The sequence below is a fragment of the Rhinatrema bivittatum genome, chromosome 1, assembly GCF_901001135.1.
Source record: "Rhinatrema bivittatum chromosome 1, aRhiBiv1.1, whole genome shotgun sequence".
Classification (NCBI taxonomy): domain Eukaryota; kingdom Metazoa; phylum Chordata; class Amphibia; order Gymnophiona; family Rhinatrematidae; genus Rhinatrema; species Rhinatrema bivittatum.
Window position 1 is genome coordinate 126,058,985 of NC_042615.1, and position 288,358 is coordinate 126,347,342.

At 44.7% G+C, this 288,358-nt stretch overlaps 2 protein-coding genes across 2 annotated transcripts in view; one reads left to right on the top strand and one right to left on the bottom strand.

Annotated features, from left to right (window-relative positions):
* Positions 1-32,176, bottom strand: part of PCM1 (pericentriolar material 1) — a 1,078,029-nt gene extending 1,045,853 nt beyond the window's left edge. The window contains 1 exon segment of the mRNA XM_029604912.1: positions 31,989-32,176. The gene's annotated coding sequence lies outside the window, so the exon portion shown is untranslated.
* An 82,625-nt stretch (positions 32,177-114,801) lies between these two features.
* Positions 114,802-235,647, top strand: FGL1 (fibrinogen like 1). Its single transcript, XM_029587035.1, has 8 exons — positions 114,802-114,929; positions 132,794-132,869; positions 150,595-150,775; positions 182,496-182,655; positions 216,676-216,773; positions 224,592-224,680; positions 227,524-227,711; positions 235,103-235,647. The coding sequence occupies exons 2-8, from the start codon at positions 132,804-132,806 to the stop codon at positions 235,260-235,262; spliced, it is 942 nt and encodes a 313-aa protein (XP_029442895.1). The 5' UTR covers positions 114,802-114,929; positions 132,794-132,803; the 3' UTR covers positions 235,263-235,647.
* The last annotated feature ends 52,711 nt before the right edge of the window (positions 235,648-288,358 follow it).

Consider the following 288,358-nt stretch of genomic DNA (forward strand, 5'->3'; position numbering starts at 1 on the left):
TAACTTGATAAACCTCAGTGTAGGTAATTTCCCTATTTAGTACTTCTCAGATCTCAGCTGAGAGAGAGGGCAACTATTCTCTGCAAATATTCATCAATACCACGCTCAGCCACAGAGGCATCTGCAGAGTGAAGCTCCTCATAAAAACAGAGATATCAAGTGCATATATCCACTGACTCATAAAAACATGCCCAAGTTATTATTTTTTTTTTTTATTCACTATTTATTTATTTTTCATAAAGTATACATAAATCATACTTTTCAGGTAAATAATACAGAAAAGCATAAAAAGAAAATAAAGATTAAACACTACATCTTGAATAAATTTCATCTGAAACACAAATATGCCCTTCGAGGAAACAAAAGGATTTTGAGTGGGGCCTTAATCCAAGGGGAGTAATTACAAAAACTTACAAAGTAAAACTGGCTTAACATTATAGGTGGTGTATACTTTATTGATTACCTCAGTTACTTGTTATGTAACTATGGTCACAGTTCTAGCATTTAAGAAAGACTTAAGTTGTTCTACAGCAGTAAATGCAAAATTTTCTCCTTTTCCTTTAATAAGACATCTACATGGATATCTTAATAAGAATGTGTAGCCTAAAGCTACCACCTGGGGTCTTAATTTGATAAATTCCTGTCTTCATAATTGGGTGGGTCTAGCAAAGTCGGGGAAAATCTTAACCAATTGACCATAGAAATTTTCAGACGAATTTTGAAAGTACGCCTTCATCACATTGCAATATCTTTTTCCATAACAAAGGATACTAACAAAGTACCCCTACCCAATATCTCAATCGCAGAACTTTCTATAAACTGAGTAAGATTCTCTAACATTCCCAGTTGATTTCCTACGATTCTCCTATCCATCTTTGTCAGGAAATAAGCTTTAGTCACAATTGGCAATTTTGATTCTTCAAACTTTAAATTCTCTAAGAAGAACTTTTTTAATGTGCTTTGGGCATCTTCTCCTAAAGCATGTGGAAAGTTCAGGAATCTCAAGTTCAAATGTCTGTTGTAATTTTCCAATGACTCCAGTCTTTTGGACTGGGATCCCAAATCTTTAATCATTTTAACATTCACTATTTGAGCTTGTATAGTTGTTTTCTCGACTTCTTTCAGCCTGTTTCCAAGATCTTTAAAATGACCCTCCGCCTTAAGATTTAAGACTTGCATTTCTGCTTCCACTTTTATATCTATCATCTGCTTCCTTAACAAACTGACTAATATTGGCCATCAAGTCCCACAACAAGTCCAGCGTCACCGTGGCCAGTTTAGGGGGGATAAAAAAAAAAAAAAAAAAAAAACTCACCCCTTCCCTGTTCCATCGACAACGCTGAGATTCTCACCTAAGAAACCTCCAGCAGTCTCTTCTCCTCTTCACTCGGGTGAACTGGAGACATTAATGGCTCCGGATCTTCCAGACCCGGCATAGCTGCTGCTCCCAGCAGACTAGTAAAGAGTCTCGAGGGTAGCACCATTCCACCATCTCGGCATCCCCCCTCCGGCGAGTGGATGATGTCAGAGGGCACTAGCTGCTGGGGGTCCGCCCGCTGCACAGGCGCCGGTGGAGGTCGGTAATCCGGGGGACTGAGGCTGACCTCCCCAGGCGGCGCTGGAGTTCCCTCTCCTAATGCCGCAGCGGGGACTTCGTCTCCCGTTTTCACCACCAGAGCAGACGCATATTCAGTAATCCGCTTCTGTATTTCGGGCAAAGGAGGGTCAGCGGGGAATACCCTAACCTTGCCTTTCCTTTTAGCCGGCATCTTCAGTCAAGGTAAGAACAGTTCAAGAGCGTCTTTCTGTGCGACTGCTCACGCCGCCCCCAAGTTATTCTTAATCTTAGTATTAAGGGACTAAGCTGCTCTCTCCTTCAGCCTCCTAAGCAGTATACCGGCCTTATTATTAAGCTCAAATTGCCTTTGTTTTAGATCTAGCTGAAACATGAACCAGGCAAAATCCAGCACTTGCAACTTCCTCCTTGCTAACTCAAATTCCGCTAGTGTACAGGGGTCTGGGGTTTATGGCTTAAAGCCAAATTTGGCTATGAGTTGCATAATACATAATCTTTTGGCATTTCTATCTTTCTTGAGATGCGTGGAACTCAAGATCAGTTTACCCTGCACTACCACCTTCAAGTAATCCCAGATCGTGCCAGGAGAAACCTCTTCAGCCCTATTAAAATCTAAATACTTCCTTATGTCATTCATAACTGAGTCTGTGAAGGATTTACCATCATCAAGCAAACTATTGTTTAACAGCCAATAATTTCAACCAGGACCCTGAATATTCAGCCTCAGCACTTGCCATACTGCTGCGTGATCAGACCAGGTGATGGTAACCAATTTAGCCTCAGCAATCATATCAACCAGGGATTTGTCAATTAAGAAAAAATCTAAATGAGAATAGGACTGGTGAGAATGAGAAAAATGTGCAATTGCGCTGAATTGGATTCTATAACCACCATGTGTCTGTGACACTTAGAACCCACAGAGCCAGAACCTATGTTATCAAAATATGGGTACCTTGTAAGATTATAGAGCAGCCGAATTGCCAAAAGTACCTATCGAACATCTTGGTCACAGACGCTTAACTGTGTTAAAGACAGTCATACTAGGCTTCATCGAACAGTGATAACTTTGTATCTCAGCCTTATTTTTAATCATATGTCTGATAGTTATCTATTTTTCAATATATGCTGTGCAAAAGTTCAACTTAGCTTTAGTGTAAAACGCTGTCTTTTTTTCAAGATCTATGAAGCCTTGCTTCCTCAACATGCCCGACATGAGTCCATGTCTCAAACAGCCAGTTCTTTATCAAGGGCTCAATAACAGCGTTGTAGGTGAATTCAGTGATCGTATAACATGGAAAAGAAACGCAGGAATGCCATTTGTGGGGCTGCAAAAGCAGCAAGGCAAGGCTTCTGACCAAAGAGGTAAATGAAGTGAAAATACGAGAAGAGAAAAATTAAGTCAATGCTTTAACTGACAAAAAAAAAACAAAAACAAAAAAAAAACTGAGAAGGCTCATGATGCAACTCACACATGCTCAGTACAGCTCAAAGTATACAGCTTGGAAAGACAAGTCCATTTGGTGCCACCGGATGACGTCACCCACATATTGTCTAATTCAGCCTGCTTATCAATAGAAAAAAAAGAACTGAATAAGACTAAGAGTACATGTATAATACAAATGCTACAATAAAAAATAATTGCAAAAACAAAGTGGCTGAAAAATTACTGAACAGATTGGTAATTTTTTAACTAAATCCTTAATTGTGATTATAATTAACTCATTCCCATCCTGCAGGTTATCAAGGGATTCAATGTTCTTTATTTCATGAAACCATTAATTTCATTCTACAAATCAAATGGTCAATGCATGGAAAAAAAAAAAAATCTCCAAACTTGTTTCGACTCAGTAAACCGGTCTGCATCAGGGGATTACTTAATTTTCTTTGCTGTTTTACATGCATGAAGACTAAAAAGCTTTATCATCAGATAAGCTTCTTTAAATCCATATTCTAATAAATGATAGAAAATGGCAACATAGATGTGCATGAATTCCACCATCGATGCATACGTTACCCTTTCTAAAACGTATCCATATGGTTTTGGAAATGCATTTTCCCCACTCGTCCGTGGCAAGAATATTTTCTTGGCCGGAGGGGTACAAGAGCAGGTGGAAGGGACACCTTCAGCCCTAATCAGAACCCTGGGAAGAAAGAGAAAAAAAAAAGGGGGGGAGGCAGGGAAGGTTTGCAGAAAGGATGCTCCTGGGTCAGGTGTGGAGAGGGGGGGCCAAGGAGAAGACTACAGTGGAAGTTGAGGAAGAGTACTCAAAATTGTGTGTGATAAATTCTGGAGAAATTTCCTAACTCTAATAAACTCTATGTTCAAAAGTTATAGCAAAATGTTGCTTACCTGTAACAGGTGTTCACAGGTCAGCAGGATGTTAGTCCTCACATATGGGTGACATCACAGAATGGAGCCCAATCACGGAACACTTTTGTCAAAAGTTTCTAAAACTGACTGGCACCTACTGGGCATGCCCAGGATGGCACTAACCCTGCAACCAGCAGGGGTCCCCCTTCAGTCTTGTTTGAAAGCTAAAGTGCCAAAAAATAAAAATAAGAAAACGTAACGAACCCAACACTGCGGGATGGTGGGCGGGTTTCGTGAGGTCTAACATCCTGCTGACCTGTGAGAACACCTGTTACAGGTAAGCAATATTTTGCTCTCTCACAGGTCCTCAGCAGGACCGAGCTGAGGATGTCCTAATATGCACCAAATGTACCCAAAGACGTGCAACAGGCACAACAACTGGGGTGGAATTTGGTAGAGGGCATCCTGAACCCTAACGGGCAGGCAGAAGGGTGTTGATACATCAAGTTGCAAAAAGGTTGCACAAGACAGATTGGCCAAAGATGGAATCTTGTCTTCCAGCCTTGTCTAGACAATAATGGGCTGTAAAGGTATGGAGAGAACTCCAGGTAGCAGCCCTACAAATATCAGGAAGCGGCACCGAGCGAAGGTGCCATGGCCCTGACCTGCTTTAACACAGTCCTGAAGTGGAATGCCTGCTTGTTGATAGCAAAAAGAAATGCAGTCCCCTATCCAGGAGGAGAGAGTCTGCTTGCCCACAGGTTGACCCAATCTGATGGAAGCAAAGGAATCAAACAATTGAGTACTTTGACTGTGGGCAGCTGTATGGTCTAGGTAGAATGCTAAAGCCCGTTTGCAGTCGAGGGTATGCAGAGCCTGCTCTCCAGGATTGGAATGGGGCCTGGGAAAGAAGGTGGGTAGTATGATGGATTGATTAAGGTGAAACTCCGATACTACCCTAGGCAAGAACTTAGGGTGAGTGTGGAGTACTGCCCGGTCCTGCAGAAGTTTAGTGTAAGGCGGATAGGTAACTAGGGCCTGTAACTCACTAACTCCGCAAGCAGATGTTATTGCCAAAAGGAATAACACTTTCCATGTGAGAAAGCGAAGATGACAGGATTGGAGATGCTCGAAAGGTGGTTTCATGAGCCGACCCAAAACCAGATTGAGGTCCAAGAAGGGGCCGGAGGATGCAGTGGAGGCTTAAGGTGAAGCAAGCCTTTCAGAAAACGTGTTACGAGGGGTTGTACTGAAATAGGAACGTCTCCGACACCTTTATGGAAGGCAGCCACCGCACTGACATGCATTCTGATGGAGGAAGTTTTTAGACCTGATTCTAACAAGTGCCAGAGATAGTTTAGAAACATCGTGGTGGAACAGGTAAAGGGATCAAGGGACTGAGAAGAACACCATGACTTAAACCTGTTCCATTTGTAAAGATAAGATTTTCTCGTAGAAGGTCTCCGTGAAGCAATCAGGACACGGGAAACTGGCTCCGAAAGGTTGAGAGGCTGCAGGATTAACCTCTCAACATCCAGGCCGCCAGGGATAACGCCTGAAGATTGGGGTGACGTAGGCACCAGTTGTTCTGCGTGATCAGAAGCGGATCCTTCCCCAGGGGAATATGTCTGCGAATGGAGAGGTCCTGAAGAATCTGAAACCACACTTGACGTGGCCAGTGAGGTGTGATCAGGATCATGCTTCCCCTGCTCTGACTGCATGTGCCGTTACTCGCCCTTGGAGTGGAAGGCCTGCTTGTTTATAACAAAACTGTATGCAATCTGCTAGCCAGTTTGATAAAGTCTGTTTACCCACAGCTTTACCTGGTTTGTTTGGATCATAAGATACAAAGAGTTGTTTAGATTTCCTATAGACTGCTGTGCGGTTTATATATAGAAAGACAATGCACGCTTGCAGTCTAAGGTATGTAAAGCTCTTTCGCCTTGATGAGAATGAGGCCTTGGAAAGAATGTGGGTAAAATTATGGATTGATTCAAGTGGAATTCCGTCACTACCTTGGGAAGGAATTTTGGATGCGTGCGGAGAACCACTCTGTCATGTAGAAATCTAGTGTAAGGTTCATATGTGACTAGTGCCTGTAATTCACTTACTCTTCTAGCTGATGTAATGGCTATGAGGAAGATAGTTTTCCATGTGAGAAATTTCAGATCACAAGAATCTATGGGTTCAAAAGGAGAACGCATGAGTCTTGTTAAAACCAAGTTTAGGTCCCATGTCGTGACTGGAGGCCGAATTGGTGGTTTAAGTTGAGTTAAACCTCTCATGAACCTTGTGATAAGAGGTTGTGCAGAGATTGGTGCATCTCCTGTTCTGTTATGATAAGCAGAGATTGCACTTAGGTGAACTCTTACAGATGAAGTCTGGAGACCAGATTCTGAAAGATGGTACAAATAATCTAGAAGAGAAGTAGTGGGGCAGGTGAAAGGATCAATACTCTTTTGCCTACACCACAGGGTGAATCTTTTCCACTTGGAAGCATAATTCTTTTTTGTGGAAGGTTTACGTGAAGCTATAAGCACTTGAGAGATATTGGATGAAAGATTGAGTGGTTGTAAGATCAAGCTTTCAACATCCAGGCTGTCAGTGATAGGGATTGGAGGTTGGGATGATGCAACCGACCCTGATCCTGAGTTATGAGATTGGGAGCTACTCGTAGACGAATGGGATCCCTGACTGAGAGGTCTAGCAGTGTGGGAAACCAGACTTGTCGAGGCCAATACGGGGCTATGAGTATCATGGACCCCTTGTCCTGTTGTAGCTTCACTAGAGTTTTGGTTATGAGTGGTATCGGAGGATACGCGTATAACAGGCCTGAATTCCAAGGGCGAGCAAAGGCGTCCTTGGCAGGTTGGTTCTTCTGTTGGTGTATGAAGCAGAAGTTTTGTACTTTGTGATTCAGATGCATTGCAAAGAGGTCTACCATTGGTTGACCCCAGCGTTGGAAAATGCTGGATGCTATTGCAGGATTTAGTGACCACTCGTGTGGTTGGAATTGACGACTGAGCCTGTCCGCTACTACGTTGTGAATGCCTGCTAGATATGTGGCCTTGAGAAACATTGAGTGGTTCAAGGCCCAGCCCCAAATCTGTGCAGCTTCTTGACAAAGGAGATACGAGCCTGAACCTCCCTGTTTGTTGATGTACCACATGGCTACTGTGTTGTCCGTTTGGATTAGAACAGTCTTGTGTGAAAGGCAGTCCTTGAACGCATAGCGCGCATATCATATAGCTCGAACTTCCAAGAAATTGATTTGAAATGTTGCTTCGAGTTTTGTCCAAGTGCCTTGGGTTTGGAGGTTGTCTATGTGAGCTCCCCATCCCAAGGTGGATGCATCTGTAGTTAAAGTTATTTGTGGGACTGGTTGTTGGAAGGGTAGCCCCTTGCACAAATTGTCCATGTTCTCCCACCATAGTAGAGAGGAATGAAGCTGGAGGGTGACTTGAATTGGATAATGTAATGGTTGTATGGCTTGGATCCATTGAGATCGTAGAGTCCATTGGGATATTCTCATGGCAAGCCTTGCCATAGGCGTGACATGTACTGTGGAGGCCATGTGGCCTAGTAAGGTCAGAAATTGTAGTGCTGTTGCTTGTTTTTTGACCTGTATGGAAGTTGCCAGAAGGGAAAGTCTGTGCTCGATCCTTGGGGAGAAAAGCCCTTGAGAGTGTGGTGTTTAACTCTGCTCCTATGAATTGAAGTAGTTGAGATGGAGTGAGATGGGATTTTTGATAATTGATTAGAAATCCCATGGAGTGAAGCAGAGCGATTGTCAGGTTGAGAGAATTTAGAACTCCTTGCTGAGATTGGCTTCTTATGAGCCAATAGTCTAGATATGGAAAAACATGAACATGTTGTTTGTGCAAAGTGTGCAGCTACAACTGCTAGGCATTTTGTGAACACTCTTGGAGCAGAAGTTAGTCCAAAAGGTAGAACCTTGTATTGGTAATGTTGATGGCCTACTATGGAAGCGCAGGTATTTGCGGTGAGGTGGAAAGATTGGAATGTGAGCATAAGCATCTTGAAGGTCCAGAGAACAAAGCCAGTCTCCTCTTTGAAGGAATAGAAGTATGGTTCCTAGAGAAATCATTCTGAACTTTTCTTTTCTTAGAAATTTGTTGAGATTTCTGAGGTCTAGAATTGGACGAAGGCCACCGGTTTTCTTTGGAATGAGGAAATATCGGGAATAGAATCCTTTGCCCCTCTGAGAGCGAGGTATAAGTTGTATAGCCCTTGCTTTCAGAAGGGTGGATAATTCTATTTGTAGAGTGAGAAGTTGAGATTCTGTTTGATTGAAGAATCTTGGAGGATTTTGAGGAGGAAGTGATAGGAAGTTCAGTTTGTACCCTCGAGATATTACAGAGAGTACCCACTGATCTGATGTTATTGTTTGCCAATTTTCCTGAAAATATTTTCCTCTTCCTCCTACTGGGAGTTCTGGTTGAGGATTTGGTGACTTGGTTTGTTCTCTGGATTGAGTTTCAAAAACCTGTAGCCGGTCCTGTTTGAGGAGGCGGCTGTGGCCTGGTTGTTCTAGGCTGTCTGGCCTGTGACCGTGGTTGAGGCCTTGTGGATCTTCCCCTAGAAGACTGGGGGTAATATCTTCTTGGTCTGTAATATGGACGCCTAGTATCTCTACAAAGGAATCGTCGAGGAGGTTGAGATACAGGGTCCTATGATGTTTGAGACAACTGTTTAAGAGTTTCAGAGTGGTCCTTTAGCTGCTGGACTGCTTCCTGGACTTTGTCTCCAAACAAATTGTCCCCTTGGCATGGTAAATCTACTAGTTTATCTTGTACCTCAGACCTGAGGTCTGAGGCTTTTAGCCATGCCCATCTTCTTGCAGTGATTGCAGTAGCTGCTGCCCTAGAAGATGTCTCAAAACTGTCATACACTGCCCTCACCTCATGTTTTCCAGCCTCCAATCCTTTAGAGATAATGGATTGTGCTTGCTCTTGTAATTGGGAAGGGAAAGAGGTAATAAGCTCTTCCATTTGCTTCCACATATTTCTTTGATGCTGTGTAATATATAATTGATAGGCAGAAATTCTGGAATTGAGCATTGCACTCTGATACATTTTTCGGCCTAAGGCATCTAGAAAACGATGATCTTTGCCTGAAGGATTAGATGAGTGTGGACGGATTCTCTTGGATTTTTTGTGGGCAGATTCTACCACAACAGACTGATGTGGTAGTTGCTGTTTTTGGTAACCTGGAACTGGTTGTACCAAATAGGTAGAATCTATTCTTTTGTTGACTGCAGACACTGAAGATGGATGTTCCCATATCCTATTTTGAACTTCAAGAAGGACTTTGTGTATTGGAACAGCTAAGACCTGCTTAGGTGGGTCCACGAACTGTAATACCTCTAGTGTCTGTTGTCTTGTGTCTTGTTCTGTAGAAAGCTTAAATGGAATGGAATCTGCCATGTCCTGAATGAAAGATGAAAAAGAAAGATCTTCAGGAGGAGATGGATCTGAGAGAAAAGATTCTGAGGACTCAGAGTCCCATGAATCATCTGGATCCTGTGTGTAGGGGGATCTTGGGTGAGGATGATGAAGGCCTGAAGGGCCTGGCTGAGAGTCATCGATGGTAAAAACTTCTTGAGGTGTTTTTTGTGGAATCTTTCTAAAAGTTGTCGATACATTTCAATATTTTCTTTCCCTTGATCAGAAGGCCTCGATGTCATCGAGGGTTCAGTCGTCGGCATCGAGGGAATCGATGGACGCGGTGTCGAGCACGTCGACGGCCCAGTCATCGAGATCGGCATTGATGAAATAGGTGGTAGTTGGGCGTAGATCGACGTCGATGTTGTCATGATTCTCGGTCCTCGAGAAGTCGTCGATTCCAGTGATGGAATCGGCATCGGTGATCCCACCGGCATTGGTATGTTTACCAGCATCAATGCTGGTCGCATCGGCGGTATCGCCGGAATATTCTGTTCCTTCAGCGCCTGAAGTACCGCTTGTCTGATTAATTCAGATAGCTCTGGCTGTACAGCTGCCGGTGGTAAGGCAGGTGTAAGCGGTGGTGGTGGCTGCGGTAGTATTTCCTGAGAAGGAACGAGCGGCATCGATGGAGTGGGCCCAGGCGGTGATGCTGCCGGGGTATCCTGTATACGTGGCCACTTTGGTCTCGATTCCTCTGGGGATGTCGAGGTCGATGGTTCCGGGTGTCGATGTCGACGCCTGTGCTTTTTGGAATGATCTGCTGATTTTGTCGACGCCACCGACGACGGCGGGGACGGTTGATCACCGGAGCCTTGCGGTCGAGATTTTTTAACTAGAAGGCGTTTAGTCGTTCCGGCCGGAGACGACTTCGAGGATTTTGACGGTGAAGGGATCAATTGTAAATGGAATAGGTGTTCCATTTTTTCTTTTCGAGTTCTTCGAGTTTTGGCAGTCATTTCTGCACATTTATCACAGGCAGTAATGTCATGGTTTTTACCCAGACAAAGTACACACTCTAGGTGTGGATCGGTAATCGACATGGTTTTACTACAGACGGTACATTTTTTGAAACCGGTCGCCATTTTTAGCTGACAGCCGAACTATGTGGGAAATCGTGAGAGAAAAAAAGTTTTCAAAACTTCTCAAAGTACTCACCAGCCAGTGGAACAAATCTCAGAGAGAGAGAATATCACCTGAAGTAATATATCTTTATATAGCTGACTATATAGTCACTTGAAAAACTGAAGGCTCCTGTCCCGCAATGCTAATGGCAGCGCGGAAAAAAGAAGACTGAAGAGAGACACCTGTGGCAGAGAATATCATAGCATGCTGAGCATGCTCAGTGGCCTCTCGAGGAGAGTCAAAAGTTCTAGAAACTTTGACAGAAAGTTTTTCCCGCACTAAGGCTCCGTTCATGACGTCACCCATATGCGAGGACTAGCATCATGCTTGTCCTGGGATAATTCTTGATGCTACTTCTCGATTCAAAGTCAATTCGTGTGGATGTAAAATTCTACTGAGGCGATCCGCCGTGACGTTGTCTAAACCTGGGAGGTAAGTGGCTTGCATTGAAACTTTGCTATTGCCCACGTCAGTATTCGAAGTGTTTCCCGACAAAGGATCCATGAACCTGACCCTCCTTCCTTGTTTATGTAGAACAGGGTGACTTGGTTCTCTGTGTATACCATGAGATGCTTGCCCAGAACTTGAGGGGAGAAGGTTTGAAGCGCTTTCCAAATGGCTCGAAGTTCCAGGAGGCTGATCTGTTGTGAGTGCTCCTGAGGAGACCAGAGACCTTGAGTCTTTAGGTTGCTCAGATGGCCTCCCGAGCCCCTCCTGGATGCATCTGTTGTGAGCTTAAGTTGATGGGGAGGTAACCGGAAAGGTGCTCCCGAGGTCAGGTGTTGGTGTTTTTCCACCATCGAATGTCGATGCGCATTTGAGTTGTAATTTGTATCCTGGTTGAGAGGGGTTGAGAGTATTGAGACCATTGATTCTTTAGTCCCCATTGTAGGCGGTGCAAGTGTAGTCTCGTGTAGGGAACTACATGGATAGCTGCCGCCATATGACCCAGTAGCTGGAGGACTTGACGTGCGGAAGTATATGATCGGTTGCATAGACGTCGAGCTAGTGAGGATAGCATTTGAATCCTGAGCTGCGGAAGGGTACGCTCTCTGTTGTGTTGTATCGATGAGTGCTCCAATGAACTATAGTGTTTGGGTCGGTTGCAGGTTGGACTTCTCGTAATTTATTATGAAGCCTAATGTCTGAAGGCACTTGATTGTTTGGAACGTGTGATTCCGTAGAGTAGACTGATCCGAGGCTACTAAAAGCCAGTCCAGATAGGGAAAGATCTGGATCGACAGTTGTCTGAGGTGAGCCACCACCACAGCTAAATATTTTGTTAACACTCTTGGGGCTGAAGATAGACCCAAGGGTAGAACTTTGTATTGATAGTGGCTGTTCTGAGCTTGAAAGCAAAGGTATTGCCAAGAAGAAGGGTGCATGGGTACAGGGCCACCATCAGGGCAGTATTCTTGGGCCTGCAGTATGGGGCCCCAGGATCTACTGCCACATATGGGGGCCCGCCGCAGCCGCCAGGCGGCAGGTGCGCTTGGGGGATGTATTAGTTCATGGCAAAGAGGCCCACTGAGGCTCTCTCCGACAGTCTGTCACCCAGGGGCCTACTGAAACCTGGAGCCGGCCCTGGGTGCGGGCCCCAGAGAAGGGAGAGAATCAATGCTATGCGTGTCTTTTAGACACGCATAGCATTGATTTACAGAGCACCGCAGACAGAGACTTGTCCGCGCGCTCTGTCCTGCCAGCGTTCACTGTCTGACGCGGCTGTGACGTCACCGCCGCGTCAGACAGTATGCGCCGGCAAAGCGCGCGGGCCGTCGCTGTCTGCTTGCTGTATGGGGCCTCAAAATTCCTGATGGCGGCCCTGCATGGGTATATGGGAGTACGCATCCTTCAAGTCTATGGAACATAGCCAGTCGTTGGGCTGTAGGAGGGAAAGAATAGTCTTGAGAGACGTCATCTTGAATTTTTCTTTTTGAATGTGTTTGTTGAGATTCCGTAGATGGGTCGAAGACCTCCAGACGTTTTTGGAATGAGAAAATAATGGGAGTAGAATCCCTGATTTTCCTGTGACATTGGAATTCTTTGAATGGATTTTTGGCTTTGTAGATTTTGTAACTGTTCTTGAAGGTACAGTGAGTGGGTTGATGTATTCCAGGGGGAGGGAATATGAGGGAGGCATGGGAGTATTACAAAGTTTATCTGATAGCCTTCCCTTATGATGTTTAGCACCCAACAATCTGAGGTAATTGGTAGTGGAGGTGGCTTGGGATAACTCAAAAAGATGAAGTCTGTTTTTGAGGGGGTGCTGGCTTTTGTGGTCGTTGTTGGCGAGGTCGTCCACGGGATTGATGAGTCTGAGATTGGTATCTCTGGTGGGGATAATTCTGCGTTTGACAGATATTGTATGGTTTAAAGGGTGCCCTTGAGTAAGATTTCTTCCTGAATGAAGGGTAAAATTAGAGATGTGAGTGACAGTACCGCGGTACTCTGTTCTTTAAGAAGAGTAACTCCCCAAACTTCTCACCAAAAAGATTGTCTCCTAGACATGGTATGTCCGCTAACTTATCGTGGACGTCCTCTCTAATAGTGCTCGCTCTCAACCATGCCATTCATCTTGCTGCTATAGCTGTAGCCGAAGACCTTGCGGAAGACTCAAAACGACTCATATACAAACCGAAGTAGATGGCGAAGCCCTTCCTCCATATCTGTAAATGGTTGTGGAAGGGTGTTATCAGAGGCTAAACATATGGGACGTAATCTGAAGACATTCAAATAAATACTGGATTATGTAAAACTAATGGTGTTGAATTTTTGTTGCTAGCATGGATGAATGGTATATTTTACAGCCGAAGTCATCCATGGACTTATAGTCCTTCCCTGGCGGTGAATTGGCATGAAGTTTTGACCTTTTTGCTTTTGATAGCGCAGATTCCACTACTATTGAATTGTGTGGCAATTGTGTGGAATCGTAAATTGTTGAATTACGCATATGGTACTTTAAGTCCATTTTCCTCGATGTAGCTGTGGTGGTAAAAAGTTTCTCCCACATTTTACAATGGACTATCCAGCACTGTATGTGGTGGTAGAGCTGTTGGCTCTGGAGGCATTTCGAATATTTTCAGTATTCCAAGCACCTCAGACCTAGGATCAGGGATCTTTCCCGTCTCGATATTTAAAAAGAGAGCCTACTTTCTCGATGAACTTGGCTTAGGACAAGTCTTTGGGAGGACAAGTCCCGGGAGACCTTCTGGAGGGTCAGATGGGAATCCTGTAGATTAAACAGGGGACGATGTCCATGGCGAGTCCGGTCGAACAGCAATTGGACATGGTGCTGACAGCTGAGACGGAAGGAGAAGAGTTGGCGATGCAGACGGCGAAGGCTGAGAATGTATCGTGTTTAGATCTTGGAAAAAGGTATTTAATGCCTGCGAAATTTGTAACATCGCTTTAGATGCGAGAGGTTGTGCAGGCCCTGGAAATGGACCTGGTCCTGGAGGCATTGCTGCTATGAGAGAGTCTTGAGGAGGCAAGCCTGACTTATGGAGAAGACGAGGGGATTGTGGTCTACTAACCGAAGACCCATCAGAATCAGAACCCTCGCTATAGGTGTCGGAGTCATGGACAGAGACTGGTTCCAGATGCTGGTCAGAATCTGTCTCACTAGGTTTTGAAGATGTTAGATGCTTAGTTTTTTGTGACTTTAAGACATTCCTGATTTAGCAGTGTAGGCTGCGTCAAGACTGGTGACATGTGTGTCGGAATTAGAGGTTGAATCGATAGCTTTGCACGTTTTGAGTCATGATGCTTCACTGTGTTTTTAATTGTCTGCTTGACCTTTGGTTATTTACAAGAACTACTCAGAAAACTAATTTACTCTACTACTCTTTATTGGTTATCATTCACAATATTATTTTATATCATTCTATTATATCATTCTCAGCATACACAACATATGAACAAAATGAAACTGGATATATAGTGCAGTAGCAAAAAGTAATATATATATACTTACATAATGGTTATAGCTAGCAAGGTTCTCGCGCAGGAACAAGAAAAAAAAATGTCTCTCTAACTCACTTCATTTCTGTTCTGCCTTATATAGGTTAAAAGGCAAATTCAGCATACCAGCTGGTTTTCTGCTCGCATGTTTTCATAACATAAATCTTTATTGCCTTCTCTTGCTTAGTCTCTTCCCTTATCTCTCCCTGGCATTCCTTAGTACAGATTGCCTTAATGCGTACCCACCACAAGTCTCTTCCATCCTGTGTCTCACTAGTCCTTCTGTTATCTCTTTGTTTATGACTCTTCCTGCAGAGCTTGGCATTCAAGGTTTTCTGGTATTTCAGCAGAAATAACATCAGTATATTCATCAGTATATTCATCAACGGTAGACAAACCGGGAATTGAACCCGGGGCATAATCATCAACTGCTTCGTGTGGTATAGACGCTGTACGCTTAGATGCGCCTTTGTGCGCGTCGCTGTGCACCCGATGTGTCGTTCACTTGTGCGCCGGGCTATGCATCGAAGCACCATGCGCACATCCCAGCGCAGATGCGCCGTCCTGCTTCAGCCGATTTGATCTTTTATGATCAGACTTCTTCGGCATCAGTGAGCGGGATCGAGTGGCTTCAGTGAACTGAAAACCATGCAGCTCATGAGGGGATTTCTGTGAAAGAGGAGTTGCGGCCTCAACTCCCTTCGCTGGCCCTGGTGGATTGACGGACCTGGCCGAGGCACCCTCTAGCGACGCAGACCTTTTACACAGAGTCTTCTTTGGTCTCTTCGACTGTCCCGGCGAAGACTGTGTAGACGATACCTTTAGACGTGCGATTTTTTTCTGCACGCTTTCTTTAGGCCCTGGGGGACATACAACCACAGTCCCGGCATGAGACTTGGTCGGGTTCCGGTCCCAGGTCAATATAGCAGTAATTATGCCATCTGTAACGGACATAATTTTATCACATTTGCAGTACTTAAATCCAGATGGCTTAGGAGCCATCACTGCCCAGAAGAATTGAAGAAAAACGCAAAATTTGAGAAAATCTCTCTTCAGAGACGAGGAGGAGAAAAACCCTGCATGCAAACTGCTCGCAGAAAAAAAAAAGAGACTGAGGTAACAAGGCAATCGCATGGGAAGCTCACCGCGCAGCCGTACAGAGTTCAAAACTCTATACTAACTGGGATCCAAGATGGCCACGGATAAATGAACGGCTGAAGCCGAGATCCGGAGCAAAATTTCTATTTTTTGCTTTATTTCCTGAAAATACCCTATTTTACCTCAGAGGTTTGGCTGTAAGATGCCTCACACAAGTGAAAAGCAAAAATAAGAGAAAATAGAGAGTGTGGCAGCCAACTATTGAAGCTCCCACTCAGCTTTTTCCCCGAACAACAGTTTTGTCTCGAAAATTTACAAAAACCTGAATTCGGCCACAGCACAAGATTGGGCAAGCATTATGGACAAAATCAGGGGGGAAGGAGCGCTGATCGCCGCAGAACGGGAGAGCAGTCAGCGTTTGAAGTCCTCACTCTTCTTCTCCCTGATCGCCATTTTCACTGCGGGGATCAGAAAATATATAAACTCAAATAAGAATACAGCTGCAGCTGTTCGCCGTTCATGAAGACGGCTGCTCGAGTCTGAGGCTCTGATCTAATCTCAGCGGGAGCATTCAATCCCACCCGAAAATACTCTTTAAACGTGGCGATTAAGGATAGCAGTGGACAAAGCACACGAGGCGGAACACCTACATCTCAAAAAGAAGCTGGTTCGAGGCGAAACTAAAGCGCAGCGAGGCAGAGAAGTTATACATTCCTTCTAAAAGTTCTTCCGGGGGGGGGGGGGGGGGGGCGCTGTTTGCCACGAGGAGAAATGGCTGCTTATGCCTGAGGCTTCGGTCCTGGCTCTCTCCTGAACCTCTCTTTTCCCCGAAGACTAACTTTAAATTGTGCAACAGGCGGCAGAAAAGGTTTGGACAGGCATTGCTGCATATAAAAATATAAGGAAAAGGGAAGCGGAGCCCTTCGGGTGAGAAAAAGATAGATCCAAACCACCCGAGCAGGCCATGAATGACGAGGGAACTGTTCTGGATGTATCCCCGCCTCTAGCGCTAGAGGAAATACGCACTGCGGTTCGTGAGGCCCTCGGTCCTGAACTTTCCGCGATATCCACTAAATTGACAGAATTAACAATCTCTATTACTGGCTTCGAAACCCGTGTGACAGCGGTGGAACAGAGAGTTTCGGATATTCAGGATGACCAGTATGGTATGTGGAAGGAGCTAGACGAAGTTAAGGCCAGGTTAAACCAGCAGACAGAATGTTTAGAGGACCTTGAGAACCGGTCCAGGAAATCAAACTTACGTTTTGTGGGACTTCCAGAAACAATTGCTGACAAGGATCTGGCTCCCTTCTTGGAGGATTGGCTGCCGCGTGTGCTTGACCTCCCTTCGTTGCATGGCCCACTGAGGGTAGAGAGGGCCCACCGTTTAGGCCCCAAAAAGGATGCCGCGGCGAAACAGAGGGTCACGATCGCAAAAAAACATAAGTCCCAAATTCTCCGGGCTACCCGCACTGGGAAGGGCCTGGCATACGAAAACCAACAAGTGCTCGTGTTTCAAGATTTTTCAGCGGGCCTCAGCCAGCAGAGGAGGGCGCTGACGCCATTTTGTAGCCGCCTCTACGCCCTGAACCAACGAGCGGTGCTGGTGTATCCAGCGCGCCTGCGAATGTCCACCCCGAACGGCGGCCGATGGCTGAACTCGCCGGCGGAGGCTCAGGAATATCTTGCGACGCTGGACAAGTTGGCGCCGGGAGATGTCGGAGCATCGGGTCGGTGAAAACATGACGACTGTATACTTCTTGCCAGGGTGGTTTGCTGGCTGAATGGAGTTCTAGCGTGGCAGACTGGAGGTGCTGATGTTTTACGTCGGGGGAGCCTGGACTAACTAAGGTCTTCTTTTGAGTTCGGATGGCTTGAGAATATGATGTGCCTACAGCCTGTCCCTCGGAGGGAGCTCCGCAGGCTGTTACAGGCGGGTCTCCACGCGGGGGGGGGGGGGGGGGGGGGGTCGGAGGGGAGCTGACTCTCATGTGGAGGCCTGAACAGCAGTCAAGGCGTGGACTTTGCTTTAAATTTTTTAATTTTTTTTCATGCTGCGCCCATCTGATTAGTCTTCCCGCCGTGAAACAGCTTAGGTTCCTTTGTTAAATGTACGTTGGACAATGTTTGCTCATTTGGGGAGCTAACGAGGTCTTCTTCTTTGTCAGCATTGTTGCTATAAGACCTGATTACATTCACTTGAGATTGTTTATACTCTAGTTGTTCTTTGATGTGGAGGTATTTGGGGGGGGGGGGGGGGGGGGGGGGGGGGGGGGAGGGCAATTTGTATCGTAGTGGTCTCCCTAAGCCATACGGCTGAGTTTCTAGATGTTCTGGGGAGCTGGGAGGGGAAGGGGGGTTGTTTTTTCTAGTTCAGCGTGTCGTAATGTGGATAGGGGAGTGTATTGTTTGTTGTACGAGGGGTCCTGGGCCAAAGATCTACACAGAGCGGGGATCTCAGCTGGGAGGATCCTTGCTTTCTCATTCCATTTTTTTTTTCTCTTTCAGTAATAATCACATGAAAGCATCATCTGGCTAGTCAGCGCATGCGTGTACTATCCTGGAATATTTGCGGTATAAATTCACCCATTAAAAGAACCAAAATGCTCTCCCTTCTCAAATGGAAATCAGCTGATGTGGTTTACTTACAGGAAACGCATCTTACGGATGCGGAACATCAAAAGCTCTTTCGTGAGTGGGTGGGCCAGGTACATTATGCCTCTGCGACCAGTAAAACAGCTGGAGTCGCTATTTTAATTCATAAGCGCTTGCCTATGCTTATTAAACAAGAAATTAAAGACCCCAAGAGTAGATACCTCTTATTGATAGTGGAGCTTTTTCATAATACCATAGTCTTGTGCAACCTTTATGCCCCCAACAACCCCAATATAGCTTTTTTTCAAACTATTCATGACTTGCTGGTCCCTTACCAGAATCATCCTATTGTCGTAGGGGGTGATTTCAACACTATTAAAGACCCCCAGTTAGATCGGAGTGGAGCAATGGGTCCAGCCAGGAGTCATTGGAGTAAACCCTTTTCCATGCTAGAACAGGAACTGGATCTGGTTAATGCGTGGCGGGTATTGAATCCTACAGCCCGGGATTTTACTCATCTTTCCCGGGCCCATGCCACACATTCTCGGTTAGATTATATCTTGTTAAATTCCAGTTTGTTTTCCAAGCTTACTGAAGCAGGTATTGAAGATATTGTGCTCTCAGATCATGCCCCTGTCAGTACCTCTTCTGTTAGTCTAGGTATTACAATTAATTCCAACCTTTCAATGGCTAATCACATTTCTAACATTACAAAAAAATCATTCTATAAATTGCATTTATTGAAAAGAATTCAACCTCTTCTTTTTTTCAATGATTACCGTACAGTTTTACAGTCCCTAATTTTTTCGGGTATGGATTATTGTAATGCCTTATTCTTAGGATTATCTGACTCTGCTTTATACCCTTTACAATTGATTCAGAATTCTGCCGCTCGATTGCTTGTAGGTACCTCACGTAGAACTCATATTACACCAGTCTTACTTTCTCTTCATTGGTTACCGATTAAGTATCAAATTCAATTCAAAGTATTATCAATCATTCACTCTCTTATCTATAACATCTCTTCTACTTGGCTATGCACAAATCTCCGTATATATAAACCCTCCAGACATCTTAGATCTTTTTCAAAAAATTTATTAGATATTCCCACCGTCAAATTGGCAAAATTTGAATTAACCAGAAAAAGAGCATTTTCAGTAGCAGGTCCTGTTTTATGGAATTCACTCCCAGACCATCTTCGTCTTACTTCTTCTATTCAACAGTTCAAAAAATCACTTAAAACTTATCTATTTCAGAAAGCATACTCTTTATCTCCTAATTCATAACATCAACATTCATCCATCTATTACAACAGCAGTATCTCCTTCAATTCATACAACACCCATAAGAATTTTTTTTTTTCATTCACTCCGTTTGTAATTTTATTGTTTAAAAGCCACAGGTCTTGAATGTTTATTGTGTCATTATTTTAATTGCTAGTTTTAATTTGTTTTTATTTGTTAAGTTTACTTATTATGTATGTTTGGCTGTGAACCGTTTTGATTAATTATTCCAAATTGTAAAAGCGGTATATAAACATTTTTAAATAAATAAATAAATGCCCCAATTTGGGTGGAATTAACGTGCACGGGTGGTCCACCCCGGATGATGAGATGGAGATTTCCCTATTATCTGGCTGGGGATGCGGGATTTAAAGCCCACCTTTTGGCCAAATGGAAGGATTATGTTTCTCATAATGCATCACATGAAAGTGACCCAGTACTTTTTTGGTATGCCTCTAAGGCGGTCTTGAGAGGAGAAATCATTTCATATGTGGCACATAGAAAGAAAATGTTGGACAAGCGTATTCTCACTTTGAATTCTCATCTTCAAAGTGCTAAGCAGAAACTCCTTCGATAACTCCCCATCAAATATGGCAGTTTATATCTCAGCGCAACATGCGCTTAATTCTTTACTACATCAAAGAGCCAAGAAAAGTGTGTTATATTATAAGTACAAGTTATTTCAAATGGGGAATAAATCGGGTAAACTAATGACTAACTTTATTCGAGCACGCCGTCAGTCTCATTTTGTGGCGGCATTCAAGTCTCCCTCGGGCTGCCTAGTCACTGATACACCCCAGATATTGCAGGTTCTCCAGGATTACTATGCTCAGCTTTATACTGCTACAGCCCCAAATTTGGATGGCTGTTCCTCCTTCTGTAATAGGATTAAGATGCCCCAAATCACTGCTGAACAACAGGCCCAGCTTAACTTGCCGATTTCGGAGGCGGAGACTCGGCGAGTTATCTGGCAGGCGAAATCCTATAAAGCACCGGGTCCTGATGGTTTTACAGCAGAGTATTATAAAGCCCTGACTGATGAGTTGGCAGGCCCACTTACCAACACCTTTAATGCCCTGATTGACAAAGGTAGTTACCCGGGACAAAGCAATGAAGCCAACATAACACTGATCCCGAAACCAGGGAAAGACCCTCAGTCCCCGGTAGCCTATCGACCCATATCTTTGTTACATGTGGACCAGAAGTTTCTGGCAAAAATCCTAGCAGATAGATTGGCTCGGGTTTTGCCATCCTTAATTAGAACTGACCAAGTGGGGTTTGTACAAAAACGATATGCATCTACAAACATCCGGCGGGTTCAGGTGGCCATGGCGTTGTGCCAGCAAGTTAAAGAGCCTTATTTAGCCATCAGTTTTGACGCTGAAAAGGCCTTCGACATGGTGGACTGGGGTTATATGTTTCATGTATTAGAAGTGATTAATTTCACTGGGCGGTTTCGGGAAGCCATACATCTACTATACCAGAGCCCTCAGGCGCGAATAACGGTCAACCAGTCCAAATCTGAAAGTTTCCCCATTCACCGAAGCACCCGGCAAGGTTGCCCTTTATCTCCCCTGCTCTTTTTGTTACAGTTGGAGCCCCTTTTGTTGGCCATTCAGGAGAACCGGAAGGTAAAAGGGGTTCGTTTTCATACACAAACGTTCAAATACGCGGCCTTTGCCGATGATGTCTTGGTTTTCTTAACCAATCCTAAGTCCTCATTGCAGACCTTGTTATCTCTTTTTAGTGAGTTTGGTTTATTTGCGGGCTTTCGCCTGAATCACGATAAGTCCGAGGCGCTAGCATACCCTGATTCATTGCGTGACAGATGGGAGGGAACCTTTCCTTTGCTCTGGGCTCCTGGTCGCCTGCGTTACTTGGGGGTATACTTGACTAACGAGCTTTCCCAGCTATATGACTCAAATATCCCTCCTCTGGTGGACTCCTCTTTAGACAGAATGCGCAGGTGGCAATCCCTCCCATTATCTCTAGGGGGTCGCATCCAATTGTTTAAGATGGTTATTTTGCCTCAATGGCTGTATGTTTTTCAGAATTTAACTCTTCGCCTTAAGGCAACCGATCACAGACAGCTAGAGGGATGAGTTTGGTTTTCTGGAGGGGGAAGAAATCCAGGATCGCACTTTCCCGGCTGCAGAGTAAATGGGGAAGGGGGGGTCTGAATGTTCCTGATTTGCGTCAATATAACTTAGCTAGTAATCTCCGAATGGTGCGTGAATGATTACTGGGGGAAGGTTTTTACTTTAATTTGGAGGCTGAACGAACAATTTTTGGATCCAGTGACCAGCGCTTTGTCCTACAGGCATCGTGGGCGAAACTACAGCTCCCTGACCTTTTAGCAGGCTTGGTGTCCCCGGTGCACTATGCCTGGTCCCAGTTCCTGAAGGTGGTGGAGTTACCTCAAGGTTGTGCTTACCTCTTACCATTGCAAGGTAACTTAGATTTTTCCCCGGGTTCTTCTTCTGCGGTGTTTAGGGAGTGGGCGAAAAAGGGAGTTATCCAGGTGGGTCACGTTTTTGATGCAGCGGGACATCTTAGGACTCCTGAGCGGATGTCCCAACTATATGGCCTGCGCAATCTTTCTATATTTGCATATATCCCATTATGTGAAGTCCTTGCCAAAAGATAGTCTATTACCTAGGGGACTCCAGGTGGTTGCTGATTTTTTTCGGTTGGAGCAACCAAAAGTACCGTCACTCTCGCATTATTATCAAAACCTGCGAGTAGCGACGTACCAAAATCCCTGTGCGGTATTAGCTGAACGTTGGAATGCAGAAGGTATATTCCGAGTCACAGATGTTCAACTTCAGGCCAGCTTCCAGCGTATAGCCCAGGTTTCCTCGAACTCCTATTATAAAGAAATGCAATATAAATTTCTTTGGAGGGTGTATATCTCTCCCCTGGTGGCATTTCAATCCACCTTGATACCGAAGGCGGCATGTGAGAAGTGCAATCAGGTAGTCTGAACCGTTTCTCATATGTTTTGGGGCTGTTCGGTCATACAGAAATTTTGGAGGCGGGTGGTATCCTACCTAGCCAATATATTGGGGATTTCTTTGTCTGTTTCCCCCCTCTTGATCCTATTTGACTGTAACCCTATGTTACGTATCTGGGAAGTGGGGCATCGTCGCCTGTTTGTGAAAGCTTGTTATATAGGCAAAAAACTGATCCTGCTGCAGTGGAAGGAACCGACGGGCCCCTCCTTTTGGGCATGGAGAAATCATTTTCACCGCTTGATGCAGATGGAACAGTTGTCTGCCCGGACCTCACCAAAGGCACGGTGGGCTTTTCTTCAAGTTTGGGACCCTTATTTACAGACTTTACCGCAAAGAGTGCGTAGTTGGATTATAAATGACTAGCCTCCTTCGTTTTAGTTGAGCCTAGGACCTTTTACTGCGGTGGCCTGGCACTAGCCCTAAAGTGTAAGCTATAGGACACGCTGTTGGGGGGGGGGAGCGTGGTTGGGTATGGTTGTATTAACTTTGTTACTTAGTATTGCTTGGTGCGGTTGACTGCTTAAGGAACAAGGTATTCAACTTGCTGGTTTGTATTTTGATGTTATATTTGGAAAAGCAATAAAAATTGTTATACATAATAAGAGAAAATAGACTCCGATTTCGATTACAAGGCAGCCCCGGATCGAGGAGGTCTTCGCCGGACTGGTGCAAGCACAGCCTGAGGGAGGGGCCGCTGGCGGTTTCGGCGGAGAGCAGACACCGAGCCCCCTGGCCAATCAGACATCGTTGAGCCCAGGCGCGCCTTCTACACCGGATCCCCTGCTCAGGAAGATGATTTCTGAGCAGATTACATCTGCTCTGCTGCAGGAAAGTACTGCTAGGGAGGACGACACCCAGAGAAGGAGGGACGGAGGTCTATCTCCTTCGGAGAGCCCGAAGACAGCAGGCTCCAGGGGCCGACCAGACCTAGCACAGCATCGAGCCGAGGAGAGAGAGGTGAGCCCTTGGAAAAGAGAGGGTGATGAGGGAATCCGTGTTGTATGTGGAGCTCCTGAATTTAATCCAAATAATGTAACATTAGCAGAAATTATGAAAGCTTTAACATCCATGGAGAAATCGATTACCTCTAACTTCAATGGTGAAAGAAAGTATTGAGAAACATCAAATTATAGAAAACAGAGTTGGAAATTTGGAAACTTCAGTTAAGGGAACTGAACAAAGGTAATAGAATTAGAAAAAATTCAAGGGAACTTGATTAAATCTGAAAACATACAGATGGCAAAAATGGAAATTCTTGAAAATTACCTAAGAAGAAACATAAGAATATTGAATTTTCCTAAGCTCAGGTTGTTATCCCACTGAGAACTTTTTAAGAGCTATTTACAGAATCTCCTTAAAATACCTGAGCAAGCAATTCCAACGATTGTCAGAATATATTACTTGCCTCAGATTGATAAAGGGAAAAATTCAGAACAAGACCAAAAGGAAAATCTTTCGTTTGATCTAATATCCATATTAGAAAAATCACATGAGTTAATTGTGGAAGAAAGAGCTACTCTTTTTATTCAATTTGCAACTTCATCTGATAGAGACTTAATTTTGAGAACTTTTTTTCGCAATCAGAATTTAAAATTTTATGGATATCCATTAAAGATATTTCCGGATATAACTAAAAACACCCAGGAGAAAAGGAAAAAAGTTTATTGCCATGAGGGAAGAAGTCCTTGCAAGAGGAGCTAAGTATATGCTTAGATACCCATGTTATTGTTTGATCACCTATCAGAATTCACGATATATATTCAGAGAACCAGAACAACTGCGAGCATACCTTGTCTCCCGCTCTGAATAATTTCCAAGGGCTAGGAAGTCTAATGTAAAGGCGCCGGTTAATCTTGAAACATTACATAAATTACAATTGTTTGTATTTCCTTGTATTACTGCTTGATTTACATCTTGGATCTCCCAATTTCCTATAAATATGACATTTGGGGAAATTGTTTTGTTTGTTATCAATTTTCACTATATAGTACATATTCTGAAACCTGTTGTCTAAATCTTGAACGTTGTGTTCTGAATATTTTTGAAAAACTCAATAAATAAATAATTAAAAAAAAAACAAAACACTCTATACTAACTGAGAAAACTCCGCCTACTGACCTCCCAGACAGCATGGCTAATTCAGCCCTATCGACGAGAAAATAAGTGTATATTGCCTTGATTAAAAAAGAATTATGGTCACACAATTTAGACACCCAGAGCAAGGGGCACTTAACTATCAGTCTTCAGCAACCTCAGCAAAACACAAAAATTGGCCTGAAGAAGCAGGATAAAAACCAGAGGCTCATATTTATGCAGATCCAATAAATGAGCATGGAAAATGGGCACTCAGTGATGAATGCCCTCTTTCCTAACATGTGCCCACAAATATTTAAATGAGTCGCCGCACTAAAACGGAGGTACTAGGGACAAATGTGCATTCCTAGCACATCGGAGGTGTCGTGTTCACAGGAGAGGTGGCTGTCAAAGTCATAAGGTACAATAGTGGGATTCAAACCCTGGCACCCTGGTTCATAGCCCACTGCTCTTACCACTAGGTTACACCTCTAGGCCAAATTTAATAAGGTGTTTACAGCAAAGTGCACTATTTTACCTGCAATTGTGTACACACTTTTTACATGCAAATTGCACTCCTGAAGCAGGAAGGCTATTACCCCTCAATAAAGAGAGGTGTGCTGAGTTAACTCATGTTTTCTTAGGACTGGAAATTTTATTCCCAGAGTAAAGTTTTCAACGCTTATGTTAGTCTTTGGACAGAAGTAGGAGTTCTGGTGCCAAGACCTTTACTCAGGATTTATGCACAGAAAAAAAAAAAAAAAACCAAAACACAGACATGCTTTGCACACACAGAGCATGTTTTCTGCACATAAATATGCTTTACGGGCACAATTTGTCACCTAAAGCATGTTCAAGAGATTCCTTCTCACTCCTCAAATTATATGTTCAGCCTGTACCAAGTGCATATCAAATATGCACATATTTTAAAATCCTGATGCATTAGCACAGGGTTGCACAGAGGGGAGGGGGGGCCATGAGCGAGCATTCAGGGGACCGCAAATGTTGTACAGCTGTGGAAGGTGCATGCAGCTGCCGGTGGACCCAGTCCCACTAGAGGCCAAAAAACAGAGAGAAAGGCAGTGCATCCACTAGTGGATCTCATCCCACCAGCGGCTCAGTAGAGAAGAACACCCTGTCTGTGTAGGCCCAAAGTATTAGAACTCGCAAGAGTAGCACTTTCTCTATGCTCAACACATGATGCACAAGAGCATGGAGAAAATGCTAGCCCTGCCAATTTTTTTTATATCACAGAGCCTGCACAGAGGAGGTGGCAGCAGAACAGGCTTGATGAGCGGTCAGCTACTCCCCAACAGCCACATGGCAGCAGCAGGAATGAGAGGCTGCCAGCCTTCCATGTTTGTGAGTGAGGGAGAGAGGGACACACCCACACACACACTACTCCTGGGGGAATTCTCTGCTACTGCGGAATGCAGAATTCCTCCCTCACCTTGCAGATTTCTTCCCTTGCCACAGTTCCCACAGATTTTAGCGCCACCACGCATATCCTCTCTCGCTGCCCTCGCCAGAAATGGATAAAAAAAGAACCGGAAGCATGCTGCGCACGGACAGCGGCCAATCCGGGACAGCGACGTCAGGTGGCGCATCGCATTGCAGCACAGCACTGGCGGCTCGAGAAGCAAGCAGCAAGGAGAAGAGGTAGAGAGAAAGAAGGAGAGAGAGAAGGGAGGGGAAGTCAGGTGGCGCACAGAGAGTGGGGGCAACACAGCACAGCACCAGCAGCTCGAGGTAAGCAAGCAAGGAGGAGAAGAGGGAGGGAGAAGAGGGAGGGGGAAGAGGGAGAGAGAGAAAGGAGGGGAAGTCAGGTGGTGCACAGAGAGTGGGGGCATTGCATCGCAGCATGGCAGCTCGAGGTAAGCAAGCAAGGAGAAGAGGAAGAGAGAGAAGGGAAGGGGGGACAGAGAAAGAGATAAGGGGAAAGAAAGAGAAAGAAGGGGCTAAAGAAGAGACCCAGGCCCTGGCCCTGTGAGTGTACGTTTGAGCCCTTGTGTTTGTTTTGAGTCAGTGGGTAGGTGTCTACATGTGCGGGGGGGGGGGGGGGGGGGGGGGGGGAGTGTGTATGTGTGAGAGAGAGTTATAGGTGGGGAGACAGAACATGTGTGACAGATGGCATGTGAGAGAAAGCATATGTCTAATAACATGTAAGAGAGACAGTGAGCATGGATACTCAGGTGGAGAGGTTAGCAACAACTGCAGCGGTCCCTGCCAGCTTGGCTCATCTGCCAGCAGCAGCAATTGGCTCTTCTGCCAGTAGTATCAAGTTGCCAGGGACTGGATTGCACTGAAATGCAAAAGAATTTGCAAAAAAATAGTGTTATTTTGAAAAATATACATGCAGAATTTTGCAAAATTCAGAAAATGTGCGCGCAGAATCCCCCCCCCCAGGAGTAGAGAATGAGTGGCGTGTGTGCGTGCGAGAGAGAGAGAGAGAGAACGAGTGTGTGCCTGCCTGAGGGTCTGTCTGCGTGTGTGAGAGGGAGTCATTGCCTGGGGTTCTGTGTGAGCATGGATGCCTGTCTGGGGTGGGTCTGATTGCATACACGTGTGAGAATGAATGGGTGCCTGCCTGGAGGTCTGTATAGGTGAGGGCCTGTGTGTGTATGAGAGAATCTGGGGGAATAAAATCTTTTATGTATATGGAGGAGGAGAGGGACTTAGAGCCTGTCTATGAGTGTTTGGGTATGTATGAGATCATATATATGTGTGTGTGAGAGAATGAACATGCAAGTGTGTGTGTGAGCGAGCATAAAGTTTGGGTGTCCCCTAGTCCTCTACAATCTCAAGGTGACTGGAATTAAGATTCCCAGGTATGGACAGCAGGGGCAATTTTACCCTCAATTTTAATTATTGGGTGTTACTTTGATATGTGTGGTCTTTTGAAACATTTTATTGGTGCTTGGGAAATTTAAAAAAAAATGTATATGACTTTAATAGATATTCTACTTGTCAGTAGTTCTGAAATATTTATTAGTATGATTCTACTATTATAAATTGAGGATTTATATTCCTTGATTTTATTGTTTTATGAGCAATGGTGGCTTTGTCAATGTTACACTGTAGACAAAGTCTGGTTTCTTGGAGTTTCCATTTCAGTTTTTGTCTGCATATTGCTGGTTCTAATTTGTGATCCTTTATTCTGTATTGATGAGGATCTGTCTCTGCTCTGTGTGCATGACCAAGGAGAGAGATTTTGCTAGCAGTATAGTATGTGTAGAGATCTATAGCAATCAGGTTTGTTTCATTTCCCCAGTAGAAGCTGTATTGGTATTCTAGGACTCAATGTAATATTTACTGTGCTGCCTTCACAGTGTTTGAGTTCTTGGTGTTACTGTTATGTTATGATAAGTTTGCAGTTTAGATTTTAAGTGTCTTTTTTACAATATGTCTGGCAGTGGAAGGAGTTTGTGATGCTGTTACTGTGAGGTGCCTGTCTGGATGTGGTGTATATGCCTCTTTGTGTCTGTGTGTATCGATTGTTAATATCAGCAATCTGAAGAGAATCAAAACTGGAATTTTGAGCTTCTGCCTGGCAACATGACTGCCTATTTGGCAAATGGTTCATCAGCTAATTGGTTGGAGAGAAACTGACACACACACACACACACAGACAAATTAATATAACCCAACTTAGGGAGGGAGGGCCCGGCCCGCCCCCCAACAAGTTGCATGGATGCTCCCCCCAGGATCAAAAAGTTTGCTCACCCCTGCATTAGTATACTATTTGCTTATCACATCAGGAGCTAAATTGTTTTTAGTGCCTGCGTTAAACTATGCATCAAAATTTCAATACATTCATAACAGAGCTTATGTCAGCCCCCATGTTTACAGTCTCTATAGTTACAGTTACTTAGTGACCTACTAATAGCCAAAGCCTACCTGAAAATACTCTACAAAGTGCATGATTGAGAATTTAGAACCCCTAATACAAATAAAGTATTCCCAAGAGATTGAGAAAGAAACTGAACTAATACACAGTATTTATGCTTCCCAACTCAATAAGTAATGAACATACGTGTTCATTCCATCCAAGTACAGTATAGATACAATGACTTCCAACAATAAACTAACTTGTGTGCATACTATTTCGAATACTTGTGAATTTAGTGTTAAGTCTTTTCCCAGGGAAAATTGCAATAATATAAAAATACAAATAGAGAGGCATTTTTCAAATGGATCCTCTATAGAACAACTATTTAGCTGCAGAGAAGGTCCATTTGAAAAATTGCAATCAACCCTCTGTGGGTAAAAGTATGTACCTTCTGACAGTACACCTACTTCTTCTCATGGGAATAAACAGCTGTGCTGGTAGTAGGCTGGAGAAAGTAAGCATCGGATTTCATTTTAAAACCCCAATGCGAGCTATTCACCCACTTAACCTGTATACTTTGTATTTGCACTTGCAAAGTACGCAGGATACTCACTCACTGCATTCTGCAGCACCAACCATTGTCTATTTTCAAAAGAGAAATTAAGGAGGAAAGGGGTGGAAGAGGGGAGAAGTATCCCTTCGAAAATCGACTTGTACTGTGGGGAAGCTAAAAATTGGCCTTCAGATATAAGACCTTCAAGTAAACTAAACTTTAAAAATCATCAAAATGCAGCAAAGAGAAAGAAAACACCAACTCACTTACAGGTCGATACAGTTATGCCGCGTTTGAAAGAGTGCGGCATTGCCAGGCGCACCCTCATTCCCAGCACGCACAGTTCTCTTCACCTAGCGCTCGATACTCTCTTCTAATTGCATGCAAATGCATGCCGTGTCTGTGAAGCGTTAGGCGAAGGGTTAGGCCCGCGCAACCCATTTTACTGTATAGGCGCTTAATACAGCGCCTATACAGTAACCTGGGTGCGCTGGTACCTGTCAATTGAAATGACAGGCACCAGGAAGTGTAAAAAACCAAAAATATGTATAAATACCTGTCACTTTCCGAATCCCCCAGGCGTGCGGTGATCCAGGCGGCGGCGGGAGCCGGCGGGCGGGTGGGCACACGTTCGATCAAGGCGGTGGTGGGAGCCAGCGGGCGGGTGGGCACCCGTTCATCCGGGTGGCGGCGGCGGCGGCGGGAGCCGGCGTGCGGGCGGGCGCGCGTTCGAACAAGGCGGCGGTGTGGGCCGTCGGGTGTGCATTCATCCAGGCGGAGGAGCCGGCGGCGAAAGCAGCCTCCGGCAGCCCCCGCCGGCAGTGAATGAATGCGCGCCTGTGCGACTTCGGCGCTCAAGGCGTGACGTCACGACACCTGACGTCACGGCATGTGACTGCCTTGAGCGCCGAAATCGCACGGGTCGCCCAGGCGCGCATTCATTCACTGCCAGCGGGGGCTGCCGGAGACCGCTTTCGCCGCCGGCTCCCTCCGCCTGGATGAATGCACGCCCACCCGCCCGCCAGCCCACACCGCCGCCTTGTTCGAACGCGCGCCCGCCCGCCAGCTCCCGCCGCCGCCGCCGCCCGGATGAACGGGCGCCCACCCGCCTGCCTGAAACCAACGTGCGCCCACCCGCCCCCCAGCGCCGCCTGGATGAACGGGCGCCCACCCGCCTGCGGCCTGGATCCAACACCCGCCCGCCGACCCACACCGCCGCCTTGTTCGAACGCGCACCCACCCGCCCGCCGGCTCCCACCGCCGCCTTGATCGAACGCGCGCCCACCCGCCCCCTGCCGCCGCCTGGATGACCGCACACCTGGGGGATTCGGAAAGTGACAGGAAAGTGACAGGTATTTATACATATTTTTGTTTTTTTTTACACTTTACGCTGCAAATATACATATATATAGATAGGTCATCCACGGTACATTCCGCTATGTAGCTGTTCGAACACCACACTAACACCTAGTAGAGGGTAGGCGGTAAACTAACATGTTAAGGCCGCGGCAAAATAGCGGGTTACTAAGGAAATAATCTGAGCGCGCGTCACAGTATCGGAGGGGAATAGCTAATTCCTTCATTAAACAGCTAATTTGTTCATTTACATATCATATACATGCTGGATGCGGAAAGGGTTATGTGTCTGTTTTAAGAAGCACTAAGGACGCGAGAAACTGGAAACTGTATCGCAGGATCGCCTTACGCGTCCGAATTGTGCGCCCACAGCGTGTTACAGACGGGAAATCTTCAACCGCACGTTACAGTATCGATCTGTCAGTAAAGGCATGTTATAAAACAATGTAGTTAAAATAGTTTTAGTCAATTATGCAACTGAAAGATAAGCTAAAAATCAAGTGTGAGCAAATCATACTGTAACTGGTAAAGTATTGTAGGCTTTTGGAGAAAAACGATAAATTACTAGCAGTTCGAAAAGCATGCCTAAAGACAGCCTGGTGAGGATATAGCTGAGAAACCTAATTGAAAGAAAAACGAAGCAGAAAACTGAAATGCATGATAAAAACACACACACAAAAAAAACCCTAAAGTAAAACAAAAGGAAAGCTAATGAAGATTCAGACAGCAATAAAAAGTATATTAAAAAACAAGGCAATTGGATGTTTTGTTTTTTTAATAAAAAGAGAAAAAGGAAGACTACAACTATGAGGAAAAATGAAAAAGGGCATTACTGAAATCCAATGCAGAAATAAAAGTACGACTCGCCAAACTTTGACGGATCATGTTGTCTTAGCAATAATAAACATTCAAGTAAAATGAAAAAAAAATGCATAAGCAGTAAGACATGGGTCTACCTTTAAAAAATCTAATTCAGAAGTCAACAATGGAGTCCCGCACAGTTTGTGCGCCTTTCGATTTTAGGACAGCAGTTCCCCGCCAATAGAATAAAGGGAAAACCAGAGAAGAGTTCGGAAGCTGCAGCTCTCATTCCGTGTCAGCGGCAAGGACTAGCAGAGAAGTAGGAAGGAGACAGCAGCAAATATCCCGCGCTCAAAGCCCGCTCCTGCCCGGCGGCAAAAAGGCCCCTTCAACCGCCAAAAACTGGAAGCAACACACGAGCTAGATGCTCCCTACTGCCTAGAAACACAACAAACCCTCCCTCTCTATCGCACAGGACGCTTTCAACAGGGCATCACCCTCACCTAATTACTATACCAACAAGAGCGGAATCAAGGGAGAAGACAGTTGCGCTCTTCCCAACGCAGCAGCTCCAATAACCGTTGCATCCAATGCGGAACCTGCAAAAAGGAAAAACCGCTGCTCACCCGGCCTGATCCGGTGCAACACGCAGCGGAACCAGCGAAAGAGATACAAAGAGCGCGAGGCGCCGGAAAACTTTACACGGCCAGCAAAGGAGTGGGTAGACAACAGAAAAAGAGAGGAAAGGGATAAACCAGCGCTGACCTATAGAAAAAGTTAAAAGGGAAAAAACAAAAAATATAATATTGGGTTATAAGAAAAGCCGAGGTATCCCCAGCCCCACAGTCCAGGCTTGGGCCTCAAACCCCATGGAGAAAGCAACGATCAGGCCCCATAGGACTAAAAAAGACAGCAACTCTCTCCCCAGCTAAGGTATTCCCGTTCTTACCTTCTATACACGTCGGCCAGAATATGAAGTTAAGCTTCGGAACGGTCACAGTTTATACCTATGCAGCTCCAACCGCCTCCCCAACCGCCATATTTGTTCTGTTACTGAACTGAAGAGGTCGACGGCAGCGCGCGCAGGGGGACAGTGTTACCATGGCAACCATCAGCGGCCCGGAGCCTTTCGGCAGTGAGGTAGATCGCGTGAAAACCACGTGACTTTTGGTCTGGTACGGCTATGTTTGACCTCTCGTAATAATTCGCGATAGAAGCGCCCTCGATCCCGGCTTTTAACAAATAATTCTGCTGCCAGCTGACTTCTAGGTGTCCACCTTATTTAATAAGGATTTTTTTTACCCAAAAACGAAGTCTATTCCATGTTACTGTAACCGTCTCTTTTTAGTCAGTAAGGAGGCCCAGACAACTGATCCGTAAAGATAGACTTTTATTGCCAGCAAGATGCAGCTAAGACAAAGGCTCAGTACAACTGCATGCCCCTCCCCTCCAGGAGCAGACTCTTATGCACTTTACAGTTCTTATCTTTTACACATGCGTTCTAAGCATTGCTGAGCAAGCATATTCCGGCTGAAGGGGCTACTGACCCCCTCCCTAGACACCCTGGAACTTTCGTGAAACTTCTCCCATGTTCTGCAGGAGAGGCTGCTGGGACTTGCAGTTCTGGAAAGGAATTCGCGAGTCTGCAGTAATACAGCCCATCACATAATACATCCATTGTTCTAATCTAGGTTACAGCAGTGAAAGCTTATCAGAGAATAAGAACAGCGAAGCCAAAAAAATGAAAATGTGCAATGTGCTGACAGAGAGTTTCTCAATGTCCTAATTACAGCTGTATTGCAGACTGTAAGTAAACCCGTCATGAAGCAGGGAATTCTGGTACATGAAGTCCTTTGTCAGGTTGAAGCGTTCAGACTCCTTCATTCCCCCCTTTGATACTTATCATTCTTTATGAAAAGTATCACACCATCACAATGCAACTGTGGAGCTGAAAGAAACAGAAACAAGAAAAATTAGCAATTTGAGTTCTCAGGGGGCCCTAATTTCCCAAACAGTCCGATGGTTTCTTCACGGGTTTGAGACGGATGGGCCCTATTGGCTCCACCCCCCTTTGTAGCCCGAACTTGTCATGTATGGGAAGATGGCCCAGGATAAAACATGAGGATGGTTAAACAGGTTCTATAGGCTCAGAGGAATACATGTACAGTGACAGAAGCTGCGTGGCTGTTTTGCGTTCAGCAATGTCCTTCAGTCACCTGACGAAGGCGGTTTGAGCAAGAAAGGAATAATTCAGGGTCCTAAAAGACAAAACAGAATTAAACTGGCTGGGATAACAAACAAGCTCTTAAATCCATCGATCATGGAAAACCAACCACGGAATCCATTGGTCCAGTCCCATGCACTATTCCACTGCTGGACAGGGACGTGTGCCATCTTGACCATGCGATCAGTGATGTCTTGGATAACCTTGTTTTGGTCATCTACCTGTAAACAACAATTGGAGAGGTTAAATGTTCCACAAACCCTCCTTCCTGGGCCAGAGGGTAATCTAAAACCAATCTATTCTGGTACACTGCAGTCATAATTTTGGTATTTTCTTTTGCCCAGAGTTTAAGAGCGAGAGCAGTCGTTGGTGATGAGCTCCAGGACTGCCTGAAGCTTGATTGTTCAGTTGTTTTCCCTCTATAATGCTCCATGCACTTGAATTGTAAGGAAGGCATATTTAGAGTCTGTATAGATATTTACAGTTTTCCTTCTGCCAACTGCAGAGCTCGAGTAAGAGCAATTAGTTAAGCTTTTTGTGCAGACGTTCCTGGGGGAAAAGGTTGAGCCTCAATGATTTCATCTTCGGATACAACAGCATATCCAGCAGAACGTATCTCATGAATGATTTGGCTGTTCCCATCAGTGAATAAAGTCCAAGCTCCCTGCCAGGGTTGATCCCTCAGGTCTGGTCTACTGGAATGTATTGTAGTCATGACTTCTTCACAATCATGGGCAACTGGTTCAGGTGCCGGCATAAGAGTGGCCGGGTTCAAGTTTTTGCTGTCCTGTATTTGAAGGTCAGGTGTTTCACACAGTAAGGCTTAATACTTGACGAGACGTGAATTAGTCATCCATTTTGGTCCATGGGTCTCTGGTAGTCCTTGAATAGTAAGAGGAGTTGTTACTTGTAAAGTCTGTCCAAATGTTAGCTTAACAGCTTCGGGTATCAGTAAGCATGCAGCAGCAATGCTTTGAAGGCAACCAGGCCATCCTTTTGCAACATTGTCCATTCCTTTTGACAGATATGCAACAGGTCGTTCCTATGATTCAAAAGTTTGAGTCAATACCCCAATGGCCATTCCTTTCTTTTCATCGACGTATAGATGAAATGGTTTCATTACATCTGGCAATCCCTAGAGCAGGGGGTGAGATCAAGGCTTCTTTCAGTTGATGCAGATTTGCTAGTTCATGTCCTTCCCACTGGAAGGGATGAGATTCTGATTCTTTTCCTCGTAACTTGTCGTACAGGGGTTGGGCAATAACTGCATAGTTAGCAATCCACAGTCTACAATATCCAGCAGCTCCAAGGAACGCTCGGAGCTCTTTCTTGCAAGTGGGTACAGGTTGACCTCGTATTGAACTGGTACGGGATATTCCAAGACAGCGGGTACCTTCCCGGATCTGGAATCCCAGGTATTCTACTTCCAATTCACAAATTTGCGCCTTCTTTTTACTTGCACGGTATCCTTTTGAGTACAACGTCTTTAGCAGGTGAAGAGTGGCTACTTCACATTCGTGATACGTTTCACGAAACAACAGAAGATCATCAACATACTGTATGACTGGCCCATACATGACTTGGTACATCTTCAAGTCTTTTGCCAGTTGCTCCCCGAACATCATGGGTGAGTGCTTAAATCCTTGCGGTAAGCGAGTCCATGTGTACTGCTGCTTGATTCCAGTTTGTGCACTTTCCCATGTGAAGGCAAAGATCTTCTGGCATTCTTCTGCTACTGGAACGGAGAAGAAAGCATCTTTGAGGTCAATGACACTGTACCACTTGGATGTAGGGGAAACTTGAGCCAAGATTGAGTATGGATTGGGTACGAGGGCTACTAGATCTGCTACTTGATTGTTCACTTTCCGTAAATCTTGTACAGGTCGGTAGTCAGAAGAACCGGGTTTCTTTACGGGCAGCAGAGGGGTGTTCCAAGCAGATCGGATTCGCCTGAGAATACCCAAATCATACAGTCTTTGCAGATGTATCTGGATTCCTTGCCTGGCCATATATGGAATGGGGTATTGAGGTTGATTAATCACCTATGCATTCTGTTTCATCTCTATCCATATGAGGGTAGCGTCGATAGCTATTCCTCCCGGGTTCTGTTCGAACCATACTTGGGGTACACTATCCATCAGTTGTCTTCGTTTTTCGTTGAGGGGGGTGTTGTTTTCATATCGATGTTTGATGGTTCGTTCGACTATGGGAAGATGTAGTCTCCATTCTTCTTGGAGGGGATAGATGAGTATCACTGGATGGTCCCCGAAGGAGGCTTTAACTTCCCCTGTTGGTTGAAATCTCAATGTGGTCTGTAGCTTACACAGCAGGTCTCATACGATAAGGGATACCATGGTCCCGCCTACTTGTATAGTTCATTCTTTCTGCAGAGGGGCAGTGAGTACCTGACCTGAGGCACCCACTATAGAAACAGTCTCTTTCGTCGGGGGGGCCGATTGGTGCAGTCATGACAGATCGTTGGCCTCTGAGTCCAACAGGCCCCTGATTTTTGTTGTGTTACCTCGTGGATCTCCACCAGAGGGTCAGTGGGGATTCTTCCCTCCCGGTCTCTTCAGGCTGTATGCTCCTTGTCGCCTCCCCCGCCATCTGCCAGTGGGGGTTGTCCAATCTCCTTCCTCCTCGGCCCCTTTGTGTCGGTGCAGGTCCATTTTTGTCGTTAGTATTCACTGCAGGGCTCCCGTATTTCTTTTGCCATTCTTCACAATCTCTCTTCCAATGGCCTTCATTTTTGCAGTACGCACACTGATTCTTTCCAAAGGGGGGGTCTTGTTCCCCCTCCTCTTCGCGGTCTGCCATTGTCTTGGCTCCTTCCCGTCCCGAGTGTCCTCGAGAGCGGCGGCTAACAGTCACTTTCTCCTTCATATGTCTACTTGCTTCTCTCTTTTCTCTTCCACTTCTCTATTTCCACATACCTGGTCTGCTATAGCTTTTAACTGGCTGAGGCTCATGCCCTCAAAGCCCTCGGCCTTCTGCAGGTTCTTTCGGATGTCAGGTCTATTATTAAGTTCCTGGTTGCAGGGACGGGCCCCTTTTCTTCTCTTCCTGATCCCTGTTCCCATACATCTCAAAATACGATGAAAAGATCACAGTCCATCTGGAAATTGAATAGGTGACCTGCGCCTGGAGGCAAATCAATTCTGACGAGGCTGAGAAGCTGCAAAACATTGCTTCCTTCATACTTGTAAGTTTGGCATTGGGTTAATTCAATAAAGTCAACCTGGATCTGCAGGCAAGGATCCAGGGGGGCGCTTTAGGTGTGCAGGAGTGATGATCAAACCCTTGGAAGCCTTGTACCAATTACATTGCAAACACTAAGAACATATGGTAATAGCCAGAGCCCAGCCCCCACCAGTGGTAAAAGAACATAATTGCAATATATATATATATATATATATGTGTGTGTGTGTGTGCTACTACTTTATCATTTGGGCCGACTCATATTTGCTCTTGTTCCTAATCTTGCATAGTGGCCCCTTCTCTTGCCCACAACTTCCAATAATCCTTATCTTGCGCCTGCCACTGAATCAAAATTTGTAATATTAAGTCTTTGTTTTCTCTGTGTTTTTTTTGTTTGTTTTTTTTGTTGTTTTTTTTTTTTTTACAAACGGCATCCTGTAATTCCCACAGTCAGAACTGCAGCTGTCTTATCTTGCTGCTTGCTATGCTCTGCATATTTAACAAAGCTTTAACAAAGGTCCCATTCTTAATCATTTCTCCTCTAATTTTCCCAGAGACAGCTTCAAAATAAACTGCGTCAGCAAAAGAGAGTTCATACTTTATCATGCGTTCCAATGTAACTTTTAAATAACAGATAATATATAGGAGACAAGTAAGAACAATAATTAACATGGTATTAGAGAATAGAAAGATAAGCATAGGGAGGACACTGGGATAGAAGATATGAGAAAACTAAAAACTTCTGATTAGCAACGCCAGCATTGAAACGCACAGCCATATTGAATGCCTACGCACTACGTACTGACACGCAGTGGGACGCACCACCATTCCACTTTGTACTGTAACAATTAATTTGCTGCTATAAAATGTCTTAAAAATAGCCCGCATCATAAGGCACTAAATGATTTGTAAGGGACCCTTGGTTCTGGTATTTCTTTGCAAGTAGCAATCCTTTGTCAGATTACAGACAGTTTTAGCAAGGACTTTGGAGAATAAATTTAATCAGCAGAAACTCGGAGCTACAATCTTCCTTTCTTTTAATTAACATACCACAATTCTATCTTTATTCACATACGCACACCATGAACTAACTTTCAATAATGTTCTGTTAAAACAAACGAAACAATTTTCATTCACCCAGGCTAGCCCAATGTTTTTTTTCCTTTCTCTTCTCTCTCTGGCTCGATCCCCTCCTCTCTCCTGTAATTATCTCTGTCGTTAACCCTTAACTGCCATCAAGTTCTAAACTTCAACACCAGTAAATGCATTCTCCAGCAATCAAATCAGTATTTTAACTTAACACTGTAAATTAATTTGTTGTATAGTAGTCTTGTGCAGCATCTGTAAACCAAAATCTCTTCTTATTAGGGTTTAAAACAATTAAAAATCCCTGGTACATGTGCTTGCAATTCACAGATAGCAGTTACATACATTACAATCCTTAATTAATAATTTGAAAACCCAAACGTACCAGAGAAATGTTATAGGGGTTAAACTGTCCCGCTGAGAAGCAGTCTCTGCCCAGCCAAATTAATTAACTCTCAAGCTCCCAGCAGCAGCTAACTGCCGCTGTTCAGCACACATATACAGATAAATAATTCACAATCACTTTTAATAAGTTTTCCTTAAGTAAAAATAGTCTGCATCACCAGAGTAGATCAAAAGAAATAATGCATTTGATCACAAAAAGAAATTTGTCTAACCGATCTACCACAGTAGAATTTTTTTTTTTTTTACAGGTACCTTACAGACAGACAGACACTGGGGACTTCCGGTTCCCCATTTTGCGTACTTGAGTTACCATTACGAGGGCGGCTCCCTCTACTAGCTTCTTTGCCCACGACAGAGGATTTTCAATAACTGCAATCCAAGCGGTTATGTACGGTATATCCTCAGGGCAACCCGGATTCCCTTCTTGTATAACTATATTCTGGACCCTTGTGGCCGTTTGGAAATTGAAAGTTCCTGCCGGAGGCCAATTTACACACAAACTGGGCCACCTATGGGTACATTGTTGAATCATTCCGGGTTTAGTACATTTATGTCTATCGAACACTTCGCTATAGTGCTCCGTCATGATTTTTAATGGAGTAGAACCGCCCCCTCCCATTAGGATAGAATCACAGACAAAGGAGGGAAGGGAAGATGGATAGGTAAGGGGTCCGTATCCGTCAGACACAAAGGGTCACAATCGCCCCGACTAGGACGCGGTCAGCCCGGCCTAGAACTGCGAGGCCATTCACTCTCTTTCACACAACAAGAAACCTATTCCCACTAGCATATGCTTTACTTATTACTTGTACATGCGCGTGGTCTTCGGAACGTAATTCCTACTAGCACACTGCGTGGGGTGTGATCAAGGCCCCCTCGGTCCGCCGATGATGGACCGGTTATTTCCTTATCTATTCTTTACTTATTTCCATGTTCCCATAATACTCGCCTGCAGGGTTCTTCCGATCGTCATGAAAGCCTTCTTCCCGGATCACCAGCCCAAAGGTCTCAGAGGATATCCGTGGAATGACCCCCTCAGATACCTGATCACTGAACTCAGCGGTGGCCACTCACCAGGCAAGTCTGGGGGATCACTCCGCCACAAAATCCCCTGGACCAACTGGGGGGCTAAAATAGCGTCCCCGGTACCTCCTGGCTGGCTCGCCAAATGTAACCGTCTCTTTTTAGTCAGTAAGGAGGCCCAGACAACTGATCCGTAAAGATAGACTTTTATTGCCAGCAAGATGCAGCTAAGACAAAGGCTCAGTACAACTGCATGCCCCTCCCCTCCAGGAGCAGACTCTTATGCACTTTACAGTTCTTATCTTTTACACATGCGTTCTAAGCATTGCTGAGCAAGCATATTCCGGCTGAAGGGGCTACTGACCCCCTCCCTAGACACCCTGGAACTTTCGTGAAACTTCTCCCATGTTCTGCAGGAGAGGCTGCTGGGACTTGCAGTTCTGGAAAGGAATTCGCGAGTCTGCAGTAATACAGCCCATCACATAATACATCCATTGTTCTAATCTAGGTTACAGCAGTGAAAGCTTATCAGAGAATAAGAACAGCGAAGCCAAAAAAATGAAAATGTGCAATGTGCTGACAGAGAGTTTCTCAATGTCCTAATTACAGCTGTATTGCAGACTGTAAGTAAACCCGTCATGAAGCAGGGAATTCTGGTACATGAAGTCCTTTGTCAGGTTGAAGCGTTCAGACTCCTTCATTACTGTTGCTAGTAATAGCAGTGGCTGGCTAATCCTCATAGGGGAATCGTTCCATCCCCTTTATCATTTTGGTCGCCCTTCACTGTATTTTCTCCAGTGCAACTATATCTTTTTTGAGATGCAGCGACCAGAACTGCACACTGTATTCAAAGTGCGGTCTCACGATGAAGCGATACAATGGCAGTATGACTTCCACCATTTTATTCGCTATTCCCTTCCTAATAATTCCTAACATTCTGTTGGCTTTTTTGACTGCCACAGAACAATTAACTGACGTTCAATGTATTATCCACTATGATGTCTAGACCTATTTCCTGGGTTGTAACTCCTAATCTGGAATTTAACATCGTGTAATGGCAGCAACGGTTATTTTTCCCTATATGCATCACCTTGCCCTTGTCCACATTAAATTTCATCTGTCATTTGGACGCCCAATCTTCCAGTCTCACAAGGTCCTCCTGCAATTTGTCACTCTGCTCTTCAGCCGCCGCAAGTCTGGCCTCAGACAGCAACACACAGTGTCTCTTTGCTCTTTAGCCGCCAGTGACGGCATGCAGCATCACTCTGCTACCAATTGCATCGGCCCACCGGGGATGATCGATCCCATGACAGGCCGATCTGCCCCTGGGGAGAAGGGACGTGCAACTGGGGCAGAAGGAGACACACAGGTTGAGAATTGCTGGGTTAGTCTATAAAGTTAGACGTGAAGTTAGGGGTGGGTGGGAGTTGGAGTGGCAGGAGAGGGGGCTCTTTCCTTCTATTCTTCCTTTCTAAAACTAAGTAGAAAAAATGCCTAAGAAACAAAAAAAGCAATGCAAAAAATCCCTTTTTCAAAAATTAAAAGAACAAAACGTTATTAATAAAAATTATCCCCCTTCAAAAGTAAGATTTCCACAATTTAATTCAGCCAGAAAAAATTACCTGTTGTAGTTTAGCTCCTCCAATAAAGGCAGATTATTTCTTAGCTGTGGTGATCTATATGCAGAGCTCAGATCTTGATCCAATTAACACAGGCAATAAGCTCCTTTCAATTCCCAGCTTTGAACTACTAAATCCAAAGACACTCTAGAGCAAGGCAACCCCTTCCCCTCTATTCTTTCTTTCTAAAACTAAATGTTATGCTCACGGAGGAGAATCTGGACCCCTTGCCTGAGGTGGCACTACCTGTGGGATAAACCCCCACAGGTCCCTACTGTCGAGAGGCGAGGCTGAACTGATGCAGGGGCCGGCTGGAGCTTCACCAATACCAACCCCATACCCCGCAGGTTGAGCCCTTGGGTGCGTGGGGCCGGCTGCTCTTAGGTGAAGACAGTGAACCACAGCTGGAGGAAGTGATGATAGTCAGCCCAAGGTCAGATGCCAGAGAGTCGCCAATAGCCAGTCTGTGGTCAAAAGCCAGAAGAGTCACCAAAGCGAGTCCGAGGTCAGAAGTCAGAAGAGTCACCGAAGCCAGTCCAAGGTCAGAAGCCAGAAGATCCGTCCGAAGTAACTAGAGCGGGGACAGAACTCGGGAGGCAGGAACAGGAACCACGGTACCACAGAAGATCTCTCCGAAGCGAAGAAGACTCGTTGCCAAGTCGAGGAACCGGAAGAGGAGGCCCCTTGAAATAGCCCCAAGGCTCCAGAAATCATCCGTGGGCTGGACTGTGATTATTTATTTATTTAATTTAATTTAATTTATTTATTTGCAGTTTTTATATACCAACATTTGTTTAGTAACCTCACATCGGTTCACAATTAACAGAAACATTGCAACTGTGCTAAATAAAACGAACATTTGCAACAGTGCTTTCCAATTAACTTAACTTATTAACCGGGGGGAGGGGGGGAGGAGAGGGAACAATGGAAGGGGGTGGGGGGAGAGGGAACAATGGAAGGGCGGATAAAATAGTGGTACATTGTTGTATTGCTGAACGTATAAGACTATAAATAAATGGGATGCATTTTTAATACAAAGTTAGGAAAAAGAAAAATAAGGGAGAAAGGATTGGGGTAGTGGATTAGTGAGGATTGGATTAGTGAGGCTGGCCCTTTAAAAATCCGAAGGAGACGTAGCCGCGCATCTAGGGAGGGCCTGGCCCAGAGAGAGCTGCTGGAGGCATCGATCTGCAGCCCTGTGCCGCGAAAAAGAGGTCGGCGTTCGTCTCCCCCGCTGCAGGAGGTGGTGCAGGTCGGGCGGGGGAAGCCGCGCAAGCAGCTGGGTCCTGGCGCGCTTGACAGGGATGTCTTCCCGCGGCTGCGCAGGTCATGGCAGAGTTCCTGGCGTCAGCGAAGGAGGTGAGGGGGACTGGCCGCCGGTAGCTGCGGCTGGCAAGCGTAACAGTACCCCCCTTCTTAGGGCGCCTCCCTAGGGGTTTCGGTTTGGAAGGATGGGCCTTGTGGAACTGAGTGGGAAGGTTTTTGTCCAAAATATTGGTGCTAGGCTCCCAACTATTTTCCTCAGGGCCAAAACCCTCCCACGCTAGCAGATACTCCCATCTCTTTCCCTGTCTCCTGACATCCAGCACCTCCTGAACCTGATATGTGACATCTGCTTCAGAAGACGGATAGAACCAGAGGTTTCAGGAGCGATATGTGAAAGGCATTGTGGATTTGGAGGGATGCAGGCAAGCGAAGGCTGTATGTGACTGGGCCCAGTTGGTGAAGAACTGAAAAGGGTCCAATGTATCTGGGTGCGAAATGGACCGATGGTAGCTTGAGTCGTATGAAGTGGGTGCTTAACTAGACCATGTCCCCTGGTTTGAAGCGCAGCGCTTCCCAGTGATGGGCATCATAAAACCTTTTGGAGGTTTGAGCGGCCTTTCGAAGCAGTTGTTTGGTGTGGTTCCATAACTGGGGTAACTCCTGAGCAGTCCCCTGAGCTGCGGGTGACAGAACCGCTAATGGGAGCGGTAGAGGAGGCAGTGGTTGGCTTCCATAGACCACCTGAATGGGCGAGGATCCTGTAAAGGCGGATAGGTGCGAATTCAACGCAAACTCTGCCCAAGGGAGAAGATCAGCCCAGTCGTCCTGCTGCAAGTTCACATAAGATCGAAGGAACTGCTTAAGCATCCTATTGGTTCTTTCCTTCTATTAGCCTGGAGAAGGTACGCGAAAGTCAGGTCTAAGGAAATGTCGAATTTCCAGCAGAGGTATTTCCAAAAACGAGCTATGAATAGGACTCCGTGGTCACACAATATGTGTTTCGGTAGTCCGAGAAGCCTGAAGATATCCCGGATGAACAAGTTGGCCAACTCGGGAGCAGATGGCAGACCCGGAAGTGCCACAAAGTGTGCCATCTTTGAGAAGCAGTCTACCATGACCCAAATTGGTTGTTGCCACCCAAGAGAGGGAGGTCCACAATGAAGTCCGTGGCTATGGGGGTCCACGTTCATGCGGTACAGGAAGTGGCTGCAAAAGACCCCAAAGATGATCTACGGGGGCTTGTGCTGGGCACACGTAGGGCAAGCTTCCACTTATGCCCATGTATCCTTTTTGATTGTGGACCACCAATAGTACCTCAGCAGGGTAGAAAGCATTTGGGTTTGACCAGGATGTCCTGCCTTCAATGATTCATGCGCCCATCGGAGAAGTTTTCGCTGGAGCTGTCGGGGAACAACAGTTTTCCCTGAAGGTACGGGCACAGTGGTGGAGAGCAGTACTCTAGCCAGGTCGATGACATGCGGAGGAGTCTCTGGAACGTCCTCCGGGACGAAAGAGCGGGAGAGGGCATCTCTTGAATATTCTTGTCACCCGGGCAGTATTGCAACACAAAGTTAAATCGCGTAAAAAAACAGCAACCAGCGGGCCTGACGGTGGTTCAGCCATTGGACGTGATGGAGATATTCTAAGTTCCTATGATCGGTATACACTATTATTTGATGCTGGGCCCCTTCCAGCCAGGGGTGCCATTCTTCAAAAGCTAGTTTTATAGCCAGCAGTTCCTTGTCTCCAATTGCGTAGTTGCACTCAGCCAGAGTAAAGCGCCAAGAAAAGAAGGAGCGGGGGTGTAATGTGTGATTGGTCGAGTACTGACTAAGTACAGCCCCAACTCCGACATCAGAGGCGTCCACCTCGACGATGAAGGAATACCGTGGGTCTGGGTGGCGAAGGCATGGTTCTTGAAGAAAGGCCTTTTTGAGGTCCTGAAAGGCGGTCATAGCTTCTGGAGACCATTGAGAAGGATTGGCCCCTTTGCGTGACATAGCAGTAAGTGGGGCCGTCAAGGTTGAGTAATGTGGAATAAATGACCTATAGTAGTTCGTGAAGCCGAGGAACCTCCGCAAGGCCTTGAGACCAATAGGTTGGGGCCAGTTTTGGATGCTCATAGTCTTCTGGGGGTCCATTTGAAAGCCTTGACTGGAGACTATATATCCGAGGAACGGAACAGTCCATTTTTCAAAACAGCATTTCTCCAATTTGGAGATTTTCCCGCAGCCGTTGAAGAACTTGGTTGACATCTTGGCCATGGGTTTGAAGATCGTGAGAAAACACCAAGATGTCGTCTAAGTAGATTACAACACATTGGTACAGCATATCCCTAAAGACCTCATTCATCATGTTTTGAAACACTGCTGGGGCATTACAGAGGCCAAATGGCATGACTAAGTACTCAAAGTGTCCATCGCGTGTGTTAAATGCTGTTTCCACTCATCACCTTGACAAATGCGAACTAAGTTGTAAGCTCCTCTGAGGTCCAACTTAGTAAATATCCTTTCCCCTTAGAGTCTATCAAAAAGTTCAGAAATCAGAGGCAGCGGGTAGCGATCTTTGATGGTGATGTCATTTAGACCACGATAGTGTTGTGATCCTGCCCGCGAGGAGCGTGGGCAGGCTCTTACCTTCTCGCAGCCAGTCGGGCTGCTGACACTGCTGCTTCTTTCTCCCTGAATCAGCTGGGGCCATCCCCACAGCTGTTGCCATGCGGCCGGCTCCTCTGCTCCTGTTTCTGCCTTCCCCCGACTTGCTGCTGCGATCTCGGGACCTTCTGCCAGCAGGGAGGCTGTCCCTCCCAGTGCCTGCTTCAGCCCGGGTCCTCACCCGGCAGGGAACCGTCCCTGCCGGTGCCTGCAGCCTCTCCAGCTCCCTGCAGCTAGCACTTCTCTCTTCAGCCTTGCAGCGTGGAGCAGTGCCTGCAGCCTGCTAGAGCCCCCTGCTTCCCCTGCAGCCAGTCTTACCTTTCTCTGCTTCTTCCTGCTTCAGTCCTTGCGGCTGGGAGCTGCTCCAGCGACCTGCCTTCACCCAGCTCCAGCCCAGGGCTGCTCCACGGCTTCCTTGGGCCCTCCACGTGGCTGAGGACGCCACCAGCTTCCAGCTCTTCTCTCCAGCTCCCTAGGGCGCGGGCGCGCGCCTCTCTGCTCCTCTTCAAGGGCCAGCCAGGTGTGGCCCCTTGCTGACCCCTCCCTGGGCATTGTCCACCTCAGCTCTACTAAAGGGCTCAGCGTTCAGTCTGTCTTTGCCTTCGCAAGGAGTTGGTCACTCCTGAGATCCTTCGCTCCAGGAAGTCGTCCGTGTTCCAGCACTTCTGCAAGGTCCTGTGTTTCTTGTTATCTGTTGGAGCTCCTAGTCCAGTCCTGATGTCTGCCTGCCGTTCCAGTCCCAAGGTCTGTCTCTTGATCCAGTACCTGTGTTCCAGTCCTGATGTTACCTACTGTTCCAGTTCCATGTTGCAGCCCTGAGGTGTGACTCCTGTTCCAGTATCCGTGTTCCAGTCCTGATGTTACCTACTGTTCCAGTTCCATGTTGCAGCCCTGAAGTGTGACTCCTGTTCCAGTATCCGTGTTCCAGTCCTGATGTTACCTACTGTTCCAGATGTCCTTGTTCCAGCCCTGAGGTCTGTCTTAATCCTTGTTCCTTACCCTGATGCTTTAACCTGCCTTGAGCTGCCGAGTGCAGCGTATCTGCCTTGAGCTGCCAGGAGTGCAGCAAATCTTGCCTTGAGCTGCCAGGAGTGCAGCAACCTGCTTCTTCCCTGTGCTCTCCCGCTCTCAGCGTGGTCCGCGACCAGCCTTCCAGGGCTGTGTAGGGCGCGCATGGGACAGGGTGGTCCGCGACTCAGTCCCGCGGGTGGTCTGAGTAGGGCGCCCTGAGGGACAGTGCCCATGTCTTTCTTCAGCCCTCGTTCCTGAGTCCACCTCTGTGCATGCAGTACCTCGTCCTGAGTCCACGTCTGTGCCTGTCCACGTCTATGCATCCTGCACCTCGTTCCTGAGTCCACGTCTTTGCCTGAGTCCATGTCTATGCATCCTGCACCTTGTTCCTGTAGTCCACGTCTATGCATCCTGCACCTCGTTCCTGAGTCCACGTCTATGCCTGAGTCTACGTCGATCCTGAGTCTCGTCTGAATCCATGTTCCAGTCTTCGCTGCCCTGGCCTCCATCTGGCCTGCCGCTTCGTGCCGTACCCTGCGGCAGGTCCGAAAGGGCTGGGAACGGTCGGAGGACTGTTCACAAGACCAACATTGCGTTGTTGGGTCTTCCGAAGCGTGCAGGTCCGGAGGAGGGCCTGTCAGCCAGTCTTCACTCCAGCTTGCTTCCGTCCAGTCCATGCTCGGGCATGCCACGCCTCCCGCGGCACCTCTTCAGATATCTCTGGCGTCTAGCCGCGGCCCAAGGGCCGCGGCTAGACGCCAGAGATCCAGCGCTCCACAACAGATAGTTGTGGAGCGCCAGAGATCCAGCGCTCCACAACAGATAGTTGATACATGGTCGAAGGGATCCGTCTTTCTTGCCTACAAAAAAAAAACCCGCACCGACTGGTGATTTAGAGGGCAGGATGAAGCCTTTTGCCAGGTTCTCATGAATATATTCAGACATGGCAAGGGTTTCTGAGACAGACAACGGATAAACCCAGCCTCGGGGAAGTTCCGAATTAGGTAACAAATTGATCGTGCGATCGTAGGAAGATGAGGAGGTAGAACATCCGCAGCCCTTTTTGAGAAGACGTCCGTGAATAAGGAGTATTGCGGAGGAAGGTCCAGCAGGGATACCATAGTGGAGAGACACTGTACGGGCGTGACGGAATCCAGGCACTTGTGATGGAAGAAAGGGCCCCAGCGAGAGAGTTGTAGACTGGCCCAATCAAATTGTGGGGAGTGCTGCTGAAGCCATGGCAGACCAACGACCACTGGGTGTATGGCTTTATCTAGAATAAAAAAAGGTAGGGTTTCAACATGGAGTGACCCAGTGCGGAATTGAATAGGAGTCGTGGAAAACGTGATTCTCCCAGGCAGAGGTTCTCCTTGTATGGAGGAGAGGGAATGGAGAGTGGACAGTGGGTATTCGCAGGTGTTCAACCAGTTGCTTCAGGATAAAGTTGACCCTGGCCCCGGAGTCCACAAAGGCCAGAGTATGAAATTCCTGGTTGCTTACCTTGATGGCGATGGGCAGAGTCACTGGAGGAGCAGGCGAGGTCAGACCTAAGAGAAGTCCTCTTGCAGGACCTTGGCCTGGAAGTTTCCTGGACTGGCAGGACACATTGGCATAGCATGGGATGTGGTCCAGTTTAGGAGAAGATGTGCGGTGGATCCAAATTGGGCCAGGCATGATTCTTCGGGCAGTTTCAACTTCTGCAGAGCATTCTCGCAGACAACGGTCAATACGACCCGTGAGATCAATTAAAGAGTCCAGAGACTCGGGTGATTCCCGAGCGGCGAGTTCATCCTTGATTCGTGGGCTAAGACCCTCCATGAAGAGGCCCGAAGGCACTTAAAGTCCCATTGGAGCTCAGAGGCGAGGGTCCTGAACTCCACAACATAGTCAAACAAGGTTCTTGAACCTTGCTGGCGGCGTAACAGAGAAGATCCGGATATGGCCCTTTGACCAGGATCGTCGAAGACTGACCGGAACAGGTTTAAGAATCCAGGCAGGTCATGTAGAATGGGATCGGCCCTTTCCCATAGGGGCAACGCCCAAGTCAAGGCTTTCTCATCCAACAAAGAGAGAATATGTCCACCAGGCGTCGCGCGACAAAGGGGCTTTCCCCTTTGTGCTTCCCTTCGTGCTAACCTTTGTGCTCCTTTTAAAATAACTGTATGTATGTTTTCGTTAATAATTTAACGTTTAGTAATGTTGTTTAGCTTCTTGCTTTATTTACAATTATTTTGTTACAGATGTTTCATTGTATTAGACTAAGGAATTTTATTTCCTGCTTATACTGTTTCATTGTAAACCGGTTTGATATGCATTTGATGCATGAAAATCGGTATATAAAAATTTAAAATAAATAAATAAATAAATATAAGTGGTCTTGGAAATCACGTCAGGAAAGAAAACAGGTTGAAGGAAAAAATGCATATTGCACAAATTCAAAAAACCCCTGCACATACGAGAATCTCCAGAAAACCGAAGAGGTGCGGGCAGTGGCACTGTAGGGCGGTGCTTGACTGTAAAGGTGGCAGGGTTTAACTTGGCAGATGACGAGACAGCATCCAAGCGATTGGTCAGGTGATCAAGGGCTGCTGACAGGGTCTCCAAGAATTTCTGCTGTTCCAGGATGTGATGTGCCAGGCCAAGAGGAGCCTGAAGGACCGACAGCTCTGCCAGGTCCATGGACTTGGCAAACTGTTATGCTCACGGAAGAGAATGTGGACCCCTTGCCCGAGGTGGAGTTGGCACTACCTGTGGGGGGGGGTCCCTACCGTCGGGAGGCGAGGCTGAACTGATGCAGGGGCCAGCTGGAGCTTCACCAATACCAACCCTGTTCCCCGCGGGTTGAGCCCTTGGGTGCATAGGGCTGGCTGGTCTTATGTGGACCCCAGTGAAGAAGGTGGAACTGCAGCTGGAGGAAGTGATGATAGTCAACCCAAGGTCGGATGCCAGAGTCGCCAATATCCAGTCCAGAGTCCGAAGCCCGAGAGTCACCGATAGCCAGTCCGAGGTCAGAAGCCAGAAGAGTCACCGAAGCCAGTCCAAGGTCAGAAGCCAGAAGATCCGTCCGAAGGAAATGGAGCGGGGACAGGACTCGGGAGGAAGGAACAGGAATCGGAAGGCAAGAACAGGAATCGGAAGGCAAGAACAGGAACCACACTGAGAGGAGAGGATCACCTTGCTGGTGGCTGAAAGGAATCAGTAAGTTTTTACTTGGGACATTGTCTTTTTTAAAAGTATTGGGGCAAAGTTAACTATTTGGGAATATTATTTAGTGTGTTTGTGTGTTTGTGCCTTTAATAGTCAGAAAGGCTGTGAATAAACAAGTTAGACTGTTTGTATTTTTAGTCAGTCAATAAGGTAGCAGTAGGTAGTGTGTTTATTTTTAAAAGTCTGCAGAACTGAGTGTTCTCCAGACTTTTAAAGAACTGAGTGTTTGTGTTTAATACTAAATGAGTGCTTGTATTGAAAAAAAAAAAACCAACCCAAAAAGAAGCCAGAAGCTAGAAATAAGCTAGGAGCAGTGTTTACCTAAGTAAAAAAGTTGAATAGTTCAGCTCAGTTACTCACCTTGGAAAGGTGTTGAGGTAGTGTGATTAGGTTTGAATAGGGACCAACATTTGTTAATCAAGGGAGCAGTGAGTCACTCAGGCTGACTAACTGAAGTTAGACTGTTTGTATTTCCCAACCCTCGCCTACCCACCCCTAGCTCATCCCTTAATTTATAGGCAGGTGCCACTTTCACAAAAAAAAAAAAAAAATCAACAAAAACTTTATTGAGAATTCAATCAGACCCCGGTAGGCCACTACCAGACACATAGTGAATTCACTAATACATTTAAAGGACGTTAGACACATTCCTAAAACTTAACTAGGAACTGATCAAAATTGAGATGAAGGCAGCAGTCCAGCAGCAAGAGGGGGGCTTCCCAGTCTTTTGCATCGAGTGTCACATGTATGATTTTTTACCCACCGGTGAGAAGTTGTACATGTGCATGCGATGCAAAGAGCTCCTGGCTCTCAGAGAACGAGTCCGATCTCTGGAGGCAAGAGTGGCAGACCTAGAGGAGCTGAGGCAGACAGAGAGGTATAAAGATGAGACCTTCAGGGACATAGTAGTCAAGTCCCAACTTCAGACTGGCAGCCCTGGTGCTGCCTTGGAGGAAGAAGGTCTCATGATGGGAGAGCACCAACCAGGTGCAGCAGGAAAGGATCCTGTAGCAAGGACCTGCTCTCCAGGTGATGCATTGTCCTTTCACACTGAGGATATCTCCCCAAGGCCTACTGCCCAGGAGGGAAGGGTTAGGTCGGCCGTCATAGTTGGTGATTCGATTATTAGGAATGTAGATAGCTGGGTGGCTGGTGGGCGTGAGGATCGCCTGGTAACATGCCTACCTGGTGCGAAGGTGGCGGACCTCACGCGTCACCTAGATAGGATTTTAGACAGTGCTGGGGAGGAGCCGGCTGTCATGGTACACGTGGGCACCAACGACATAGGAAAATGTGGGAAGGAGGTTCTGGAAGCCAAATTTAGGCTCTTAGGTAGAAAGCTTAAATCCAGAACCTCCAGGGTAACATTCTCTGAAATGCTCCCTGTTCCACGCGCAGGTCACCAGAGGCAGGCAGAGCTCCGGAGTCTCAATATGTGGATGAGACGATGGTGCAAGGAAGAGGGATTCAGTTTTGTTAGGAACTGGGGAACCTTTTGGGGAAGGGGAAGTCTCTTCCGAAGGGATGGGCTCCACCTTAACCAGGGTGGAACCAGACTGCTGGCGCTAACCTTTAAAAAGGAGATAGAGCAGCTTTTAAACTAGAACAAAGGGGAAAGCCGACAGTCGCTCAGCAGTGCATGGTTCGGAGAGAGGTATCTTTAAAGGATACTAATGATGCATTAGAATTAGGGCATCCCGACAGTGAGGTTCCAATAATTAGAAAAGCAGTCCAAGTGCCTGTAACTAAAAACTCACCTGAGCTAAAAAATTCAAACTTATCCCTATCAATTAAAAAAAGAATGAAAATACAAACAAAAAACAAACTTTGAAATGTTTGTATGCTAATGCCAGAAGTCTAAGAAGTAAGATGGGAGAATTAGAATGTATAGCAGTGAATGATGACATAGACTTAATTGGCATCTCAGAGACATGGTGGAAAGAGGATAACCAATGGGACAGTGCTATACTGGGGTACAAATTATATCGCAATGACAGAGAGGAGCACTCGGGAGGAGGTGTGGCGCTTTATGTGTAGAAATCCCTTGTGTGTCGGGGAAGACTATAGTGATAGGGGTATACTACCGTCCACCTGGTCAAGATGGTGAGACGGACAGTGAAATGCTAAGAGAAATTAGGGAAGCTAACCAAATTGGTAGTGCAGTAATAATGGGAGACTTCAATTACCCCAATATTGACTGGGTAAATGTATCATCGGGTCACGCTAGAGAGATAACATTCCTGGATGGAATAAATGAGCAATTTATGGAGCAATTGGTTCAGGAACCGACGAGAGAGGGAGCAATTTTAGATCTAATTCTCAGTGGAGCACAGGACTTGGTGAGAGAGGTAACGGTGGTGGGGCCGCTTGGCAATAGTGATCATAATATGATCAAATTTGATTTAATGACTGGAAGAGGAACAGTGTGCAAATCCATAGCTCTCGTGCTAAACTTTCAAAAGGGAAACTTTGATAAAATGAGAAAAATTGTTAGAAAAAAACTGAAAGGAGCAGCTACAAAAGTAAAAAGTATCCAAGAGGCGTGGTCATTGTTAAAAAATACCATTCTAGAAGCACAGTCCAGATGTATTCCATACATTAAGAAAGGTGGAAAGAAGGCAAAACGATTACCGGCATGGTTAAAAGGGGAGGTGAAAGAAGCTATTTTAGCCAAAAGATCTTCATTCAAAAATTGGAAGAAGGATCCAACAGAAGAAAATAGGATAAAGCATAAACATTGGCAAGTTAAATGTAAAACATTGATAAGACAGGCCAAGAGAAAATTTGAAAAGAAGTTGGCTGAAGAGGCAAAAACTCACAGTAAAAACTTTTAAAAATATATCCGAAGCAGAAAGCCTGTGAGGGAGTCAGTTGGACCGTTAGATGATCGAGGGGTTAAAGGGGCACTTAGAGAAGATAAGGCCATCGTGGAAAGATTAAATGATTTCTTGGCTTCGGTGTTTACTGAAGAGGATGTTGGGGAGGTACCCGTAATGGAGAAGGTTTTCATGGGTAATGATTCAGATGGACTGAATCAAATCACGGTGAACCCTAGAAGATGTGGTAGGCCTGATTGACAAACTGAAGAGTAGTAAATCACCCGGACCGGATGGTATACACCCCAGAGTTCTGAAGGAACTAAAAAATGAAATTTCAGACCTATTAGTAAAAATTTGTAACTTATCATTAAAATCATCCATTGTACCTGAAGACTGGAGGATAGCAAATGTAACCCCAATATTTAAAAAGGGCTCCAGGGGCGATCCGGGAAACTACAGACCGGTTAGCCTGACTTCAGTGCCAGGAAAAATAGTGGAAAGTGTTCTAAACATCAAAATCACAGAACATATAGAAAGACATGGTTTAATGGAACAAAGTCAGCATGGCTTTACCCAGGGCAAGTCTTGCCTCACAAATCTGCTTCACTTTTTTGAAGGAGTTAATAAACATGTGGATAAAGGTGAACCGGTAGATATAGTATACTTGGATTTTCAGAAGGCGTTTGACAAAGTTCCTCATGAGAGGCTTCTAGGAAATGTAAAAAGTCATGGGATAGGTGGCGAAGTCCTTTCGTGGATTGCAAACTGGCTAAAAGACAGGAAACAGAGAGTAGGATTAAATGGACAATTTTCTCAGTGGAAGGGAGTGGACAGTGGAGTGCCTCAGGGATCTATATTGGGACCCTTACTTTTCAATATATTTATAAATGATCTGGAAAAAATACGACGAGTGAGATAATCAAATTTGCAGATGACACAAAATTGTTCAGAGTAGTTAAATCACAAGCAGATTGTGATAAATTGCAGGAAGACCTTGTGAGACTGGAAAATTGGGCATCCAAATAGCAGATGAAATTTAATGTGGATAAGTGCAAGGTGATGCATATAGGGAAAAATAACCCATGCTATAATTACACAATGTTGGGTTCCATATTAGGTGCTACAACCCAAGAAAGAGATCTAGGTGTCATAGTGGATAACACATTGAAATCGTCAGTTCAGTGTGCTGCGGCAGTCAAAAAAGCAAACAGAATGTTGGGAATTATTAGAAAGGGAATGGTGAATAAAACGGAAAATGTCATAATGCCTCTGTATCGCTCCATGGTGAGACCGCACCTTGAATACTGTGTACAATTCTGGTCGCCGCATCTCAAAAAAGATATAATTGCGATGGAGAAGGTACAGAGAAGGGCTACCAAAATGATAAGGGGAATGGAACAACTTCCCTACGAGGAAAGACTAAAGAGGTTAGGACTTTTCAGCTTGGAGAAGAGACGACTGAGGGGGGATATGATAGAGGTGTTTAAAATCATGAGAGGTCTAGAACGGGTAGATGTGAATCGGTTATTTACTCTTTCGGATAGTAGAAAGACTAGGGGGCACTCCATGAAGTTAGCATGGGGCACATTTAAAACTAATCGGAGAAAGTTCTTTTTTACTCAACGCACAATTAAACTCTGGAATTTGTTACCAGAGGATGTGGTCAGTGCAGTTAGTATAGCTGTGTTTAAAAAAGGATTGGATAAGTTCTTGGAGGAGAAGTCCATTACCTGCTATTAAGTTCACTTAGAGAATAGCCACTGACATTAGCAATGGTAACATGGAATAGACTTAGTTTTTGGGTACTTGCCAGGTTCTTATAGCCTGGATTGGCCACTGTTGGAAACAGGATGCTGGGCTTGATGGACCCTTGGTCTGACCCAGTATGGCATTTTCTTATGTTTTTCTTATGTTTTCTTACTCATTCACTCCCAATGCAAAAAGAGAAATGTGCATCTCGGCCTCGGTTTTCATTACTGGCAGACGGCAGATGGCAGACCAGCAGATGGCCGGTTATGGTTTTCATTACTGGCAGACAGGTTATGAAAACCAAGGCTGAGTTTACCGGCATTGGTTTTCATAACCGGCCGTCTGCCAGTAATGAAAATGGCCACCGATAAACCTGGGGGCCGTTTTCATTACTGGCAGACAGGCAGCCGCGGCGGGTTACGCTAGGAAGGAGGTGCTAAGGTCACGCAAGCGACCCTAGCGCCTCCCCTAATTTAAATATTGCATGGCGCCCCCCCTTTGGGGCACCATGCGGCATGCGCGCGTTAAGAGAGCGGGCGCTGACTGTTCATCGCCCGCTTTCTACGCACCCTTATTACATTGGCCCCAAAGGCAGAAACAAAAAGTCACTAAAGCAAGGCAACCCCTTCCCCTTTACTCTTCCTTTCTAAAACTAAGTAGAAAAAATGCCTAAGAAACAAAAAAAGCAATGCAAAAAAATCCCTTTTTCAAAAATTAAAGAAGAAAAGTTTTTTTTTTAAATTTATTCTTTATTATTTTTCATTAATTACATCATGAAAAACACATTTACCAATATGTACTCCAAATATTTAAAGCAATAAAGCAATAACATAAAAATTACATTTTCAACCAAATTTACTAAATTGGTGTACATAAAACATAATTGGGGGGAAACCTCAACATTAATTTAGGAAAAAGAAACATCTATAGGTCCCTTCTAGATCACTAGGGACCGTAACTAGATTTACTTAAACTAAATATAAGGAGGAAGGAAGCTTCAATTCTCTTAAGGACCCTTTACCAACAATATATTTCAAACTTCTGATACCGATTTATCTAATAAAAATGTCTCTAGATGCACCGGATCCGAAAAACCAAATTTTTTCCCTTTATAATTAATATAACATATGCACGGAAATTTAAGAAAGAAAGTTGCCCCCAGAGCCACCACTCGGTTTTTTAAAGCAAGGAAGGTTTTCCTCCTTGCTTGGGTGGCTCTAGCAACATCTGGGAAAATTTGAATCTTGGATCCGCAGAAAGAGACATCCCTATAGGAAAATTTTTTTTTGAATAGTTTATCTTTGTCCTGTTCTGACTGGAAAGAGATAAAAAGAGTAGCCCTATTCTCAATTATGCCTAGAGACTCCTCCAAGAAGGTAGAAATACCTAAACTTGGAGGGTGCTCCATCCCACCATTTTGAATATTTCTCTCTTTCTTCATACTGAAGTAATATATTTTAGATAATTTAGGAAATTCCTCATCTTCATACATTAATACTTCCCTAAGAAATTTTTTAAACATTTCTAATGGTGAACGTAAATGGGTAATTGGAAAGTTTACCAGTCTTAAATTTTTTAACCTCAAAGAATTTTCCATTCGTTCTAATTCCTTATGAATATTTAAACTATCATGCATAAATGTATTACCGGATGATTGAACCACTTGCATTTTCTCTTTCAAATCCAATACCTCTTTTTCACACACTGAAATTCTTATCCCTTGCTCATTAATTTTCTCAGTATTAACATTTATCACAGTAGACAATGATCTATTCATTATAGCAATATTATTATCTAGTTGAGAAATAATTTTCCATACATCAGATAAAGTAACATTGTCAGGAGAAATATCTCTGACAATGCTACTAGAAAGAGCTGGTATAGATTCTCCTGATAACACTTCAATTAAAGATTTCTCAGTCCCTTGGTTTCCAGCTCGGGTTACCAAGCTTACTTCCAGGGGATGAATTCCTACCAGGTCTGACGCCAATTCAGTGGATGGGCTATTGCAGGGCTGCGGTGGTAAAATGGGTCCTTCTCCTGGACTGATGGAAGCCAATGACAGGCTCCCCATAGCGTCCTTACTTGGATCAACCCTCTGCCTCACCACGTGTTGATCCATTGGGCCGGTGCTCACTTGGGGCACTGGAGATGATGTCAAAGTCCTTGCCTTTCTTTTCTTCCCCATCCGAAGTAAATTGGCAAAAACAAAGTTCCCGGCCAAACACCCAAACTCACCCGGACGAAGCCGGACTAAGCCGCGCGCCCCTTCGGCGCGCACGGCTTAGGCTACGCACCGCACCGCTGATGATTTTAAGGAGGGTAGCCAGACCCCTTCCGACGTGCTCCACGTTCTCTCTCCCTGCCGCAGCTGTTCTAAAGTCCTAGGGCTTCCTCTCGCATTTACTCAAGACTCAGCAGATGATAACAGAGGGAGCCCTCCTTAACGGCAAGTCACGGGGGAGGGCTGACCGACAGCCCACACTCCTTCCTCCTCTCTCTCCCCCAGAAGAAAAGTTATTAATAAAAATTATTGCCCTTCAAAGTAAGGTGTCTGCAGTTGAATTCAGCCAGAAAAAAATTACCTGTTGTAGTTTAGCTCCTCCTCTTTTTGGGATCCTTTACACTTCTTGAATGCTGTTCTTTTTGCCTTTATTTTTTCAGCCATTTCCTTTGAGAACCAGATCAGTTTCTTTTTCCTCTTACTTTTGTTTACTTTTCTAACATATAGATTTGGTAACTTTATAATAGCTCCTTTCAGTTTGGTCCACTGTTGTTCCACCTCACCCATTTTCTTTTCTAACCCAATCAGTAGTGGACCCTTGGTCCGGAGGGTACTCACCGAGGAGTAGTCCTGATGAATTCCTCTCCGGAAGGTGGAGCGATAACTCAGTCCAGCGAATACAAGGCAGGCAGCAGATACCAAGTATAACACCAGGCAGGGTAGAGGCAAACGGCAGGCAAGGCAAAGTCCAGTTCCAGGCAAGATCAAGGCAGGCGGCAGGCAAAGCAAAGTCCAATTCCAGGCTAGGTCTAGGCAGGCGGCAGGCAAAGCAAGGTCCAATTCCAGGCAGGGTCTAGGCAGGCGGCAGGCAAAACAAAGTCCAATTCCAGGCAGGGTCTAGGCAGGCAGCAGACAAGGCAAGGTCCAATTCCAGGCAGGGTCTAGGCAGGCGGCAGGCAAAGCAAGGTCCAATTCCAGGCAGGGTCTAGGCAGGCGGCAGGCAAAGCAAGTCAATTCCAGGCAGGGTCTAGGCAGGCGAAGGCATGCAGACCTCCCACAGGAACCAGCAAGAACCTTGTTGCAAATGCATTTGTTTGTTTTAATGTATGTCATTTTTTGACCATGAATTTTGTATTCTACATTGAACAGTGGAAAGGTCATTAGAGAAAGACCCTGACCAGCTTAGTGATTGACTTGTATTTTCTCCTCTGGACCTTTAATTTAAACTAAATACTCAAGCACCTTCCTTATCCCAGGATTCATCATTCTGCAATAAATATTGCGGAATTATGGCCCATAGGGAAAAAAGGGGCGGGGACAAAAGTGCATTTTTGCCTGCTGTGGTTGGCCCGCACACTTTCGCCCCCATAGCGCCACGAGAAATAGTGTTGTTATTTCCCACAGTACTGCCAGCAATAATGTGGAAAATATCATCTGCAGTGCTGCTGGGCCCTAACCCCGCCCACACTCCTCCCTTGCACTTGATTTAAATTGTGCTGATATGATAACGGCACATCGCAGTTAAAAGAATGACCCTGTTAGTTTTTACCTTTTTTCCACCCATTTGCCCTTACCACTGTCCTCTGTCTGGTTTGCTTAGGTATACATAAGTTATTGAGGTTTATACATTTTATTGCAACCCCCTTCAATTCCTGCTGCTGTGACAATGGCAAACCCCCTAGCACTGAAAAGGTTATAAAAACAGGCCTGACAAAAGGTCTCTGCAAACTTTAACTCCTGGCTCTCTGGACACTTGTACTAATAAATCCCAGACTACTTGAAAATTACAAACTAGAGGGCTTGCTCCACTGTACCTGAAGACTGGAGGGTGGCTAATGTAACCCCAATATTTAAAAAGGGCTTCAGAGGCGATCCGGGAAACTACAGACCAGTTAGCCCGACTTCAGTGGCAGGAAAAATATTGGAAAGTGTTCTAAATATCAAAAGTACAGAACATATAGAAAGACATGGTTTAATGGAACAAAGCCAGCATGGCTTTACCCAAGGCAAGTCTTGCCTCACAAATTTGCTTCATTTTTTTGAAGGAGTTAATAAACATGTAGATAAAGGAGAACCGGTAGATGTAGTGTATTTGGATTTTCAGAAGGCATTTGACAAAGTTCCTCATGAGAGGCTTCTAGGACAAGTAAAAAGTCATAGGATAGGTGATGATATCCTTTTGTGGATTACAAACTGGCTAAAAGACAGGAAACAAAGAGTAGGATTAAACGGACAATTTCCTCAGTGGGAGTGGGCAGTAGAGTGCCTCAGGGATCTGTAGTGGAACCCGTACTTTTCAATATATTTATAAATGATCTGGAAAGAAATATGTCGAGTGAGGTAATCAAATTTGCAGATGAAACAAATTATTCAGAGTAGTTAAATCACAAGCAGATTGTGATAAATTGCTGGAAAACCTTGTGAGACTGGAAAATTGGGCATCCAAATGGCAGATGAAATTTAATGTGGATAAGTGCAAGGTGATGCATATAGGGAAAAATAACCCATGCTATAGTTACACAATGTAGGTTCCATATTAGGTGCTACAACCCAAGAAAGAGATCTAGGCTTCATAGTGGATAACACATTGAAATCGTCGTTTCAGTGTGCTGCAGCAGTCAAAAAAGCAAACAGAATGTTGGGAATTATTAGAAGGGAATGGTGAATAAATGGAAAATGTCATAATGCCTCTGTATCACTCCATGGTGAGACCGTATCTTGAATACTGTGTACAATTCTGGTCATCGCATCTCAAAAAAGATATAGTTGTGATGGAGAAGGTACAGAGAAGGGCGACCAAAATGATAAAGGGGATGGAACAGCTCCCCTATGAGGAAAGACTAAAGAGGTTAGGACTTTTCACCTTGAAGAAGAGACGGCTGAGGGGGGATATGATAGAGGGTTTAAAATCATGAGAGGTCTAGTATGGGTAAATGTGAATTGGTTATTTATTCTTTCGGATAATAGAAGGACTAGGGGGTACTCCATGAAGTTAGCTAAAGATGTTAGGGCTGTTCAGCTTGGAGAAGAGACGGCTGAGGGGGGATATGATAGAGGTCTATAAAATCATGAAAGGACTTGAATGGTCTGTCCCAGTATGGCATATCTTATGTTCTTATGTTGATACTGAGGGAGACTAAGAAAGAAATCAGCAAAGCAAAAGGTCAAGCAGAAGAAAGGACTGCCAAAGAGGTAAAGCGAGGTAACAAAACATTTTTCAGATATATCTGAGAAAGAAGGAAGATCCGAAGAGATATAGTGTAATTGAAAGGTGATAAGGAACATTGTGTGGAGTGAGATGAAGAAATGGTCAAAATATAAAACAAATGCTTCAGTTCAGTGAAGAAATGGCCGAAATATTAAACAAATGCTTCAATTCGGTGTTCATTAAAGAAGACCCTGGAGAAGGACCATTGCTGGTTGACAAGATCATGGATGGGGATGGGGTAGTTGAAACTCCATTTCCAGAAACAAATGAATGGGAAGAGCTAGACAAGGCCATGGGGCTGGATGAGGTACATTTCAGGATAGTGAGGGAACTCAGAGATGTGCTGGCTGGTCCACTGAAGGATCTTTTCTTTTTTTTTTTTGTTATTGTTGCAGTCTGGGAAACTGCAGTCCAGGTGTGAACCCTTGAGCCGAACTACCCTGTAGGCAGAGTAGGTCGGGAGGCGGAGCCACAGGCAAAGGTCTTCACCCGGTCACCGGCGCCATCTTGTGCTCCTACCACGGGACAGGTCATGTGGCAGGAGGTCGCTCCGGGACCCTCGTTGGACCCAACCGGAACTTTTGGCCAGCTCGGGGGGGCCTCCTGACCCCCTACAAGACTTGCCAAAAGTCCAGCGAGGGTCCCGGAGCGACCTCCTGCCACATGACCTACCTGTCACGTGGTAGGAGCACAAGATGGTGCCGGTGACCATGTGACAGGGGCTGACCAATGGCACTGGCAGCCCCTGTGACACAGGCTATCGGCGCCGTGAGGAAACCGCAAACGAGTGCAGGGATGGCTTCCTGACTCCCCGCTGGACCACCAGGGAGTTTTGGTAAGTCTTTGGGGGGGGGTCAGGAGGGTGGGGGTTGTAGTTAATTTAGTAGTAATGTATTTACAGATCGACAACTTATTGACTTCTCCATACTTCCGCATGAAACGGAATTGACCCCCCACGAATACCTAACGCGTACGCAACGAAAACTTTTTGCCTGCACATCTCTATCAGACACTTATGCATACAGCTTCCCTCAAAGCACTTGGCATCAAGCTTTATTGAGCCTTTTTCTGTGGCAAATGGGCCCTGTCATGTACCAGCTAAAGCTACCACCTAGGTTAAAGATCTGTAACGTGTTTCACATCTTGTTGAGTATGCCAGTGGTGCTTTCTTGGCTATTCAGAATGCCACATGAACCTCAGGAAGTTGCTGTTGCTGGAGACGTTATATATATAGTCCAAGAAGTCCTGGACTCCCAAAGGAGGGGAAAAAAGGTTGAAAGAACTATAACCCAGAGGAAAATTCATGGGAGCTACCCTCCAACTTATTGGACACCAAACTCTTGAATAACTTTCATCAATGGTACCCCAGGAAACCAAGGACCTTAGGGAAGGGGCTTAAGAGGGGGAGGTACTGTTGCGTTTGGTGCTCCATGGGCTGCTCCTGCAAATGCCTGCCCTCACCTTCCTTGACTGGATCATTCCTGCTGCCTCTCATGTGGTGAAATGCTGCCAGCAAGCACTTTCTTGCCGACCGCAACGTACCATGCCTCCCCTTAGGTTCACGCACCACTTCCCGGCATTTAGAGGGACCAAGATGGGAAAGTCCCCATGGCCCCTAGTGATGACATCATCAGTCCTGCCCTATATAAAGGCAGTTTCCTGGAAGTAACCCACCTAGCAACAGGTCCAGCTACCGAGTGTAGTGTTGCTTCCCAAGGCAATTCCAGATTGTGTCTTAAGCTTGTTACTAGAGATGTGAATTGGAACCGGAATCAGTTCGGATTCTGGTTCCGATTCACATTTGGGTTTTTTTTCATCGGGCCCGATCGCGGTTTTGTTTATCGACTGCGCCCGAGCCGATAAACAAAAAACCCACCCCGACCCTTTAAAACTAATCCCTTTGCTTCCCCCACCCTCCCGACCCCCCCCCCCCCAAACATTTTACAGGTACCTGGTGGTCCAGTGGGGGTCCCGGGAGTGATTTCCCGCTCTCGGGCCGTCGGCTGCCACTAATCAAAATGGCGCCGATGGCCTTTGCTCTTTCCATGTGACAGGGTATCCGTGCCATTGGCTGACCCCTGTCACATGGAGGAAGCACTGGATGGCCAGTGCCAAAAATCTCGCCTTAGCTCAAGGGTCCACAGACACAACACTTTGTGAGTAGACTAATCATAAAACCCACCCTAAGGAGTTCTAATAGATACGAGTGCTGGTGTAGGTGCAACCATAGCTTGCAATGGTGCAGGAACCCCCACAATTTGCTCCTATGTCTGCTAAACTTTTCAGGAAGTGTCAATTGGAGGTGGCTAGTTTGATCAGGGCTGCTCACCTTGACTGGCAGTATGGCCTGTAGGGAGTCCACCATCAACAGTAGGGTGATCAGCGATCAAGCATCCATCAATCTCTTATATTGCTTCCATAAGGTCCTTCAAGCATTTTTGGTCTGCAGAAAGCTGCTGCATTTTAACCAGGCCTCTGCTTGGGCTAGTCCAAACTATCATGGACCACGCCACTAAGGATGGAGAGGAGATACCATGCCTGTTCAGGGGCTTACTTTAGAGAGGCCGGTTGGACTTGGGGCTTCCCATCTGTATTCCGCCTCCTCCCTTTCTCACACCAGACTTATCCCTCCATCTGTGTCTCTCCATTCTTTTTATGATCACCCTTCTCTTTTATCTGTTGCTTGCAATCTCTTTTTATCCTTTCTCCCTCTCACAGGCAGGAGAGTGTGTTCTGTAAAACTTAATATATTTGAGCCACTGTAGTCGATCTGACTTAAACCAGGAGGAGACGTACAAACCAAATAATATTACTATAGTATTCTAACATGGTATTCATATTCTGCTGGAAAGTAGTTTTGCACAGATCAGAGATGAAATCTACTTTTGTTTTCTTAATTACATTTTTGGCTGGGGTCTGTTTGCGCTGGGCGATGCTACTTTTGTTCTGGCCAGCATTGTCCTGTGAGGGGCATGCCGAGCTGGTATTTCCAAAAGATACATTCTTATTCTGCTCAGTCTTCCCATCACAGCAGAATCTTCCAATTAACAATGAGGGTCTTAACACTAATCCCCAGTTTGAGAAGCAAAGTGCATTATGGACCATCCTGTGGAAAATGAGCGAGGCTGAGCTTTCAAGCTAGTCGAATATTGTACAGTATAGAATTTAATGTTCGGAAGTCATGGATAGCGAATCATAATTTTTCTTTAAATATGAGCCTTGGCTTTCTAAGCCCAGTTCATGTATTTCATTAAATCTGGGTGTTATGACTATTGGTCGCAGACGGCTGTGACCGCTATTACTCACTGCGTGTGCTGCCACCCTCTCTCCTTTGGGGAAACTCGTGGCCAGCCGCTTCCGATGCACATTGTTCCGTTCCAGGACTCCCCAGGGCGGCGAGGACACCGCTGACTGCCATGTCTCCTCGGGGGCTTCCTAGGCGCGCACGCATGCGCTACATGGCCCTCCTTTAAGGACGCCAGGGCAGGAACCTCAAGGGCATCTCCTCTTGATGACATCACTAGCCCTGGCCTCTTAAGCACCATCGGGGCCTGGCTCTAATTGACTTGGCAACGAGTTCCTTCCTTGCTGAATCCTGCTGATTTTTCTATGGACATTGGTTCCTGGTTCCTGCTTCTCCTGGCGTGAGACACTCTCGGATATCCGCTCCTTGGGGGCCCTGTTCCTGTCTCTGGCTATCCGCTCCTCGGAGGGCCCTGCACCTCGGACTCTGCCTCCAGCTCCCCCGCTCTTCGGGGTTGCTTCCGGAACCACTCAACTCGTGGAGACTCTACTTTGGTGTACCCGCTCTGCGGGCCATTGCCACTCTACTCTGCCTCGTGAAGATTCAACATGGGTATACCCCACCCTGTGGGCCATTGCCTTATTGCTCTGCTTCGTGGAGACCCAACGTAGGTATACCCTGCCCTGCGGGCCATTGCCTCACTACTCTGCTTCGAGGAGACTCAGCTTTGGTGTACCCCACTCCGTGGGTCATTGCCTTTCGCTTGTGACTGTGCCGCGTCCCCCCGCTCCTCAGAGCTGCACGTGGTGTATCTTGTAACTGTGCCATGCTTCCGTGCTCCTCGGGGCAGCACCTTGAGTATTCTAGTGACTACGCCTCGCTCCCCACTCCTTGGGGTAGCATCCTGCTATATCTTTGAGACTGTACCGCACTCTCCCGCTCCTCGGGGTAGTGTTCTCTTGTACTGCCAGAGACCCCTGGGCTTCCCCACTCCTCGGGTAAGTCTACATCATACCTCCCTTGCTGATGCTCTCCATGGCTCCGCCTCCTGGGGTCGCTCTCTCTGCACTCCTCCACACCCAGCCTGCATTTCCCGCTCCTCGGGGCCTGCTCAGCACCTCACCACTAGGGAGACCTATTCTGACAATCGTATCCACATCCCAGTCTCCTGCTCTCTCTCTGTACTCTCTGGGCTGTGTCACCTATTGCTGCAGACCTCGTCTCCCGATGGTGAGGCCCAGTGGGGCTCCTCCCCATGGGTGGTACCATCTCTCACCTCAGGCCAAGGGTCCACTAACTCACGAATCCTAATACTGGGAAGAAATGTGACTATTTGGATCGCCCTGATTATACTGAGGATATTTATCCTGTTTAAACAGAGGAGGCCGCCTCATCATTCAGTAATGGCCCAAAAACATGTTAGTTCACTTTTATCACGTTCAGAAGGTTCTGAATTACTTGGATGGTTTTTAATGTATGGGACTCCTAATAGAAATAAAATACCCTGATTTGTCCCCATGAAACTAAATGGCGGATGAAATTTGATGTGGATGGGTGCAGGGTGATGCATAATGGGAAGGGTGGCCCATGCTGTGGTTGCACAATGTTGGGCTCCATGTTGGGAATTGCCACCCAGGGGAGAGATCTGGGCGTCATGGTGGATGGTGTGTTAAAGTTATCGACTCGGTGAGATGTGGTGGTCGGGAAGGTGGACACAGTGTTAGAAATTATTGGGGGGGGAGGGAGTGGCAAATAGGACAGTGGATGTCGTGGTGCGTCTGTGTCACTCCATGGTGAGATCGCACCTTGGGAGCTGTGTGAGATTCTGGTCAACACATCTCAGGGGAGATGTGGTTGCACTGGAGAGAGTGCAGAGAAGGGTGACCAGGGTGAGGTATGAAGTGGTTCCCCTATGTGGAGGGGCTGGAGAGGTTGGGGTTATTCAGTTTGGAGAGGAGACGACTGAGGGGGGATGTGATAGAGGTCTACAGGATCATGAAGGGACTTGAACGTCTTGATGTGGTTCGGTTGTTTACTCTCTCAGATAGTGGAAGGACTAGTGGGCACTCCATGGAGTTAGCAATTAGCTTGTTTGGAATTTATTGAAGAGAATTCTTTTTCGCTCAGTGAATAGTTGAGCTCTGGAATTCATTGCAGGAGGATGTGGTTATGGCAGTTGGTGCAGCTGGGTTTGGAGGGGGTTTGAATGGTTCCTGGAGAGGGGGTCCATGGACTGCTATTGATTAATGTAGTAGCTTGGGATCTATTTGATGTTTAGGTACTTGCCAGATACTTGAAGCCTGAATTGGCCACTGTTGGAAACAGGATGCCGGGCTTGATGGACCCTTGGTCTGACCTAATATGGTATATCTTATGTTCTTATGTCTGGAGCAAATGTCTTGTTCCTTAAGCAGCTGCTATTCCCCAAAGGTTGGGCCCTTGGGTGAGGCAGCCACCAGAACTTACCAAGGCGGAGGCTGAGAACTGGAAACTGAGCAGGACCCAGGAGCGGAGCCAAGGACCAGGAACAGAGCCAGAAAAAGAATGCAGCAGGAACTAGAAACTGTTATAACCGTCAGTCACAGATGGCTGCGATAGATTCAACTCACGTCATGTGTTGCCCTGCTCTCCTCTCCGGGTCAGCTCATGGCTGGGGCTACCCGCTACTGCTGCATATCTCCGGGTTCTCAAGGCTCTTCATGGCGGCTGGGCCAGGGTCTTCCTAGATGCGAGCGCGCCACCGGGCCTCCCTTTAAAGACCTAATGGCGGGAACCTCAGGGATGTCTCCGACTGATGACATCACAAGTTTGGGATTCATAAGCACCTCCTTCGCCCTTTACTAGCTGACTTGGCATCGAGTTCCTTTGCCTACTGGTGCTTGCTCCTGTCTCCTCGGACCCATGGTTCCTGTATCAGATCTACCTGCAGCTCTGGACTCTGTCTCGGGTACCCACTCCTCGGGGACCTGCTCATGCTCCAGTTGGAGGCCTTGTCTCCAGGCTTCCCCGCTCCTCGGGGTAGTCCCTGCGCCTTCCAGACAGCCTGCCTGCCGACTTCCCTGCTTCTTGGGGTTGACCCTCGAACCACCTTACTGCTTTGGAGACTGTACTCCGTGCTTCCCCGCTCCTCGGTTCAGTGTCTACGTTCTACACCAGTGACTGCACTCCGTGTTTCCCCACTCCTCGGGGTAGTGCCTTGTTCTCTACCAGAGATTCCATCATGCGCAGCCCCACTCCTCGGGGCGGCTTACGTCACTACTTCAGAGATTTGACTCGGGCTTCCCCGCTCCTCGGGTCAGCCTACGTCATCACACCAGAGCCTCGCTCGCTTTGCTGTCCCGCCCCTCAGGACAGTCTCTTCTGCATTCCTCCTGAAGTTCCTGTCTCACGCTCCCCGCTCCTCGGGGCCTGCCTAGCACTCCTCTGTCGGAGGCTCCTGCTCTGGTACTTGCATCTCCAGTCCTGCCTGAGTACTGTGGGTTCCCTCCGAAATGTGTCTCTTAGCCCGCTCCTTGGGATACCTCATAGTGTCCTCTCTACAAGCTCCTGCAATCACATGGCTGTGACACAGGATGCCCTATCTCTCTGCCACTACTACTGGACCTTCTGCTACAGCTGGCCTCACCTCCTAAAGGTGAGGACCTGTGGGGCTCATCCTCAGATGGTATCAACCCTCACCTCAAGCCAAGGGTCCACGAAACCCACTAATCCTAACAGAAACACATAGGAAAAATGCCAGTCAACAGCAGGATTTATTTATTTATTTTTATTTTTTCTATACCGACATTCCTGTAAAAATACAAATCATATCGGTTTACAATGAAACTTCAACATTTGCTCAGGGGCGGTACAAGGAACATTGGTGCCAGTTAACAGTGGAAACAGGTCAAAGACTCGTCTGAACATATCCAAAAAGTCATATAACTCATCTTAACATGACATAAAAATAAAATCCTCTCAAATCATCTTGGAAACAGAAGAGATGGTAGCTAGAGCAAACAGAAGAACTGAAGTGGACTGAGGTGTCCAGCTGGAGTGTTCGTTTAGGAGAGAGAGGTAAAAGGCGAAGGGAGATTAGGTGTCCTGAAAGGCTTGGCTAAAAAGCCATGTTTTCAGTCTCTTTTTGAAGACAGAAGGGCAAGATTCTTGTCTGAGGTTGGGGGGTAACGCATTCCATTGATGTGGTCCAGCTGTCGATATGACGCGTTTTCTAAGTGATGTTTTGGCTTGGGGAGCATACAAGGTGTCTTTGTAGGCACTCCTGATTGGTCTAGGCGAGGTATCTGGTTTTAGTTGAGTGGACGTGTGGAGGGCGGTGAGGTTATGGATAGCTTTATGGATAATCGTGAGTACCTTGAAGAGGATCCTGAATTTGATGGGGAGCCAATGTAGGTTCTGAAGAGTAGGGGTGATGTGTTCCCTTTTTTTGGTATTGGTAAGTAGCCTGGCTGCGGAGTTCTGAACCATCTGAAGGGGTTTTAGGGAGTTGGCTGGGAGACCGAGTAGAAGGGAATTGCAATAATCCAGTTTCGACAATATGACTGATTGAAGTACCAGTCTGAAATCTTGGAAGTGAAGGAGTGGTTTTAGGTTTCTGAGGACTTGGAGTTTGAAGAAGCACTCCTTAGTAGTGGTGTTCACGAACTTCTTGAGGTTAAGCTGGTTATCCAGAGTGACACCTAAGTCTCACAGAACAAAATCTATGAATACTGTTAGACCAGCAAAGGTGAGTCAGTCTAAGGCTCCTTATATCCAGCCCTCAATTTGGGACACACCTAATGCTAGACCAATAGGAAGCCTCTGGAGGCAGGTCTTCCTAATCCTGTTTAGTTTCATAATCAAAAAAGTGAAAGATGATCAATTTATAAAATTCAAAAAACAATTTAATAAACCAAAAATAATTTTGGAAAATTAAGGAAGCATCAAACGGGGTTCAAACGTGAAACAATCACTTCAATACATCCCCATACCTGTCATCATCTGCCATAGTTTTTTTGTTTTAAATATATAACAATTTTAATCTTTTCAAGTCTCCTATTCAACTAGACATCAATCCACAAGGATTTCAAAGTGGACAACACCAATATGATATTTAAAAAATAATTAGCTTGTTGAGGAATGTCACATGATTATTTATTTATTTGAACAGTTTTTTTATACTGTTGCACAGTAAATTCCATTGCTACGGTTCACAATAAAATATTCAAAATAAATACATAGAAAATTCTAGTATTTCACTATTTAAACGCTTAAGACCTTTCAACCGACACTAGTGTTACGCCTAACTGCTGCTTCAGGGGAACATGGATCAGATCGGACATGTCAGTGACGTCACCATTTTTTATTTGAGTTTTGATACCCTCTGTCTTCTTCTCAGACATTTATTTAAAGTTTTGATCTGTATTCTAAGTTTTAGACAATCCCCCTGCTTCAATCTCTCCTCTCCCCTCCCACCGTATCTCTCTCGCAAGCTAGCAATTCGGTTCTCTACTTGCCTAATCAGTATTGGTTCTAGTTTATATCTGTTATTATATGAATAGATGGTTTAAATGTATAGTTAGTAGTCCCCTTCGCCTCTGTTAATTTGACTCCCCTGGTTCATTGTATCGCTCCCGAGCGAATGTTGCAGTTACATTGTAAACCGATGTAATATGTATTCCATACAGGAACGTCGGTATAGAAAAGTTATAAATAAATAAATAAATAAATAAATAAGATCTGCTCCTTTATTTTTTAGTGGTTTCATAGTTCCTACAGGATTATTGCTGAGCCAGAGTCCCTTTGACTCCGCTGCAAGATCCCCTGGCCTTGAACACTTGGGGCCCCCTGACAAAACTCCATAAAATATTATTAGCCAGATAGCAACTAAAGAAAGCTAGTGCTATCCCTTGTAATGAGTAAAAGGAAATAGATCTATTTCATAGGATCTTCTGGATACTTGCAACCCAAACTAACCACTCTCAGAGCAGTATGCTGGGTTTGATGGATCTTGGTCTGACACAGCATGGCTGTTCTTATGTTGTTGATCCTCACATATGTTTTTACCTACATACAGGGTGGGCAGTTTTCAGATAGCCTATTTTTACCCAGGTAAATATCATATATCTGGGTTAAAAACATTTGAAAATTGACCTCTATATGGTCACTCTGAAATCTTTTTAGTGAATGGGACAAGTTGCAAAAAATAATGAATAATAGTAACTAATCATGATGTACAACCCTAGTCAGTGCCAATTGTTGCAGCACAATATTAGATTCAAACCTTATATGATACAGCCTTATGGTGTATCTTTGTAAACATGCTTGAACTGCTAAAAATTCATCCATTTTAAATTCTATTAAGACTTAATTCCTGGGCTGGCCCAGTGGCAGTGCTGATATATAGAGGATCTGGCTTCTGCTCCACAGGCTAGCTGGGGCTAGGAATGCTGCAGGGGGGGGGGGGGGGGGAGTGGAAGAAGTTATGATTGCTCAAGGGTGACACCTGGTGGCTGGATTCAATACCCAAGATTGCAAGGTTCAAGAAAGAGCCCTAGTGCAAGGCACCTCACTGAAGGACTGTTAATGCAATGATTAAATTGGGTTTGTTGCTAGAGGTGGGGAGAAGGATATAAAATAGAGGAAAAATCCCCAGATAATTGTGAATGAAGCCTCATGGCACCAGGATCTCAGCCCTTGTTCTAACTAAACTGGAAATGCAAAGGTGCAGTAGGAAATTGCCAGGTCAAACATTTAAAAAATGTAGTGGAAATTTGCTTAATTATTGGGTGGACTATATGGAGGATAGGCAGCTCATCTTTTTTGTTCTGTCACAAATCACTTTTTGTAGCTGTGATTTGGTGCAGATCACCAACCAGTAAGAGAAACCAGAAACAATGCCGTTCAGCATATATAAAAAATGACTTGATTTCTTCCAGATATATGTTTGCTCATGGCCATGGTTGAGCTTAGCCTTTCCTGGGTCACCAGAAAGATTTCACCAGGCGCATGGCAATCAATCTACATCTATTAACAGAGGCCATAGAGATTTAGCCAAAAACACAGAACATTATGAGCTTCTGCCCTGTTGCAAACTCTGCAACCAGAGTATTGCATAGTACTCCTATTCAGCAGTTTGCTTCTGCAAATCCTCTCTCGCTAAAGAGTCCATTTAGCCTATGGGCATAACCTAGCCCAGTGCTAGCCCTTACTTTGGAAGGAACTCCCTCTCCCTCCAGAGACTACAAGAGGAAGAATCCTGCTTTTCGAATGAGGACTTATGTGGCTTCATCTGAGCTTGTCAGTTAATGCTGCAGTTTTTGCCAGCAGTATTATTTCCCTGCCTCAAAGCATCTTCAGAAAAGGCAGAGATTTAACCCTGGCCTGCCTGTTCAGTGTGTGTGGGTTCTGTTCACCCTATCACATGCTCTGACAAAAACTTATAGCTTCTAAACTAGCAGTTCTACTTTACTGCAGATTTCACCTTCATCTGCACAAATATTCTGAGAACAGTGCAATGGAGTAGGTAATCAGGTACAATATGACTTACTGTATCAAACATATGCAAAGCGTGTGGAACTTGAAACTGGATAGTGAATCCCACTGTCATGGCAGCAATGGTATAGTATTTACTTTTCTCTTTGTGTTTGCTTGCATCACAGAAGGTAACAGTCACATTTTCCATTGTGTCCTGCATAGCTTTTTCAATAATTCATGTTATCGGTGCAAAAGCTCCAGAACTTCTGTTTAAAATAAAGGCAAACCTAGGGAGCACTGTATTATGGAGAAAATCTTATACATATGTGATGACTTGATAATTTAACTGGGCTGTGAGATAGTAAGATGAGACTTTGAACAATGAAGTAAATCGCAAGCAGTATTGGGTTACATTATTAAAAGAAAAGAAATGATACGTTGGCAAAGCCAAGACCTTATGTGTAATATTGTATAAAAGAAATAAACCAATCTGACATTTTAACTAGCAGCATGTTGTCACCTACAGCAAAATATACTTTGGCGGGGGAGCACAGCCCCATGGCAGTGCTGTGTACCACTATGTGGAAGAACTTGGTTTCAATTCCTAGCTCACGTTTTCTGCTCCCCGAGGCTGCCAGGGCTGGTAATGCAGTACAGATAGCATAGCACCTGGGGGAAGGGAGCCATAGTCATCACACAAAAGTGACACCTAGTGACTGAATTTAAGATCCATAATTGCAAGGTTAAGGAAGGAGCCTGATGCAAGGCCCCAGCTGAGGACTTTTGCTGCAATGACAGGACTATAATAAGTTGGGAAGGGATAGAAAATAGGAGAAAAAATCCCAGGGTAACTGCGAATGAAGGCTCATGGTGCCAGGATCCCAGCCTTGATTCCAACTGATTTGGAAGCCTAGAAGAGCAGGAGGAAGCTTCCATATCAAAAATATATATACTGTATATACTGAGTCAGATGTACTAAGCACTTTCCCCATAGCTATGGAGAGTGTGGTGGAAGCCTGGAATGCCCTTCTGGAAGAGGTGGTAAGACTGAAAACAGTAAAATTCAAAAGGGCATGGGATAAACACTTTGGATCCCTAAAGTCGAGAGGTTGGACATGAAGAAAAGGGTTCATGGGAGTAACCTGCACGAAGCAGCAGTTACTACCCTTAAAAGAAGGCACATGGATTACTACCTGTGATGATCAAGGAGAGGTTAGACAAGAGGTAACCACTCAGAAGACAGCTGACTCCCACAGAGAACCATAGGAAGATATAGGCAGAGCACCAAAAAAATTAGGAGTCCCAGGAAACCCCTGAAACCTCTTAAGACTACATTTCCTAAGGGGGCCGTAAGATGTCCCAGCAGGGGCTGCTCAAGGCAATCTGCTGCCTGAGCTGAGGAATTAAAAAATGCACCCCCTCCCCCCTCCAAGGCATGGTGCAGGTCAAATTACAGACGGGCCGATACAGTAAGGACGCGTAAGAAAAAGTACGGCAGTGCTGGGCGCCCGCTCGTTTGACACGCGCACATTTTGGTTCACAAGCCACTCGATTCAGTATTCAAATTAGACACAAATCCAAGCTGCGGCAAACGAGCGTCCAAAGCGCTTCAATGAAGCGGTAGGCGTTCACAATCCATTTTACTGTATAGAGCGGTAAACAGCGCCTATACAGTATCCAGGGTGCGCTGGTACCTGTCATTTCAAATGTCATTTGAAATGTCATTGCACCAGATAAGTGGATGGTTCTTTTCTACAGACCCCGCATGGACACCCCCAACCCTCCACATCTGGACGCCCGGCCGGATGTCCAAGGTCGGGGCTTCCGCTTTCCCGCCTGTATCCGGGCATCCATGATCGGAGGCCCCGCTGCCTTCCAACGTCCATGGCCGCTGCCTTGAGCGCCCGGCCGGACGTCCAAGGTCGCGGCTTCCGTTCATTGACGTTCCTGTCTCTTTCCGGACGTCCATGACTGAAATGCCCCGCTGCCTGTACGGACGTCTGTGCTTCTGTCTGCTGGTCGATTTTACCTTAGTATTCCATGTGTTCCTCTTCTGTTTGGTTGAGTTTCCCTTTGTTTATTTATTTATTTAAAAACTTTTCTATACCGTCGTTTAGTGATATACCATCACAACGGTTTACAAATAGGCACATGAATAAATTTGAAATAGATTTTACTTTAAACAGAGGGTGCCGAAGTTGTTCAGATACATGATTCAAAATATTATAAGCTATATGTACTGTATATTGAAATTCCCTTTATGGGCTAACCATATATATGCGATATACTGTAATTCTTTAACTTAAAACTTAAGTGTGATAAAAATAAAGGTAAAGAACGCATATATGTTATCTGCGCCATGACGAGCAAGGACTGAGCTCCTGCCATTGTTCGCAGGAGCTAAATTATCTCCTGCTGGCCATGGCGCAGATCGTGCAGGATGGTCACTGCCTGCACTGCCATTCCCTCCTGTGTGACCAGGCCGCAGGTCATCTGCGCCAGGAGGAGCAACATAGCGTCCAGGGGCCCCTCAAGTGCTGAGGGCCCTTCCGTGGTCGCTGCGCCGCCCTCCGGCTGATGACCTGCCCCTGGAAGCACAGGAGAGACAGGGCGGACAATGTCAATGATGATGTCCTCCTCGTCTCCCAGGGCGGGTGGGGCAGGAGAGAGTTGGGGTGGAAAAATAACAGGAGGGGAGGGATCTATCACGGGGGGTGGCTCGATCATGGGGAGGCTGGATAACAGGGGGGGGGGGGGGGCTGGATAACAGGCCGAGGGGACACTCTCGGTGTTGGCGCTTCATCTTCTGTTTCTGTTTCTTCCGATGTATCTGAAAAGAGAAAACATTAAAGCGTTACCGCTGTCACACATGAAAACATCCACCACAGTGTAGGAGGGAGAACTTAGCAATATTTTAAACAGGAACATAACCTCTACCATAACAGAGAGTATGACATTTACAAATGCACATTTCATTGGAGTGCCAAATGGCATTAAACATCCATATACTTTAAGTATGCCGACACTATTAAAGGCTCACTGTGGCGTTGTTCTGCAGGAGCATATTCCTCACCACTGGAGCTGTCATCTATGCTGCTCTCTGAAAACAGAAATAGAAAAATTGTCACAGCTGCGCATGCAAAGATCAAGAATGGTACAAATGTTAAATTTCTTCATGGCATTTGTTAAGAAGACCATATCGCTTGCAGGTCAACCATGACATTTGCTAACTGCACGTATCTTTCGCTCCGTGGTGGGCCATCAGGGCCCTCAGGTAATCCGACTCCTCCCTCCGGATCCGCCGTGCACACTTCTTCAATGCCTCAACCTGGCGGTAATACAATAGACATAGGAAACACAAGTTGAACTAAAACGTTTACTTTGCTTTTGAGGCAAAAATAAATTCAAAACAAACAAACAAGTCTAACAAGAGAAGTGTCTGTTTCCCTTTTGTCACCCACAGCAATACAAAACTACTACCCAAATACTTCAAATACTTCAAACAAGTCAAGTACCAGTTGTCCTATTGTCGCGCACAGCAATACAAAACAACCACCCAAATAAATGAAATTTCCTTGGTTCAAACAAGTCAAGTGTCAGTTTTCCTCTGGTCACACACAGCTATACAAAACAACCCCCTGAATATATGTTATTTTACTTGTTTTTTTTCATGCATGTTAGAAGATAACAAGAAACAGAGGCCTACGAACTTACCTCCCTCGGGTAGGAAGCCTGGGCGTTGAATTGGGCCCTGAGCACCCGCCAGGCCTTGTCGGCCTTGTCCTGGTCCCGCAGGCACCCAGGGCTGAAGTACAGGTCCCGTTCCCGCTGGACGATGAGGTACACCAGCAGTCTCACATCTCCCGCTTCAAAATTTGGCAGTCTATCTCTTGGCATCTTGCTAACAATTGACAAAATGGCCATCCGGGTGTGGCATTACACGTGCAAGCGCCCTGCCACCTGCTCCCAGCGCCCTTTGAGGCGTTCCTTTGGTTCCGCCATGTTCATACTGCAACAAACTGTCCAAGCGCTAAAGGCTGAAGCCTAGAATTAGGCATCCCTTCGGTTCCGCCATGTCCCTACAGCTGAACTTTTCAGGCGCTCAAGGCTGAAGCCTAGAATTAGGCATCCCTTCGGTTCCGCCATGTCCCTACAGCTGAACTTTTCAGGCGCTCAAGGCTGAAGCCTAGAATTAGGCATCCCTTCGGTTCCGCCATGTCCCTACAGCTGAACTTTTCAGGCGCTCAAGGCTGAAGCCTAGAATTAGGCGTCCCTTTGGTTCCGCCATGTCCCTACAGTTGAACTTTTCATGCGCTCAAGGCTGAAGCCTAGAATTAGGCGTCCCTTTGGTTCCGCCATGTCCCTAAAGCTGAACCTTTCAGGCGCTCAAGGATGAAGCCTAGAATTAGGCGTCCCTTTGGTTCCACCATGTCCCTACAGCTGAACTTTTCATGCGCTCAAGGTTGAAGCCTAGAATTAGACGTCCCTTTGGTTCCGCCATGTCCCTACAACTGAACTTTTCATGCGCTCAAGGCTGAAGCCTAGAATTAGGCGTCCCTTTGGTTCTGCCATGTCCCTAAAGCTGAACCTTTCAGGCGCTCAAGGATGAAGCCTAGAATTAGGTGTCCCTTTGGTTCCGCCATGTCCCTAAAGCTGAACCTTTCAGGCGCTCAAGGATGAAGCCTAGAATTAGGCATCCCTTCTGTTCCACCATGTCCCTACTGGGGCTCAAGGCTGAACATGGACGTTCCCGCCCTTTTCTCGGTGCTCAAGGCTGAGACCTAGAATTAGGCGTCCCTTTGGTTCCGCCATGTCCCTACAGCTGAACTTTTCATGCGCTCAAGGCTGAAGCCTAGAATTAAGCGTCCCTTTGGTTCCGCCATGTCCCTAAAGCTGAACTTTTCAGGCACTCAAGGCTGAGCCCTAGAATTAGGCATCCCTTTGGTTCCGCCATGTCCCTACCGCTACAAACTTTTCATGCGCTCAATGCTGAAGCCTAGAATTAGGCGTCCCTTTGGTTCCGCCATGTCCCTTCTGCTGAACATGGACATTCCCGCCTTTTTTCCCGCCTTTTCGGAACTGCTGTTTTCCATTTGTGACATCATCATAGCGTCATAATCCTATCATGAACGTGTATATAAGTCGCTTCTCTGAATGAAAAAGTCCCTTTCGAATTCGTTTTGGACTAGGACACACCGTGTACAACTGTTCCGTCGGATATCTGTCGGGAGATCGGCAAGGCTTTCAGCAGGTAGGCATAGTAATGCACGCTTCTTTCTTTCCAACCGGTACCGCAAGGCCACCAGGATTCATGGACGCTGTGGCCATGCTAGCCACTTTTGAACGTTCAACCAACCTTTCCGGCGCTCAAGGCAGCCTATCTTCCAACCTTCATGATAGTCTGGAAAGGTTGATAGGTAGGCCATGATATATGCTGAAGCCTAGAATTAGGCGTCCCTTGTGTTGCTCCATGTGCCTATGCTACTCACTTTTCTGTGCGCTTAGGCTTGGGCACTCATGGATGAAGCCTAGAATTAGGCATCCCTTTGGTTCCGCCGCTGACTATGGACATTGGAAGGTAACATGGCCGGCGAACATGGACGTTCCCGCCTTTTTCTCGCTACCCTCCATGGCCTTGACATCCATGGTGGCAGGTCTGTTTTTCATTTTCCTGTTTGCAATATATGTTCACTTCTTCTTTCCGGTAATTATTTGTTTGTTCATGATTTTCACGGTGACTGTTAGCTGTATACGTGCCCCTCTTCTTAGCGGTTATTCTGTTTTTGATTTTTATTTTCACTGTTACCTGTATATGTTACCCTCTTCTTTGCATTTATTCTGTTTTTGATGTTTATTTTCACTGTAACCTGTATATGTTACCCTCTTCTTTGCAGTTATTCGGTTGTTGATTTTTGTTATTTTCACTGTTACCTGTATATGTTACCCACTTCTTTGCATTTATTCTGTTTTTGATGTTTGTTATTTTCACTGTAACCTGTATATGTTACCCTCTTCTTTGCAATTATTCGGTTGTTGATTTTTGTTATTTTCACTGTTACCTGTATATGTTACTCTCTTCTTTGCATTTATTCTTGTTTTTGATGTTTAGGTTTAGACTCTTGGCTGTATGCGCTCCATTGTGCCCTGTACCTTTGCTGTCATTTGGTAAATTTTCATCACAGTCATTAACCCCTTTTCCCCTTGTTTTTGTCTCCGATTCAGACAATGATGCCCGGAAAACATTGCATTGCACGGGTAGAGGCGGAGTCCGAAGACCAGCAACCAGTATTGGAAGGCACTTTAGGCTCTTGCTTGATGCTGTACATGGGCCTCTATAGTTTCTAGTATATTTTATTAACACAGATTTTGTTAATTTCCGTCATGCTTGTTGCGGTCCTGGCCGTGAGCACCGCGGCCAGCCCTTACTAGGGATGTGAATCGTTTTTTGACGATTTAAAATATCGTCCGATATATTTTAAATCGTCAAAAAATCGTTAGGGCCACGATACAATACCAATTCCCCCGATTTATCGTTAAAAAATCGTAAATCGGGGGAAGGGGGAGGGCAGGAAAACCGGCACACTAAAACCCCCTAAAACCCACCCCCGACCCTTTAAATTAAATCCCCCACCCTCCCGAACCCCCCCCAATGCTTTAAATTACCTGGGGATCCGGCGGTGGTCCAGAACGGCGGCGGTCCGGAACGGCCCCCTCAATAGAATCGTGTTGTCTTCAGCCGGCGCCATTTTTCAAAATGGCCGCCGCAAAATGGTGGCGGCCATAGACAAAAACGATTCGACGGAGGAGGTCGTTCCGGACCCCCGCTGGACTTTTGGCAAGTCTTGTGGGGGTCAGGAGGCCCCCCCAAGCTGGCCAAAAGTTTCCTGGGAGTCCAGCGGGGTTCCGGGAGCGATTTCTCGCCGCGAATCGTTTTCGTACGGAAAATGGCGCCGGCAGGAGATCGACTGCAGGAGGGTCGTTCAGCGGGGGTGGACCGCCGCTGAACGACCTCCTGCACTCGATCTCCTGCCGGCGCCATTTTCCGTACGAAAACGATTCGCGGCGAGAAATCGCTCCCGGAACCCCGCTGGACTCCCAGGAAACTTTTGGCCAGCTTGGGGGGGCCTCCTGACCCCCACAAGATTTGCCAAAAGTCCAGCGGGGGTCTGGAACGACCTCCTCCGTCGAATCGTTTTTGTCTATGGCCGCCGCCATTTTGCGGCGGCCATTTTGAAAAATGGCGCCGGCTGAAGACAACACGATTCTATTGAGGGGGCCGTTCCGGACCACCGCCGTTCTGGACCACCGCCAGATCCCCAGGTAATTTAAAGCATTTGGGGGGGGGGGTTCGGGAGGGTGGGGGATTTAATTTAAAGGGTCGGGGTGGGTTTTAGGGGGGTTTAGTGTGCCGGCTCACGATTTTAATGATTTTTCAAGATAGTTTACACACCCAAACGGCAACAATACGATTCCCTCCCCCTCCCAGCCGAAATCGATCGTTAAGACGATCGAGGACACAATTCACATCTCTAGCCCTTACCTCCTTGTTCCCGGACTTGCTCCCGCCTCTGGAGCCCTGGCTTGCGGCCTGTTTGGCGTCGCCCCCGCTGGGGCTGTGCCGCCGCGAAGGTACCTGAGGACGCTCTGTCCCTAGGCGCACGCTCACCACTTGGGCGCCTTTCTAGCCCGTTTCCCGCCAGTGGTGACTCCGCCCAGTTCCTGACGTCAGACGCCACGGCCTTGATAAGCCGGCCGCGGCCATCCAGCCCTCGCCTTGCAACGGGTTAGCTTCCCAGTTTCCTGTTGCGCTGTGCCCCGGAGTGACTTGCCTGGCTTCGTCGCCCCGTTCCTGCTACAGTACCTGCTTGGTTCCTGCCTGCCTGCTACAGTAACTGCTTGGTTCCTGCTCGCCAGCCACAGAGCCTGCTTGGTCCCTGCTTGTCAGCTACAGTGCCAGCTTGGTTCCTGCTCACCAGCCACAGAGCCTGCTTGGTCCCTGCTCATCAGCTACAGTGCCAGCTTGGTTCCTGCTTGTCACCTACAGTACCTGTTTGGTTCCGGCTTGCTAGCTTCAGAGCCAACCTGGTTCCAGTACCCGAGTCTTGCTACAGTTCTTGCCTGGTTCCAGTACTCGAGTCTTGCTACAGTTCCTGTCTGGTTCCAGTACCCGAGTCTTGCTACAGTTCCTGCCTGGTTCCAGTATCTGAGTCCGTTTCCTCTGAGCACGGTGCTCAGACGCCAGTAAGAGGAAACGGCGGCAAGGTCGGAAAGCAAGCAAACGGCAAGCAAGTAAATAAGTAACGGGGCAGTAATATTCCTGTCAGTCATTAAGTACAGAAGCGAAGTGTTTTGTTACAGTCCCTGAAGCAGCGATGTGAAACGCGTGTCGGACTGGACTTTAAATAACCACGTTTCTTTGAAAGTTTGAGCCACGCCAAGGAAGGTATCACCCCGATACAGATTTTTACAAAAATATTAAAAATACTAAAAATATGCAAAAAGAATAAAGGACTTGGGCCAATGATTAAACACGACCTGAAGTGGCAAGACCTTAAGCTAAAATATGCTGGTATGCCCGCAGGTGTTATGATGGTCCTATAAATAATAGCACATTGACTAAGAAAAATTACAGTTGCATGACGTCTTTCTAGTGATATTAGAAATCTCCCATTATTACTGTGCTGCCAAATTTGTTACCTTCCCTTATTTCTATTAGCATGTCTTTGTCTATCTGTTTATGTTGGCCAGGGGGACAATAGTATACCTCCACTACTATACTCTTCCCCATTATACATAGAATTTCTATCCATACAAATTCCACAGTTCATTTAGTCTCCTGCAGGATCTTTATTCTGTTTGATATCATAGCAACATATAGCATCCCACTCCACCAATTTGATCCACCCTATCATTGCGATATAATTTGTACCCTGGCATAGCAGTATCCCATTGGTTATCCTCCTTCCACCAGATTGTTGTGCTGGAGGTGGATTCTTGGGCTGAGGTGGGGTTGACGCAACCCGCAGGCAAGGGCCTATGGGTCCCCACCATCAGCAGGTGGAGTGGGCTGAAGTAGAGACCACTGGAGCTTCACCTATACCAGCCCACGTTCCCCTCAGGTTAAACCTTTGGGTGCCGGGGACGGCAGGACTTAGGTGGGCCTCAAGATTGGACGTCAAAGGCAGGTAGTTCAGCCCAGAGACAGCAGGTGGCATAGTTCTATCCTAGACTGGTCCCAGTACAGGAACCCAAGCACCAAGGAACGAGGATTGACTTAAAGTGCTTGAGCAAAGAAAGGCCGGCGCCTTAGGAGTCCAAGACCAGAGGATAGAGACAGAAGCATCACTGTCAAACTTGACTGAAAGCTGGCGGCAATTGGAAGGTGTAGCAAGCAACGTAGAACTCTGGACACAAAGGAATCTATAGCGTGGTCATCCGTAGCAATGGTCAGGGCACGGAGAAGGCAGGCATGGTCAGGCGTAGCAATGGTCAAGGCATGGAGAAGGCAGGCGAGGTTGGACATAGCAGAGGTCGGCACCAGGAGGTCAATCAAAGTAAAGACGAGATGAACGAGGAATGAGGAACTTGGAGACAATCAGAAACATGGAACAAGGAAGCACAGAGGCAACGAGTACTCAGAATCAAACAGGGAACCGAGGAGACCTGTTGCAAAGGCAACGCTTCAGTGCGAGGCCTGAGTATTTATACGCTGAAGGATCTGACATCAGCATCCGGGTCTGCGGCCAGGCTCCTGCCATGGGTCCTTTAAAAAGTTTACTTATGCGTGCACGCGCGCATCTAGGGAGGGGGCGCAGTGCTGTTGGTGACGTCTCTCCGTGAACCCTGCGGAGAGGCCCGACAGATGGAAGCATCCTGGCTGGAAGTCCCGGGAACTGGAGCAGGGCCGGAGGCGCTGGCAGGAGTCCGAGGTCGGAGCCGGCGGCCTACTGCCGCAAGCGAAGGGGAGCTGGAGCCTGGAAGTTGCTTAGAAAGGTAAGAGGGCCGCACCACGAGGCTGCCGTGGGCGGCGAACGTAACACATATCTGAGATGCCAGATATGTCTACATTCAGTACTATATATTCTAACTCTCCCATTTTATTTTTATACTTCTGGTATTTGCATATAGACATTTCAAGGTATGTTTTTTGTTTGTATATAAAACCTTCCTTGCAGTTGACAGGGATAATTTGGAATCTTTTAACTCATTCTGTTCTTTACTTAAAGGCACCTACACCACTCTAGCCTTTATTGGAACCGCTCTATCAGGATGCTCTAACTTCTCTGTTTTATTAGTATCTGGAAAATACCACCCTCTGAACCATGTGCTGCTGAGCAACTGTCAGCTTTCTCCCATATTCTAGTTTAAAAACTGCTCTATTTCCAAATTTGTTAAAAAGGAGATAGAGCAGTTTTTAAATTAGAACATGGGGGAAAGCTGCAATTGCTCAGCAGCACATTCTTTAGGGATATGTTCCCAATTCTCCAGTTCCTAACAAATTTAAAGCCATCTTCCCTGCATCATCATTTCATCAATGCATTGAGACTCCAGAGCTCTGCCTGTCTCTGGGATCCTACTCGTGGAACAGAAAGCATTTGTAAAAATGCTATACTAGAGATTCTGGATTTCAACTTTCTACCTAAAATCTTAAATTTGTTTTCCAAAACTGCTTTCCCACACCTTTTTATATTGTGGTTCCCACATGTATTATATCAGCTGGATCCTCCCCAATACTGTCTAAAATCATATCGGTGACACGTGAGGTCCACCACATTCACTGCAAGCATTACTCTTATCCCCAAAAAGGGGAGATGTCTATTTCTAAAAAAAAGTTTTAGTATAGGTCTCTAGCCATTTCTAAGGCAAATGACACTATCAAGGTTTCTCTGGCAAATATGCTCTCAAAGTAATTGTCTAATAAAGCAGAGACATCTAGAGCAGAAGAGGGAGGCAAAATATTTAAACCATCTTCTTGGTTATTGGAGGCATGCTTCTGAGAGAAAATATAGTACATTCTATAGATAGGAGGCATATTCTGAGGCAAAATTGTTGCGCCGGGAGGTGGACCCTTGGCCTGGTGCAAGACTGGTAGGCTCCCTGGTCGGAGCCAGAGAGCGCCTGCCACCAGGAGGCGGAGCACAGGAGGAGACAGAGGCTAGCTGGAGCTTCACCAATAGCAACCCGGGGTTTCCTCAGGTTGAGCCCTTGGTACCCGGGCCACCTGGTCTTAGGTGGGCCTCACAGGATCTCCGAGAAATGAAGTTCAGGGGTGTGTCCATCACGAACAAGGGTGCGCAGTCGATGTTCAGGCAAGGAAGTCCAGGAGCCAGAGAAGGTCAGAACAGAGTCTCTGAATGTAGAGCGAGGATCAAGGTCAGAGTCAAGGATAGCGTAGTCAGCCAAAGCAGGGGTCAATACCAGTGGTCAGTCCGAGGATAGTCAGGCAAAGGTCAAGTTCCAGGCAGCAGTCAGATGTGATCAGTGGACGGGCAGAGGTCAGTTCCAGGCAGCGTGTAGACATGGTCAGTGGACAGGCAGAGGTCAGTTCCAGGCAGCGTACAGACGTGGTTGAAGAAACAGGCAAAGGTCAAATCCAGGCGGCGGTCAAATGTAGTCAAGTAACAAGCAGAGGTCAGCACCGAGAAGACAGTCTGAATGGTACTACCTGGGGAGATGAAGGAACAGGAGGACGCTGGAACAGGAGACTGGAACAAGACACTGGAACAGAAGACTGGAACAAGACACTGGAACATAGGAGGCAAACTTGCTATCACAACGTGATCGACCCAATTGCCAAGGCAGGGATCATGGGTCTGAGCCCTGCCATATATATTCTGAGGATCGGTGACGTCATCGGGGAGCCTCAGTTCCTGGTTTCCCGCGCTTGGTTCTTTAAAGTTTGTGAAGTTTGCCGCGCACCTAGGGGCAGGGCCAAAGAGACGCTGGACGCGGAGCCCCAGCGGGAGCTCTGCTGTGAGGCCTGCGATACCGCCGGAGCCGCAGCAGGTTGGGGAGAGTGTCGGGAATGGCTGGGACCCGCAGTGGAGGAGAGGCCTGAGATGGCTGAGAGAGGTGAGCAGGCCCGGCCAGGGAGTGTAGGCGGCCGGGAAGCGCAAGAGTAACCCCCCTTCTAGGCCTCCCCCTTACCGGCCTTGGTTTGTCAGGGTAGTCTCTTTGGAAGTCCTGGAGGAGTTGTTTGTCATAGATGTGGTGGGAGGGCTCCCACAAGTTCTCCTCAGGCCCGAAGCCCTCCCATGACAGGAGATACTCCTAATGGCCTTGTCTTTTCTGGACGTCTAAGACTTCTCGTACTTGTAGTGTCTCTTCTGGTTCCGCGGAGACTTGTGGAGGAGGAGGAACCTTACGAGATGGCCATGAGAGTATGAGGGGGTTTCAGTAAAGAAAGGTATTGTGGATAGCCATTGACCTAGGTAGTTGGACTTGATACGTTACCGCTCTGACACGGCGGAGGACTGGGAATGGCCCGATGAACTTAGGTGCCAGTCACTGAGAGGATAATTGCAATCTGATATGTTTGGTGTTCAAGCATACCTTCTGGCCTGGTCGGAAGAGTGGGCCCGACCATTGATGGGTATCAGCAACTTTCTTTGTGTTGCGTTCGTGCCTCTTCTCGCTCCACCCTCTCTAGCTTGGGAGCGACTCCCTTCGGCTCTGACGGACAGATGCAGCCACGGCTTCTCCCTGCCTCTTGGTCCCAGTGTCCCCGGGCTGGCTTGACGCTACGGATCCGCCATGTTCCTGATGATGTAAGGGTGCGCGCCCGCGCTCCAGACTTTGTACCAGCAAGGGCACGAACCTCGGGGGCGTCCCCCCGTAGTGACGTCATCCATTTGCACTTTAAAAGGTCTTTGTTTGCTAACCTCTAATGAATTAGCAAGGAGCTGCAACAGGACTTTCTTCGGCAGTCCACGATACTTGCAACAACAATCCGAGTCAGCCAGGGGAATCCTTCTCCACTGCTTGGCCTTTCCAAACTTACCAGGAGTACTCGCTCCACGAGGGCTCCGCTCTCTCTTCTTGATTTCAGATTGCCGGAATACTCAGAAGACTCCACATTACCTGGAAGTGATTGCAGACGTGAACACAGTGAGTTCTATAGTAGATAGGAACTGGTACTCGCTCCAAGAGGGCCTACATTCCTATAGCTCTGAAGACTCCCTTCCATCCAAGACGCTATCGCAGGTACGGAGATCGAGAGTTACATTGGCAAGATTGCAGATAGGAACCGGTACTCGCTCCACGAGGGCCATGTTCCTAGAATCCTTTACAGACTCTCTTCTACTCTAGAAGCTATTTCATATACAGCTATTGTGAGTTCTTATTACAGACTGTTTATAGGAACCAGTGCTCGGCTATGGCTCCTGTTCCTGAATATACTGAAGACTCTCTGTGGCATAGAGACCATTGCAGACATCTACTATTGGGAGTGTACCATCTTGTATCCAGTATACCCTGTCTACTCACTACTTCAAGTCTCTCTCTACAGCTCAGCGACCCAGAGATTATATTCCAGTATCAGAAGGACTTCAGCCCTACTGGACACATCGACTCACTACTGCCACCACTGGTGGTCCAACTTCCAGCCTAATGAAGAACTATTTTTGTTTAATTCATATTCTAGCCTAGCCGGTGGTTCCTCTCAGTATCTCCTCCTGAGGGCACTGTCATCTGCCATCGACCCAGGGATTCACAATTTCCTCCAAGTGGTCATTCCTTACACTACTATCACTCTGTGGGAGCGAACCACTACCGACCACTACCACCTCTTACGGAAGTATTATATAGATAGCTACCTTCTCTTTCTATGGGACTTGCCAGCAGCCTATATATAACAGATTGCTACTCCGTAGTGGAGGCATGATAGATTGCTATCTCAGTAGCGAAGTACATAAGAACATAAGAAATTGCCATGCTGGGTCAGACCAAGGGTCCATCAAGCCCAGCATCCTGTTTCCAACAGAGGCCAAACCAGGCCACAAGAACCTGGCAATTATCCAAACACTAAGAAGATCCTATGCTACTGATGCAATTAATAGCAGTGGCTATTCCCTAAGTAAACTTGATTAATAGCCGTTAATGGACTTCTCCTCCAAGAACTTATCCAAACCTTTTTTGAACCCAGCTACACTAACTGCACTAACCACATCCTCTGGCAACAAATTCCAGAGCTTTATTGTGCGTTGAGTGAAAAAGAATTTTCTCCGATTAGTCTTAAATGTGCTACTTGCTAACTTCATGGAATGCCCCCTAGTCCTTCTATTATTCGAAAGTGTAAATAACCGAGTCACATCTACTCATTCAAGACCTCTCATGATCTTAAAGACCTCTATCATATCCCCCCTCAGCCGTCTCTTCTCCAAGCTGAACAGCCCTAACCTCTTCAGCCTTTCCTCATAGGGGAGTTGTTCCATCTCCTTTATCTTTTGGTTGCCCTTCTCTGTACCTTCTCCATCGCAACTATATCTTTTTTGAGATGTGGCGACCAGAATTGTACACAGCTCCTCTCCTCAGAATAGTGTCATAGAATAGATTGCCAACTCCTCTTCCCTGGGGAGTTGATCCATACAGATTACTACCTCCTTTCCTTACAGGAGCATCTAACAGCAATTCGCTAACAGATTACTATCTCCGCCCTCCTGGCGAGATAAGCACTACAGATAGCTAACTCCTCCCCTCTGGAGGAGCAAATCATGACAGATTTCTACTCCTCCCCCTTTCAGGAGGAAAGCAGAACAGATTGCTAACTCCGCCCTCCTGGCGGGGTGAGTGACAACAGTTTGCTAACTCCTCCCCTCTGGAGGAGGAGAGTGTAACACTTTGAATGCTCGGCGGCCTGTGCTAGACGTTCCTTGACTTGATTCCACACGAGTCGGATGGCTTGTGCCATGAACTGAGCCACTGGTGAAGGCACGGAGAGAGGCACTGGCAGAGGCAAGCGTGGTTGGCGGCCAAACACCATGGAGAACGGAGAGACATCGGTGGGAGTAGCAATGTGCGTGTTGTGTGACAATTCAGCCCAGGGTAGCAGGTTGGCCCAGTTATCCTGTTGGTCATTTGCATAAGACTGTAGGAAGGTCTTCAGTGTCGGTTGGTTCTCTCCGCTTGGCCATTTGCCTGAGGTTGGTAGGCCGATGTGAAGTGCAGAGTGATATTGAACTTCTTGCACAGTGATCGCCAGTACTTACGGGCAAATTGCGGCCCTCGGTCCGAAATTATTTCCTTGGGCAGGCTGTGCAAGTGGAAGACGTGTTTCAGGAACAACTTGGTGAGTTCTGGAGCTGATGGAAGGCTTCGCAGAGGGATAAAGTGGCCCATCTTAGAGAAGCGGTCAATGATGACCCATATGACGGTGTTATCTTGAGACGGAGGCAGGTTGGTAATAAAATCAGTTGATATGCTAGACCAAGGTTTGGAGGGTGCTGGTAGCGGTTGGAGAAGTCCCCATGGTCGATCAGTTGGGGGCTTCTGTTGAGCACAGATTGGACAAGAGTCAACATAGTTGCGGGAATCTTTTACCATACTGGGCCACCAATAAAACCTTCTCAACATCTCAAGGGTTCTGGCTCAGCCAGGATGTCTGGCTAGCTTTGAGTCATGGGCCCAGCGGAGTACACGCTCACACAGTCGGCATGGGACGACCGTTTTTCCGGTGGGTACCGAGGTGGTAACTGCGAGAGACACACAGGCTGGATCGATAATGTGTCTTGGGATGTGTGGTGTGTCCTCTGGTTCAAGGGAGCGTGAGAGTGCGTCTGCTCGGAGGTTCTTCGATGCTGGCCGGTAGCGCAGCTTGAAATTGAATCATTCGAAGAATAACGCCCATCGGGCTTGTCTTGGGTTCAATAGTTGTGCTTCTTTGAGATGTTCTAGATTCTTATGATCTGTGAATATGGTAAACTTGTGTTGTGCTCCTTCCAACCATGGGTGCCACTCTTGGAGTGCAAGCTTGACGGCTAAGAGTTCACGGTCTCCAATCGTGTAATTTTGATCTGCGGGTGAGAATTTATGGGAATAGAAGGAGCATGGCACCAATGTACCTTTGGAGGAGTACTGACTCAACACCTCCCCGGCTCTGATGGCGGATGCGTCGACCTCAACGACGAACAGGCAGTTTGGGTTTGGATGTTGCAGACACGAGAGGCACCAGGGAACAAATGGAATCTGGCGTATCCAAGCAGGCCAAATAGCAAGACAGGAGCGTTACTGCACGTATTATATCACAGCAGTCAACAGGAAAATGTGCAGAGAAATTTAAATGTCCACACTTCTTGATGCAGGGAAGGGTTTCAATTTTTGCATGCAGTCATTGCTGCTGTGTCGAGGGATCGTGTGTCGGTAGCTTGCTGGCGCGCGCAACAGCAGCCATTGTCATAAGAACATAAGAACATAAGAAAATGCCATACTGGGTCAGACCAAGGGTCCATCAAGCCCAGCATCCTGTTTCCAACAGTGGCCAATCCAGGCCATAAGAACCTGGCAAGTACCCAAAAACTAAGTCTATTCCATGTTACCATTGCTAATGGCACTGGCCATTCTCTAAGTGAACTTAATAGCAGGTAATGGACTTCTTCTCCAAGAACTTATCCAATCCTTTTTTAAACACAGCTATACTAACTGCACTAACCACATTCTCTGGCAACAAATTCCAGAGTTTAATTGTGCGTTGAGTAAAAAAGAACTTTCTCCGATTAGTTTTAAATGTGCCCCATGCTAACTTCATGGAGTGCCCCCTAGTCTTTCTACTATCCGAAAGAGTAAATAACCGATTCACATCTACCCGTTCTAGACCTCTCATGATTTTAAACACCTCTATCATATCCCCCCTCAGTCGTCTCTTCTCCAAGCTGAAAAGTCCTAACCTCTTTAGTCTTTCCTCATAGGGGAGTTGTTCCATTCCCCTTATCATTTTGGTAGTCCTTCTCTGTACCTTCTCCATCGCAATTATATCTTTTTTGAGATGCGGCGACCAGAATTGTACACAGTATTCAAGGTGCGGTCTCACCATGGAGCGATACAGAGGCATTATGACATTTTCCGTTTTATTCACCATTCCTTTTCTAATAATTCCCAACATTCTGTTTGCTTTTTTGACTGCCGCAGCACACTGCACCGACGATTTCAGTGTGTTATCCACTATGACACCTAGATCTCTTTCTTGGGTTGTAGCACCTAATATGGAACCCAACATTGTGTAATTATTGTCAGATAATTAACCTTTGTCTCAGGATATGATAGAGGTCTATACAATCATGAGAGGACTAGAATGAGTAAATGTGAATTGGTTATTTACTCTTTCATATAATAAAAAGATTAGGGGATATCCATGAAGTTAGCAAGTAGCACACTTAAAACAAATTAGAGAATTGTTTTTCACTCAACGTACAATTAAGTTCTGGAATTCATTGCTGAAGGATGTGGTTAAGGTAGTTAATGTAGCTGGGTTCAAAAAGAGTTTGGACAAGCTCCTGGAGGAGAAGTCTAGGAACTGTTATTAAACTGAGTTAGGGAATAGGTTATTTAAACAGGCCTTTCCATAATAAACAGGCCTCTCCATAAGCACAGAGCCGCCCGAGTTATTTGACCAAACACTCAATCACCCTGTAAATAACTGCTACAGTTAACAAGTTACTCTATGCTATGTTTTTCCTCTTCCCCCAGTTCTTTCACCCCTGTTTCATTGTAACTTTTTATTTCTCTATACTATGTTAATAGTAAGGTTATAACCCCAGTTACCTGTAAACCGACATGATATGATCTGTATCATGAATGCCGGTATAAAAAAGCACTAAATAAATAAAAATAAATAAATAAATAGCCTCTGCTTATTACTGGCATTAGTAGCATGGGATTTATTTACTATTTGGGTATTTGCCAGGTAGTTGTATCCTGGATTGGCCATTGTTGGAAACAGCATGCTGTGCTTGATGGACCCAGTATTGCAATTTATGTACATAGACAATTATTTCATGATAATGCCAGTGCTATCATTTAAAAGACACCTATGTATAATATTTTTGTTGTCTAAGAAAAGATATCAAATTTTTATAAATATCCAAATTGTTCCTGGTACCAGTACACCAACAAACAATGGGGCCGATGCAATATCGGGTGCTGAGCTCAGCGCATCACTAAATGTGTTGTGGACATGCTAGTCATACACCCAATGCAGTATCGAGATTAGCGCATCTAAAACGCAAGTTCATATCAGTGCATAGTTAATAGCGCTCATCACATGCAAATACTATGTTGATGAGGCTATTAGCTAGTACCCCCGATGTAAAAAAAAGTGTGTCAGCGAGCACAGAGCTGGTGTTAAATTTTGAGGCACCCCGATGCCATGCTCAGAAAAGCAAAACATACAGCTTTTCAGTAGTTCCTTCAATTTAATATCATTGAAATACTATGCAGGAGAAACTACAGAAAGCTGCAACATGAAAAAAAAAAATCTTGATAGCAGTAAGGTTAGGAAAAGGGAAGCTCAATTTACGAGCATCCATTTTTCTAACCTGTGGCTGTACACGGGTTAGGAAAACTGACACTCGGAAAATTGAGTATCCATTTTCCTTTCCTGCACACAGCTACTTCTCCTGGAAACTCGATTGTTGCAGTCCAGGAAGCTGCAGACCAGGAGTGAACCCTTGGGCCGAACTACCCCAAGATAGGGCAGGTCGGGAGGCGGAGCCACAGGCAGAGGTCTTCACCCGGGAACCAGGAACCCCCCAGGAGGAGCCCGTAGGGTCCTAGATCCTTGGGACTTAGGAGCACAGTGTAAGTCTCTATAGTAGCAGACGGCCTGGGCAGAGAGTAAGGTACGGTAGTCCAGTAGACTGGGGCTAGTGGAGTCCAGCGGTGCTGGAGCAGAAGGGGCAGATACAGAGTCTTTAGTGTGCAGAGCACTGAGGCAAGCTGTGAGCAGGAATGGAGTCTGTAGCGTGCTGAGAACTGGAACAGACAGTGAGCAGGAACGGAGTCTGTAGCGTGCTGTGAGCTGGAGCAAGCTGTGAGCTGGAGCAAGCTGTGAGCTGGGACGGAGTCTGTAGCGTGCTGTGAGCTGAAGCAAGCTGTGAGCTGGAACGGAGTCTGTAGCGTGCTGAGAACTGGAGCAAGCTGTGGGCTGGAACGGAGTCTGTAGCGTGCCGTGAGCTGGAGCAAGCTGTGAGCTGGAGCAGGCTGTGAGCTGGAACAGAGACGAACCCAAGTCAGGCTGGCAACCGGCTGGAGCGGAACCAGGCACGAGCAAGGTCGGTGGCCTGCGGCGAGCAGAAGCGGAGTCAGGAACAGGCTGAGGTTGATGGCAGGTGGCAGACAGAAGCGGAGTCAGGAATAGGTTGAGGTCGATGGCAGGTGGCAGACAGAAGCGGAGTCAGGAACAGGCTGAGGTCGATGGCAGGCGGCAGACAGAAGCGAAGTCAGGAACGAGCTGAAGTCAAGTCAGGAACGTGGAACAAGTGAAGCGCAACTTAGAACTACTATCCAGTAGCGACCCTCGTTGCAAGGCAATGAGATGGGGAGCGAACGCCGGTTAAATCGAGCTTGGGGCGTGGCGTCGTTAACCTGGGTGGGGCCCGGCTTCCGGTGGCTGTGCGTCCATAGTGCGTGTCGCGGCAGGCAGGTGAGCCGGCAATGGCGGACGTCCTGAAGGATCAACAGGGCCACGAGAACGGCGTTTCCACCACCGTAGGTAAGCGCAATGCAGAGCGGGCAGAGGGGAAGCGGTGGAGACCGCAACACTCGATGCCATGGACACTTTTAGTGCACCAACTCATTCGAGTTTTACATCAAGCGCTCAAGCGAGGGGATGTGCATGCATGATATTGCATTGTCCTCATTATCATTAATGTTTTACTCTAGTTGTGCATTTGCTTATTTATACTAAGATTTCTAGTAGTTCCTTAGTTTCACCACAAGATGTCACACCATTCATACTGCTCTGAAACACCTATAGGACCTTTAGTAATTAGGAGAATTTAAAAACAAATACAATTTGCAGAGAAAATTAGGCATCTAAACTTCAAGGAAGTGGTACAGTACAGGGATGAAATTCTAAGCAAAAAACAAGAGCAGCATCTAGAAATGATTGTATCTGATAATCTCAAGGAGGTCAAACAGGTAGATAAAGTGACTGTAAAAGCCAGAAAGAGGCTTTGATGCATAGGGAGAGGAATGGTCAGTAGAAAAAAAAAAGTGAGGCCTCATTTGGAATACTGTGTACAGTTGTGGAAATTGCACCTTCAAAAGGATAGAAATTGGATGGAGTCAGTCAGATGATGGCTACTACTATGGTCAGTGGTCTTTGTTCTAAAGCATATGGGGACAGACTTAAAAATCTAAACATGCGTAATAGAAGGACTAGGGGGCATTCCATGAAGTTAGCAAGTAGCACATTTAAGACTAATCGGAGAAAATTCTTTTTCACTCAATGCACAATAAAGCTCTGGAATTTGTTGCCAGAGGGTGTGGTTAGTGCAGTTAGTGTAGCTGGGTTCAAAAAAGGTTTGGATAAGTTCTTGGAGGAGAAGTCCATTAAGAGCTAGTAATCAAGTTTACTTAGGGAATAGCCACTGCTATTAATTGCATCAGTAGCATGGGATCTTCTTAGTGTTTAGGTAATTGCAAGGTTCTTGTGGCCTGGTTTGGCCTCTGTTGGAAACAGGATACTGGGCTTGATAGACCCTTGGTCTGACCCAGCATGGCAATTTCTTATGTTCTTTTGTTCTTAACTTGTGCGCAACACAAGACCCATGTTGGGAAAACCTGGGGACTTTTACAGCCATTACCTATACCCAGCAGTGATGAGGGCTACCAAGGGCTACCAAAATGATAAGGGGAATGGAACAGCTCGCCTATGAGAAAGACTAAAGAGGTTAGGACTTTTCAGCTTGGAGAAGAGATGGCTGAGGGGGGATATGATACAGGTCTTTAAAATCATGAGAGGTCTAGAACGGGTTAATGTGAATCAGTTATTTACTCTTTCGGATAATAGAAAGACTAGGGGGCACTCCATGAAGTTAGCATGGGGCACATTTAAAACTAATCGGAGAAAGTTCTTTTTTACTCAGCGCACAATTAAACTCTGGAATTTGTTGCCAGAGGATGTGGTTAGTGCAGTTAGTATAGCTGTGTTTAAAAAAGGATTGGATAAGTTCTTGGAGGAGAAGTCCATTACCTGCTATTAAGTTCACTTAGAGAATAGCCACTGCCATTAGTAATGGTAACATGGAATAGACTTAGTTTTTGGGTACTTGCCAGGTTCTTATGGCCTGGATTGGCCACTGTTGGAAACAGGATGCTGGGCTTGATGGACCCTTGGTCTGACCCAGTATGGCATTTTCTTATGTTCTTATACTCAAGAAACCATGGACACACATTTCCACTGATTTTATTGTGGATCTTTCGCCTTCAGAGGGTAATACCGTGATATGGGTAGTAGTGGATCGTTTTTCGAAAATGGCCCACTTTGTTCTGCTTCCCTCCCTCCCGTCTGCTCCCCGCTTAGCTCAACTATTCATGCTCCATATCTTTCGTCTCCATGGTCTTCCTCAACACATTGCATCAGATCGTGGACCTCAGTTTACGGCTCGTTACTGGCTTAATCTTTGTAAAAAGTTTAGCATTTCTCTGGACTACACTACTGCATTTCATCCACAAGCAAACGGTCAGGCAGAACGTACTAACCATACCTTGAAACAATTTCTTCGGCTGTATGTCAACTCCCATCAAGATGATTGGGCGACACTCCTCTCTTGGGCTGAGTTCTCTCATAATTCTCATGTTTGTACGTCCACGGGGGCATCCCCGTTCCAGATTGTGTTTGGATGACAACCCAGGCTGCCATTGCTGTTGCACTTGGTGGTGCCTTCACCGGCAGCTCAACTCATGGCGGTACAGTTGCGGCAGCTCTGGATTCAAACCCAACACATGCTCCACAAAGCGGCCCAAGCTGGCAAGATGTTTGCCGACAAGCATCGGCAACCTGCTCCACGGTTCTGTCCAGTAGAGAAGGTGTGGCTTAGTACCAGACACATCCGGTTGAGAGTTCCTTCCATGAGCCTGGCACCATGTTATATTGGACCATTTCCGGTGCTGCAACAGGTTGGTCCTGTAACTTACCAACTTCAGTTGCCGGCCACATTGTGTATCCATAACTCCTTCCACACGTCCCTTTTGAAGCCTCTGGTTTTCTTTTGGCCTCATCGGAAGGTTCCCGACGTTCCTCAACCCAGGGCAGAAGAGGAGTCTATATATCAAGTGCATAAAGTACTAGATGTCCGGAAATGAGGCAACATATGGGAATACCTCCTAGCGTGGGAAGGATTCGAACCTGAGGAAAATTCTTGGGAGCCTGCTAAGAACATCCTGGATAAGACTCTTCTCAAGAACTTTCACAATGAACATCCAGGATAACCCAAGCCTTCTAGAGGGAGGCCTAAAGGAGGGGGTACTATTATGGCCGTCGGCTGCACGGGCTGCAACCGGGGCCGACTGTCATGGCTGCCGGCCGCCGTGGTCCGTGGCCTGGACCAAGTACTCACCTGCGGTGTCGGGTTGGTCCCGAGGCTCCTGCAGGAGCAGGCAGCCTCCTTCGGCGCTCTCCTTGCAGCCATGGCCACTGCTGAGGCCGGTCACAGGACCCTGCATAGCCGGGATGACTCCGCCCCCTTCTGGCTGACTTAGAGCCGCGTGCGCGGCTGAAGATAAGATTTAAAGGGGCCACGACAGGAAGTTGTCGTGGCTCCTTCCCGGGACTCCTCCCTCGTTTTGGATATTTAAGGCAAGGTCTGCTCCTCAGACCTTGTCTTGGTATTGAGGCTCTGTGCTCGGTTTCCGGTGCTCCGTGTTCCTGGACTTACTCTGTTCTGCGTCCCACTTCTGCTCCTCCTCTCCGTTGGATTGATTCTTTGGCTTCTGAACTTCGGACCGGCTGTGGTGATTCTCTGGCATTGACTTCGGTTCGGCTTTGGACCCTTTGCCTGTGTTGCTCCTGGACTGGCTTCGGACCACTCTCCCGTCTCTTCCTGGACCGGCTCTCGACTTCTCTCTGGACTTCAACCCTTGGACCGGCTTTGGACTATCATTTGAATTCTACTCCCGGACTATCTACGACCAGCTGGAGGTGCCAGCCATCTGGAATCCACGACCTGCAGGAGGCGCCTGCATCCAGATCTTCATTAGTCTTCAGGGAGTTTCTTAAATCCTAGTGGCCGGACCCCTACGGGCTCCTCCCGGTGGGATCTCGAGCTTCCAGGGTGAAGTCTTCATACTACGCTTCTCTCATCAAGCCTTGCCCTCCGACAGTAGAGACCTAAAAGGTTACCCGTCCGTTTGGGTATCGCCTACTCTACCTCGGAACAGGGGTCCACCTTCTGATATGCAACATTAACGGCTATTAATCAAGTTTACTTAGGGAATAGCCACTGCTATTAATTACATCAGTAGCATGGGATCTTCTTAGTGTTTTGGGAAATTGCCAGGTTCTTGTGACCTGGTTTGGCCTCTGTTGAAAACAGGATGCTGGGCTTGACAGACCCTTGGTCTGTCCCAGCATGCCAATTTCTTATGTTTTTATGATGTTGGGGTTGGCTTTTCGCCCTTTCACAAAACCCACTTGATAAGGGGATATTAGGTGTGGTAAGGTAACATTGAGGTGATCCACTAAGACTTTCACCAATATTTTGAGGTCACAATTCAATAAGGAGATAGGTCTATAGGACCCCGGGAGTAGCAGAACTTTGCCAGGTTTTGGTAGAACAGTAATATGGGCTAGGTTGAAATCCTTAGGAAATGTGCTATGGTCTAGACCAGTGGTTCTCAACCCTGTCCTGGGGACCCCCCAGCCAGTCGGGTTTTCATGATATCCACAATGAATATGCATGAGAGAAAATTTGCATACACTGCCTCCATAACATGCAAATTTTCTCTCATGCATACTCATTGTGGATATCATGAAAACATGACTGGCTGGGGGGTCCCCAGGACAGGGTTGAGAACCACTGGTCTAGACCATCTTGATAAAATTTGGTCAGAGTGTCGACCAGTTGAGTGTGGAGTATTTTGTAAAAATGATAAGAAAAGCCATCTGGGCCCAGTGATTTGCCAGATTGCACTACTGCAATGGCATTTAAGACTTCTATAGATTGGACTGGCTGGTTCAGAAAACTTATCTGTGTGGGTGTTTTGAAAATGATAAGCCTTGAGAAAAGTCAGCCTCTCCCTGATTATTATTCTCAATGTCACCTGTATACAATTTTTCATAAAATTCCTGAAAGACTTCACAAATATCAGTTTTTTGAGAGACGAGGTTACCTTTGGCATCTCGCATGTACGGTATAAACGTATTCGGTCTGGTGGCTCGCACCAGATTAGCCATTAACTTTCTAGCCTTATTCCCAAATTGGAATAGGATTTGTTCTCCTTTATACATTTGTTGTTGTGCTCGGATATGCAACAATGTGTTTAAGCGATTCAAGACATTATAGTACTCTGTGTGCGGTTGGTGGGGTACAGCTATCAATGCATGTTTGTGCTTTTGTAATTGCTGGCTGAGTTTTACAATATCCTTGGCCAGATATTTTTGCCACTGTTAGGAGCCGCGGTCGCGGCAAGCCGCGACCGGGAACCGCCACTTACCAGTGCGGCAGACCGCCGCATTTGCCTTAGAGTTGTGCTGGGTCTTGGGTCCGGGGCCGCGGCGTTTCTGCTCCTCTTCCAGGTTGCTGGCTCCGCCCCCTTCAGGGGCTTACATCAAGGCTGGGGAATCGCTGCAGGAAGCCTCCTGTGACGGGATTGGCCCGCCTCCAGAGTGCCAGCTGGTGGGAGCTATTTATAGGCAAGTTCTGCACCTCAGACCTTGCCTTGACTTACTGTTATGATTTCGGGGTGTGAACCCTTGGTCCAGCAAAGAACAAAAATGTCCGATCGCTGGTTGGCGAGGCCTAGACCGGAACTCTCACGGAATGGACGGCAGGGAGATCCGGATGCAGGCGCCTCCTGCAGGTCGTATGATCCGGATGGCTGGTGTCTCCAGCAGGTCGTGGAAACAAAGGTGGATGTCCTCAGCAGGTCGGGGAGAGTAAAGCTGAGCTGGCACCTCCAGCAGGTCGTGGAATCAAAGGTAGAACAGTTCAGATACTGGAGGTTGAGGAAACTCTGCAACCAGTCCAAGGGTCGAGGTCCAAAGAATATCTCGCAGCCGGTCCAGGGAAGCCCCTGAAGGGGGCGAAGCCAGCAACCCGGAAGAGGAGCAGAAACGTTGCGGCCATGTTGTGCCGCGGACCGTGGCCCCGGACCCAAGACCCAGCACAACTCTAAGGCAAACGCGGCGGTCTGCCGCACTGGTAAGTGGCGGTTCCCGGTCGCGGCTCCTAACAGCCATGCTCGTGTGAAGGATATAATTTTGCCTCAGAGAACCACCTTAGCTGTTTCCCAAAACAATTGGGGGGTGTTGGCGTGTTGCTGATTATGTAATGAGTAGTCAGCCCATTTCTCTCGTAAAAAGGTTTGAAATTTTATATTGTGTTTGAGGTGAGTCGGGAATCTCCAGATTCTGGTCCCATCTCCCTGATGCTTAGTATTCAATTCCAGGGCTATTGGCGAATGGTCTGAAAGGACCTGTGTTTCAATCGTCGCTTTTACCACCTCAGAAAAATGATTTTGAGACACTAATATGTAATCAATGCGGATTAGGAAGGCGTGCGCTCTAGATATGTGGGTGTAATCTTTCTCATTTGGGTGGAGTACACGCCATATGTCCAATAGACCTAAATGGTGGCATAAAAATGCTATACCTTTCATCTTCTTACTGTGCCCCCTCTGTGTGGGTGGGTTCTTGTCAAGGGTGTGGTCATGGACACAATTAAAGTCTCCCAGAAGGAGAAGTATCCCTTGTGTACGTGCCAGGAGGAGGTTTCCCAAATTTACAAAAAAAAACTGTGGTTGTATTCATTTGGTGCATAAAGGTTACAAATTGTTACTTGCACATTATTCCATGTTCCTATAATAACAACATATCTACCATTTTCATCAATGATTTGGTCAGTAATGTGGAAGTCAATGTTCCTGTGGATTAAGACTGCAACTCCCACTTTTTTGCCCTATGCAGCTGAATAGACACAGGTTCCCACCCATTCCCTGCGTAAGTTTTCACTTTCCTCAGCATTAAGGTGGGTTTCTTGCAAACACACAAGATCTGCATGAAGATGTCGGAGGTGCGCAAGGATTTTTTTCCTTTTAATGGTTTATCCTAGGCCATTGATATTCCACGATATTACCTTATCCATGATCAATATTGTCTCTCTTCAGTGTGGGCCGAAACCCTGATTGCATCTGCCAACTAGAGAGCAGGGGGGGGCCCCCAGCCCAGCCCCTGTGCTCCTCAACCAATACTCAAAAGTCTGACTGTGGGTGGTGTGGGATTGATTTGCTTTGTAGGAACATGATACATCCATCAACGTTTGAAAAGTGTGATAAGTTCCTATACCTGAGGTGGCTATGGTTAATACACAATGTTGGTAGATTCCCTCCCCTTCCCCCCTTCTACTCTAACCCTCCACCTCTGCGGTGGATTGGAGACCATGCTTCCACTATAAGAAGGAATGAACCATCAAGTTGCTCATAATTACTGTCCCTTAATTGTGTCCGCCCTTCTCCAGTAAAGAATAGCATTGCCAAGTCTCAGATATTACCCAGTTGATAATAATAATGCCGCATCTGTGTTGCTTCATTTCAGTTTTTCAGTGATCTTTGGGCAGAGAGTACCCGGAATTCGCCTACACCGCAGTCCCATTGAATACGGACTCCTTTGGTATTGAGACTATAAAGCAATACCTCTGGTATCGGTGGAGCTCCTACAATAGAATGTCACACAATGCTGCAGTTTATTCCGGGATATTGTGCTACGTGAGTTTGGAGCCTGCCGCTTGACTCTGATATTTCCTGTCTCCTGTGTTAGCTCAGCTGAGTTCACAATGACGAATCACTTGATGTGTAGTAACAGCTCTTAAGGAGACCAGCGCTCATGTGCTTCCAGTCCGAGGGAGAGCGTTTCTCAGCAGCCCTCTTAATTCACGAGTCAAACAGTAATATGGAGGTTTCCATCGCAGGTTGCAAAAAAAAAAATAATGGTACAGCTGAAGCTCTCATCTGGTTGTGCTGGGGTGCAACAACCGCAGTCTCGACCTTGCTCCGATATCAGGAGGGCTGAGTCATGTCTTTGTTATGAGATCCACATAAATACGTGGGATAAAAAGGATGCCTGGAAGTCCAAAATACCGTGGAATTAGTGAGCATCTGTGTGTCACGCAGCCCAGTGCTTCATATAGAGGTGCACATCGGTTGGGTAATCCATTTTGAGCACCATAGATGAATCCCCCGTACGTCACTTTTAAATGATTAATTGCAGTTCTGAAGAAGTTGTCGCGCTTTATCTGAGGTATCAAAGACATAAATTTTGTCCTTATGCCACACTTTCAATTTTGCAGGATAGAGTAGTGATAAACGGATTTGCTGTTTAAAAAGCTCTGTACAGACTGGAGAGAGAGCTTTCCTCAGCTCTGAAACACATGCAGAGTAGTCTTGGAATACCCTGATCTTCAGGCCATTATAGGCCACTTCATGTCGCTTCCTGTAAGACTGCCAGATGTCTTGCTTGTGTCTGTAGTTAAGCAGTTTGGCAATGACGATTCTGGGTCTGCTCTGCCCGTCGGACCTCACCCCTAAACGGTGAGCTCGTTCTACCACGATCTTTCCCTGCAGCTCGGGAAGCCCAAATTCCTCTGGCAGCCGTTTTTCTAGCAGGGAGCAGAGCTCATTATCTGCCACAGTTTCCGGGAACCCCATAAACCGGAGATTCAATCGGCGATTGCGGTTTTCAATGTCGTCCAATTTGGACTCCAAAGCGGCAATCTTCCGCTCTTGTGCTGAAACTTTGTGGTGCAGGCAGTGGAGTCATCCTCTAACACTGCAATTCTGCTCTCTGTGTGTTTCAGTAAGAGCAGAGCACACCTCCATGAGCCGTTTCTCAATGCCCGCTAATTTCTCACCAAATTTTTCGTCCAAAGCCGCCCTTACAGTTTCCTTAATGTCGGCTAGTGTAATGCTAATATTTGGACTTTCTCCTGAGGTGTCGGGCCCGGCCGCCATTTTGGATTCCACGCCACACAGCCTTTCTTTTTCTTTTTTATTGCTTTTAGTGGCCATTCAGGGCAACGATTTTTGCATAAATCGAACAATTGACATATGCCCTTAACTATAAATGCCAAAAGCGGTGCATTGATTATATTTAGGGGTCTGATGGTGTGCAATAGCAGGAACAGGCTATTATTTTTTAAATCGACTATTGTATAATTTTATGTTTTATTATTTATAGGGTTATTTTATTTTATGATATTTTATTTGATTTTAGGACATGTCGTTAAAGACTGCCCATTGATTTAGTGTAAACCGACATGAAGTGTATACAATATGTTTCGGTATATAAAAATGCCTAAATAAATAAATAACAGGCACCCGGAGCCTGAAGAGAGACCTCTTTTCGGCTCACCACATCACGTGATCTCCTCGAGGATTCTTTTTATGAGGGTAAGCTCTTGTTTGTGGCCCAGATGAGGTTGTAGTATTTATTTATTTATTTATTTAAGTTTTTTTATATACCGGCATTCAAGACGGTAGTCCCATCATGCTGGTTCACATAAAACAGGAGTGCAAATTAAACTTAAACTTAAACAATAGTGCGGAAAAGCAGTTACATGTAACGGGGATAATAGAACTTGGCGTAGGAAGGAAAAGAAAATACCAGATAAATTACATATGGCTAACGAACATTGTTAGAGGTAGATAACAGTGATATTGATGGTGGTGTGTGTTGATTGTTAGGAGTTAAATCATATTGGAGTTAGGAAATGCCTGATTGAACAGCCAGGTCTTGAGTCTTTTCTTGAAGGTTGAGAGGCTGGGTTCAAGTCTTTCAGTGTAAGTACTTTCAGAGGAAGTACTTTCAGTGTGTATATGAACGTAAGTGCTTCTCGTGAGGAGAGAGGCTGTAATGAGTAGATAGGACCAGGTCTGGGTGTTAAATAAAAGTTTACTGACTAATACTCTTAAATTAAAGTCCATCCATCCTTAATATTGAAGTTACATCTGAATGTTGGTACATGTGTGGCTCTGGGCAGGTAGGTGTCAGGCATCTGGGTAGCCCCATGGTGATTTTTAATGCACACAGTGTTCCCAGCAGCTATGAGGGTATTCCTAGTGGAAGGGTCCCCAACTTTATTGCAAAAATCCTACCTTGGGTCATCATCTCCTCAGACACCCAGTGCATCCTGGTCTCCTGGTTATGCTGACAGGAGGATGGTGTACCTTAGGAGGAAGATCTGTAGGGTCTCCCATTGGGTGGCGAGGCAGAACAGAAGATGCGACCAGTTGACCCTCGGCACTGGAGACTGAGGCGATTATGGAAGCAGATGGAGAGTCGTGACGTCAAGGAGAACGGAGTCTTTGCCACTGGAAGTCTGCGGTCCCCCCAGGAGGAGCCCGTAGGGACCCGGGCTGCTGGGACTTAGGTTGACCTTTGAGAGGTCAAGGAGTCGAGAGTTCGGTGCAAGGGCTAACTGGAGCTCCACCCCTGGAAGCCCACAGTCCTCCCCGGGAGGAGCCCATAGGGACCCAGGCCGCTGGGATTTAGGTGAGCCCTTGGAGACGATGGTCCAGAAGAAGCCCGAGATCACGTGCCAGAGGGTCGCCGCTTACCAGTCCGAGGTCGTATACCAAGGGATTGCCACTTGCCAGTCCGAAATCACACACCAGGAATCACCGCTTGCCAGGCCAAAGTCACACACCAGGAATCACCACTAGCCGATCCGAAGTCACACACCAGGAATCACCGCTAGCCGATCTGAAGCCAGGAACCAGGAACACCAAGACAAGACAGGAACAAGGATCCGAAGTACAAGAACTAACTGAGGCAAGCAGACCTGACTACGTGGGATGTTGCCAAGTCAAGGAATGAGCAGAGGAAGCCTCCTTTTATACTTCCTCTGCTCTGGCTCATAAGGAACAGCTGTGGATAGTTAAAGGGATCAGGTCCCTTTAAATCTGATGAGGAGGCGCAGCCTCGTGCCTAAAGATGGCGGTGGCCATCTTGGATTTCCTCCGCGGAGGAAATGCTGCTGGGCGCCGCGAGGGTGGACTAGGGACGGCTCCCCACCCGGCGACCATCTCTAGAACCCATGCCGGAGCGACGGGCACTGAATCAGGGACTTCCCCCTGGACTCCCGCGGTGGTTCGCCGTGACAGGCAAGGTAGGGGACCGCGGTCGTGGCCTTCCACAGCCATGGAACACAACAGTACCCTAGGGCGCCTACCCAGAGGCCTGGGCTTAGACGGATGGTCTCTGTGGAATTGCTCAAGCAAGCCCCGGTCTAAGATGTTGGCCAACGGCTCCCAGGTGTTTTCTTCGGGGCCGTATCCCTCCCACGCTAACAGGTACTCCCATTTTTTCCTATGTTTTCTCACGTCCAAGACCTCTCGGACTTGATAGGTGAGGTCATCTTCAGAGGCAATAGGTTGGGGAGCCGGAGGTGTGCTGGAAGGCCATGATAACACCAGAGGCTTCAAGAGGGAAACATGGAACGTGTGGTGTATCTTGAGGGAAGGCGGAAGACGGAGCTGATACGAAACGGCACCAACTTGTCGAACGATGGGAAATGGCCCAATAAATCGTGGGGCCAGTTGCGCTGATGGCAGCTTCAGGCGGATGAACTGTGTGCTTAGCCATACCTTTTGGCCCGGCCTGAGGAGCGGATATGGTCTTCTTCGCTGATCAGCATACCTTTTTGCCGCCTGACTGGCTTTGATCAGCGCGCACCGTGTGGAGATCCACAGGCAGTGTAACTTGTCTGCAGAGAGTTGGGCTACCGGGGACGTAACTAGAATGGGAACTGGCAGCGGTGGGCGTGGCTGCTTCCCATACACTATCTGAAATGGTGAGGATCTGGTAGCCGTGGAGAGATGAGAATTGAGTCAAATTCTGCCCAGGGTAGCAGGCTAGCCCAGTCATCCTGTTTCTCGTTGATGTAAATATGGAGGAACTGCTTTAAAGTTTGGTTTGTTCTCTCCGCAAGACCATTGGTCTGCAGGTGGTAAGCAGACGTATAGTCCAGGGTAACGTCGAACTTTTGGCAGAGGGCCCTCCAAAACCTGGCAGTAAAATGATGCCCTCAATCTGAAAGGATACTTCTTGGTAGGCCATGTAATCTGAAGATGTGCTGGACGACAGCTGGGCCAGCTGTGGTGCGGATGGCAATCCTGGAAGTGGCACGAAGTGTGCCATTTTACTAAACCGGTCGACGACCACCCATATGACCATGTTGCCACTGGATAATGGCAGATCGACGACGAAATCGGTCGCCAAATGGGTCCATGGTTCTGAGGGTGCAGCTAAAGGCTGAAGCAGCCTGGGGTCGAACCGGGGATCCTCTTGTGGCGAGTACATGACTGGCAGGACTCTACGTAAGCCTGGACATCTTTGTTGACCTTTGGCCACCAGTAGTATCGGCGCAGGGTCTGTAAGGTCCGGGATTGTCCCAGATGGCCGGAGCAATGGGAGTCGTGAGCCCACGCCAGGACTTGTTTCTGCAGGTGTGGCAGAACCAGAGTTTTCCCAGGAGGGATGGCGTGGTGGCGGCCAGTAGGATCCGTGATGGCTCAATGATAAACTGAGGGTCATCAGGGTTCTCGGTGGTCTCAAAGACTTGTGACAAGGCATCTGCCTTGTGATTCTTCCCGGCAGGGCGATAGTGCAGGACAAAGTTAAAACGGATGAAAAATAACGCCCAACGGGCCTGTCGAGGATTGAGTCGCTGCGCCCGGTGCAGGTACTCAAGGTTTTTATGGTAGGTATAGACCGTAAACTGGTGTTGTGCCCCCTCTAGCCAAGGGCGCCACTCTTCTAAGGCTACCTTTAGAGCCAGGAGTTCCTTGTCGCCTATGGCGTAGTTCTGCTCTGCCGGAGAGAATTGGCGGGAAAGGAAGGCACACGGGCGTAACTTATCACTTTCAGAAGTCTGGCTCAGAACGGCCCCTACTCCTTCTGAGGACGCGCCCACTTTGATGACCAACGGCTGCTGCGGATCCGGATGCCGAAGGCACGGTTGTTGTAGAAACGCCTCCTTGAGGTGACGAAAGGTGGCCTCCGCTCCCGGAGGCCAGTTCTTGGGATCCACGCCTTTCCGGGTCAGGGCTGTCATCGGGGCAATGATGGACGCATAGTGAGGTATGAATGATTGGTAATAATTAGTGAAACCCAGGAACCGTTGAAGTGCCTTTAATCCGGACGGCTGCAGCCATTCCCGAATGGCCTTCAGCTTCTGGGGGTCCATACGGAAACCCTCGCTGGAGATGATCTACCCCAGGAAGGGAAAGGACTCCTGCTCAAGCAGGCACTTTTCAAGTTTCTCATATAGTCTGTGTTCTCGGAGTCGTTGCAATACTTGGACGACGTGCTGACGATGAGTGGCCAGAGAGTCCGAGAATATCAAAATGTCGTCCAGGTTCACTACCACGCACTGATATAAGAGATCGCGGAGTATCTCGTTCATGGTGTTCTGGAACACTGCCGGAGCATTACAGAGCCTGAACGGCATCACTAAATACTTATAGTAGCCGTCTCGGGTGTTGAAGGCCGTCTTCCATTCATCACCCTCCTTGATATGGATCAGGTTGTAAGCCCCTCGGAGATCCAACTTGGAGAAGATCCTTGCACTTTGCAGCCGATCGAGGAGCTCGGCGATGAGGGGCAAGGGGTAACGGTCCTTGACCATTATAGCATTCAGGCCCCAGTAAATGCAAGGGCGAAGGCTTCCGTCCTTCTTTTTGACGAAGAAGAACCCAGCCCCTGCTGGGGACTTTGATTTCCGAATGAAACCCTTCTCCAGGTTTTCTTTGATGTACTCTGTCATGGCCTGTGTCTCCGCAGGTGAGAGGGCATAGGTGCGCCCCCGAGGAGGCTCAGTGCCAGGGAGGAGGTTGATGGTGCAATCGAACGATCGATCTCGGCCTTTTGCTTTGAAAAAACGTCTGCGTACGAGGCATAGGGGGTCGGCAGGCCCTGAAGACTGGTGGAGGCAATGGAACAGGAGACTGGAGTCACTGATTGGAGGCAATTGCCGTGAAAATTCGGCCCCCAGCAAAATAGCTGCAAAGTTTTCCAGTTGAACTGAGAAGAGTGCTCCTGAAGCCAGGGAAGGCCCAGGACAAGCGGATGTATGGAGTACTCCAACACATAGAGTGGCATCTGCTCCCGATGAAGGATCCCAACCCTCAACTGGACGGGAACTGTGGTGTGTGTCACACGTTCCGGAAGAGGTTTACCTTGGATCGAGGAGATGACCAAAGGAGCTGAAAGACGAACTTGTGGGATATTTAAGTGTTCCACCAGGCTCTTCATAATGAAATTGCCGCCGGCGTCAGAGTCCACCAGGGCTAAGGTGTGGAACTCACCGTCAGCAGATGTTAATGCTACTGGTAGCATTAGTGGAGGTGCAGGTGAAGTACGGCCCAGGAAGAGACCTCCTTCAGGTCCTAGGCCCGGACGTTTCCCGACCGCATCGGGCATGTGGCTAATTGATGGCCCGCTGCGCCACAGTAAAAACAAAGTCCTTCCTTCATTCGCCGCTGGAGCTCCTGTGGGGAAACTCTCCCACGGCCCAACTCCATGGGCTCCTCGGTGGGTGTTCGAAGGGCTCCCAATGCTCCCTTGGAAGAAGGCGAGGGCCTCCTCGCTGTCTTTACTTCCGGAAGGCGAAACCGCATGTGACGATCCACTCGATTGGCCAAATCTATCATGCCTTTGAGGTCGTCTGGGAGTTCCTTTGCTGATAGTTTTCTGAAGGCGTGAGGATAGGCCCTCCAAGAAGATCCCATGGAGGAAATCCTTTCTCCAGTTTAGCTCCGCAGCCAGAGTACGGAACTCTGTTGCGTATTCAGCCACTGTCTGAGTACCCTGTCGCAACCGGAGTAGTTCAGAAGCAGCGGTAGGTTTGCGGACAGGTTCATCAAAAATCTGTCGGAAAGCGGACAGAAACTGATTCAAGTTTCCAAACACCGGGTCTCTTCTCTCCCATAGGTGAGAGGCCCAGATCAAAGGCTTCCCGTCGAGCAGGGACATAATGTAGCTGGTTTTGACCAGGTCACTAGGAAATTGAGCAGGCAACAAGGAAAAATGGACCTGGCACTGGCTAAGGAATCCCCGACACAACTTCGAGTCTCCGGCGTATCGAGAGGGCTCCGGGAGTTGCATGGGAGTTGTTTGTCCAAGACCACCCACGGTGGCCTGCACAGGGCCCTGAGGAGTAGAGCGGCCCCCCCAGAGCCACAGGCGGGGACATCAGAGTGGGGTTCATGGGCCCTAATGCTTCAATGCGTTGGTTCAGGCCCTCCACTGCAGAGACAAGGGCATCCAGGGTCTTTTGCTGGTCCATCAGGCGCTGGGCCATTCCCAGAATGGCCTGGCGGGCAGATACCTCCGCCGGGTCCATGGACTTGGCAATCTGTTATGCTCAGGCTTGTGGACCCTTGGGCCGATGGAAGGATGGTATACCTTAGGAGGAAGATCTGTAGGTTCTCCCGTCGGGTGGTGAGGCAGAACAGAAGATGCGGCCAGTTGACCCTTGGCACTGGAGACTGAGGCGACCGTGGAAGCAGAAAGAGAGTCGTGACTTCAAGGAGAATGGAGTCTTCGCCACTGGAAGTCCGCGGTCCCCCCAGGAGGAGCCCATAGGGACCCGGACTGCTGGGATTTAGGTGGATCTTTGAGAGGTCAAGGAGTCGAGAGTTTGGTGCAAGGGCGAACTGGAGCTTCATCCCTGGAAGCCTGCGGTCCCCCCGGGAGGAGCCCGTAGGGACCCGGGCCGCTGGGACTTAGGTGAGCCCTTGGAGACGATGGTCCAGAAGAAGTCCGAGGTCAAGTGCCAGAGGGTCGCCGCTTATCAGTCCAAGGTCGTATACCAAGGGATCGCCACTTGCCAATCCGAAGTCACACACCAGGAATCACTGCTTGCCAGTCCGAAGTCACACACCAGGAATCACCTCTAGCCGATCCGGTCAGGAACCAGGAACACCAAGACAAGACAGGAACAAGGATCCGAAGTACAAGAACTCACCGAGGCAAGTAGACCCTGACTATGTGGGACGATGCCAAGTCAAGGAATGAGCAGAGGAAGCCTCTTTTTATACTTCTCTGCTCTGGCTCATAAGGAACAGCTGTGGATAGTTAAAGGCATCAGGTCCCTTTAAATCTGATGAGGAGGCGCGGCCTTGTGCCTAAAGATGGCAGCGACCATCTTGAATTTCCTCCGTGGAGGAAACGCTGCTGGACGCCGCAAGGGAGGAGCAGGGACGGCTCCCCACCCGGCGACCATCTCTGGGACCCATGCCGGAGCAACGGGCACCGAATCAGGGACTTCCCCTGGGACTTCCGCGGCAGTTCGTCGTCGCGGGCAAGGTAGGGGACCGTGGTCGTGGTCGTGGCCTTCCACGGCCGCGGAACACAACACTTGGTATGTAGAGATCTGGCTGGGGGTCTCCCAATCTTGTTCTTGCAACCTTTGTTTATTGATATTTCTGGGGGATTTCTCTTTGGGAAAAGTCAGTAGGATCAGGCTAGTTGTCAGCACTGTAATCCCAGTGGGGAAGGGGGATCCAAAAACCTTCCCAGTCTGTTTAAAAGTTAAACTGGATACATCTTCTGCTTTCACTGTCTCTCGCAGCAGGATCCATCATTGGTGCTTGCCCACCTAGGGTTTAGAGTAGGCTCACACGTCTTTGGTCTCCTGTGGAGAGTCCTTTCACCCCAAAAGGATATCAGGTTTAAAAATCCATCTCTCTGTAACTTAGTAGGAGAAGGACCCTCTGGCAGGGAGTGCATGACGAGATGTCACTTCTAATTGAAACTCCATATGGGTGAAGCTGGGATGATTCACCAGAATGTAAAAATCAGACATCCTTACTCTTTGACTGCTTCCTCAAACTGATCCCAAAGTGTCTTAAGATGTCTGGACTACACAGTGTTTGGGCATCCAATCCAGGGTCTCCAGGTGGGAGGGACTGAGGGGTATGGATGGCTCCTTCTAAAGTGTGCTCTATACAGAGACAGTGATATATGGTGGCCAGACTGGGAGGGTCTACCACATGTATGTAGGAGAGTGAGAGAGAGCATGTGGGTATGTGAGGGTAAGAGAGAGCATGTGTGTGGGAGAAAGTGAATATGTGGGTATGTCTGTGGTAGGGAGAGTGTGAGCATGTGTGTATGTGAGAGTGAGAGAAAGCATGTGTGTGTGTATGTGATAGTGAGAGAGAGCGAGTGTGTGTATATGAGAGGAAGCATGTGTTTGTACAACAACCCCACTTTCTCTCCACTTATCCTCCCCCCCCCCAGCCTCCTCAGAATCTCTCCCCCCTTTCCCTGTATTACCTGTTTTCCCCTGTGAAATTATTTACTCTCCCTAGCCAATATTCCTAGCATTTGTTATTAATACCTCCAATTTTTATACACCTTTGTTCTGCTTTTGTTTTCCCACCGTTCCATGTAAATGTTGTTTTTTTACAGTTCCATGTAAACCGATACGATGTGCAAATGGTTATCGGTATAAAAAAAACTTAAATAAAAATGACAATTTCAGGGCATCTGGAAATCAAAAGTTCCCAGGTATGGATAATGGTGGATTTTTAAAAATCCTTATTAGTTTTAATTGTTGGGTATTATTTGATGAATCTGTTTTGAAATATTTTATTGATGTTTAGAAAATTTTATATGAGTTTTTATGTATTGAACATTATTCTATTCATTAGTTTTGAATTATTCTTTTTATTGGTATGGTTTTACTAATTTTATTGTTTATGAGGAATGGTAATGCTTCTGTTTTTCCTTTGTTGAAGTGCATATAGAATTTTGCTTGTTGCAGCTTCCAGTTCAGTTTTTTTCTGTAAATTTCTATTTATACGTTATGGTCTCTTTATTCTGTATTTGAGGTTTTATCTGTGTTTTGCATGTGTGATTGAAATGAGGTATTCCAATAGAGTGTAGTTTTTATGTAGGGATCTATAGCAGCTTGGCTTGTTCTGTTTTCCTAATAGGGGATGTATTACTGTTTTAGGCCTGATGTAATATTTGCAGTGTTAGTTTTCATAGGTAGAGTTGTTGCTGTTTGATTGCTGGCAGTGTTGTTTTGATCTAGAACGTTTATTGCATTGCAATTCTGTTTTCTCGTGGCTCTCTGAGGATCTTGCCCATGCCCAAGATATATTACAGTAGGTCTATTACCATATGGGTCCCAAGTGTTTCTTGCTTTGTTGCAGGGTTTTCTGGTTGGCACCACAGCAGTACATGTAAATATTACATACATAGGGGCAGATCTTTAAACCTGTGCGTGGGCGTAGATTTGTTTGCGCAACCCGGTGCGAACAAATCTAAGCCCGATTTTATAACATGCGCGTGCTGCCGCACGCATGTTATAAAATCCAGGGTCGGCGTGCGCAAGGGGGTGCACAATTGTGCAACTTGCGCGCACCGAGCCGTGCAGCCTTCCTCCGTTCCCTCTGAGGCCGCTCCGATTTTGAAGCGGACTTGGAGGGAAATTTCCTTCCACCCCCCGCACCTTCCCCTCCCTTCCCTTATCTTATCTAACCCGCCCCCCAGCCCTATCTAAAACCCCCTCCTAACCTTTATTGTAGAAGTTTCGCCTGCCTCTGGGCAGGCGTAACTTATGGGTGCTGGCTCACCAGCCCCCGGCACAGGCTGCTGTGCCGGAGGACTCGGGACCGCATCCGGACCACCCCCGAACCTCTGCCATGCCCCCGGACCGCCCCTGGACCCGCCCCCTTCCTGCCCCTTTTTCGAAGCCCTGGGACATGCGTGCGTCCCAGGACTTGCGTGTGCTGCCGAGCCTATGCAAGATAGGCTCGGCGTGTGCAGGGACAGGCAGGGGCAGCTTTAGGGTTACGCACATATGTTACGCGCGTAACCCTTTGAAAATCTGCCCCATTTTTACCTCAGAAGACTGCTTTGAATGTCATTCTTCATGTAAAATCTGTTGTTATACATGCATAATTTTTAATTGTGTGTGAGGAGAGTGTGATGGGCTAGGGCATGCAAGGCTGTAAGGTTTTCCTGAGGCATCTAATACCCTTGCACTGGCCGTGGGCATTGCTATATAAACATTTAACAGAATCTTCCATCTCATGGTGTCATGTGTTGTGTAATGGGTGAGAGCGCAGTTTTTCACTTGCACATAGGCGCCACATTGCCTGGCTTCGACTCTGCCTCTCCCTATCTGGGGAATGCCCCTTTTTCAGTGGTTGAAAGTATGCAGTCAGTTAGTGATAAGTCACCATGGTTTTTCATCACTGATAAGTTATGCACTTTGGGCTGGCCCTGTGGCTCAGGCCATAACTCTGCTTGCTGTGAGACATGCAGGGGAAACTGAAGTTTCCTGTTTGGTACAGCCCATTGAGGTTAAGTTCACCAGAAAAAACACTATCTTTTATGATTATATGGCTGCAGCTTCCAGGTGAGGGCTTATGGATGATGCAGTCAGTCATTTTGGGGCGGATTTTAAAAGCCCTGCGCGCGTAAATCCTTCCGGATTTACCTGCGCAGGGCCCTTGCGCGCCGGCGTGCCTATTTTGCATAGGCCGCCGGCGCGCGTAAAGCCCCGGGACGCACGCAAGTCCCGGGGCTTTCGAAAAGGGGCGGGAGGGGGCGTGTCCGGGGCGTTCCCGAAACGATGCTGCGTTTCGGGGGTGGGCCCGGGGGCGTGGTGCCGGCCCGGGAGCGTGGTCGAGGCCTCCGGACCAGCCCTCGGGACTGGAACACGAGCGGGGCTGCTGGCCGGCGCGCGCAAAGTTACGCCTGCTTTCAGCAGGCTTAAATTTGCCAACAAAGGTAGAGGGGGGTTTAGATAGGGCCGGGGGGGTGGGTTAGGTAGGGGAAGGGAGGGGAAGGTGGGGGGAGGGCGAAGGAAAGTTCCCTCCGAGGCCGCTCCGAAATCGGAGCGGCCTCGGAGGGAACAGGCAGCGCTGCTGGGCTCGGCGCGCACAGGTTGCACAAATGTGCACCCCCTTGCGCGCGCCGACCCCGGATTTTATAAGATACGCGCAGCTACGCGCTTATCTTATAAAATCCAGCGTACTTTTGTTCGTGCCTGGTGCGCGAACGAAAGTACGCGATCGCGTATTTTTTAAAGATATACCCCTTTATGTGTAACCCTTTTCTCGAACACAAAAGAATTTCTTTCTTTAGGGGCTGTCTGTCTTGCCACTTGTCCCCTCCCAGTGCTGATACCCCAGGGGTGAGTCCTTTCTGAGGGGAAAAACTATTGCTTGAGGCACAGGCGGCGAGGTAGATTCCTTTGCCACTGTGTAGCTGGTTAATGTGGTGTTGATGCTTGGTGAGGACAGATGATGCAGGACACAGGTCTGGGTGCCAAATAATAAATGTATACTGATTTCTTCAAAAAAGATAATCAATGTCCAGGTGAAATAAATTAAGTTATAGATGAGTGTTCCGTTCTCTCTGTGTATGTTCTAACAATTCAGGTTCCTGGGGGGCTCCTAACTCCTTAAATGAGAGTATCAGTGTCCTAGACTCTGGGAAAAATCCTATGCCATGATGTTAGATCCCCTTAGAGGTTGACACAGTCTCACCTGAATTGCAGTAGGCTCCAAACAACTACCCAGCCTGTGCTTGTAGTCCAGGTGAAAGATCCTGTGGAGGGTCTTCAAGATTATTCCTCTTTCTCCTGTCTCCTTTATTTGACCCCTCAGTGGGAGAGGCCTGAGATGGAACTTTAGGACTGTGTGAACACAGCTCCAGTCCAAAAGAGGAGGTGTGGCAAACAGAACCTCCTCATAATAAAATCTGGATCAAAGTTTCTTAACAGCAAAAAGTCTTCTCTGGAGTGATCACTGTCACTTTAGCGCCTTTTTTTCTTCAGAATAGGAGAATGCAGGTCGTCAGTTCAGATGTTCCTGGATCTGGGGGGGTGGGGGGGGGGTGACCTTTTCCCAGGAAATTCCAGGTTCTCACTTCTAGTCTCAAAGATCTTCAGTTATAGCTCTCAGGGTTGCCCCATACTGACAGGGAGTGCCTGGCAGGGAATTCCCTTAACAAAAAGCACACCTAATGAGAGGTAAAGGCCTCATTTAGGCAGAAACTAAACAGAGCTCCTTCCTCTTCAAGAGCTAACCAAAAACCATACCTACATTTCTTTTAACCCCTAGTTATTTGTTGCAACCGTGGCCTCAAGACCTTCGATCCTGATGCAGGCGCAGCCTATGGCTGGTGGTGAGGACATGGAGGCACAGTCGTTAGCTCATGGGAGAGGGTGAGCCCCTGAACCACGGTACGACTCAAGGAGGCGAAAGCATGCAAGCACGGGCGGAGCAGGACCAAGCAGGACTGAAACTGAGGCAAGGAACTCGGAACAGGACCTACATGCACCTGTGAGACCCAGCAACGCAATGCTGGTCTCAGGAGTAACCCTCTGGCCACTTGAAAGCCCTTTCAGACCCGCCGCTTGGGAACGATGAGTGCTTGAGGCCAGACAGAGGCTGAGGGCAGGAACAAGATGAAGACTTGGAACTTGGAAGAACTCAGACGAGGCCTTGGAACTTGGAAGTACAGGTGGGCACTGTCCCTCAGGGTGCCCTACACAGCCCGCTGTGGGCTGGTCGTGGAGCACGCAGGAGCGAGACAAGTGCTGGAAGGAGATCCAACCAAACGAGGCTCCAATGACTGGAATCAGGAACCGAATCCATACGGATTTACCCTCGGGGTGGCCATCTGGAGGACTCGAAAAGCTGGCAGACTCAGAACTTGGAGGACTCGGACCTTGGAGGACTCAGAACTTAGAAGACTCGAAACTTGGAACACTCGGAACTTGGAACACTTGGAAGACATGGAACTTGGAACACTTAGAACACAGGATCATCAGGACTTCAGAACGACAGGACATCTGGAACTAGGACATCTGGAACATCAGGACTAGACAACGAAGGAGCTCCAATGAGGAACGAGACCAGGAACATGAAGACATGGAACAAAGAACCATCTCTAACACATGAAGACGACGGAGGACCTGGACCGGCAAGGAAGAACATGGACAACCATGTCGTCCAATCTGAAGGCCTTGAGGAACTAGAAGTGAGCCCTTAAATAGGGCTGAAACAGGAAGTAGACTGAAGAGGACTTCCGGTGGGGCCGTTAGCTTTTCCTGCCGCTGGCCTTTTAAATATCTTAAAGAGGTGCGTGCCAGCGCCTAAGAGGAGGGCCCAGGGAGGAGCAGGACCACGGACAGCAGCGTCCCTGCTGCGCAGACAGAGGAGCAGGCCCCAAAGGCGGCACTAGGCCACAAAGAGAGGCAGATCCGGAGGCGGCTTCCTGCCACTTGAGATGTCCCGGCAGCAGTGGACGACAGCAAAAGCGGCTTCAGGCCGCAGAGGAGAGAGCAGGGCCTGGCCACATCTGCAGCAGTGGCACCAGGCCGTGCAGAGGGGAATCTCAGCGGGGAAACCCCCACTGCAGAGGCGTATCTCCAGCGGCGGTACAGGCCATGAAAGGAAGGTCGACGGCGGCGGCTCCACGCTGCAAAGGAGCAGCAACTCGGCGGCGGCACTAGGCCGCAAAAATGGACAGCAGTGGTGGCCTGAGGTAAGTGAAGGCCTGCTCGTGAGATGGGCTCCGCAAGCAGGATCGTAACATTATTAGCAAAGTCCACCCACTCAAGATGCCTAGAGGAGAAGCTAAAAGTGGCTTTCCTTGTTGTTGATTCATAGGCGACTGGGGTTATCTAGTGGCGAACTTGTGGGGGTGCCACATACGTCTTTCAATAATGCCACTACCAATTTTTCCTCTTTAGAAAGAGTATTCCATGTTTTCATGGCCAGAAACAATACCCCAGTAACTGACCTATTACCTGACCTTTAACTATCCATTTGGCCCAATTAACTGTTTTAGTGGATAATGACCCGATATTGGATAAGTCCAGCTAACCGAACAGTGTCAGCTGCCTTGATTGGACCTTGGTGACCACTATCCTCAGCCTCTCTCTCACCCAAACCTTCTCTCTTATACAGTACATTTCTTTGCTTGCATACCAGCATTGTACCAGTCAGTACCTGGGGCCTACTACTGCCTCTCCCACTGCAGCTTCAGGCACACCACTGCCTTGGGCTTGCTACATTTGCTATGGTTGTTGTGGCATTAACAAGTTAAGGACTAAAGAGAAAGTGCATAGTGTTGAGTACTAAGCAAGAATCTGAGGAGAAAATGTTTGTTGAAAGGATTCATGCATTTTTATATTAGCTAAAAAAAAAAAAAAGAGTATTTACAGGAGAACTTTGTTAAAGCCATACATGCCTCAGACTGTCTCCTGCTGCAATTCCCTGAGAATATTCTGTATTTACCATTCCCATTGCTGAAATAATAAATTAAAAAATCTGTCATTTATACTACCAAGGTAGCTTCACTTATATTGCCAATGTACTACCACTTATACCACTAAAAATCCTCTCCTGGACAGCGGGAGACACAGTTCAATTGTCATGAAGATACCAATGCACTCCCTATTTCCAGATTGGAGTCTCCAGATTTTTCTGGCATTTTTAAGCAGATTGAAATTATAAATTACAAATTCTGCGCAGCACAATGGGAGAGGCAGTTCCTGTTTCCACATTCTTATGGCATGTTCAAGAAGCTTTATTTAAAAAAAAAAAAAAAAAAAAAAGCTTCTATCCTTCACTCTGCCTTGTTATTTTTTCCTCTTTCTGGAACCCTTAGCTCCATTTATTTATTATAGACTTATTACACGATCACCTATCCGACCTTTCCCATTATACAACCTATCCCAGTTCCAAGATGACTGAATAATAGATCAGTTATTATATTTTCCAGTGTCTCCCTCTTAACATTCCCTTAGTTCAATACATTCCACTGATCAAGACATCCCCTTTCCACAGCTCTGCTTTATGTTTTTTAAAATTGTGTATGGTCTAAACAGAATGCAAAACTACGATACTTTAGTTATCACTCTTTCTTACCACCTCCTTCCCCTTGTCAATAAATCCAACTTTATCCTTTACAGGATCATTGAATCAAAAACATGGCATGGGGTTTTTAACAGTGTGAGTTTCTAATCCACTGCATGTTTTCTGATTGTCCTTGGCAGTCAAGGAATTAAAAAAAAAAAAAAAAAAGGCCTGGAAAGGAGCATAAACAAATTAATTAACAACAGATGGAGCAAAAGCCAATTCTGGCAAACCTTGTGGCTGTAGTATTTGGTTCCTCAATCCCTGACCTTCTGCTGATTTTACATGACAGCTAAAGGTGACTTGAAGCTTCCCAGGACTGGGGGGTGATAGCATGGGAAAAGTCAAAGCTTTATAGTTTAGATTCTATGCTCTTTGTCTCATGAAAACAGAGGCCATAAAAAGAATAACCATGTGTGTGTAAGTGTTTTGTGTCTGCCTGCAGGCCCTGCTGCTGATGGGAATCTGAAGGACAAAGAGATGTCATTAGGAGCCAGCTATCTAACAGTATTGGTTTTACAACTAGCTTCCGAAATCCCGCCAGATTAAACAAAGCCAACATATGAGTTTCATCCCAGAGGAAGGAAAAATAACAGTAAACAACTTCTGCTTCTTTTCGTAATCATTTCAAGCTTGTACGTTTACAAACCCATTGCTTGCCACTATCAGAGGCAGGATACTGGGCTGACGGACTTCGTCTCTGACCCACTCTGACAATTCTTAGATCTGGTTTTATATTAGTAGGACTCAACTATAACTATTAGTCAAATCAATTATCTTTATCTTTTATCTTTTATTTAAATGTATTAATCGCCTAAAGAAACCTAGGTGATGTACAGCATGAAACATACATAAAATAATAATTATACATTACATATATATTAGCAAAAATACTTGAACATAGACAAACAGTAGCAAATCAGGAGATGCTTGTAATAGTGCCATAGCTTAATAAAAAGCCTGCTTAAACAGCCATGTTTTTAAAAGGGATATGAAAGGTTTTTAAAACTGTCTGCTAATCGCAATTCAACTGGAAAAGTGTTTCACAAAATAGATGCAGCAAGAGAAAAAGCACTGTCCCTGGTTCTACCCAGCCTGGCATGGGATGGAGAAGGCACATCAAGAAGGCCTCTTTGTGAAGAGTGCAGTTGTTGGCTGGGGCAATACAGATGTAGTAAGGCATTGCCCCATGAGGTAACAGATTCAGAAATCAATTTATAAGTAATGACTGCGATTTTGTACTTAATACGTTCACTGATGGGTAACCAATATAAATCCATCAGGACGGGAGTGATATGATACCGTCTTTTAGAACACATATATATGCCATCCAATATTGAACCTCTGTCTCTTTTGTTATCCATGAATTTCAACCTCACTTTCACTACATTCTACAATGCTGTAACCTCCCGGCCATCTGGAATTTTACTGAGGCACCTGCAGCGAAAGTGTTAGCAGACTAATATATTTTTTTAATGATGTAAAATTCTAATCTGACCCAGATTTAGAACAGTGCCAGTGGACATAATAAAATGTCATATTCAGGGAGGCCCTGTGCCAGGCTACATATTTTTCTTAGGATACATACTTTGTATTATATTTTAAGAGTCTGGAAACACAGGGTACTGAACCTTAACTTATAGGAAAGGTACTGAGAAACTGAATTTTTTAGCAACAGCTGAAGCTGAAGCGCCAGACCTGGATCGCGGTAGGACGCATATGGAAAAGCACTTTAAAGTTATGGGGTGGGGGCCTTGGCGATACAAACATTTCTTTATTAAAAAGCTGAGAACTGAAGGGGAGAAGGGGGTGCACTCTCACCCGACTCTAGCCCTGTTTTTTGCATTATTTCAAGATGCCACTGTTCTGAGGAGCGGGAGGCAGTATATATTCTTTTGAATATAGTCAGTTATGTGTAACGTTATCTGGCTAACCTAGCTGGATATACCCAATATTTGGCTAGGTTGGCCGGATATCTCAGCCTCTCTTTGAAACTCCTCTTTTGTATCCAGCTAAATTATAGTCAGATAAGTAGTTATCCAGCTATAATTTAGCTGGATAAGGGGCTGAATGTGCCACATTTGCCATTTAGATGGATAACTTGTGAGTTATACGTCTAAATGGCTTTTGAATATTGACCTCAATAAGATGAAAATGTGTTTTGCATATTCCTTCCTTTTTATTTTCCATCATTTGTATCTCCTTGTGTTACAATTTAGTTGCAGCGTTGATAGCTGCATGCAGTTCATCCAAAGCATTCCTACCGTCTGACTCATGACAGACAGCCCTAACCCCCAGCACTACAAAACCCTACAACAGAGGCCACCTCGCACTGGGAAGAACCGTGGAATTTTTTTGTATCAGAGCACAAGGATTTGAACGACGTTTGATTCTGACCGAAGGGTAAGTGCAATGACTTTAAGTGCTTTGACACATGCCCAGGGTAAGACCTGGGCATGTGAACTCCATGGTATGCTTGCAAACATGAAATGCTGATATGGCATAAGAGATGGAAAGCAGCGGTCTAGGAAAAGCTGGCAGAGTATTGTTATTCCATAAATATATTCAGGAGGTTTGAGACTTCTGGATACAAGATAAATACATTTCCATATAATAAGACTGAATGATTATTTCTGAACCTTAACTGGGACACTGCACTTATTTATCTGTATTAAAATAATAACATGTAGATTTCTATGAGCATTATAAACCTTTTGGATCAAATGTCCACTTCAGATGCATCCAGTGAAGTGCACTCTGGGTCTCAAAAGCTTATGCCTTAATAAATCTGTTAATCTATAAGGTGCCACTTTTGCTACTTCAGACTAACACAGCTATCCCTCTGGAAACTGAAGATGAATGAGAGTGTAAGAAAAGAGAGAAATTCTCCCCCCACCCCAATGGGTGCATATTGTCAATTCCCTAAATCTATACTAGATTTTGATGTCTTTCTGTTGTTGACTTTTACATCAGGGTAAATATTCCTCTCAATTTGTCCAGCCCTAATTTACTGGCAAATGCTTGGCAAATACCCATAATGGACCTAGGTTTTAAAATCATTTGTGACTAGGAGTTGAGTTTGTGAACTCTCGAGTTAGCATAAAGTGAACAAGAACCACTTTTAAACTGAACAGATCAGGTTCTTGGCGAACCATTTTTTACGCACTTTACAATGTTGGTCAGATCATGTGTTTCAGGGTGTCTTTAAGTGAATAGAGCTGACACAGCATCTACATGGTACAAGGTTAAACTTCACAAATGTAATACCACCTACATTTGTTTTTGCACAAGTCAGCACAAATAGCAGTATATTTCGATTAGAAAAGGACCATCAAATATAAGACCAGAATATTGCTTAAGTACCTAGTCATCACTTTCTAATCATAGGTCCATGAAGTTCATTTGTAGATTTTTTAAATTTTTTATTGCACAATAAAAATCACACTTAGCTGTAATTTACTGAGTCCAGGAATGGATTCATGTTTCATGTCCACTGCCTCAAGGGTAATTTGTATTCATCTTCAAAGTTTTTTTTCTGTAATAAGGGAAAATAGAGCACCATTTAAATGTAGAGCATCCACAGACTAGTTGCCTCTTATAGTCACATTATTGGAGCCCACATTTGATAGCCAACCTAATTTTGTCAATGACTTATTGATAATATAATGAAACTGCGAATACAACTATCATCTAACAGGATCACTACAACCTGAACTTTCAGAGTTGTTTAGTTACAGCAAGAATGGCTCATTAGGGAAATAGACAATAATTCATATGTCTAGAAGACTAGATGATAGAATATCACTTGATTACTTCATTTAATCCTGAGAGATTAGAAGGGTCAGAGTATTTGTTCAGCTGTGGAATTGTCTTCACCTGACTAACTGAAGGCTTAACAAGTCAAATCAACTTTTTGGGCCTTATAAATAACTTTAAAAAAAAAAAGGAGTAACGAATCAGTTGCTAGGGTGTCCAGATTTTTGCACATGTCATATTACTTTATTATTTCCCCTCTGTTAAAATCAGCAAATAATAATTTTGCATTAAAACTTGCAGAAAGCTGTCATGCTTAATTTTGCACTAATAAGAGGTTGTGTTCTTTTTGAACAGAAATTTTACTGGGAGTATGGCTAAAACGCAAGTTAAACAGTGTATATCACGCAATAAATGCCATATATCATGCGATATGGTCCTATCGTGGCGATATTGTATGATATTCATGATATCACGCGATGTTTCGTCCAGAAATCCACCCCGATAATAATGAGCTGTTTGCATGACATTTGTATGCATGACTTTTACTAATCCATGCAAAATAGATATGCATACCTAATCCTATCTAAATAAAATAACGAGGCTGACTTGGAGAATTTTCAGCCATATTAATTTATCTACACCTTTTCCAGAAACTTTATTCTACCGCAGGAGCATTAAAACCCTAACGTGGATCCTGATGCTCCTGCGGCAGAATTAAAGGACCCTGCAACTCAACTCAGCTCCCCCCTAAAAAGCAAAATAAAGTCACTGGGAGGTCTTAATAGACCCCACCCCCAAGCCGGGGCATTATTTGAGGCGGCCCTGCAAAAAAAAGTTTAAAAAAAATAGATGAAATTTGCCACGTGACGACAGCCACTCCCTTGGCCTCCTCCACATTGAGTACCCCCCCCCCCCCCAATAGTGAGCCCTTTTCCTCTTGGCCCCCCTCTATCCATGTAAATAATAGGCCGGTAGTGGTCCCCCTGGGCCTGCTATCTGAACACCAATGAGGTTTTTAAGGTAATGGGGTGGGGGAGGGTCGAAGATGAGGGGCCACCAATGTAATTTTTGAAGAATTGGGGATGGGGGTTTGGGGGGTAAGAGGGGCCACTACAAGTCTATTATTTACATGGAAGGGGGGCTCATTGTTGTACAGAAACTATGGCAGCCCTATGCATTGGGGGCTGCCATCACGTTTGACAAAAAAATATTTATTTATTTATTTATTTATTTATTTATTTATTTATTTAAGGTTTTTATATACCGACTTTCTTGATACAGATCAAATCTACACTGATATTGCCACAATATTTTTCAGGGAGGAGCAAATTATCACAGATCACTCCCCATGATACAGGGCCCCTCCTGTGATAACTTCTGAGTTATCCAGCTAAATCCTTTTGATGGGCCTCATTATTTCTACTCAATAAGTAGACACCTGTGTGACCTTAGGTTTGTATTGATGAAATCCTTAACCTCTGCTCAAGTAATTAATAATCTCCACTGTGTTGAATAGAAGGATTTGCAAAAGGAGTGTGTGCTTTTGATTATATTAAACCAATCAGACTACAGAACTCATTAAAAGCAAAGAAAACTTCCTCCACTATCAGGCACATTGTAATGCACCACAAAATCCTGCCAAAAATTCACTCCGAACTTATCTAACAAATCTGCCATACTAGAAACACCAGGATCCAAAAGCAACAACCATTCCTATGAAAAGATAGCACTGTAAATAATAATGGGCCCTATATCAACAATACACCTCCTACTGAGAAAACAAAACAGGTTGTACTGTGACAGATTCCAACAGAAAATCTAAATATTAGCAAAATCCTTCATCTCTACACAAGCTGAATTGACAGATCCTCACCAAATACAGAATAAAAATACACAAATTAGAAATATGCAGAAAAATTTGAACAGGAAATCATAAGAAGCTAGACTCTGCACACATTGCAATACGGGAGAAATAAAAACAGAAATACATTTCCTCTTGTGTTGAGGAAAATATCAGAAATGCATATTCCCAAAGCTGACACATTCCAATCACTAAACTGAATATAAAATGTTTTTTTTCCTGTCTTACTGGTAAATTTTAAAAGACATGCACATATGGCAACATGAGCAAACATAGGCCTCATTTTATAAAGTATGGGGCAAATCTTTAAATTTACGCGAGGGCGCAGATTTGTTCGCGCAACCTGACGCGAACAAATCTACGCCTGATTTTATAACATGCCGCGCGCATGTTATAAAATCCAGGGTCGCCGCGCGCAGGGGGGCGCACAATTGTGCAACCTGCGTGTGCCGAGCCAAGCAGCCTGCCTCCGTTCCCTCCGAGGCCGCTCTGAAATCAGAGCGGCCTTGGAGGGAACCTTTTTTTGGTTCCCCCCACCTTTCCTTCCCTTCCCCTATGTAACCCACCCCCCCAGCCCTAACTAAATCCCCCCTACCTTATTTCGCGCGCCACAGGCTCCCTGCCCCGGCACAGGCCGCTGTGCCGGAGCACTGGGCTCCACCCCCGGACTGCTGTCACGCCTCCAGCCCTGTCCACGGACCGCCACCATGCCCCCGGACACACCCCTGGACACACCCCTGGCCCACCGCCACGTCCCCAGCCACTCCCCTGGCCAGCTCCTTCTTCGAAGCCCCGGGACATACGCGCGTCCCTGGGCTTGTGTGCGCCACCGAGCCAATGCAAGATAAGCTCAGCGCGCGCGGGGGGAGTTTGGGGCAGGTTTTCGGGGGGGTTACGTGCATATCTTATGCGCGTACCCCTTTGAAAATCTGCCCCTGTGTGTGTAGCATTTAAAATACTCATGGTGTGTGTATGCCAACAGCCTTTATGAGAAAGAGAGAGAGAGAGTGAGAGAGAGAACCTTTGTATAGGATCAATCTGACACTCTATATATACGTAACACTGTAGAGGGGCAATTGAGAATTATTAGAAAGGGAATAGTGAATAAAACGGAAAATGTCATAATGCCTCTGTATCGCTCCATGGTGAGACCGCACCTTGAATACTGTGTACATTTCTGGTCGCCGCATCTCAAAAAAGATATAGTTGTGATGGATAAGGTACAGAGAAGGGCAACCAAAATGATAAAGGGGTTGGAACAGCTCCCCTATGAGGAAAGACTAAAGAGGTTAGGACTTTTCAGCTTGGAGAAGAGACGGCTGAGGGAGGATATGATAGAGGTGTTTAAAATCATGAGAGGTCTAGAATGGGTAGATATGAATCAGTTATTTACTCTTTCAGATAATAGAAAGACTAGGGGGCACTCCATGAAATTAGCATGTGGCACATTTAAACTAATCGGAGAAAGTTCTTTTTCACTCAAGGCACAATTAAACTCTGGAATTTGTTGCTGGTGGATGTGGTTAGTGCAGTTAGTATAGCTGTGTTTACAAAAGGATTGGATAAGTTCTTGGAGGAGAAGTCCATTACCTGCTATTAAGTTCACTTAGAGAATAGCTACTGCCATTAGCAATGGTAACATGGGATAGACTTAGTTTTTGGGTACTTGCCAGGTTCTTATGGCCTGGATTGGCCATTGTTGGAAACAGGATGCTGGGCTTGATGGACCCTTGGTCTGACCCAGTATGGCAGGTTCTTATGTTCTTAATTTGAATCGAGGTGGAGTTAAAGACACATTCAGAGGTATTCACTGTAAAACTGACATCACTAAAAAATTTTAGTCCTTATAAACTATGAAAAGGAGTTAATTTGTACAATGCAGCTAGCAGAGACTGTAGTCTACAAATCAACTCCTCTTATTAGACTTTTCATTGCTTATAAGGATTAAAATTTTTTAGTGATGTCAATTTTATAATGAATACCTCTGAATGTGTCTGTAACACCACCCGCACAACCCTAACCCACCTCCCGAAAACCCACCCCGATTCATAGTGCCCCTCTACATGGGTACGCATATATAGAGTGTCAGACTGACCCTCTGCAGAGGTTCTCTCTCTTTCTCTCTTTCTTTTTCTCTTTCAACTCTTCTGCCTCATGATGACCTGTAGTAGGTAACATGCACACATTGCCTTTGCAAATTCATGGTTATGTGCATTAGTCTTGGCCCCATGCACATCTTTCCCAGCTTCTTAAAATTCACATTGCTCACACACAGTCCACATATGTGGCCATTTTCGTGTGAGCAACACTTTTAAAATCTACCTCTTAGTTGTCCAGACATTTTATTTTTCTAATCACTTTTGTCCCAGCCTCTCTTTTCCATCTTCCTCTGCTTTAACTCTTTATCCAGGGTTTCTTATCCATTTGCTATTTCTTCTCTTTCCTCTTGTATTCTTAAGTTACACCCGTACATCTGTCTTTGACATTGACCTTTCTTTTTTCCCTTTTCTTCCTCTCTATATCTACTCAGATTTCACCTCTCCTCCTTTCACCCTCCAGTCCTCAATTTCCCTCTTTCCACCTCTTGCCTATGAGTTTTCTTTCTCCATCACTTACCCTTCCTTCCAATATATCACTCCACTCCTACACCCTTTCCAAACCTCCCAGTCTCTTATTTCCCTCATATTTCACCCCTCCCTAGTACTCCATTTCAGTCCTTAGTACTCCTTCCCCAGTCCTCATCTAGTTTTCTCAGCTTCTCATCCCCTCCACCAGCCCCAGCTCCTTCCCTGTCATTCATCCCTTCTCTGCCTCCAGCCCCTTTTTTTTCTATCTCTCACCCCCTATCAGTCTCCCATTAACACCTTTCACTACCTTCCCAGTTCCATTTGGACTCTTTTGCCCCCTTTACTGAGCATCTCCTTCTCCAGCCCCCTCCCTGTCGGGGCACGAACTTCCAGTGGTTATAACCCCCAGAGCAGGAGCGGGACTGACCTGGCACCAGGATTTTTTGCCTGGACGGGCCACCTCCCCCTCAGGTTGAGCCCTCAGGTTCTGGTGGCCAGCAGGACTTAACAGGAGGAGCCACTCAGGAGCAGGTTCAAAAGGATTACAGGAACAGAGAAACAAAAGAGTATTCACAAAACAAATGCAAAATAGAGAGTGCATCACAAGACACAGGACAGGCAGACAAACAGAAAAAACAAGGCAAACAAATAAGAACAGGACCAGACTAAATGCAAGAAGGCCACTCACAAGGATAGAACAAGTACTAGGAGTAATGGAGACCACAACAAGGTTCAGGGTTGACTCCAAGCTGAGGCACAGTACTTACAGAGAGGCAGGCTTTTAAGCTGAGGCAGTACAGGAACATGGTTACTAAGAGGACCTCTATGCCATAGGGTTTGGAGGACTGAGCAGCAGATAACGTGGCCCCTGCTGGTGGAGGGAAACAGTATGCATGGATCCTCATATCCCCATCCCTTTCCACTGCCTCATCACCTCCCCGGTCTTCCAAGTTCTTTAAATAACCTCTTGACTCCTCCCTACCCTTCAGGACCTCTTCTTTTACACCTATTTCATATCTACTGCCCCTTCTCAAACTTCCACTCAACCCCTCCCAGTCCAACTAACACAAACCACACACATACCCTCACCTAATCAGTGATCTCAATTTCCCCAATCCCTATTCAATCCCCAAGTCCCTGCTGTCCCTCTTCCCCTATTCAGTTCTCTTATCTCCGCTCTCCATAATCTCTAGGTCTCACTTTTCACCCAATCTCAGAGCTCCTACTCTCCCACCCTGTCAGGGCAAGACCCCAATAGGGGTTTGAAATAGTGTCAGCTTCAAAGTTCAGGACTGGAGTCAGCCTCTACACCAGCCAGGCACCTGAAGCAAGTAGAAGCAGTAGAAGAGAAGTCCTGCTCAGAGACCCCTGGAGGCCACAGTACTGGGCAATCGGGATTGACTAGAACTCAGTTAGAAGGGGTTACTGGGAAGCAGGAAGCTGTTTGCAGCAATCCAAAGGCTGACCTGCCTCTTGCTACAGAGCCTACTACTTTTGGAACTGCAACTTTCTCTGGATTCCAGCTTCCAGTCTGTAATTCCAGTTTTTTATTCAAGCCTTCTTCATTGTGAATCTGTTTCTGACTCAGTTTCTGGTCTGTAAAACCAGCTTCCAAGTTGAGCCTACTTTTGTTTAATCTGTTTCTGATTCTACTTCTTGTCCAGCACTGCAGCTTGTTATTTAAGCCTGTTAGTGTTCCTGTGTGCAACCTGCCAGATTTCTGACTGTCTCCAGCCTGTCCTAGGTCACATCTGAGTGCCTTTCAGCCCTGCTCCGTACCTTTGAGTAATCAGGAAGGCAGGAACCTTGCAGAACCAATCAATTCCCAAATCCACGCTGTCTTCCAGTCTCAGAGCCCCCACTCTCCTTTCTCCCATCCACTCGCCCAATTTCCCACTATCCTCCAATCTCAGAACTCCCATTTTCCCACTCAGTCCACAAGTTCCCATTCTCTCCCAATTCCAGAGTGCCCACTCTCCCTTCCCCCATTCTCCTACCCAAGACCCCATTCTTCCCCAAGAGCTCCTACTCTTCCTTCCTATTTCTAAGTCCCCAGTCTACCCAATCCACAGATCTCTGCTCTCTCCCCTAACCAAATCCTGGCGAGTCTCCCTAGCCTCCATCCAGCTTCAGCCTAACGTCTCTTTTTCTATCCCTCTTAGCTCCACTGGTGCTTAATGGTGACTTAATGGTGACTTAATGGTGTCTATCAGTGCTACTAATCCTGCTGCCATAGCCTCTCTTCTTCCACTCATGCATTTCAAAGAACCACATGGTGCTCTGCACTACAGTGTGGTTCAAAAAGCTTATTGAACCATGGGGGTGGAAGAAGAGAGGCACCGGCAACAGACTTGGTAGCACTGACTGACGCTGCTGATACCAGGCCACGGAGGGAGAGAGGCCAAAGATAGGATACTTATGCTATGCAGAAATGGAATTTTGGATATGGGCCCCCTATCCCCCAACATTCTCAGGCCATGACACCTTCTACTGTCCCTCAAATTCCGCCCATGCTGCGCCCTGGGGGACCATAAGTTTGCAGACATCTAGCACTGCTGGCTTCAACATGGAAAATTGCTTCTGTGGTAGGCCAGCGGCATAACCCCACTACACCCTTTAGGTAGTGGCGCCAATGGCATAGGTCCTAATTGCCTTATGCTTGCTATGACTGTGCCTCTCCCCCATTAATCAATGCTAATCAGTTAGGGGTGAATGAGAAAGTTCACTCATTGCCCCACCAATCTGACCACCATACCCCTTGCTTCCTCAGACTAAGCAGGCAAACTGCACTTATGGTTCTAAATGTTCTCATACCGTAGTTCATATTATCTGGAAACTTCTAATAATTTTTTTTTCTCTCTTTTGAACTTTCTTCAATTGGTGCACTTTCTTCTTGAAGTCTGTGGCCCATCACTGGACACAGTACTCCAACAATGGCCTCACTGAAATTGTACAGAGTAGAAGAATTACTTCATGTCTTACATACAATATTTTTGATAATATAACCCAGTGTAGTGCTAATTATTTTTATGGCCATATTAAATTGTTTATCCATTCAGTTTATCGCCTACTATAATTGCAGATCCTTTTCTGCAATACTACTAGCTTGTCATTCATTCCCTATTTTATATATGTATAGCCATTTTTTTTCTTCAAAGTATGGTGCTTGATTTGTATTTCATTGTATATGTTTCTGACAATTTCTCTAAAATGTCAAGAGAATTTTGAAATCTGGTTCTATCCTCCAAGTTGCTTGCTGCGCCTCCAAACTTGGCATTTTAACAACATACTTTAGGATAATCTCCAATGGGCCATCTAGTTATAAAGTACACACATGTTCTTATTTACACTATGAAGTATAACTAGAATTAGGGGATGCTAAAACTAACAGGTAGCAGATTAAAAACATATTTAAGGAAGTATTTTTCAGTTACCACTCAATAAAATGTAGCCCTCTGTGGTATCAGCAGTCTGGACTCTGGCCTTTTCTCACACAAAAATATTTTGCTCCATCGATAAACAAGATTGAATTAACCATGCCATGAGGGTGATTTTATCCGACGGTGCCGAACGGACCCTTCTCTCTTAGCTCATAAAGCTTTTTCTGTACTGAGCATGTGTGGGAGTTGCCTCATGAGCCCTGCAGTTTTTTTTCATTCACACTCCAGCATGGAAATGTACACTATCTCTATGTTTTTTCTTTAGTGATATCTCTTAGCAGTTTTTCAGTTTTATAACTTTTTTTCATATTACTGTGTTGCTTTGCTGCCTTGGCAGTCTCCCAAACAGCACTTTTCAGTGCTATTTAACAAAAAAAAAAAGAGAAAACAAGTTCTTCACTGATTGGTTTGGCTCTGAGAAACCCACTATCAGTGGCTTTAAGAATTGTGTATGTGGTTAGAAGATGACCATTAGTAATAGCTACCACATTTGTTACTGATGGTCACTGCAGACAGATGTCTCCGCACTCTCAGAAATCCAGAGCCTAGAAAATGGATGAGCTGTGTAAGTCTCTAAAGAGCCGCAGTCATTCCTCCTTCTAGAGCACAGTCTCATCTGGCTCCCTGGGTGCTGAGCTGAGCAGGAGCTCAACTCAACGATGCATCACGTTTTGATACCGATGATGATTTTTCTCTTTCAACACCTTGAGCCCTGAAACATGGATTGGCCAGTCAACCAACCTGGCCATAATGCTACTGGCACAAATATTCCTCAAATTTCCAGTCTCTTTGACACATTCAGGGTGGATTGGAGGTGTGGAGAGAGATATGTTCTACTTACCTCCTCCTATTTCAAAGGGCTGTGTCTCCATCCAGACTTCATGAGCAAGGCCTTTGTCTAGAAACCAGATCCCATCTTCTCGATGGTACCTTTAATCTCTAATTTTCCCCAAGGCAAATATTAAAAAGTAGAGGTCCTTCAAGAGAATTCCATCTTGGTTTCTGAAGAGTATGTTCCATCCCAATGCCTGGCCAGAGGGCACGACAGCCCTTAGACCAAGTGGCAGAATTGGTGAAGACTTTCTGTGCCTCCCTGGTAACTAAGGACAAGGAGGGCATTCTTCTTCAGCTTGCTCTCTCCAGAGTATTGGATTTGCTCCCTCAAGATGGAGTTCCTTTTGCCCCTGACATGGATTACATACTGGCTAAAAGACAGGAAATAGAGAGTAGGATTAAATGGACAATTTTCTCAGTGGAAGGGAGTGGGCAGTGGAGTGCCTCAGGGATCTGTATTGGGACCCATACTCTTCAATATATTTATAAATGATCTGGAAAGAAATATGACGAGTGAGGTAATCAAATTTGCAGATGATACAAAATTGTTCAGAGTAGTTAAATCACAAGCAGATTGTGATAAATTGCAGGAAGACCTTCTGAGACTGGAAAATTGGGCATCCAAACGGCAGATGAAATTTAATGCAGGTAAGTGCAAGGTGATGCATATAGGGAAAAATAACCCATGCTATAGTTACACAATGTCAGGTTCCATTTTAGGAGCTACCGCCCAAGAAAGAGATCTAGGCGTCATAGTGGATAACACATTGAAATCATCGGTTCAGTGTGCTGCGGCAGTCAAAAAAGCAAACAGTATGTTGGGACTTATTAGAAAGGGAATGGTGAATAAAACAGAAAATGTCATAATGCCTCTGTATCGCTCCATGGTCAGACCTCACCTTGAATACTGTGTATAATTCTGGTCGCCGCATCTCAAAAAAGGTATAATTGCGATGGAGAAGGTACAGAGAAGGGCGACCAAAATGATAAGGGGTTGGAACAGCATTTATCCTTACCCATGGTGGCTCCAGGCTCCTTCTCCCTTCTTCAGCAGTTTTCTTGCTGTGGCTCCTGCGCTCTGCAGCACTGCTCTTCTGCTTTCATGTGAGATCAGGGAGTCTGCTAGGCAGTGCTTCCAGTGGGAGGGGTCCACTTCAAAAACTGCATTGGTCGCACCAACAGCAGACACTTTGGCTGCTTAGGGGGGGGGGGCACACTGATGGCACTGCAAGGCAAGCACGTTCACTGGTGGGAGGTGGGACATGAAACGCAGCACAGACTGGCACGCATTTGTTTCCAGAAGTGACGAGAGGCCTTGAAGCACTACATCTGCAGCTCTGGAATTGCTCTTAAAATTAGGGTGAAAAATCAATTAAACCAATTTTTACTGTTGGAAAAATCTAGGAGCTTATGGATGAATATCATTTTACATTGAAAATAAAGGACCCTATTTATAATTTAACAGTTTATTTAGTTTTTAAAAAAAACCCAACAGCATTTTATGTAAAAAACTACATAATTTAAAAATTATATAAAATATGTGTTGGGCAAGAGTATAGTGATAGGGGTATACTACTGACCACCTGGCCAAAATGATAAGAGGGTCCATGAAATGCTAAGAGAGATTAGGGAAGCTAACCAAATTGGTAGTACAGTAATAATGTGAGATTTCAATTATCCCAATATTGACTGGGTAAATGTAACATCAGGATATGCTAGAGAGATAAAGTTCCTGGATGGAGTAAATGGGAGCTTTATGGAGCAATTAGTTCAGGAACTGAATAGAGAGGGAGCTATTTTAGTGGAGCGCAGGATTTGGTGAGAGAGGGAATGGTGGTGGGGCCACTTGCAATAATAATCAAGACATGATTAAATTTGAATTAATGACTGGATGCGGGGACAATGTAACCCCAATATTTACAAAGGACTCCAAAGATGTTTTGAGAAACTTCAGTGCCTGGAAAAATCATGGAATCTATTATAAAGAATAACATCACAGAAGATACAGATAAACATAATTTAATGGGACACAGCCAGCATGGATTTATTTACCCAAGGGAAATCTTTCCTCACAAATCTGCTGCATTTTTCTGAAGGGGTGAACAAGTATGTGGATAAAAGTGAAACGATAGATGTGGTTTTTTTGGATTTTCAGAAGGTGTTTGACAAACTCCCTCATGAGAGGATTTTAAGAAAATTAAAAATGTATGGGATAGGAGGAGATCATCTTTTGTAGATTGCAAACTGGTTAAAAGGAAAAAGAGAGTAGGATTAAATGGTCAGCTTTCACAGTGGAAAAAGGTAAAAAGTGAAGTGTGACATGTTAAGCGCCAAAATATGCATTATGACGCTTACTCAGGGATACAACAACACTTAGATTTTGTAGAAAGCATAATTTTTTATTGATCAATATAAGTATTCTTAGGAGATGCTGGATGCTCTTTCTCTGACAAACTGACCACCAGCATCTCATTGTATACATGAACTGATCCTTCTTTTATAGGTAAAATACAATATAGTACTAGGTTAGAAATTCTAAAAGTGCGTGACTACCCAGAGAATCATTTACATTGATTGTCATGTCAACAGCATGATAGATTATCCCTAAACTATCCTGATTATTTCTCCAAGGTGGGGCCCAATTACCATCACTCTGTAGATAGTCCTTTGTTCTGTTAGAATCTTGTTGGTCAGGGCAATTATCACATCTTAGGCTGTGTTTACAGATGCCCCTGTAGTGCAGTCTAGCCTGAAGTTCCAAGTTTCCTTCTGCTTTTGTGACCCTATAATTAGGCATCACAAAGTGTGGCCAGCTTCAACTGCTGTCCAGATGTCCTTGGAATTCCTGCAGGTCAGGCTCGGTAGGACATTTGAAGTTCACATAGCCAGAAAGGCTAAGATATCAGAGGATTCTGGGTCAGTTGCCGTCTCCTTGTTGGCCTCAAGCTCAGGCACACATATCAGTCATGGATCTGTACTTGGGCTGGTGCTTTTTTACGTATTTATACATGATCTGGAAAGAGGTATGATGAGTGAGGTGATCAAATTTGCAGATGACACAAAATTATTCAGAGCAGTTAAATCACAAGTGGATAGTAATAAATTGCAGGATGACCTTGCGAGACTGGCAGATACATGTAACTGGGTTTAAAAGAGGTTTGGATACCTTCCTGGAGGAGAAGTCCATAAACTGCTATTAATCAATAAGGAAAATGCACTGCTTGTTGCTAGCATTAGTAGCATGGGATTTATTTAATGTTTGGGTACTTGCCAGGTACTTGTGACTAGGATTGATCACTGTTGGAGACAGGGCTTGATGGACCCTTGGTCCGACCCAATATGGTATATCTTATGTTTTTATGCTTTTACGGGGTATGAGGTGATGTCCTTTTGTGGACTGCGAACTGCTAAAAAGACAGGTAACAGGGAATAGGATTGAACATTCTATTTTCTTAGCAGAAAAAGATAAAAAGTGGAGTGCATCAGGGATCTGTACTTGGCTGGTGCTTTTTAATATATTTATAAATGACATGGAAAGGGGGACAATGAGTGAGGTGATCACATTTGCAGAATAGTTATATCACAAGCGGATTGTGAAAAAATGAAGGAGGAACTTGCAAGACTGGAAAATTGATTGTCCATATGGCAGAGGAACTATAATGTGGACAAGTTTAAGGTGATGTATATAGGGAAAAGTAATCCATGGTATAGTTCCACAATGTTAGGTTCCATATTAGAAGTTACTACCCAGGAAAAAAATCTGGGCCTCATAGTTGATATCAGTGGCGTAGCTACGGGTGGGCCTGGGTGGGCAGTGGCCCACCCACTTTCCATTCAGGCCCACCCAAATTTCTTTGCAAGACACTGCAGCCAATAAAAGCAGGCAGCATCAGCAGGCATCCAAGGCAGAAAAAAAATAAAATCAGCTGGTGTGTTGCGGCTCCCGGTGTCCCACAGCCCCAGTAATACTTCCCTTTACCTTCTTCCTGCCCCCGCGGGCCAATGGGAAACCGCCTATCTTCTTCCTGCCCCTGTGGGCCAATGGGAAACCTCCTCCCTTCTACCTGCCCCCGCGGGCCAATCGGAAGCCTTCTTCCTGCCAGTGGAAGGAGGAAGCCTCTGATTGGCTGGTGGGGCAGGAAGAAGGGGGTCATCAGGGTGGGAGGAGTGGCAGTGTTCAAGCCACGGGCTGGAAATGCAGGGCAGGGAGGTGACTGGGGTGTGTGTGAGACAGAGCCTGGGCAGGGAGGTGACTGGGGTGTGTGTGAGACAGAGCCTGGGCAGGGAGGTGACTGGAGTGTGTGTGAGACAGAGCCTGGGCAGGGAGGTGACTGGGGTGTGTGTGAGAGACAGAGACTGGGCAGGGAGGGTGACTGGGGTGTGTGTGGGGTGTGACTGGGGTGTGTGTGGGGTGTGTGTGAGACAGAAACTGGGCAGGGAGGTGACTGGGGTGTGTGTGAGACAGAGACTGGGCAGGGAGGGTGACTGGGGTGTGTGTGGGGTGTGACTGGGGTGTGTGTGGGGTGTGTGTGAGACAGAGACTGGGCAGGGAGGTGACTGGGGTGTGTGTGAGACAGAGACTGGGCAGGGAGGGTGACTGGGGTGTGTGTGGGGTGTGACTGGGGTGTGTGTGAGACAGAGACTGGGCAGGGAGGGTGACTGGGGTGTGTGTGAGACAGAGACTGGGCAGGGAGGGTGACTGGGGTGTGTGTGAGACAGAGACTGGGCAGGGAGGTGACTGGGGTGTGTGTGAGACAGAGACTGGGCAGGGAGGTGACTGGGGTGTGTGTGGGGTGTGTGTGAGAAAGAGACTGGGCAGGGAGGTGACTGGGGTGTGTGTGTGAGACAGAGACTGGGCAGGGAGGTGACTGGGGTGTGTGTGAGACAGACTGGGCAGGGAGGTGACTGGGGTGTGTGTGAGACAGAGACTGGGCAGGGAGGTGACTGGGGTGTGTGTGAGACAGAGACTGGGCAGGGAGGGTGACTGGGGTGTGTGTGAGACAGAGACTGGGCAGGGAGGTGACTGGGGTGTGTGTGAGACAGACTGGGCAGGGAGGTGACTGGGGTGTGTGTGAGACAGAGACTGGGCAGGGAGGTGACTGGGGTGTGTGTGAGACAGAGACTGGGCAGGGAGGTGACTGGGGTGTGTGTGAGACAGACTGGGCAGGGAGGTGACTGGGGTGTGTGTGAGACAGAGACTGGGCAGGGAGGTGACTGGGGTGTGTGTGAGACAGAGACTGGGCAGGGAGGTGACTGGGGTGTGTGTGTGAGAGACAGAGCTGCTGCTCCTGGTATGTGCTTTCAAGGAAAAGGAGTACGAGAATTGCTGGAGATGGTAAGTAAAAGTGGCATTTTAAGTTTATTTTTCTTGATTGACTGCCATTTTAATTATTGAGTATTATGTGATGTGTCTGCTGTTTTGAAATATTTTATTGATATTTGGACAATGTTTAATAATTTTTATGAGTTTTGTTGGATGTTATTCTGTTCATCAGCTGTTTTGAAACATTTATTAATATAGTTTTACAGTTATTTCTGTGTGGGGCTCTATAGCAGCTTGGCTTGTTCTGTTTTCCTAATAGGAGGTGTATTAGTGTTTAGGACCTGATTTAATATTTGTAGTGTTGCCTTTTCATAGATAGGGTTGTTATATGTTCCATAATGCAGGTGTAACTTTGTGCGGCTTAGTTTGTGTGCATTATTGCAGATCCTGGGACTGTTAGGTGCTATATTTCTCTTTCCATTTCTCCAGGTTTGCACTGCATGCAGAGTGGCTTTTTTTGGTTTTCCATTCCAGTTTCTATCTCCATATTTATAATGTGTGGTCTTTCTGTACTTTGGTGAAGGTCGGTTCTGTGTGTGTGCCCGAGGTGAGGTATTTTACTAGCATGTAGGCAATTGTATCAATCTTATTTGTGGATGCAGAGTGTATGTTTACATGATGATAGCTTAGTAAATGACAGGGCTGGATAGCCTTTTTCTCCTGTCTACCCAGTTATCCTCTCCACACTGCTAAGGATACATCCCAGCTGTCAGCCAAAGGGTGTGACCACCTTCAAGACATCTCTTTATCCAGAACAGTCTTTTTTTCTGTTCTTCCTTTGTAAAGAAATGGGGATGAATGTCAGGAGCCCCTGGACTCGATTCAGCAAATGTCAGCATCAGAGGAAGACTAAAACTAAATAGTTGAGCCATAGGAAAAGAAATCTTCAAAGATATTTATCTGTTTTATTGATACAGATTAATAAGGCATTTGCTCAATTATGGTAAATATTTTGGTACAAATTCAATGATGAAGGAACCCTCTTTCCTATTTTCTTAAACTTATCAAACGCAGTAATTCATGACCATCATAATAGGCATCATTGTGTGGTAAAGTATACCTTTGTCACTCTGCCTTATGCTTAATCATAGGTCAGTCCATATTTTTAAGTGTTTTTGTTGCTTAATTCACCCCAGTGATATACTCCAAATTTCTAGCAATAATCTTGTGTTACATCAATTCAAGGTTACTTATGTTGAAAATTATGAACCAAACTTATCTGGATAGTACAATGTTATTACTTCTTCTTAACCACCATCGACTTTGAGCTTGATGCCCTCAAATTGTCAGCAATATGAGAATTCACTATATTGCTTTTCTATGCCCGACATTGCACAATGTTTCGGACTAGCATCGAGTCCTTCTTCAAGGGCGTAATATATTCCACAGCATGGCGTATCTTGGCGTGGCATCAAGCTCAAAGTCGATGGTGGTTAAGAAGAAGTAATAACATCGTATTATCCAGATAAGTTTGGTTCATAATTTTCAACAAAAGTAACCTTGAATTGATGTAACACAAGATTATTGCTAGAAATTTGGAGTATATCACTGGGGTGAATTAAGCAACAAAAACACTTAAAAATATGGACTGACCTATGATTAAGCAGAAGGCAGAGTGACAAAGGTATACTTTACCACACAATGATGCCTATTATGATGGTCATGAATTACTGTGTTTGATAAGTTTAAGGAAAGAGGGTTCCTTCATCATTGAATTTGTAATTAGTTTGAACCTAGTTCCATCTTAAAAGTACATTGCCTTTCTGAGCTTTTTTCAAGTAGAAATATTTTGGTACAACATTCCAGAGGGTTTTAAAACATCTCACAGAATACTGTGATGTATGATGAGATCTCTGTCTTTATAGTAGACTAGTATATGGTTCTTTGTAAGTTATGAGATACTGCCACTTGAGATCTCTTTAAGTATAATTGAAATGCTTCCATAACTATATATTAGGTTTAGCATTGGTAGGTGCTTGAAGTAATTGAGTTTAAAATATTAAAAGTATAACAGCTGTAGCAGATTATTTAGAAATAATTGTCAGGTGTGTGTGTGTGTGAAAGTATTTATCAATAAGAATTTGAATTCCATGGCTCAGACTTTTAGTGCCCACCCATGTTAACCTTGGGCCCAGCCAAAAATTCATTTCTGGCTACGCCACTGGTTGATATTACATTGAAATCTCCTGGAGGAGGAGTCTATAAACTGCTTTTAATCAATGGGGAATAGCCACTACTTGTTGCTGGCATTAGTAACATGGGATCTTTTTAATGTTTGGGTATTTGCCAGGCACTTGTAACTTGGATTGGCCACTGTTGGAAACAGGGTACTCGGCTTGATGGACCCTTGGCCTCACCCAGTAAGGCACATTTTGTGTTCTTATGTACAAATTCAATGAACAAAGTGGAGGCAGCATACTGTATTTAAAGTACTATTGGAATAATCTTTTCAGATACACCATATCTTTTTTTTTATTCCATTCCAGGTCCTGAAAGATGAAGATTATTTATCTGTTTGACTTCATATTTGCAACAGGTTTGCTCATGGGCCTAGGGAGCTCAGTAAGTGATATATATTTGCATTTATGTGCAATATGAGAACTGGAAATCTATTTATTCTTTTCAGAGTGTATTCTTTGGTAGCACTAGTGATTTTAGCTGAATGCATAGCATTTCATCACATTACTTTCACAAGGTGAGCATTTAGGGATGGATTTTATGAGATAAATGCACAAAGATATTTAATATCACTGCAGATAAAACATATTCCAATTCAGAATTAAAAAGTAATGCAGTGATATGGCACAGGTTTTAGCACTTTTGGGTAACTGAGATTTATGTGGATTCCAATCCATTCCCCTACTCTCCATACAGAAATCTATTATCTCTTTCATGTAACTGTCTCTTCCCTTCATTATCAACTTTGGGATGTGAGTTCCTAGAAAAGATGCCCTTGGTATCTACTGAGCATGCCCAAAATATTGTTGTCACCATGGTGGAAATACAACTGACTACCACGTGGTCCACCCTTAGTAACATCTAACTGATTGTGAACTAGTTGTAACTTTGTTTTCTGTTTTGAGCAAGCTTCTGTTTTTTACTTTTATACAACTGGGCTGGATTCTGGATTTACAGCCTCACTATAGAGCACGGACAGCCAACTGTGCCTGGGATTCAACAGCTGAATGTGGAGGGCTGCACCGCAGCAAAGAGAGATGTGCGCCTTCTCCCCAAAGCCAACGTGCTTCTGTTCTTGTCCCAGGCGATATACCCTGTGAGAAGAGATTAAAGCTAACAATCCAGGTTTTAAACTTCACTAGCAACGTGAAGTCCCCCTTAACCAACTATACTGTAACAGTCGTCTCTTTAACTTACAGTGGCATAGCATTAGCATACATGGCCTGTACATACATACAAATCTCCACCTGTACAACTGCAGTCTAGCGGTCTTCCTTCAGCACCATCCCCCATGAAATCTACATGAGAAATGTCAATTGCTCACACATTCTTTGGGGCTATAACTACTCTTGTCTGTGTGTTGTTTGTGATTTGAAGCCACATGAGTGAAAAATGAACTATTTGTAAAATTATCTATTTGAATGTTTTATCTTATAAACTGCTTTGATGTACCTAAGTAAAGTGGTATGTTAAATCAATAAACTAAACTACTGCAAATTAGAAAGTGTTCTGCAACTGGGCCTCACAGGCCTGGATTCAGGAATAGGCAACTGCCTAGGGTGCCAAATTTTGAAGGCACCAAATATTCAGGCCAAAGAAAAGCCTGTTTCTGCTTGCTTTAGGCCATGGACTGGCAGAGTTTCAAAGGGGCTGTGCCATGACACTGCCTAACAAGTGGATCTGATTCTGTATTTAACAATTGACAGACAGCCTTGTTTTACTCAAGCGGCTGAAACAGTAATCCCAATCCAGACTTGATTAGTGTAAGCGAACTGGCAGAATATTAAAAAATAGGGGAAAAATACCTGGGTAGATGCAGATTAAAGGGTCCATTTTCAGCTGCTGTCTGGACAGCAAAGTTAGCCAGATACATTTATCTGGCTGACTTTCATGGAATATTCGGTGCTGTAGTCTCACCACTGAATATACCAGACTGTCTTAAAGATAGTGTTGCGGAGGTGGACCCTTGGTGACCCCCCACAAGTCCCCACCGTCAGGAGGTGAGGCCGGATGGGAAGCAGAGGCCAGCTGGAGCTTCGCCACTACCAGCCCTCGTTCCCTGTAGGTTGAGCCCTTGGGTGCCAGCTGGACTTAGGTGGGCCTCTGCGTGGATGACCCTGTATGGATGGCCTGAGGGTGACACACCGGAGGGCAGTAAACGTATCCAGTAGTCAGAAAACGTATTCAGCTAATTTTGGTTGTAGTGTAGAACAGTACTAAAATTAGTCAGATAAACTTATCTGGCTAACTGTTGTGCTCCCCGGCCTCTCAGTCTCACCAGCTGAAGGAAAGCAGCTGGCGAGACTGAGAGGCAGAAACAGCAGCTTGCGAGTGGTAGGCAGCTTGGCATGGAGACGAGTCCAGACAGGAAGTTGGAACCTGTGTCAGGTCCAGGCGAAGAATCAGAGGTAGGCAGCAAGGCACAAGGTCAGGTCCAGGCAATGGGTCAGAACCGAGGAATCCGTCTGAAAAGGAAATGGAGGCAGGAAATGGAGGCAGGAACTGGAACTGGAACTGGAACTGGAACTGAAGCAGGATCAGGATCAGGAATGCAGGCAATGCAGAACACAGCTGAACAGCGTGGAGACCTGTTGCCAAGGCAAGTTCTGACTGCCAGAGCTTGCCTTATGAAGGAGGGTTTGTAGACGTCATCAGAAGGGGGTGCGGGTGACTTTCCCGCCGCAGTCCATCTAAATTCTGAAGAGTCACGCGCACGCGTGCCTAAAGTCATCAGGCCAGAGAGGAGGTGGCGACGGCTTCTGGCCACGTGGCGGGGGAGAGGCCTAGCCGGGTCCGGAGGGACTCCCCGCCATGCAGAGCGCCCCGGGAGGCAAGAGAGCAGAGCAGGAGTGGGAGCTACTGCCCGCTGCCACCAAAGAGGAAGGAGCCAGACCAGGGAGCCGGCATTGGGAGTGAGTGAACCCGGCCATGGGCCTGTGGCGGCCGGGGAGTGCAACGGTTAGCCAGATAAGTTTATCTGACTAATTTTAGTACTGATCTACACAACAACCAAAATTAAATGGATACGTTTTCTGACTAAATTAATTCCTCCTCAGAATGCCCCTATGTTATCCGGCTAAAATATAGTTGGATAAATGGAGGAAATATTTGAAAGTTGGCATTTAGCCAGATAACTCATAGGTTATCTGGCTAAATGCTGTTGAATATGGACCCTGTAATCTTGTAGGATTGTAACCCAATAGAGACCGGTTCTGATAGAAGTGGAAGACCAAAGGAGTGGGATAAAATTGCTGGGCCAAAAAAAAGATAAAAGCATGCTGCTATGGGTCATCAAGAACTGACTGTTTCTGAGATATACACGCGGTCTCTTTAAACAGTCCCATTCATCCAGATAAGATCAATAATGGTCCCATATCTGGTTATGTTTGTCTAGCCTTCCTTTCAATGGGAAGGTAAATCTTTCCAGCCGCTCTATTGTATGGCAGATGGATGGTGTCATTATATGAAATGGCGCCAATGGGGCAGGAGCGACTATGGATCACTCCTGCCCCCAGGGGAGGTGATCCAGTTTGAGATATGTGAAGGGGGAGTCCAGGGGAGTCCACCTAGTCTGAGGCGGGCCTGTGGGCGCCGAACAAAAGCCTGAGGGGTTTTTTTTAAAATAGCACCTGGGGTTTGGTTTTAGTGTGTGCTAATCTAAAATAGCTCATACTAAACCAAACAAAATAAAATGAAATGAAAAAAAAAAAAAAGACACAAAAATATCTGCAACCATCCCAACAGACAAAATGTAATGAAACAAAATGAAAAAAAAATTCTCCTGCACACCCCTAAAAAGTGACATTTCACAACTAAAGTTTGTAACTTAATGTCTTGATAAATAGCTGTTGTTTCCCTGCCTCATGCAGCTGATTGGTTTTGGGGAGCACAATGACTCAATCAGCAGGGAAATAACAGCAGCTGTGAAGTCTTCCTCCCTGTTCCTACTCCTGAGTTGATAGTGCTGCTGCAGTCCTAGTGCCTGGCCTGCCTTATGCATGCACTGTCTTTTCCAGTGTTAGAGGAGAGAGATGGCCTGTGACACTATGGGTTTGTGATGGTGAGGTTTGTTGAAGATGTGACCCAGCGGCCAAAGTGGCCGGTATACTGGCAAGGCAAATCAGAGGAGTTACACTGGAACAGCGACAGGGCATCTTCTGATTTCGATGGCCACCTTTCCCCCTGCGGCATGGGATGATAGCATACCTGCGGAGTCACCTGAAGGCAGAAAGAAGAGCCTAATGGCGATGCTGTTTAATGAAGATATTGTTATGGCCGCCAGCTGCGGCGGGCCGAGACCAGGACCAGGTGTCATGGCCACCGGTCGCGGGGCCGAAGACTCACCCGAGGCGTGATGGGGGGGGGGAGCAAAATCTCATCCCTTGCCTCAGGCAGCAGATTGTCTTGAGCCACCTTGGTACCACGACTAGAGGACATGAAAGTAACAGATAACTATTTTAATCAGAAAAAAGATTTTGTCATTCAATGCACAATCAAGCAGTATAATTTGTTGTTGGAAGATGTGGTCAAAACATCCAGATAGCTGGGTTTAAAAGGGATTTGGATAAGTTCCTGAATGAAAAGTCCATAAACAATAATTCACCAGATAGATGTAGAAGTAAAATTTAAGACCTACATATGGGCTCACATGTGCACATGTTGGCAGGCGCGCGCACATCGATGCAGCAATTTTATAACATACACGCATAAATGCGCGTATATGCACGCATGTTGTAAAATTGGCTATAAGCACATACATATGTGCACAATTTTACATTGACGCATGCATCTGCCCACATATGGTGACACGAAGTGGGGGGAATTTTGGTAGCTATGTGTGCCAACGCAATTTTCCAGTTTGTTCCCGTTTCAGCCCAGTAAGGGAGAAGACTTCCTAAACCCCCTACCTAACTTGCCACCCTTTTACCCTATTAGCGCCGAGCCTTAAAATCCCGCTGACTAGCCTATTCTTTTTTCTTACAATGCTTACACGCTGTCCATAGCAAAAGTAAAGTTACGCTGTAGGGGACTCTGGCTTGCGCTTGTCCACGTAAACACTTATGCACAGACTTCATGGTGTAGTTCTCGCCTGCCCATGCCCTGCCTCTTTTGATGAAAATTTTTTTTTTTATGTTAAGTACCGGGAGATACGTGCGTACCCACGCAGTGTGCGCTGGGCTGACTCGCGTGCATATTTCCCGGCTTTGGCGCACGTAGGGCTTTTAAAATCGACCAGTTTGGAAAGCCATCGCTTATCTCTGGGAATGAGCAATAAGGAATGGATCTACTCTCTGGAATCTGCTGGTTACTTGCAGCCCAGACCGGCCACTGTTGGGGAGAGGGTGCTGAGCTCAATGGACCTTTGGTCTGATCCAGAATAGCACATTTTATATTTTTATCTAGACAGGTGCACACAAAAAGCTGATTCAATTAGGTTTTCCGAGTAATTCAGAGTGTTGAGCAAATTTGTTTCTCTGATGTGTTAACCACAAACAAAACATACACAAAAGAAGAATTTCTTCACCAAGAATTTAATCAGCAATGCATATGGGGATTACAATTTACAGCATGATTTTAGAGAAGTAAAAGACCTCAGATGTGTTTGTATGCCAATACTGAAACATAGTTATAGCATGTGTACCTTTGTAATCATTGGTCAAACACCTCCAACCATATTTTATTATCAAATATATATTGTACTGTTTCACCTACTATTTTTTGCTATTTTTAGGAATTTATATTAAAAACAACTTATCTTTGAGATAAGTCCCTGTTGTGAAATCAAATAAAGGTAGATTGTCCAACTACTGCTGTTGGCCAGCATTTTGTGTTAGCTGCTTCAGAGTAGAACTTAAATAAAATGTAAATAAATATAAGGTCCACAATGTAAGCTGAAGCATTAAAACATTTAAGTAAATATATTCACAGCACTGCAACCTTTAATCTAAAGCATATTTGAAATAGAGCACTACTCTCAGCTAAATTTGGACATAAAAAACTCCCAAGCATGCGCAGGACATCTTATAGCTAACCTCAGGCATGCACTGTAGCGCTGACTGAGCACATATGTAGATTAATTGGATTTACTGTAAATTCATTAACAAAAAAAAGAAGCCCACTAGATTGCCAAATTCAAACCCGAGAATTCCAAAATTTTAAGAAAAGAAATCTATCTGAGCTCAAGTTGAGTCAGTAACCAATCTTGATCACCACCTTGAATGTCTCTCTTAACTCAGTCTATGGCAAAACATTTCAAAGATGAAAACTCATGCTGTTTGGCCAAACAATGTGAAACCATAGGTACCTTCATTTTATTTGTATTCAAATTGCTCTTATTTTCCAAGATGCATCTTTTAAAGATTCTTTTTGTTTTTCCATACATAAAAAAAATGGGCAAGAACAGAAAATAATATATACAACAAAATCAGATGAACATGTGGTAAAATGCTGCAGATAATACTTCCGATTGTCATTGGGATTAGTAAAGTCCTTAATGTGAAGAGAAACAGCACATATTGAACAACTACCATATTTATAGAGGCCACAAGCCTGGATCTTCATTATAGTTGTAAACCATAAGGCACTGAAGATGGTAACAAGGCAGGTGAGACAATTTCCTTTAAATTCTTGGATCTGGTATAAGCAAACCAGATCTTTGTATCCTTAAAACAAGGAAGCAATTGTTTATACTGACTGATGTCCTCAGAAAATGTCAGTGATACTAAGCGTAAAAATCGTATACTGGACAAGGATAGCTTCATCTTTGTTCAGAATCAGTGTCTATGTGAGTGAAATTCATAGGCAACTTCAAGATGTGTTCTGTTATGTTATGTGTACAATTCTAACCAAATCTTTACAGATTGTTATTAAACAAACAACAGTTTGGGTTTTTAAAATATATTTATGAATATTTAAATCAAAATGCAATGAATTATGTAAATCAAAATAAATTGAATTAAAATTACAGAAGCAACAAAATTACAATGAAAAATCATATTTTGGAAATACCATGAAGGATTTTAAGAAACAATTACACAAGACCACATCCTGGAAGACAGAGGCAAAATATTAGAAGAATCAAAATTAACCAAGCTATACAGTACTGCCCAAGCAGTCCCACCAACCCATTACAGACCTAGCCATATTTAATCATTAAGAAAAAACTCTCCATGAACAGGATCAAAAAAGATAAACTTATTCTTCTGATAAACTACCTCACATCTAGAGGGAAACTTAAGAAAGAAGGAAGCGCCAATAGCAGAAACATGTTGTTTCAAGTTAAGAAAAAGCTTCCTCCTTTCCTGTAATTCCCTGGAGATCTGGAAATATATGAATCTTAGACCCACCAAAGGGAGTATCCTTGATTTAAAATACTGATGAAAAACAAGGTTTTTTTTATCAATTTTTGGCACAAATGAAACAATAAGAGTAGCTCGAGTAGGTATACTGTCCTGGGATCTCTGCCAAAAAGATGTCAAATCAGAGCTTATAATAGGTTCAAACACATCAGATGAAACATTCCTATCATTTAAAGATCTTGTAATATCAGGAACTTGGTACCAATCAGAAAGGAGAAACTCTCAGGAGAAAACTGCAAAACTTCAGTTAGGTATTTTTTTAAGGAATTCAATAACCGCCAAAAGTCTGGTCTTAAATTTTTGCCCCTGAACCTATTCTCCAGCAGTTCTAATTTGGAATGTAGAAATAGACTATCCTTAATTACAGATTCTAGTTGCGAAGAAGTCAAAATGGTGCTAGATTTAACCTTGGACTCATTTTTCTCAAGTCTTTGGTCAAGTTCCGATAACTTAGAAGAAGTTTCTGTTGAATAAGAACAAAACTGAGAAACAGTGTATGTTAAGGAAGCTTCCATATGAGTCATAACTTTCCCGATGTCTTTTAAAGAGACATCCTCCAGTTCCAAGGATGTATTATCTGACAACTTCAAATGAAACAGAGTAAAGAATTGGAAGCTTAAGTACACTCAAGGTTTCTCAAGAAACAGGCACAAGAACAGTAGAATCTGAATTAACAGTCACAGGGGCTCCAGGAAGAGAATTAACTGAAGAAGCTGGAATCTCTTCTATAGCACCAGGGAACATGAGACCAGCATCTCAAACAAGATGCTATTCTCAACCTCCACCAGTGACTGTATCTGGGGCAAAATAGGCGGAGGGCGAACAGTTGGCCTAAGAGAGACCTCCCCACACCCAAATGAAGAGTTAGAAAAAAACTGAAAGGTGCAGCTACAAAGGTAAAAAGTGTGCAAGAGGCGTGGACATTGTTAAAAAATACCATCCTAGAAGCACTGTCCAGATGTATTCCATGCATTAAGAAAGGTGGAAGGAAGGCAAAAATATTACCGGCATGGTTAAAAGGTGAGGTGAAAGAGGCTATTTTAGGCAAAAGATCTTCATTCAAAAATTGGAAGAAGGATCCAATAGAAGAAAATAGGATAAAGCATAAGCGTTGGCAAGTGAAATGTAAGACATTGATAAGACAGGCTAAGAGAGAATTTGAAAAGAAGTTGGCTGCAGAGGCAAAAACTCACAGTAAAAACTTTAAAAAATATATCCGAAGCAGAAAGCCTGCAAGAGAGTCAGTTGGACTGTTAGATGATCGAGGGGTTAAGGGGACACTTAGAGAAGAAAAGGCCATCGTGGAAAGTTTAAATGATTTCTTTGCTTCGGTGTTTACTGAAGAGGATGTTGGGGGAGATACCAGTTCCAGAGAAGGTTTTCATGGGTAATGATTCAGATGGACTGAACCAAATTACAGTGAACCTAGAAGATGTGGTAGGCCTGATTGACAAACTGAAGAGTAGTAAATCATCTGGACAGAATGGTATACACCCCAGGGTTCTGAAGGAACTAAAAAATGAAATTTCAGATCTATTAGTAAAAATTTGTAGCCTATCATTAAAATCATCCTTTGTACCTGAAGGCTGGAGGGTGGCTAATGTAACCCCAATATTTAAAAAGGGCTCCAGGGGTGATCCAGGAAACTACAGACCAGTTAGCCTGACTTCAGTGTCAAGAAAAATAGTGGAAAGAGTTCTAAATATCAAAATCACAGAACATATAGAAAGACATGGTTTGGTGCAGTAATTCTCAACCGGTGTGTCGCCAAGCACCAGCAGGTGTGTTGCAGCTCCCAGAGCCCCACTGCCCTGGAAGTGCTTCCCCATTCCCTGCCCTGCAGGCCAATGGCAAGCCTCCTCCCTTCTTCCTGCCCCTGCACAGGCCAATCGGAAGCCTCCTCCCTTCTACCTGTCAGTGGAAGTAGGAAGAAGGGAGGAAGCTTCTGATTGGCTGGTGAGGCAGGAAGAAGGGACATAGCATAGGCTGGGGATGAGGGGTTGGGAGGAGTGGCAGTGTCGAAGTGAGGCCGCCACGGGAGCTCATCCCCATGGCGGTGAAGAGGAAACCTGACCCCCTGATGAAGAAAGGCCACCACGGGAGCTCATCCTCGTGGTGGAAAAAATGAAGTCCCACTGGAGTAAAGCCATGGCAGAACTGGAGCCTATCCCTGCAGCGAATGAAGAAGAGGTTTGGCGGTGAGGCCTGGTGCATTCATGTGTGAATGGGAGCATTGGGTGTGAATGGGAGCCTGGGTGTGGGTGTGAATGGGAGCCTGGGTGAGGGCTAGTGTATGTAGGTGTGAATGGGTGCCTGGCTGAGGGCTGGTATGTGTGGGTGTGAATGGGTGCGAGAGCATTTGTGTGTGCTTGAGAGAGAGACTGGTCAGGAAGATGACTGGTGTGTGCGTGAGTGACTGGTTATGGGCCCTAAGAAGAGGATCGTGAAAACAGAGCTTCAGCAGCTGCTGCTGCTTCTGGAATGTGTTTTTGGCCTGCAAGAGAAAGGTGAGGGAGAGTTGCTGGAAATGGTAAGTAAAGGTGTCTTTTTAAGTTTATTTTTCTTGCCATTTTAATTATTGGGTATTATGTAATCTGTCTGTTTTGAAATATTTAATTGGTATTTGGACAATTTTTTATGAGTTTTTAATTTTTGAATGTTATTCTGTTCATCAGCTGTTTTGAAAGATTTGTTAGTATAGTTTTACAATTATTTCTGCGTGGGGTTCTATAGCAGCTTGGCTTATTCTGTTTTCCTAATAGGAAGCATATTAGTGTTTAGGGCCTGGTTTAATATTTGTAGTATTACCTTTCAATAGATAGGATTGTTACTGTTGGAGTGCATGCCATAATGCAGGTGTAACTTTGTGTGCATTATTGCAGATCCTGGACCTCATTTTCCAAGGAGTTACCTCGTGTGATAATTCCACAAATCGCGCTAACAGCAGTTAAAGCGATTTGCGAATTTTTAATTTTGTATTCAGGGGGTGGAGCAAATGTAAAGTAGGGAGGATTTATCATGTGCTGCGAAACAGCTGCACTGTTAATACGGCCAATAACTACACCTCTTTTATTTGCGTTACAGCCAGTAAAGGTTTATCATATTTCCTCCACCTAGTAACTCAAGGTGAGGGTTAAGTATTAGTGTAGGGCAGGGGTCAGGAACCTTTTTGGCTGAGAGAGCCATAAACGCCACATATTTTAAAATGTAATTCCATGAGAGCCATACAATATGTTTAAAACTAAATACAAGTAAATGTGTGCATTTTATGTAAGATCACACTTTTAAAGTACAATAAGTCTCTGAAAATATTACACCAGGCCTTAAGACACCAATACATCTCCTATTAGGAAAACGGACCAAGTCAGGCTGCTATAGAGTCCTACACAGAAACTACACGCCAGCAGAAAACCTCACCTGAATCACGTGCTGTCCCTCACCTAACATAGAATAAAGAGACCAAAACGCATAACAAGAAGCATGCAGACAAAAACTGAATTGGAAACTGCAACAAGCCAGAGTCTCTGTATGCAGTGTAACAAAGGAAAAAAGAAACATCACACATCCTTATAAAACAAATCAAGAAATATAAAATCATCAGCAGTAAAACTGTACTAACAAAAAGAACATATTTCGAAACAGCTGATGAGTGGAATATCCAATAATTAAAAACTCATATAAAACATTTCCAGATACCAACAAATATTTCAAAATAGCAGACACAAAGATCCAGTAATGAAAAATAATAAGGATACAAAAATTTTTTTGCTCTGCATACCTGGGAACGTTTGATATCCAGGTGTCCTGAGATTGTTCTGAATTAGCAGGAGGTGGGGTGGTTTGCTTGGAACTTTCTCCTCTCTCAGTCACATACCAGCGCTCTCTCTCACACTGGCTCTCAATGACACACCTATACACACATGCTCTCAGTCACTCACATATACAAATGTTTTTTCTCTCTCACTTATATAGGCTCTTAATTACACATTTACACACATGCTGTCTATCTTTTCACGCTTACACACACACAGGCTTTCAATCACATAAATACATGCTGTCTTTTCTCTCACACACAGACTCTCATTCACATGCTTACAAACATGTCCTCTCTTTCTCTCATTTACACACAGGCTCTCAATCACATACTCACATGCTCCCTCACCTAAATCAGCTCTCAATCACACACATACACACATGGTCTCTCTCTCTCATTTAAACACAGGCTCTCAATCACAGACTCACATGCTCCCTCACCTAAATCAGCTCTCAATCACACAGACACACATGGTCTCTCTCTCTCATTTAAACACAGGCTCTCAATCACATACTCACATGCTCCATCACCTAAACCAGCTGTCAATCAGACACAGACACACATGATCTCTCTCTTACTTATACACACAGGCTCTTAATCATACATACACATGATCTCTCTCACACACAAAGGATCTCAATCATACACACATACTCTTTCAAACAAACAGGTTTTCAATTACAAACTTACACATACAGGTTCCCAATGGTAAACTTACATTCATGCTCTCTCTCTCACAGGCAGGATCTCAATCACAGACATACTCTCTTTCACATATACAGGCTCTCAATCATTCACATACATGCAATCTCTCACTCACACACACAGGATCTCAAACACACATGCTTGCTCGCTCATTCATTCACTCTCTCTCTCCCCCTTCCCCCCCACCCGGGAACTCGCGGCAGTAGCAGCCACCTCCCAACGCTAACCTCCTTCATTTTCAGCCCTCGCGGAGGCGAAGGCGGAGTCCCATCGGCCGCGGTTGAAGATTTTCATTTTCCTCCGAGCCGCGCTGCAGTCTTCTTCCCGTCGGACACTAGCGTGCCTGCGCGGGTCTTCCCGCGCAGGCACCCGATGCTCTCCACTTCCTCTTCCGGGCCGCGGGAAGAAGAGAGCACCGGCGTGCTCTCTTCTTCCCGCGGCCCGGAAGAGGAAGTGGAGAGCATCGGGTGCCTGCGCGGGAAGACCCGCGCAGGCACCCGATGACTCCAGCGCTGGCACCCCGGCTGACACCCGATGACTCCCGCGCAGGCACCCAGATGACTCCAGTCGGCGTGCTCTCTTCTCCTCCCCCCCGCGGCCCGGAAGAGGAAGTGGTGAGCATCGGGTGCCTGCGCGGAAGAAGAGACCACGCTAGTGTGGTCTCTTCTTCCCGCGCAGGCACCCGATGCTCTCCACTTCCTCTTCCGGGCCGGGGGGGGGGGGGGGGGAGAAGAGAGCACGCCGGTGCCGCTGACTCCAGCTGTCCTGCCGCGTTCCACCCGGGCTGACAGCATTTTAAGCCCAGGCGGCGGAGGACCGGGGAGCAGCTGGGTCAGCGGGGAACCGCGAAGTATGGCGACACTTGTCTGCGAGCCAGATGCAGCCCTCAAAAGAGCCATATCTGGCTCGCGAGCCATGGGTTCCCGACCCCTGGTGTAGGGGGTTAGGGGCCACTTTCACATTCAACGTGAGACGTACGAACAGAACAGTGGTCTCTTGTGAAGATTTGCTGGCCTTCGGAGTGAGGAAACTCACTCCAAGATGAGATTTGTGCAATGTTAGGAAACATAGAAACATAGAAACATAGAAATGACGGCAGAAGAAGACCAAACGGCCCATCCAGTCTGCCCAGCAAGCTTCACATTTTTTTCTCATACTTATCTGTTTCTCTTAGCTCTTTGGTTCTATTTCCCTTCCACCCCCACCATTAATGTAGAGAGCAGTGATGGAGCTGCAACCAAGTGAAATATCAAGCTTGATTAGTTAGGGGTAGTAGGGGTAGTAACCGCCGCAATAAGCAAGCTACACCCATGTTTATTTGTTTTACCCAGACTGTGTTATTCAGCCCTTATTGGTTGTTTTTCTTCTCCCCTGCCGTTGAAGCAGGGAGCTATGCTGGATATGCGTGTAGTATCAGTTTTTCTTCTCCCCTGCCGTTGAAGTAGAGAGCTATGCTGGATATGCGTGAAGTATCAGTTTTTCTTCTCCCCTGCGGTTGAAGCAGGATATGCATTGAAAGTGAAGTATCAGGCTTATTTGGTTTGGGGTAGTAACCGCCGTAACAAGCCAGCTACTCCCCGCTTTGTGAGTGCGAATCCTTTTTTCTTCTCCCCTGCCGTTGAAGCAGAGAGCTATGCTGGATATGCGTGAAGTATCAGTTTTTCTTCTCCCCTGCCGTTGAAGCAGAGAGCTATGCGTGAAGTATCAGTTTTTCTTCTCCCCTGCCGTTGAAGCAGAGAGCTATGCTGGATATGTATTGAAAGTGAAGTATCAGGCTTATTTGGTTTGGGGTAGTAACCGCCGTACTGGCAATGTAGCCCAAATTGGGCTAATAGTGCAATTTGTGATACAGATGCTTATTTGCATAAGGTACACCCCTTTTTGGTATCGCATGCGATATTGGAAAATTAGGTCCTATATTTGCTTCCATTTCTCCAGGTTTGCACTGCATACAGAGTGGTTTTTTTTTGTTTTCCATTCCAGTTTCTGACTCCATATTTATAATTTGTGGTCTTTCTGTCCTTGGTGAAGGTCGACTTTGTGTGTGACCAAGGTAAGGTATTTTACTAGCATGTAGGCATTTGTATCAATCTTATTTGTTGTGTTGTCTCAACAGGATATGTATTAGTGGTAAATTACTGTCTTTTCATAAGGAAGGCTATTGTACCTAGTAGTAAAGGGAGTTTGTATTGCTTTTACTGAGATGTCACCAGAACCAGAATATCTTTTTTGTATGGTGAGACTGTATGGGTAATGAGCTAGTTCTGTTCTGACCCATTGTTGGGGGTTGATGGGGCTCCCGTAGATGCAGAGTATATGCTTAAATATAGACCCTTGAAGGTCACATATTCAGTGTTTCACGCATGTGAGAACCATCTGTCAGGTGTGTCCCAGCTGAATAAAGGTTGAGAACCACTGCTTTAGTGGAACAAAGTTAGCATAGCTTTACCCAAGGCTGATCTTGCCTCACAAATCTGCTTCACTTTTTTGAAGGGGTTGATGGGCGTGTGGATAGGGTGGACCGGTGGGTGTAGTGTATTTGGATTTTCAGAAGGCATTTGACAAGGTTCCTCATGTGAGGCTTCTAGAAAAAGTAAAGAGTCATGGGATAGGTGGCGATGTCCTTTCGTAGATTGCAGACTGGTTGGGGGATGGGAAGCAGAGAGTGGGATTAGGTGGACAATTTTCTCAGTGGAGTGCCTTGGGGATCTGTACTGGGACCCATGCTTTTCAGTGTATTTGTAGATGATCTGGAAGGGAATATGACGAGTGGGTTGGTCGGGTTTGCAGATGAGACAGGATTATTCAGAGTTGTTGAATCACAGGCGGAGTGTGATAAATTGTAGGAGGACCTTCTGAGACTGGAAAATTGGGCATCTAGATGGCAGATGAAATTTAATGTGAATAAGTGCAAGGTGATGCATTTTGGGAAAAATAACCCATGCTATAGTTACACAATTTATTTATTTATTTATTTAAAATTTTATATACCGGCATTCATGTTGCAAACACATCATGCCGGTTTGCATATAACAGGGGTGTACAGTGAACAATTCAATAACCTATTTGTGTAGAAGGAAGCAGTTACAAATAACAAGGTTACAAATAACAAGGTTATTTGTAATAACAAGGTTATTTGTAATAACAAATAAAGGTTATTTGTAATAACAAAGGTTATTTGTAATAACAAAGGTTACAAACAAGGTTATTTGTAATAACAAGGTTACAAATAACAAGGTTACAAATAACAAGGTTACAAATAACAATGTTAGGTTTCATATTAGGAGCTACCGCCCAAGAAAGAGATCTAGGCATCCTAGTGGATAATACATTGAAATCATCGGTTCAGTGTGCTGCAGCAGTCAAAAAAGCAAACAGAATGTTGGGAATTATCAGAAAGGGAATGGTAAATAAAACAGAAAATATCATAATGCCTCTGTATTGCTCCATGGTGAGACCGCACCTTGAATACTGTGTACAATTCTAGTTGATGCATCTCAAATAAGATATAGTTACAATGGAGAAGGTACCGAGAAGGGCAACCAAAATGATAAAGGGGATGGAACAGCTCCCCTATAAGGAAAGACTAAAGAGGTTAGCACTGTTCAGCTTAGAGAAGAGATGGCTGAGGTGGGATATGATAGAGGTGTATCAAATCATGAGAGGTCTAGAATGGGTACAAGTGAATCGGTTATTTACTCTTTTGGATAATAGAAGGACTAGGGGGCACTCCATGAAGTTAGCATGCAGCACTTTTAAAACTAATCGGAGAAAATTTTTTTTCACTCAAAGCACACTTAAACTCTGGAATGTGTTGCCAGAGGATATGGTTAGTGCAGTTAGTGTAGCTGGGTTTAAAAAAGGTTTGGATAAGTTCTTGGAGGAGAAGTCCATTACCTGCTATTAATTAAGTTGATTTAGAAAATAGCCACTGCTATTACTAGCATCAGTAGCATGGGATAGACTTAGTTTTTGGGTACTTGCCAGGTTCTTATGGCCTGGATTGGCCACTGTTGGAAACAGGATGCTGGGCTTGATGGACCCTTGGTCTGACCCAGTATGGCATGTTCTTATGTTCTTACCTGAGAAGTAATAGTAGCAGAGCGACAAACATGGTCATCCATGGGTCCCCTCACAGATGTCTACACCATCAGGGAAACAACTATCTTCCCTTTTCTTTTTCTTCCCATGATCTGAAAAAGTGGAGACAAGCGGTGCACCCCTATGGTGTGTGGCTTCGGCGTGCCGCACTCCCGTTTGATTTTAGGGCTAGGGTCAGGTGCTGAAGATGACATCAGCGCAACACGTCTGCTTGAACTCTGCACCTCCCAGAAGCACCTTGGAAGGCCTTGGGTAGGGTAAGGCAAGAGTCCTCAGCGAGTCGTCACATGCCAGCTAGATTTCAGGGCTCTGGTTGGGCATTTAGGATGATGTCAGCACAATGCACCTGCTTGAACTCTGCACCTCTCGGAAGCACTTTGGAAGGTCATGGATAGGGTAAGGCAAGAGACCTTGGCAAGACACTGCACGCTAGCTGGATTTGAGGGCTCTGGTCAGGCTCTGAAGATGATGTCAGCACAACGCACCTGCTTGAACTCTGCACTTCCTGGAAGCACTTTGGAAGGCTGCGGGCAGGGTAATGCAAGGGTTCTCAAGTTTTGTTTTTTGAACCCTAAACATTCATGTGTACTTACTATATATACTCTGCCCAAATTTCACAAGGATGCAAGTAATCCATTGGATAGCCTGGTCATTTTGGCCAATAATCCAATCCTTAAGAAACTATCAATTTATGTAGATTTCATTTTAAAATGTTTTGTCTCTCAAATTAATTGATACATCAGGGTCACTACTCATTTTCTGAATATTTTGAACAATTATCACCAGAATGGCATGGGAGCATATTTGGTCACTATGGACATCAAATTACTTTATACCAGTAATCCTCAAGATGAAGCACTTTCAGTTTTAAGGAGGTATCTGAGTAGCCATGAATGTCCTTATTCTATAGCCACCAGCTTTATACTTTGGTTCCCCACTCTAGCTTTGATGATTAATTTTTTTCATTTTTGAAGGTACTTTTTATTAGCAAATATCAGGCATTGCGGTGGGGGCCACTATGGCTTCCTCTTTGGTGTATCTATTCATGTTCAAATTTGAGGATTGCTGGATCACATATTCTTCTTTTAGTAACCATATAAAGATATGGAAAAGACACATCTACGATGTTTTAATATTTTGGGATGGTTCTATAGATGATTTGCATCTTTTATTTTTGGATTAATACCTGTGATCAGCATACACAATTTTCCATGAATTTTGATTACAAATCCAATTCTTTTTTAGATCTCAGAATATCAAAGGTGTCAGATGGTTCCATTGCCACTACCTTATTTTCTAAGCCTACGGATCATAACACTTTTCTTTATTTTTTTAGTTTTCATTCACCATAGTTGAAATTAAGCTTGCCCTTTTCATAATTTCTGAGAATTAGAAGAAATTGTTCAGATATTAAAGCGTTAAAGATTCAATTATGTAAGCCCTCAGCCAAGTTACTTGAGATGAGCTATCTTTATTCCTGTATAAAGAATGCATATAAAAGAGTGCTTTTTTCTAACAGGGATTTACTATTGACCAGCCAGATGAATTTGCCTTGCACGCAGGAAGTTCCCACATTTGTGGCACGGTATCCAACTTTGATGCCTAGGTTTCAATTTGACAGTCAAGTGGTCTTCTTTTCTGGCTAATGAATTTACAGTAAATCCAATTAATCTACATCATATGTGCTTAATTAGCACTATGGCACATTCCTGTGGTTAGCTATTAGATGTCCTGAACATGCTGGGATATTTTTTATATCCACGTTTAGTTGAGAATGGGGCTTCATTTTAAATATGCTTTAGATTAAAGATTGCAGTGCTGTGTTTTCTGTTTCAGTTCACATTGTGGACCTTACATTTATTTACATTTTGTCTAGGTTCTAGGCTGACGTAGCTAATGCGAATCGCTGGCCAACGTCGGTGGTTGGGCAATCTGCCTTTATTTGATTTGACAACAGAGACCAGTTTAAGCTCTTTGTGGAAAGAGAAAGCTTTCTCTGAAAGATAAGCTATTTTTAATATAAAATTCCAAAAATTAGCAACAAAATAGTAGCTGAAAAAAACAATTTGTCTTCTTAATCTGCCTCTTTGATTGGATTTAATTATGAACAAGATACATTGTTCTTAACTAGGCCTTACAGAATTGTCTACAAGAGCAACTGAAATTGCAGGCCCAGGTGAAGCTACTGGAGCATCAACTGAAACAGCAGCAGCTCAAAATTCAGCAGCTTCTGCAGGAAAAGGAAGTTGTGTTAATTGATAGGGGAGCTGAGAACAGTGTCATTGATCTGGGAGACAAAAGGCAGTATGCAGGTAAGAATTTCATCTTTTTTTTCTTTATGTAACCAGTGCATCGAAGTTTAAAAAACAAACAAACATTGTCTCTTGTGTTCTACCTTCTGTAGAGTGTTGTAAATACTCATTGTGCATCTGACTGTTCACCAGATCTAGAGACATCAAACCCCTTCCAGTGAGGGCTCAGATTTTATATTAATCTATGTGAAGTGGGCTGTTCAAAGAGCCCCCATAGCAGGGCTAGTGTAAGGTTATTAGGTGCCCTAGGTAAATTGTCAATCTTGATTCACACCTCCCCCAAAATTAATTTTTAGCCCATGGACCAATCCCTTCTCACAGATTTTGGTAAACCCAACAATATGGTGACTCCCACCCCTGCCAGAAAAATTCTGTAAAAACACAAATTAATTTATTTAAAATTTTTTATATACTGCCTATACAGACATATGTTTGAACTAAGTGGTTTACAATATAATCAAATTATATAAAAGAACATAAAAGTATATAAAACGAGAGGCATCATACTTTTAATTATTTAACTTTGTTATAAGTGTAACAAAAGCCCCATTGTCCTGCAAGCAACTGACTGGAAAGCTCAATTAACTGGCATCTAGCAGCAGGGTTTTTTGTTGGTTTTTTTTTACTGCTGCCAAGAAGAAACTGAATACTAATCAATGTTAGATCCAAGAGTTTGGATTAGGGAGCAGAGCAGGTTTTCTCTTCTCTGCTGTGTGCTCTATCCACTCCTGCTCCACCCTTTCCCTTCTTGTTTCCTGCAAGGGACAGGAGATGAGGGAAGGAGAGGAGGAATAATTTTGGATCAGAGGGATTGGATTAGGGAGCAGAGCAGCTTTTCTCTTCTGATAGTCTCATGCTTCCAGCTCCAGGCAGCACTCACTTGTAGGCTGCTGCCTGGAGCTGGAAGCATGAGACTATCAGATAACCAGCATATTCTCAAATGGACTTTTCCTCATGCATGCTGGATAATGGGTCTTTTGCTCTCTCTCTTTCTCTCTCTCTCACGCTATATATATATATATATGTGTGTATCAGTATGTATGTATGTATATAAATACAAATATATACATATATATATATTAAAATGTTTCAGGAATCAAGTCTCAGTATCTGATTAATATGTCATCTGTGATTTTTTAGGTAGATTGCAAAAAAAAAAAATAAAAATCAAGAAATATATGAATCTATAAATTAAAAGAAATCCATACTGCATTCACTGAAGGTAATCTCAGAAAGAGCTGGCTGAGTTGAATGAGGATGTTTCCCCTTATTTCTTACTATACAAAGTAATTAAAATTCTCTTGTCACCTCATTAATAGTGATACAACCTCCTTACATTACTAGGCATTTTGTGACATTATCACAAGACCCCTGCAAAAAAAAGTAACTCGGACCCTATTGTTGCGCTTGGAGTGGACCCTTGTTCTGGAGCAGTGTAGGGTGGCTCTCTGGTCAGAACCAGGAAGCACCTGCCACCAGGAGGCGGAGCATAGGAGGAGACGGAGGCTAGCTGGAGCTTCACCACTGGAGCTTCACCACTGGAAGCTCAGGCCACTTGGACTTAGGTGGGCCTTGCAGGGTCTCCCAGAAAGGAAGTTCAAAGGTGTGCCCACCAGGATCAAGTGTGTGTGGTCGATGTCTAGACTGGAGGCCTGAGGAATCAAGGAAGGCAGTACAGTTTCTGCGATGACAAGGCTAGGAGCAAGGCCAGAAACCAGGAGGCGTGGTCAGTAGTCGCAGAGGTCAAGTTCCAAAGATCAGTTCGAGAGTAGTCAGCCAAAGCAGGGGTCAAGTTCCAAGGATCAGTCCGAGAGTAGTCAGTCAAAGCAGGGGTCAGGTTCCAGAGATCAGGCGTGGTCAAGGAGGCAGGCAGAGGTCAGTATCTGGGCAGCGATCAGCATGGTCAAGAGCAGGCAGAGATCAGTACCAGAGAGACAATCCAAGAGGTACTACCTGGGGAGACACAGGAACAGACAGTCGCTGGAACAGGAGGACGCGGAAACAGAAGGACGCTGGAACAGGACTAGAACAAGACTGGAACAAAACTGAAACAGGCGATGAGACACGGAGGCAAACTAGTATACACACGGTGTCAACCTGATTGTCATGGCAAGGAAGTACAGGCAGGCACTTCCTCTTGTACTGCATTCAATCAGGGTGTGCCGCGGAGCTTGGACCCACCCCTGGCCCTATAAGGGACCGGGTGGTCCGCACATGCGCGTCTAGGGGCGGGACCTACACCACGGAGAACGCCAAGCCCCGTCATGAGGCCTGGTGCTCTGGGGAAGGCCCAGCGACCGCCGCGGCGGGATGCCGAGGCCTGGAGAAGCTTGCGGCTGCCACTGGAGAGGCCAACCCAGGACCTGCAGAGGATTGGAGAGGTGAGCAGGCCTGTGCGCGAGCCGAGCGCGGACGGGGCACACAACACCTATATAGTGAACCTGCCATACTAAAACAGCATTAACTCCTAGAATTCAAACAGCAACAACTCTACCTATAAAAATTCAACACTGTAAATATTACAAATAGTCCTAGAACAGAATACTACTACTACTAAATACTGATATAGTGCTTCAAGGTACATGCAGCACTGTACAGATAGGAGACAGTCCCTGCTCAATATAGTTTATAATCTCGTCAAGACAGATAGACAAGACAAATAAGCATTTGGGCAAAACGAGGGAAAATATTTAGTCTCAAATGTGGGTTATTAGGTGCATAATAATTGATGAAAAGGATAATTTTATCTCATTACCAGGCACTCTGTGAAATAGCACAAAAAACAGCGAAAAGTACACTTTACGCCTATGTAGCAAACTTCCTATTAGGAAAACAGAACAAGCCAGACTGCTACAGATGCCTTCTATAAAAACTATACTTTAGCAGAATCCCTCACCTCAGTCACATGTAGATCAAGGACAGATCTTCACCAAATACAGAAAAAGGGATTACAAATTAGAAGCAGAAATCTGCAGACAAAAAATTAACTCTTCTTTGCTGTCCATGCCAGCCTCAACCCCCTCTCTTCCTGCTCCCTGTAACTGTCTGGCAGAGGAGGCAAAGGAGGAACAGGAATAGAGGAGCTTTTCTCTACTCTGTTTGCTGCAGCCTCATCCTCTCCCTGTTCCCTACACCAGCGGTTCACAATTGGTGTGTCGCTACCCAAGCAAAATAGGTCCTCCACCTGGGCTTAAAATGCTGATAGCCCGGGCGGAACGCGGCAGGACAGCTGGAGTCAGCGGCACCGGCATTTTCTCTTCTTCCCATCCCCCGCAGCCCAGAAAAGGAAGTGGTAAGCAGCAGGTGCGTGCACGGGAAGAAGAGACCTTGCTAGTGCACTCGGCATCGGCCCGAAGGAAAGAAGAGAGGCGCGGCCTGAAGAATGTGTAGCGCGGCTCGGAATAAAATAAGGAAGAACGTCAACCCCCGCGGCCGATGGGACTCCTTTCTCCGTGAGGGCTGAAAACAAAGGAGGTTGCTGCTGCCTTTAGGTTGGGAGGAGGCTGCTGCTGCTGCTAGTTCGGAGGAGGGGGGAGTGATTGAATGAGGAAGCATGTGTTTGAGAACCTGTGTATGTGTGTGTGTGTGAGTGAGATAGCATGTATGTGAATGATTGAGGCCTGTATATGTGAAAGAGAGTATGTGTGATTGAGAGCCTGTGTGTGAGAGCATGAATGTAAGTTTGTGATTGAAAACCTGTTTGTGTGAAAAAGTATATGTGTGTGTGATTGAGATCCTTTGTGTGTGAGAGAGATCATGTGTATGTATGATTAAGAGCCTGTGTGTATAAATAAGAGAGAGAGCATGTGTGTCTGTGTGTGATTGATTGAGAGCTGGTTTAGGTGAGGGAGCATGTGAGTATGTGATTGAGAACCTGTGTGTAAATGAGAGAAAGAGAGAGAGCATGTGTGTCTGTGTGAGATTGAGAGCTGATTTAGGTGAGGGAGCATGTGAGTATGTGATTGAGAACCTGTGTGTAAATGAGGGATGTAGCAACGGTAATGAAGACACCTCACACGGGATTCAGGGTGAAGCGTGCTCTCAGCATTTTGGGCAGCCCCCTTTTTATTGTAAAATCTTTACATAGCATTGCATCGGATACATACGTCACATATTTACTGCTACAATATTTCCACAGAAATGTTTATGCTGACCTTTTACTACGTGGGTGCAAGTGGGCAGTAGGTGCAAGCGGTCAGTCTTCAGGCAGGGAGGGGGGAGGTCATTAGCTGGTCATGAGGCAATGGTACTGAGCTACCTAGGTGTGAAAACCCACAGAAATGCAAGTAGGTCATGAGCTATTCTGGGGCTGCAGAAAAGCTTGCACTAGATGTTTCCTGCTGACTTCCTGTTAGCTGGGGGCTGTTCATATGCTGCGGTCAAACATTTTCTTTATACTAAGAGTAGGTGTTAAGGAAAAACCAGTTAGAGATGGCAATGGAGTTTCCCCTTTCCATGACGTGGTTTTCCAGCGAGCCTGGAAAGCAGAACTCCTATCCCACATCTCGTCTTTCCTTTTTTATTTTTAGGCAGCATACAGAACGTCTCTGTATCCAGGCCGAGATTGGGGTTTTAGAATGGATACGAGATAGGATATGCACTGAACGCACCAAGCCAAACAAGGAAGCCTTTTATCAGGAATGCAACAGGAAGGAGTCGTGTGATACCACCGATATTAGGAAGCCAGGACTATAGCCAGTCCCAGGGGGATGCTGGTGTACTATCTGAGGGTGGCTCTTCTGCAATCATGGTCTCTATCTGCTCTATGGTATGTGTAAGATTTGCTTTATAATCTGATATATATATATACAGTAATGAGAATAGTCTTTCTGAGACTTGGAGCCAGGAGATGTTTGTGAAATTGTGCATGTGGTCAGTGATGGTTGCATTAGGGAAGGAGTATTTTCTAGATATGATGTGGTGCAGAATGAAGGTTTGATTGCAATATGGGTATTTCCCTAGCCTGAGCCCTGTGATACTGTAATTATTATATTCCAACAAAAACAGCATTAATTTGTACCCTACTATTCAAATACATTACTGTGTAATTGACTGGTGAATTTAGAAAAGACCCTTGTGTAAGTCCATGGGTAAGTAGTCCATCCTGATAGGTTAAAAAGAACTGCATGCATCAATAGTCCTTCTCTGGAATGGGTTGGCATGTGTATGCAAAACCCAGCAATCTGTTTTTTCAATAGTTGTGATAAAGTCTGTGCATCGGTAATGTACATATTGGATTGTCAATAGTTCTTGTTCAGACATCGCAATGGCAGGAGAGATGAAGCTAAATATGAGTATACAGAACACAATTGTTAATGAGTTGGCATTCAGGCAAGAAAAGGCAGCTAATAAGAAGTTCTCTGGAGTTTTCTCAAAGCCTTGCTGTTCCAGGAGTTGTGCAGATTGGTGGGATAGGGCTTTGATCTATCTCCAGGTCATCAGGGGCTGCTTTTTGCGGGGAGTCCGGTCTCTGACCGTCTGTGGATTGTGGAGGCTCAGGGAGAAGTTTGGGATCGGGTTTTGTGGATCCGGACACCTTTCCATCTTTCCACGGCTTCATACAATGGATTGGCACCCAAATTGGACCTGTGAAAGAAAGCACAGTAGCATGCCCAGGAACGGGACCATGCCAGACAGTATTAGGCAATACAAAACTGATGGTTGTGGGTGACTAACTTTAGTCCCATAATGATTATCGATGGCTGTGGTCTGATTTGAAGTTGATATATTTAGATGATTTAAAGTGTTTTGGGGGGAAGACCAATGGCAAAGTCCAATGGCATGGCATTTCCCGCTTTCTGTTTGTTTGTGTGTATGCTCCAGGAAGAGAAGAAGCAACATTACAAACATACTGGCTATCAGAAATAATGTTTAAATTAGCATTGATAAAAATTGCAAGGGTAGAATGACTGCAGCTAGTTCTGCTTTCTGCGCTGACTGCTGCAGCAAGATTAATAAAATTTAATGATGTCATAGTCAATCTTACAGCAAGGTGTATCAATTTTTCATTCATCAAGGCTTAAATTGTGATATGTGTTTCTTGTAGCGTCGGGTACCTAATATAGGGAAAAAACTGAAATTCAGATTAATTAATGACAGTTCATTATGGCTATAATTCTACTATTACTAATCTTATATAATGTTTTTCCACTTTATGAGTATTAAAACAATGAAGCAACAACGTGTCATATCAAGATGTATCAGAAATAAAATTAGATCAAAGATCAAAAAATCAAAAGGATGTGTAAGAAATGTTTGAAAAAATTGTTAAAAGAAGCTGCAAAGTAAAGCGTTCATCTTCACATGTCTTATGACAGGAAGACTGTCAATCTGGAAAATATTAAAATCTAGCACTCAGCAAAAAATTATTAAGGCAATGATTAAAGCGAAATTGTTACATTTTGAACCTTGGAGAATTAATTCTATTATACCATTTAATAAAATCAATTTGGATTTGCAAGAAAAAACTTGGGAGGGATTGCTTTAGATGTAGCACCCTCTATGAGTAAAAATAAAAGTTCAGAATTCTGAATAAAATTTAGAAAAAGAAAATAAAACTGAAGTTTCCTGAAATAAAACTAGTATTCAAAGAATTATGAAGATAACAAAAACAATACGGTACATCTGGTAGTAACATTTGGTAGAATAACACAGTGCCTCCTAGTGGATGCACTATCATCACTTTATAGATGTTAACCTAGAATAAATTTAAGCAATAAGATTCTGAGCTGAAGTATAATGTGCAATACTAAGTAATTAGAATAATTAGAACTTAAACATCAGTTAATTATCAAATGAGTAGAGCTTGAATATGCTCCATTTAAACAAAAGTAACCGTTTTTTTCTTATTTCCGTTCGCCGCACAAGTCACTGACAAGAATACTTCTATAAGCAGTGCTGTGCCTGTCACCACAAAACGTACTTCCTCTTTGTCTTTTTTTTTTTCTTTGCTCAGCACTGAACTGACAGAAGCAGTTTCCCAGAACAGTGCTTTTACGGTAAAGCAACTTTTGCTTCCCTAAGAGACAGTTTAACTCTGTGGTTAAAATGTCCTTTCAGATTGTCAGTAACCTCAATTCAGTATTAACACAGTTTGAAAGCATTAAAAAGTTTTAGTTTTGAAGCTTGAGGGAAAATAGATTTGGATCAGCAGAAGATCTGAGCTTCAGCGCACAGTTAAAGAAATGTATCAGATATATACAAATACAAAATTAGAGAGATAAACTGCAGTACTAAGTTCAGTTTTTTTATTTTCAAAAGTTCTCCCTCCCCCACACGAGTTAACAACAGAAAGACAGTGTGTTTCTCAAGAGAAAAATAAACAGAGGAAAGAGAACTCCATTCAATGAATCAATAGTCAGATTTTATCCTAATCTACTTTATCCTAAACAAAACTAATTCTGTGCACTATTAATGTAATCAATAGCTATGAAATATAAGGTTCAGAATCACGAGGTCATTTTAAATTTTGGTCCGATTTAACTTTGTGAAAAGGGAAACATTTCACATGAAATTTATAGTGTCTTGGCCAAATTTCAACACAGTTGTAACATACATTGAATCTTTTTTGATGTGCGAGGGGCCCCTATCATTTCCTGTAGGGAAATGTGCTTTAAATACGTATGTTTTGTTTATTCTGGTTTCCAATAGAGCATTGTACTGTCTTATTAACTCATTTCTCTCACGTTGGAACCGTTCTTGCTTATATCGCTGCTGCGATATGAGGAGTACCTGGCCCAAGTACCTGGCTAATTTCTTGGAAGACCTGGGAGCATTTTTACTGCGTACGGCACTCCGGGCGGTGTTCAATTCAATTGTTGTCAGAGATCCTTCCAGAGGACAGACTCTTTTTTGTGGGCTTAAGGCAAGCGTCCATCCATGAAATGAATCAACCCAAATGGTGACATAAAAAAATGAACGTTCTAATTTGGCAACTTGTGCTGCTGGAGGACCAGCGACAGGCGAAGGTACAATGACTTTTTCAACTTCCTCACTACTGTCCGTGCCTTCCTCATTATTCTCAAGGAAAATAGGCATGGATTGGAGGCAAGGGTTAGGTGACAGGTCAATCAGTGACAATTCAGGAAGCTCAGGGAAACCCTGTCTCCTTGATGCTTGTGCGAAGTTAGGCAGTGACAGCTCAGGATACAGGGAATTTATGGGTGGTGAAAGAGCTTTAGGGTAAGGCGGAGAGAGACTAGCTTCTCTGATTTCAGTGTCTTTAGTTTCCTGAGGTTTTTTCTCTGAGATGAACGCAGAGGAAACCACGGGAGCCGTGGTTGGGGACTGTGCCTTGTGAGTGTGTGTTCCCAGATGTTCTATGGATTCATATACTGTCCTTCCTAGTTCATTGGTCCTTTCTCTACTGAGAAAGACTTGAAGTCCTTCTAATAATTCTTCTCCTGTAAGATTTTCTTTGCAAATTGGACCACACTGGCCAGGTTGTGGTTCAGTTGTGCCTAGGAGCTGTTTTTCTGAATCAAACTGGGAAGTCTGAATGGACTGCGTCATGGGTTCTGGCATGGGAAGCTGAGGATACAGCGAAGTTGCTGTTCCTGAGGGTTTTTGCAAATCTGGTAAGGGATGAGTGTGTGTACTAGCTGTGCTGACGGACAGTCTGTCTGTTTCTTTACTGTCTGTGTCTAAGGACGCATGAACTAAAAGTGGTGGCTTGAGATTTTTAGTCCTGATGTGTTCTAAAGTCTCTGTACATTTTTTCCAGAGCAATAACTGCTTTAAAGGAGCTCGTGGATATGTATGCAGACTATTACCTATCTGGATCCAATCTTCTACATTTAGAGTTCCTGATTCGGGGTACCAGGGACAACGACCAACTATTTCTTTCATCAATTTTTCCATATCCCCCAATTTGATATGTACCCTTTCTCCCTTGGTGACTAAATAATGATTCTTCACTAATATTTTCAATTCTTCCACATGACTTCTATGCTGAATGGAAATGCTATCTCCCATACTCACGAATGTTTGGGAACAAACTCGCTGAATAAATACTTACGACGGGTCTGTTGTAGGGAGCAAACTCGCTGAGAAAAAAAATACTTACGTTTGCAGGAGCGAGTTTTGCTGTTTTACGATGCGCATCTAGGCTTTCTGTCCAGCCGAATGAGCAGGGAGTTGTCACGTCTCGGGTCACTCCTTGGATCAAGACTTACATCACGTCGGGCTCACCACATGTAGCAACGGTAATGAAGACACCTCACACGGGATTCAGGGTGAAGCGTGCTCTCAGCATTTTGGGCAGCCCCCTTTTTATTGTAAAATCTTTTACATAGCATTGCATCGGATACATACGTCACATATTTACTGCTACAATATTTCCACAGAAATGTTTATGCTGACCTTTTACTACGTGGGTGCAAGTGGGCAGTAGGTGCAAGCGGTCAGTCTTCAGGCAGGGAGGGGGGAGGTCATTAGCTGGTCATGAGGCAATGGTACTGAGCTACCTAGGTGTGAAAACCCACAGAAATGCAAGTAGGTCATGAGCTATTCTGGGGCTGCAGAAAAGCTTGCACTAGATGTTTCCTGCTGACTTCCTGTTAGCTGGGGGCTGTTCATATGCTGCGGTCAAACATTTTCTTTATACTAAGAGTAGGTGTTAAGGAAAAACCAGTTAGAGATGGCAATGGAGTTTCCCCTTTCCATGACGTGGTTTTCCAGCGAGCCTGGAAAGCAGAACTCCTATCCCACAGAGGGAAAGAGAGCATGTGTATCTGTGTGTGATTGAGAGTTGATTTAGATGAGGGAGTATGTGATTGAGAACCTGTGTGTAAATGAGAGAGAGAGTATGTGTGTCTGTGTGTGACTGAGAGCTAGTTTAGGTGCGGGAGCATGTGAGTATGTGATTGAGAGCATGTGTGAAAGTGAGAGAAAGAGAGAGACCAGGTGTGTCTGTGTGTGATTGAGAGCTGGTTTAGGGGAGAGAGCATGTAAGTATTGTTATTATTTGTAAGGGTTTTGGGTGGATCCCCACCCACGGGGGGGGGGAAAGTCCTGTGAGGGGCCACAGGTCAAGCTCAGCATAGGAGATACACACACACTAGTTATTTTATTATACAGGATTGGTGACCCACCAGAGGTGGCAGTAGTGAGCTGGAAAGTAACCCGGTCGGGCTTGTAGTCCCTCGGGCTCTGGAACAGCAATCCCACAATGGCTGTGCTGTAATAGAGAGAACTGAGATTGTGAGTAGTAGCAGGATATGCAGAGTTCAGGAATAGAGCCTCGTTTATTTATTTATTTATTTATTTATTTAAGGTTTTTATATACCGGCAATCATGAGAACATATCTTGCTGGTTTACATGAAACGGGAGTGCATTAAATACATCAACTAGGAACTGTTGTGACCGAAGGAATAGTTACAAATAACGAGGGTAGAAGAACTTGGAGAAGGAGGAAGAGATAGGAAAGAATAAACGGTTAACGGTATACAGAAAATTAGATTAAATGCTATGTACAAATGGCATGATTAATGGCTGAATGTTATGAGGAATCCTTGGTTTGTGTCTTTGGCTTGTGTCATTGTGATGTGTCTGGGAAAGCTTGCTTGAATAACCAAGTCTTAAGTCTTTTCCTAAAAGTTAAGAGGCAGGGTTCCAGTCTGAGATCTGTAGGAATGGAATTCCACAGGGAAGGGCCGGCTGTGGAGGTGGCACGATCTCTTAAGGTGATGTGTCTGGTCATTTTCGCAGGGGGAACTTTGAGGGCGCCTCTGTAGAAATCTCTGGTAGGTCTTGTCGAGTTGTATACTTGGAGGGGGATTTGAAGATCGAGGGAGATGCGTTGATGAATAGTTTTGAAGATGATACATAAGGCTTTATACATGATACGGAAGTGTACGGGTAGCCAATGAAGCTCTTTCAGAATGGGAGATATGTGGTCTCTCTTTCTTGCGCCTGTTAGTAATCGGGCTGCTGAATTTTGTACCATCTGTAAAGGTTTGAGATAGGATGAGGGCAGACCTAGCAATAGGGAATTGCAATAGTCTATTTTTGAAAAGATGACTGCTTGGAGGATTGTTCTGAAGTCTTGAGTATGCATGAGTACATTATCGTTGATAATGTACTCATGCAGCAGTCTCTCAGCATGCAGCACAGGAGCTGGAGTGAAGGCAGGCCCTCAAGGAGTGAGTACCTGGTTCCAAGGAATAGCTCTGAGAGACAGAGATGGTAACTTACAGATGTCATAGGCAGCGGTGTCTTCCTGGCAGAAATGGAGTCCAAGTAGCAAGTCCAGGAACATGGGCCCTCGAGGAGCGAGTACTAGTTCCAGACTGCGACCTGAAAGATAAGAAAGAGAGAGAGGCCCCCGAGGAACGGGTACCCCAAATAGAGTAGGTCCGAAGGTACGGAGAGCGAATCTCATCTGATGGAAACCTGGTTCGGTAACCTTTGCTAACTCGATTAGCTAGCAATCGCATAGGCTTTATGTATCCTGGATGCATGATGTCATCACAGGGGGGCACCCCTGAGGTTCGCGCCACTGAAGGTACTTGAAGCAGGGCTGCGCGGCTCTCATGCCCAAAGGCAGCTGAACAGCATGGCGGGAGGCAGCGCCCAAGCCGGTCCGGGGACGCCGGAGAGGATGGCAGGCAGACGCCGCAGCAGCCAAACATCCGTCAACCGCAGGAGGAGTCGCCAGAAAGGTAAGGAGGGCGGAATGGAGACGTCGGGCAGCGACAGTCGTAACAAGTATGTGATTGAGAGCCTGTGTGTAAATGAGAGAGAGATCATGTGTGTCTGTGTGTGATTGAGAGCTGGTTTAGATGAAGGAGCATGTGAGTATGTGATTGAGAGCCTGTGTGTAAATGAGAGAAAGAGAAAGAGCAAATGTGTCTGTGTGTGATTTAAAGCTGGTTTAGGTGAGAGAGCATGTGAATATGTGATTGAGATCCCGTGTGTAAATGAGAGAAAGAGAGAGCATGTGTGTCTGTGTGTGATTGAGAGCTGGTTTAGGTGAGGGAGTATGTGAGTATGTGATTGAGAGCCTGTGTGTGATTGAGAGAAAGAGAGGACATGTTTGTAAGCATGTGAATGAGACTCTGTGTGTGAGAGAAAAAGACAGCATGTATGTGTGTGATTGAAAGCCTGTGTGTGTGTGTAAGCGTGAAAAGATAGACAGCATGTGTGTAAATGTGTAATTAAGAGCCTATATAAGAGAGAGAGAAAAGGCATGTGTATATGTGAGCGATAGAGAGCCAGTGAGAGAGAGAGAGAGAGGAGAAAGTTGCAAGCAAACCATCCCTCCTCCTGCTAATTCAAAATAATCTCAGGGCACCTGGATATCAAACATTCCCAGGTATGCAGAGCAAAAAGTTTTTTGTATCCTTATTATTTTTCATTACTGGGTTTTTGTGTCTGCTATTTTGAAATATTTTATTGGTATGTAGAAATTATTATATGAGTTTTTAATTATTGGATATTCCATTCATCGGCTATTTTAAAATAATCTGTTTTTTGTTAGTATGGTTTTTACTGCTATTGCTTTTATATTTCTTGATTTGTTTTATAAGGACTGGTGATGTTTCTTTTCTTCCTTTATTACACTGCATACAGATACCTACTGCCCTAGGTTATCCCCCTGCCCAGTTCACTTTCCCTGTTGAAATGTATTTCTAAACCTTCTGTTAATATGTGAACCGGTATGATGTCCCCACTAATACCGGTATATAAAAGTTTCTAAATAAATAAATAAATAAATAAATAAATACAGATACACTGCATACAGATACTATTACTCAGCATTCATTCTACTTCAGCAGACGGATGCTCACATAGCATTCATTCCACGCCAGCAGACGGACCCTCACTCAAATCTTACCCAGCTCCTCATTACAAGCGAAACATGACACAAGGATATCCAATCCCAATCCTACACCACAGGGTCCTCACCACGGAAAAACCACTCACGCAGCTCCGGACACATTCCAGCAGGACTCTCATACCAATCATGATTTCCCCCTTCACCCAACTTCTGGGTCTTGCACTTTTCTCACTGACACTATTCAGTGCACAATCCCTCACCAAGAAATCTCATATTCTAAATGACTATCTCCTAGACTCAAAGCCAGATATCTGCGTCATAACAGAAACCTGGCTCAAACCTACAGATGTAGCTTTGATAAATCAACTACCTACACACCTTTATGATTTCTTCTCTCTCACCAGACACAAAAAAAGAGGCGGAGGACTGCTCCTAGGCGCCAAAAAAGAGCTGAGGCTAACACTAATGCCAGTCAAGACTGCGCTTCAATTAGAATTAGGTCTTTTCAAATCTGACCAGCTTCAAATCCTACTCATATATGCTCCACTAGGGCTCCTAGACACCGATGCCTCCCCCATTATAGAAACCATAGCCAAATATATAAACTTGGATTCACCAGCACTGATCTTAGGGGATTTCAATCTCCACGTTGATTCAATCCCTCTCTCCAACAACTGCGAAGCACTCCTCACCTCCCTCAAGGCCATGGGCTTCAAACAAATTGTCAACAAGCCCACCCCATAAAGCCGGACACACTCTAGACCTCATTTTCATAAACTCTGGCCTCTCGCACTCTACCTATCCTGAATGCATACCAGTCCCCTCGTCAGACCACTCGCTGATCTCCACCACCCTCTCGATGAAAGAAAGCCCCACTTCTAACCTCTCCCAACATACATTCCACTTTAGGAGATCATGCACTCCCGAGGTCCTCAGTGAACATCTAACAAAAGAACTTCTTATCCTAGATGTCTCAAACCCCAAATCAGCTCTATTCTCTTGGCCCTTTGTCAACCAATAAAACCAACCCGACACCAAACAGGAAACAACCGTGGTTCTCCAATGAACTCAGGAAACTTAAACAAAACCTTAGACATAAGGAGAACAATTGGCACAAGGCCCCCTGCCCTAGCACACTAGCTGTCTACAGATCAGCCCTCCACTTCTACAGGAACTCCACTCTACGAACTAAAAGAGATTTCTACACTCACAGAATTCACGACCTCGTATTCGACGCCAAAGCTCTATTCTCCTATGTATCCGATCTCACAAAAACCTCCACCTTACCCATTCCAGATGACCAAGCACAAGCTAAGGCCAATGAACTTGCAACCTTCTTCCATAGCAAAATCTCCAGCCTTCTAACACTCTTGCCCTCCAGCTCTACCTCAGTTCCTACATCCATCCCTTCTTCCTCAAGCACCGGAGCATTATTTGAATCATTTGATCCAACATCCACTCTAGAGATTGAATCCATAATAAAGAGAATGAAACCCTCGACCCACCCCTCGACCAAATCCCAACTAAACTGCTCTTATTGGTGCCAGACACCATCTCCAAACATCTCGCAGACATCATAAACTGCTCGCTTTCACAAGGAATATTCCCAGATGCTCTAAAACTAGCCACACTCAAACCCCTGCTTAAGAAACTGAACCTAGGCCCCAGGGAACCTAACAACTTCTGCCCCATCTCCATTCTGCGATGTTAGGTTCCATATTAGGAGCTACCACCCAGGAAAAAGATCTAGGCATCATAGTGGATAATACTTTAAAATCGTCGGCTCAGTGTGCTGCAACAGTCAAAAAAGCAAATAGAATGTTAAGAATTATTAGGAAGGGAATGGTTAATAGAATGGAAAATGGCATAATGCCTCTGTATCGCTCCATGGTGAGACCACACCTTGAATACTGTGTACAATTCTGGTCGCTGCATCTCAAAAAAGATATAGTTGTGATGGAGAAGGTACAGAGAAGGGCAATCAAAATGATAAAGGGGATGGAACAGCTCCCCTATGAGGAAAGGCTGAAGAGGTTAGGGCTGTTCAGCTTGGAGAAGAGACAGCTGAGGGGGGATATGATAGAGGTCTTTAAGATCATGAGAGGTCTTGAACAAATAGATGTGACTCGGTTATTTACACTTTCGAATAATAGAAGGACTAGGGGGCATTCCATGAAGTTAGCAAGTAGCACATTTAAGACTAATCGGAGAAAATTCTTTTTCACTCAACACACAATAAAGCTCTGGAATTTGTTGCCAGAGGATGTGGTTAGTGCAGTTAGTGTAGCTGGGTTCAAAAAAGGTTTGAATAAGTTCTTGGGTGGGATACGCCATTGGGCGTATCCCACCAGAGCTAGGGGAGGCCATAAAGTGCAGGTCTCGGCACCGGCCCCTTTGTCTCGCCCCTTCGTAGAGCCCCTTTGAAGAGCCCTCCGAAGAGTCCTACAGAAATTGTTATTCTATCCACACAAGAAGCTTTTTCTTTTCTCTTCATAATGGCTTGCAACTTGGATTCTTACTCCTGACCGATTCCAGTCCGCATCAGTTCTCATCATATTCAAAGTAAGAAGACTGGCAATTATCCGAATCATAATATTCTTCGCTCCTTATGTAAGATTTCGTGTAGTGACAATTTTAACTCGTTAAAGTATCTTTTCTTAACTTTTTTCTTAATTAACATTCAAGCAATAAGTAAAAAGACTCCTTTAATTGTAGATTTAATAAATGAAAAAAAAACGGATTTTTTTGCTATTACAGAAACGTGGCTGAAGACCACAGACAATGTTACTTTGAATCAATTAGCCAATACTAAATATGATCTTTTTTCTATCCTGTGCGCTCCTGTACGCTCCTATGGATTTCTCCCTAACATGCCACCTGAATTGGCTTGACATAAGTTAATTATATCACCCTCTGCTGTAAATAAGTTATAAGGTATAGTATGTACAATGTAAATAAGTTTTAATTTTCAAATTATCACACCTCTGCAGTCCTCCTGCTGTAAATACCTCCTCCTGTAAATACCTCCACCTCGATTATGGTTACGCTCCTCTACTTTCTTAGCTGCTATCCCTTCCTCCTCTATCTATCCCCTCACTCCCGCCCCCCTATTCTCAACTGCTCCCTCACCCGCTCCCTGTTTTTTGTAATTTTCCTCCTTTCTCAAGTTTTATTGTAAACCGGCGTGATGTGCCCGCATGAACACCGGTATATTAAAAGCTGTTAAATAAATAAATAAATAAATAAATAAATAAATAAATCCCGAGATGTATTCGTAGAGGTGGAGGCATAATGCTAATTATTAAGAAACAGTTCCAAATGAAAATTGTTCCTACTTCAATAGCCTCTCCCTATGAAGTAACAGTTTTTGATTCAGATCAACTTCAGCTGTGTGTATTGTATTGCCCGCCTAGTCTCTTAGATCATAATGTATCTCCTCTCATTGAATGCCTAACGTTAGTGATGAATCCGGATAAACCTTCGTTAATTTTAGGAGATTTTAATGTGCATGCTGATGACAACATTTCTGATTCAACTGCCTCCATTCTTTGTGATTCTTTAGATGCAATTGGCTACAATCTTGTATCGCGGGCCCCAACGCATAAGGCTGGCCATGCGTTAGACTTGATATTTATTAATTCAAAGTTATGTTCTAGCATTAGTTCAAACATTACGCAAGTTCCTTGGTCTGACCATTTTTTAATATATTCCGAAGCTAGTTTTGATTATTCTACCGGTCCCAGACAGAAAGATTCCATCCATATTACGTATCAATCTAAACCTAGCTGTGACGATTTGAACCTTGAATTCCAAAATTCCAAAGATAATTTTTCGGCCAATAATGTTACCAATTTAACTTCAGCTTGGTTAGCAAACTGCTCCAAAATTGCAAATAAATTATGCCCTTTAAAAATTTGAGAAATCAAGTGAAAACAATCTTTAAACCCTTGGTTTAATAAAGATTTAAAAATAAAAAAACACATTTTAAAAAAATTAGAATTGACATGGAGAAGAGATAAAACAACTGAAACCTTAGCCACATACAGAACGGCCCTACATCATTATAAAAAAAGTATAGAGAGTGCAAAAAAGGAATTTTTCAGAACAAAACTAGAAATATCTTTGCATAACCCCCGAGAGCTTTTTAGGATCGTCAACAATTTAACGAAATTCCCATCAAATGTGGAAGGACTGTCAGAAGACAGATGCAATGAAGTCGCTATCTTTTTTAAAGAAAAAATAGACTTACTTACATCTAGTCAGAACATTTGCTCAGACCAAGAAGTTAGGTTACCTTTAAAACCTAATATAAAGTGGGACTCATTCGATAACATCTCCTCATTAGAGATTGAATCACTTATCAAAAAAACTTAACCCGGCTAAACATCCGATTGATCCGATTCAAGTTTGCCATCTCAAGGCAATTGCTAACACCATAGCACCATTTATTACTGATATTGTCAATGCATCACTATCGGAAGGAATTGTTCCTGAAATTTTAAAGAACGCTATAATCAAACCTATTTTGAAAAAACCCTCTCTGGATAATACTCAATTGAAAAATTACAGACCTATCTCTAATTTGTCATTTTTAGCTAAAATAATTGAAAAAGTAAGCCAAAAACAACTTGATTATTACTTGGAATCCAACAACATTTTATTTCCTAATCAGTACGGGTTCAGAAAAATTTTTAATACAGAAACTCTTTTAATTGCTCTCATGGACACAGTTTTAAGGGGTTTTGATAATGGTAAAAGTTATTTTTTAGTGCTTTTGGATTTGTCTTCTGCCTTTGATACTGTGGATCATGGCATTTTATTGAAACGGCTTACAGAAATTGGAATAGGAGATACGGTATTACACTGGTTTGCCTCTTTTCTTAATAACAGGTCTTTCTGTGTGAAAATCAATAATGCTACTTCTGAAAAACTTGATTTTCAAACTGGTGTTCCGCAAGGATCTACGTTATCGGCCACACTTTTTAATATTTATGTTTTACTCATATGCCATTTCTTAAACGGACTTGGTTTAACATTTTATTTGTATGCTGACGATATTCAGTTTTTAGTACCTATTGAAAACTCAGTAGAGGCCACGTTAGAAATTGTTAAAATGTATATTTTATCGTTAAAACAGTTACTTCAACACTTACGCTTAGTCCTAAATATGGATAAAACCGAAATTGTACTTCTCGAACGCAAGTGTTATTTTAACAATATTCCTGATTTGATGTTAAATGCTAACACAAAAATAAGTCCCTCCTTTTACACTCATGATTTAGGAGTTATTATTGATACAGAATTTTCTTTTAAAAAGCATATTGCCATCAAACTGAAAGACGGTTATTTTAAATTATTAACTTTACGAAAGTTAAAGCCGTTTCTAGATTTTAAAGATTTTAGAACTGTTTAGGGATGTGAATCGTTTTTTGACGATTTAAAATATCGTCCGATATATTTTAAATCGTCAAAAATCGTTAGGGCCACGATACAATACCAATTCCCCCGATTTATCGTCAAAAAATCGTAAATCGGGGGAAGGGGGAGGGCAGGAAAACCGGCACACTAAAACCCCCTAAAACCCACCCCCGACCCTTTAAATTAAATCCCCCACCCTCCCAAACCCCCCCCAAATGCCTTAAATTACCCTGGGGTCCAGCGGCGGTCCATAGCTAAATCGGGGGAAGGGGGAGGGCAGGAAAACCGGCACACTAAATCCCCCTAAAACCCACCCCCGACCCTTTAAATTAAATCCCCCCCCCAAATGCCTTAAAGTACCCTGGGGTCCAGCGGCGGTCCGAAACGGGCCGAAAACCGGCACACTAAATCCCCCTAAAACCCACCCCCGACCCTTTAAATTAAATCCCCCCCCAAATGCCTTAAAGTACCCTGGGGTCCAGCGGCAGTCCGAAACGGGCTCCTGCTGTTGAAGCGTGTTGTCTTCAGCCGGCACCATTTTGCAAAATGGCCGCCGCAAAATGGCGGCGGCCATAGACCAACACGATTCGACCGCAGGAGGTCGCTTCCGGACCCCCACTGGACTTTTGGCAAGTCTTGTGGGGGTCAGGAGGCCCTCCCAAGCTGGCCAAAAGTCTCTGGGGGTCCAGCGGGCGTCCGGGAGCGATCTCCTGCCGCGAATCGTTTTCCGTACGGATAATGGCGCCGGCCACACGTGTATGGCCGGCGCCATTTTCCGTACGGAAAATGGCGCCGGCAGGAGATCGACTGCAGGAGGTCATTCAGCGAGGGTTCCGGACCTCCGCTGAACGACCTCCTGCAGTCGATGGCGCCGGCAGGAGATCGACTGCAGGAGGTCGTTCAGCGAGGGTTCCGGATCTCCGCTGAACGACCTCCTGCAGTCGATCTCCTGCCGGCGCCATATTCCGTACGGAAAATGGCGCCGGCCATACGCGTATGGCCGGCACCATTATCCGTACGGAAAACGATTCGCGGCAGGAGATCGCTCCCGGACGCCCGCTGGACCCCCAGAGACTTTTGGCCAGCTTGGGGGGGCCTCCCGAACCCCCACAAGACTTGCCAAAAGTCCAGCGGGGGTCCGGAAGCGACCTCCTGCGGTCGAATCGTGTTGGTCTATGGCCGCCACCATTTTGCGGTGGCCATTTTGCAAAATGGCGCCGGCTGAAGACAACACGCTTCAACAGCAGGAGCCCGTTTCGGACCGCCGCTGGACCCCTGGGTACTTTAAGGCATTTGGGGGGGTTCGGGAGGGGGGGGATTTAATTTAAAGGGTCAGGGGTGGGTTTTAGGGGGATTTAGTGTGCCGGTTTTCGGCCCGTTTCGGACCGCCGCTGTACCCCAGGGTACTTTAAGGCATTTGGGGGGGGGGGGGATTTAATTTAAAGGGTCGGGGGTGGGTTTTAGGGGGATTTAGTGTGCCGGTTTTCCTGCCCTCCCCCTTCCCCCGATTTAGCTATGGACCGCCGCTGGATCCCAGGGTAATTTAAGGCATTTGGGGGTGGGGGATTTAATTTAAAGGGTCGGGGGTGGGTTTTAGGGGGTTTTAGTGTGCCGGTTCACGATTTTAACGATTTTCACGATATTCTAAACACCCAAACGGCAACGATACGATTCCCTCCCCCTCCCAGCCGAAATCGATCGTTAAGACGATCGAGGACACGATTCACATCTCTAGAACTGTTTTACAAACCCTGATTTTTGCAAATCTTGATTATTGTAACTTTTTGTTACTTGGCCTACCTGCTTCAAGTATTAGACCACTACAGGTTTTGCAGAATGCAGCAGCTCGTGTTCTGTCCGGCAAACGGAAATGTGACCACATTACTCCCACTTTGATCAAGTTTCATTGGCTTCCAATTCAATACCGTGTACAATACAAAGTGGCTTGCCTAATTCAAAATGTTGTACTCAGGGAGCGAACGGAATGGCTAAATACATCTCTGTGCCTACACATACCCCAGAGAGAACTGAGATCGGCTAACAAGGGTTTGTTTTCAATACCCAATATTAAATCGGCAAGGCTTACCCAAGTGAGGGAACGTGTGTTGTCTGTTGCAGGAACAAAGCTGTGGAACTCCCTACCAACGTCTTTGAGGTTATGTACTGACAAAAAACAATTTAAAACTGACCTCAAGACTTGGCTATTTAAATGTGCTTTTACTGAATATGAACTGTCAACCTCGAACACTAAATAATGAAGCTTGTAGTAAGACACGAACCAGTTACACCAGCTATACCAGCATTTGAACCGACTGGGCTGCTCTTTTTATTGTTTGTCTCCAGTTTTTGTGGTTTTTGATTATTTCGATTTTATTCTTATATTTTGATTTTATTTTTGCTTTTACTGATCTTAATAACTAACTTATTCCATACTTTTAATAGAGTTAGTTGTTACTATTTTATAAATGTATTGTATTTATTATATGTTTTGATCTCTGTAAACCATTGTGAAGGCACGTCTGATGTGACGGTATATAAAATACAATAAACTAAACTAAACTAAACTGGCTATTAATCAATTATACTTAGGGAATAGCCACTGCTATTAATTGCATCAGTAGCATGGGTTCTTCTTAGTATTTGGGTAATTGCCAGGTTCTTGTGGCCTGGTTTTGGCCTCTGTTGGAAACAGGATGCTAGGCTTGAGGTACCCTTGGTCTGACCCAGCATGGCAATTTCTTATGTTCTTATGTTCTTATGATTATGGAAAACTAGTCAATACCCAACTATCAGACTACCTCGAAGACCATAAAGTACTCCATCCAACGCAATATGGATTCCGCAAATCGCTAAGCACAGAAACCCTCCTCATTTCACTCACAGACTACCTCATCATGGGTTTGGGCACTGGACACTCCTACCTACTAGCTCTTCTGGACATCTCAGCAGCGTTCGACACAGTGAACCACTCTATTCTCCTAAATCATCTAGCCGACATCGGAATAAAAGGAACGGCCTTCAGATGGTTCGAATCCTTCCTCAGTGACAAAGTCAAAATCAACAACAAAGAGTTCCCACGCATCAGTTCCCCACAAGGAGTACCTCAGGGCTCCTCTCTGTCCCCCACCCTTTTTAATATCTACCTTCTTCCCCTCTGCCAGTTGCTTACTAAACTAAAACTTAAACACTACCGCTACACCGACGACATGCAAATCCTGATTCCTATAACAGAATCCCTTTCAAAAACACTTAAGTTTTGGGACAACTGCATACAAGAGATCAACCTCCTTCTCACCAGCCTAAACCTTGTTCTGAATTCTTCTAAGACGGAACTTCTTCTTATATGTTGCGATCCCGGGACGGCCCCGGGATCGCCACTCACCTCGTCGCGGCCCTGTTCCGGTTCCCCGCGCCCCGGGGCTGCAGGGATCCCGACTGCAGCGTCCCCAGCGCGTGGCCAGCTCTCCCGGGCCTGCAGGGCCCTCGGGCACCGCGTCTCGGCCTCTGCCTCGCTGCCGACGTTCCCCGCGGTTGGCTCCGCCCCCCTAGGCCCGCGCGCGCGTCTCTGCCCTACTCTTAAAGGGCCCAGCGCGGGAAAACCTGAATCAGCCCTGGATGACGTCAGACGCTGCAGGGCTACTTAAGCCCTGCAGCTGCAGCCATTCCCTGCCTTGCAACGAGGTTCCCAGGTTTACCCTGTCTCCAGTTGCTGCGTTCCTGTTCCCTCTTGGTTTCCTGTGTTTCCTGATCTCGGACCGGCTTACTGTGATTCTCGGCTTCTGACTCTGGACTGGATTACGACAACTCTTGGCTTCTGACCCGGCGAGGCTTACGGTGTTCCCTCTGGCTCTGGACCTCGGACTGGCTTACGACGACTCCCGGCTCTCGGACCCCGGTGTGGCTTACAGCAATCCTTTGGCGTCTGATCTCGGACTGGCAAGCGACGATTCCCTGGCACACGACTCTGGACTGGTGAGCGACTACCTTGGACTCCATCTGACTCCGCCCCAGCGGCCACTCCTAAGTCCCAGCGGCCGGGTCCCTACGGGCTCCTCCTGGGGGGACGCCGGCTTCCAGGGTGAATCTCCTAAGTCCCAGCGGCCGAACTCCTACGAGCTCCTCTCGGGGGAGGCTCGGCTTCCAGGGCGAAGACCTTCTCACCATAGTACCAGCTTCACCGTTTCGTCCGTCCTTGCCACAGCCCTTGGTCGCATAGGGCTTTCCGGGATTCCCCTTCAGCCACTCAGAACCCGGTCCTTGCCGCCTTCCGATCGGGACCTCCGCTCAGCGATTCACCATCTGGTTCCGATCGGTCCAAGGGTCCACGAATCCAACATTATATCTCCCAACCACAGCAATAACCTTCAACCGACCCACAACAATACCCTGGTCAGCCAAACAAGAGATCTCGGAGTTATAATTGATAACCAGCTAAATCTAAAGAAGTTCATCAACCACACAACCAAGGACTGTTTCTAAAAGTTACAGGTACTAAAAAGACTCAAACCGCTACTGTACTTTCATGTCTTCAGAACAGTCCTCCAAGCCATTATATTTTCTAAGTTAGACTATTGCAATTCTATTCTACTAGGTCTCCCTGCCTTTTCCACCAAACTTCTGCAGATGCTTCAAAACGCGGCTGCCAGAATCTTAACAAATTCCAACAGAAGAGATCACATCACGCCCATCCTCAAAAATCTGCATTGGCTACCCGTAAGCTTTAGAATCCTACACAAGACTCTCACCATCATTCACAAAAGCATTCACAAACAGATCCCCATCGATCTTCGATGCGCACTCACTATCCACATCTCATCGAGACCTATCAGAGAAGCCTACAGGGGATCACTACGCGCCCTCCCAACCAAATCCACCCTTCATGCAGCCACCAGAGAACGAGCCCTCTCGACAGCGGGGCCTACCATCTGGAATGCCATGCCCCCTGATCTGTCTATTGACGTTCAGAAAAAAACACAAGACTTGGCTGTTTCAACAAGGCTTCCCTTAATTCAGGCCCATCTCAATTATAATCTCATACCAATGCCCTTTATCTAATGATCTCCTTCACATATTTTGTAAATGATTTGTTTTTGCTATAACTATCGAGTTATCTTCTGCTATTGGCTCCTCTTCCCCCAGTTCCAGTACCCCTGTTTTATTATAACTTTGCCTTCCTCTATGTTTTGGTTAATGTTATTCCCCTTTGTTCCTTGTAAACATATCTGATATAATCTGTATCATGAATGTCGGTATAAAAAAGCATTAAATAAATAAATAAATAACAAATACTCTGGCTTATTGCAGTTTCCAATTCAGTTTTTGTCTGCATTCTTCTAGTTATGCGTTTTGGTCTCTTTATTCTTTGTTAGGTGAGGGTCAGCACATGTGATTCAGGTGAGGTTTTCTGCTGGCGTGTAGTTTTTGTGTAGGGCTCTTTAACAGCCTGACTTGGTTTGTTTTCCTAATAGGAGATGTATTGGTGTCTTAAGGCCTGGTGTAATATTTTCATTGTTGCCTTTTCTTAGGTAAGGTGGTTACAGTTTAAGTGCTGGAAATTAGTGCTGTTTTGGTGTGGGCTGTTTACTATTTGTGCAATTTCTGTTCAGACAGAATATGTATCTTTCCCTTGTGTCATTCTTAACAATAAAAATGATACTGGGCCTTTATTTTTTATTTCCGCCATGAATTGTAATGAACAGTGAGCGTGGTCTGCCATGTGTGTCACGATGAGAAAAAGGTTGAGAACCACTGTCCTACACAACAGACAGCCCTGGGAACAAAATTAAAGCTCAGGTTCTGTCAAAAGTGTAGATGCAATTGGATAGATTTTAAAAGGGCTGCGCAAGCTCCCATAAACATGCTATTTTATAAACTACTCTTCACATGTGTATGTCTGTACACATATCTTACACACACTTGGGGGGGGGGGGAGGAGAGAGAGAGAGGGACTCTTTATAAGGCTCAGTCTGATACTCTATATATGGACCATTGTAAGGGGGCACTTTGATTCGGGATGAGTTTTCAGGAGGTGGGTTGGGGTTAAGGGTAGTGGTGATGTTACAGACATATTCAGAGGTATCCATTGTAAAACTGACATTGATAACGAATTATAGCCCTTATAACTGATGAAAATTCTAACTAGAGGAGTTGATTTGTACACTGCATTTATGTGTGTCAGTGCTGGCTCTGCCTCTGGAACATCCATGCCCTGCCTACTTTTTCTGGGCACGTGTACATCAATGTTCACGCGCCCTTCCTGGCTATTTAAAATTTGCATAGCTCCCATGCGGCCCACCTACGCACATATGTGGCCATTTTTGTGCATGCAAGGCTTTTAAAATCTACCACAATGTGAGTCAAACCACTTATATATAAACCATACAAGTAAACAAAGCCATGGAGAAAAACAGTTCTTGGTGTGGCTGCTTATTATTGCACACAATGTATGTGAAGACAAAGTGATTCCAAGCACTGCGAGTTCTTTGAGTTTGTCTAGATATCAGGACCTATTGTTTAGCTGTGATTGCTGCTCCATGGAAGCTGGTTCCCTAGGTTATTGCTTAGTAAGCCTAATGATTAAGCTGGCTCTGCTTGCCTTCTCTTGGAAGCTGGGTTGTACCATATCTCTATGCAAATCATATTTGTCCTTTCCCTTTTTGACCCTCTGCTGTTCCAGGTGATTGAGCAAATATATTTTCATAAATAGACAATTCCTTTACTCTGGCATTTATTCTTACCATCTGCCTTCATTTGTCCAAGTGTGCTTAAATTATGTCAGTTTTGATTAATACTATCTCTGTCTCTGTCTCCTGAATTGGTCCATAGAATGCTGAATTTACTATACCTATCAGTCAATATAGATTCTCAACCAACCAACATTCACTCATTGTCAAGCTCTTACTTTTTATACAGGATACAAGAAACTAGCCCTAGTCTCTTGCCTCAAAAACTAATGAGGATTTGTCCAGGTAACTTTTGAACTACCTAGACAAATCAAGAGGTTTAAATATTCTAACCAGCTGAATTTTACCCAGGTAAGTCATTTCCTCTGTACAGGTCTCTCACAATGAGTACCGTTTTCTGGAGACTGCAGCTTCAGGAGATAATTCAAAGGAGAGCCACCAAAATGGTGCATGGCCTGCACTATAAGCTATGGATTGAAAGACTGAAGAAGCTTAAGATGTACTGTCTAGGAGAAATATAATACAAACATTCAAATTTCTAGCAGGCTTCAATAAGATACCAGAGGTAGCATTTTCCATAGACTGAAAAATTTGAGGACAAGGGGTCATCTAGAAAAGTGAAGGGAGGGAAGCTCAAAAGGAATGTGAGAAAATTGTTTTTTACTAAGATGATTGTGGTTACGTCAAATATACTTCCAGTGGAGGTTATATGCATACCTTGTAGCTCTCCAGATTTCACCTGGAGACTCTGGAATTTGAAATGAATTGTGAGATCTCTAAGCAAATACCAGAAAATTCTAGATTGCAGCTGAAGAGGTCCACATGGGCCCCAAAAGAGGAAGTTCTGTCATGGGCCCGTGCAGGCAGGAAAAAGGAGAAGCAAGCATAAGTTTGTCTAGGCAGTGGAAGAAGGTCTGGAAGGAAGAAGTCATCATCCCCATATCTGGCCTTGTGTGGCACAACTAAAAAAAGGAAGAGTCCTGTTGGCTATGCTGGCTGGCAGGAAGAAGCTGCTGCCCACTGGTAAGCAGGAGAAGAAACTGAGTGAATGAGTATGTGAGTATGTTACAGAGAGTGAGTGTGTGGGAGAGAGAGAAGTGAGAGTGAGTGAGCATGGGTGAGACAAAGGGGGTTATGTGTGGGAAAGAGTGAGCAAATGAGGTTGTTAAGAGAGAGTGTGTGTGTGAAAGAGAGGAGAAAGTTTGTGTGCAACCCCTTCTCTCACCCTATCCTCACTAATCCACAATGATTGCACGACCATCGGAAATCAAAAGGTTTCAGGTATGAGCCAAAACTGTTACAGGATTAAAGCATGCATGGGACAAACAAAAAGGGAACTTAATGGTGGAGGGAGGGGAGAAGGCCACAGATTGAGTAAGACCTTTGACTATACAGTAGCTTTAATGTGTGACACCAGTGTTGGGCCCCATTGGGTTCCCAAATGTGGATTGTGACCTAGTAGCAAGATCATACAGTGTAGTGTAATTTAGAGGAATGTACCATCTTTGGCACAGCACTCTCATTGGAGAATGCTGCAATAGTTTACTCCAGATTCGATATCAGTGAGTGACCCCTAGCAGTTGGTGTGGACTTCTTAGTTGGAGATTGAAAGAGCAGGAGCTTTTTACCTCTTTTTCCACTGCATACAACCTGCAAGCCCAAAGCTTGGTGAGGAACCTAGACTTTTGGTGAGATAATTGCTACCAGTTTCACTCACTGTGACTGAGGAGCTAATTTTCTTTTTTTGTGATTTTTCATTTTTGGAGGGAAGTTTTATTCCATCTTGTTCCAGGAATTTTATTATTGTGACTGGAGGTTTCACTGGGGGTGTTGGAGCCTTTATAGGAATCTCTGTGACACTCAGCCAGAGAGACTTATTTGCCCATCTGGCATATTTTGGAAGAAGAAGAGGATATCCATCTGGTAATATACTGTGGAGGAGAAAAGTTATCAATCTAGTGCTTACCCAATGGAGACAGAGTGGAGATACCAACCTGGTACAACAAAGAGAGAAGAGAGTGGATCGCAGGTATGGAAGGAGAATCCTTAGATGTTTAGGAGGAACCTATTCACAATACCTAGCAACAATCCTAAAGATCAAAAATTGAACAGAGAGGAACCCAAGGAAGAATTCAAGGGACCACAGATACTGCTTTGAAGGAATTTATTTCTGTAACATGAGTTTGACAAGAAGAAAATGTACACAGTGCCAAACATTCACAATGGAAGAAGTAATTCAGTAAATATTTATGCTGGAACACCACTCTGGAGTCCTGACTGCTATTAGCACATAGAAGATCATAGTAGATATAATGCCTAAGGTCTTGGTTTATCCTGCCCCCCAACAGAGGAACTAGATCAGGGTTGTGTGAGAGTGAGTCCAGGACTTGGCCATTGTACTGAGTATGAGCCCTTAATCCTTGGGACATTTCTGTACCTGTGAGGAGGGAAAAAAATCCCACTTTTGTCAGTGGGATATCAACTAATATACTGTAAGTGTGTTTTAAATTTAGTAAAAAAAAATGTTACTTTTTTTTAAAATACATATGATTTAAAATGTAATGGGGTGGATTTTCAAAAGCTATGTAGATGGATAAGTCATAGGTTATCCATCTAAATGGATTATACTGAATATGAGCCTCTTATCTGGAAAAATCATAACCAGATATGTTGTTATCCAGGTAGAGAGTCCATCAAGCTAGGGTGAGAGAACACTGTACAAATCTCATCTTTGTGTGAGTTTCCTCACTCTGAAGGACATCAAATCTTCACAAGAGAGCACTGTTCTATTCATACGTCTCTCTCTGCATATAAAAGTGGCCCCTAACCCCTACACTACTACCTAAACCTCACCTCGAGTTACTAGGTAGGCCTCCTATAGTAGCATAAATAGCTGCTTACTATGATGTCTCTCTCTCTCTCTCTCTTTCACCTTCAGAACAGAAAGCCTCCCTCCTTCAAATATGAAAACAAGACCCCTTACTACCTCCACCTGGAATAGCCCCTAAATGCTTACCCTCCTGTCTCACCTGGAATCCCTGCAAAACCCCAAGGCTGAGCCAAGAAGCAGTAAAGTCGTACCATGCTCACAGATTTTTTTCTATCATTGCTCAGACTCTCCTCCTGCTGCCACAGCCTTCGGCATTTGTGAGGGTGGGGGTGGAGTTATGATTAGGGGACCAGGAGCCAACTGTTTTATTTTTATATTGGGGAAGGGGTTTTCAGATTGATTTGGCCTTCATCTTGGCTTAATTATTTTTAACTTAACCAGTTATATTTGAATATAGCCAGTAAGATTTAAAGTTATCTGGTTAAATTATCTGGATGACTTTAGACCTGCTGTGGACCATAACCAGACTACCTGGATAAACTTATCTGAGTAGCATGGAATATCATCACTACTTGGCTATGTTCAAGCTCCCCCTGGAACATCCCTTTGAATCCAGGTAAGTTTTAGCTGGCTAAAATGTATTAGGTCAGCAGAGGTGGGGGGAGGGGGAGGATATTTAAAGCCCCAGGTTTGTTTGGCTAAGTCCCAAAATAGCCAGACAAACATTTTCAATGTGGTAGACCTGACTGACAAACTGAAGAGTCGTAAATCACCTGGACCAGATAGTATGCACCCCAGGGTTCTGAAGGAACTAAAAATTGAAATTTCAGATCTTTTTGTTAAAATTTGTAACCTATCATTAAAATCATCCATTGTATCTGAAGAATGGAGGGTGGCTAATGTAACCCCAATATTTAAAAAGGGCTCCGGGGCGATCCGAGAAACTATAGACCAGTTAGCCTGACTTCAGTGCCAGGAAAAAATAGTGGAAAGTGTTCTAAAGATCAAAATCACAGAACATATAGAAAGACATGGTTTAATGGAACAAAGTCAGCATAGCTTTACCCAAGGCAAGACTTGCCTCACAAATCTGCTTCACTTTTTTGAAGCGGTTAATAAACTTGTAGATATAGGTGAACTGGTAGATATAGGGGTGGATTTTAAAACCCCTGCGCGCGTAAATCCTTCCGGATTTACGCGCGCAGGGCCCTCTCGCGCCGGCGTGCCTATTTTGCATAGGCCGCCGGCACGCGCAGAGCCCCGGAATGCGCGTAAGTCCGGGGCTTCCTGTCGGGGGCGTGGTGGGGGGCGTGGTGGGATGACGCGGCGTTTAGGGGGTGGGGCGTGGCATTTTGGGGGTGGTGATGTGGGCGTTGTTTCGGCCCGGGGGCGTTCCGGGGGCGTGGCCTTGGCCTCCAGAACAGCCCCTGGGACCGGACCACGGAGCGGGGCAGCCGGCCGACGCACGCAAAGTTACGCCTGCTGAAAGCAGGCGTAACTTTGCCGACAAAGGTAAGGGGGGGAGTTTAGATAGGGCCGGGGGGTGGGTTAGGTAGGGGAAGGGAGGGCGAAGGAAAGTTCCCTCCGAGGCCGCTCCGAAATCAGAGCGGCCTCGGAGGGAACAGGCAGCGCGCGCTGGGCTCGGCGCGCGCAGATTGCACAAATGTGCACCCCTTTGCGCGCGCCGACCCCGGATTTTATAAGATACGCGCGGCTACGCACGTATCTTATAAAATCCAGCGTACTTTTGTTCGCGCCTGCTGCGCTAACAAAAGTATGCGCTCGCGCAAGTATTTAAAATCTGCCCCATAGTGTATTTGGATTTTCAGAAGGCATTTAACAAATTTCCTCATAAGAGGCTTCTAAGAAAAGTAAAAAGTCATGGGATAGGTGGTGATGTCCTTTCGTGGATTACAAAATGGCTAAAAGACAGGAAACAGAGAGTAGGATTAAATGGACAATTTTCTCAGTGGAAAAGGGTATACAGTGGAGTGCCTCAAGTATCTATACTAGGACACATGCTTTTCAATATATTTATAAATGATCTGGAAAGGAATATGATGAGTGAGGTAATCAAATTTGCAGATGATACAAAATTATTCAGAGTAGTTAAATCACAAGCAAGTTGTGATAAATTGCAGGAGGACCTTGTGAGACTGGAAAATTGGGCATTCAAATGGCAAATGAAATTTAATCTGGATAAGTGCAAGGTGATGCATAGAGGGAAAAATAACCCATGCTGTAGTTACACGATGTTAGGTTCCATATTAGGAGCTACCACCCCCAGGAAAGAGATCTAGGAATCATAGTGGATAATACTTTTAAATCATCGGCTCAGTGTGCTGTGGCAGTCAAAAAAGCAAACAGAATGTTAGGCATTATTAGGAAGGGCATGGTGAATAAAACAGAGGATGTCATAATGCCTCTGTATCGCTCTATGTTGAGACCGCACCTTGAATACTGTGTACAGTTCTGGTCGCCGTATCTCAAGAAAGATATAGTTGCGATGGAGAAAGTACAGAGAAGGGCCACCAAAATGATAAAGGAGATGGAACATCTCCCTTATGAGGAAAAACTAAAGAGATTAGGGCTGTTCAGCTTGGAGAAGAGACGGCTGAGGAGGGCTATGAAAGAGGTCTTTAAAATCAAGAGAGTTCTAGAACGGGTACATGTGAATCGGTTATTTACTCTTTCGGATAATTAGAAGGACTAGGGGGCACTCCATGAAGTTAGCATGTACCACATTTAAAACTAATCAGATAAAATTATTTTTCACTCAATGCACAATTAAACTCTGGAATTTGTTCTTGGAGGAGAATAGGGATGTGCAGCAGGGATGGATTCGTCCCATTCGGTATTCGTATTCGTGGGGAGCCAAATCCATTGCAACCGTTCTCAGGGGACCCCGATCCATTCATTAGTTACAATGGACGTCACAATGGACGTCCCTGCTGTCCATTGCTCCTACCATGTGACAGGGGCCGACCAATGGCACCGGTAGCCCCTGTAACATAGTGAAGGCAAAGGCTATTGGCGCCATTTTGAATACCAGCAGCCGACAGCCCGAGTGCAGGAGATTGCTCCAGGACCCCCACTGGACCACCAGGGACTTTTGAAAAGTCTTGGGGGGGGGGGGTCAGGAGGGTGGGGGGTTATTCGTTAGATACGTTGTATTCATGGGGGTTCACCATATGTTTCGTGACCCCACGAATACAACGAATAGGGACATATACGTTGCAGATTGCCAATACGTCGAAAACGAATGCACACCCTTAGAGGAGAAGTCCATTACCTGCTATTAATTAAGTGGACTTTGAAAATAGCCACTGCTATTACTAGCATCAGTAACATGGGATAGACTTAGTTTTTGGGTACTTGCCAGGTACTTGTGGCCTGGATTGGCCACTGTTGGACACAGGTTGCTGGGCTTGATGGACCCTTGGTCTGACCCAGTATGGCAATTTCTTATGTTCTTATGAATGTAAATAATTCTATATATAATGTCCATAAACTACACCAGAATATTTGCCTGTGGGTGAGATTTTAGCAATTGAAATCCAATTTTTTATTAAAAAATAAATTGATGAAAATTGCACATAGCATGGCACCCTGAGGAATTGTGGCTTCTATTCTCAAGATCAATGCCTCCATCTGGAATGGCAAAACTTTTATTAAAAAGTTAAAATTGAAAATAAGAAAAAATCCTATTTAAAGCCAAATATAAGAAATTCCAAATTTCACATCCATTAAATAAAGAAATACAAGTAGTTTGTTTTAACACTGAAGTAGGATCATGGCTGCTCATATTATACCAATAAAACTGGGGAGATCATCCCTGAGTATGGTGTTGGAAGGTTCTCAGGTTGGCTGTTGAAACTTTAATTTTGTTGGAAGCAGTGCTAAATGTTTTGTTTCTGTGTAATAGCAAAATCTAACTGCTTCTTTCTGCAGGAATTAATAAACGTAAAACTGAAATAACTCCTTATGTGTCCATCATATTCTGAGTACAGACTGTGCAGAAATTTATAACAGTGGACATAAGCAGAGTGGATTTTACCAAATCAAGCCTGTCAAGAGTCCCAGAGAATTTGCTGCCTACTGTGATATGCAAGAAGGAGGAGGCTGGACAGTAATTCAGAGACGCTCTGATGGCAGTCAAAATTTTTCTAGGTAGGTGACTTCCTTACCAGTTGGAATTTAATAGAACATCATCAGTACTGCAGAGGGAAATCAGGCCCTGGACATCACTCAACACAGTACAGGGGACAGACTTAAACAATACGTTCTAGTGATGTTCTTGGAGCTTTGTTTATGTTACTGGCACACAAAGGGGTTGAATTACCACTAGTTCAAACCTTGTGAACAGTAGCGCCAATCATCAAGGCTTCAACCCTAGCTACTGTCCATCTGCAAATCTCTCAAAAGGATTCATAATTCAATGATCTTAAAAAAATAAAAAATAATCTGTCTATTGTAGGTTTGATTTTAATTATTTGCCTTTCCAAACCTATGTTCAACGCAAGTTACAATTCAGATTCAGTAGGTGGGTCCCTGCCCCAGAAGATGTACAATCTAAGGCGGTAACTTTCAAAGCGGCACGTGAATGCACATGTGCACGTGTTTTCCAGCTTGCGCCCAGGGACGCAGCTATTTTATAACCTATGCACAATTATGGTTGCAGGTTATAAAATAGCCTTGCCGCATGCACATGTGCACTCAATTTTAAGTGAACTCGCGCATGTGTGCGCAAATCCCGCTTCTACCACGTAAGTGAGATTTTAAAACAGGAGCACGCTGACACCATTGCCCATTTTACCAGTTTGTTCCTAGTTCACCCAGTTAAGGGTTAAGACTTCCAAACTCCCAGTTTAATCGTTCTCCTTCCCCTTGTTAGATCCGATCCTTAAAACTCTGCTACTCTGTTTAGTTTTTTTTTGTTTTATTACTTAGATGCCATTCATTGAAAACGTAAAGTTACGCAGCAGGGGACCCCGGCATGCACCAATGTGTATTGGTACGTATGCGCTAATTTCAGTGTAAAATCCAGGAACGACCATTCCCGACCAGCCCAAGTCTACGCCCCCACCCCTTTTTGGAAAATTTGTCTTTGTACACGCAGAGGGAGATACACGCGTATCTGGGTGGCTTTTAAAATCTGCTCAGTGCGTGCCAGCCCAACCTATTTGCATATCCCCTAATTGATGCGTGCGCCCGGTTTTTAAAGTTCACCTTTAAGTTGGTATCTGAGACAGCAGAGGTTAAAGTGACTTGTTCAAGGTAGATCAATATTTGAACCGTGGTTTTCCTGGTTCTCAGACCACTATAACCACTAAGCCACGTCTCCACTCCAGTAAGTAAACCTTTCTGTCACTTACATCATATATGGATCAGTAAGAAGAACTGGATATACAGGCTCCAAACTCCTCGAAAGCTCTCATTATGAAAATTAAATTATCAATAAGGAGAATAATTTTGCAGGGGAACGTAGGCTGCCATGTGTCCAATTTATATGCATGTATTTTTCTTCTTACTGAGATATTTGAAGTAAAGGGCCACCAAATGTTTACCAATGTTATTCTTGTAATCTTAATTTTTCCCATGCTTTCACCCTCCACAAACATTGGGGCCGATGCAATATGGGTGCACTAAAAGCGGACGCTCATTTACCTCTCCCGGGCGAGCTATGCAATAGGGAAATGAGCTGTCGCATTAAAAAGGAGGCACTAGGAGAAATTGTGTGCTTCTAACATCTCCTCGGCAACGGTGCCCAGGAGAGGTGGCTGCTTGTGCGGATTAGGAAAATGGACGCTCAATACGAGAACGAGAGTCCGTTTTCTCCCTCTATTGGCACCATATACATGTACATGTACATATACATGGCCTGGACTGTGCATATTGTGCCCCTGAAATGTTTTTCACAGTCAAGCCTATTTTTTTGGTCTTCTTACAGCTTCCTGTGGTTCCTACTACTTAGTATCATGACGATAGTTTGTAGAAGGAACCACGGAAAGCATGTTTTTTGTTGAGTTCTTAAACATGGAATGACTTAATGGCAGCCCCAGGCTAGCAATAAATTTCCCACATTAAACAAGGTGAGTTGGGCATAAGATCATTTTTTGCATCCTGGGGTAATAGCTAATAGCCTCATATACATGAATTTACATGTGATGAGCGCTATTAGTTATGCGCTCGATTGGACGTGCGTTTTGGACGTGCTAATTACGTTATTACATTGGGCATTACTTAACTGGTATTAACCAGAGTTAACTGGTGAGCTGGCCTGAGCACCCAATATTGCATCGGCCTGATTATGATATACCAAATATTGCAATGCTAGTCATTGTTACTATTCTATTAATTTACTGAGACTGAAACCTATTGAGTTTGAAAATCCTGCCTCCAAAACCAGACCCAAGATAGTTAGATAACGTGTCATCTGGCTTAAAAGATCTGGCTAACTTGGAGGCAGGGCAGGGTCATTGCAGAATGGAGCTGGATAACTGGCCAGGTTAGCAGGATAAATACTTATCATCAGGTTTGTCCAACTAATGTAGCCAGATAACTTTAGCATAGCTGAACAGCAGTCCTAAACTTAACCAGATAAACTTATTTGGCTACCTTTAATATATCCAGGTTTTAAATTTTGGAGTTAGCTTGTTACAGGTAATACTGGCAGGCTGAGGTTAGCATGGATATTTATAAGGGATGAAGTCAGTAAACCTTTTAGTGTGTCTCCATCTGCTGATCAGTGGGCATCTGGACTGCTCTGATTGGATTCAAGGGAAAAAAGTTATCTGGTAAGAATAAATTTCACCATAATTTAAAAAATAACCATTTCCAGCCTCTTAGAAAGGATTTTCGCTAGTATTTTCACATCAATATTTATTAGGGAAATCAGCCTGTAGGGGTTACAAATTAAGGGGTCTCTGCCACTCTCTCTTATGTATAAAGATTATGTTGGCCTTAGTGAATGTAGAAGGCACTTTCCTCATTTCAAAACCTCATTTCTTTCTTTTTTTTTCTTTAAAAATATTTCTATACCATTTCTTTATTTACTCTAATAAAATGAAACCATAAGAAATACAACTAGTCAAATACAATCAGTTCCCCAAAACACAACAAACTCATAAATAAAAACCAAAATGAATCAATGTTAAACTAAAATTAAAAGTAAAACAAGATAAAAACAATGCAGTGGATGGAAGGATGGAGGTTTTTGCCTTGTAGTCTGGATCACATAAACACACTAAGAAAATAATGGCACTTCACTATGGCCTATGTGAAAATATGAAAAGCTATGTTCTCCATATAATATATGCACAAATAGACACTTATGAGAATGTCTGACAGTAACAAACAAAAACAGATTATATATCAGCACAAAAAGCAAGGCAATCCTCTCCAATAGGGATTAGGCCTAGCAAAAGCTGCAGTTTCCTGAAAGAGCACCTTCCAAACTCTCCAGTCCCTGTCAGCAAAGCAGGTTCTCTTTGGATAGGCTGAAGAGTACTGGAGACCCTAGAACTTTGCCAAGATCTGAACTGATCTAGTGTAGCTCTTGGCAGGGATCTACCTTCCCCACAGTGTGCTGGGGATTATATGTCTTTTGAATGGAACATGCACTGTGAAGATTGTCTTTGTTTCCCTGCTCTCCTGAAATATTGCCAAACTACTGAAAAGAGAAACCACTGTATGTCAACTCTGAAATGGTGGATTTCTTGTCTTTGTTCATTACTCTAATTGCCATTTAGTCCAGACATTCTCTCTTACATGTGTGTGACCGCTAGTTTTGTACATTCCCTAAATTTAGACACATTCTGTTGGACACATGCATCAGTAGCATGGGATCTTCTTAGTGTTTGGATAATTGCCAGGTTCTTGTGGCCTGGTTTGGCCTCTGTTGGAAACAGGATGCTTGGTCTGACCCAGCATGGCAATTTCTTATGTTCTGATGTTCTTAATAATAACAAAAATTAGTATAAATATCATTGTCATTGTCATGTAAATAAAAGCATAATATTTCAGGCAGCAAGCAAAACACTACTGTTAAATCACTATAAAAGGGCCTGTAAATACTGTGTGCAGTTTTTATTGTGTCTATAATCAATTATTTAATAAAGAAGTTTTACCGTAAACTAATCTAGGCAATATGCTAGGTGTTTTCCAGTTCTTAGCACTAGTAAAACTACTTGTGCTGGTCTTGATTGTTGCAAACAGAGCTGCGAGTATTGGACAAAATTGAACTCTTTAACTGTCAACTGGCTTTAAGTGGTATTATTATACTTTTAATGAAGTCTTGTCTCCATCTTGTATTTTGTTATTTGTCTGTGTGTGACCATGAAGAATGGGGAGGGGGGGGGGGGAAGCTGTGAAGGGGGGCTGTGGGATCTGGGCTATAAAGGGAAGGGAGGGCTATTTAACAGCCCAGAATCCTGTAATTTCTTCTGCATGCTTTAAGCAGTACTGTGCCCGTTGTCCTGTCTGGCAGAAATATTACTTTCAAAGCAAGCTACTTCTTGACCTTGTACCACAATAATGGAGCATAACTTGTACTTTCTCTCTTTAACATTCTCCTTCTCCATTTCACTACATATTTCACCGTCTTAACTAACTTCTGATCATAATAGTGGGAAGGGGGGGGGGGGGGGGCTATGAAGACAGGGCTGTAACACAACAAGTTTCTCAATGAATTGAAGCATAAAGCTGCATGCGTTAGCTGTAACTCATTGTAAACAAATCATCTGGTTTTCTCTCTCATAAATGAACCCTTTGTGTGCTCCATCAAGATGACTTGCGCAAAAGCTCTCTCTATTACCTGACTCAAACATTTTCAACACAAACAATGCAACAATCAACATCCCATATTTTATCCTTCCCTTCCTGATTCGCTGCATAGCCACTGAAACCGAATTTCCCCACCTAATATCTACCCCAGGAAGAACCAAGTCTTCAACTTCTTCCTAAAAGTCAATTAGTTCTTCTCTTGCCTAATATATGCTGGAAGCATGTTCCACAGAGAAGGAACTACAACAGAAAATGCCCTCGCCCTAAACTGCACACTCCATGCTGCATTAAATAAGGGGACTAAGTAATGCTCCCTGGTTAGATTGTAAATTCCATTGGGGACAGTGCCACTCAAGGTTATTAAACAGATAAAGAGGCCATTGCCTCTCACTATTCTAAACACCAGAGACAGAACTTTTAATTGGGCACGTGCTGCTATTGGTACCCAGTATAATGAACTAAGCATCCACCTAGATTATCTCCATCTAAGACTACCCTGGCCAGCACATTTTGGCCTGTGTGTGCATCTTCGTGAGAGGCTCACACACAGGCCATCACAACAATCCAACTGAGAGCCCACTATCTAGTAACAACCACTGTTTTACATTTATTTATTTATTTATTTATTTTGGGTTTTTACATACCGACATTCTTGTAGAAATTACAAATCACACCGGTTTCCAGAGAACAAAAAACTTTGCATGAGAGCGTTACATGGAACAAAGTGACAAATAACAATATTGAGCTAACATCTGATCCAATTCTGATCCAAATACGAACAAAGCTGCCTTACTGCCTGCAGCTTCAGAAAGGTGGCGGAATGGTCAAACAAATCACTAACCAGTATATAAAAATGGTACTGGCTTGCCCAGTAGCTGGTACCATTTTGTTGTACAGAAATGCATGTACTGCTATGGTGCCACCCAGTAAACCCATATGGTATTAGGGCTTTTGTAACACGTGTTGGGTGTGGGTTTGGTCCTCAGAAAGTCTTGAGTAAACTAAATGACAATAATGATATAGTAAACTTCCCATACTAAAATAGTACTAACTACCAGCACTCAGACAGGAGCAACCCTATCTATGAAAAGGCAATACACATCCTATGGGAAAAACAGGACAAACCAGGCTGCTATAAATCCCTACATAGAAACTACAAGCTAGCATAATACCCCATCTCAGTTAAACATGCAGAACACAGACTCACCCTCACCAAATACAGAATAGAGAAACCATGAATTATAAACAGAAACATGTAAACAGAAACTGAGCTGGAAACTGCAACAAGCCAGACCCTATATGTAATGCAGCAATGGAGAAACAAATATCACCAGTCCTCCTCATAAATCATCAAACAATAAAATCAAGGAATATAAATCAATCCTATTAGTAAAACCATACTAATACAAAGAATATTTCCAGCAAGCTAAGGAATAGAAAACATCTAATAAATAAGAACTCATAAAAAAAAAGTTTTAAAAATATCAGCAATAAAATATTCACCGCACTACACATCTGAAAATTTTATTTTCAGTCACCCTGAGCATGTCGTGAATTAGTGGGGCAGCACAAACTTGCTTCACACACACAGAGGCAGGCTCACATTCACACACACATACACTTCAGACAGATTCCCATTCACATACACACAATGAAAAATATTCCTATTCACATACACCTAGGTAGGTTCCCATTACCACACACACACACACCCATCCATCCAGGTTCCCATTCACACCCCCACCCAGTCAGGTTCCCATTCACACACACACACACACGCCCAGTCAGGTTCCCATTCACACACCCACCCCAGTCAGGTTCCCATTCACACACACACACACACTCATACGCACCCAGTTAGGTGCCCATTCACACACACACATTCAGGTGCCTATTCACACACACATACTCAAACTCATACACACCCAGTCAGGGTCCTATTCATGCAACACACATACACACACACACACACACACACATTCAGGCGCCCATTCACACACACACACACACACACACACACACACACACACACTCATAAGCACCCAGTCAGGTTCCTATTCATGCGACACACATACACACACACACATTCCCAATCAGGTTCCCATTCACACACACACACACACATAGGCACATACCCATAAGTTTCCCATTCACACACACATTCACACATCTAGTCAGGTTCCCATACACACACACACACACACACAGAGTCAAATTCCATTCACACACACACACACACACACACTCACACACACCCAGTCAGGTTCCTATTCCCATACCAACCCCAGTTAGGTTCCCATTCACACACACACCCACCCGGTCAAATACCCGTTCACACATACATACACAATCAGGTGCCCATTCACACACACGCACATGCACACTCAGACACACACACACACATTCCCATTCATGTTCCCATTCACACACACAGTCAGCTTCCCATTCTCACATACACACCCAGTCAGGTTCCCATTCACAAACAAACACACCCCCAGTCAGATTCCCATTCACACACACACACATACACACCAACCTAGTCAGTTTCCCATTCACACACATTAACATACACACACAATCAGGTGCCCTTACATACACACACACACACACACACACATACACAAGCAGTCAGATTCCCATTCACATACCCCCCCCCACACACACACACTCACAGTCAGGTTCCAACTCACACATGCACACACACAGAGTCAGGTTCCCATTCAAACTCCCCCTCACACACATGCAGTCAGGTTCCCATTCACACACACACACACACACACAAACACCAGGCAGGTTTCCATTCACACACACACACACACACACACACCCAGTCAGGTTCCCATTCACACACACAAACACACACACACACACACACACACCAGGCAGGTTTCCATTCACACACACACACACACACATCCAGTCAGGTTCCCATTCACACACACACAAACACACACACACACACACACACCAGGCAGGTTTCCATTCACACACACACACACACACACACAGGCAGGTTTCCATTCACACACACACACACACACACACACACATTCACAGGCAGGTTCCCATTCACACACACACACTCACTTCCACTTCTTCCACTGGGCAGGATGTGATCCCCCAGTGGCTATGGGCCTTTTCTTGAAGGGACAGATGACCTTGGCAGGGTTGATAATATGACTGGATGGGTCCGTCTGGTTCTCGGAATTGAAGGACAGTGATAGTGCGTTGGTGTGGTGATTCTTTTCGGATAGCCAATATTGCAGCTCAAAGTCAAAACAATTTAAAAATAATGACCATCAGGCCTGCCTGGGATTCAGTTGTTGTGCTTGCAATAGGTACTGCAGATTCTTGTGATCTATGTATATCTTGATCTGGTATCGGGCTGCCTCCAGGAGATGGCGCCACTCCTCAAGGGCTAACTTGATAGTTAATAGTTCTCGGTCCCCGATGGTATAATTTCTCTCAGCAAGTCAAAAATGTTGTTAGATTAGCATTTTTTAAATTTAGATTATTAAATCCATTGCATTTGATCTTTGGTGTTGTCACACATTGACTACTGCAATGGTTTGTATGGCTTTTTGCCCAAATATTTGGTACATGTGTTGCAATTGATCCAGAACGCAGCTGCCAGAACAGTTTTTGATTTACAAGGAGGTGTGTGAATTACACCCTATTTGAAGGATTTACACTGACTGCCGGTTGTGCAGCAGGTGAAATTTAAAACTCTGACATTCATTCATAAATCTATATACAGTTATGTTGCTATATTTTAGCATAGAAACATAGAAATGATGGCAGAAAAAGACCAAATGATCCATGCAGTTTGCACAGCAAGCCTAAGGCAACATCTGCTGCGCTGTGCAGGCCAACCCCCTGCTTATCAGTTTCCCAGACCGTAAAATATAGCATAAAGAGTTATGTACCAAGCCTTTCATTACACTATGCTTCCAAATGCTTCTTAACTGTGCCAGCCTTGACTGATGCTCATTTGACAATAACTAGAACCAAAGCATTTTCAATATTGGGTCCAGAGTTCTGGAATACCTTGCCTTTTGAGATACACTGTGAACGAGATTTCCTAAGTTTTATAAAAAAAAAAAAGGTGAAATCTTTCCTGTTTGTTGAAGCTTTTAGTTGAAATTGTTTTTGTGTTTTGATTTGTTGCTTTAGTATGTTTGTGTTTTGTAATCTGCATTGATAAAGTCGAATGTGGAATATAAGTAAAATAAATAAATAAATAAATAAAATAAAGCAGCAGTAAAGGACTCAATGTCAGAGTTTACCATTTCAGAGAAACAAATCAAGGACATTTTGGTAGAGATGTCCAAATCAATAATAAAATCTGTTACAGACGTTTTGGAAGATCACTTCTCTAAGATGCAGTAAATTTTGGAGGAGATAAATATGAAAGTTGACATGCACACTTCCAGTCTGAGAGCAGCTGAAAGCCTCTTAGCATAGAAAGAAGGTAGGACAACAGAGATGCAAGCACAAATAACTTGTGCAAAATAAGTGGAAGATCTGGAGAACAGGTCAAGAAGAAGTAACTTACGAATTGTGAGAATTTCTGAATCGGTTATGGTTTTGGAGTTATAAAGTTTGTGTGAAAAATGGCTACCTGAGCAGCTGATTCTTCTTACAGATGATAAAGCAAGACACTGGAACTTGATTAGAAGGCAAGAACACAGTTGTATGTAGGAACGCTGAAGCACAATTACCAGGCAGGAATACTGAACAAGGTTAGACGACAGGAACTCAGAAACAAGGTCAGGCTAGATGGTTAACGCTTCAGGTCTAAAATGTCTATAGTATTCTAAAGGAAAGCCATCGGGCCCTGAGCTTTCTTGAGTAGCCAGTGCACTCAGTGCCCTGTTAATCTCAACTTCTGTTATGGGAGCTTTCAGGCATTCTTTTAGCTCCTGAGATATGGTAGATAGCAAAATCCCCTGTAAGAAAATGGAAACGTCGTCCTGTTGTACTGTCGCATAGGGTATGTAAATGTCCTTGAAATAAGTACAAAAAGCCTTATTTTTGTCATAATGACAATGGCATAGATCCCATTCTCTGCAAAAACTCCCATATTATTACTAAAATTGGTCGCACAGCTCTGATATTGTCTCATAACAGAAAATGTGGAAAACTTATCATACAGTGGTTAGAGCATCAGAAGGGAAATATTCCCCTACATCCTCTCTGATTGCTAGTTCAGAATTGTCCCAGTTAACATATTCAGTAGATATGACCCATGGCAAACTTGGGGGCTGAAATTTCTGGGACAGATTTGGGAAGGGACGAATTTTAAGACCTTTCAGGGCTCCAAATTGAATTTGACCTACCACCACACGCACGATATCTATACTTTCTGCTAAGATGGGATGTCTTTAGGGGCCCTGAAATTAGTAATTCTTTAAGGACTAAGACTGGGATGGAAATTTTATTGACAAATTTTCTTGTAGTTCCCAAATTGATCACAAAATTTTATCACTTCATCAATTTTTGAGATAGTGAAAAGTCAATCTTTGATAGAGAAATGGAATAGAGATTTGGATACTCAATTAGATTATATGAATTAGCAGCTTATTTGGTGCTTTCTTCCCTGAATGTCAATTTGCAACAAAGGTCAGGAACTGACGTACAAACTATTGCATCGTACATATCGATATCCCATCTACTTCACTAAACGGTAAATTTTAAAAGCCGTACGCGGGCGTCCATGTGCGCGTGGCTCCCAGTGCGCATATATGGAAGCACCAATTTTATAACTCGTGCGCGCAAGGGGAAGGGAAATTTTTTAAGAACTCTGCCTTTTCCCCTATCCTTCCTATCCTCCCTGACCCCTAAAACCCCTCTATCTAACTTTTTTTTGTTTCATTACTTACCTGCTCTCTGGAGCAGCAGTAACTTGTGTGGGCCGGCCGGCTTCCAGTGCACACTTCAGCGCTGTCCTGGCATGCCTATGGCCCACTCATGCCCCACCCAGATCCTGCCGCTGGCCTGCCCCTTTTATCTCCTGTCGGTTTTTGGTATGTACTGGGAGATACGCACGTGGATCTTTAACCCAGCCACGCGCATATCTCCAGGTTTTTAAGTGTGCCGGTGATTTAAAATTAGCCCGTGAGGCAATGTGGGGCGGTTGAAAACTTCTTACACATATGGTGGGATTGTAAGAAAACAGAAAACTTTTGGGTGGAAATACATGTCATAATGGAGGGAATTGTAGGACTACCAATTCTTCTCTTCTCCCAATTATCAGGTTGATACAGTACGGTGGAGCGCACTGTTAACCGGCATTTTCGACGCGCTAGCTTTACCCCTTATGCATCCACCCCCCCCCCTCCCTCTCCCAGACTAATAGCACCCACAACAAGCAAATGCATGGCCCTATTAGTCATTCCCGCGCGATACAGTAAGTAAAATGTGCAGCCAAGCCGTACATTTTACTTTAAGAAATTAGCGCCTACCCAAAGGTAGGCGTTAATTTCTGCTGGCACCAGGGAAGTGCCCGAATGTTTGCTAAATAGGAGAGAGGATCTTTCTAAGAATGACAAATGCTTGGTGTCTCATTTGTTGCATGTGGGGAGGATAACTATAGCTTATTTTTGGGAGACTATACCTCAGATGCTCTATTATAAGAGCATAATTTTAAAATTGGCTGTGCTCAACCGTATAACTTTTGCTTTGAAAGGGAAATCTTCACAATACAATGGAGTTTGGGGGAAATATTGGAATTAGCAACGATCTTCTGTAAAAGACTAATCCTTTTCTGTTTGGAATTTCTCTATGTATTGGGAGTATAGATATGGCCTCCATCTGGATTTGGATAAGCTTCATAGTATTTGGAAAATTGTTTGATGTATTATTTGTTGCGAAACTTTGCCTTGTGTGTCTTGTCTTGTCTTGTTTATAAATCAAAAGTAAAAAAAAAATATTGGTGACAATTTGGGGAAAACCCAGTGCTGGTCCAGTTGAGGTGCTGCATAGACATTTTGCTCTTTCAGGAATACAAGTTGAAAATGCTAGGACTCATAGGAAAGTTAGCAGCCTCCACAGCCCTATGGTAAGTCCACAGCCAACAAGTCCCAGGTTCATGAGTTCAAACACTGATAACATATTGTTTAGCAGTGAGACCAAAATGTTACATTTTAGTTGTTGCGTCCGTCGGTCTCAGATGGCTTCGACCTCTGTGCCTCACCTTTCTTCCTTCTCTCTCCTCAAGCCTTGGGAAGATGGCTGCTGCTGTGTCCATGCCGCTCTCTCCAGCGTTCCTGGAACGGCAACGGCGTCGGTGTTTGCCATGATTTTCCTGAGGGTCTCCTAGGGTGCGCGCGTGCACGCCACCCACGTCTTTATCCACGACATGGCGGGAACCTCGGGGGCGACCCCTTGTAGTGACGTCATCACATCCTGGTATTTAGCCTGCCCTTCATTTGCTAACAAACCGAGTTAGCAAGGATTGGATTACCTCCAGTCTAAGCTGCTCTGCTGCTTCCCAGCTGCCGCAGGAAGCTCTCTTTGCCCTTCGGGGTAATTCTTCACTAACCTGGGTACCCGCTCCACGGGGGCCCTTCTGCTCTATTTCAGGTACCTATCTTGGGATACCGGGTACTCACTCCTCGAGGGCCTGCGCTCCTTAATCTGGTGCCTGCCACTGAGCAACTTCTGCCTGCCAGGACCTTCAACTATACAGCTTTCTACTTCAGTGAGTACTAACCCTTTCAGTCTGTCTCATCTTCAGCTTCAGCGCTCTGTATCTACATCCGGGATCTATCCCTGCTACACCGCGCTGCCCATCCTACTCGAGTGTGAGACTAGTCTCTGCTGAGGACCCCTGGACTACTTCACTGGGTTACCTGCACTGCTGTCTGCTCCCCGGGCAGTACCATCGAGCTGTACAATAAATACAACTTCTCTGTGTTTGCGTGTATAGAGTCTAGCCTAGTACTAAGGTTCCTCACGGGGCTTCTCCCTGTGGGAGTGGCCATCACCGCAGTACCCAAGAATCCACTCCAACACCTCATAACCATAGCATTAGTCTCATCAGACTCCAAAACCTTTTCCCAAATGCATGCAATGTCCCCCAAGCATTATTTTGCACATACTATGCAGCAGATTATATGACTTTTCTTCAGTAGTGGCCATCCTCCCATACAAGCCATGTTTGTGGAGTAATCTTGAAATTGTTGAACAGTCAACATTTTCCCCAGTCACTGTCAGAGACCACAGTAGTTCTCTTAAAATTATTTTATGTAACTCCAAGCTTGGGTACATAAAATGATGGGAAAGATTTACTAAATTGGGTTAGGGTCATCCTCCCAAATGTATTTAGTACTTTTGTTAGTTAGCTCATACAGATGGTGAAGTGGAACTGTGTAGGGAAGCCGGGGTGGCAGTACACCACAACCTCTTTTTTCTGACTGAACAAGGAGAACACTCCAATTTCCTCTTCATGAATTCTGGCTCCATGCTACCTTGTCATGCTGGCCCAAAGGACGTATACAAACATCACTTTCCAAATACCATCTCTTGTTGAGGTGGGGGTGTTTAGTGTGCCCTTGGGCCTCAGCTCGACCCCAGATGAATCCAGGACCAAACCGAGGGTTGGCGACGTATCCCATGATGGCAGAGACACCGTCTTACCCTCTGCCGAGCCTGCAAGCTCCCAACGCCAACAACAAGATGATGTTGGTAGGTGAACGGTCCTCCGACCGTTCTGAGCCCTTTCGGACTTGCCGCTTGGATTGGCATGGAGCAGCAGGCCGGCCTGAGGATGAGGGCAGATGGAGGCCTTGACATGAAGACATGACACCAGGGTAGATGCGACGGCATCACCGACAAGGGTTGATGTGAAGACATGACACCAGGGCTGGTGAAGACATGACACCAAGGCTGATGCAACGGCATCAGGGATGAGACGAGGAACTTGACAACGTCCAGACGAGAAGAGAAGCTGGGCAGGTAGACATTGGCACTGTCTCTCAGGGCACCCTACTCAGCCCACCTTCACTGGCGGACCCAATGGGCTGGTCGCAGACCACCCTGTCCTACTACGCGCCCTACACAGCCCAAGGAGGCTGGTCACGGACCACGAGGAGAGTGGGACGAGCACAGGGAAGAATCCAGCCGAGGCAGAACTTCGATGACGGAGCCAGATGTCATCTGAAGCACCACGAAGGCTGGCAGGACAAGACGGCTCAGGAGCACAGGACACCAGTCCACTGCCGGCATCTCCCATGACGAAGCTGCATCACCCGGAGATCCACGGCCGGCAGAACAGAAGGCTCCGGAGCAAGAACAAACATCAAGGAAGGCTGGAACACCAGGAAGCGATACACCAGGAGATGAGACACCAGGACACCTGGACAGGGACCTCAGGCAATGAAGACATGGCATGACGAGAAGACAAGATGAGGCGAGGAGCTCCACGAAGAAGACAGAAGACCTGATGGAGCTCTGGCAGGCAGGAGCCTCCAGAGTGAAGTAACTCCGATGCAAGGCAACGAGGAAATGCAGGAACAGCCCTTAAATAGGGCTGAAGCAGGAAACAGTCACAAAGGTGGGGCCCAGGGCATATCCGGCCGTGGGCCCTTTAAATTCAGAAGAGAGGTGCGGCCGCACACCTAGGAGGAAGGAAGCAGGGCCTTGCAGGACCATGGACAGTGGTCCTGCCCGACGTCAGCACATAGGGAGCAGGGCTGGGCTGTGAAGCAGGCCCCGATGACGGCAGCGGCTCCAGCCGCTGCAGGAGGCCCTGGGGGCGGCTCCAGCTGCCAATCTAGGCCGGGGCTTGCGGCCTCTGGCCGCGAAGATCACAGGGACATCGGCGGTGGCTCTGTGCTGCGAAGATGACAGAAAGTCCGCGGCTCCGGCCGCAGTGAAGAGGAGACCCGATGGGCGGCCTCCGGGCTGCAAGGAGAAGGCAAAGTCCGCAGCTCTGGCCTCGTGGGAGGCCCGACAGCGGCGGCATCATGCCGCGAAGGGAGAGGCAGCAAAAAGGTAAAATACCTGCTCACGGGGATTAGCTCCGTGGCAGGGTTCATAACACACCTTTTAAACTTTATTTCTGGGTTCTTCCATCCAGCAAATCTATATATGTGATGGGGCTTTGCCAGCCACTAATATTTGCTCCCAAGTATTTTTCTAGAAAGGGGCAGTAGATGAGGTTTTTGATATTTAGGATTCCTCCCCTTGCCATAACCCAACCTTTTTGGGGGAAGGCTTGTATGGGATATAAAAATCCCCATGAACATGCTCAGTTTTCAGTGGGTTAGGAGCTGATGAGAAGGGAATAAACTAGAGATTCTCCTAGGATCTCAAGTTACATTTTTGGAACTATTGAGAGAGTTTGGGGCTTGGCTGTAGGATCCTTTTTCCTCGTCCCTAGAAGTTTGGATCTACAGTTAGGCTTTTGTAAGTTTTGGAAGAGAGAGAGTATTGTTTGATGCAGACTGGTTCAGCCTGGATGGAAGGGCATCTCCCCCTGATCCTGAAGGACTGAATTTAGAGCGATCTTTTTGCCTGAGCACAAGAAGAAGCAAGGGTAAGAAGAAGTGTTTTTTGAATCCTTGTACTTGAGACATGTGAGGAGAAGGATTGGACTCTTGTACTAGAGATAGTTGAGACATTTTTGGATTGTTTTGAAGTTGGATTACAAGTTAAGAGTTTTGACCCATTTGGGATTTTTTCTATTTTTTGAATTGGAGATATTTTCCATCTTTACCAGTGCTTCACTCCCTGCTTTGGTGGGAGGGGGGATAGGAGGGGGAAATAAAATAAAAAGGGGAATTGCATACAGATGATAACCAACATGGGCCCTGACTTTTATGGTCAGGGGTATTGACACACAGACATACGGGAAAAAGCACAGGACGACTTCTACATCCAAGTCCCAAAGCAAAGAACGTCAAGCAACACTGAAATATCAAGAAAGCTCCTCACCCAGCAAAAATGTTGCTAGCAGTAATTTGTAATGGATTTGATAGATGCTTGGTTTTGATTGTAAATATTACTACCCTTATCATAAGGCTTGGGAGTAATTGCATGGAACAGCAGCTACTACCCTTAAGAGAAACATGAGGGTATCCTGCACGGAGCGGCAGATAGTACCATCTGGTCTTTCTCTGCTGTCATTACTATGTTACTATGTATGCTGGAACTACACTCCAGTTCTCACTGGAGAGGATCTATTTGCAGTGGAAGGGAGATTAAGGAGAAAACCTAAAATGGACAAGGGGCAATTGCTTTCTTCACTTTAATATTTTTTTACGCTATTTTTTATTTCCTCTATCTTGGCTTGGATACTCATATTTAAATTACAGTACCCCCTTGGAGAGGGGCATCCCCCAATCCAGAGAGCAGGGGCTGGAGACCTGTGAGCTACCCCTCTACTTTCTAGAGGAAGGAAGACCAGTGACAGCATTACCCAGCGTGGGATTTTTTGGATTTAGAGATGTTTGGATTTTTTTCCCCTTTTGTTTAGCATGGAGGTTTTTTCCCACCCCTCTTCGCAGATTGGACTCAGGAGATTGAGAACTTTGTACAAGACTGGAAACATCAGACTTTCTCCTCCAGAAAAGTCACACAGAATTGAAAGCCAGTGTGGGATGGAACATCAAGATCTGGAGCTCCCAACCAGATCGCCAACCCAAAGGGACCAGGACACAGGCTGTGGACAAGAGAAGAGCTTTGGACTCAGATGGGATTTTTGTGTGCTTGGGGGTTCCCCCATATGATTCCTCTACATTGATGAGGAAAAAGCGGCAAGCCTCCCGCCAGGAACTAGAGAGATGGACATGAACAGAGAGACTGTGTAAATAGTTCTAATGTACAGTTTCAGTTGTGGTAAGTATACTGGGCTATGATTGACGTTTTGGAAATAAATCAGTACATTTTATTTGAACACCCAGTCTGGGTCCAGCCGGTCTGATCGCCAACCCAAAGGGACCAGGACACGCACTTAAGGAGAAACACTCCATCACCTGGGTCAAGAAGGATTTCCTCCCCCACCCCTCCCCCCCACACACACAGCAAGAACTCTCCCCTTGGGTTCTGCAGAGAAGGAAATATGATGGAGGGAGTAGTCGTGTAGAATGAATACTTTTATGGCCTAGGGGAAACAGAAACCCCAGAACAAAGGGTTAAATAGTAACATAGCATAATAACATAGTAATGACGACAGAAAAGGACCAAATGGTCCATACAGTCTGCCCAGTAATCTTCTTATTGTAATATCTGCCACACCATGCAGGTTACCCCATGTTTCTTTTAAAGGAAGCAACTGCCTCTCTATACAGTTATTTGATGAGCCTTCTTGAAAATTCAGACAGTGCTGATGTGTTTTGCTTATGGACTTGCCCTTAGAAGCAGTCCTGTACTTTTTCACTTATGTCTGTGTATCAGTGCCCCAGACCATAATCGTCAGGGCCCATGTTGGTGGTCTCCTGAATCCAATTCCTCTTCTACCCCCCCCCCCCACCATTGCTGTCAAAGCAGATAGTGATGTTGTAGTTGCATCAAAAGCATCAAGGCTTATTGGTTAAGGGTAGTAATCTATTAAGGGTAATAATTGCTGCTCCATGCAGGTTACCCCCATGCTTATCAGTTCCCCAAACCATAAAAGTCGGGGCCCTCATTGGTAGTTGTCCAACTTCAACTCCCCTTTTCCCCTGCTGTTCAAGCAGAGAGCAATGTTGCAGTTGCAACAAAAGTATCAAGGCTTATTGGTTGAGGGTAGTAACCGCCACACCATAAATTACCCCCATGCCCTCTTTTCTTCATTTCCATCCTCCAGCCTTTAGGGATCCACAGTGTTTATCCCATGCCACTTTGAATTCTTTGACTATTTTCATCTTCACCACCTCCTCCAGAAGGGCAGTCCAGGCATCCACCACCCTCTCCATGAAAATATAATTTCTGGTGTTGGTTCTGAGTCGTCCCCTCTGGAGTTTCATTTCATGACCCCTAGTTCTATGGATTTCTTTCCAATGGAAAAGATTTGAAGTTTGTGCATCGTTAAAACCTTTCAGGTGTCTGAAGGTCTATATCATATGTCCCCTGCATCTCCTCTCTTCCAGGGTATAATAATTAGATCCTTCAGCTTCTCCTTATAAGTCTTCCAATATTGACCCCGCATCATTTTAATTACCCTTTTTGGGACCGCCTCCATCCTGTATCTATCCTTTTTGAGATACAGGCTCTAGAACTGAACACAGTACTCCAGGTGGTGCCTCATCAAGGACCTGTACAAAGTCATTATCACCTCCTTTTTCTTACTGGTTATTCCTCTCTTTATGCAGTCCAGCATTCTTCTGGCTTTAGCTATCACCTTGTCACATTGCTTTGCCGCCTTCAGATCATCAGACGCTACCACCCCAGATCCTTCTCTTGGTCCATGCACATCAGTCTTTTATCCCCCCCCCCCCCAAATCGCATAAAGCTTTTTTGGATTACCGTATCCCAGATGCATGACTCTACTTCTTGGCATTGAATCCAAGCTGCCAAATCTTTGACCACTCTTCAAGCTTTCTTAAATCACTTTTCAGTCTTTCTACTCCTTCAGGTGTGTCTACGCTGTTGCAGATCTTAGTATCATCCGTTACATAAAGTTTACTTTCCTCTGACATTTGCATCACTTCTCCCATAGCATATTCCTCATTTCTCCATATCTTCCAAGCCTCATACCCCCAAGGGACCCAGTCTACTCTCAGAGATTCCTCTTACTTTTAACCCAGTCTCAACTTACTCATGCCTTCTTAAGTACTCCAATTTTCTTCCATAATATACCATATCAAAATTCACATCCAAAAGGGACATGCAATTTCCCTAACTACTCTTGTTCTTCTCAGTCACCCGCCCTCCTATTCATTTTCCATTCTTTTCCATTTCCATAGTGTGTAGCCTTCCCCGGTATCCTCCATTTAATGGACCTCCTGGAACACTCTTTGTTTCAGAATCATCTCTGACTCCTAGCTGTTTTCTTCAAAGGGAGGAACTGAATCTTCTTCAACCCCTGTTTTTGGTCATTTCCTCAGTACATCCTGGATGTCCCTTCCTCTGCCACCTCCATCCTTGAGAAGCAGAGAAAAGAAGGGCAAGCTCCTATCTAATCCTCCCCCTTTTATAGCTCCTGCTAAACCCTGGTTACCAATCATAGGATTCTTAAAGAAACCTATGCATCCCATAACCCAACAGTATTTAACACAAGACTTTGCTTTGCTCACTCCTGTTCAGACTGGATTGATATTTCCAGTGGTATACCACAGGTTTCCACTCTTTCAGCAACACTTTTTAATATCTGTCTTGCACCCATCTGCAAGAGTTTTGTCTGTTTGGAGGTGAATTATTGAATATATGCAGACAGTATTAAATTTTGGACTGAAACTTTCAAATTGGTTTCTTTATGTCTTCAATAGGCAAATAGTTGGTTACAACACAATAAATTAATGTTAACTATCATGAAGACCGAGATAATTATTCTCAGCAAAGTCCCCACTACTGATGATCCACCTTTCACTTTTGGAAAGAAAATCATTCCAGTCAAGTAACAAGCTCATTGCTTGGGTGATATGATTGACAGAGGCTTGCCATTAGCATCCCACATCAAGACCGTAGTGAAATTGTCCTTCAGCTAAGGATGATAAGATTAAAACCCCACCTACAGCCCTGTAACTTTAGAACTATTTCACAGGTTCTGATCCTAGCAGGTCTAGACTACTAAATTGCATTGTACAATGGACTTCCCATCAGTTCCCTGAGGCCATTGCAACTGGTACAAAATGCTGCCACATGCATTTTGATCGGAATTCTGTTGCAAGAGCATATTTCTCCCAGTTTACAAGCCCTACATTGGTTCCCAAATATAGATGCAAATACAAAATGGCATCGTTGATTCACAGGATCCTTCACAGTAACCCGAATTGCTGGATAAACTCAGTTTTACAAATCTAGCGACCACTGTGCTCTTTGAGATCAAAGACTAAAGTGTTGCTAGAGGTCTCTTCCATAAATTTTGCCTGCTTGGACATTACTAGGGAAAGAGCCCTCCCTGGTTCTGGGCCTTATTTTTGGAATTTGCTTCTGAATGAGATCCAGTCTATTGATTCCTATGATACCTTTAAAAAGGCATTGAAAAACTTTCTGTTTAACCAAGCTTACAACAGCAGGAACATATTAATAAGAGCTGGCATTCAAGGAAAAGTGCAGTCTGAATAAGATCATTTTGTGATCCTTCTCAAAGTCTCTTTTCTATAAGATGGAAGTTGTCTGCATGTTTATTGTGTTTTGTCTTATTTTGTACACACCAACTATGTATGTTTTTAGATTTTTGTAATCTGCCTCAGACTCTTATGTTGTGATGAGTGCAGGCTATACATTTTAATAAACTAAGCTAAACTCTGTATAATACCACCCAGTGGCTGTTTGCTCTAAATACAGTTTCAACATTCCAATATTTTCTCAGTTCTCCCCCACCCAGGCTATCTTGTACTACTAGAAGCCAAACAGAGAGTACAAATTTAGGGTTCGCCCCATACTTACTACTTAGACCTCATAGTTACCTTCCAGACCAGTTTCTTTAACCCATGGCTACTGACTTTGGGCCTGATCGAGCAATGTCCTGCTGTGCAACACATTAAAAGAGCGTTATCCTAGAGTTCTTTCAGCAACTCCTTGTTCGGCATGTTTTGACCTTTGCTTCATATTCACTTCATTCAACAGAAACAGCTTGATTCTTCACCCAGGAGTATTCAAATCAGCTGAAATACTGTGATTGAACACATTTGGGCTCTATTTATTTTATTATTGGCCTTGTTAAATCACTTTTTTGAACAAGGAGCTAATTTGGGTTTGCTATAGCAAAGAATGTTAACACATGCCACCAAGACATTTTGGTTTTCTATTCTTAATTACTTTTGGATTATTTCCATAATTGTTCTTTCCTGATGAAAGTGTGGAGTATGTTGTATAGATCAGCGAAACAAACTCCTACATTGTTACATTTTGATTTGTAATTTTTAAAAAGCAGAATGTAAAACATGTACAAGAGTGTGAAAACTTTTGCAAGGCACTTAACTTTTGAAAATAGAATGCTTTTCCCTTTCCAGGAAATCCTCAGTTTCATAGGGTAAATCATAGCCAGTGAATCTGATGAGAGTACAGATGCTTCTTCACCTCCTTCTATTGCTGATGCTTAGGGCTGTAGTCAGGGAAAATCATGATCTTATGGCCTTTATAACTGAGTTCTTTGGACTTTCTTTGCACATTAAAATAGCAAACTTTAACTAAGAAGACTATTGTGCTAACATAAGCTAAGTTGGACAGAGAAGTACAATAATTATTTTAATTTTCTCAGTTTCTCCCTTTTTGTACTATGTGTTTAAGTCAGAATAAAATCTAGATAAGAAACCATATATTGTATGTACTATATTATTCACTTCTGGAAGTTTATCTTTTCTTATCACTTATGTTGGGAAGTATCTTTTAATTTTAAATGTTTGACTTAATGTTTCTTGTTTTAAACAATAATTTGACTGAATTTGAAGTAGTAATTACAATTAATATAGTGTCAATTAATATAGAGGCCAATATTCAGTAGTCCATTTAGTGGACAAGTTATCTGACTAACATTAGCCAGATAATTTGACCTGTATATTCAGTAGGATAAATGTCCTGCTGAATATACTTTTTTTTTTTAAATTCATATTTTATTGCTTTTCTCACAAAGTATTATTCACATACCTTTCCAGGAAAATAAGACATGTATCATACAAAAAAAAATAGAGGAAATTAATAAATTCAAACAAACAGTATAATTATACATGTACTTATATTCGAAGAAAGACTAGTTTGGGACTCCTAGCCTGGAATACAAAGGAGTACAAATTTATACTAATCGTTCAAGAATAACTGGCCTAGTGTGTTGTCAGTATTTTCACAAACAGACTAATTGGCCTACTGCGATGGAATTAGTCACACTTCTGGCATACAAAAAGGACTTAAGTTGTTCTACAGCTAAAAACACAAATTTCTCGTCTTTATGACCTAATAAACAGTGACATGGATATTTTAGGATAAATGTATATTCTAATGCCAAAACTTGAGGCCTAAAGCTCAGAAATTCCCTTCTTCTGACCTGGGTCGGCCATGATAAATCTGGGAAGATCTTTACTGCTTGGCCATAAATTCTAAACCCATATTTAGGAAATAATTACGCATTACCTTACTAACATCCTCCTCAGAAATGAAGGAGACTAATAAGGAATCTCTATCTAATATTTCAATATCAGAGCTTTTAATAAATTGGATCAGATTTTCCAAGGTTTCCAAGTGATTTTCTCCTGTTTTTCTTAAAGATCTAGTTAGAAAAATAGCCTTATTAACAAGTGGCATTTGACTTTCATCAAACAGTTCTGCTGAATATACTTGCTTAAAGTTATCTGGCCTCCTGCAGCCAGATAACTTGAAAACCTAACAGGTTATGATTGAATTTAGCCGGTTAAATTTTCAACTTTTCCAGCCTTGTGTAGCCAGATAACTTTCTATTAACCGGATATCTTCAAAGATATACGATTAAGCAACTGTCAGTGTCACCCAAAAAAATAATAATTCTAAGAACCTGCAGCCCAGTTGTAAGCCTTGCCCCTGTCCTTCCCCCTTAAACATAAACGGTCCTATGGGCTTAGCAGCCGCAAAACAAGCACATCCCTTCCCCACCCTGGTCTCCCCCATCCCACCCCCGCTAATGGCCAGAACAGATTCCTACCGTGAGTGAGAATGTTACTCACCCTCTCTCGGTGGCTCCCATGCTGCTTCTGATCAGCGAATCTGTTTGAAGTGTGATCTTTTCCAATGTAATATATTACATTGCTTAAGATAAAAGTAGTAACATTGTACTGCCACAATTTTTTTCTATTTTTTATTGTGGAACAAAATTAGAGGAAATTTCTTTAAATCTCCACAGTCTCCAGTCCTTGTCTTCAGGATCCATGGAATAACCTTCACTATAAAGATTCAAGGTTCCGATCCAGACACCAAAGTATCCAAAAAGTGTAATAAATTCTATCTTCCAAAAAGGGAGGTAGCCCTTCACAGCCAGGGAGTACACTGACAAGGAATTGCATCTAAAAGGATTATACACTAAGGGGTAGATTTTAAAAAAATAAGTGTGCATGTCCATGTACACGTGCTACCCAGCGTGCACACATGAACGCGTGATTTTATAACATGCGCACACTGGCGCGTGCATGTTATAAAATTCAAGGTTGGTGCACGCAAGGGAGGGATATAATTTTGCAAATTTGCATGGCAATGCATCAGGGCCTTCCCCAGTTCCCTCCCATTCTGCTCCAATTAAGGAGCGGACTGGGAGGGAACTTCCCAATCCTCTACCCTAACCTCCCTTCCCCTTCCCTTATCCTACCCTCCCACTATCCCTATCCTAGCTACCCCTATTTTTTTTATTTTACCTTTTGCTCCTGCAAAGGAGCAGGAGCAAGTTGTGTGTGCCAGCACTCTGGTGGCGGCAGTCCCCCAGCACAGCAGCAAATGGCTGCTGTACCAGGCGCCTCTAGCCCCGCTCCGCCCTGCCCTCGGACCGCCCCCCTTTTAAAGCCCTGGCACTTATACACGACCCTGGATTTATGCGCGTGGCCTGGCCCATTTGAAAATAGGCCCGGCGCGCGTAAGGCCTGGCCATGCGCATAAACTCCGGGATTTATGCGGCCAGGGTTTTAAAATCTGGCCTTAAATTGAGCGAGTAGGCCCAACCCAGCAAGGAATATTCAAACTCAACTCCTTACTCCTGAAAATCTAAACCAAAATGACCACACCATTCCTATTCCTAGCCCCCCAAGTAGAACTGGGACTTCCAATCACAGCCAGCCTCAGAGGAGAGGCTGAGGTCTTCCTCTAAGCTGGAAAATCACTGGGCAAGGATCAAGGGCCATCTAGTGGCTGACCAGGGGGTCATCACGCTAGGGACGGTGCAAAGTCTGTTTCCTTGCACAAGGGAGAAACCAGGTGTACGGTGGGCCCTTTCAATAGCCAGATCCAAGGATAAAGAAATGCCCTGAAATAAAACTTTCAGAAGATTTTCAATAAAGGCTTAGATTTAATTACTCACCTTTTCCAAATCTAAACTCAAAGTGAATTACAATTCAGGTGCTGTAGTTATTTCCCTGCCTAAGAGGATTTATAATCTAAGCTGTCCTTGAGACAAGGGAGGGTGAAGTGACTTACCCAAGTTCACATGGAGCACTGGGGAAGTAGGATTCAAACTTTGGCTTCCCTGGTTCTCAATAAATTGCTCTAACCACTAGGCTACTCCTCAGCTTTATCTTTATGTGCATCACTTTTCCCTTGCTACCTTAAATTTCATCTCCATTTAGCTGCTCAATTCCCAGGCCTTCTGTTGTAAACTGAAACTGTTAGTAGTTGTATGGCACACTTTTAACCACTCACTTCTCTAGAACTAGCAATTCAATGGCGTAAAAAGTTATTAGAGGGACTACACATACACAGAAAGAGACTGTGATCTCATAAGCTTTCCTTCCCTTGGGAAAGAAGCCTAGAAACATCTCATCCTTGAACGGGGCTGGCTTTCGGGTGGGCAAGCCATATATTATTTATTTATTTTAAAATGCTTATAGCCTGCAACATCAGATACATCTTGTTCTGGGTAGGTAGCAGACTCATTACTTATAGTAAGTAGCATAAAGTAACTACAAAATAGTATATCAAGTAACAAAAACAACAAAGACATAAAAAAACCACATTAAATCAGGTTTAAAAGTTAAAAGATGACAGATACATTTAAAACAACTAAAGTACACATTAGATAAGTATGTTAAAAGCCTGTGTGAAATTATCAGCTTTGACTTGCTTCCTAAAATCTATGTACTTTGAAACTTCCTGCACATAATCTGGGAGTAAATTCCATTAAGTTGGAACAATAACAGAAAGCATTGTGCTTCTCAACTCTTTGAGGTGGACTTACCTTACACTCAGGACTGACAAATAATGTTTGTGCTGTGAGTGCTTATTTAGAAATTAAGTTAAACAGCTGGGCAGATCTTCATGTAACACTTTGAATACAAAGGCCTTTAGCTGAAACTTAAGTCTAAAGACCATGGGCAGCCAAAGAAGCTCCTGAAGTTTGGTTGACACATGATCTTGTAAAGGATTAACCTATTATTAAATGTGCCACAGAGTTCTGTACAGCCTGTAGTACATTTAACCAATTTTTTGGCAAGCCAACATAATATAGTGAGCCAAGAGCAAGTGACTGCACAATAATCCTAAAATCTCCTAACCCAGCAGATCAACCTCATTTTATAAAAAGTATTTTTAAGCACAGCATTAATCTGGGAGCGTACAACAATAATTCCAAGGTTCCGTACTTTTTCAGAAAAGGGGATCAAAACTCCTTCAAGTTGAAACTGATATGTAGGAAATAGGACAGAATATTTGAGCCAGCACATCTCAGTCCTTTGCATACTAAGCATTAGCATATTTTCTGACATCCATGAGGTAACAGATTTAATGCAAGATGCTAAATGAGCAAGAAAAGATGGCAAATCAGGATGAGCCATTCCAATAAGCTGCACATTGTAGGCATAAATTTGATATTTTATATCAAAGGCAGAAATCAGAAATCCTAAAGACTGCAGGTAGAGGTTAAACAAACTAGCTGATAGGACAGAACCCTGTGGTGTACCACAAACCAAAGTATCCCAGCTTGAAACATATTACCCAAGCATAACTTGAAAAGAATGACCTGAACCATTGCATGACTTTCTGTCCTATAACATAAGAACAATCTGTGAAGAAGAAATTCATGTGAAGCAGTATCGAAAGTGGAAGAAATGTCCAATAACAATTTGCTGTAGACGGAGGAACCTAATGTATCAGCGGCTGCCTCATACCTACCAATTCCCCACTTTCTTCTCTAACATAGATAGCTGATCCAGCCCCTCGTTTCGGGAGAATGTGGTCATTGGGGCTCACACATTTATATGTGGGGACCTGACCCAAGATATCAGATTTCTGGAGCACAATTTTTTAGATTGTAATGGCAGTAGTCAGTTTTAGGGTAGATCCAAGTCCGGTCTTAGGTTTGCTAGGCCACTGGGGGGATCTGAATGCATTGGTTAATAATAGAAAATTGATTCCCAAATACTTCTTGAAACTTGTTATATTACAGTCACATTCTTAAGAACATAAGAACATGCCATACTAGGTCAGACCAAGGGTCCATCAAGCCCAGCATCCTGCTTTCAGCATAGGCCAAACCAAGTCACAAGACCCTGGCAACTACCCAAAAACTAAGTCTATTTCATGTTACCGTTGCTAGTAATAGCAGTGGCTATTTTCTAGGTCAACTTAATTAATAGCAGGTAATGGACTTCTCCTCCAAGAACTTATCCAATCCTTTTTTAAACACAGCTATACCAACTGCACTAACCACATCCTCTGGCAACAAATTCCAAAGTTTAATTGTGCGTTGAATGAAAAAGAACTTTCTCCGATTAGTTTTAGTGTGCCACATGCTAACTTCATGGAGTGCCCCCTAGTCCTTCTATTATCTGAAAGAGTAAATAACCAATTCACATCTACCCGTTCTAGACCTCTCATGATTTTAAACACCTCTATCATATCCCCTCTCAGCCGTCTCCTCTCCAAGCTGAAAAGTCCTAACCTCTTTAGTCTCTCTTCATAGGGGAGCTGTTCCTTTCCCCTTATCATTTTGGTCGCCCTTCTCTTTACCTTCTCCATCTTTTTTGAGATGCGGTGACCAGAATTGTACACAGTATTCAAGGTGCGGTCTCACCATGGAGTGATACAGAGGCATTATGACATTTTCTGTTTTATTCACCATTCCCTTTCTAATACTTCCCAACATTCTGTTTGCTTTTTTGACTGCCGCAGCACACTGAAACAACGATTTCAATGTGTTAATCACTTATAGCTTCTTATATAATAGCCACACTTTGGAAAGGTATTCCCCCTGTAATTATTGGCAGACACAGCTCTTTGAAGTAGCTCGAGTTGAGAAGTTAACCTATTTGATGAGGAAAAATTTGAAGGGATTTGAAGGGATATAAGCAAATCTGGGACAAACGTTAGGTATACTTTCATATCTTGGACTGAAGAGATTCTGTGTTGTTGGCTGGTCACAAACAATAAGCCCAACTATCCAGAAACCGGAAGTACAAGTACAAAACAATCTAGCAAAGTTTCCAGGTAAATTTTTCCAAATTTTAACACGCCATATACATAAGTGCAGTTAGTATGAAAAAATTATGTAGGACCACAACCAACTGGATCTGTATAACAATCAGACCCAATATAGGAGAGGTCACATTGCTTTATTAATAATATTGAGATTTTTCAAAAAATATATTGCCACGGGAAGATAAGTCTGTGAATTCAAACAAAGCCACAAAAAGGTTTTGTATGGCAAAAAATCATATGCAATTAATTGCAGTACTTAGCTCAAACCGGGATAGGAGATAGAGTCCCGACATGATCACGTTTTGGACCATCCAGGTCCTGCTTCAGGGGTCAAGTCTTCTGAATCCTTCGATGTAGAGCCTTCTTAAAAATCATTCCCAAATTGGCAAACAAACTGGCATTTTTTTGTGTCACAATCATTCCTCAGCGGTCCGAAAACGGATCGAGGAGCTCAATTGACAGCTCAATTGTAAGAAGTTTGATACTTCTCTCGACTTCACCTCAGCATACCATCCACAATCTAATGGGCAAACAGAAGAATGAACAGGTCACTCAAGCAGTTCATTCGTACCTACGTGAACACTCGCCAGAATGATTGGAGTGAACTGTTGCCCTGGATGAATTTGCCATCAATTCTCATCCAGCAACATCCACTGGATCAACACCATTCAAAGTGGTTTACAGACAACTACCACTGCCACTTCCATTATTAGTGTTGTTCCCGGCAGCTTGTCTACTGTCAAAGATATTCAACAACTTTGGACTCAGACGAAAGAGATGCTTCTTAAAGCAGGACTTCAAGCTAAAATAGGATACAATGCTCACCACTGCAAAGCTCCAGATTTCCAGCCTGGTGACAAAGTCTGGCTATCCATTAAGCATTTGAGACTTAAACTACCTTCAGCTCGCTTCACTCCACGCTTCATTGGACCATTTCCCATTCTCCGACGATTAGGCAATCACACCTATAGTCTGAAGCTACCACCTACATTGAAGATCCACAGTGCATTCCTCGTCTCACTATTGAAGTCATTGATCCTTAGTGAGTTCTCCAACAAGACTCCAGAAGCTACACCTATAGATGCAGAAGAAGACATTGAATACAAAGTAGACGCTATTCTAGATGTGAGAAAAAGAGGCAGAGTATGGGAATACCTCTTATCATGGGAAGGCTATGGACCTGAAGAAAACTGTTGGACTCCATTGGCTAATATACTGGATAAAGAGATGCTACAAGACTTCCATTGATTGCATCCTCAGAAACCAAGACCTGGTAGGAAACAGCGTAGATGCCCTTTGAAGGTGTGTACTGTTGTGTCCATCGGTGCTAAACGGCTTTGCCTCGTTTGACTCATCTTATTCACGGCTCCTCCCGCTTACCTAGGAAAGATGGCTACTGCTGCACCTACAAGCCAACCTCTCTGGCATCCCAGAATGGCTATGGTGCAGCTTCCCGCCATGCTCCTCCCAGGTACCTATTAGGGTGCGCGTGTGTCACCCACTTCTTTAATCCAACCTTGGTGCGAACCTCGGGGGCGTTCCCCCTTGCTGACGTCATGCTATCCGGGTATATAATCTCTTCTAATTTGCTAGCTTGTTGAGTTAGCAAGGACTTGAATTGACTTGAATCGGGACTCATATTCGTTCCTGTCAACGCTACTCTGCCGCTTCTGTGCTGCCGCTGGAAGCTCTCTCTCTGCCCTTCGCGGTAACTGCTAACCTGGTTACCCGCTCCTCGGGGCCCTCTGCTTTATTTCAGGTGCCTTACAGGGAACAGGTACTCGCTCCTCGAGGGCCTGCTCTCCCTGCCTCGGTGCCTGTACCTTCTTCTACAACCTGGTGGAATCGCATACTTACAGCAAACACCTAGTGAGTACTCTAACTCTCAGTCTATCTCATCCACAGTACTTCCTTGCTGGGAAACCTGCTTCGTAACCTTCCAATACCAACGGGGTGAGAAGGGCTCCCTCTGCCGAGGTCCCTGAGACTGCAACTACCAGACTACCTCACTACTGCCACTTCTGGTGGTACTCTTCAAGCTGTATAATAAAGAACTAACTGTATTTGTGTGTTCTGAGTCTAGCCTAGTACTGTGGCTCCTCATGGGGCTCCTCCCTGTAGGCGTGGTTATCTGCCACAGTACCCAAGGATCCACCCAAACACCGCTGAACCATAACAATGAGGATAGGGCCCCCGAGGAGCAGGTACCCGGGATGTCTCACGCCGAGGAAGCAGGAGCTGGAACGGGAAGTCCGTAGTGAGTGATGCGGATTCAGCAATGAGGGAACCCATTGCCAAGTCATAGGCAGACAGGGCCAGCTGGCTTAAGAGTCCATGGAGAATGACGTCATCCGGGGGGAACGCCCCCGAGGTTCTCGCCATGACGTCCTTAAGACTGACCCAGAAGCAGGTCGGCGATAGCTGGCGGAGGCCGCAAGTCTTCCCAATGGTGTCAGTGAAGTGAGGCAAGAGGTGAGCAACAGCAGTTGCAGCCGTCTGCAACCTACGGGCGTAAGAGTAAATGTGATTGGGTAGGGAGTTCCATATTTTTGGTCCGGCGACTGAGAAAGCACGGCTGCGTGTTAAATTCAGTCTGGCAGTTTTTACTGTGGAAATTTGAAGGAGGCAGAGTGTAGATGATGAGGCGGTTGATAAATTCGGAGAGTGGAGCATAACCACATAGATGAAGTACTGTTTAACAAAATATGGATTATCATTAAAATTTTATATTGGATTCGCTGGTGAATGGGTAGCCAGTGAAGTTGCATGAGGATGGGGGTTATGTGGTTTCTACGGGGTATGTGGGTAAGCAGTCTAGCAGCACAGTTTTTAATTAGTTGAAGAGGTTGTAGGCATAGTCAGGGAGGCCTGTGTATAATGAATTACAATAGTCGAGGCTTCTCAGGATAAGAGACTGAAGCACATATCGAAAGTCAGCTGGAAATAGTAGTGGTTTGAGGTTCTTGAGTAAGTGAATTTTGTAAAATGATGATTTTGTAATAGATGCAATATTTGTGGACAGGGATAGCTTGGAATTAATGTGAACACCTATGTTGTGAGCATGACTGCGTATGGGTATATGACATTTGTTAAAGACAAGTTCAGCGGGAGGTGCATGTGTAGAGTTTGGAATAGTGGACAGGTGTATGATTTCAGTTTTTTCTGCTCTGAGGGTGAGACGACTGTGTATTAGCCAAGTATTTATTGTTTGTAGGTAGTTTGTGGCTAATGAGAAGGTGTGTTTCCATGATGAGTCATAAGGGAGGATGAATTGAATGTCATCTGAGTAGATTTTGTAGTTTATGTTGAGACTTGATAGAAGTTGACATGGTGGGAGAAGATATATATTAAACAGGATAGTGGAGAGGGCGGATACTTGTGGTACTCCAGAATCAGTGTAATATAGGTCAGAGCAGAATTGTTTGAGATTGATTTGTTGTGGGCAGTGATGTAGAAAGGATCTCAACCAATCGAGGACTTTACCAGTAATACCAATGTTTTGAAGATTATTGCAAAGAATTTCATGGTTTAGGGTATCGAAAGCAGCAGAGATGTCGGAGTATGAGAATTTAATCTATGTTGGAATCGAAGCCTCTAATTATGGAATCGAAGGATGAAAGAAGGAGGGTTTCAGTACTATGAACTTTCCTAAAGCCTTTTTGGTTTGGGTGTAAAATATTATTGTCTTCGACGTATTCATTTAGTTAAACCATGTCTATCCATATGTTCTGTGATTTTGTTATATAGAATAGTTTCCACAATTTTTTCCTGGCACTGAAGTCAGGCTCACCTGGAAACCTTTTTAAATATCAGGGTTACTTTGACCACCTTCTAGGTACAGAGAAGGGCTACCAAAATGATAAGGGGAATGGAACAGCTCCCCTATGAGGAAAGACTAAAGAGGTTAGGACTGGTTAGAAATGGTAACATGGAATAGACTTAGTTTTGGGTACTTGCCAGGTTCTTGTGGCCTGGATTGGCCACTGTTAGAAGCAGGATGCTGGGCTTGATGGACCCTTGGTCTGACCCAGTATGGCATTTTCTTATGTTCTTATGTTCTTAGTCTTCAGGTACAATCGACAATTTTAATGATAGGTTATAAATTACTAGTAATAGGTCTGAAATTTCATTTTTTAGTTCCTTCAGATCCCTGGGGTGCATACCATCTTGTCCAGGTGATTTGCTACTCTTCAGTTTGTCACTCTGGCCTACTGCATCTTCTCGGTTCATCGTCCATCTGAATTACTACCCTTGAATACCATCTTTGGAACAGTTATCTCCTCAACATCCTTATTAGTAAATACCGAAGCAAAGAATTCATTTAGTCTTTCTGTGATGGCCTTATCTACCCTAAAGGTCCCTTTAACCCCTCAATTATCTAACAGTCCAACCAATTCCTTCGCAGGCTTCCTGATTTGGATATATTTTTTAAAGATTTTATTATTGTAATGTTTTGGCCGGACGCAGGAAAGTTCCACAGCCAGCTGCACCTACCTCAAGCGCTGCCAAGGCCAAGATGTCACCAGGATCTCTCGTGGCAAGGACAATGCCATGACGTACCCAATCCTCTGTCTCTTCCTAGGCGTGTGCACACTGCTGTTGGTAAAAGGGCCCTTGGTGGGAAAATCCCCATGGCACGTCCTGATGACATCACACACTAGACCTATTTAAACGCCTGCAAGACAACAGACCGGCACCTTAGCAACAGGTCTTCCTGCCTTGAAGTGTGTGTTGCTCCTCTTTGTGCCTTGCTTCATTGTTCTGCTTTCTTGCCTTGCCTTATTCTTGCCCTTGCCGTGCTTCTCTTGTCTTCCCCTGTTCGCCCTGCCTTGTCCTGGTCCTCAGTGTCTTGTCTTGGCCTGAATCCTGGTTTTGGCCGCTGCTTCAGATATTGACTTCTCTTCTGGATTACCGCCTGCCCTGATCCCAGCATGGACCCGGATATTGATTGCTCTCTGCCTGCTCTAACCTTGGCATGGACCTGAATATTGTCTGCTCCTGCCTGCCCTGACTTTAACCTGAACCCCGATACTGTTTACTCACTGCCAGCTCTGCCAACTAAACATGTATACCCTAGAGAAAAGGTAGGATAAGGGAAATATAATAAAGATGTTTAAATAAATTCAAGGTGTCAACGCATAGGAGGTGGGCTTCTTTCAATGGAAAGGAGGCTCTGGAACAAGGGACTATGGGATGAGGGTTAAAGAGGTAGATTCCAAGAGTAATATAAGGAAAGATTTCTTTATAGAAAAGGTGGTGGTGGTAGATCATGGAACAACCACTCAGTGGATGTAGTGGAGACAAGGGCAGTATCTGAATTTAAGAAAGCATAGAACAAGCACAGGGTCTGAAGGAGTGGTAGGGTTGTAGAGCTGAGCAGATGATGTGAATGGGCAGGCTATGGTTTTTATTTGCTCTCATCTTTCTGTATTTCTACATTCTAATATAGAGATCAGTCTCCATTCAGAATTGCATTCTGAACAGGAATTGTTCTCTTCATTAAGTGCAGTGAACAAATGAATACATAAGTGCCAGGAGCTGTCAAAACTGCATTTCCACAATATAAACAAAAACAAATACAGTAAAACAGGTAATATTGATATGCTGTTTATGTATCTTAGATGTCATTATCAAAATAAAAATGATTTTGAAAAAAAACCCAAACTCCTGTATTTAGTATTCATCCAACCTGGGATGAAGTAAGACCGTCTTCTCCTTCTGATGCAGCTTGGGGAAGATAGGAGTGCCAGGGGATGCCAGTGGGAGGTTAGGCGGGGGGATGTTGTGGGAGGGCGGGCTGCCAGCTCTCTTGCTTACATTTTTTAATTATTGGAGGCAAGTAGGTGCCATGGCGGGGATTGGGGAGGATAGAAGATCCCCCCTGCACATACATTTTTGTAATGCCAGAAACTGAAATTACAAGCAGCCAGATTTAGGCCTGTTCTGGTACCTAAATTTGTCCACTCAAGTTAGGAACCTAGCGATGAAAATCACCGCTAAGCTTCTAACTTCCTCCATCCAACCTGTCCCTGCTCTTGGCCATTCCTGTTTTTGAGGCACCTAAATTTAGCTGCTCAGCCTAGGAAAATTTTGAAGCAGGCAGTCTAGGCTCCTAACTCTCAAAGTAAGTGCCTAAATCTTTGAATATTAGGATTTAAGTGTCTACTACTTATGACTGTGGTAACATAGGTGATAGTGGCTTGGGAAACGCTAGGAGAAATAAGGAGGCAGAGTCTGACTGTTTCCTTTTGTGCAATTTTGTTTACAGTGAAAGCAAAAAAAAAAAACAAGCAAAATTTTGTAGTTCACCTTAAAGCTCAGGTAGTACAGCGACATTAAACACAGCAGGTCTTCTCACAGTGTGGGTTCCTGCCTGCCCCCACCGAGGCCTGCCTAACCCTGAGGGGATCCTACTTTCACCCAGAATTCCTTGTAGGGCTGATCCTTAAGGAGGACTGGATTAGATATTTATGGCCGGTCCCTAAAGGTGGTTTGAGGGAGTTTTCAGTATTAATTGTATATTGCTTATATTTGGCCATAATGAAAAGAAAAAATCTCCCTCAAGAAATTGAAAAGCAATTTTCAGTTTGTCCATTTTGGGAAGTCAGTGGATACATTTTACCTATGGACTTTGCCCCAAGTTACTTTTGCTTTGATGCTTGCAAAGTGCCTGCAGACACTTGCATCTGCTTTATGGGTGGGTAGAATTTTGCTGCAAAAATATGTGCATAGATTTGCGAACCGAAACATACTCCTGGGATTGCCGCCTGTAAATTTGACTAAAAGTACAGGTGTTGTTAAGCAACATGCTTACTTTTAGCCACATTGGGGGAAGGTGATTTTGTTTTAGGAATTTGATTTATGTAAGTAAATTGCATTTCTACCTACGTAAATAACCCTTAAAATTGCCCTTGAAATGTATAGAACAATGAATGAAAACCTTGTAAGGTTGAAAAAGCAAACCATGCAGCTAATCAGTTCTGCAATTTGCTATTTAGAATAATCCAGCTATCAGTTCCACTTTGATATTCAGCCTGTTGACTTTTTCTTTGAATCTCATTTAGAACTGAAATGATGCTATGAGAAACATTGCTTTGAAAGACAGTTCTTTCTGGACAAGTGCTTGCTTTTTATCCATTTACTTCTGTTTCTGAACCACTCCCTTTTGATTACTTTTAGGGTCTGGGATGACTATAAACAAGGTTTTGGAGATTTTAATTCAGCAAAAGGTGAATATTGGCTTGGAAATGAAAATGTTCACTACCTTACAACACAAGGTAAGTCATCCGGGGAAATTGCATAGACATTTGCCTCCAGTCTATTTCAGCACTCCAGTTCAATAGTTGGATTCTTCAGGGATCGTGGTACTTTTTATGGGGCCCATTAAAAAGTTAATCAGAGAAGATGGCGGCCATGAGCTTCAAAGGTCGCACAGCTCTCTTCGGGTATAATTTTCCATTCCCAAACAGGGCTTTTACACTCTTGCAGGGAAGGTGCTTGGAGCCAGAATGTAAAATTTAACAAATATTGGCTTAGCTATTTCAGTTCTTCATAGCACTTTAAAAAACGTACTATTTTTTTTTTAATGATTTGTGTGCCCTTAGAATCTATAGGAGAAAAGGCACCAGTTTTGGAAACAGTTACAGAAAAAAAAATAGTAACATCAAGCATAACATTTCTGCCATTTGTTTGGGGAAGGTCCAACTCAATTTCTTAAATGCTTTTTTCTTTCTTTTGTTAAATTGTTTATTTCAGAACATTTCTTACATGCCTAACAAAATAATTCAACAGAATAGCGCAAACCAGCTCTGTCAGCCATGGGAAGACGTCTGCATGAAACAAAGATGAGGAGTGGAGGAGGGGAGCGGGGAAGGTTACATATGTGTTTGGCACATTCATGAGCTGGCAAAAGCATGTGCAGGATGTTTGGACCTTAGAGATTTATTTTTAAATGATGTAGCACTTCTGACCAGGGCTAGGCTACCTTCTCAAATTATCTGTGGAAACTTTCACTCTTGATGGCGCACTTTGTAAGTGGTGTGTTAGGCTACATTGGGCCCTCTTCCTCACAGACATGAAAAAAGGGACGGCCTGCTCCACAGCTAGAACCAACTGTGGCCCCCCCCCATCTCCCTAGGATATGCAGTCAGGGTTTCTTATATATAGAATTATAGCTCATCAAAGACACATTGAGGACCCCTCCGAAGATATATTTAGCACACCTTTTCACTGACAGCTCAAGGCAAGTTAAATTCAGGTATGATAGCTATGTTCTGTGCCTAGAGGGCTTACAATCTGAGAACCTTATTTACCAAGCATTTTTCCACCATAGGCACAGAATGGGAGAAAAGCCTTAGTAAATCAGGCCTTAAAGTTTGTGCCTGAGGCAAGGGAACATGAAATGACTTGTCCAAGGTCACAAGGAGCATCAGCAAGATTTAAACCCTAGCTTCCCTAGTTCTCGGCGTGCTGCTCTAACCACTAGGCTATTCTACTCCATGCCATGCTGGAAACTTCTGATGGAGAGATATAATATACTAAAGCCCTCATCCCCTGCGACTCATTACATAACAGTCTCCTACTGGGTGCCTTAGTACCCCCCACTATTAGGCTACATCTCACTCTGGCCTCTTTCGCCATCATCTCTGCTCTGTAGGCTCAACCAAAGTTAAACCCTGCACGCACTGCAGGGCCCCACTATGCACCCATTGGACAAGGCACCGATGAGTCTCAGTGACTATAGGAAGGCAATGTGAGGTCAATATTCAGAAAACCAGCAAGCAGACAAGTTATCCTACTACATTTAGTCCCATAACTTGGCCTGGATTTTCATTAGGATAAACATCCCTGATTAGTTATCTGGCTACTTGTATCTGGATAACTTTAGACCTAACCAGATATCTTTTGAATAATGCTGACTAGATTTCAAGTTTTCCAACCCTATGTGGCCAGATAACTTTAGCCTTAACCAGCTATATTAAAATGAATTTAGCCAGTTAAGTACCAAGCCTCAGGTGTTTTAAAAAAAAACAAAATGTCACTGGACTAGTGGTCCTATCATTACCGTCTACCCGAGCTAGAAATACATGGTCATGTTGGATAACGTATATGCTCCATATTCAGACACAGTCTAGATAGCAAAGTTAATTGGATAAATTATCAGATAACTTTGGAGGTATATTCAATAGTGCAGCCACACTATGGAATATAGCTGGCTATCTTAAAGTTAGCTGGCTAACTACAGCCAGTTAACTTTAAGGTAGCTTTTCACCCCAACCAGACTTAACCAGCTAAGTCGTCTGGCTAACTCTGAATATTGGAGTTAGCCAGTTAACTTAGGGCCTCATTTTCCAAGCACTTTACCGTGTGCGATAAATTCGCAAATCGCGTTAACAGCTGTTAACGCGATTTAGTCATTTGGTATCCAGGGGGCAGAGTTGGGGCGGAGCATATGTAAAGCAGGAACCTGTGTGGCGAAACGGCCGCAGTGTTAGCGCGGCTAATAACTACAACTCCAACCTCGCGTTATGGACTGCGTGACGGGCCTGAAAAGGATTACCGCCATCCACGATAGTCCCAGACATCCTGTTTCAGGGGAGAGAGAGAGAGAGAGAGAGAGAGAGAGAGAGAGAGAGAGAGAGAGAGAGAGAGAGAGAGAGAGAGAGAGAGAGAGAGAGAGACTTACTATAGTGCCTATGCCCTACATAGGTATTTTAACCCCTATGGGAGGGCCACCTACTAACTCGGGGTGGGGATTAGGTATGAGCGTCGGGGGTTGGGGGCCACTTTCGCATTCCACATGAGACCTACGGACTGAACAGTGGTCTCTAGTGCAGATTTGCTGGCCGTCGGAGTGAGGACGCTCACTCCAAGCGGAGATTTGGCCAACATTCTCTCCACCTAGCATGTTGTTGCCCAGGTAGAGTGTCCATCAAGCTAGGTAGAGAGAACGTTGCCCAAACCACTTCTTGGAGTGAGCGTCCTCACTCCAACAGCCAGCAAATCTGCACTAGAGACCACTGTTCTGTCCGTAGGTCTCATGTGGAATGCGAAAGTGGCCCCCAACCCCCGACGCTCATACCTAATCCCCACCCCGAGTTAGTAGGTGGCCCTCCCATAGGGGTTAAAATACCTATGTAGGGCATAGGCACTATAGTAAGGTGCTCTTTCTCTCTCTCTCTCTCTCTCTCTCTCTCTCTCTCAGCTGGATATGTGCCCAAATATTAATTTAGGTGGCAAATTTCTGAGTTACAATCAATCAAATTGGACCTAAAAGTCCAGTCACTGCTATGCTAAATCAATAATTAATTTAAACACAATTTCAAAGACATTTTTTTACCTCACCAGAAACATCTGGTTCTCATATTCTTTGATATCTTTTTTTTATTTTTATTTTATATTGAAAAATGTTTTTTATATTTATGAAATTTTTTTAGAAGGGGTTGTATGTTTCATACAATTATTAGTGCCCTAGCACTGTACTGACAGACAGCAATTGCTCCAATATAAACCGAGGAGAGAAGAGTCTAGGTTGGTCTGGTTTATAACAAACCACTGCTGTCGGCACCATTGCATCTGCAATCAAGAGACATTGGCATGTGCTAGTGCTTCATGAGATCTTTAGGAAATTACCGTTGATTGCCACTAAGAGAGGCATGAATATTAGAGATAAAGTGGTACATTCTCAATTGGAACATCATACTCAACCAGTGGAATTCCATGGCCACTCAGTGTGTGGGCATTATAATTGGTGTGAACATTCCATTGATCCGGTGACAGGATACAGAATTTGGAGGAAGGCAAATACTGATTGCAATTCTATGAATGTGATCTCTGCAATAATATGTCCATGGCCTAAGATTTATGTAGGGTGCACCACACAATCGGTGAGAGTCAGGCTGCGGGAACATAGATCACGCTTTAATACGGCGAGAATGACCGCACCGATGGTACAACATTTAATGGAGGTAGGCATGATTTTGCCCACATGAAGTGGACTATAATAGAACAGCTTAGCACTTCAGTCCGTAGAGGAGACAATGTTAAACTTAATTATCGTGAATCCTTCTGGATTTACACCTTAAATACCTCTTGTCCAAATGGGATGAATGAGGAACTCAATCTCGCTATGTTAACTTAACACTATGGCACTGTGGCAAATAGTTATAGTAAATGGAGTGTCTCTGGTTGAAAAGCAATGGTGCGACAGTGGATAGGTTGATCAGAGAAGCTCTGATGACGTATAAAATACGTCTTACGCTAGGGATCAGCTGATTTCGAATGACGTCTTTTTGAAGAACAAAGACTCGGCTAGAGAGGACGCTCGAAATCAACAAGATGCATGGAGAGTACCCGTTATACATTTATGCAGACTAACATCCCCTGAGGAAGGATGGTTTGTTTGAAATGTGGACACGTTGGGATTGTTTACAACTATTCGGGACTTGTAGCAGGGTTCATGTTTTATATTGAAATGTGTGAAATAAGACAACAAAAAATAGTTAAAAATAGAAAATATATATAAAAAAGTGGATGCAATTCATTTTGAAAGAATTTAGGACTTCAGTAAATTAAGAAAAATATGGAGGTGGTTGGAAGTTGATGATTATACAAGTATCACAGTGCTGGGGCACTAATAATTATATGAAACTTACAACCCCTTCTAAAAAAATGTTCATAAATATAAAAAACTTTTTTCAATATAAAATCATTAAAAAAAAAAAGGATATCAAAGAATATGAGATCCAGAGGTTTCTGGTGAGGTAAAAAAATGTCTTTGAAATTTTGTTTAAATTAATTATTGATTTAACATAGCAATGACGGGACTTTTAGGTCCAATTTTATTGATTGTATGTGAAAATCACTGCCAGTGGTGGAGTGAATTAAGTGTAATTTCTGAGTTAGCCAGCTATATGCTTTTGAATATGGACTTCTAAACAGCTAACTTGTTCCCGCCCTGCTGTAATTGGGTTGTTTCCATCATCCATTTTCCATTAGCTTATTAATTTTCTTAGAAAATTCAGTTTGACTGTGTACTTGCTGTATGACCCTCCATGCCTCGTTTCCATCTTCTCTTCTCCATGTCAGTCCTTGTCTATCCTACCTCTGCCTCTCTGTCCATCTCCTTCCCCCACCACCCCACCACACTCCAGCTCCTTCCACCCCAATTATGCCGCACCATGCTGGTCTGTTTACTAATTCTGAACTGTGAGGTGCCTGTAGAATTTCCATTGGGCCATAATGCTTGGATCTAATAAACAGAGCAGTTCAACCAGATGAGCCCGCCAGAATCTGAATAGGAGCAATGCTGGAGGTGAAGGAAAGAGCAGCACTGATGTGTAAGGGGACAAGACCATAAGCAAACAAGAAGGCCAGTTTGCCTTTGTTGCATGGCAAGAGGCAGATTCTGCAAGAGTTGCAGCAGTCATGGAATCCTAGCAAAATCAAAACCCTGTCTGTGTGTGTTTTTATGAATGGATTTGTCTTTCATCTGCAATACAATTGTTCATTTGTAGAAGTGGTAGGTACTTTGCATAATACAAAGACAACGAGACATTGAAAAAGGTTTTAATTTATAAAAAGCAGAGACAGTGGCTTATTGTTTGAGCAGAAAGTGCAGGAATATTAAAATGTTTGTTTAAACATAGGGGAATATTGCATGTGCCGTGGTTAGTCAGCCAGGATACTGGCGGGAAGACTGGGAATGTCAAGGGGATAAGGAGAGGAGTTAAAGGCAGTTCTTGTATCCCTCCTAACATCAATCCTCACTTTCAAAAGAAAAGTAAAATGCAATAAATGTGATTATATAATACATTATCAACTTCATTACAATATGCATGACACTTCTCTAAAATGAAGAGATGCTGTCTTAATATCACCAATAGAAAAAAAGAGGCCTCAATTGTCAGACACATCCAGAAATAATTATAAATTGTAATATCTTTAGGAATTGTAAGTATCCTACATGGATCTCATGTCAGTGACCAGCAGCTGACTGATAGCCAATGCAGTGTTAGAACCATGTACCTTACTATACATACTCTATTTTTTTTACTGGAGTATATATTCTTGCACTTGACATAACCACCATCAGGAACTGGACAAAGGAAGCCCACTGAGCATGCTCATGACATGAAAGCAGCTCAGATTATGGGCAAATAGTAAAAAATCCTTGTCTACACTTCATTTGCCTCATTTAAATATATTAAAATGCACTTACACAGCCCTATTTCACAGGATTCAATGGGAAAAAAGGGGGGGAAAACCCCCTAAATAATAGAAATCTATATTTGATAGGCGAAAACATTTCTTTAATATCTATCCTGAAGTTCCTGAAAACATTCAGCATTAGTTTGTGCAGTGATAAATAGACTAATTTATATTGCACACTTTTCATTTGGATTTAGATTTGCCTTGCCCTCCATTACGGTAAGGTGAGTGCTGCCATCCCCAGCAGTTAAAATTATATTGGTTCTTTAAAAGCAGTTTTGGTTTGGGAAAATGTAGTCAGTGTTTAGAAATAGGAGGACTGTTGAAGTTTTTCTGGTGACATTATCCGATAGAGTATAAGAAAATGTCCTATTTTCCCACAAGTTTAGAAGCATTTTACAGTTGTCAAAAATCTCTCCTTTATTTTATTTTTATTATTTATTTATTTGCTTTTATGTACCAACATTCGTTGGAGTACATCATATTGGTTCACATTATAACAGCTGGAATAGTTTGACAAGGGTGTCATACCATTTATACATTGTAACATTATACATTGTAACATTATACCTTAATGGGTGAACATTAAAAACATATATCACAATAAACATTTATACATTGTAACATTAAACCTTGGTGAGTTAACATTAAGCATTTATAAAAATGAACATTAAGGACTGGAAATTGAAAATTCAATTATCTTGCTGGGCTAAGGTGCCTCATAACCGATACAATATAGTATGTAACCAATTTTAACTTGGTATTAAGGTGTCTTAATGATGCATGGAGACAAGGAGGGGGTAGGGCAAGGGGGCAGAGAGTAAGACATAGAACGCAGTAGAGAAGGGGTCAGGTGAGGGGGGATTAGTCTGTGTGTTGGTAGGCTTTATGGAATAGCCATGTTTTCAATTGTTTTTTAAATGATTGGGTGGAGGGTTCCAGTCTGAGTTGGGAAGGTAGCTTGTTCCAGAGGGTGGGGCCAGCTACTGAGAAGGTACATTGTCTGGTGGAGGTAAGGTGCGCTAGTTTTGTGTGGGGGATGGCAAGCAGGCCTGTGTTTTGAGACCGCAGGTTTCTCTGGTAATATTGGGGTTGGGGAGGGTCATTAGACCATTTGATTTTTCTGTTGTTGATGGTTTTGTGCAGGAGGGTGAGGATTTTGTATTGTGACCTGTACATTATGGGGAGCCAGTGGAGTTCTTTTAGAATAGGGGTGATGTGAGATGAACGGTTAGTGTTTGTGAGAGATATGGCTGCTGCGTTTTGCAGCAGCTGGAGAGGTTTGGTGGTGGAGGCAGGTAGACCGAGGAGGAGGGAGTTACAGTAGTCCAACTTGGAGAGTATGAGGGATTGTAGTACAGTGCGGTAATCATGGTAGAATAGCAGTGGTTTGATAGAAGCTGTGAGCCTGCAACTGTGCTCTGGGCTAGAGCAAGCTGTCGGAAATGAATAAAACGTGTGTGTATGTCTTTGAGTGAATCACTGTTTATGGACAAAGTGGAGGAGATGCATTTTAATATGTACACCTATCCGATATCTGTGTTTCGAATAGTGGTATATTAAATAATAAATTATGTTACAATGGAGTGTTTATGGTAATGCCTCTTCCTGTGCACTTCAGACATCTTTTCTTGGTGAATATCTTATGAGTATCTGCTTTCCTGATAGTTGTTTTTCAGGATTTTCCTACTCATGGCCCTCCAGAGACCAAAAAGGATTTGGATGAATTGATTCCTTAGTTGTTAGGGTCAATCCTTGTTAACAGTTCAGTGATAAAAGTAACATTGTGAACTGCTGGTTTTGCACTGTTAAAAAATATTGGGATGACATTTTCTGTTCTTTGGAGGAACCTGGAACTAATGGATTTGCTTTCTTTTTGGTTCAAGGTGAGTATGTGCTGAGAATTGACCTTGCAGATTTTGAAGGAAAACGCCGCGTTGCACAATACAAAAATTTTACAGTTGGAGATGAAGAGGTAATTATTCTCTTTTCACTGATTTTTTGTTCTAATATTTTAATTTCTATTCTCTCAGTACTGTCCGTATTGACAGCATACTTGGGGCTTCCCAAACCTTTCCTGGGGGACCCCAAGATATCTACAAATACTATGCATGAGATAAATTTGCATATTCTGGGTCTCCAGTGTCTATCTCATACATATTCATTATGAATATTTATTTATTTATTTCAATATTTATATACCACCAATCAGAATATCTTAGCAGTTTCCATTGGTATATTCATAAAATTGGTCACAAAAACAATTAACAAACTAAAACATAAATTAAAATAGTGGACAACTGGACAATTCCAATAAAAAGAAATGTAATATAACATTGCCTTAAAAACTATTGTAGAAATCTCAACAATTGTTCAGGACAGTATTTTATGGCAAATTAACTATAAAATGAAACATACAAGCAATAAAAAATAATATGAAGAATAAACAAATAAAAAATACAATAAAATACAGTCAAACATGACCTGGTGTCTGTAAAACCAGTGCTGCTCCAAAATTACATAGTAATTTGCCTTATTTTAGAGCTTTATTTCAATTAAATGTCTGCAAGAAGAAGAAGCCCTTCACCAACTTCCTGAATTTTAAAAAGGAAGTTTCTTCTTTTAAAGGCTGAGGATGAGTTCCAGAGGTAGGGACCCTGTACGTACGTAGAAGAGTCACTCTTAGATTCATCCAATCTAATAATCTTATGGGAAGGAACATTTAACAGTTCTAGATAGGCAGATCTTAAAGGCCTTGAATGGTGATACAATTTTAAATAAGCATTAAAACTTGCAGGTATCAGACCATTAAGACCTGAAAACATGATTAACTGTTTGAGAAGCCCTGGCCTACAAAGATTGACAGCGAAGCAAATGTACTTGTGTCACAGTTGGAGTTAGCTGATCTCATGATAGCATGGGATACCAAGATTCCTGTACTAACCAGTAGAGGAATATCAAGAAAGTTTTCATTGCATTTTAATTTTGTATCCTGACTTTTTAGTAAAGAATACTTCCCAAAGCAGCTAATAAATGAAAAAATACAATTTAATTCATCATAAATAAATATAAAATGCATTTCAATATATACCTATAGATTACTTTTAAGATAGTTATTTTACTAAAATAATTGACGTGCATTGTCAGAGCACACTGAACTGACAGGAGGTAAAGGGTGGTTCTCCTTCTGGCTCGGCAAAGGAGAACTTTAGGAGCGTTCTGTGGTTGGAAGGGGAACTGCTGTGAGGAAGGGAGAATCTGGGCAAATTTTGGAAATCAGAGGAGGGGGGAATTTGTGTCCCACTGTCACTTAAGTCATCAGGTGGAAGAAAGGGGAATGAAGAGGGGCTGTCAACCCTACTGTCTTTTGAGTGGGAGGGAGGATTGCTTCTATAGGGAGGTAGGTTGAAAGGACTTAGCCAGTTAGCACTGATTGTCATCATTAACCAGCTAACTTATGCCTGGATTTATCAAAATGCACTAAATATCATAGGGAAAAGGGGTGTGTTCTATGGTAATAGGCAGTTTATTGCAACCACTGGGGGGACCATGTTTAGTAGTTTTAAGTTCCTCAAAAGCCAGCCTAGGAGAGGGAGAGAGAGAGCGAGAGAATATTGCTGTAATGTTTGCACACTAGATAGGTATTTATATCTCTATGGGAGGCCCACCTAGTCACTCATGGTGAGATTTAGGTATTAGTGTAGGGGTTAGGGGCCACTTTGACATTCAAAATCAGACGTATGAACAGAACAGTGCTCTGTTGTGAAGATTTGATGACCTTTGGAGTGAGGAAACTCACCCAAAGATGAGATTTGTGCAATGTTCTCTCAACCTAGCTTGATGTTACCCAGTAGAGAGTCCATCAAGCTTCTTGATGTGTTTGAGAGGGTTATAGTCAAGCATAAATTGAGATCAGTAATAGAAAAATACTTCTGTATAATGCTGGAGACTATATAAAAGCCAAAGATTGAGACAGGCAGTGCCCATGGTCAATTTGGCAATTTTCCACAACAGAATTAAAGTTTTGGGGCAGGAGTTCTCCCATCAAAGAGCACTTTGCATGGACTTAGAGTGCAAATGTTTTCTCTTCTATAAGGCTTTTCTTCTGATCATTATTTGAAGTAAAGAGAATTGTTTTGGGAATAATCAAGCTGTGTTGTTGTGAATTATTTGGGAAGTGTATGTGCCATTTATAAACGCTTTCCAGTAGAATGTTGAAATATGTTTCCCACCCATGGATAGGACTCGATAGCCCCTCTCACGCGCAACAAGGAGATCAAGCTACAGACAGCAATGCTTTTACAGGATAAGTTATATATACCATGTAATGAAACCGCGTCCATTTACACACATCAAACCTGATCTCCTGAGCAGGAGCTCCAGTATTAGTGTTACATAATAAGCCACAGAGTGAATTTCGGCATTTTTCTCCTGTTCATGAATACTCCTAAAATGTTTTCTGTCTCAAAACTTAAAACACAGTTACTAAGAATCACAATTTTTATGTGCTAGCACCTGGAGAATTCTGTTTCTGAAACTGCTAATGAGGCAAAACATACAATGACCCCAGCCTCCAGACAACCATATTGTGAAAATGAACATTTCTTTAGCCTTGTCAATTCAGTTCTTTCTAGAAACTATCTTCTGTCTTTTTGAAGTGATTTTCTTTGAACTGTGTATCTTGTTGTTAGCAGAACAGTCCATTGGCTTGGGTGTTCTTGCTCCTCTGCACACTGTAGTTATAATGAGATTGGTTTCATGCAGTGTTGATGCAGCGCGATTCCAGTGCTAGTGAAGTGTAAACTTCCTTTTCCTCAGACCTCCTACCTCATGAATTGTGGGGAATACTCTGGTACAGCTGGCGATTCCCTCTCTGGTGGATTTCACCCTGAAGCAAAATGGTGGGCCAGCCACAAAGGAATGAAATTCAGCACCCCTGACAAGGACAATGACAACTATGAGGGGAACTGTGCTGAAGAGGAACAGGCGGGCTGGTGGTTTAACAGGTTATTCATCTTTTTTTTTTAAAACATTTTTATTTCAAAATATTTACCAATTCAGCTTGCCAAAACTTAGATAGATAATGGAGAAATCTTCAGTATAGATGAGACATTGTTATCGGTCAAGGAGCTTAGAAACAATATAGGGCACATTGTTAAGTGGGGCAGGATTGTTATCTATGGCACCTTGGAGGAACTTGCATTAGATCCCTCTTATGCTTTCTTTTCTCTTTTTGGGGCCCTCTAGTTTTCTTCTGCTCTTTTAGGCTTCCAGTTCAATCAAAACCAACCCCCCATTGGGTTTCAGCACCTTGGCTCTTCATTTATAACTAGCCAGGAGTTTTCCCCTACATAGCTCAGCCATTGCCAAAACTAGTGAGGCTGTTGTCCAAACATCTAGCCTCTTAGGTCCCCATGGCCATGCTGCATGGTATAGAGCCACCACCAACCTTTTAGCACTGACCCAGCTGGTTTCTGGGGAGCCTGCTGGTACCAACCCAGGTACTTCATTTCACGTGGTTCCAGCAGACTAGAACTCTCTAGAAATCAAATGGGTCGATGCTAACAGGTTTGTGGTAGCTGGGTACTGTCCAGCAAGGTGAGTGCATGTTCTGGCAACAGCCTCACTAGTTTGGAAGCTATCTAGACTATTACAAAACTTGGTGGTAAGACATTGGAGCAGGGATGGTGGTGGGAACTTGATGACATAGGGGTCATGTGTGATTATTTACCCAGATAGTAGAGAACCAAAAGAAAGAAAACAAAAATACCATCTGCCAAGTGGACTTGGATATGGAGTGATATCCTACAAGTGGTCAAATTTCTATGATTGGCAGCTGAGATATATCCTTGTAGTGTGGACAGGATTATCTGGGCAGACTGGAGGTAATAGTTGGTCTTTATCTGCCATCATCTACTATGGTACTGTAACCCCTTTCACAGGGCACTCCCTGTATAAGCAAGAGGCCACCTTGAGAGGCTACAGATTCTTGTCCAACTTGCTGCAAGTCTGGAATCAGGATTCTCCATTGGGGGGAAGCATTGCTCCTAGGCCCAAGGGGATCGCACACACAGTCTCTCCAATCACAGTCATTACACAGTATTGTTCCAAAATGAAGATATACATTACTGAAGTCCAAAATCAAGTAAAGCAGTGCAGAAGTACAAAAAAATAAATGGAACCAGTTCTTCAATGAAGTCAGTAGACACAAACTCCCAAGTACTTACTGGAGAAAGATCACCAGAATTGAATTTCTCATGCTGTTTGAGTGAAATAGGTGGGATTTGGATTCCTGATAGCTCTTGCAGGCTCCTTCCTCCTCACATCCTGGTCAGAAGACTGAACGCCTTTTTCTCCCACTTGGCAGATGATAATACAATACCTGGTTAGTCAGACCAGCGCTTGAGAACGAGCCTCTTTCTACCTTGACTCTGGGACAGGGACCCTCATGGAACCCACACCGACCTTGAAACCCCACAGACAGGCGAGCTCCCAAAGTCCTCCTAAAGGAGAGAGAGGAACTTTTTCCTTCCTTCTCCAGGAACAAGGAGAGCAACCACAGCACATTCTGCTGTCACCTCACACTCCTCCCTGAGCCCTTATAGATTTGGACAGAAGGATCCACCCTGTGGGGATAGGACAAGAAGAAAAGAACAATCCCGCTGATACAGCCCTTACTGGAAAGGCCTAATGGATCTCATGGGACTTTGGTACCATGTTTATATGGCACCCGACCAGGATGCCTTCTTAAACAAATTCATAATTGATCTAGGTCAGCACGTAGAGAGGGCAATTTTCAAACATCCTGCATAACTGCAAATATCTGCCTAGGTTATACCTAATTTCAAAGCGAGCTTATGAATGTTCACTTTGAAAATTACCCCACCAAATCTACCCCGCATAGGTTACATGTACATAAATTCAAACCACTGCCCAACTCTGCTCCCAGGAACGCCTCTGCTCGGTTCAGGTAAACTTCAGTGTGAACATGACATATGCGCATGAGTTTACCCACATATCAGGCAGGTAATTTTGTAAAGACCAATCCTGCATGTAAAACACTGATTTATCCACAGCAGTTCCTTCGAAAATTACTCTCATAGTAGATAATGGAAAAAAAAATTATAAAATGCAAAATATGAGAGAGAGATCAGCTGGGAAAAAAAAATGAAATAAAGAGGAGAAAGGGAACTGGAAGGAAAGAGAAAGAGATGAAACAAAAGAGGAAGTGAGAGATCAGAAAAAAAATTCAGAATAAAAAAGTGGTGAGGAAATAGGGAATGATAGAGGAAGGGGCTCAAAGCAATCTGCTGCCTGAGGAGAGGGACGAGATAGCACCCCCCTCTCTGTACCCCCCATAGGCTCCCTCTCTCTGGCACCCACACTCAAGCACCCTCGCACATGCTCTCTCCACCCCCCCCAAGCACCCTCACACATGCTCTCTCCACCCCCCCCCAAGCACCCTCACACATGCTCTCTCCACCCCCCCAAGCACCCTCACACATGCTCTCTCCATCCCCCCCCAAGCACCCTCACACATGCTCTCTCCCCCCCAAGCACCTTCACAAATGTTCTCTCCCCCCCAACCATCCTTGCACATGCTCTCTCTCCCCCCCAAGCACCCTCGCACATGCTCTCTCCCCCCCCCCAAACACCTCACACATGCTCTCTCCCCCCCAAGCACCTCACACATGCTCTCTCCCCCCAAACACCTCACACATGCTCTCTCCCCCCCAAGCACCTCACACATGCTGTCTCCCCCAACACCATCACACATACTCTCTGCCCCCAAGCAACCTCATACATGCTCTCTCCCCCCAACTCCATCACACATGCTCTCTCTCCCCCAAGCACCCTCACACATGCTCTCTCCCCCCAACACCATCACACATACTCTCTCCCCCCCAAGCACCCTCACACATGCTCTCTCCCCCCAACACCATCACACATATTCTCTCCCCCCAAGCACCTCACACATACTCTCTCTCCCCCAAGCACCCTCACACATGCTCTCCCCCCCCCCAAGCACCCTCACACATGCTCTCTCACCCCCAACACCTTCACACATACTTTCTCCCCGAAGCACATCACACATATTCTCTCCCCCAGCACCCTCACACATGCTCTCTACCCCCCAAGCACCCTCACACATGCTCTCTCCCCCCCCAAGCACCCTCACACATGCTCCCTCACACATACTTTCTCCCCGAAGCACATCACACATACTCTCTCCCCCAGCACCCTCACACATGCTCTCTCCCCCCAAGTACCTCACACATGCTGTATCCCCCCAACACCATCACTCAATACTCTCTCTCCCCCAAGCACCCTCACACATGCTCTCTCTCCCAAGCACCCTTGCCCATGCTCTCTCCCCCAAGCACCTCACACATACTCTCTGCCCCCAAGCACCCTCACACATGCTCTCTCCCCCCAACACCATCACACATACTCTCTCCCCCCCAAGCACCCTCACACATACTCTCTCCCCCCAAGTACCTCACACATACTCTCTCCCCCCAACACCCTCACGCATACTCTCCCCCCCAAGCACCTCACATACTCTCTCCCCCTAAACACCCTCGCACATGCTCTCTCTCCCCCCCCCCCAAAGCACCCTCACACATGCTCTCTCACCCCCCAGGCTCACAATCTCTCACACACACACACACAAACACACACCCCTCTACACACTCTCACTGGGGCCTTCATCTTCACCGCAAGTGGGACGTGCTCTGCTCGCAGCATCTCAGGGTTTCCATCTTCACCGCGAGCGAGATGAACTCCAGTCGCAGCACACCAGAAGCCTTCATCTTTGCAGAAAATGTCAAAGATGAAGGAGATCCTAGCTGCGCTGGGGTGGGGGAATTATGCACTGGTCCTTTGTTGTTTTAGCGGCAGGGTGAAGTGGCCACTAGAGGAGTTTGGAGGGGCAGTATATGCTGCTTCCAAAATTTGCCTCCTGAAGCAGCTGCCTCACCCTGCCTCATTATAGAACCGCCCCTGGATAGAAGAAAGGAATCCTGGAGAAGGAAACAGAACTTATAGTAAGGGACAGGGCTGACACATGGAAATGTAAATATATTCATTTACAAACATATTAGAAATCATTTTCACACCTTTTAACATGTAGTCTAAAAAACTGTAATTGAAGACAGTTCATTTTTCAGTTTTAAAATGATTTCAGGCTCATTTGATGGAGTATTAAATGAAGATGGTATGGTAGAGAGGTCGTGGAGCAATACAGCAGAAGAGAAAAGGAAACAGGACCATCTGCAGCATGAAAACTATGGGGGGGCATCCATTTATTGGGGAGGTACTTCCTCGCCATGCAATCATCTATCCCCCTCAATCCATGCAATCTTCTCTTCCCCCTTCCTCCCCTATGCAATCTTTCCCTCTCATGCAGTCCTCTCACCCCCTTGATCCTCTACTCCCTTCTTCTCTCCCAGTCTCCTCCTGTCAGCAGGAGTGTGGTGCTTAATGCAACATTAGCCTCCTCTACCAGTCAGGTTCAGACTCGCGGTTTAAACTGTGGCAGCTTGTGCAAGATTATGGTGCTCCTGCACTGTTCTGCTCCTCCAGATCAGTGGTGAGCAGGGCCGGCATGCCCATTAGGTGAACTTCGGCGGTCGCCTAGGGTGCCAAGCCCTAGGGGGCACCGAAGAGCAGCCACGTGGTGCCGCAAGTGGGGCCTATCTCGCTCATGGCAAAAAGAAATAGAGACTGTGTGCTTCTCAGGGCAGTGAACAGTCGGCGCCAAAACAGGTAGGGGGGGCAGCGCAAGGGTTGCCTAGGGCATCCAATACCTTTCTCAGTGGAAGGGAGTGGACAGTGGAGTGCCTCAGGGATCTGTATTGGGACCCTTACTTTTCAATATATTTATAAATGATCTGGAAAGAAATACGACGAGTGAGATAATCAAATTTGCAGATGACACAAAATTGTTCAGAGTAGTTAAATCACAAGCAGATTGTGATAAATTGCAGGAAGACCTTGTGAGACTGGAAAATTGGGCATCCAAATGGCAGATGAAATTTAATGTGGATGCAAGGTGATGCATATAGGGAAAAATAACCCATGCTATAGTTACACAATGTTAGGTTCCACATTAGGTGCTACAACCCAAGAAAGAGATCTAGGTGTCATAGTGGATAACACATTGAAATTGTCGGTACAGTGTGCTGCGGCAGTCAAAAAAGCAATTATTAGAAAGGGAATGGTGAATAAAACGGAAAATGTCATAATGCCTCTGTATCGCTCCATGGTGAGACCGCACCTTGAATACTGTGTACAATTCTGGTCGCCGCATCTCAAAAAAGATATAATTGTGATGGAGAAGGTACAGAAAAGGGCTACCAAAATGATAAGGGGAATGGAACAGCTCCCCTATGAGGAAAGACTAAAGAGGTTAGGACTTTTCAGCTTGGAGAAGAGACGGCTGAGGGGGGATATGATAGAGGTGTCTAAAATCATGAGAGGTCTAGAACGGGTAGATGTGAATCGGTTATTTACTCTTTCGGATAGTAGAAAGACTAGGGGGCACTCCATGAAGTTAGCATGGGGCACATTTAAAACTAATCGGAGAAAGTTCTTTTTTACTCAATGCACAATTAAACTCTGGAATTTGTTGCCAGAGGATGTGGTTAGTGCAGTTAGTATAGCTGTGTTTAAAAAAGGATTGGATAAGTTCTTGGAGGAGAAGTCCATTACCTGCTATTAAGTTCACTTAGAGAATAGCCACTGCCATTAGCAATGGTAACATGGAATAGACTTATTTTTTGGGTACTTGCCAGGTTCTTATGGCCTGGATTGGCCACTGTTGGAAACAGGATGCTGGGCTTGATGGACCCTTGGTCTGACCCAGTATGGCATTTTCTTATGTTCTTATGTTTGCACCGGCCCTGGTGGTGAGCACAGGACCAAGGATAGAAGAGAAGATTGCATGGTGGGGGGAGAAGACTTAGGGGTAGAAAGGGGGGGGGGCATGGGGTCAATACTGGGGGACATTGCTCCCTCATGCCTGCTCATCCCAATGGGCCTGAATGAAAATATAAGGAGGAAACGCAAGAAAAAAACAGAGAGAAAACTGTAAAAAGTCAGTCAGATGTGGCGAGACAGTGAAGCCAAAGAACACAGTTGGGATGCAATATTCTTTTCTTTCTGTGAATAGAAATGTTAAAGGTTTCTGTGTGTGTTTCTTTGCACAGTGTGGAACTGTTGGAAACTATGTATAGACAGCGTTCTCTACTTTTCACCCATGTATTAGACTCAGATAGCTTTGACATCTAAAATCACTACTTCAGTTTTTCTGCCAACAAGAGGCAAGAGGCTTGGAATCATTGTTCAATGACATCCAGAAGGGAAGAATTCCTGAAAACAAACAACTGCACCACAAAAAATGTATTTTGTTTGATCACTAGTAAATCTTTTAATTTAAAGAATCAGGGCTAAATCTAGGCAAAATGTATTGAATGTAATATTTGACCAATCCCATTTTATTTGTATGAAATTTCCTTCCCCAAAATTGCTTAGCACTTAGGGGCCAATGCAATAAGGTGCACTTAGCCTAGTGCATGCTTTCCTTGTAGTTGGGCACGTGTTTTGAGTGCAGAAGAATAGCTTCTGATGCAGTAAGGAGATTAGCGAACCCAAAAAGCATGCCCTAACAAACGCATATGTGATAGCACCCAACGCATGTAAATTGTATGTAAATGAAAACATTTGGCCCAATATTCAGCTGGCAGATAGCCAGTTATATTCAGCAACTGCTAGATAGCTGGATAAGTAACTTATCTGGCTGTATTTTAGCCAGTCAATTTGTGAGCCGGTAATGGGCAGATCAGGGCGGTGCTACTTAGCTGGATCAAAAAGAAGTGCACTTTTCTTATGGCCACACAATTTAGATGCATGTAGCAAAGGGTGCCAAATATAATAAACCAGCACTGAAATCAGTACTTCAGCAAAATAACCGAAAAGAAGTGCGATCAAAATGGATGCTGATATTGAGCACCCCTTGCAATTGTGAGCGCCCGATGCAATAAACTCCTTTGAGTGCCCTTTTTTAAGCTGCCCAATTTCCCTATCATTTAAATATTGCATTGGGTCACAGGGGGTGTAGCTGCGAGCGTGTTAGGAAAACAGGCACTCAATACGAGCACCTGTTTTGAGTGCACGTCATTGGCCCCTGAAGGTTTTCATCAATACTTCTTCTTCTGGCAGTGTCAGTCCATATATACCACGTCAGTGCTGGTAAGATTAGAAATCACTGGCATTGAAATGATTCCAAAATCTTAGGTGCTGGACTATGCAGATGTTTTCTGTAGTTACTAAAGAAAATTAAAGAACTCACTTAAACACTGTACTTGCTGACTTGTTCTGTTTCTGTATTCACCAGGTGTCATTCTGCCAATCTGAATGGTTTATACTACAAAGGCCCCTACACAGCCATGACAGATAATGGGATCGTGTGGTACACCTGGCATGGATGGTGGTACTCTTTGAAGTCTGTTGTCATGAAGATTAGACCAGCAGAATTTGAACGCAATTTAGTCTAATTGCTCAAGCTCAATATTTTCCGACCTGAATATTTTTTAGGTTGGATACTCAACAGTCCTGTCTGGATTATATGATGCTGAAAATTCATAGTATGATAGTAATGTGTTAGATGATGGTAGAAGAAGACCAAATGGTCTATCCGATCTGTCCAATATTTCTTGCCAAGTATATATCCCGGCTGCAGTCATACAGCATGACCCTCTGTAGGATATCACGCCTTATCCAAGGCAGTTTTTGTTATCTTCTTCCATTGTATACTAGTCCAGTGGTTCTCAACCTTTTTTTGGCCGGGACACACCTGACAGATGGTTCTCACATGCGTGACACACTGAGCATGTGACCGTCACGGGGCTAAATGTAAACATGCACTCTGCATCCACAGGAATCCCCTCAACCCCCCGCAATGAGTGCAGAGCAGATCTAGGGCATTACCCTGTACAACTCGCCATACAAAAAAAGATATTCTGGTTCTGATGACATCTCAGTAAAAGCAAAACAAACTCCCTTTACTACCAGGCACAATAGCCCTTCTTATGAAAAGACAGTAATTTACCACTAATGCATATCCTATTGAGAAAACACAACAAATAAGATTGATACAAAAGCCTACATGCTAGTAAAATATCTCACCTCTGTCACACACCCAGAACTGACCTTCACCAAGTACAGAAAGACCACACATTATAAATATGGAGACAGAAACTGGAATGGAAAACCAAAAAAGCCACTCTGCATGCAGTGCAAACCTAGAGAAATGGAAAGAGAAATATAGCACCTAACATAGTCCCAGGATCTGCAATAATGCACACAAACTAACCCGCACAAAGATACACCTGTATTATGGAACACACTCAACCAGTAACAACCCTATCTAAGGAATACAACTATTAAACCAGGCCCTAAACACTAATACATTTCCTATTGGGAAAACAGAATAAGCCAAGCTGCTATAGCGCCCCACACAGAAATAATTGTAAAGCTTTACTAAAAATGTTACAAAACAGCTGCTGAACAGAATATCCAACAATTAAAAACTCATAAAAATTATTAAAACATGTCCAAATATCAATAAAATATTTCAAAACAGCAGACATCGCATAATACCCAATAATTAAAATGGCAATCAAGAAAAATAAATTTAAAAAGCCACCTTTTCTTACCCTCTCCAGCAACTCTCCTACTCCTTTCCCTTCCAGGCCAATAGCACTCACAGGAAGCAGCAAGGGCTGCTGAAGCTTTGTCCTCACAGTCCTCTTCCTTAGCGCCCACAACCAGTCACTCACACACATAACTCCAATTAGACCCCACGAACAGTCTCGGTCTCTCTCACCTCCCTGACCAGTCTCTCTCTCAATCACACTCATGGTCTCTTATATACAAGCTCTCAATCACACACAAATGCTCTCACACCCACACCAGCTCTCACCCAGGCTTCCATTCACACCCACACACACCAGCTCTCACCCAAGCACCCATTCACACCCACACACACCACCTCTCACGCAAGCACCCATTCACACCCACACACACCAGCTCTCACCCAGGCTCTCATTCACACACGGACACCCCAGCTCTCACCCAGGCACTCATTCACACACAGACACCCCAGCACTCACCCAGGCACTCATTCACACACAGACACCCCAGCTCTCACCCAGGCACTCATTCACACACAGACACACCAGCTCTCACCCAGGCTTCCATTCACACCAGCTCTCACCCAGGCACCCATTCACACACAGAGACACCAGCTCTCACCCAGGCACCCATTCACACACAGAGACACCAGCTCTCACCCAGGCACCCATTCACACACAGACACACCAGTTCTCACCCAGGCACCCATTCACACACAGACACACCAGCTCTCACCCAGGCACCCATTCACACCCACACACACCACCTCTCACCCAGGCACCCATTCACACCCACACACACCACCTCTCACCCATTCACACCCACACACACCACCTCTCAGCCAGGCACTCATCCACGCGCACAGACGCACCGGCTCTCACCCAGGCACTCATCCACGCGCACAGTCGCACCCGCTCTCACCCAGGCACTCATCCACGCGCACAGTCGCACCCGCTCTCACCCAGGCACTCATCCACGCGCACAGACGCACCCGCTCTCACCCAGGCACTCATCCACGCGCACAGACGCACCGGCTCTCACCCAGGCACTCATCCACGCGCACAGTCGCACCCGCTCTCACCCAGGCACTCATTCACGTGCACAGTCGCACCCGCTCTCACCCAGGCACTCATCCACGCACCCGCTCTCACCCAGGCACTCATCCACGCGCACAGACGCACCCGCTCTCACCCAGGCACTCATTCACGCGCACAGACGCACCCGCTCTCACCAAAAACTTCTTCCTTCGCTGCAGGGATGGGCTCCAGTTCCGCCGCGGCTTTACTCCGGCGGGCCTTCTTTTTTCGCCACCGCGGGAATGGGCTCCCGTGGTGGCCTCGGTCGGGTTTCCTCTTCGCCGCCACAGGCTGTGGCGGCCTTGCTTTGTCGGGGTCAGGTCTCCTCTTCGCCGCCATGGGAATGGGCTCCCATGGCGGCTTTGCTTCGTCGGGGGTCGGGTTTCCTCTTCACTGCGCGATCTTGCTTCGTCAGAGTTCAAAATTCCTCCCTGCCTGCCTCACCGGCCAATCAAAGGTTTCCTCCCTTCTTCCTACGCCCACTGGTAGGGAGGAGGCTTCCGATTGGCCTGCGCGGGGGCAGGCAGAATGAAGGAGGCTTCCCATTGTGTAATGGGGGTAGGAAGAACGAAGGCTTCCAATTGGCCCGCGTGAGCTGGAAAAAGGCAAAAGGAAAGTAGAACGGGGTAGTGGGACACCGGGAGACGCGACACACCTGGCGGTGTTTGGCGACACACTAGTGTGTCGCGACACACCGGTTGAGAAGCGCTGTACTAGTCTGTTGGGTAGCTGAACAAGCAAAATCTTTTTTAGTTTACACCCAGCAGCAATCTTGTCCTCCTCATTCCTGCAGGACCCCCACAGGCAGCACTGGAAACTCCTCTCCTTCTATACAATCTCTATCGCAAGCTGTGGTCTTCCTAAGGCAGACAAACATATCCCAGTTGACCAAGGGACTATCAATCTCCTTGAAAACTTTCCTGGACTTCCACCTCTCCAATTCTTGGATCTTCTTAAACCTAGAACCATCCTAGGCACCCACAAAGGTTGCAAGTCTCCGCCACAGTCTGCAGACCTAACTCGTGAGAGCCTAAATCTACTTTCCTTTCACTGCTTCAACTCCTTAACTCCTCCCTTGAGCTTGTGGAAGCCCCTTAAACTACTTTCTCCCAATCCCCATCCTTTTTGAGTCTCAGAAACTCCTTTCACACCATATCCTGAGCAATCCTCCCACTAACTAGAAAGTTTACCATCATACCCTTAGCTCATATTTAGTGGCTAGCAGAGGACTACATAACCATTGGCAAGTCACTTATTTCTCAGTACTTTAGGTATCTACTTAGACTGTAAGCTCTTTGGGGAAGATACTCATCATACCTCTATGTAATTTGTTGTACAGTATCCTGTTAGGATGTGTTATAAAATGCTGAAATAAAGGCTCTTGAATAGGATACACTAATATTAACATCAATGCAAAATTAAGCTGTGGATTTCATTGCCAAGAGGATGTGATCAAGGCCAGGGGTATGTATATCTGAGTTTAAAAAAAGATTGCACAAGTTTCTGGAGGACAAGTCAATTAATAACTACTGCCAGGTAAATTTGAGGAACTCAACCACCTACTGGGGATGGGGGGGGGCTAGAAGCCAACAATATTAAATGGATCTCCCTGTTTTTCCAAGTGACCTGGATTGACCACTGTGGGAGACAGGATGCTGGGGGTTGATGGAGCACTGGTCTGACCCAGCATGGCACTGCTTATGTTCTTAGGTAGAGAATGGGAGGAAAACTTTGTTAGATTTATTTCATTGTTGTGCATTTATCAGAAAAGAAAATCTTTAGTTTTGGGATCCAAACAGCTTGCCTGCTTTCATTTTGTGTTTTCTAAATAACTTTCCTGTTAATGGCAAAGCACATGCCAGAGAGTTTTCTGCATTGTAAACAGCAAAGCTGCTTTGGAAAGTTGTATTGCATTTCAAGACAGCACACGTCTCATGTTTCTGAGCTCAGTCAGAAGAGAGAGAAGACATTCTTTGGGCAGGCATGAATTAAACATTGTGGAATTACTTGCCGGAAGATTATTCATTGCAGAGGTAGAGGGCCCCTTCTGAGGCTGATCAAATTGCACTCAGTGTAAATATACAAGCCAGGGGATTGTTCGCAGGCAGTTGGGATTTTTCATGATCAAAAAAATGGACCACATTGGTTTTAATTATTTTGATCATTGCATAATTGCAGAAATGCTAAATGTTGACGGACTCTCAGTTTCTTTTTTGCTTTGTAATTTTTTTTCAGTAATTACATACTGCAACAGAAAAAGTCAACATACTTTTTTGTGTAGAAACAGCCAGGCATAAAGGATAGTAATAAAAAGGAAAATTAATCCAATGGAAACATTAATTTTAGAAGAAGTACAAACTGAATTATAGAAACAGCACAGTTTGCAATGAGGAATTACATGTTTCTTGCTGTGTCTGGCACTGCCCATCTATATTAGTTTTATGCACAGGTTTGAACATGTCCTGCAGGATTGTACAGTTTTTGTGAGATTACAGCACAAAGCCATTTTATTTGTTCACATTTCCGACAGTTGCATGGTAACTGAAGAACAAAGGAATGAATCTGCTGGCTGGGAACAACCCTTAATCAGAAATGACAAACACACTTAAAACTATAGGGTGGCTATATAATAGCCATGACTTGCATAAGAGCCTGTTGTTTTTATTAAAGATTTATTCTTATGTCCTTTGATTTGCATCTTCTTCTTGAATGCAGGCTAAAATGAGGTGAGGCCAATAGATTTTGGAAGAATCAGACGAGTTGAATCAGTGGTCTCCTGACCTTGAATAGGCTACTAACTGCTAGCATTCTTATCAAACAATCCCCTTTTTTTCTCTCTCATTAACCTGTATGCCTGGCTCTGTCTTATTTTAACATCAAAGAAGAGCCCTTGAATCCCAAATAGTCAATCACATAAAAAAAGAAGGGAAACAAAAAAACACCACGATTTCAATATCAAATAGGCATATAAATGTATATGAAGGTGTCAGCAAGCCTGTCAGTGTACACTTCAGTGCACGGGCCACCTGGTCTATTCATTCATTCATTCATTCATTCATTCATTCATTCACCTTGAGAGTAAGAAAATCTATTTTCTTTTTAGAAATTTTCTATGAATGCATATAAAAAATGTCTCTAGACAACAAGTCATTAATTAAAAGTAAAGCCCCTTGGGTTTTTACTTTCAAGCTGAATGACTGGACCAGGCAGCCCGTGCACGGAAGGGTATACTGACAGGCTTGCTGACACTTTCATATACATTTATATGCCTATTTGATTTTGAAACTGTTGTGGGTTTGGGGCTGTAGCAAGAGTGTGGTGAACACCACCTCCAGGAGTGGCATATGAGAGCAAGGCTGAAGCTAAGAATGGGTGGTCCGGTGAGGCTGGAACAGGAACATGCGTGGGTTTGTGCTGGAGCTCAGGGATGAAGTGAAGCTGGACTGGTGCTCTGGAGCGAGGTGCAGGCTGGAATGGAGCTCTGGAGCGAGGTGCAGCCTGACTGGAGCTCAAACACTGGAACTGCATACAAGTAAGGGTGGAACTGGAACACAGGAACAGAATGAAGGTAAGATTGGAACCAGATGCAAGTAATCATGGAACTGGAACACGAGCTGAGTGCTGGTAAGGTTGGAACTGGAACATAGGAGCAGAGGGAAGGTAAGCGTAGAGCTGGATGCAGGAAAGTGTGGAACTGGAACACTGGAGCTGAGTGCTGGTAGGTATGGGCTAGAACACAGGATCAGTATGCAGATAAGAGTGGAACTGAATGCAGGGAAGCGTGGAACTGGAACGGACTGGGACAAGACAGGCTAGGACAAGATAGGACAAATCAGGACAAGGACTACACAGAACATGGAACACAGAAAGCCCAAAGGCAGCGTAGGTAACGAAGGCCCTAAGGAGCAGAGAGAGGCCTAGAAACAGAGAGAAACCCAGGAGTCTCAGGGCTAGGCCAGAGGCCTGGAAATAGAAGAGACATGGGAGTCTCAAGCAGGCCTAAACAGGACAGAAGGCTGGGGACCACAGGACAGGCAAGGGAAACAGGAAACAGAAGGCCCAAGGCTAAAAGAAACAAGAGTCAGAAGGCCTGGAGGCCATGAGGAAATAGAATGGCCTGGGAAGGCCACAAGGCATGGGTAGCTAGAACAAGGAGCCCCAGGGAACTCGACGTTGAAGCATTGTGGCATGGGAGAGACAGAGTTAAGTAGAGCTGGAGTCTGGCTATGGTGCAGGCAGGAGAGAAGGGCTTGGCCAGCCGGGGAATGAGTTTGTGGAGGTCCTCTGCTGGCATGGAGACTGAAACACAGGCTGAGGACAGGAGCCAGAGAATAGTTCTAAGCCAGGGTCATTGGGGTCCTCTGGTGGAGGGGAGGCTGCACAGCAGCCGGAAACGCAACAGAAACATGGTGTCTTTTGTTTTTATCTTATTTTATCCACACTTTATCTACCTATCTATACAAAATATTTCTTTGAACACTTACATTCTTTTATTTTAAAAATGGTCCATTGTTCTTGGTTATGGTAAAACCTAAAATTACTACAGGCAAAAGACTTCTCTGCATTTATAAATAATATATCATTTAATCTTTATGACGCCAGATAATTATACTTAGGCTTTGAACCTCTTGTACCAACAAAGCTTGACAATAGTAGCTCTGTAACACTAACTTTTGTGTAGGGCTTTCTCTGACAAGCCCTGAGATTCTTGTTTTTTACTGTTGTGATTACAGAGCAAACTCCAAATTGCTATAAAAAGGTTTGTTGTCATGATACAATGAAAATAAAGACCGTAAAATATGCATATTAATAAGGAACTTGCCTCTCCTGTGTGGGTGCAATTTTTGCATAGTTCCTGTTGGCCTCCCAACATGGCTGAAAGGTGACGTGAAAGAGAACATGCTGTAGTTTTGCTTAAAAAACATGTTTTTCAAGCAAAACTAGATCTTTAAGCATTTTTTTTTTCAAGAAATAAAGGTGTCTGCAGCAAAACAATTGCCACTGCCCTGCACGGCTAGGGATGTCATGCTAGAGCAGCTCTGGAGAGGAGGCAGAAGGGTGCAGGCTAGAGCATAGGCCATGGAACCCAAAGGCCCAGCCCCTGTGTACAGCCTGAATCTCACTCTTCCCCACCTCCATGTGGTCTGATGCCACTGCCCTGCCCTCATGTGATCTGATCCCCCAGGCTGGCCAGCATGCGATGAACAGTGTTGCTTAAACTTTTCTACATGGTTTTTCAGTTTCCTCAGTTTGAACTGCGTAGGTGGATCAAAGTAAGGAAACAAGTAGCACAGTCGAGAGTATTCTATGTGTTTAAACAGTGCTTCTCTTCTTTAGGCTGGCCCAGGGGAATTGGAGCGCATGGAGAAAAAGATAGACGTGTGGAGGTGGGAGGGATGATATGACCACTGAGGATGGAGAAGGATTGGAATCCATAGGAAGGAAGTGAGGAGATGTCAGATCAGACCATACAGAAGAAGGGAAGAAGGACTGCGCCATATAAGGGGAAGAGAGGAGAACAGGAATCTGTGGGAGAGAGGCACAGAGAGCGACCTGAAGTGAAGGGGGAAGGGGCAGAAGATGAACCTGGTGGTGGTAGAAGAGGTAGAAAGACATGTAACTCCCTTCTAATATCTCACTGAATAAGGGGGCACAGCTGGGAACTGCTAGGCCATCATGCAACTCATGGCATTCTACCAGCACTTGACACCTTTGCCTCAGGTCCCTTAGGGCTATCGAGATGCTCCTATTATCTTGAAATAAGGATAACACCACCAAAGTGTGTTGTTCCATAATGAATAGGGTTGACTGGGTAACTGGCTGAAAAATAACAGGGTAATTTTATAAGGAACGCGTGTGCACCCATAAACACGCATTTCAGTGTGCGAGCAGAGAGACCCTGCAATTTTAAATTGTGCTCGCAAGTACGTGCATATCATTTTAAAGTGTCCCTTCCACACATATTTTGGCTAAGGTTTTAGTGGCTATTTTGCGCGTTAGCAGGCAGACATTAAAAACATGCTCAAGCGAGGGAAAAAAGTTTTTCCAAGTAGTCCACCAGTTTGCCCAGTTCATATCAAGGTTTTCAAGACCCCAAACTCTGATACTATGCTAAATGCCCTAAAACTCAAGATCTCCAGACTTGCCTCTCATCAGGACTAGAAGTAAAGTTATGCGGATAACAAGCTGATGCGTGCCATGGTCAGCTTTTTAAAAATGCGGACTTACGCATATAAGTCTTGGCCCCACCCCAGAACTCCCATGCCTGCCCAAACCCCGCCCCTTTCCACCCACTTTTTCTTGACACAGGCATGGATATGTACACCCGTACTTTGCACCTTTTTAAAATTTGCATTATTCGTGCAAAGCCTGCATGAACAATACGCATTTTAAAAAGCTGCAAAGCATGTGTGTACATATCCATGCCTGTGTCAAGAAAAAGCGTGTTGCAGATTATCTGATGTTAAAATCTACTGTCAGCAAAGAAATTCTTAAAACTGTGGGTCTCAACCCACTCATTGGGACACATCCAGCCAGTCGGATTTTCAGGATATTCACAATCAATATGCATGAAATAAATTTGCATTCATATTTATTGTGAATATCTTGAAAACCTGACTGGCTAGGTGTGCCCCAAGGACAGGGTTGAGAACCACTGTCATAAAATATGTACATTTCATATATTAGATAGGTCTATGTATAGGATGTTTTTTTGTTTGTTTTTTTTAGAATGAGGAAGCCATTACTTCAGTGGTTTGAGTTTGACCCAAATGGAGGAACATAAGCTTCTCATAGAGCCAGGGCACCCCTTTGATAATACCACGTTGTAAAAGAATGTATGTTTAGACCCTCCTTAAAAGTCCAGGACCAGTATTTAGCCGTATCCACTATAAGACATCCCACAAGGGAATCCTGGTTGCAGTGATTTCTCCAGGGCAGAGGGATAAGAAGACAGGCCCCAGAGAGGAGAGTTGAAGCTAGATGAGTGTAGAAGAAAAGCAATATTTATGCTAAACTTCTTATCTGGTAATTGCTGCCTTTCTGTTTCCAGGACTTCTGAGGTAAGCAGGCTTTTGTTTGTTAATTTGCTTGTAAATAATAAAAACCTGTAGAAGAATTGCAGGAGTCCAGACTGCTGTGTCCTCCCGGCAAGCCATAGACCACTGACACTATGTTACATGCATACTAATAGTCAAACCACTGAACCAATATTTCACATATTTTCTACCAGACAAGATAAAGTGGGTTAACACCTTTGGAACAAGCGAATGTAAACACTTATATGACTGCCAGTTTTTCACTAGATGGTGCTCTGTACTCTCTTTTTTTAAGGATTCTAGACACAGGTACAGTATATTTGCAAACTGCTAGCAAACTTATTTCATTCTGTAGAAAAACTGTGTGCATGAAACTGTTTTTAAAATCTTTTTTTTTCTATCCTACCAGTACAAAACCTTGCTTACCAGTTATTATCCTACTCTCATCAGACGGGTCTTATATAACATGAGTTTATTTTACTATTTTTCACACATCTGGAGTAACTTATGACTAGGTACCTTTGTTTTCAGTTTTTATTTTATTTTTCATTGAAACTTAACAGTGTTTATCATAACAAACAAAAACAGGAGAAAATTTAGTGGGGGAAAAAAAGTGTCTTTTTTTTATCCCACTGATTTTTATTCTGTTTTTGTTTGTTATGATAAACACTGATAAATTCCTGGGACAAATAAAATAAAAACTGAAAATGAGGTTCCCTACTTATGACTAACAGACTAGGTCATGCAGTGCTGCTTGCCATGCTTCACTTAGGTTCACTGGGCAGAATTAAATTTAACCATAATTCTAGCTGACTCCCAGTCCTATTCAAACTAAGCATTAACATGTTCCAACTTCTCCTGCTTAGTAATACTACATAGTATTAATCTCAGGGCAATCAGGCTGGATGGGATTTGTTTCTGTTTTCTTTTTATTAATGGTCTAAATCACATGTGATATCATATGTACATATGACTCAAACAAGAACTACATAGCCAAAGCTATTTTCAAGTACGTTTAGTACTAGGTATAGCTAAACTTGTATTAAAAAAAATCTGTTAGTAATCAGTGCTAAATGGGATAACTATACCACTTTAAAGAAACAGCATTTTGTGAAGGGTAACGGATGTGTGAGTCCTTTGTGCTGTGATGTAGTTGACGCAGCCTCGAAGACAAACCCACAAGGACTACACCAGCAGCTGGCAAACACACCCTGTAGCTGGACAGTCTGGAGCTTCACCTTTACCAGCCGCTTCCTCCGCAGGTTGAGTCCTTGGGTTCTGGTGGCCAGCAGGACTTGGGCAGGTCCCTAGAAGATAGCTAAAGTGCAAAAGCACACTGGGATCAGGACAGGCAACAGACTAATGGAGTCAGAGACAGGCTAAGGTCGGGGCAGGGAGCTAGCAAGAATGGTCAGGTCCAGGTGGCAGGCAATCATGGACAAAGACACACTGATGACACTGGACAAGACATGGCAAGGCTGGACAAGGTGGGCAAGATGACAAAGGTTGGAGAAGACAAGACTGTATGAGGCAAGGCTGGAAGGCAAGGCTGAACAAGGCAAGGTTGGATGGCAATACTGGAGAAGAATCAGGAATACAGGAATCAGGAATGCTAGGCAACATGCACTACAAGGCAGGAGACTCGTTGCTGAGATAAGGTAATGCTGCAAGGACCTTGCTTAAATAGGCCAGTTGGCCTGATGTTATTGGAGGGTGCTGCTTGGCAATTTCCACCGCAGAACCCATATATTGCATGCATTTGTGACTTCACATACCTAAGGAGGTTCCTGGATAGGAGCAGCATGGCAGTGTGTGGTGCTATGCTCGGTAGCGTTGAAGAGATGGCAGTGTCCCAGCTGCGGGAGCGTGTTGACAGCGTCCTGGTCGATCTTGGCACTGTACTCGGGGTGAGTACAGTGGCTCACGGGGCCATCCCACAAGCTGTGTTCCCAACACATTTCTTATGCCATAATAGCCAATTCTGAACTCTGGCATCCTAGTCAATGATATTTAACTCCCTTAAGGTCAACTCAAACTAGAACCTTATATACCATCCCTAGGAGCAGTGGCGGATTCCCAATGTTGACCGGCCCGGGTATTCGCCGCCCATGCCGGCCCAGGAGATACCACGTGGTCTGCTGAGCGTGGCTCTGTCACGGCCACGCTCGGCAGACCACGTGACTAGCGCGACCGGCCCACCGGGGGATGCCCGATCCTCCAATAGGTCAATCTGCCCCTGCCTAGGAGTGACATTTTGAATACATGATAAGGTAGTTTTGGGCACTGCACACTCCCTTGGCCTAATACATTTGCTTTAGAATACTTAATCACTGTGTCTAATGGTATGTCCCGCAGGGATCGGTCCTTGGACCGATGGCAGAAGGATTGTTGGGAAATGTTTGTCTTTTTGCCAATGATACCAAAATCCATAACAGGATGGATAGCCAGTATACCCCCACCCCCCCACCTCTCCGGGGTGGATAGCCAGTACAACCCCCCCCCCCCCAACCTCTTCAGGGTGCATTCATAGTGACTGCGGTGGCAGAGGCAGCGTTGGCACAGCAATGGGGTTTCAAGTGGTATCAGAGGAGTCACCAACTGTAATTGCTCAGAGGGGGAAAAGGATAGAAAAGGAATTCTCCTTACTGGGTCTCCCGATATTAGGAATAGGGGTCCGGAACCCACCCAGCAAGTCTCCCAGCAGAAGAGAGAGAAGGCAGAACCCAAACAGAATAAAACTTAAATGTACATAGATAACATTTTTACAAATTCTGAGCTGTGACTCAGATTTATTATTACAAGTTTAATCAGTGAGAAACAAGTAATGAAATTATTACTCTGAAATTATAAACTCTGGAATGTGTTACCAGAGGATGTGGTCAGTGCAGTTAGTATAGCTGTGTTTAAAAAAGGATTGGATAAGTTCTTGGAGGAGAAGTCCATTACCTGCTATTAAGTTCACTTAGGGGCGGATTTTAAGAGCCCTGCTCGCCTAAATCCGCCCAAATCCGGGCGGATTTAGGCGAGCAGGGCCCTGCGCGCTGGTAAGCCTATTTTACATAGGCCTACCGGCACGCGCAGAGCCCCGGGACTCGCGTAAGTCCCGGGGTTTTCGGAGGGGGCGTGTCGGGGGGCGTGTCGGGGGCATGTCGGGGGCCGGCCCGAACCGCGCGGCGTTTTCGGGGCGTGTCGGGAGCGTTCCAGGGGCGGGCCCGGGGGCGTGGCTACGGCCCGGGGCGGCCCGGGGGGCGTGGCCGCGCCCTCCAGACTCGCCCCCAGATCGCGTCCCGGCGCGGGGATTTACTTCTCCCTCCGGGAGGCGTAAATCCCCCAACAAAGGTAAGGGGGGGGGGGGGTTTAGACGGGGCCGGGCGGGTGGGTTAGGTAGGGGAAGGGAGGGGAAGGTGAGGGGAGGGCAAAAGAAAGTTCCCTCCGAGGCCGCTCCGATTTCGGAGCTGCCTCGGAGGGAACGGGGGTAGGCTGCGCGGCTCGGCGCGCACCGGCTATACGAAATCGATAGCCTTGCGCGCGCCGATCCCGGATTTCAGCGGATACGCGCGGCTACGCGCGTATCTACTGAAATCCAGCGTACTTTTGTTTGCGCCTGGAGCGCCAACAAAAGTACGCCTATTCGCGGTTTTTGAAAATCTACCCCTATGAGAATAGCCACTGACATTAGCCATGGTAACATGGAATAGACTTAGTTTTTGGGTAGTTGCCAGGTTCTTATGGCCTGGATTGGCCACTGTTGGAAACAGGATGCTGGGCTTGATGGACCCTTGGTCTGACCCAGTACGGCATTTTCTTATGTTCTTATTATTTTTATTTATTTGTTTATTTTTATATACCGTCTATCTGACAAACAATCAAGATGGTGTACATTGTGGTCTTATAGTGTTAATTAAAAAATCAATCTAATAACCATTTTAAAATTGAACATGTTTCTATAACTATAATAAAATACATCGCTAAAATTAAAATGACTGTAAATAAGATAACAAAATTACGCATATAAAACAATGTTATAGTATAATTCAAATATTAACTTTAAAATTACAAATTTAATATAATGAACAACATAAAATAAACATAACATAAATGTACCAGACATACATTTAATCTGCCTTTACTGCAACCCTGTTTTATTTATTAGGTAAAATATGTTATTGTAACATGGGTATCAAATTATATGGTTGTTGGTTGAGTGTTATTTAAATCATAGGCCTTTTGGAACAGTATTGTTTTGAGACTTTTCTTGAATATTTTTATGTCTTTCTGTATTCTAAGTTCGGTAGGCAAGGTATTCCATAACTTCTCCCCCGCTATGGAAATTGCACGTTCTCTTACTTCTGAAAGATGGGCAGAATTAATAGATGGAATTATAAGTAGACATTTATTCACGGATCGAAGATTTTTTTGTGGTGTATGTAAACGTAATGAATCATTTAGCTATTCAGTATGTTCACAATTCATGGATTTAAATAATATACATAATATTTTATATTCTATCCTTTGTTTAATCGGAAGCCAATGGAGGGCTATCAATGTTGGAGTAATGTGTTTGTATTTTTTTCCTCCACAAAGCACTCTTGCAGCTGAGTTCTGAAGCAATTGCAGTGGCCTAATATGGGCATTTGGCAAACCTAGCATAAGGGCATTACAGTAGTCTACTGTGGAAAAGAGAAAAGATTGTGATACGGTTCTAAAATCATTAAAATCTAACAAAGGTTTCAGACGTCTTAAAATATGTAGTTTAAAATATCCATCTCTAGTCTTCCGCTTTATATCATTGGTTAATTTCAATTCAGGGTCAATTAAAATTCCTAAATTGCGAACAGTATCAGATGAATTTATCTGCATAAAATCAGTGTTAAAAAGAAAATGTTTACTGTATGTGGACTTCCTACTTAGTAAAAGAAATTCAGTAAATTTATTGTAAGTTTTCCACAGTTAACACAACTTGGTTTTCTTTCAGTTCCTAGTTGACAAGTATTTTAAATGAATAGAAGCATAAAGCAATCAGATGAGTATGGTTTGAGTATTAACTGCTATACTTTCTATATCAAGAATTTAGTAATTAATGCTACTATGAAGAAAGTGAATCTTTATGTCCCAATTTTGTCTTGCAGCTGCAGCAGGACAAAATCAACACTCTAATTGCAGGTAAGTAAATAACAAGTATTTTGTGTTTCCCTGCTATGTTATTTGACTCTGTATGTCTATTTAACCCTTTTTTTCTTTGTCTCTTTACAGCGAACTCTCCAGTCCCTGTGAATATTGAGGCTTTTGTACTGCGTGTTCTTCATGTATGTCTCTGGCACAATGACTTGTGACAGCTGCTGCAGTGATTCTGTGCTCTTTATGATGTGAAAATAAAAGGTTTCAGTCTAACTAGACTTTGTGGCAAGAATACACTTAGCTGACTTTCTTTAGGATGAATCTTTGTACCTTCTGCGGCTGATAGGGGGCGTGGCTTGAGTACCAGAGGGTCCTGGATGTCGCTCCCTGACTGTGATCCTCTTGCTGTACAGGCTACGTTGTCTCTGGAGCAGTCAGAAACCTATCTATACTCTTTAAATAACAAAATTGTGTGTTCCTCCACTGCACTAACTGCGCTTATCTTCCGGAGTGTACTAGGAGTGTTCCCTCAGTGTTTATTCATGGCATCTAAAAGGAACTGGGCTAGCTAATTGTGGAAAACAAAAGATAATTAAATATCCTTATTCTAGCTAGCACAGAGGAATTAAATTCAGATGCTTGTGCGTGTACGGTGAGATACATAAGGCAGGATATCACTCATAGGAAAAGTTGTTTTTAACTGCATTTACTGCGAACTGCATTTACAGCCCTCCACTGGCTTCCGATTAAACAAAGGATTGAATATAAAATATTATGTATATTATTTAAATCCATGAATTGTGAACATACTGAATGGCTAAATGCTTCATTACGTTTACATACACCACAAAAAAAATCTTCCCTCACACTCACTACATTTTTTAAATTTGCAGTAATTATAAGACACTTTTGTTTTAAACATTCCTTACAGAACATCAAACCAATATTGTTCATCCATGGGAAAGACTGATTCAGATGCATTTGCTTATGCTATGGCTTCTACTGGCAAATCATTCTCTGTATCCTTGTTTTAAAAATTCTGATTCTAGAACTTGTCTTGTTTGAGATTATAGCTGAATGGGGTATATATTAAGAAGGGATGTAAGAACTAGAGAGAGCATATTTTTAAAGCAGTCCCCATAACTTATACAGAAAAGCAGCCTGTAGAATTTCCATCCCATCTCATCATTACTGAGTGTTCTGTTCCCCTGTTCATGAGCTTATGCTGGGTTCTAAGTTTACAGAGCAAACAGCTGGAATCTGGTTCTCATCATACATGTCAGTGTACTTTATAACATCCCCCAACATTTATATTGCTTTATATTTAATCATGTTCAAATAAGCAGATTAAAAAAGTGACATCGAAAAGAAAATTCCTTACTAAAAAAAAATGCTTCTCTATATCACATTTCCCTTTCCTGTTTCCAGTGAGTTCCTGGCTTAGCAGATCCAAGCACCATTACTTCCAACCTTCTTGCTAACATTATTCAGCTGCACTCTTTTTCAGAGCCATCTTCATTCATAAAGAAACATCCTCATTCATAAAGAAACATGAAAGCAGTGTTAAAATGCAGAAATAACCCTGTATTTAAGAACATAAGAACATAAGAAAATGCCATACTGGGTCAGACCAAGGGTCCATCAAGCCCAGCATCCTGTTTCCAACAGAGGCCAATCCAGGCCACAAGAACCTGGCAAGAACCCAAAAACTAAGTCTATTCCATGTTACACTTGCTAATGGCAGTGGCTATTCTCTAAGGGGTAGATTTTAAAAATTTGCGCGATCGCGTATTTTTGTTCGCGCACCAGGCGCGAACAAAAGTACGCCGGATTTTATAAGATATGCGCGTAGCTGCGCGTATTTTATAAAATCCGGGGTCGGCGCGCGCAAGGGGGTGCACATTTGTGCAACCTGCGTGTGCCGAGCCCAGCGCACGCTGCCTGTTCCCTCCGAGGCCGCTCCGATTTCGGAACGGCCTCGGAGGGAACTTTCCTTCGCCCACCCCCCACCTTCCCCTCCCTTCCCTTACCTAACCCACCCCCCCGGCCCTATCTAAACCCCCCCTTACCTTTGTTGGCAGATTTACGCCTGCTAAAAGCAGACGTAAATCTGCGCGCGCCAGCGACATCACCCAACCCGGGGGCTGGTCCGGAGGCCTCAACTACGCCCCCGGGCCGGCACCACGCCCCCGGGCCCGCCCCCGAAATACCGCGTCGTTTCAGGAACGCCCCCGACATGCCCCCTCCCCGCCCCTTTTACGAAGCCCCAGGACTTACGCGCATCCCGGGGCTCTGCGCGCGACGGCAACCTATGCAAAAAGGCGCGCTGGCGCGCGAGGGCCCTGCGCGCGTAAATCCGGCCGGATTTACGCGCGCAGGGCATTTAAAATCCGCCCCTAAGTGAACTTAATAGCAGATAATGGACTTCTCATCCAAGAACTTATCCAATCCTTTTTTAAACACATCTATACTAACTGCGCTAACCACATCCTCTGGCAACAAATTCCAGAGTTTAATTGTGCGTTGAGTAAAAAAGAACTTTCTCCGATTAGTTTTAAATGTGCCCCCTAGTCTTTCTACTATCCGAAAGAGTAAATAACAGATTCACATCTATCCGTTCTAGACCTCTCATAATTTTAAACATCTCTATCATATCCCCCCTCAGCCGTCTCTTCTCCAAGCTGAAAAATCCTAACCTCTTTAGTCGTTCCTCATAGGGGAGCTGTTCCATTCCCCTTATCATTTTGGTAGCCCTTCTCTGTACCTTCTCCATCGCAATTATATCTTTTTTGAGATGCTGCGACCAGAATTGTACACAGTATTCAAGGTGCGGTCTCACCATGGAGCGATGAAAACACGTGGATGGATCGGTGTGAAACAAAGTTTTATTGAAGCTTGCCCGACTCTGGCTGAGTTTCGCTCAAAGAGCTGCCTCAGGGGCTTGCAAGCCACTTGAATTGGCTTAAAGCATCACAAAGTTATCACGTAACCAAGTATTATATACCAAATAAACGCTCAGCATGCATTAATCCATGCTGAGCGTTTATTTGGTATATAATACTCTTACTTTTAAAGATCTCCTTTAAAAGTACCTGATTTGAATATTATTTTAAAGAAACCTGCTGTGTTATCACCTTTGACTTCGTTATGTGATAACTTTGTGATGCTTTAAGCCAATTCAAGTGGCTTGCAAGCCCCTGAGGCAGCTCTTTGAGCGAAACGCGGCCAGAGTCGGGCAAGCTTCAATAAAACTTTGTTTCACACCGATCCATCCACGTGTTTTCATTGCTGACAGCCACCTTGGATCGGCTACCGGTTTGCTTTCTTGGACCATCACCATGGAGCAATACAGAGGCATTATGACATTTTCTGTTTTATTCACCATTCCCTTTCTAATAATTCCCAAAATTCTGTTTGCTTTTTTGACTGCCGCAGCACACTGAACCAACGATTTCAATGTGTTATCCACTATGACGCCTAGATCTCTTTCTTGGGTTGTAGCACCTAATATGGAACCCAACATTGTGTAATTATAGCATGGGTTATTTTTCCCTATATGCATCACCTTGCACTTATCCATATTAAGTTTCATCTGCCATTTGGATGCCCAGTCCTCCAGTCTCACAAGGTCCTCCTGCAATTTATCACAATCTGCTTGAGATTTAACTACTCTGAACAATTTTGTGTCATCTGCAAATTTGATTATCTCACTCGTCGTATTTCTTTCCAGATTATTTATAAATATATTGAAAAGTAAGGGTCCCAATACAGATCCCTGAGGCACTCCACTGTCCACTCCCTTCCACTGAGAAAATTGTCCATTTAATCCTACTCTCTGTTTCCTGTCTTTTAGCTAGTTTGCAATCCACGAAAGGACATCGCCACCTATCCCATGACTTTTTACTTTTCCTAGAAGCCTCTCATGAGGAACTTTGTCAAACGCCTTCTGAAAATCAAAGTATACTACATCTACCGGTTCACCTTTATCCACATGTTTATTAACTCCTTCAAAAAAGTGAAGCAGATTTGTGAGGCAAGACTTGCCCTGGGTAAAGCCATGCTGACTTTGTTCCATTAAACCATGTCTTTCTATATGTTCTGTGATTTTGATTGTTTAGAACACTTTCCACTATTTTTCCTGGCACTGAAGTCAGGCTAACCGGTCTGTAGTTTCCCGGATCGCCCCTGGAGCCCATTTTAAATATTGAGGTTACATTTGCTATCCTCCAGTCTTCAGGTACAATGGATGATTTTAATGATAGGTTACAAATTTTTACTAGTAGGTCTGAAATTTCATTTTTTAGTTCCTTCAGAACTCTGGGGTGTATACCATTCGGTCCAGGTGATTTACTACTCTTCAGTTTGTCAATCAGGCCTACCACATCTTCTAGGTTCACTGTGATTTGATTCAGTTCATCTGAATCATTACCCATGAAAACCTTCTCCATTACGGGTACCTCCCCAACATCCTCTTCAGTAAACACCGAAGCAAATAAATCATTTAATCTTTCTGCGATGGCCTTATCTTCTCTAAGTGCCCCTTTAACCCCTCGATCATCTAACGGTCCAACTGACTCCCTCACAGGCTTTCTGCTTTGGATATATTAAAAAAAAGTTTTTACTGTGAGTTTTTGCCTCTGCAGCCAACTTCTTTTCAAATTCTCTCTTAGCCTGTCTTATCAATGTCTTACATTTAACTTGCCAACGTTTATGCTTTATCCTATTTTCTTCTGTTGGATCCTTCTTCCAATTTTTGAATGAAGATCTTTTGGCTAAAATAGCTTCGTTCACCTCCCCTTTTAACCATGCCGGTAATCGTTTTGCCTTCTTTCCACCTTTCTTAATGTGTGGAATACATCTAGACTGTGCTTCTAGAATGACCATGCCTCTTGGACATTTTTTACTTTTGTAGCTGCTCCTTTCAGTTTTTTTCTAACAATTTTTCTCATTTTATCAAAGTTTCCCTTTTGAAAGGGAAACTTTGATAAAACTTTTGAAAGGGAAACTTTGATAAAACTTTGATAAAACTTTTCAAGGTGCTTCCTGCTCTCTCAGGCCAATGCAATAAGGCGCACCCAGCCTAGCACATGTGTTTATTCGTGGTTGGGCATGTGTTTCAGATGCATAATAACCTCGACCGATTCAGTAAGGAGATTAGTGAAGCCCATAATGTGTGTACTACCAAATGCATACCGGATAGATACTCATACCGGATAGATACGCATACCGGATAGCGCCCATTGCATGTAAATGAGGACATTAGCTATTACCCTCCAATGCAGGAAAGTGCACTCAAAGGCTGCACTTTTTTACACCAGAAATTAACTCCAACTCCAGAGGTGGAGTCAAGGGCTCACGAGAAACAGAAAAAAAAATTGTTCCTTTGTGTTGTGAAAAATGTGTCTTCCTCCATAGTAACATTTTTGCTGCTTCTCTATTTCCCTGGTCAAATATATATATTTATTCACCTGATTTCCGTGTAACCAATTTAATAAGTGAAGGGAGTGTACAGCGTGAGGGAAAGGTTAGGATTTTAATTGGTATGCTCAAAATGCAGTTTCAACAATTAATCTGAAATTTTAACGAACGTACAATTTTGACACCCCTGCTCCTGATGTAATAGTTAGATGTCCCTGCGTCAGAAGCAATAAACCTTTGAGTGCTTTAATCACACATTTCTCCCTAGCACACCCTTTTTCTATGCTGCTCTGATTTTGTTCTCATTTGAATATTGCATTGGGTGTACAGTGGATGTGTTTGCACGCGTGTTAGGAAAACGAGCGCTCATATGGAGTGCCTGTTTTGGTACACATTTTATTGCATCGGCCTTTCAGGCTGTACTTTTTGTTTGAAGTAGATTACACTGGTGGTTTTTTTTTTTTAAAGAGGCGTGAAGTATTTTCTTAGGTCTCATTTTGAAGAAGGGGGTGTGGGGACTCCTTATGTTGGATGCTTACAGGTAAAAGCAATTCTGAAAATATTTTGATCCTTACATATATCAGGTTAAGGGGGTCATTTATCAAACTGCTATATGGTGTTTTCACATGCGTTAAGGCATTTTTGCATGCAAAAAACACCTTTAATGAATGCGAAAATGCCATAATGCATAGCAATTGTGAGAGTGAGAGTGAGTGAGAGAGACAGAGACTAGCCGTAATACTCTCATACTAGGTAGGTATTTATACCTCTATATGAGGCCTACCTAGAAACTCGAGGTGAGGTTTAGGAATTAGTGTAGGGGTTAGGGGCCACTTTGACATTGACTGTACGAACAGAACAGTGCACTCTAGTGAAGATTTGATGACCTTCGGAGTAAGGAAACTCACACAAAGATGAGATTTGTGCAATGTTCTCTCAACCTAGCTTGATGTTACCCAGGTAGAGAGTCCATCAAGCTAGGAAGTGGTCACAGGAGGAAGGCAGGAGGTGCAGAACCAGAGAAGGAGATGCAGGGAGGAAAGAGCAGGAGGGGGAGCACTCAAGAAGTGTCTGTAGGTGGAGGGAAGCAGGGAAAGTACTTGGGAAGGGACCATGGTGGAAGTGAGGAGTGGCACTCATGAATGATCCAGAAGGGGAGGTCATGAGGGAAAGCTCAGTTTATATCAGACACCATTCCTTATTTAATATTAAATTTTATTCATTACAAATTATTCTGGAGTGCATGTTATTACATTAATCAGTTTCCCATATGGCATTTAACAGCATGTAAATATTAAAGAGATGCATGTGGGGATCTGCAAACTTTTTGGAGGTTGAAAAGTGTTCCACATTCCCTAAAATGCTGGGAACCCCTGTTATAGGAGTAAAGAGCTAGGAGAGACTCCTTGCAGAAAATGTTTTCAGTAATGATGCATAACACTGTGAGGTTAGTATTCAAAGGGTTTGTCCAGGTAACTTTTTCAGTTATCAACACAATCTCACTATAACATCCCAACTTTTGAAAATATCTTATACAAGCTGCTTAAGGCTCCAGTGTTTATGCTTGTTGATGCACAGGATGCTTTCCTGCAATGTTAGATAAAAAAAGCAGTCTTGTTGTGAACGGCCTCGAAAGGCCTTGCATTCTGTTGAGAACGGGGGTGTTTCATGTGCCCATGGGCCTCGGCCCGGACCAGACCTTCCGGGCCGAGCCAAGGGTTGATGGTGGCTCCGCATGGATGACGGTCTGACCCTCTGCCAGGCCGGCAAGCTCCCAAGGCCAACATCCGAGGATGTTGGAAGTTGAATGGTCCTCCGACCATTCCGAGCCCTTTTGGACCTGCTGCAAGCAGCATGGAGCAGCAGGCCTGGCCTGAGGTTGAGGGCAGACGGACCTTGACACGAAGACATGACTATGGAGATTGATGCAACGGCATCACATGGCACGAAGACTTGGGTTGATGCGACGGCATCACATGGCACGAAGACTTGGGTTGAAGACATGACACCAGGACTATGAAGACGTGACACCAGGATCGATGCAACGGCATCGCAGACGAGACTTGACACCAAGGCTGATGCGAAGACATCATGGACCAGTGGTCGATGCAACAGCATCCTGGACCAGGGTCGATGTAACGACATCAGAGACATGACGCTGAAGTGCAGACATAACGAGGAACTTGGAATCCAGACAAGATGAGAAGCAAGGAAGGCGGACATTGGCACTGTCTCTCAGGGCGCCCTACTCAGGCCACCTGCGGGACTAGAAGACCATACACAGGCTCTGGCAGGCCGGAGCCTCCAGAGTGAAGTCAGCACGATGCAAGGCTCAGAACAACTGACGGAACAGCCCTTTATAGGGCTGAAGCAGGAAATCCAATAATAGGTGGGGCCAGCACACTTCCTGTGCCTGGCCCTTTAAATCTTGAAGAGAGGCGCGCGCCGGCGCCTAAGAGAGAGCAGGAAGCTGTGCAGGATCGTGGACAGCGGCCTGCACCGACGAAGTCACAGCAGACGCAGGGCAGGGCCTGAGGAGCAGGCCCTGACGTCGGCAGCGGCACCAGCCGCTGCGGGGAGCCCCGGGGACGGCTCCAGCTGCCGGCCAGCCCGGGGATGCGGCCTAAACGCTGCGAAGACAAAAGGCAGCGTCGGGGGCGGTCCCAGCCCCAAAGAAGACCATAGCTCTGACCGCGAAGGACAAGGGCAGCACAGGCGGCCTCCGGGCCACATGGGGATCTTCAGGCCGCGGCTCCGGCCGCATGGGAGGGCCCGACGGCGGCATCCTGCCACGTCGGGTGAAGATCAGCATGGGTAAGTGAGCCTGCTCGCGGGGGGACCCGCGGGCAGAGTTCATAACACTTGTGACAAAATTCTGGCCCCCAAGAGGCAGAAAAAGATGGCTCACTAGCACCAGAGGTATATCGGCGGAAGCAGCACAAACTTAGCAGGGTTCAGTGATATCACATTAGTAGCGAATGACATCCTCATCATGGGCTGTGGTGACTGATGAGGAAGCAGAGCATCACCATGGTGACAAGCTCTTGGCCCTAATGGATCGATGCGGGCAGATGAAGCTAAGGGGTTTAGGGTAACAACCCTTACTTCCCTAGCGCTATCTTGAAGCTGCAGGTTTCTTTGACATAACTTTCTGCTTTGTGCTGCATCTAGTGCCTCTGATTAGAAGGCAGATCACAATCCCTGAGCCTTTATATGCCCTGCATTCTAGACATACTGTGCAAGGCAGTGATGACATCATCACTGCCTTGCACAATGCAATATATAGAAACATAGAAACATAGAAATGACGGCAGAAGAAGACCAATCGGCCCATCCAGTCTGCCCAGCAAGCTTCACACTTCTTTTTTCTCATACTTATCTGTTTCTCTTGGCTCTTAGTAACCTTTGGTTCTATTTCCCTTTCACCCCCACCATTAATGTAGAGAGCAGTGATGGAGCTGCATCCAAGTGAAATATCAAGCTTGATTAGTTAGGGGTAGTAACCGCCGCAATAAGCAAGCTACACCCATGTTTATTTGTTTACCAAGACTAAATAATTCATATGCTATTCAGCCCTTATTGGTTGTTTTTCTTCTCCCCTGCCGTTGAAGCAGAGAGCTATGCTGGATGTGCGTGAAGTATCAGTTTTTCTTCTCCTTTGCCGTTGAAGCAGAGAGCTATGCTGGATAAGCGTGAAGTATTAGTTTTACTTCTCCCCTGCTGTTGAAGGAGAGAGCTATGCTGGATATGCGTGAAGTATATTTTTCTTCTCCCCTGCTGTTGAAGCAGAGAGCTATGCTGTATATGCATTGAAAGTGAAGTATGCATTGAAAGCCACATTAACTATCAACAAATATTGAATAAGCCTAATAATTGGTAATACCTATAGCCTTTGAACTCTCCGTTAATTTTACATACTCTTACCCACCCCTGGGTTTTGTTTTGTTTTTAATTTGGAGATGGCAGCCCTCCATCCTTCCGCTCCATGAAGGTGGAACACCAACCACTGGCCACTGGCATCCCGCTCCGTGAATGCCTCTGTGGCTACTGCCGCTCCGTGCAGTGTTTTGCTGCCTCTTCTTTATACATGTCCTCTAGACCTGATGGACCTTATCTGTTACTCTTGGCTCTTAGTAACCTTTTGATTCTATTTCCCTTCTACCCCCACCATTAATGTAGAGAGCATTATGTTGTGAGAAGAGTATAATGTCCCAGAAAGTTCAAAGACCATAAATTTGGTTATTCACCAGCAAAATGTTTATTCAGGGCTTCACATAAATATCATTATCTTATGCCTTTCAATGTGTTCGTTATTACCTCCATGGCTACATTATAGCTACAGCAAAAACTAACCATAAGCTACTTATAGCAATCTTAAAGAAGGCCCTATCATATGCTCCTGAGTATCTTCAGTATATGCTGCTTACATTGCAGCATTACCAGCTCAAAATGGTTTATAATCCAGGCCCAGAGATGTACATCAACGATATATATTTAGCAGACTTCCAGCAGAATAGTATTAGAAGTCCAGTGCAGGACCTGAACATCTCAAGGTTTGTTGGGTGCAACAGGAACAAATGGATATTGCATAAATAGGAATCTTTAATATCAGTTTTTATTTTATTTTCCTTGGAATTTATCGGTGTTTCTTGAAAGAGTCACAAAGCAGCAGATGTTAAAAGCTCTATGCGTCAAAGCCAGGAGATACGTGCGTGTCTCGGGCCGGTGCACACATGCAGATTTTAAGAAGCAGTCGCGTACCTGCACAAATAAAAAAAGTGTTACGGTCGTGGACCCTTGGGCCGGCTGAGACAGTGGATGGAGACTGTGGGAACCCAGAGGAAGCGTCACAGCTGGGAGGTGGCACTGAAGAAACTCAGGAGAAGACTTCACCACTGGAAGCCCGAGGTCCCCCCAGGAGGAGCCCGTAGGAACCCGGGCCTCTTGGACTTAGGCGGGACCCTATGCGACCAAGGATCCAGGCAGGATCCGGAGAGGTGGACGAAGAGGACAGCTGGACCCAGGAGGCTGGAAGTGTCTTCACCCTCGGAAGCCCGCAGCTCCCCCGGGAGGAGACCATGAGAGCCCAAGCCGCTGGGACTTAGGAGAATCTTCTGGGCCAGTGAGTACCGGATACCTGAGGTGGTGGAAGGAGCCAAAGTTGGAGTGCAGGAGCGAAGCCGGGTCAGAAGCCAGAAGTCAGAGATCCAAACCAAAGCCAGGGGCGGAAGCTGAAGACGGAGTCGTAGGACGGAGCCGGGTTGGAAGCCAGGTTGGAAGTCAATACCAAAACCAGGAGCGGAAGCTGAAGACGAGTCAGGAGACGAAGCCGGGTCAGAAGCCAGAAGACAGAAGAGACGATCCAAGATCAACGCTGCAACTAGAGACTCAGGAACTGAGCAAACCTCGTTGCAAGGTGAGGTACTACTGCAGTTGCCGGGTTTAAATAACCCTGCAGCGTCTGACGTCAGCAGAAGAGATGTCCAAGGTTTCCCGCGCTGGCCCCTTTAAATTGGCAGCCCCGGGCGCGCACGCGCCTAGGGGGCAGGGCCAGCCGCGGATCGGCGTCGGCATCTTTCTCGCAGGGAAAATGCTGTGGAGGGCCGCGTCTCGGGCCTGGGAGGCTGAAGTGAAGGCATTCCTGCGGCCGGACTGGGCCGCATGGTGAGTGCAGGTCCCGGAGCACGGCCGGGGACCGTAACAAAAAGTTCATAAAGGGGCGGGGTATGAACATGTCAGGGGAAGGCCAAGAGATGTGCGTGTAAATAATTACGCACACAAGCATGCGGTAGGGGTCCCCTCCCTTGACCCACCATGCTTACCTGTGGCCCAGGCCCGACTAGGTGCTCATTCGGCATCACGGCCACCCTCTTCGTGGGAGCACACTTGGTCATCGCGGCTGCCCCGCTCTTTGCTCACGCTGCTAGCCAGCCTCTCCAGAGCGTGGCGGGAAGCTGTGCTGTGTCTCCTCTGCAAGCCTTTTCCTCTCTCGCCGGTCGACAGGATGCCACTGAAGCCATGGGGGTCAGGCCCGCCTTAAGGCATGCACCAGCTGATTTCTCCACCCTTAAAGGCTCAATGGCAAGAACCCTCGGCAGGCACGCTGTGATGACATCACAGCCTCAGCATATAAAATTCCTTTCTGGATATCTCCCTGGTGCCTTGGCAATAGGTTGACTCTTCCTGGAGAAGTGCATTGCCTGCGTTCCTATTTCCTGCATCCTGGTTCCTGTCTTTCCTGTGGTGTTCCTGAGTCTGTGTCTTCAGTTCCCTGGAAGTCTGGTTTTCCGAAGTTTATTTATTTATTTAAAAACTTTTCTATACCATCGTTAAGTTAATTAACCATCACAACGGTTTACAAAAAGGCACAAAATAGGGTTGATTAAAAGTTGATTGGTATAGATAACATATTATAGGTGTGCCATTAGGGAACGGTAACATTTTTTTAATATCAAAGCTATATGTTGAGTTTGCTTATATTTTGCTAAGTCTTCTTCTTGACTGTCTTCAGTGTCTCCTCACGTTCTGGTGATCCCTTGTCTTCCTCCTCTTCATCTTCTTCCTTTGACTGATTTTATGGCTTGTGACCCTGGACCAGATTCCGATGCTGCTTGACCTCTGCCTGCCACTGACCATAGCCTGTACCTCATGCTTGACTTAACTCTGTCTGCCTCCGACCCTAGCCTCATCCAGACTCTCCTGCCTGTCATCTGTCCTAATTGTGGCCTGACCAGACTACACTTCCCCACTGTGCTGGCCCATCTCTTCTACCAAGCTGCGGATCTTCACCTCCACAGAGGCTCGCGCCTAAGTCCAGCTGGCCCCAGCACCTGAGGGCTCAACCTAAGGGGAACGGGTATTGGTGAAGCTCCAGTTGGGTCTCTGCTCCTGCCACCTGCGGATGATGGGGACCTGCAGAGCTCCTCCCTGCATGTTGCGCCAATTCTGCCTCGGCCTAAGGGTCCACTTCCACAACACCATGAAACTTTACTTCTGCTATTGTTGGCATGTAAGTCAAAAAAATAGAAAAATCAGGGCTAGTCACTCAGGGTTTTAAGAGTCGCTCCAGCAAAGGAGAAGGGAGCCTTTGAAACTAGGAGGGTTAAGAAGTCTTATCCCTACACTGGGTGAACAGGGAAAAGGTAAGTAGTCTCCCCTTATAACATTCCCCTCACTAATGCGGTAGATGCAGCATTTGTGCACTTCTATGTAAAATTGAGTGCACATGTACGTGCGTATAGCCGATTTTATATCATATACGCATAGTGCACATATTTTATAAAATGGCCATGTCCATTGGCATGAGCCAGCATATGCGCGCACATGTGCACACGTGCGTGGGTCTTTAAATTTACCATGTATTGTCTAAACAATATGATGGAACAATAGAATCAAGGCTGGGGTCGTTAGTGCATTCAATGTGCTGTATTTAAAATTTCATTGTTGTATTTTGGACACTGAAGCATGGGCCCTTGGTCGCTGTAAGAGATGACACCTCCCACAGGGCGAGGCCCTGTGCGGACTTGCAGTGATAGGCTAGCTCTAGGCAGAGATGGACACAGAGATATATCTTTATTGTACTGCAACATAGATGGTAACCTGAGGATCGGGTGAAGATTCCAGCTAGTAGAGGAGAGCCAGATGATACTGTTCCATCTGTATGTAGCAGAGTGGAATGGCAGTTCCACATTCTCACCAGGCCCGCAGTGCAGGGTGCTCTGGAGTCTTGAGACAAAGCAAGACAGAACTGGTGCGGCAGTACTCACTCTGGTGCTGGTAGTTGTAGTAGGAGAGGCCCCGAGGAGCGGGTACCTTAGGCGTCCTTGTTGGTAGCAGATTACCCTGGAAGATAAAGAGGATCGAGGCAAGGCCCCCAAGGATTGAGTACCTAAGTCATCCTTGAGTGAGCGTACACAGACCGGGAGCATCTGGTAGTGAGGAGAAATCAGTAAGAAGGATTCCTTGCTAACTTGTAGCTGGATTTGTGAATTGGGTTTAAATGTCCTGAGTTTGTGATGTCATTAACGGCTATTAATCAAGTTTACTTAGGGAATAGCCACTGCTATTAATTGCATCAGTAGCATGGGATCTTCTTAGTGTTTGGGTAATTGCCAGGTTCTTGTGGCCTGGTTTGGCCTCTGTTGGAAACAGGATGCTGGGCTTGATGGACCCTTGGTCTGACCCAGCATGGCAATTTCTTATGTTCTTATGACGCATGTAAAGGACGGGGCTGCGCGTGCACACGCACGTGCCCGAGGTAATCCCGGGAGAAAGATGGCGAACGCAATCACCCATGCCAGATTGGGGATGCCGGAGGGGTCAGCGTAAAGAGGCGGAGGCAGCCATCTTCCCATGATGAACGGAGTTAGGCAGAAAAAAGGTAAGCAACAGAGGGCGCAGCTGTCTGCGACCAACGGGTGCAACATTCATTTGCTGGTATGTATTGTTTTTGGGGTTTTTTAGGACAGATGTTCTTTAGATTTTCTGTTTCCTTCCTTAATGCCATGTCAGTTTCTTGTGCCTGAGAAATTAAAAAATAAAACTGGTCTTCCAGGAAACAATTTAAAAGCAACTGGGCAGCTGAGATTTTTTTTTAATGCTTTAACAAAAAGTGGAGCAGGTTAATATTTAATGACAGACTGCTCTGTGTATGTGATAGATTGTAGTGAAGGGAAGAAAGATGACAGAAAGCTATAGTTACATTAGTGCATCAAGTGAACTACAATTAGTTTAATGGACATAATGTGGCTGAAATGCATTTTCCTTTTCAGATGTTGTTCATAAATACCACAGTATCTGTCTTTCCTGTTACGCTTGGGCTCCGGACAGGAGTCGTGCACACCACCCAGCAGGGTGGCTCCAGGTGGAGAGAGACAGGAAGCTCGAACAGAGTCAGGTACCAGGCTGGGTCAGGGCAGGCAGCAAGAATCAGAGTCTGGGTTCAGGCTGGGTCAGGGCAGGCGGCAAGTGGCAGTGTCTAAGTACAGGCTGGGTCAGGGCAGGCGGCAAGTGGCAGTGTCAAGTACAGGCTGGGTCAGGGCAGGCGGCAGTCAGCAGTGTCTGGGTCCAGGCTGGGTCAGGGCACAGTAAGCAGGGCAGGGCAGGTCAGAAGGCCCGTAGGCCACACACACACACACACACGGAAGGCCCGTAGGCCACACACCAATAGCGGGGCAAGGCAGGTCAGAAGGCCCGTAGGCCACACACACACACACGGAAGGCCCGTAGGCCACACACCAATAGCGGGGCAAGGCAGGTCAGAAGGCCCGTAGGCCACACACACACACACGGAAGGCCCGTAGGCCACACACCAATAGCGGGGCAAGGCAGGTCAGAAGGCCCGTAGGCCACACACACACACACGGAAGGCCCGTAGGCCACACACCAATAGCGGGGCAAGGCAGGTCAGAGGGCCCGTAGGCCACACACACACACATGGAAGGCCCGTAGGCCACACACCAATAGCGGGGCAAGGCAGGTCAGAAGGCCCGTAGGCCACACACACACACACGGAAGGCCCGTAGGCCAGGTATGGAAATCAAGGAAGAAGGCCCAAAGGCCACGCAAGGCAAGGCAAGGCAAGGATAGGCCCGAAGGCCACGCAAGGCAAGGCAAGGCAAGGATAGGCCCGAAGGCCACGCAAGGCAAGGCAAGGCAAGGATGGGCCCGAAGGCCACGCAAGGCAAGGCAAGGCAAGGATAGGCCCGAAGGCCACGCAAGGCAGGCTAGAGCAGGGAGCCCAGGTGAGCTCGATGCCGAAGCACCGAGGCAACTGTCAGGCAGGGTTAAGAGGGCACACCCAGAGCATAGAGTGGACATAGGAGATGGACTGGGCCTGTCAGGAAAGCCAGCACTAGAGAGACCCCTGGTGGTGAGGCGGTAGCACAGCAGCCACAGCCGTAACAGTACCCCCCCCTCAAGGCCTCCCACTCCTCCTGGATCCCATCTGTGCAGGAGGTAATCAAGAATAACGGGAGACCACTCCGGGGGTGATGCGGCAGGTTCAACTCCTTTCCGAGGCAATAAGGCAGTCCATAACCCCTCCTGGGACAAGGCGGCAGGGTTAGACCCCTCCTGGGGTAGCAGAGGCGGTGCAGATTTCCATAACCCCTCCTGGGGTGACAAGGGGAACACAAACCCCACCTGGGGCAGAGAAATAGTCCGTAACCCTTCTTGAGGCGATAGTAGGACCGGTCCGGACCCTTCCAAGGTCGGCATTAAGACCGGTACAGGCCCCTCCAGGGGCGGCAGCTGGGCCAGTACAGCAGGCTCGGATCCTACTCGGGCAATTGTAGCAGGCTCGGACCCCTCTCGGGGCGTTGTAGCAGGCTCGGACCCCTCTCGGGGCGATGAAGCAGGCTCGGACCCCTCTCGGGGCATTGTAGCAGGCTCGGACCCCTCTCGGGGCGTTGTAGCAGGCTCGGACCCCTCTCGGGGCGATGAAGCAGGCTCGGACCCCTCTCGGGGCATTGTAGCAGGCTCGGACCCCTCTCGGGGCGATGAAGCAGGCTCGGACCCCTCTCGGGGCATTGTAGCAGGCTCGGACCCCTCTCGGGGCGTTGTAGCAGGCTCGGACCCCTCTCGGGGCGATGAAGCAGGCTCGGACCCCTCTCGGGGCATTGTAGCAGGCTCGGACCCCTCTCGGGGCGATGAAGCAGGCTCGGACCCCTCTCGGGGCGTTGTAACAGGCTCGGACCCCTCTCGGGGCGATGAAGCAGGCTCGGACCCCTCTCGGGGCATTGTAGCAGGCTCGGACCCCTCTCGGGGCGATGAAGCAGGCTCGGACCCCTCTCGGGGCATTGTAGCAGGCTCGGACCCCTCTCGGAGCGATGAAGCAGGCTCGAACCCCTCTCGGAGCGATGAAGCAGGCTCGGACCCCTCTCGGGGCGATGAAGCAGGCTCGGACCCCTCTCGGGGCATTGTAGCAGGCTCGGACCCCTCTCGGGGCGTTGTAGCAGGCTCGGACCCCTCTCGGGGCATTGTAGCAGGCTCGGACCCCTCTCGGAGCGATGAAGCAGGCTCGGACCCCTCTCGGGGCATTGTAGCAGGCTCGGACCCCTCTCGGGGCGTTGTAGTAGGCTCGGACCCCTCTCGGGGCGTTGTAGCAGGCTCGGACCCCTCTCGGGGCGTTGTAGCAGGCTCGGACCCCTCTCGGGGCGTTGTAGCAGGCTCGGACCCCTCTCGGGGCATTGTAGCAGGCTCGGACCCCTCTCGGAGCGATGAAGCAGGCTCGAACCCCTCTCGGGGCGTTGTAGCAGGCTCGGACCCCTCTCGGGGCGATGAAGCAGGCTCGGACCCCTCTCGGGGCGTCAGCAGGACCGGTATGGACCCCTCCAGGGGTGGCAGCAGGACCGGTATGGACCCCTCCCGGGGTGGCAGCAGGACCAGTTCAGCAGACTCCGATGGCTGACTCAGGAAGTCTGTCAGTAGGACTGGTTCGGACCCCTCTGAAGACGGCAGCAGGGCCGGTTCGGCAGGCTCAGATGGCAGAGTTAGAAAGTCTGTCAGCAGGGCTGGTGCGGACCCCTCCGAGGACGGCAGCAGGGCCGGTTCAGCAGACTCAGGCTCTTCTCGGGGTAGTGCAGCAGGTTCAGATGGCAGAGTAGCATGGTTAAAGGTAGTGTGCATGGAAGACACAGATTGTACTGCCGTGGGCTTGATACCTCGAGCCAAAGTCTGATGCTCCTGATTTTGTTTCTGGAGGAGCAGTTTAGAGAAGGCACAGGCAGTTCTAGGACGTCTAGGGAAGGTGCTCGTTAGTGTCCACTTGGCAGCTGTGGGAAGCTGAGCCCTGCTAGAGTTAATCAGCTCTCTCCGTTGTAGAGAAACCTGTTCCCGAGGCTCTAGCACTGGTCTCACAGAAGCCTTCTTGGCCAGGTAAGTCCTGGGTTTTTCTACCCACAAACTGCCAGCAAAAATGTCTGTTTTAGTTGAGCCAGAAACAGAATACTGGTTAGGAGAGCTGATAGCTTTTTCTAATTGCACAGCTGGTCCTAGAGCAGAACAACAGGGGCAGGGTTTGCCTGGAGGTAACAAACACGGGAGACAGGAGCATTTCCACCACCCTGGTTTAGGAGCCAGACAGTTCAAACACTCCTGATAGACAGAAACATTTTTCTTGTTGCAGTTATTGCATGACCAGTGTTCCTGACCAACAAGTTCACAGGCTAGACAGTTCTGATAGCTAGGATAGTTCAAAGTTTGACAGGAATTGCAGGTATAAAACTTTAAAGAAGGAGGCATCTTGAATTAATGAAAAGTTGACTCACCGGCAGGACACAGACCTATCTCTTCCCCTGGAAAATGTGATGGCTTCGGCATACTGTTACGCTTGGGCTCCGGACAGGAGTCGTGCACACCACCCAGCAGGGTGGCTCCAGGTGGAGAGAGACAGGAAGCTCGAACAGAGTCAGGTACCAGGCTGGGTCAGGGCAGGCAGCAAGAATCAGAGTCTGGGTTCAGGCTGGGTCAGGGCAGGCGGCAAGTGGCAGTGTCTAAGTACAGGCTGGGTCAGGGCAGGCGGCAAGTGGCAGTGTCAAGTACAGGCTGGGTCAGGGCAGGCGGCAGTCAGCAGTGTCTGGGTTCAGGCTGGGTCAGGGCACAGTAAGCAGGGCAGGGCAGGTCAGAAGGCCCGTAGGCCACACACACACACACACGGAAGGCCCGTAGGCCACACACCAATAGCGGGGCAAGGCAGGTCAGAAGGCCCGTAGGCCACACACACACACACGGAAGGCCCGTAGGCCACACACCAATAGCGGGGCAAGGCAGGTCAGAAGGCCCGTAGGCCACACACACACACACGGAAGGCCCGTAGGCCACACACCAATAGCGGGGCAAGGCAGGTCAGAAGGCCCGTAGGCCACACACACACACACGGAAGGCCCGTAGGCCACACACCAATAGCGGGGCAAGGCAGGTCAGAGGGCCCGTAGGCCACACACACACACATGGAAGGCCCGTAGGCCACACACCAATAGCGGGGCAAGGCAGGTCAGAAGGCCCGTAGGCCACACACACACACACGGAAGGCCCGTAGGCCAGGTATGGAAATCAAGGAAGAAGGCCCAAAGGCCACGCAAGGCAAGGCAAGGCAAGGATAGGCCCGAAGGCCACGCAAGGCAAGGCAAGGCAAGGATAGGCCCGAAGGCCACGCAAGGCAAGGCAAGGCAAGGATGGGCCCGAAGGCCGCGCAAGGCAAGGCAAGGCAAGGATAGGCCCGAAGGCCACGCAAGGCAGGCTAGAGCAGGGAGCCCAGGTGAGCTCGATGCCGAAGCACCGAGGCAACTGTCAGGCAGGGTTAAGAGGGCACACCCAGAGCATAGAGTGGACATAGGAGATGGACTGGGCGTGTCAGGAAAGCCAGCACTAGAGAGACCCCTGGTGGTGAGGCGGTAGCACAGCAGCCACAGCCGTAACATTTCCCATTAGCAAAAAGATTTCTTTTTGTTTCTACTTGATTCAGCCATTTATGTAAGTCAAAAAAAAATATGCATGAGAAAGACAATCACCTTCAATGGAAAAATATGTTCAAATCCTTTGCTTAAGAAAGGGATATTTATTTGATGGTGGAAAAAGGTATTTTAATATTTATGTTGCGCTTACATAAAACAGTCATCATTTTTGTTAAAGCTCACATATATATGTAAAAGTCTAAATATATATATATATAATCTCAGCATCACTATGTCTTGCCCTCAGCCTTTGCTAGCAGTACTACAGTGCATCAGGGAGGACCCATCCCTTCACAAATACATCTGGTCTTTCCATAACTTATACATTTTGTGTGCCACTCTGTCACTCTTTGGACATGCCTTTCCTGTGCAAATCAGCCCAGTCATTTTAACTCCTACTTCAGAATTGTTAGAAAGTTATTTAACCCAATTCTTAAAATTAAATCAAAAGCTTTTTCAGCCTCCTATGCTACAATCCCAAAAGGCGCAGGAGAAATTTTCAAAGTTACATTCTTCTGATGTTTAAAGTTACGGACCTCCTGAACCCTCTCTGTCAGAAGGTAGAAGCCATAGGTACACTGCTGGAGGTACACAGGCTGCATTGTATGTTGATTATTGTGTTTAATAAAGCTATAATCTTTAAGAAGAAGGCTGGAATCCTGAGTGGAGTGTGTCTCCAGCCTGAAGTTTTTGCTTGGCTATCCCACAGGCCAGAATAGCCCACACTCCAACTTCTCTTTCTTTTTCTTCAGTATCATTGAAATAACTGCATGGAACTGGGCAAGAGACCTGTCTCAAAACTGTAGAGCAAATTTGGGGCTAGAAAATCCTTCTGTAGTTTATACCAGTCTGATGGGAAACCATCTGTCCCTGAGATCTCCTAGACTTCATGGTCTTAAAGCCCTTATGACTTCACCCATTAAGGGTTGAATTTTCAAAGCCATTTTCACACATGTACCTGCTTTATGCTCATAAATGACTGTTAACAAAATGGGCCAGGGCTGTATGGGAATAAAAGGTTTATGTGGGACCCAGTTACAGGTGCACTTTTACACAACTGCAGAGAGGCATTTCGAGGGGGCAGAGTTGGGGGTGGAGTTGGGACTTACATGCAGACTTTTAAAATCAAAAAGTATGCGCTGAAGATAATCTGAACAGGTTATGCCCTCTGAAGGGCATAACTTTGTTCTGTGCATGTACCTGGCCAATTACCCAAGCATTTTCAAAGTGAAATTATGTGCATACACTTATTTTGAAAATGTTGGCTAAAATCTGCATCTACAAGTTACACTAACAGGCTAATTTTAAAATAAGCGCACGTGCGTTCACATACACATGTATTGGTGTGCGAGTGGAGATACGCTGCAATTTTAAATCGTGCACACTTGTGCACATATGTTTTAAAATACACATCCTGCACAGAATTATGCACCTAATGTTAAGAGATTGCTTGAGAAAATGTTTTTCACATATTGTTCCTAGGACCTTGCTGGCTTCTACGTGTATATGTAGGCAAATTTTAAAACATGCTCACGCGAAGGACAACTCAGTTTTTTTCCAGTTTGACCATCAGTTTATTTATTTATTTATTTTATTTATTTATTTATTTATTTTTAATTTTTATATACCGAAGTTCTTGTAGGGACTACAAATCACTCCGGTTTACATACAACGAAGAACTGCTCAACAAAGAGCGGAGCTTTACATGGAACCGTATAACATATGGAACAGTATAACTGGTTGACAATTTAACATAGTGCTAAATAAAGTAATAATATTTTAACTGGTAATAAATAAAGAAATATAATATTTTATATAAGAAGAAGTATAACTATTTAACATAGCAGTTAATATCAAGGTCTTCAAGACCCCTCTGGTCCCTCATCCTGCCTACTCGCCAATTGACTCAGATCTCGCACCCTGTTCTGTAAACCCTAAAACTCAAGGTCTTCAGCCTTGCTCCTCATCTGGAGCAGCAGTAAAGTTATGTGGATAACAAGCCAACACTCGCCGTGGTCTCTGTTTTTAAAATACAGAGTTATGTGCGTAATTGTTGGCCCTGCCCTTGAATGCCCATACTCTGCCCATGCCCTCTGCTCCTGTTCCACTTTATTTTTGACACATGCACAGGAATATATGCACATACTTCATGGCTTTTTAAAATCTGTGTTGCTCACGTGTGGTCCACATACACGCGTATGTGGACATTTTTGCGCGAGCTACATTTTTTAAATCGATCTTATAGATTTTTCAAAGCTATTTAGCACATAAAACATGAGTTTATGGACATAAATGGCTCCTTATAAAACTGTGTGGGTTTTGGGTGCATAAACAATAAGCGAAAAATCTGATTTTTGTGCGTACTTTTATATGCACAAAAGACAGGGGTTCCTGGGGCCAGAGCTGAGATTTATGCACAAGAAGGATAACTTTCAAACAGTTATACTCATGTGTATGGGCGCTTGAGAATCTGCTCCTGTATTTTATAACAAGATATACGCAGGTTATAAAATATGCAAAATGTACTCTGCAAAATGCTAAGTAGCAGCACTTATCTGGACAAGTTCCAGTTTATCCGCCTAAGTAGCAGCAAAGCTTCTGCTCAACCAGATAGGTCTTAAAAGTGATTCTTATCAGCTAAGGACCTGATTTACTGAGGCTTTTCTCCCATTCTGTGTCTATGGGAAAAATGCTTATTAAACGAGGCCCTAAGCTAGATAGTCGCATATGTCTAAAAACCGCTATATATACAGATAAGTAAGATAGATGGATAAGTTTGTTACTTATCCAGATAAGGAGCTGAATATGGGCAGGGGTTAGGCCTTCGCCCCTGCCTCCCCTTCTCTTCCCATTGCATGCCCCCTCCCCACTCATCTCCCCTTGAAATTAAGACCACCATACAAGATAGAATTCAAACGATGTTTTATGGACAGATTATGGGCACAACATCATAGCAATACATTAACCAAAACAATCCAATTATAACAGAATGAATACATACAACATCCTGCCATAGATATCAACATATCATTGAAACCTCTCCCCAGGTGACTAGCACCCAATCCAATAGGCCAACAAGCAGGTAGCAGCCTGGACAAACCTAGTCGTAGAAGCCAAAGGCATTGAAAGGGTTTCTGGCAGGCTGAGGTCTTGACCGTATAAGTCACCTGAACTCAGCTGAGCACTGCTCATTCCCTGCCCCTTTTCTTCTCCCCTGGCCGCTGTGGAAGCGCCAGGGCTCCAGATCTGAGTCTAGTGGGCCGCTGGCCCTGTGACATCCTTGCCTCCCCAAAGCCCTCCCCTGCAGGCAGCTGCCCTTGACTAAGACAGAGTGAATGGGAGGTTTGGGCACCGTTAATTCTCTGATCACCACACCCTAAGCTGCGACTGCCCCTTAACTAAATCCTACCTACCCTATAAAAGGAGGGGGCTAGGGTGGGGCGCTGAAAGCCACATTGTGCCAAGGGGAAAAGTGGAGCTCCAGCCTGCTGGCTACCCATTTGAACTCCTGCCTCCACCAATCCTGAGCCGTCCCAATTCCCCCCTCCTTCTCATTCCCCCACTCCTCATCCTGCCCCTCCTTTACACCTAACCCTTTCCTACCTACCTGCACTACATACAGCAGTTCCCTCTGGCCTCTTCCGACCCTGTTGTACCCTGCTCCCCTGTCACTGTTTGAGTCTTATCTGTCTCTCTTATTTATCCGGATAAGTAGCTCTATTTGAGATTTATCCATCTATCTTACTTATCTGAATAAGTAGCACTTTTCAGACTTATGCAGCAATCAATTTAGCTGGATAAGTGACGTTTTTAAGACTTATCAAGCTAAGAAGCAGCAAAGCTCCTATTTAGCCAGATAAATCAGATTTTATTCAGATAAGTAGCGCACAGCTGCTATATTCACATCTTTTTACATCTAACTTTAAAAATATACACGTGGAGATTTTACTTATGTAATTTACACACATTTATCCCCTATAAATCGGGTTTTATACGGGTATGTTGGAAAATTTCCTAACATGCGCGCAGAAATGTAATTACTAGCTTTACTAAGTAGTCTACAGTTCACCAAGTCCATCTGTAGGTCACTGAAACCTTCCTGACTCAACTTCCCCATTGCACCCAGACCCCACCCAGTCAGTATTTGATCCAATTCCCATAAAAACCTTGCAGTCTGTTCCAGACATTTTAGCAAGGCCTTTAGCAGATATTATTAATACCTCTTTGAACGAAGGCATTTTTCCTGATCTTTAAAAGTGCGCAATAGTTAAATCCATTCTAAAGAAACCTCACTTAGACCCAACTAATCTTGCAAACTTTCGACCCATTTCAATATTTCCCATACTAGCCAAACTACTAGAAAAGGTAGTCAATCAGCAACAAATGGATTACTTGGACAACAATCATTTACTTTTTCCTTCTCAATTCGGTTTTCGAAAATGTTTTAACACTGAAACCCTTCTCATTTCACTATCGGACATCATTCTACAAGGCTTAGACAACGGAACATCCTATTTACTGATTCTGTTAGACATATCATCAGCATTCGATACCATCAATCATGAGTTAATGATAAATAGACTTCAGGAAATTGGCATTGCAGATTTTACACGCGCATGGTTTAAATTTTAAACAGATTGTTTAAAGTCAAATTAGGCTCGACTGAATCGGAATCAGTCAACCTTGGGTCAGGGGTTTCCCAGGGCTCATCCCTGTCGCCCACTCTTTTTAACATCTACATGGCCCCTCTCTGCAAATTTCTGGCCAGCTTAGGATTACAATGTACAAATACTTCTCCCTAGAGAAGGGTCCATTGAGAACATCTTGAAGCTCTGGAACATATATTTTATATCTTTACAACAATTACTCACCCAGATGTTCCTTTCTTTAAATCATGCTAAAACAGAAATTTTATTGATTTGCAATAAAGTCACTGAAAAAATAAATGAAATTAAATTGACACCAACAATTCTTACCATCCTTCATGAAGTAAGAGACTTAGGCTGCATACTAGACAGCGAATTTAACTTGAAGACATCAATAACAGTCATAGTAAAGGATGGATTTTATAAATTACAGGTTCTAAAAAAAATAAAAATCCCTGTTGCACAGTAATGATTTCAGGACCGTTCTGCAAGCACTACTACTATTGAAACTAGATTACTAGGCCTCCCCACTTCCTCCATTCGTCCCCTGCAGCTTTTGCAAAATGCCGCCGCTAGGCTCTTACCCAATTGTAAAAAATATGACCACATTACTCCTGTTCTGAAAGAGCTTCATTGGCTTCCAATTCATTATAGAATTCAGTTCAAATGTTTGTCATTAATACACAAAACCATTTATGGAAATAAGATCGAATGGCTGAATGTGGCTTTACACATTCACATGCCGCAACATAATCTTAGGTCCTCAGGCAAAGTACTCTTATCTATACCATCACTAAAAACAAATACTGTCTGAGAGAGGGCACTATCACTGGCAGTCCCAAAGTATGGAATTCATTACCATTAGACATCAGGCTAGGGATAAACTCATATTCATTAAAAAAAAACCCAAAAACTAAAGACATGGTTATATGAACAAGCTTTCATACAAAAGGGATGATCCCCTGAACAGTCTTTTATTTTCTTTTATTTGCATTTGATTTTCTTTTATTCTGCCCGAGTTCCATAGTCTGTTCCTGTTTCTAACATTTATCTTATTTGTTATGGAATTTTATGTATTGTTCTTTTTACTCTATTTTAGATGAATTGATGTTTTAAGAATTTTTTACTTAATTTACACTTTAGTAAAAAATTTGCTTGAACTATTGTATATTGGATTTTATCAATGACTTTGGGGTGGATTTATCAAATTGCGGTAAGTACCACATGCGATAGCAAAAGGGGCATGTTTTATGCTAATATAGCATTTATTGCAATTTGCGCTAATTACCTGTTTGAAAAGCTAAGTTAGTGCAAATTGCGATACCATTTCAGATTCTGCAATAAGTGCCAGACCTGTTGTATTTCCTGCATTCAACCAACGGGGGACCATTTTTAATGTGAGAGAGAAAGAGAGAGAGAGAAACTGGTCATCATATCATGGCCCATAGGTAGGTATTTGTATTCCTATGGTAGGGCCACCTAGTAACTCGAGGTGGGGTTTAGGTAAGAGTGTAGGGGGTTAGGGGCCACATTGACATTCTACGTGATACCTATGAACAGAACAGTGGTCTCTTGTGAAGATTTGCTGGCCTTCGGAGTGAGGAAACTCACTCCAAGATGAGATTTGGGCAAGGTTCTCTCAACCTAGCTTGATGTTACCCAGGTAGAGAGTCCATCAAGCTAGGTTGAGAGAACCTTGCCCAAATCTCATCTTGGAGTGAGTTTCCTCAATCCAAAGGCCAGCAAATCTTCACAAGAGACCACTGTTCTGTTCATAGGTATCATGTAGAATGTCAAAGTGGCCCCTAACCCCCTACACTCTTACCTAATCCCCACCTTGAGTTACTAGGTGGCCCTACCATAGGGATACAAATACCTACCTATGGGCCATGATATTATGGCCAGGCACTCACTCACTCACACTCTCTCTCTCTCTCTCTCTCTCTCTCTCTCTCTCTCTCTCTCTGAAATCAGACTTACAGGAGACATCACAAATGGCAATGAAACCTTACATCACAGCTGCTAACACAATCCAAAGTGGTATTGTTAAAATCAGCATTATGGCTGTGCAATAGCTCTTCGCAGACAAACTAACTCCTCCTATTTTTGGAATTTGCATCGCACTATACGATATGGTGCGATCGCATGCGTTAAGGGTTTGTCGCATGCATTAAAGGCCTATCGCATGTGTTAACGGGGCTTTTCGCAAGCAATAAGCCCTTAATGCATGCGAAAATGCCTTATCGCATTTTGATAAATGACCCCCTATGTTTGTAAACTGACATGAAGTTAACACGAATGTTGGTATATAAAAGTGAATAAATAAATAAATATTTCACTTTTAACACGTTTATGATCACTTACTAGAGAAGTAGTGCAGGTGTAAATATACACAAGCTGCCAAATCTATATGCATAAATTGCTTATAAAATATGCATAAATATTGCCGTGCCCTGGAATGCCCCTGGCTCTTTCTTACGCGTGTATTTTGAGGTTTATAAAATAACATATACAGAAATATATACTATTTATATGCAAATATGCTGATTTTTTTCCAATATCTTTATTGATTTTTCACAACATAAAACATCAAACATTAGCAACCACAGATCCAGAAAATACATATACAAACATAGATATAATTTTATATATACAATATTTGAAATCAACACTAAAAATTGTCTCTCACTAACCCTGCCCCCTCCCCATCATCCCTTAAGTTTGACTGCTCTTTCCACTTAACCAAGTACCTCTTCAGGTGATCCTGACTTATATAATACTCCTTAGGTCGGTGAGGAAAACAAGTCTGTCAGAGATAAGATACAGTGATGAAGAGTGGACCTATCTCTTATCTCATCAGGTAATGATGAAAAGAATGGAGACCACATCTCTCGAAAGCGTTGGTTGGCTTTGAAAGACAACAGATCCACTGATTTATACGCCAAGAGAAGCAAGTCAAACATGTCAGTTTTCCGCACTTCAATCCATGGATATTCCTTGCCATTTGGCTAAAATACATTTCTTTGCAAATGAACATGTAAACAGTAGCTGTTGTGCTCTTCTGATACGAATAGGCTCTTCTACATGCCCCAGAATACAGTATGCCACTGCCCAAGCAATGCTTTTATTTATGAGAGAGTTAAAAAACTGTAAACCTTATCAAAAAATATAAATTATAGGTCATTCCCAAAGATAATGCAATAGCAGTGTACTGGCAACAGAACATTTCAAACAGGTGCCAGTCTTATTCTAGCTTTAAAAACTTTGAGAGGCCAAAAGATTATACAATTCACTATTTTAAACTGCATCTCCCTCAAGGCTTTACTATTAGCTTTATTTATTTGATTAGTACATGCTATTTTATCATCATCGGATAGTGTAACTGGCAAATCTTTACTCTAAATATCCACCACTGATTGCAGTAAGTAATAATCCATAAATGAGTGTATATATTTATATAACATACATATAGAAAATCTCCGTTTTTGATACAAATGAGTCAGCCTTTGAAAAGGACCAGAAGTGTATTCTGAAATATCTTTAGTAAAGATGTGTTTGATATAACTTCTCTGCTGAAGACTTTTGGATGAAATTGTAAATGTGTAATACAATAGACAAAATATTTTATACTATCTGTATTTAGGTCAAAAAAAGGTTTCATGAGTGCTCTGCCTATCGTCTCTTAAAAACATAAAAAAGTATGCATGTCCTCTGGTTGAAATCTTGAGTTTCCATTTAAAGGAAGGCATAGAGACACCTTCCTGGAAAGATGCAGAGCTTTCCTTAGAAATTTCCATGCATCTCTATTCACTTTAACTAATAAGAACTGAGCAACGTGTGTGGGCAAGCTGTCTCTACTTGCATGTAAAACAAAATTGTACATCAAGAGGACTAACATAATTCTTTTCAAAAGCAAAAATCATATTATTATTTTTACTCACTAGCCAGTCCCCCAATGAGATCATATTACAAGCCTCTTCTTTAGGTATCATCATCTTGGAAAATGATTGTTTATGGGACTGTGAGAGAGTATATATGAAACTCTCTCAGAACAACTTAAAGGACCGGCCACAGCTATCTGAAGAAACCCAACCTGGACACTAATGAGCTCTCCAACTTCCGTCCCATATCCAACCTCCCGCTGCTAGCAAAGCTCACCGAGAAGGTGGTGAACACAGAGCTTTCGGACTACCTGGAGGAACACAAAATCCTATACCCCTCCCAGTATGGCTTCTGCAAGTCTTCCAGTACCGAAACCCTCCTCATCTCGCTAACAGACCACATCCTCATGGGCCTATATAAAGGGATTTCATTCCTGCTAGTTCTCTTAGACATCTCCTCAGCGTTTGACACCGTGAACCATAGCATCCTTCTCAATCGTCTCTCAGACATTGGATTATCTGGACACGCCTTCCAATGGTTCAGCTCTTTCCTCAACAATAGAAGCTCCAAGATCACTATCAATAATAAAGAATCTCCTAACTTCAAATCTACTCTAGGTGACCCCCAAGGCTCCTCTCTATCCCCCACCCTCTTTAATATCTACCTACTGCCTCTTTGCCAGCTCCTCACAAACCTTAACCTTATTCACTACTTATATGCTGACGACGTTCAGATCCTGATCCCTGTAAAAGAATCCCTTCCAAAAACGCTCTCCTTCTGGGAGAACTGCCTTAAGTCCATCAACCACTCACTCACCAGCCTGAACCTGGTCCTCAATGCAGCCAAAACAGAAATCCTTCTCATCTCCACCGACCATTCTACCAGCCATGATCAGACAACCTCTATTCCCCAGACCACTCAAGTAAGAGATCTAGGAGTCACCATCGATAACCATTTGAACCTAAAAAAATCAATCAACAATATTACGAAGGATTGTTTCTTCAAGCTCCAAGTTATGAAAAGACTCAAACCCCTCCTCCATCTCCAGGACTTCAGAACTGTCCTTCAGTCAACAATATTCTCCAAAACCGACTACTGTAACACTCTCCTCTTAGGACTCCCGATCTCTGCCACTAGACCACTACAGATGCTCCAGAACTCAGCAGCCAGGATATTAACCAACACCAACCGGAGAACTCACATCACTCCTATACTTAGAAACCTACACTGGCTACCTATTAAATACAGAATTTTGCACAAAGCACTCACCATTATCCACAAATCTATACACAACCAACTACCTTTAGACCTTCAGTTCCCACTCAAACTATACACATCAGCAAGACCCATCAGAGCGGCACACAAAAGAACACTTCAAGTTCTCCCAACCAAATCCTCTTGTCTAACCTCCACGAAAGAACGGGCATTCTCCACAGCTGGCCCCATCATCTGGAACAACCTGCCGACTGATCTAAGACTGGAACCCTGCCTGATTACCTTCCGAAAAAAACTCAAGACTTGGCTTTTCATCCAAGCCTTCCCTTAAGCCTAACATTGCAACAGTTCTTTCATTTAGCCCAATAGACTAAATGACCGACCCAGCCACTGTATACTCATACGTTCTCATTCTCCAGTTTTTTCTGTCCTTTATTTCCTGGCTACTCTAGCCCCCAAGTTCATTCTCCCTGTTATTTGTATCTGCGCCTCGGCCTTCCTGTTATGGTTTTGTTCAGTTAACCCCTAAGTTTGATGTAAACCGGCCTGATATGAAGCTTGTCATGAAGTTCGGTATAGAAAAATGGTAAATAAATAAAATAAATAAATCTGTACCGTTCCTCCTTAAATCCCAACCCAGCAAGGGATTCTGGGCCAGGGTGGATCATGGCAGACCAGGGATAAGAGACCAGGGCCCAGAGGGTTGTGAGAGGTCCTGGAGAGCAGAGATGAAGACTTCCTATGAGAGGACAGGTTGCCATTGATGTTTGAATACTGTCAGAACAGCAAGGTGAGTTACATCTGTTTTTTTATTTTGCTTTCGCTGTAAATACAAGTGCATGTAAGGAAACAGCCAGAGTCTTCCTCCTTTGTTTTCCTGGTTGTTTCCCAAGCCGCTACCATCCAAGTTAGCACAAAGACCTCCAAAAGAACTGATTACACAGATGAATCATGAAGTCTATATCTGTCCTACGCAAAATAAGAGGGAAGATTTTGGGAATCAAAAATATTTTAACTGAAGCAAATCACCTTGGTTAAAATGGAAATTGTATCCAGTATTGTAAGTCAAATACTACTTCTTGGGATCCTTGCGTATAATTATACCTAAGTATAAGGATCTCCAGTTTATCCTTGTTTGGAGATTGTATGATTACCAGCTAAAGAATGAAAAATCACTGGAGCATTTACAAGAACAGACCAGTTTGTTCTTGGACGAAAATGAGCCTTCCTTATCTAAGAGAAACGTGCTTTGAAATGCTTTCAAGGCAGTCCTGAGAGCACATGGGATTGCTTTTGTTTCTCATGAAGAAAATGAAATGGGAAACTTTGAGGCAATTGAAAGATAAATTATTTTAGAAGGGGACTATAAATAATGTGACTGTGACTACACTGAGAATAAATCATTGAAAATTCTTCAAGAGTGTAAAAAGATCAAACAAAACTTAGCATGATTAATGCTGATAATGTTGCTAGCTACTCAAGGTCACTGTGTATATAAATTTGGTTATAAAACTGAAATTACAAGCCCATTGGTTGAGGGTAGAAAATGGCAGGCAGTCTATCAATGTAATTCGTTCTTCTGGTGGTAAAATGCTGGAATCTGATAGGGCTTATTGATGTGTGGAATATTATTCTGCTCTTTGTTCTTCTAAATTAGCTGTTGAGGATTCAGAAATATACTGTTTACTGGAAAATTTCCCTCAAGTTGGTCTTTCAGAGGAAGAGCAGTTATTATTATTCGACAAGCTGCTTTTAGAGGATAATTTTATAATACACATCCTCCCACTCCTACGCAATTTATACCTTCCCAAAGTGCCAATTTTCAAAGCAAATTTAAGCGCATTAGTGATCTTTGAAAATTATCTTAAATAATCCTTACAGTTACATCCTCTCTTTGTATCATGTAACTTGTGCAGATTAATTTAGGTTTGGTCAAGCATGTATTTTATTTTGTTTTATAGTATGCTGTATTTGTTTTAAATATTACTTGTATGTGTTTTATGATTGTTTGTGGTGTAATCCGCTCTGAACAGATATGTATCTTGGAAGTAATGGAAGCAAGACCTTTAAATAAATAAAATCAAAAGTTGGTGAATTTTCAAAACTTTTGCTTATATAAATTTTAATTTATGCATTGATGACACTATCTCATGCTTAACAATCTCTACCAGAGATTTTGGAAATTATAAAGGAGTATGGCAGTTTCTCGGGCTTAAAGTGGAACCTTGGGAAAATCAGAAGCATTAGATATTCATGCTCAATTACAAGTCAATTGGAGATCCTCATCTTAGGTCTATAGTCAACTGTATTCCATCTTTGGCCGAGTATGCTCAAATATTGCTTCTGATTGACAGAGACATGCTGAGGCCATACAAAGATTGTCAGCAGTATAATGGTTGCTACAACAGCTTCTATATTCACAGACTTGATCTTAGATGGCTAACAATAGATTTTTGTTTTGTCAGAACATACAGATTCAACACTTTCAATATCTATACTACACGGTACACGTGTGCTAGAAAATGGATGCCTATCACATTTCTTCAAGCCATGTCTTAACTATTTCTTCATTAAAGAAAACCCTGCCTGCATAAAATGGTCAAATTAAATTTTCTAAGACCATGAGGGCTACATGCTATGTGCTATCTGGGTGATGCCAGCCTTTCCAGTTAGACTCCAGTCTGTAAAATCAATATGATCTTTCTTTTTTTTTCTTTTTAGGATATTGCCAGTTGGAAAGGGATTCCAGACCACAGACCTTATCAGAACTAGACTTGCCAAGTTCAGGGTCATTAATCAGGATGACCAAGACTGCCCCTGTACTGTGATTCTTATGAAATCCTGATTGGAAAAAGTTAAGAACATCTATATGGATTAAAAAAATATCCTACAGTTGCATGTGAACAGCTTTCTTAAATCATTTTTCTAGGACGGGCATATTTGATATAGGGCAGTAATAATTTGTATCACCCCAATTCAAGTTTGATTTCTTATGAGATGCTGAACAACCACCCTTTCCATGAGCCAGGCATATGGTCTTCTGCCAAGAACACATTTATTCTCCATCAACAAGCAGAGCTGAATTAGTCATGGCATGTAGCCAATGTCATCCAATGGTGCTGAATGAATGCTTCTCTTAGCTCATAGAGTTTTCACTCTACTGACTTTGTTCCACAGCGGCCTTGCCTCATGAGTCCCTAAGTCTTTTTTCATCAAAGCATCAGCAAGGATGTGTACCCTCGCTCTCTGTGTTTTCTTGATTGAAATTTTCTGGTATCTTCATTCTTGCTTCAGCAGCTCCTTCAACCAGCACTTTTCAATGCTATCTTTAAAAAAAAAAAAATCATCTTTTCTTGATAGGATGTCTGACACCAAGAAGCCTACCATTATTGGCTTCAAAAAGACTGTGTAAGCAGTAGGATAATGTCCATTACATCTGTTACCAGTGACTATTTCTACCAATATGTAAGTTCTGAAGAGCTGCAGCTTGTTCTCTTCCCAGAGCAAGGCTTTAACTTGCTCATCAGGTTCCAAGATAAGCAGAAGCTCCTTAAGATAATCTTCCTTTTTGCTGGAGCAGGCTGGGGCCCTCTCCACTTCCTTGGGGTTGAACAAACAAAAGAGGTGCCATTCTTAGGTGTAAGCCCTCTTGAGCACCATGAAGCTCAGGGTCTAGTAAAAACAAACACCATTCTTCGGAGCTGGTGGCATTTGGAGTGGAGGAGTAGCCTAGTGGTTAGAGCAGTGGGCTATGAACCAGGAGACCAGCATTTGAGTCCTGCTGTCACTCCTTAGGACCTTGGGCAAGTCACTTTACCCTCTATTGCCTCAAGTACAAACTTAGACTGTAAGCCTTCTGGGGATAGGGAAATACCTACAGTACCTGAATGTAAACCGATGTGATATGTCAGATTGAATGTTGGTATATAATAAATACAAAAAGATTTCTCAAGAGTGATGGGACTATTGAAGGCAAAATTTACTATGATAATAGCCCAGCAACCTTCATAGTGCACAGGGTTCCAGAATATATGTCTGGTAACTTAGAAGAGCTACTGCTTCTTCGTGCAAAGGATATAATCATCGGTTGCTTAGGTCCGGGTTTCTAACATTCTCATTAAGCTAGTCACAAAAATATTTTTTAGAGAGTGATACTTAGCTTAACTGTGGTTGAGAGCTGTGAAACAGCTTACTCTGCTGTTGGTTGCCGCTTAGGTACCGCTGATTAACTCGATGATCTTGGCTGTGCTGAGGGCTCCTTACAGGTCTGCGAATGTGAGGGAACTAACATCAGAACTTTAAAAGACAGTGCGTCCTATGGTACTTGGACAACATGGCGGGATGCAGTGCCCAAGCCGGACTGGGGACGCCAGAGAGGATGGCAGGCAGACACCGCGGCAGTCAGATGTCCATCAACCGCGGGAGGAGTCACAAAAAAGGTAAGGTGGGTGGAGTGGAGACGTCGGGCAGCAACAGTCGTAACAGTACCCCCCTTCAAAGGGTGGCCTCCTCTGCGTGTACCAGGTTTTGGCTTCAAAGGATGTGCGAGATGAAATTGATGGAGCATCTCTTTATCAAGGATATTAGTCTGAGGCTCCCAAAAGTTTTCTTCGGGGCCGAAACCTTCCCAAGAAAGAAGGTATTCTAATGTTTTGCCTCGTCTTCAGACATCAAGAATGGCTTTGACCTTATATTCTAGGTTGTCTTCTGCATTGATGGCAGGTGGTTCCTGAGTCTTGGAAAAGAATTCACTGAGTATGAGAGGTTTCAAGAGTGAAACGTGAAAAGCGTTGTGGATGTTTAGTCCGGGTGGTAGCTTCAGACTGTAAGTGATGTTGCCAAGACATCGGAGGATTGGAAATGGTCCAACGTAGCGAGCAGCAAATCGAGTGGAGGGTAGCTTAATGGCCAGGAGCTTTTTATTGACGATACTATAATTTCTCTCTGCCGGAGAGAATTTTCGGGAATAATAGGAACATAGTAGGGATTTGCCTTTCGTGGATAACTGGCTCAGGACAGCCCCTACCGCCACATCAGATGCATCTACTTCCACGATGAACTGACGCTGCGGATTTGGATGGTTGAGACAGACATCAAGAAGAAAGGCCTCCTTCAGCTTCTGGAAAGCATCTATTGCCATCTGGGACCAATTCTTCGCATCGGCACCCTTCCTGGTAAGGGCCGTAATTGGTGCTACCATCCAGGAGTAATGGGGTATGAACTGGCGATATAAATTGGCAAAGCCCAGGAAGCGTTGTAGGGCCTTGACCCCTACCAGCTGTGGCCAATCCCGAATGGCCGCCACTTTATCAGGGTCCATATGGATGAAACTATATATCCGAGGAATGGCAAGGATTCCTGCTTGAACTGACACTTCTCTAACTTGGCAAAGAGACGATTGTCCCGTAGTTTCTGTAGTACTTGCCGCACTTGTACTCGGTGAGTGGGCAAATCCTTAGAGTACATCAACATGTCATCGAGGTACACTATAACCGAGGTATGCAACATATCCCTCAAGACCTCATTCATGAGGTTTTGAAAGACAGCAGGGGCGTTGCACTAGCCAAAGGGCATGAATAAATATTTGTAGTGCCTGTCTCTAGTATTGAAGGCAGTCTTCCATTCATCGCCGGGTCGTATCCATACCAAATTGTAGGCACCCCGGAGGTCCAACTTGGTAAAGACCTTTGCTCCTTGCAGCCGGTCTAGTAACTCTGGAATCAAAGGCAAAGGGTACCTGTCCCGTCGCGTGATGGCGTTGAGGATGTGGTAATCGATGCAGGGTCGCAGTGACCCATCCTTCTTGGCCACAAAGAAGAATCTGGCCCTGGCAGGGGAATTAGAGGGCCGAATGAAACCTCTGTCCAAATTCTCTTGAATATATGAAGACATGGCCCGAGTTTCCAGAAGCGACAAGGGGTAAACCCGCCCCCTGGGAGGCATAGTGCCTGGGACAAGGTTAATGGCACAATGAAAGGGCCGGTGTTCCAGGAGAAGTTCAGCCTTCTTCTTAGAGAAGACATCTTCAAAGTCTTGGTACTGTGGCGGGAGTGCCATGGGCGTGGTCAAGAGAGGCCCACCTGGACGAGGAATATTCATCAGGCAGGAGTCAAAACAAGACGGGCCCCAAGCTGCGATCTAAAGGGTATCCCATTGTATGACTAGGGAAAGTTTCTGTAGCCAGGGTAAGCCCAAGATGATGGGGTGCATGGATTTCTCCAGTATAAGGAAGGAGATCTCTTCTACGTGCAGGAGACCGGTACGAAGGACCAAGGGCTTAGTGCAGGTAGTAATGCTCCCTGGTAGGACAGTGCCATGAATCAAAGATACCCGGATCGGAGGAATTCGAGGTTGGACCCCAATCTGCAACTGCCGGACGAGGTCTGCGAGAATGAAATTCCCTCCGGCTCCTGAGTCGACCAAAGCCAGCATATCAAACGTACCCCCAGGGTAGATGAGGGTAACCGGTACAGTACATGAGGAGGCAGAACATGCATTAACTAGGGTCAGCTCCCCATTGATCCCTAGGTTCTGGCATTTCCCGGCCGCTCACCACATCAGGCTAGAAAGTGCCCCTTGCCACCACAATATAGGCACAGACCTTGAGCATATCATCGTCTCCTCTCCTCCTGTGAGATGGGACCTCGACCCAACTGCATAGGCTCTATGTCGTGGTTTCCGGGAGAGGCAGAGGTGGAGGGTACTGGTCGGGGAAATGTATGCCCAGAGTTACTGGGTTTATGACCAGTCGTCCCTTCCCGAAATGGCGTTGGATACGGTGGTCCACCCGTTCAGCCAGATCAATCAGGCTGTTCAGGTCATCCAGGAGGTTTCTTGCCATTAGCTCTTCTTGGAGTCTTGAAGAGATACCTTTCAAGAATATGCTGTGGAGGCTGTCGTCCCCCCAGTCTAGCTCGGCTGCAAGGGTATGGAATTCCACCGCACACTCGGCAAGGGACCGTTTGCCTTGGCGTAGCTGAAGTAATTCAGAGGCGGCAGTGGGCCTGCGAGAGAGCTCATCGAAGATATGTCGGAAGGCAGAGACAAACTGTTCCAGATTCCCTAGAAGGGGATCTTTACGCTCTCATAGCGGAGAAGCCCAGGCCAGGGGCTTCCTACACTTTCCAACAAAGAAATAATATAACTGGTCTTAATCTGATCTGTCGAAAACTGGGAAGGCAGCAAATTGAATCGGATGAAACACTGATTGAGGATTCCACGGCAGTACTTCGCTTCCCCCGAGTACCGTGAGGGTGCCGGCAGCTGTGTGGGCATCGCAGGTCCAGGGTCGCCCACGGCAATTGGCACAGGAGGTACCAGTTCAGGTAAACCATCAATCCGATTGGCCAGTCTCTCTATGGTCTTCATCAGGGCATCCAGACAGATTTCCTGTTGCTGCAGATGCCTAAAGAACTTACATTCTAAGCCAAGGAGGTCTGAGAAAATTGTAAGTTTTCAGGTGCATAAGATTGTTCCATGGGAAATAAAATTTGTCTTCTGAAGCCAGATTTCTGTCAGACATTTGAAATAATTCTGTAACAATGCAGTTAAATTACACCAATTTTCAAAGCAGATTTATGCGCACAAATCTCCTTTGGAAATTATAACATCAAATCTAGCCACACACATTGCTAAAATGTGCACAGAAATGTATGCGTATAAGTGCAAACTCCTCATCTCTGCCCCAGGCATGCTTCCACTTAGTTTCGGTGAACTTATGTTTACCCGTATAATCGGGTGGGCAATTTTATAAAAGTTCATTTCTGTTGGGGCTTAAACTCATACCAACTGTTATAAAAGCTCCCTGCTCCACCCCATGACCTGATTTGATAGACCCCCAAAGCATATTCTAAAATAAAAGGAAAATACAGAGCACAGAATATAAAATCACAGCATTAGAAAATTCAAAGAGGATAATAAGGTAACTGCTCTAAAGGAATCCAGAACTGAAAAGTCCTAGAAAAGCAAACTACCTAGATTTCAAAGCTCCCTTGGTGCTCCCAAAGGGATTCATAAAGGGGCAATTCTGTGGAGAGATATGGAGGACCTGACATGGAAATGACGTTGAGCTGATGTCAAGTTCTGCCCACTTCAAATGCCCCCGGGCTCTCCTAAGCCCCACAGCGATTCCTGCAACTAGCCCTGCTTAGTGCTAGTCGCAGGAATCGCTAAATGCACCATGACACGTTGCTGGAGATATGGGAAGGGCCAGGCCCTGGAAATGATGTTGACCTGACATCAAGCAACCTCCCTCTTACTCTCTGTTTGATTTCTTTCTGGCTGGTTCTATCCACACCCAGGGCTCTGTGTCCCTGACAGTCTCAGCCCCTATCTTTCTCTCTTATAACACAACCTGCAATTTCCTAGGACATGCAGGTAACCTCATGTCTGTCTTAATCTGTTCTGTTTCTTCACTGACTTGGAGAAAAGAGCTAGGTCACAATGGAAAGATATCGCCTACAATTTATTTTATGTATGATACTCAGCTGGTAGGAGAGGCTATCCAAGAAATAAGATCCCCAAGTAATAAAACACTGCATAATGTTATTCGACCTCTGATACTGAGAGGAACTGTATTGATTCCTTTCATTGGTTATCACTTTTCACTTTGTAATCCAAGTAAAGGAAACGCAGACAGAACCTTGCTCAAATAGATCTACAGCTGCAGCTGCTGGTGGTGCAGGGTGGATGCACCCAAAGATCAAGTCATAAAGAGCTTATTTAAAATGTTCATTTTATTAATCTTTGTTTTATTTGTTAGTAACCCCCTACCTTTCAAACTATTTCATATATAAACATATAAAGTATTTACCAAATATTCCCCATATTTTTGAGATCTAGAGGGCTAATACCTCCTGACATCTGGATTTTGTTAAATAGCAGCTGTTAAAAAGGTGAACATTTGAGAAATATTTTGGGTGGTCAAAAGCCATTTATCAGTGCTCAAACGAAGATATTTGGGGTACTTAGAAGAAGCCACAATAATCACTTTCTTAACATTCTCCACATCATCTATGAACTGGTCTAGAAAGGGTTATTCACACATAGACACTGCTTTTTTTATTCACCTGCCTGAACCCTCAGATCTTATTAAATTTGCTTTTACTCAGGTTTAAATATCTCTGGAAGATCTGTTAGTGTTATGGGAACAAATTTGATATTTTTTTTCCTTCCATAACAAAAAATTGAAAACCTACTCATAACAACCAATGCCATTTAACTTCATCACATACAACTATGTTTAATGTTATAATGTAAACCGAATTGATATGTAACTTTGCTACATGAATTTCGGTATATAAATAAGTAAACTAAAGAAAATCTGAAAAATTATTCCTCTACTAAAAATGGCTACAGTTTTGCAAGCCAGGGGCATTTTATCCGTTCCAGATAAACTTTGGCTATTATTTAAGTAACTAAGCTGTTTTTATAAATTTATGATTTTAAAGTAAGTATGGTTGATACAGCAATATTAGCATTAAGCCTTTATATTCATTCACAGCATATGGCAGGAGTAGCCAACTCCAGTCCTCAAGAGCCACAACCAGGCCAGATTTTCAGGATATCCACAATGAATATGCATGAAAGAGATTTGCATGCATTGCCTCCATTGTATGCAAATCTATCTTATGCATATCATTGTAGATATCCTGAAAACCTGACCTGTTTGTGGCTCTCAAGGACTGGAGTTGGCCACCCCTGGCATATGGCTATCATGATAATTCATGTCTGAGGCTACATAAACTTTAAATTAAATGTTTTGTGGAATATAATTGCTGCAAGTTTCAGTGACTGAATATCAAACATCTCCAACTACTATTTAAGCATGTCTTTGGACATGCCACCATTGCATAAACATCTACAGATGATAGCTGTTTGACATTACAGTGGTCTCCATAGCTTACATCACTTCAAAAACACTTCCTGAAAAAGCTGGACACCAGCAAAGCAAGGGCCTTTTATTGGGGTTCAAGTTTACATTGTCAGAGACCCAAAGATATTGGGTCTTTAAAAACAAAAATATCTCTAATAATTTAGGGATAACTGTGGGATTTAAGGACATTTGCTTTGATTCAAAATCATTTAATCCTAGACAAAGAGAAACCATTTGT

Coding starts and splice junctions, on each gene's coding strand:
- FGL1 (XM_029587035.1), top strand. CDS start 132,804: ATGAAGATTATTTATCTGTTTGACTTCATATTTGCAACAGGTTTGCTC. Junction 182,656..216,675: donor GGCAGTCAAAATTTTTCTAG/GTAGGTGACTTC, acceptor GATTACTTTTAG/GGTCTGGGATGACTATAAAC. Junction 216,774..224,591: donor TCACTACCTTACAACACAAG/GTAAGTCATCCG, acceptor TTTTGGTTCAAG/GTGAGTATGTGCTGAGAATT.